The sequence below is a fragment of the Lissotriton vulgaris genome, chromosome 9 (genome assembly GCF_964263255.1).
Source record: "Lissotriton vulgaris chromosome 9, aLisVul1.2, whole genome shotgun sequence".
NCBI classification, from domain to species: domain Eukaryota; kingdom Metazoa; phylum Chordata; class Amphibia; order Caudata; family Salamandridae; genus Lissotriton; species Lissotriton vulgaris.
Window position 1 is genome coordinate 6,737,569 of NC_141697.1, and position 288,358 is coordinate 7,025,926.

Below are 288,358 nucleotides of genomic sequence, written 5' to 3' on the forward strand. Positions count from 1 at the left end.
ATAGGCGGCACAAGTTAAGACACATTTTAAGGACATATATGGTCATGTTTTGGAATACTGCCAGCTCATTGGAGGGGACACAACTCCGCTGGTCAGTTTGGCGCACATTCCTGAGGGCTTACTGGTCAGCTAGAACTGCGCATGTGCGGCTTGACCAGTACTAAGAATAGCCTGTTGCTGGGCAGACTGGAGTGGTCAGCGGAACGGACAACGGACTAAGGGCACGCTGGCCACGAGGCCGCTTATGATCTAAGATGGCCGTCGCAACATTCAAAATGGCGTTTTCGTATATAGCCAAGTTAAGGAGGACAACGTGTAGGTTCAGCTAATCGCTAACGCGGCCAGGCCAATTTACGACAAGCTGAGCCCCTCTGCAGCTTTCTGAACCATCACCTTATAGCTGTTTCATGATATAGCCATACCATATACTCTTAAGTGAATTATAATCTTTGAGGTTAATGCTAACTTTGGTTTGGCTTTATCAAAACATGTTGTGTAAGGTGTCAAACCTTTGGAATTCTACCCCCCCCTCCAGTCCTGGTGGTGGGGGTAGCATTACACCCTTCTAGAGGGAGAAGATACGTAGTTACTGGTTTACCCGGTTAAAGTTAAACAGAGCCTCAGCATCACAAAATGGATGCTGCTGCCACAGACACGAGTCTGATCTCCTGTTGCTGGGGGAAACTCCAGCAAGGGTGGCCTGGACAATAGGTTTCCTGTCCAGGGAGGTGCTGCCAGCACCTTCCCAGACAGGGGTTTTGTGTATTGGGGCAGGGAGGGCTGCATTCAGTGAATGCATCTAGACACTGCCTGGGGCACACAAGGTGCTCCATGCATAGCCCGGTTCAAACCAGTTGCTGGGGCACTCCAGCCCTGCTCTGGCGCGAAACTGGACAAAGGGAAAGGGGTGTAACCACCCCCTTCTCATGTCCACCCATAAAAGGGACCTAGTCAGGTAATCCAGCCCTAACCTTAGTATAAGTATCGGAGCTGTGTACCCAGGACTTTAGATTACCCTGGACGAATCTTCACAAGACATATCCTGGACCTTCGACGTTCTATTCTGACTGGAAGATGGAAGATATCTCCCTTGTGGTCAAGGAGTGACCACCCTGTGCAAACAGGCACCATCAGCAACTTTGCTGGTCTGCATTTTTAAGGCTCCCGCCGGATCCCGAAGAATCTGTGACACAGGAACTGGACTTCCAGATTTCTTTGACCCACATCCACAGCAAAGCTGAGAACCGTGGCGGACACGAGAAACGTGGGACCGGACACCCTGGACATCCTGCAATTTGCTAAGTGCTCGACTCCTGAGGTACCCTCGCAGTTGTGCATTGGGGTACGAGAAGCCCCAGACCCAAGCACCATTTGCACCGAAGCTCAGCGTGAGAAGTTGGCCTGATAGGTAGTGTTTCCAATTCTGGAACCACTGGTTATCAGTCCAAACAAACCCCAAAGATGTCAGGTTGTAAGTCAACCTTGTAGACAAGCTATCCTAGTGGTAGCATGGACTAAGCAGCCTTAAAGGCTTAACTTAAGAGGTCGTGTTAAGCGAGCTGTTTTACCACATACAATCCTGTAATCAAATGAAAGGACACCACACAAGTATATATTATAAAAATATATGTATTTATTACTAAATTACTCCCCAGTACTCTTTATGAGGAACGGGGCACAAGCGTTAAATCAAAAGCACTGTTACACATATAAAGTTGCACGTTTATGGATGAGGGCGGGTGGCCACTCAGACCATATATCAAAAAAGTGGTATAAGTAACACTTTACGAACAATGGTTAGGCCTAGGGCCTAGAGATTCGCTGGGAGCAGTCAGGACAAGCAATGAAGAAGTCGGGAGTAGCCCACAGGAGACGGGTGCAGCACGGAAAGTGCAGCGCGCACCAATGCACTGTCAATGGTGCGTAAAAGTCAATTAAAGTGAATAAAAAGATACTTCCGCTGAACCTAGGAACACAAAACTTTAGACACAGACCCTAGAGGTGTGTACCAGTGTAAAGACACCGGCGTTGCAAAGTTACCTCACCCACAGGCCGTGGGTGCACAGGGTCGAAGTGGCGTCGGGTTCTGTCACGCAGGTTCTTGGTGCTTGGAGCTGGTGCAGCTGCAGGCGCTGTGAAGCAGAAGTGTCCGGTGCGATCCAAGGGTGGATCGAAGTAGAAAAGTACCTGAAAGCAGAGGGGACAGAGTCTGGGTCACTCAGCAGTGACCAGGGTGGAACCAGGACGGAACCAGGCAATGTCGGGCGCAATCAGGCAGTTGTCGATAGGCTTCTCTCCGCTGTCACGTGGGCTCTGGGGCATCTGCGACGTCCAGGAGCAGGTCACGATCTGTCCCACGTAGGCTCTCGCCGTCAGCACCGTCGGCTTCAAGATTGCAGCAAACAGCACTTGGCAAAAGCAATCCACGCGGAACCGGGAGATTGCTTATCACTCGAACCAGGAGGGTCAGAGTGGGTGCTCCTTTTCACAGGAGCTGGTGCAGATCTGGAGCAACCAGAAAAGCAAGTCGGATTTCAAAGTTCGTCGGCACAGGGGCCACAAGCCAGCTGGCAAGTGACCGGGCCAACGCGTCGAGCGCACACAAGCAGAAGGGCCCCACGCAGCACTCGTCGAGTGTGGAGGGGTGAGCTTTGGTGCAAGTGGAGCTCGGGGCTGGGGCTTCTCAAACCCCGGTGCACAGCTTCGAGGATCACTCGTGGGCTGCACGGTCAGCGTCTCGTGGCCTTTTCAAGATGGCGTGCCCCACGCTTCCGGTCGCCTCCACGGGTCTCAGCTCTGCAGGGACTGTGGATCGGGCAGGTAGAAGGCAGGCAAGCTTGATCTCGTCGATCTCTGTCGCTCGAGTTCCGGCGGGAACTGCAACAAAGCAAGGGTCGAGGGCTGGATGGTGCCTGTTTGCACAGGGTGGTCACTCCTTGACCACAAGGGAGATTCTTCAGTCTTCTCACGTCGTGTAGAAAGTCGAAGGGTCCAGAATTCGTTTCTTATGTTTCTTCAGGATGATCTGAGGTCCGTTGGGACTGCTCCCCCTCTTATTCGAATCTCGGGGGTTGGACATCCTGCTAGGTCCCCTCCTATGGGTGGGACCCAGGAAGGGGGTGGTTACACCCCTCTCCTTTGATCCTGGCCGCGCTGGGACAGGGGCTGGGAGGCCCCAGAACCGGTTTGGCCGGATCCTGCAAGGGGCAGCCTTGTGCTCCCCAGGCAGTGTCTGGTTTCATTGAAACCTCCCTACTCCAATCCACTATCTCCTGTCTGGGGTGGTTTGACACCGCCCTGTGACAGGAAACTCTTTGTCCAGGCCTCCTCTGCCGGGTTTCGGTCAGCAGCAGGAGGTCAGACCCGTGTCTGTGGCAGGGGCATCCATTTTGTGGATCTGAGGCTCATTTTAAATCAACCGCGTTTCAGTAAAGTAACATGTCTTCTCCCTCTAGAAGGGTGGAATGCTACCCCCGTCGCCAGAACTGGCGAGGGGGTAGTATTCCAATTCGTATGACACCTTACACGACATGTTTTGATAAAGCCAAACCAAAGTTGCTATATAACCGCGAGGATTATAAGGCGCTTAAGAGTATATGGTATGGCATTATCCCGGATCAGCTTAGGGAGTTGTTCCCGACAGCTGCAGACAGGCTCAGCTCATGCCAGAGCACCATCTCACATAAAACCACGCACTCTGCCTCCAGGATTGATGAGGCCTTCCATAGGAGTGGCTTACAGGCTATATATGTGTCCAGATATAGGTTTAGATATAGGTATACTATATCTAAGCAAGGGGTGATTACACCCACTTGCCCCAGCTGAGTGATCAGCCAGTTGTGTCAATTTAAGAACCAGCCAGGGGTGGCAAAAGCTATGCTTCAGCCCCTGGTAGGCCTTGGTGGCACCTATGCCCTGGGCACCTATAGTGCATGGTACAGGGGCTGACAAGGAGTCCATTTCCAATTGTGGTATGTACCTATAGCACATGTATTATAAATTTAGAGAGAGAACAGCAGGCTGGGGGTCTGATTAGCAGGCCCACAGCCTCAGTAAGTCGAAAACCAGTGAAGCAAAAAGCAAAAATTGGGGTGACCATAGGATAGCAGACCCTACTCTCCTACATAACCCCCCCCCAAACGCAGGGACATTAAACTTAACCTTGACCAGATAAGTCTTCATGTTCTAAGTGGAAGTACCGGGAGAGACCATCTGCATTACCATGGTCAGTCCCTGGGCGGTGCGCCACTGTAAAGTCCATCCCCTGTAGGGAAATGGACCACCTGAGCAGTTTGGGATTTTCACCCTTCATCTGATTTAGCCACAAGAGGGGCTTATGGTCTGTCTGAATTAGGAAGTGAGTACCAAACAAGTATGGCCTCAACTTCTTCAGGGCCCAAACCACAGCAAAGGCCTCCCTCTCAATAGCTGACCAACGTTTCTCCCTGGGGGTCAGCCTTCTGCTAATAAAAGCAATGGGCTGGTCTTGACCATCTTGATTAAGTTGTGAAAGCACAGCTCCCACCCCCAACTCAGAAGCATCTGTCTGTACAATGAACTGTTTGGAGTAGTCAGGACTCTTCAGGATAGGTGCAGAGCACATGGCCTTCTTCAGGTCATCAAATGCCTTTTGACAGCTAACTGTCCACTGAACCTTTTTGGGCATCTTCTTGGATGTCAAGTCATTCAATGGTGTCACAATGGACCCATAGTTCTTTACAAATTTTCTGTAATACCCAGTCAGGCCCAAGAAGGCTCTGACTTGTGTCTGGGTAGTTGGAGGAGTCCAGTCCTGTATGGTCTGGATCTTGCTCTCCAGTGGTTGAACTTGACCCCCACCTACTAGGTGGCCCAAGTACACAACCTTGCTCTGCCCTATCTGGCACTTAGTAGCCTTGATAGTCAGGCCTGCCTTTTGCAGGGCCTCCAGAACCTTCTTCAGGTGGATCAGGTGATCCTCCCAGGTGGAGCTAAAGACAGCAATATCATCTAGATATGCTGCGCAAAAGTCATCCAACCCAGCAAGGACTTGGTTCACCAACCTTTGGAAAGTGGCAGGTGCATTCTTCAAACCAAAGGGCATTACCACAAACTGATAATGTCCACTAGGGGTAGAGAATGCTGTTTTGGCTTTTGACTCTTCAGCTAGTCTGATTTGCCAGTAGCCAGCTGTCAAATCAAATGTGCTCAGAAACTTGGCAGAAGCCAATTTATCAATGAGCTCATCTGCTCTTGGAATGGGATGAGCATCTGTCCTAGTGACAGCATTGAGACCTCTGTAGTCCACACAAAACCTCATTTCTCTCTTCCCATCTTTGGTATGAGGTTTTGGCACAAGGACCACTGGGCTAGCCCATGGGCTCTCTGATGGCTCAATCACTCCAAGCTCCAACATCTTTTGCACCTCAGCCTTTATACAATCCCTGACATGGTCAGGTTGCCTGTAGATCTTATTCTTCACAGGCAGATTGTCACCAGTATCCACCTCATGGGTGCACCAGTTAGTCTGACTGGGTGTGAGTGAAAACAAGTGTCTGTGGGCCTGCAACACCTGTCTGCAGTCCACCTGTTGCTGCTCAGTGAGGCTGCCTGCCAAGGCTACTCCATCAACTTAACCATCATCAGGGTTCTGGGAAAGCAGGTCTGGGAGAGGGTCACTCTCTTCCTCCTGTTCCCCATCTGTGGCCATGAGGAGACTCATGTCCTCCCTGTCAACAAATGCTTTCAAACGATTGACATGGAGCACCCTGTGGGGGCTCCTAGGGGTGCCAAAGTCAACCAAGTAGGTGACTTCTCCCTTCTTTTCAATGATAGGGTAGGGTCCAGTCCATTGGTCCTGGAGAGCTGCTGGCCCCACTGGGTCCAACACCCACACCTTCTGCCCTGGCTGGTACTCAACCAGAACAGCCTTTTGGTCATGCCAGGCTTTCTGTAATTCCTGACTTGCCTCAAGGTTTTTGGATGCTCTCTCCATGTATTCAGCCATCCTGGAGCGGAGACCAAGTACATAGTCCACAATGTCTAGTTTAGGCTTTTTGAGAGGTAACTCCCATCCTTCCTTCACCAAACTCAATGGACCTCTTACAGGGTGGCCAAACAAAAGTTCAAAAGGGCTGTAGCCAACCCCCTTCTGTGGGACCTCTCTGTAAGCAAAGAGCAAGCAGGGTAAAAGGATGTCCCATTTCCGCCTAAGCTTCTCTGGTAACCCTTTTATCATTCCCTTTAGGGTCTTGTTGAACCTTTCCACAAGCCCATTGCACTGTGGATGGTAGGGTGTGGTAAACTTATAGTTTACTCCACACTCTTTCCACATTGCTTTTAAGTATCCAGACATGAAGTTGGTACCTCTGTCTGAAAGAACCTCCTTTGGAAAGCCCACTCTTGAGAAAACTGCAATGAGGGCTTTTGCCACCACAGGAGCTGTGGTGGTCCTCAGGGGAATTGCTTCTGGGTACCTGGTGGCATGATCCACTACCACCAGTATAAATCTGTGCCCAGATGCTGTTTGAGGATCCATGGGACCCACAATGTCTATTCCAACTCTTTCAAAGGGTACCCCCACCACAGGTAGTGGTATCAGGGGGGCCTTTGTTGTGCCACCTGACTTACCACTGGCTTGGCAAGTGACACAGGAGCGACAAAACTCCTTGACATTTTCTGACATGTGAGGCCAGTGAAAGTGTGGAACAAGCCTGTCCCAAGTCTTATTCTGGCCTAAGTGTCCTGCAAGGGGAATATCATGGGCCAAGGTAAGAAGGAAGCCCCTAAACTTCAAAGGTATAACCAACCTCCTGGTTGTGCCAGGCTTGGGGTCTCTAGCCTCTGAATAAAGGAGTCCTTCATCCCAATACACTTTATGGGTACCTTGAGCATTCCCTGCAGCCTCAGCAGCAGCTTGCTGTCTGAGGGGTTCAAGTGAAGGGCAATCTAATTGGGCCTGCCCCAGGTCTGCCCTTGAGGGTCCCCCTGTCCCCAGAAACTCAACCTGATCAGGTTCAAGCTCCTCAGAGACAGTCTCCTCTTGGACTGCAGAATCAGTTTCCTGTGAAACTTGATCCTCAACCTGGGGCAAGTGGGAAGGCACAGCCTTAACCCTCTTGCTCCTTCTCTTGGGTTGTGGTTGGTCTATTGTTTCAAGATCCACCACTGGTTCAGGAAGGCACTTCTTAGCCTGAGACCTTGTCACTGCAAGGACATGAGCTGAAATCCCTAGCATTTCTGCATGAGTCCTGTACTCCACTTCTGACCAAACTGAGCTTTCAAGATCATTGCCTAACAGACAGTCTACTGGGAGGTCTGCACTCACAACAACTTTCTTTAGGCCATCTACCCCTCCCCAGGAGAAGTTCACAACAGCCACACTATGGGAAGTAGTGGAGTTGCTTGCATTGGTCACTAGGTAACTTTCACCTAGTACAATTTGTCCAGGGTCCACAAAGCCAGGTGCCACCATTGTGACACTGGCACAAGTGTCCCTGTAGGCCTGAGCCAGTTTCTCATTAATTAAGGGAGTCTGCCTATATTTGCCCAGGTTACTGGGGCTTACTGCAGTGGGCAAAGATATGTCCACATCATATAGGAGAACTGCCTGTGTGGGGATTCTGACTAGGCCAGATTCCACCTCAGTACCCAGGGTCAACCCTACTAAACCCTTTGGCTGTGTACCACCACTGCTGACTGTACTAGGGGGTGCAGTTGCTTTAGGAGCTGCAGTGGTGGGGACTGGATTTTTCTTAGTGCATTCACTGCCCCAGTGTGAAACTGATTTGCAGGTATTACACCAAGGTTTCTTTGGGCCATCGTTCTTCTTTTTCTTGTTTCCATTTTGGGAACCCCCCTCCTTATTGCTAGTTTGGGGGCCTGAAGACTTCTGGTCCTTTTCTTTATCTTTCTGATTCCCACCCTTCTGGTCTGTTTTCTTCTGGTCACCTTGGTTCTGGTTTTTCTGCTTAATCCTTGTTCTGACCCATTTGTCTGCCTTCTTTCCCAATTCTTGGGGAGAGGTCAAATCAGAGTCAACAAGGTATTGATGCAACAGCTGGTTCTGACAGTTATTAAGGATCTGTTCTCTCATCATAAGATTGTACAATCCTGTATAGTCTGAAACTTTACTTCCCTGCAGCCAACCCTCCAGAGCTTTAGTGGCACAATCTACAAAATCAGTCCAGTCCTGAATCTGTGCTTTTTGGGTGTCTCTGAACAACAACCTGTATTGCTCAGTGGTTAGGCCAAACCCTTCAATAAGAGCACTCTTCAGAACAGAGTAGTTTTTGGCATCCTCAGGTCTAACAGTGAGGAGCCTGTCCCTCCCTTTCTCAGAAAAGGAGTACCATAAAATTGCTGCCCACTGATCCTCAGGGACCTGCTGTACCATGCAGGCCCTCTCAAGAGCAGTCATCCATTTGTGGATATCATCCCCTTCCTTGTAGGGGGGCACAATTTTTGTCAGGTTTCTATTGTCATAGGCCCTGTCTTTTTCTTTAGGAACTTTGCTGCCACCAGTGGCATCTAAGCCACACAATTTTCTCTCTCTTGCTAAAGCAAGTTTAGCTTGAGCCAAGGCTACCTCTTCCCTTTCTATTTGGAGTTGGACAGCCCTCATCCTGGCCCTATGCTCTTTTCTCTGGGAGGAAGTCATTCCTCTTTGAGATTCTCTTGAGGCACTAGAAAGGTGAGAGTCCCTTGACAGAGATCTCTCCCTTCTATTACCTGGGAGAATTTGGTTATGAGATCTGGAGTGGTGCTGGCCCCCTCCATTCCCATGTAGGTCCAAGTTGGCCTGGTTAAGCCTGGCAACCTGTACCTGGTTTCCCCCCTGATCCTGATCTTCAGGCTCATCTACATCAGAGCCTTCTTCTTCTTCTTCCTCCTCTACTACATCATCTTGAAGATCCTCATTCTCAGGGGAGTTTATCCCTTCCTCTGTTTCTAAGGGAGTCTGACTCACCTTATCTAGGTCATCCTTTTCTAGGAGAGCTACTAGGGAAGGAATGGTAGGGCCTCTGCCCTTTTTTAGCCCCCTGGCTGTGCACAAGGCACTCAGGTCTTTGTGGCTAAGGTTGTCATATCTGGATGTTGTCCCTATAGGATCAACTATTACAGGAGCAGAGCCTGAAGCTCTACCTGTATCAGACATGACTGCTAGTGAGGTGTAAGTGGTGCACTTACCTACACTAAGTGGTTTCCTACTGTACCTTGCTAGTGAGTTGTAGTCAGGGTGTGCTAATCCCTTTAATCTACAACTACTAAGTTCAGTAGAACTTAATATGCTAAGCTTTTGATTTATATGTACCTAGAGGTACTTGATGTGATCTTTCAATTTGATAAAGATTGCAATGGTAAAACAAACAGCAAGCTCAAATCCGCACCGCTGCACACCAATGTGAGAAGTTGGCCTGATAGGTAGTGTTTCCAATTCTGGAACCACTGGTTATCAGTCCAAACAAACCCCAAAGATGTCAGGTTGTAAGTCAACCTTGTAGACAAGCTATCCTAGTGGTAGCATGGACTAAGCAGCCTTAAAGGCTTAACTTAAGAGGTCGTGTTAAGCGAGCTGTTTTACCACATACAATCCTGTAATCAAATGAAAGGACACCACACAAGTATATATTATAAAAATATATGTATTTATTACTAAATTACTCCCCAGTACTCTTTATGAGGAACGGGGCACAAGCGTTAAATCAAAAGCACTGTTACACATATAAAGTTGCACGTTTATGGATGAGGGCGGGTGGCCACTCAGACCATATATCAAAAAAGTGGTATAAGTAACACTTTACGAACAATGGTTAGGCCTAGGGCCTAGAGATTCGCTGGGAGCAGTCAGGACAAGCAATGAAGAAGTCGGGAGTAGCCCACAGGAGACGGGTGCAGCACGGAAAGTGCAGCGCGCACCAATGCACTGTCAATGGTGCGTAAAAGTCAATTAAAGTGAATAAAAAGATACTTCCGCTGAACCTAGGAACACAAAACTTTAGACACAGACCCTAGAGGTGTGTACCAGTGTAAAGACACCGGCGTTGCAAAGTTACCTCACCCACAGGCCGTGGGTGCACAGGGTCGAAGTGGCGTCGGGTTCTGTCACGCAGGTTCTTGGTGCTTGGAGCTGGTGCAGCTGCAGGCGCTGTGAAGCAGAAGTGTCCGGTGCGATCCAAGGGTGGATCGAAGTAGAAAAGTACCTGAAAGCAGAGGGGACAGAGTCTGGGTCACTCAGCAGTGACCAGGGTGGAACCAGGACGGAACCAGGCAATGTCGGGCGCAATCAGGCAGTTGTCGATAGGCTTCTCTCCGCTGTCACGTGGGCTCTGGGGCATCTGCGACGTCCAGGAGCAGGTCACGATCTGTCCCACGTAGGCTCTCGCCGTCAGCACCGTCGGCTTCAAGATTGCAGCAAACAGCACTTGGCAAAAGCAATCCACGCGGAACCGGGAGATTGCTTATCACTCGAACCAGGAGGGTCAGAGTGGGTGCTCCTTTTCACAGGAGCTGGTGCAGATCTGGAGCAACCAGAAAAGCAAGTCGGATTTCAAAGTTCGTCGGCACAGGGGCCACAAGCCAGCTGGCAAGTGACTGGGCCAACGCGTCGAGCGCACACAAGCAGAAGGGCCCCACGCAGCACTCGTCGAGTGTGGAGGGGTGAGCTTTGGTGCAAGTGGAGCTCGGGGCTGGGGCTTCTCAAACCCCGGTGCACAGCTTCGAGGATCACTCGTGGGCTGCACGGTCAGCGTCTCGTGGCCTTTTCAAGATGGCGTGCCCCACGCTTCCGGTCGCCTCCACGGGTCTCAGCTCTGCAGGGACTGTGGATCGGGCAGGTAGAAGGCAGGCAAGCTTGATCTCGTCGATCTCTGTCGCTCGAGTTCCGGCGGGAACTGCAACAAAGCAAGGGTCGAGGGCTGGATGGTGCCTGTTTGCATAGGGTGGTCACTCCTTGACCACAAGGGAGATTCTTCAGTCTTCTCACGTCGTGTAGAAAGTCGAAGGGTCCAGAATTCGTTTCTTATGTTTCTTCAGGATGATCTGAGGTCCGTTGGGACTGCTCCCCCTCTTATTCGAATCTCGGGGGTTGGACATCCTGCTAGGTCCCCTCCTATGGGTGGGACCCAGGAAGGGGGTGGTTACACCCCTCTCCTTTGATCCTGGCCGCGCTGGGACAGGGGCTGGGAGGCCCCAGAACCGGTTTGGCCGGATCCTGCAAGGGGCAGCCTTGTGCTCCCCAGGCAGTGTCTGGTTTCATTGAAACCTCCCTACTCCAATCCACTATCTCCTGTCTGGGGTGGTTTGACACCGCCCTGTGACAGGAAACTCTTTGTCCAGGCCTCCTCTGCCGGGTTTCGGTCAGCAGCAGGAGGTCAGACCCGTGTCTGTGGCAGGGGCATCCATTTTGTGGATCTGAGGCTCATTTTAAATCAACCGCGTTTCAGTAAAGTAACATGTCTTCTCCCTCTAGAAGGGTGGAATGCTACCCCCGTCGCCAGAACTGGCGAGGGGGTAGTATTCCAATTCGTATGACACCTTACACGACATGTTTTGATAAAGCCAAACCAAAGTTGCTATATAACCGCGAGGATTATAAGGCGCTTAAGAGTATATGGTATGGCATTATCCCGGATCAGCTTAGGGAGTTGTTCCCGACAGCTGCAGACAGGCTCAGCTCATGCCAGAGCACCATCTCACATAAAACCACGCACTCTGCCTCCAGGATTGATGAGGCCTTCCATAGGAGTGGCTTACAGGCTATATATGTGTCCAGATATAGGTTTAGATATAGGTATACTATATCTAAGCAAGGGGTGATTACACCCACTTGCCCCAGCTGAGTGATCAGCCAGTTGTGTCAATTTAAGAACCAGCCAGGGGTGGCAAAAGCTATGCTTCAGCCCCTGGTAGGCCTTGGTGGCACCTATGCCCTGGGCACCTATAGTGCATGGTACAGGGGCTGACAAGGAGTCCATTTCCAATTGTGGTATGTACCTATAGCACATGTATTATAAATTTAGAGAGAGAACAGCAGGCTGGGGGTCTGATTAGCAGGCCCACAGCCTCAGTAAGTCGAAAACCAGTGAAGCAAAAAGCAAAAATTGGGGTGACCATAGGATAGCAGACCCTACTCTCCTACAGTTGTGCATTGGGGTACGAGAAGCCCCAGACCCAAGCACCATTTGCACCGAAGCTCAGCCCTCCACACTCCACGAGTGCCGCGTGGGGCCTGCTCTTGCATTTCAGCTCAACGCATCTTCCCGGTTCCTTGCCCGTTGGCTAGTGAGCCCCCTGAAGACTTTTCTTTGAAACAAACTTGCTTTCCTAGTTGCTCCAGGCTTGCTTCAGCTTCCCTCCAAAGGAGAAGCACCACGGACTTTGCTGGTCTGCAACAGAGCCAATCTCGACATCCTGCATGGGTTGCGTTTGCCAAGGCTTGTTGGGTCCAATCCGGATACCGCCACCGCAGTCAACTAGATCCTTTGTGGGACAGCTCGAATCCAGGGCCCTGGTCATCGTCGATGCCTCCTGGACCTCGTGGCTAAAGAGACAAACTCACCTTCTTCACCTGAGATCATTGCGACATCGCCTGGTTCCTTCCTGGTACCTTCCTGGTCACTGGCTAGTGACCCAGACTCTGTCCCCTCTGCTTTCAGGTTCTTCAGATATTTGATCCACCCTTGGATCCACCCGGACCCTTTTCCTCTGGTCGCCTGCAGCACTTCTTTGCAGATCTCCATAGAAAACAACGACGAAACCCGACACCGAAAGGCACCTTTGCTTCCCTGGGTGAGGTAAAACGAGTACTCCGGTGCTCCCGTTGGTCTTGACTCTTGAAGTGTCCTAGTCTAAAGGGGTTTTGTCGTAGTCCATCCGGAAGTACCCTTAAACAGTAACTTCTTTGTTTCCCATTATAAGTCAATGGTAACTCGCGACTGTGTTTAGACACTGCACGCGTCTACCGTGGGCCTCCTACTTCCTAACCCTTGGTTGTTTAGTGTAGCCCCAGCAATTCCACAGGCCCCAGGTCTACTTTCTATTCCAGACATGGTTCTTATACCACTTTCTTAGTATATGGTTTGTGAGGCCCCTGGAGCATTACTGTATATTGTGCAATTTATCGTATGCTAATTGAGTAACTTGTATTGTGCTGTTACCTCTGACCTCATAAAGAGTGCATAAGAGTTGTGTTTAGAATAAATACATATATATTTGATATATACCTCATTTGGTATTCAAGGGACTATAATTGATAAAACAACTGGCTTCACATGCTCTCTGAAGTCTTAGCCTATTGACTGCTGGTCCATGCTACCACTAGGATAGCTTTCTATAAGGTTGAATTTACAACCACCATCAATAAGGGTTGATTAGACTGGTGCAAGGTGCCCACTAGAACTAGTGGACATCATATGCCAGGCTAACGTCTCACATTGGTGTGCAGCGGATGGGATAAGAGCTTGCTGTTGTTTTACCATATAATCTTGAGATATCCTTTGAAAGATCACATTAAGGTACCTGTAGGTACATATAAATCAAGTTTCTTATAATACATTCTACTGAACTTAGCAGTTGTAGGTGGTAAGGGCCTAGCAGACCCTGACTACAACTCCTCGAGAGTTTCTAGTAGGAAACAAGTAGTATAGGTAGGTGCACACACCGCACCTCACTCGCAATGTCCTTGGAAGCAGGGCTTAGTGGCCCTCTGCCAGAAGAGAACCTAAGGGTACCTTCTAAATATGACACATTCACTTTTCAAGAACTGAGAAGTTTGTGTTCAGTCAGACGACTGAGACAAGGACAGAGTCCCACCTTTAACCACCTGGTAGATATACTAGTGGCTCATGATGTAGAGAATGCATCAGACCCAGGTAACCAAGGTAGTAGAGAGGGGGGCATCCTTCTACTGAAGAGGATAACAATGGGCACCAATTGGACTCTGAAGGAGAGGATGTGGACCAGGTAGAGGTACATTAACTGAACCAGGTTAACCTATGACTCCATGGGACTGGAGAAGAAAGGGTCAAATCCAAACCCGCAAGTAGGCCTAATGGTGAGCACAGAAGACCCAGATCACTTTCCAGTGCATCTGACCATTCTGGCTCATCAGTGGGGTCCAATGCCTCAGCTCTAAGGAGAATGCCTTCACCCCAGAGGAGTGAGCATAAAGCTAGGATGAGAGAAGCCAGGCTTAGGATCAAGAGGCAAGAAGTTGCACTTGCAAAAGAGACCCTAGCTCTTGAGAGAGAGAAGAAATTGTGTGGGCTAGAGCCCACAGGTGGCAGCAACAACCCTAGTGGTAGGGAAAGGTCTCATGACCATAAAAACCTAAATAAAATAGTCCCTCCCTATCAGATTTGGGAGGACATCCACAAGTGGATAACTGCTTTGGAGAGGGCCTGCAAAGTACAGCAGGTACCCCAGAGTGCAGTGGGCAGCAATTATGTGGCTCTCCTTTTCAGACAAAGGTAGAGACATGCTCCTCACTGTTAGAGAAGAGGATGCTGATAATTACAAAGTTCTGAAGAGTGCTCTGATAGATGGGTTTGACTTAACCACTGAGCAGTATTGGTTGCTGTTCAGAGACACCCAGACGACACAGACTCAGGACTGGTCACTGGACTGATTTTGTAGATTGTGCTACTAGGGCTCTGAAGGGCTGGTTACTGGGCAGCAAAGTACAAGACTATTCAGGATTGTATAATTTGATTATGAGGGAGCAGATCCATAATAATTGTCAAAGCCAGCGTCTACACCAGCACTTGGTGGACTCTGATCTGACCTCTCCCCAAGAATTGGGTAAGAAGACAGACAAATGGGTCAGAACCAGGGTTAGGCCTGAGAAATCAGGGTGGTGACCAGAAGAAAGATTCTACCAAACCACAAGAGAAAGGTGGGGATAAATCAAAAGATAAATCCACAGCAGGGCCCCAGAAATCCTCTGAGGGGGGTGGGTCCCAAAATCCTTCCTCTACTGTTAGGAAACCTTATTGCCATGTATGTAAGCAATCTGGCCACTGGAAAACTGACAGCAGTTGCCCAAAGGCCAGCAGTACGGAAAATATTCTTCCAAGCAATACTCCAACACCTCCTGTTACAACTAGTAGTAACCCCCCAGGTGGGGGGAGTGCCCCCAAAAATGTGTCTGGGTTTACTTGGGGACCTCAGGTGGACTCTGGCCTAGTAGAGATTCTAGCAAGAATTATTACATTCCAAATATTCTACCTCTTATGTTAGTCATATGTAGTAACCAACATCATATTTCAGGTCTAGTTGTGCCCCTGTATAATATTATTAACTAAACTATTTACTAAAACAGCACTGCTAAGGTACACAGGATGGACAGGATGCTAAGCCTGGCTAATGTTATGAGTGAGATGCCCGTCCTCACACAACAATATTGCACTGTGTATCAAAAGAACCTTCTCAGAGAGAAAACGAACTGCCAACATCAAACACAAGGGAAAGGAAGTCAAATGAGAGGGGACGCCGTACCAAAAAAAAAAACAACAAAGAAAGAAAGAAAGGGGAAAAAGAGAGGTCCATCTTTCAACAGGCCGCAGTTAAATCTCACACCACACAAATGGAACAACTGGATCGGCAAATAGAGTTGAAGGCAGGACAGTGCACAACCCCTCACGCTGCTAAGCCACAAACATACATAGCAAGCGCTAAACTGAAGCATGACCACGCCAGCTCAAGCAGACGCTTCCGGGCTGTTGCAGATGCGCCCCACCTCCACCCCCACTGCAGCATCACGGCCTTGCAGTTGTGGAGCCCCTCCCACTATTGAGTGAGCTTGCAGACACGGCAATGACGGTCCCTCATTGGAAGTAGTGAATTGGATGTCTGGACCACTATTTCAGGGGGAGGAGAGAAACTGATGGAACTGTCAAGAGGTCGCTGCTCATGTGATATGGCTATGGGGAGCTGTATGATCTATACAAAACCCTACCAAATGCAGGGGGATACCGATAACTACAACGCTGTTGTGTTGGCACTGAATCTGCATTTCGACCCTCAAATCAATCTGTATTTTGAATGTTTCAAGCTACGCCAGGCCAAACAATCTGAAACTGAGTCGGTCGACGTTTTCTTTGCCCGCCTGAGGAAACTGGCTATCACATGCATGTTTCACGATCAACAGGAAGAAATACGAGGCCAGCTCATTCAGGGGTGCCGGTCTCTGCTACTACATTGGCTGATCCTCAGACAGCCGGGGAGGTCGCTCGACGACATACGCATACTAGCGAGGTCACATGAGCTCTCAAACAAACGAGCCAACAAGATGGAAGCGGCCCTCATTAGGCACCCGACCACACCCGGGCCCCTCGACCACCACAAATTAAAGAGGAGAGGGTGGATGCCATCCAGCAGCACTCAAATCAATCCCATTATGCCCTGACGATACCCGTGAGTGGACCCTGCAAAAACTGTGGTGAAAAGCACCCACCAACCGGCCTCTGCTATGCAAAAGGAAAAACATGCTCATGGTGTGGCAAACAGAACCACTTCACGAAAGTCTGCAGGAGTGGGAGGTCTCGAGCCACTTTAAACAGGCCATGCAAAATACCAACCAACATCAAGCAGTTTTCGCTTGACGACCCACTGGGGCAGGAAGGCGTCACCCCAACTGGTTCAGGTTTCGACACGGAAGGGGAGGACGACAATGTGTTCATGGTGTCTTTCGCCAGCCGCACTGATCAGCACCGGTGACCACATCCCATGTGTTCAATATAGGTGGTAGGTTTCACAGTGAGGGTGCTCAGAGACACAGGAGTGTCCGTGTACGTCATGGACTCTGAACAGTACGAGTGTCTCAAGCCTCACCCCTCCCTCTTCCCCACGAAGGCGAAGATCTACACCTACAGTTGGACAGAGCCACTCCCACTGAGAGGAGTGATTGAGGTAGAAGTGGCCAGTGAGAAGCACGTTATTCAAGCCAAGTTCCAGACTGATGAAAAGAAAGGCACCCTCCTCACTTGCCAAACGGCCGATGAATTGGAGCTCGTCTCCACCGCCAACCAAGTTCATGATTCCCATGCGGACGCCATCCTGTGTGAATTTCTGAAGTTGTTTGAGGGTCTCGTGAAGCTCAAAGACAGACAAGTTAAGCTGCACATTGACTCCTCTGTCCAGCTGACAGTGCTGAGGCACTGAAGGGTGCCCTTCCACTCGAGTCTGCAGGTGGAGGAGGAGTTAAGGAAACTTGAAGCGTTGGGCATCATTGAGATCACAGGCCCGATCCTGTGAGTGTCACCTTTGGTCATCGCCCCTAAACCCAAGCAGCCGGGAGCCTTCAGACTGTGCGTTGACATGCACCACACTGATCAGGCGGTAAAAAGGGAGCTGCGAGGACCTGTTTGTTGCACCGTCGCTCAGAGAGAGTACCAGAATAATGCAGCGTGATTCGCCATAGTACGAGAGAAGATTGTGCTCTCTTATTATGATGTGTTCCTAATGGAGGCAGCCTAAATTTGCTTTTAAATTGTCATATCGCCAGTACTTTCATTGCTTGTACCCCTGAAGAACATTTTTTCAAACCCAAAATGCACTGGGTCGCATTTGAACTTTTTATGTTAAACAACGTTTGAAGTACAAAGTTTGTTTCTTGTTAAACAAGTCTTGGCATTTAGCTATTTGATTTCATGTTTTGCTACTCAATGTTTTCAACACAATTACATAACAGTAAAATAAGAAATACAGGATTCTAAACAGTTGGTATATTGTATTGTATTTATGAGAAATGTGAGAAACCAGTCATAAATATATGAAACCGTAAGGACCCACCTGTGCACTGCGTAGGCTCAGATGTCTCCGGGTCCCGCACTTACAGGTAAAAAAGGAGCGCCAATACCACACTATATAGCCCGTAGTCTCAAAAAAAGGGGCAACACATGAAAAAACCAAACCAAGACTTCTCTCGAAAAAATACAACAACTTTTGTATGGATTCCCATCACTCACCATTCTAGGTGACATGCTTCATCATCTGGGTCTCCTTTAACAGGGCTAACACTCCACCCTAATGATGGAGGAGCTCAAGGATGTTTTCAAAGTTTGTTACTACAGATGTGCGCAGATATTATTCATGTAGTGTATGGGAACAAAAGTGCAGTGCAAAAATTATATGTAAAGTGAATAATAAAATTGAAGCTTTATCAGACACCTAATTTATTCTTGTCTGCAACGTACAATCATTAAAAACAGTGCAGGAGGATAGTTTTAATAAATAGCCATCCCTAGATAAATACTGGTTGTTGGACCTGGGGTTACCAGTCCACATAGGGTAGCATGGCACAGAGTAGGTAGGTATTGTAGGAAGGTACATCCTGACTATGGTTGCCCCCAACTTTTTGCCCTGTGTTTTAGCTGGTTTTTGACATAGTCGACCTGGGATCCTGCCAATCAGGACCCCAGGCCTACTGCTCTCTCTTTAAAATGGATTCCATGTACCCTAGGTACATTTCCAATTGGTACTGGGCCACCCTATCAGACCCTGTAACTCAGGGCATGGGTGTACCCAGGGCCGCCAGGGGCTGAAGCATGTATTATGCCACCCCTGGCTGGCCTCCTAAATTTGACACAACTGGCTGCACGACAGCTGGGGCGAAGACGTGTAACCACCCTTCGCTTTAGGTATAGTAGCTCTATATCTAACCATACAATGGACACCCGAGTTCCTATCAGTCACTCCTATGGCAGGCCTTAACGATCCTGAAGGCAGAGTGCGTGGGCTCGTGTGAGCTAGGTTCAGGCCCGAGCCGAGCCCGGTTGCAGCTTGCGGAATCAAGACCCAATAGCTGTTCCATGATAACGCGTACCATATCGGTAACTCCGGTGTCGCGTTATCCAGGCATGTCGAGTAAGGTGTCATACGAATCGGGGTGCTGCTCTCTCATCAATGCTGGCGACGAGGTTAGCATTCCACCCTTCTAGAGGGACACGACATGTACGTAACTGTGAACCCCGGTTAAAGTTAACTGAAGCCTCAGCTCCACAAAATGGATGCTGCCACCACAGACACGAGTCTGACCTCCTGCTGCTGGGAGTCCTTCCAGCGAGGAGCACTTGGACAAAGGGTTTCCTGTCGAGGGCGGTGTTCGCACCGTCCCAGACAGGGTTTGTGTATTCTGGGTAGGTAGGGCTTTGGCGAGAAGGTGACTGCGGAGTGGCACCCCGGTGCTCACTACGCATCTGCCGGTTAGAACCAGTTCCAGGGGCGACAGCCCTGGCCTGGGGAAAGTCCGGCAGGGGAGAGGGGTGTAACTACCCCCCTTCCTGGTCCCACCCTGAGGGCAGGACCTAGTCATGTACCCACCCCTTTCTTTAGAATAAAGACCGGAGCGGGGACCCTTCCAAATTAGATCATCTTTGATTCAAGAACTACTTTCTACGAAAGGACATTCAAGACTCTTCTCAAGATTTCTCCCTTGTGACTAAGGAGTAGTCACCCTGCATCAGCGGGCACCAACTAAGAACTCTGCGGTTTGCTGTAAGTCCTTCCTCAAGGAATCCGACGGCCCAGCTCGACGAGAACCGGCTTCCCTGGCACCTCTGACCTCTACCCACGTCATCAGCTCAGCTGGGATCTGTGGGTGCGACGAGACCTCGAGGGACCGGCCATCATCAGAACCTGCACGCTCTTAAAACCAGCACGACCATCGAGGTAACTCTCTGGTGAGTGCTCTGGGGTCCGAGAAGCCCCGACCCTGAGCCGCTCCAGCACCGAAGTGCAGTCTCCCAGCATCTCCACGATCTGCGTGGGGCCCTTCTGCTCGCTGCTCAGCACGTTGTCTGGTCACTAGCCGCTGGCTTGTGCCCTTCTGTGACGACATCCGAGAATCATCACTGCTGGTCTGGTTGCTCCAGACTGGCCCTTGCTTCCATCTTTGCGAGAAGCACCCCGGACCCTCCTGGTCCACTCAAGACGCCATCTTAGGCCCACCACGTGGCCCTGAGATCTGCCAAGGCTTGTTGCCCCATCCTGGGCCCAGCGACGCCGACAGCATCATCCTTCGTGGGACAGCTCGCACCTCCACCGTGGTCGCCGACAACGCCTCCTGGTCCGTGAGACTGCAGAGCCTAGCGTCGCCCACTCACCTGGTCGAGGTGACGGCCAACCGGTGCCTTCCTGGTACCTTCTGACTACTGGCTAGTAGTACGAACTTGGTCCCCTCTGCTTTCAGGTTTTATCAATCTCCGATCCAGGCTTGGATCTCTACGAACTATTCAGCACTGGTCGCCGGCCAGCAACTCCTTTTCTTCCGGCTCCTGGCTCGTCAGCGAAGACCCCGACGCCTGTAAGACTTGTGCAGCCGCAGCCCTCGTGGCTAGGTAACTCGGCATTTCGGTGCCTGCATAGCCTCCTTACTCTAGGGTCCTGAGTCCCTCGCTTCCGACTTGCCTTATCGGGTCCGCCCGAGACCTTAATCTTTCCGTGTCCTCGGACACTTGTTTTAATTGTGCACTTGAAGTATTTGCTAAAGAGATTTGGTTTGTGCTTAGTACCCTGTCCTCATAAAGAGTACAGGGCTGTTGTGATTCTTAATAAATATACTGTTTATTTTCATAACACTTGTGTGGTGTCCTTTCACTGGGTGTTCAAGGGGTACATGTGTGGTAAACAGCTGGCTTAACGCGCCCTCTCGAGTCTTTAGCCTTAGACTGCTCGTATCCACGCTACTAGGATAGCTGATCTATAGGTTGACTTACAACCAAACACCATTAGGGTCGTTGGAACGATACATAGCGGTCGCTAGAATAGCGAACGTTGCATATCGGGCCAACTTCTCACATTGGTGAGCAGCGGTTGGGATTTGAGCTTGCTGTTGTTTTACCACACGTATCCTAAGAATATCTTGTTGAAAGATCGCACGAGTACTGTTAGTACATATAACTAAAAGCTTAGAATACTCTGAGTTCTACTGAACCAGCTGTTGTAGCTCCTCAAGGCTTAGCACACCTTGGCTACAACTCTTAGCAAGGGTACAGTAGGTAAACACGTAGTGTAGGTAGGTGCATCACTTACACCACACTAGAAACAGTATGTCGGACAAAGGAGGAAACTCTGGGTCTCCCCTTGTGTCAGTTGACCCTCCACAGGTCATCCCTTCAGGATATACTGTGCTGAGCTTCAAGGAGTTAAGACGACTGTGTCACTCCAGGAAGATTCAGCAGGGGTCTAACCCCACAACGTCCTTTCTGATTGGTCTCTTGGAGACTTATGATGCCAGAAGAGCTGAGAAACTTCGTAGCTCTTCTAATCCAGAAGGAGACATGCCTCCCCTCGAGGGAACCCGAGACGATCCTGACCTCATCCACCTCGCAACCGAGAACGAAGATGTGGAGGAGGATGAGGATGAGGATCTCTCTGGGGATGAGGCAGATAAGGGACAGGTAGAAGTCGTCAGACTAAGCAGGTCCAACTTAAGCAAACATGATAGCGGTACTGGGGGACCCCTGGGGCCACTATCAGGTCAGCTTAACATTGGGAATGGACGAGCCCGATCTCTGTCAAGAGACTCTGGCAGATCCCTTCAAACCAATGGCTCTCACAACTCTTCTCAGAGAGGGATGACGTCCCCTCAGAGGAGAGTGTACGAAGCTAAGGAAAGGGCAGCCAATCTAAGGATTGAAAGGGAAGAACTTGCCCTGGCCAAAGAAAGGCTTGCCTTTGCTAGAGAGCAACAGTTAAGTGGGGCAGTCCCCACTGGTGGCAGCAATGTACCTAGTAATAGGGAAAAGAGTTTCGATACGAAACACCTTGGTAAGATAGTGCCCCCCTTTAAACAAGGGGACGACATCCACAAATGGATTACTGCTTTGGAGAGGGCCTGCACTGTGCAGGGTGTTCCCCAGAGTCAGTGGGCAGCTATCTTGTGGCTCTCCTTTGAAGGAAAAGGAAGAGACAAGCTCCTCACCACAAGGGTGGAGGATGCGAACGATTACCAAGTCTTGAAAAATACACTCGTTGAAGGGTTCGGCCTAACCACTGAGCAGTACAGGGTGCTGTTCAGGGATACCCAGAAAACGCAGGCTCAAGATTGGTCTGATTTTGTCGATTGTGCCACTAAGGCTTTTGAAGGCTGGCTACTGGGTAGTAAGGTTACTGATTTTAAAGGATTGTATAATCTAATTATAAGGGAGCAAATCTTAAATAATTGTCAGAACCAGTTATTACACCAGCTCCTGGTAGACTCTGATCTGACCTCTCCACAGGAATTGGGTAAGAGGGCAGACAAATGGGTCAGAACCAGGGTTAGGCCTAAAAACCAGGGTGGTGACCAGAAAAAGGAATCAACCAAGCCTCAAGAGAAGGGTGGGGATAAATCCACAGAGAAGACTTCCCAAGGGCCCCAAAACTCCAACAAGGGTGGTGGGTCCCAGAACACTCCTTCAGAACAGAAGAAACCTTATTGCCATACCTGTAAACAGGTGGGCCATTACAAAAGTGATGCCAAGTGCCCTAAAAATAGCAATAAGGAAAACATACCCCCAAGTAACACTCCCAGACCTCCTGTTACCACTAGTGGTAATCCCCCAGGTGGTGGGAGTGCCCCCAAGAATGTGGTGGGCATTACTTTGGGCAATCAGGAGGACTATGGCTTAGCCAGGTTCCCTGACCACACTCTTGTCTGTGAGACTGGCATGGGGTTTGCCAACTTCACTACTGGACCCCACATTTTGGGCAAGTATAGACAAGAAGTTTTAGTGAATGGTCAGAAAGTTGAGGCATTCAGAGACACAGGGGCCAGCCTCACCATGGTGAGTGACCATCTGGTCCCCTCTGCTCAACTGACCCCTGGTTTTACTTATCAGGTGACAGACATTCATGGAGTGAAGAGAAGGCATCCCATGGCAGTAGTCAAGCTCAGTTGGGGTAATGTCACAGGGCCCATGAGAGTGGCAGTGACAGATAACCTACCTGTAGATTGCTTACTGGGGAACGACCTGGAACTCTCAGCATGGGCTGAGGTGGAGCAAGAAACTCACTCCAGAATGATAGGCCTATCCAGACAGGTTAGTGGGGCAGTAATAGCTACAGCCCCAGTCCAAGCACCATTCCTCCCTGAAAAGGTTGGAAGGGCAGTGGTAGCCACTGCCCAGGCTCAGACAGACTTTCCAGAGCAGGATAGGAGGGCTGTGACAGTCACAGCCCAAACACAGACTGAGTGCCCTCCTGAAAAGGTTGGCAAGGTTGAAATGGTCTCAGCCTCTACTCAAACAGATAGTGAGGTTGTGAAGCCTGAAACAATGGATCACTCCACTCAAACCGAGAGCATTGAGGAGGAAGAAGAGTCTTCCCCCTCCCAGACACTAGGTGAGAGCCAGCCTCCTCAGGGAACTGACTCTACCCCTGTTGAAGGAACTGCCCCAGAGGTAGTCAGGCCTAGCCTGGCAGAGCCCCTGATGGCAGTGGACCCTTCCCAGGTGGGACCCAGTCTGGAGCAGGTAACCTGCACCTCTCTACCCTGCCTCAGTCAGCCAAGGGCTGAAGAGATCAGGGAGGCCAGTGGTGGACCCAAAAGGGCCCCCTGTCCAAAAGAACCCCTTAATCAGCAGATTAGGATCACAGAAGCTGGTAAACCTAGCCAAGTGAAAATAAAACAGACTCCTGAGGGATCCCCCTTAAAAGTAGTTAGGGAACTCCCACAGCTGGACACTGTTGGGCACAGCCAAACATGGGGCCTAAAAACCCCAGACCTGACCTGTCCCTCCAGTAAGCCAAACAGAGGGACTCAGCCTCCAGCTTTAGGTAGCCAGAGGCTGACCCTGAGAGCTCAGTGCATCTCAGCTAAAGAGAGAAAGGCACGCATGATGAATGGTGATTGGAGGAAGATGAGCCCAAAGGTAGAGGAGCCTCACTTCAGTACTCCATCCCAGCATCAGCCTTCTTCTTTCCCAAGACACACCAGAGACAGAGATTCCCTATGGTGGAGACCCTCAGATACCCTTAGGGTGAGGGGTTGCCTAGTGGACCATGACACAGGGGGAAACCAAGCCAGAGCTGGTCCTTCCTTATATGGCCACTTAGGTAATAGAGGCTTACCTGGACAAGGATAGCCTTATCTCCTTTCGTTTGGGGGGGGGTTGTGTAGGAAGGTACATCCTGACTATGGTTGCCCCCAACTTTTTGCCCTGTGTTTTAGCTGGTTTTTGACATAGTCGACCTGGGATCCTGCCAATCAGAACCCCAGGCCTACTGCTCTCTCTTTAAAATGGATTCCATGTACCCTAGGTACATTTCCAATTGGTACTGGGCCACCCTATCAGACCCTGTAACTCAGGGCATGGGTGTACCCAGGGCCGCCAGGGGCTGAAGCATGTATTATGCCACCCCTGGCTGGCCTCCTAAATTTGACACAACTGGCTGCACGACAGCTGGGGCGAAGACGTGTAACCACCCTTCGCTTTAGGTATAGTAGCTCTATATCTAACCATACAATGGACACCCGAGTTCCTATCAGTCACTCCTATGGCAGGCCTTAACGATCCTGAAGGCAGAGTGCGTGGGCTCGTGTGAGCTAGGTTCAGGCCCGAGCCGAGCCCGGTTGCAGCTTGCGGAATCAAGACCCAATAGCTGTTCCATGATAACGCGTACCATATCGGTAACTCCGGTGTCGCGTTATCCAGGCATGTCGAGTAAGGTGTCATACGAATCGGGGTGCTGCCCTCTCACCAATGCTGGCGACGAGGTTAGCATTCCACCCTTCTAGAGGGACACGACATGTACGTAACTGTGAACCCCGGTTAAAGTTAACTGAAGCCTCAGCTCCACAAAATGGATGCTGCCACCACAGACACGAGTCTGACCTCCTGCTGCTGGGAGTCCTTCCAGCGAGGAGCACTTGGACAAAGGGTTTCCTGTCGAGGGCGGTGTTCGCACCGTCCCAGACAGGGTTTGTGTATTCTGGGTAGGTAGGGCTTTGGCGAGAAGGTGACTGCGGAGTGGCACCCCGGTGCTCACTACGCATCTGCCGGTTAGAACCAGTTCCAGGGGCGACAGCCCTGGCCTGGGGAAAGTCCGGCAGGGGAGAGGGGTGTAACTACCCCCCTTCCTGGTCCCACCCTGAGGGCAGGACCTAGTCATGTACCCACCCCTTTCTTTAGAATAAAGACCGGAGCGGGGACCCTTCCAAATTAGATCATCTTTGATTCAAGAACTACTTTCTACGAAAGGACATTCAAGACTCTTCTCAAGATTTCTCCCTTGTGACTAAGGAGTAGTCACCCTGCATCAGCGGGCACCAACTAAGAACTCTGCGGTTTGCTGTAAGTCCTTCCTCAAGGAATCCGACGGCCCAGCTCGACGAGAACCGGCTTCCCTGGCACCTCTGACCTCTACCCACGTCATCAGCTCAGCTGGGATCTGTGGGTGCGACGAGACCTCGAGGGACCGGCCATCATCAGAACCTGCACGCTCTTAAAACCAGCATGACCATCGAGGTAACTCTCTGGTGAGTGCTCTGGGGTCCGAGAAGCCCCGACCCTGAGCCGCTCCAGCACCGAAGTGCAGTCTCCCAGCATCTCCACGATCTGCGTGGGGCCCTTCTGCTCGCTGCTCAGCACATTGTCTGGTCACTAGCCGCTGGCTTGTGCCCTTCTGTGACGACATCCGAGAATCATCACTGCTGGTCTGGTTGCTCCAGACTGGCCCTTGCTTCCATCTTTGCGAGAAGCACCCCGGACCCTCCTGGTCCACTCAAGACGCCATCTTAGGCCCACCACGTGGCCCTGAGATCTGCCAAGGCTTGTTGCCCCATCCTGGGCCCAGCGACGCCGACAGCATCATCCTTCGTGGGACAGCTCGCACCTCCACCGTGGTCGCCGACAACGCCTCCTGGTCCGTGAGACTGCAGAGCCTAGCGTCGCCCACTCACCTGGTCGAGGTGACGGCCAACCGGTGCCTTCCTGGTACCTTCTGACTACTGGCTAGTAGTACGAACTTGGTCCCCTCTGCTTTCAGGTTTTATCAATCTCCGATCCAGGCTTGGATCTCTACGAACTATTCAGCACTGGTCGCCGGCCAGCAACTCCTTTTCTTCCGGCTCCTGGCTCGTCAGCGAAGACCCCGACGCCTGTAAGACTTGTGCAGCCGCAGCCCTCGTGGCTAGGTAACTCGGCATTTCGGTGCCTGCATAGCCTCCTTACTCTAGGGTCCTGAGTCCCTCGCTTCCGACTTGCCTTATCGGGTCCGCCCGAGACCTTAATCTTTCCGTGTCCTCGGACACTTGTTTTAATTGTGCACTTGAAGTATTTGCTAAAGAGATTTGGTTTGTGCTTAGTACCCTGTCCTCATAAAGAGTACAGGGCTGTTGTGATTCTTAATAAATATACTGTTTATTTTCATAACACTTGTGTGGTGTCCTTTCACTGGGTGTTCAAGGGGTACATGTGTGGTAAACAGCTGGCTTAACGCGCCCTCTCGAGTCTTTAGCCTTAGACTGCTCGTATCCACGCTACTAGGATAGCTGATCTATAGGTTGACTTACAACCAAACACCATTAGGGTCGTTGGAACGATACATAGCGGTCGCTAGAATAGCGAACGTTGCATATCGGGCCAACTTCTCACAGGTCTTTCCCAAAGGCAAAAGTGTTAAGCTTGCGTCACCCTCACAGGAACCCAGCGCCCATCCACTCAAAAATGACACTACACCAATTTAGAAAAATACGGTTCACTTTTATAAAATTCTTTTGAGCTTTCTTATTCCATAAGACTGTTTATCGCTACTCACATCAAGTATCTCTCCCACAGTTAATTCAACAATACATCGTTCTTTAAACTCAATGGGTTCAACAAGTGCATTATGTACTTTACATTAAAGGTAATTTCTTGGTTGATCTGACTTGGCGAGTCTTTCACCTTCAAAGGAACAGGGAAATAACCCAGCGCATTCAGAGGGGAGATCACTTACTACAACCTGTTCAGTTAAATCGAATTAGGTGATTGTCAAGGAAATGCCAGAGTTAATTTTCCCCTTCCCCCCTGTAAGGAAAAGAATAGGCAACAACTTAATTAGTATCAGAATTATAATGGTTCAGTAGACTCGTTGTTCACCAGCACCCTACTTTACTTTACAATTCAACATTAGTTCGGGATCAGGTGGCTTCCCAGTCTCAGTTTGATTGACTTGCCAGGGCGGCTCCTACGGCCAGCACGACAGAATTAAATAGTATTCATAAAAGGGGGGGGTCTCACCCCTAGGACCTTTAGCTTCCGATCTCAGGTCCTATACCAGCCCCTAGATCTCTCCCTACTTGTGGTGAGTAGTGTTTATATCCGTCTCCGCCGCATTCCGTCAGTTGAAGGCGACCAGAGTTCTCAGTCAGCCTCTCTCTGCTCCCAGCGACGCCTCCCTCGCAGGTCAGGCCGATCTACCACAGAGCCTACAACGAGGGGAGGTCGCGCTGGTACAGTAGTGCCGCGGTATTCACCTCGACAAAGCTTTTTGTCACGCGCCTCTGTCGCCTTCTTTGCGAGCTGCGCCAGTGGCAGGCGCGGGAGACCAGCGGCTCTAAAGCAAAGCCGCTCTCTGGCAACCCCAGATTTTTTGACTGGGTGTGAGTGTTTGATTGATTCAGATGCTCCGTCCATCACCACCCCCTTTTGAACCGCTCTCTGGCAACCAGCGGCCCTTCTCCGGTCTTGCGCGTACGCTGCAGCTCTCCTGTCGCCACTCCGCCCCCTTTCGGAGATTAGTTGATACCCTACAGGGCCTGCGCAGAAGCGAGCCTTCTCAGCTTTCTTCAGCCACTTACTCCGCTTTTCTTTCAGAGCGGCCAACGGCTTCCGGGCGTCTTCGTCACCAATTCCTTTCCCACCTCCACAACCAGAAACTACCACCGTCCCTGGCTACGCTACCAGGCTTAGGGCTGCGGGACAGGTAGCTCTCACCACGGGGGACCCGCTACCTTCCACCAGGTTTTTACGAGTGGGAGTCGACCACTCGGTAGCGCTTCTAAGCACAGGTGAGGGGAGGACAGATGGGACCAGCGTGGGCGGATTATGGTTGGGAGAGGGGGGTGATCCGCTCTCTCTGTCCTTTCTCTACCCTGACAGGGCTTTCAAAAGTTCTTGGTCAGTTCGCGCCCTCTGGACAGCGGGGCAGAACTTCCTCTCAGCTCACTCCCCTATAGTTTCTCAAATTCACCCCGAGCAGGGTCAGGTCTGCTGGTAGAGGGAGCAGTGACAGCAGTAAGGAGGCTATCCTTAAAAAGAAGTCAACCCTCTGAGTGTCCTACCCCCCTTGACGCCACAGCCTGTATTCCAACTAGCTCGCTGCATGACAAAATGGCCGCCCTCAAGTTGGCCTTTTATACCCCTAGTCCCAAGTGTCCAGAACAGGCCAGAAGGTTCTAGATCCCACATATAAGTCTATGGACCAGTCTCTGAGGTAATCAGTTGTGGCAGTTACCAGCCACCATTTTGTGTGACTAAATTTTCATCTTTATAAAGGACACCTAGGCCTCAATAAAATTATGGGGATAAGGTAGCACCCACCCCCTAGGACAACACCAAAAATTTCCAGTGGACATGAAAAAATGAAAAGAACTAGGAGGCAAAAAGGGACAAAATAAATAAATAATAGGAGGGACCACCCAAAGGCCTACAGGTCTAACATGCATCCCCCCCAGCTGAAAGAGGGGAGAGCTACCCAACCCCTTGGGAGTTCTCATCACTAAGGCAGAAATACCTAGAGAGACCGTCTGCATTGACGTGGTCCACTCCAGGCCGATGTTCCACCCGGAAGTCCATTCCCTGTAGGGAGATAGACCATCTCAACAACTTGGGATTTTCTCCCTTCACTTGCATCAGCCAACGTAGGGGTCGGTGGTCGGTCTGAACCAGGAAGTGCGAGCCAAACAGGTATGGCCGCAACTTCTTCAGAGCCCATACCACCGCAAAGGCTTCCCGCTCAATTGCACTCCACTTCTGCTCCCGGGGAAGCAGTCTCCTGGACAGGAAGACTACTGGCTGATCCAGACCCTCTTCATTGAGTTGCGATAACACTGCCCCAATGCCATGCTCTGATGCGTCTGTCTGGACAATGAATTCTTTGGAAAAATCCGGGGCCCTTAGGACTGGAGCTGCACACATTGCTTGTTTCAACTTTTCAAAGGCTTGCTGACAAGCCTCCGTCCAGACTACCCGTCGAGGTTGCTTCTTGGATGTAAGCTCAGTTAGGGGTGCCACAATGGTGCCATACCCCTTCACAAAGCGACGGTAGTATCCCGTGAGTCCCAGGAAAGCTCGGACCTCGGTCTGGGTCTTGGGGGGCTCCCAGGCCATGATAGCCTCAATCTTCGCCTGGAGGGGCTGCACCGTTCCCCTGCCCACCAAGTGGCCTAGGTACACAACCGACCCCTGCCCGATCTGACATTTACTGGCCTTGATTGTCAAGCCAGCTTGTTTCAGGGCCTGGAGAACAGCTTGTGGGTGACACAAATGATCCTCCCAACTGCTACTGAAGACAGCAATGTCATCCAGATAAGCAGCAGAGAAAGCCTCCATTCCAGAGAGGACCTCGTTCACCAGCCGCTGAAAAGTGGTAGGAGCGTTCTTAAGCCCAAAGGGCATTACACAGAACTGGTAGTGGCCCTCAGGTGTGGAGAAGGCTGACCGTTCCTTTGCTCCATCTGTAAGGGAGATCTGCCAGTACCCTGAAGTGAGGTCAAAGGTACTCAAGTATTGGGCAGCTCCCAGCCGGTCAATGAGTTCACCCACCCTAGGGATCAGATGAGCATCAGTTTTGGTCACTGAATTCAGTCCCCGGTAATTCACACAGAACCTTAGTTCTGGAGTGGTGCCCGGTGGGGCAGCTTTTGGTACCAGAACCACCGGACTGGACCAGGGGCTACTAGAAGGTTCAATTACTCCTAGCTCCAGCATCTTAGTGACTTTACTGTGGATGCTGGCCTTCAACCTTGTCTGACAGCCGGTAGATCTTAGACTTCACAGGTGGGCTGTCTCCTGTGTCCACGTCATGGGTACACAGGTGGGTCCCTCCCGGGACAAGGGAGAACAGCGAGGAATATTGCTCCAAGACCTGGCGGCAGTCCCTCTGCTGTTCAGGAGTCAGGGATGGTGAGAGAATCACTCCCTCCACCGACCCATCCTTTTCCTGAGATGAAAAAAGATCAGGGAGAGGCTCGCTTTCCTCCTCCTCTGCTCCATGAGTCACCATCATTAAGATGACCTCGGGCCTCTCATGGTGGGGTTTGAGGCGATTGGCATGAAGCACCCGTAGGGGCTGTTGAGGGGTCTTAAGGTCCACCAAGTAAGTGGCCTTACCTTTTTTCTCCATCACCTCAAAGGGGCCTGTCCAGCGATCCTGGAGGGCACTTAGCTCTCCAGGTTCCATCACCCACACTTTCTGGCCAGGCTCCAATTCCACCGGGTGAGCATTGTGGTCATACCACTCCTTCATCACTGCTTGGCTGGCTTCCAAGTTGTCAGAAGCTTGCTTCCACAACTTAGCCATTTGGCTCCGGAAGGACAGTATATAGCTTACCACATCCTGGGGAAGCTTCCTGGGAGTCTTTTCCCATCCGTCTTTCACCAGGCTGAGAGGTCCGTGCACAGGGTGCCCATACAGAAGTTTGAAGGGGCTGAAGCCCACTCCCTTCTGTGGCACTTCCCTGTAGGAAAACAACAGACAGGGTAGGAAGACGTCCCATTTCCTCCACAGGCTCTCAGGCAGACTTCTTATCATGCCTTTCAAGGTCTTGTTGAACCTTTCCACCAGACCATTGGTCTGTGGGTGGTAAGGAATAGTGAACCGGTAGGTAACCCCACACTCCTTCCACATAGCCCGCATGTAAGCTGACATGAAGTTTGTCCCCCTGTCAGACACAACTTCCTTGGGGAAACCCACTCGGGTAAAGATCCCCATCAGGGCCCTCGCCACTGGAGGTGCAGATCCTCAGAGGAATTGCCTGGGTATCGTGTGGCGTGATCCACCAGAACCAGAATGAACCTGTGACCAGCTGAAGTTGGTGGATCCAATGGCCCCACAATGTCTATGCCCGCCCTTTCAAAAGGGGTGCTAACGACAGGAAGTGGTTCCAGGGGAGCTTTTAGCTTCATCCCTGTTTTCCCACTGGCTTGGCAAGACACACAAGGCCAACAGTACGTGTCGGATGCCACCCTCATCTGAGGCCAATAAAAGTGGGGGACAAGCCGGGCAAAGGTCTTGTCCTGACCTAAGTGTCCTGCCAAGGGTATCTCATGAGCCAATTCTAAAAGAAAGGCTCGATAACGTTGAGGGACAACCAAGGCCAGTGACAAACCGTGCACTGGTGCCTTTGGCTCACTGTAGAGGAGACCATCCTCCCAGTAAATATGGTAGTTCCCCGTAACGCTACCTGCTGCCTGGGCTTCGGCCTGTCGCCTCAGTCCCTCATGGGTAGGGCACTCCTTCTGGCCCTTACAAAACTCCTCCCTGGTAGGCCCTCCTTCCACATGCCACTCGGCAAGGATAGGTAGGTTCTCCAGGGAGATAACATCACCCTCCGTGGACTCCTGGTCCACCACCGCAGGTGGCCTATCCGTCTCACGGGGCATGGATGCCGAGGCAGGCTTCGCCTGTCCCCGAATCTTTTTCATTCTGGCAGCTGGCTGTGCCTTTGTTCCAGGCTCCAGCCCAAGCGAACTCCCCCTCCGGGTAGTCGCGGACCTTGTACTAGCACAGGCCCAGTCAGGTGTACCCAGCATCGCAGAGTGCGTCCGGTATTCCACCTCTCTCCAAGCGTTGTGCTCCATATCATTCCCCAACAGACAATCAACTGGCACGGCACGGCTTACGGCAACTCGAAGTAGACCTGCGACCCCTTCCCACTCAAATGGAACCTCGGCCACTGGATAGTGACCCATTCTGCCGTCAGCCATCACGGCAGGGTGGAGTACATTTGGAATCACCTGCTCTGGAGACACCAGCTGACTCCTTACCATAGTCATACTGGCTCTTGTGTCTCTCGGAGCTACCACTCTTTGGCCATTGATGGTGATCCACTGCCCATACTTAGTATTATTTGGGGGCACCTGGATCTTAGGAACCATCTCCCGATCTCCGAGGGACACTAAGGTGACACCCGCCCACTCCCCCCCTTATCTAAGGGCAACTCCTCCCCGAGCAGTACACTAGCTACTCCCGGGGCTTTTCCTCCAGTGGGAGGGGGTGGTCTCTTTGGGCACTTGACATCACCTTTATAGTGCCCAACCCCACCACACTCATAGCAGCGGGTAACCTTGGCTGCTGACTATGGTCAGGATGAGGGTTTCTTGGCGGGTTAGCCTTGGGAATGTATCCTGTTCCTTTTCCCTGTAAATTGTTTTGGGGGCCTTTTGAGAACTCCCTCTTTTTATCTCCCCCCTCCTTCTTCTGGGGGGCGCCCTGTCCAGACCTTTGGGAATACCCTCCTGTCCCCTTTGAGGACACCCGGGTACTAGCCCAGATGTCCGCCTCCTCAGCAAGCTTCCGGGGGCTGGTCAGCTTGCTGTCCACCAGGTGTTGTCGCAGCGCGGGTAAACATAACATTTCTCGAGTAGGTGCTCCTTGAGGATACGGTCATACAACCCCTCGTAGTGCCCCACTTTGCTGCCTTGTACCCAACCCTCTAGGGCCTTCTTTGCATAGTCTAGGAAATCCACCCAATTCTGTGTGCCTAGTTTGTGACTACTCCTAAACTTCTGTCGGTATTTTTCCGGAGTCAGCCCAAACTTTTTTATCAGCGCCACTTTTATGGTGGGGTAGTGGGTCTGCTCTCCCTGCTCCAGGGCCAAAAGGGTATCCCTTCCTGCAGGAGGCATGTATTTATACAAGCCACCCCCCAAGGGTTTTTCCAATATCCCATGGGCTCTTAAGGAGAGCTCATAGGCAGCCAGCCACTTTGCAATGTCATCCCCTGCGCTGTAGCTGGCGACTACGTCCTTGGGTAGATAGGGTCTGGGTTCCCTGGTCAAGTCTTTGGATTCGCTGCCACCATGAGATCTAGCTCCCTGAGACACAGTTCATGGGCTAACCTCTTCTCCTCCCTCTCCTTCTCCAATCTCGCCAACTCCCACTTTAACTGCCTTTCCTCTCTCCGGTCCGTTAGTTAAGCTTCAGTTCAGCTCCTCACAGAGACACTGCTGCCCTCCCTTGAGATTGTTCTGGGACCTGTCAGTAGGTTCTCCCCATCAGGTTGGTACAATACATCTACCCCGATGACAGAGTCCCGGTCTGCCTCCTCCTCCTCCTTTCCATCTGGGTGAGCTGCCACCCACGCTCTCAAGCTAGTTTGGAGTTCCCCCTTTTTAGCACCAAGCTTGAAAAACACTCCCTTACTTTGACAGAATTCTCTGAGTTGTGCCACAGTATAGGTCTCCAACTCTTCCAAATCAAATTCCATTTTGTCAACAGGGTATCAAACAGCCACTTGGAAGAATTTAAGGAAATGTGTAAAGTAAGAGCTACCTCCACCCACCACCAGGAGTAAATTTGGAAAATCAAAAGTTTAATTAGGGAGTCCGCTTGGGAAAACTCCAGGTGTAGGCGGGTAGTGCAGATTGAGTTACTGCTAAGTGGACGCAAGCACAATCTCTGATCCCACAGCTGAACACCAATTATGTTGGACCTGGGGTTACCAGTCCACATAGGGTAGCATGGCGCAGAGTAGGTAGGTCTTTCCTAAAGGCAAAAGTGTTAAGCTTGCGTCACCCTCACAGGAACCCAGTGCCCATCCACTCAAAAATGACACTACACCAATTTAGAAAACTACGGTTCACTTTTATAAAATTCTTTTGAGCTTTCTTATTCCATAAGACTGTTTATCGCTACTCACATCAAGTACCTCTCCCACAGTTAATTCAACAATACATCGTTCTTTAAACTCAATGGGTTCAACAAGTGCATTATGTACTTTACATTAAAGGTAATTTCTTGGATGATCTGACTTGGCACCCTAGGAAGAAAGAGTCTTTCACCTTCAAAGGAACAGGGAAGTCACCCCACGCATTCAGAGGGAAGATCACTTACTACAACCTGTTTAGTTAAATCGAAATAGGTGATTGTCAAGGAAATGCGAGAGTTAATTTTCCCCTTCCGCCTCTGTAAGGAAAAGAATAGGCAAAAACGTAATCGGTATCAGAATTATAATGGTTCAGTAGACTCGTTGTGCACCAGCAGCCTACTTTACTTTACTATTCAACATTAGTTCGGGATCAGGTGGCTTCCCAGTTTCAGTTTCTTTGACTTGCCAGGGCGGCTCCTATGGCCAGCACGACAGAGTTAACTAGTATTCACAAAAGGGGGGGGGGGGTCTCACCCCTAGGACCTTTAGCTTCCGATCTCAGGTCCTATACCAGCCCCCAGATCTTTCCTTACTTGTGGTGAGTAGTGTTTATATCCGTCTCCGCCGCCTCCATCAGTTGAAGGCGACCTGAGGTCTCAGTCAGCCTCTCTCTGCTCCGAGCGACGCCTCCCTCGCAGGTTAGGCCGATCTACCACAGAGCCTACACCGAGGGGAGGTTGCGCTGGTACAGTAGTGCCGCGGTATTCACCTCGACAAAGCTTTTCGTCACGCCGCCTCTGTCGCCTTCTTTGCGAGCTGCACCAGTGGCAGGCCCGGGAGACCAGCGGCTCTAAAGCGAAGCCGCTCTGTGGTAACCAGCGGCCCTTCTCCGGTCTTGCGCGTACGCCGCAACTCTCCTGTCGCCACTCCGCCCCCTTTCGGAGATTAGTTGATACCCTACAGGGCCTGCACAGAAGCACGCCTTCTCAGCTTTCCTTAGCCACTTACTCCGCTTTTCTTTCAGAGCGGCCAACGGCTTCCGGGCGTCTTCGTCACCAATTCCTTCCCCACTTCCACAACCAGAAACTACCACCGTCCCTGGCTACGCTACCAGGCTTAGGGCTGCGGGACAGGCAGCTCTCACCACAGGGCCCCCGTACCTTCCACCAGGTTTTTACGAGTGGGAGTCGACCACTCGGTAGCGCTTATAAGCACAGGTGAGGGGAGGACAGATGGGACCAGCGTGGGCGGAATATGGTTGGGAGAGGGGGGTGATCCGCTCTCTCTGTCCTTTCTCTACCCTGACAGGGCTTTTAAAAGTTCTTGGTCAGTTCTCGCCCTCTGGACAGCGGGGCAGAACTTCCTCTGAGCTCACTCCCCTATAGTCTCCCAAATTCACCCCGAGCTAGGGGTAAGTCCTTTTTTTTTTGCTTGCGAGGACCTTGTGTCCAGAGACAGCAGGGGCTCAATCTAAGCAGGGTCAGGTCTGCAGGTAGAGGGAGCGGTGACAGCAGTAAGGAGGCTATCCTTAAAAGGAAGTCAACCCTCTGAGTGTCCTACCCCCCTTGACGCCACAGCCTGTACTCCAACCAGCTCGCTGCATGACAAAATGGCCGCCCTCAAGTTGGCCTTTTATACCCCTACTCCCAAGTGTCCAGAACAGGCCACTAGGCTCTAGATCCCACGTATAAGTCTATGGACCAGTCCCTGAGGTAATCAGTTGTGGTAGTTACCAGCCACCATTTTGTGAGACTAAATTTTCATCTTTATAAAGGACACCTTTATAAAGATGGATCCAAAAAAGTTTCACAAATTGCAACAGTGAAAAGGTTGTCTATTTGATTGTCTGTCCTTGTAAAATGAGGTATGTGGGCATGACTTTGCGTAAAGTGAAATTGCGGATTATGGAACATATGAGTACCATAAGATGTAAAAAACAGGCGACATGACTAACTACTCACTACCTTGAAAAAAACCATTGTCCAGATGATATGGAATGGACCGTACTGGAACAACCATCTATCCCACAACAGGTTACAGACATTTCTACATTTCTTTTATTGAAAGAGCAAAAGTGGGTGTTCAGACTTAAGAGCGACACAGTAGGGCTGAATGATTCAATTCCTTGGTCCACCTTATGAGAGGTGTAGACGACATCCGTTAGTAATTCCTAGAATAACCTCAGATGCTTCAACAATTTATACTGAAGAAAATAAAAAAATATATGGTAAAGTGAAGTTCATATATAACCATGTATGCCAGTATGTGTCTCTAAACCATTTTTAAATGACCATGGAATACTGCCTACGAATACATTAGATCTGATAGTGCCTGATTGAATCTCTAATATCCTTAGATTCCGTTTTAACTGTGACGCGAAATTGAATTGGCACCATTCAAGATTTAAAACTTTATTGATTAAACGTTATTGAATAAACTTCGATGCCGATTATTACGTTATTTTATATATCCAACTAACACTATGCAAGTGCATCATGTTCTGATAACGTTAAATGTCATTCGGCATTGATGTAGAATAAACTCCAGTTGTGATACATAATCTTTCTCGCATTATCCATATAGCTAATAAACATCAACACAATCCGTTAAACTACACTTCCCATCATTCCTTGGGCGCTTTGGTAGTTTGTTGCGTGATCACACGGTAATAGATTGAATTCTCGCATCTCGCGAGATAATGCATTGCAATCACAAATGCCTCTGTAAACAACAACTTTTACGGTAGTCCGTACCTCTCCAATGGCTTGGATGACAGCCTGAGGTTACGACGGAAAGGTAGGGGAGCCGACGCCGTATATGAGTGCTTTACGAGTGGTTGAGAGTGCGCGAGTATGTTTAGAATTCCATAATCCTAATTTTATTCTTGATTCCTTGAGGTGGCGGGAACGTGATAAACTTTCACTCAAAAACAAATGCCCAGTCTTTTAACATTTTATAAGAGACTGTTTGGGTGTTGTGAATGCGATTATAACTTTCACATATAAATGCCCAGTTTGAAAACGGGTTAATACTATACTTGGGGCGGACAATTTCTTCTACCGTTTTTGTATGTAGTTAATACATTACTCCTGCTATGCTTGCAACAGTATAAGAGACTCGAGCTATATGGATTTAATGAGCGACACCCACTCGTAACATTTTAAATGTGGTGGGAGCTTGTTCTAAAGCAAGTAAACGAACAATTGTAATTATATTCCTTTGAAAATAAATGAATTAACATGGATAATGATGCATTATTGTTAGAAACGGGACCCTGGCCGGCCAAGACTCGCGTCGAGGTCAGTCAGGGATCGCCAGTTCTAAGTGTCAGGGCAAGGGAGTCACACGCCAAGATAACCCCTCACTCGCCCTCTAGGTAACGTGGCGCGAGCAGTCAAGGCTAAACTTGGAGGCGATGTAAGTTAAGTATTTGCGCATGCACCCCAGCAACAACACCCAAGGCCCACCACAAAGAAACACTCCACACAAGGTTATGTAAAAATAGCCTTTGTATTATAATAAATATACATCAGATAAAACACACATCTTGTTACACTGTGCCAACAGGCACAGGCGGAATTTACAAGGGATATTTGTACAGGACAGGGCCACTTGGACCACTGTCAAGGGTATCAGCACTTTTAGAAATAATTACTGTAGCACAAAAATATAACAGTAGAGCATACAACCAGTAATCACTGGTAACAGGACCTCTCTAGCACCACCTGTACTAGGGAGAAAACAACCACCTACATGTCACAATACTTATAGGGGTGCAAGGATAAAACACATGATGTATCAACATTCAGAGGTGTAAAGGCACATGACGCATAAACAATACATTCAGAGGTGCAGAATCAATAACCATTACCCCATACTCACAAGTCACCATCTGTGACTGTCCCGGTGTCCCAATGTCAGGGCCTAAACGTGGCAGTTGCCCACAAAGTGCTGGGCAACTGGAGCAGGGAAAGTTAGCGCAAAGTTGGAGCCTCTCCGGGCTCAAAGAACCACCACTGTGGCACTGCGGAGCCTCACTGGACTCCCAGACAAGAAATGATCCCCTCAGAGCCTCTCTCAGGCTCTCAGACGAGGGGGGCACTCGAGCCTCTCAGGGCTCGCAAAGCAAAAGGCAGGCTGGAGCCTCTCTGGACTCCAAGCCAATGGTGCAGCCTCTCTGGGCTGTGGGGTCCCTCTCTCTGGGGACCCGGGGTAAGGACAAATGCTCCTCAAGAGCCTCTCTGGCTCGCCAAACAAGGAAGGTGCTGGTCGTTGGAGCCTCTCCGGGCTCTTCAACATACAATGCCCCCGAGCCCTCAGGCTCAAAACACAAAGGCGCGAGGTCGCGCTACAGAGAGGGGGCAGGGCGGACACCGGCAATGTGTCCCGACGCTCCCCCCCTCCTCTGCAGGCACCTACCGGGTTCGCGCTGGTCCCTCCAGCGGAGGCGGGTCTCTCCCGCTGGTCCCGGGGCTCTCCTGGGCGGCGGAGCCTTGCCGGCACCTTACCTCCGTTCTCCTCGCTGCTGGGCTCTTCTTTCTCCCGGCGGCGAGGCGGGACTTCCGGTTGCTTCTCCCGGGGCCGCGCTCTGATTGGCCGGCCGGCCGGAACACTTCCGGGTCGTCGCGGGCAGCGCGGCGGCCCTTTTTAGGCAGGCAGGCGGGCTCCCAGATGATCCCAGGAGTGGGCTTCCTCGTAGATCAATAAATCGGCACAACACCACAGCAATAAGCGGGGTGGCACCCGCGCTGTCAACTCGCCACACGGGGCGATCGGATGCCGGGTGGGCACCGGCCTCTGCAGACCACAGCGCTCCCAAGCGCTGCAGGCACAAGTAAGCGCTCGTAAGCGCTAAGCAGCAGCAAAAAGCGCTCCCAGGCGCTAGGGGTAAAATCCAGCGCTCTCCAAGCGCTAGGCAGGCGATCTCCACGCTCCCAGCGCTGAAGGGCAGAGAGCAGCGCTCTCGGGCTGTAGACAACGAAGTCCTCAGTGCTCCCCAGCACTGGAGGACAGGACAGGGCTCCAGCAGGGCTGGAGGCAGGCAGGGGGGCAAGGCTGGGCCAGAGCCAGCACACTGGGTCTCCAGGCAGGGAGACTCCCCAAGTGGCGGTCCTTCTGGCCCCAGCAGCGGCCAAAGCCCCCTCTGGCAGGATTCAAAAGTAGAACATTTTCCAAGGGGACACATCCCCTTCTTATACTGTAAAGTCCTTTGTTACAATGTGCAGGGTGGGGGGAAAACCAGTCGCAGCTGGTTCTGGAGCACTCTTGATGGCCCAACCACCCATTCCTTTCACTGGGGAGGCTAGGGTCATTAGACACACCACAGGGGGGCGGAGCCAGCATTGTGTGGGGAAATCCCAGCCCATCCAGGACCCAGGTACACTCCTCCCACACATCACTCATGCTAATCTCCCACTCACCACCGGGCAGACCCATCCAGACTTCCTGGAGCCTGGCATGCCAGCCAGCTCCAGCCAATCACGCTCCAGCACCCTCACTGTACACATATCTCAATGTCCAGAAGTAGCACTTCCCAACGAGACACATACAGGCCGCAGACACCATCTTGCAGCATTCACTCTCACGAGTTCAGGCATACCAAACTCGAGCCTGCACTCCCCACGCATCAGGAACTACCAGGGACACTCACATTCCCCATGCATTCCTATGGGAGGGCAGGCCAGCCATACTACACGCACGCACTTTCACTCTGGGACTCAGGGGAAAGTGCGCAGAGACCCAAAAATCACTAACACAGGGTCACAAATAAGGCAAAAAGTCTAGGGGTGAACCTGCCCTGCGGGCCAAGTCCAACACAACCCCCTTCCAGCCAAAACGCAGGGGAGAACAATCACCACCGTGATGGACTTCCCTGCTTGGGGCGATAGAACACGGACGCAGGCCCGCCACTGCCGGGACACTCTCCTGTTCTATGCCACGGTGAACCCCTAGGGTTCCTTCTAAAGCTCCTGTAAGGACCAACTGGGCTACCCCACTGGTACTCCTCAGCTGTCCGCGGCCAGGACCCGGCCCTGGGCCACCCAGGTGCCACCGGTCCTTGCCAATTCGCAGAGCGGGGGGTAGTAACCCCTGGCACACAGTGTCCATTCTCCACTCTCCCTGTCTGCAAGACAGGACTAGACTGCCACTGGTTCACCAGCCTTTGGTCTACAACCTCAGGCGGACCAGGAGTCTCAGGGAAGGCTCTCCTCCCCTTACCTCGTCTTCCAGGGTTCCTCCTCCTCCTGCGAGGGGTACCCTTACAACGCCACTCCAACCCAGGGTTTAACCCCTCAGGTTGCGCCGGGGTCAGAGGTGGGCTTTCCCACCCTCTGCACCCCCTTCCAGAGGTCTGCCCTCTCCCAACTGGAGAAGTTCCCCTGGAAGAACCGGTCCGGACACTGCTTACAGTCGTCCTACCCTTCAGGTCAGGCCGAACCTGCACCTGGCCTCCCAACCTCCGGTCTAAAACCTTTGGTGGAATAATTGCCTGGCACTCCAGGACTTCTGGGGACTCACACGCAATCCCCCTGAGGCTGACACATGACCCATGTGTCGTGTGACGGTCTGTCGGGCGCAGATCTCCCGCCTCCTGTCCACCTGACAGGGCGCAAAGATCCCCCAGACCAGAAGTGGCGCCACCCGGGTCCACCCAAGACCTAGCCCAACTGGCTAGTCTCTGGTCCACTGGTGCATCCACTGGGAAACTCATCCCCCAATCACTCCTCGCTTCGGACTTCTGTGCCCTCCCAACCGGAGCGACACTGCCTGACACTGGAACCCCTGGAGTTCTGGTTACAGACACTCCAGGTTCCCTAGACACTAGGAGATCCTCCTCAAGTGTACTAACAGGACAGCCTAGGTCCCCAACCTGGTGTTCCCTCAAGAAACCACCCAAGTTCTGAGACAGGGCTTCGGGCCTCTGGGTGCTCTCAGCCACCCCTTGACTCCTGCTCCGCTGAGCCAGGCAGTCAGCCCCTTCACCCTTCTCACTATACTGGGGCCTAGCTGGGCTACACTGAGCCTCTTCCACCACGCTGGGCTGGAAGCTCCCTGTACCACTGCTGTTGGACTCACTCTCTAATGACTCTACAGAACCTCTCGCACTCTCCCAGCGGTCCGCTTCCTCTGCAAGCTCACATGCCTCAGACAATCCACACCCCAACAGGTGTGTGCGCAACCCTGGAGAACAACAACTGAGCAGGTGCTCCTTGACAATCAGATCAAACAAGACATCAAAATCATCTCTCGTGTTAACCTTTACACAATCAAACAGTGTCCCACAACATTCATCCTCAAACTCCTCCCACGACTGGTGAGGCAGCTTCCTACTGCCCCTGAATTTCAACCTTAACTCCTCCTCTGGGGAAACAGGTACCAGACTGGGGGAACTGGGAGTGGGACTGCTCGCACTGGGTTCTACATAGCTGCCACCACTGGACTCCACCCTCCCTGGGGGATCCAGAAAATTAAGACTGCGGTCAGGGGATACCCTACACTCTAGGGCTATCTTCTCCCTGGCCCAGGCCCTCTCAGCCTCTGCAATCCGCTCATTCACACCCAGCTGCGCCATCTTTCAGGCATACTCTAACCTGAGCTTCTCCATGGCCAGCTGGTGCTCCCTCTCTTCTCTCCTATCCACCCACTCTTCTGGGGACAGGGAAAGGGATGGGGGGCTACATCTGACACGGGACCCAGCAAGGGAAACTCTATCTAGGGGGTACTCGCTCTCTGCTGGCGCCCATCCACTGTCCAACTCACTCTCCACATCAGACTCTTCAGGGCTCCCCTCAGACCCACCACCCTCATGGTGTGCGGTCCGGGCCCTCTCCCTCTCACTGTGCTCACGCTCCCAGTCACTCTTCTGCCACAGGATCATGTTATCCCTAAGCTTGGACTGGGTGTCTGACTCACTCATCGGGATGTCTCTCTCCTTACATAACCGTACCAACTCATGCACACTGTACTTAGACAGGCCACACAGGTTAAAAGGAGATTCCATCTTGACAGGATGCTCACAGACACGTGCAACACAAGGGAACTAGCAATCTGAAGTAAAAGTACACAATTCCAAAACTTCCACTCTCCTTAAAAAAAGAACTCACTCATGCGTCCAGGAAACCACACCATTCATCCACGCACACCCTCCCCTCGGATCGGTAAGGCAGTTTCTACCACCCCTGACTTCTCAACCTGACCACATGTGACACAGGTACCAAACTCTGGAAGCAGGGCGGGGGACAAATGTACTGAACACAATTATCAAATGACACTCTTCAGGAGAACCAATAATGGAACTTCACCAAAACACAATAATCCCCAAAAATGTGGTCATCTAAAATGCAGAGCTTTGTAGTGGCCAGTTGCTACTGTGGTACAACGCAAACACAAATTCTTATCCTCACCGCTTGCCGCCAATGTTAGAAACAGGACCCTGGCCGGCCAAGACTCGCGTCGAGGTCAGTCAGGGATCGCCAGTTCTAAGTGTCAGGGCAAGGGAGTCACACGCCAAGATAACCCCTCACTCGCCCTCTAGGTAACGTGGCGCAAGCAGTCAAGGCTAAACTTGGAGGCGATGTAAGTTAAGTATTTGCGCATGCACCCCAGCAACAACACCCAAGGCCCACCACAAAGAAACACTCCACACAAGGTTATGTAAAAATAGCCTTTGTATTATAATAAATATACATCAGATAAAACACACATCTTGTTACACTGTGCCAACAGGCACGGGCGGAATTTACAAGGGATATTTGTACAGGACAGGGCCACTTGGACCACTGTCAAGGGTATCAGCACTTTTAGAAATAATTACTGTAGCACAAAAATATAACAGTAGAGCATACAACCAGTAATCACTGGTAACAGGACCTCTCTAGCACCACCTGTACTAGGGAGAAAACAACCACCTACATGTCACAATACTTATAGGGGTGCAAGGATAAAACACATGATGTATCAACATTCAGAGGTGTAAAGGCACATGACGCATAAACAATACATTCAGAGGTGCAGAATCAATAACCATTACCCCATACTCACAAGTCACCATCTGTGACTGTCCCGGTGTCCCAATGTCAGGGCCTAAACGTGGCAGTTGCCCACAAAGTGCTGGGCAACTGGAGCAGGGAAAGTTAGCGCAAAGTTGGAGCCTCTCTGGGCTCAAAGAACCACCACTGTGGCACTGCGGAGCCTCACTGGACTCCCAGACAAGAAATGATCCCCTCAGAGCCTCTCTCAGGCTCTCAGACGAGGGGGGCACTCGAGCCTCTCAGGGCTCGCAAAGCAAAAGGCAGGCTGGAGCCTCTCTGGACTCCAAGCCAATGGTGCAGCCTCTCTGGGCTGTGGGGTCCCTCTCTCTGGGGACCCGGGGTAAGGACAAATGCTCCTCAAGAGCCTCTCTGGCTCGCCAAACAAGGAAGGTGCTGGTCGTTGGAGCCTCTCCGGGCTCTTCAACATACAATGCCCCCGAGCCCTCAGGCTCAAAACACAAAGGCGCGAGGTCGCGCTACAGAGAGGGGGCGGGGCGGACACCGGCAATGTGTCCCGACGCCCCCCCCCTCCTCTGCAGGCACCTACCGGGTTCGCGCTGGTCCCTCCAGCGGAGGCGGGTCTCTCCCGCTGGTCCCGGGGCTCTCCTGGGCGGCGGAGCCTTGCCGGCACCTTACCTCCGTTCTCCTCGCTGCTGGGCTCTTCTTTCTCCCGGCGGCGAGGCGGGACTTCCGGTTGCTTCTCCCGGGGCCGCGCTCTGATTGGCCGGCCGGCCGGAACACTTCCGGGTCGTCGCGGGCAGCGCGGCGGCCCGTTTTAGGCAGGCAGGCGGGCTCCCAGATGATCCGAGGAGTGGGCTCCCTCGTAGATCAATAAATCGGCACAACACCACAGCAATAAGCGGGGTGGCACCCGCGCTGTCAACTCGCCACACGGGGCGATCGGATGCCGGGTGGGCACCGGCCTCTGCAGACCACAGCGCTCCCAAGCGCTGCAGGCACAAGTAAGCGCTCGTAAGCGCTAAGCAGCAGCAAAAAGCGCTCCCAGGCGCTAGGGGTAAAATCCAGCGCTCTCCAAGCGCTAGGCAGGCGATCTCTACGCTCCCAGCGCTGAAGGGCAGAGAGCAGCGCTCTCGGGCTGTAGACAACGAAGTCCTCAGTGCTCCCCAGGACTGGAGGACAGGACAGGGCTCCAGCAGGGCTGGAGGCAGGCAGGGGGGGCAAGGCTGGGCCAGAGCCAGCACACTGGGTCTCCAGGCAGGGAGACTCCCCAAGTGGCGGTCCTTCTGGCCCCAGCAGCGGCCAAAGCCCCCTCTGGCAGGATTCAAAAGTTGAACATTTTCCAAGGGGACACAGCCCCTTCTTATACTGTAAAGTCCTTTGTTACAATGTGCAGGGTGGGGGGAAAACCAGTCGCAGCTGGTTCTGGAGCACTCTTGATGGCCCAACCACCCATTCCTTTCACAGGGGAGGCTAGGGTCATTAGACACACCACAGGGGGGCGGAGCCAGCATTGTGTGGGGAAATCCCAGCCCATCCAGGACCCAGGTACACTCCTCCCACACATCACTCATGCTAATCTCCCACTCACCACCGGGCAGACCCATCCAGACTTCCTGGAGCCTGGCATGCCAGCCAGCTCCAGCCAATCACGCTCCAGCACCCTCACTGTACACATATCTCAATGTCCAGAAGTAGCACTTCCCAACGAGACACATACAGGCCGCAGACACCATCTTGCAGCATTCACTCTCACGAGTTCAGGCATACCAAACTCGAGCCTGCACTCCCCACGCATCAGGAACTACAAGGGACACTCACATTCCCCATGCATTCCTATGGGAGGGCAGGCCAGCCATACTACACGCACGCACTTTCACTCTGGGACTCAGGGGAAAGTGCGCAGAGACCCAAAAATCACTAACACAGGGTCACAAATGAGGCAAAAAGTCTAGGGGTGAACCTGCCCTGCGGGCCAAGTCCAACAATTATCAATTCCCTGATTACAACTATGAGGTATTACACAGAGTATAGAGTTGTAAGTTTATCTGAGAGGTGGGGGTTCTGTTGGACCCCGTGGACTTGCTATGCTGTGATTTTAACTGTTTAGGTAGAATAATTCACCAACTGAAAGTATGTTTGGTGTTAGGTTTCCTTCCTAGAGCGCTGCCTCCTTTGCCCTGAACTTGTTGCCAGGTGGGGTGAGGCCTCTCCTCCGTACTCTTGAGGTAAGGGGGTATTGTTACAAACCTATCGAGGTTGTAGATGGGATGGCCAATTTTGACAACTTTAAAGATAAGGCACTTATGTTTTTCCTTCCAAGACTCTCTGTTCTGTATACCTCTAATTTTCTTTTTAGATCGTCCAAGAGGTTGAAGGAATTGTTACTGTGGAAAGTCTATTCCACGGAGTATCCTTTTACAATATTCATTTATTATTTTTTTTCACAATTTGCAGTAGCAGCTTAATTATTGCCTCGGTCCTGATGAAAGCACTGGTGTCCTCTTCACCACTTAGTGCTGAAACATGTTGACCAGTATATATCTAGGGATGGCTATTTATTAAAACTATCCTCCTGCACTGTTTTTAATAATTGTACGTTGCAGACAAGAATAAATTAGGTGTCTGATAACGCTTCAATTTTATTATTCACTTTACATATAATTTTTGCACTGCCCTTTTGTTCCCATACACTACATGAGTAATATCTGCGCACATCTGTAGTAACAAACTTTGAAAACATCCTTGGGCTCCTCCATCATTAGGGTGGAGTGTTAGACCTGTCAAAGGAGACCCAGATGATGAAGCATGTCACCTAGAATGGTGAGTGATGGGAATCCATACAAATTTGTTGTATTTTTTCGAGAGAAGTCTTGGTTTGGTTTTTCATGTGTTGCCCCTTTTTTTGAGACTACGGGCTGTATAGTGTGGTATTGTTTTCAGTTTGTGGGGCTGCATATCCCGTTTAGTCTTTAAACTCTAGGCCTCTGACCCTAATCAAATATTGAGTGTATTCTCCATAAAAGGAGCGCCATCTGAGACCCACCATAGAAGACATCATGGCAGACCTCAACGGGGCAAAGTAGTTTTCCAAGCTGGATCTAAATGCAGGATACCATCAGCTTGAACTGGCACCAGAGAGCAGGTATATCACCACCATCTCAACTCACGTGGGCCTGAGAAGGTACAATTGGCTGAGCTTCAGGGTGTTGTCAGCTGCAGAAAGCAATCTGAGAGACCTTATCGGGCCTGCCAGAAGTCATAAACCTGAGTGACAACATTTTGATATTCTCAAACAGCTTAGAGGAACATCATAAACACTTGAGAAACACACTCCAGTGCCTAGCAAAGACTGGCCTCACTCTCAACAAAACAAAATGTTCCTTCTACCAAGAGTCCGTCGACTTCTTCGGATACATCTTCTCCCACAACGGATTCCAGGTCGATCCGAAGAAAGCCACCACCATCTGAACCGCGCAAGTCCCCACCACCGCGGCGGAGGTCCGCAGTTTCCTGAGGATGGCCATTTACAGTGGTCTCTTCATCCCAAACCTCACGTCCCTGTCAGAACCTCTGCAAGCGCTCACGAAAAGTGGGGCACCCTAGGAATGGACAGCGAAAGCTAAGGAATCCTTTCATGCCATCAAGTTTGCATTGATGGACAAGACAATCATGGCGTACTGTCGTCCGGGGCGCCACACAGAGCTGGTCATAGATGCGAACCCTGTTGGCCACAGAGCAGTCCTCCTCCAGGAGACTGCAAGTAAAGAATGGGCACCGGTGGCATACGCCAGCAGAGCACTGTTCGACACCGAAACAAGGTACGCCCAGATTGAGAGAGAAGTCCTTGCCATCAACTGGGCATGCCATCACTTCCACCTCTATCTCAACGGGCATGAGTTCCGTGTGGTGACATATCACAAACCACTGATTCCCCTCTTTGCCGGAACAATGCGGGTGGTCCCTCCCAGGATAGAATGGTAGGTAGTGCAACTTCAGGCATACAGTTTTGAGGTGGTGTTTCATCCAGGTGCCAGCAACCCGGCTGACTTTATATCATAATTTTAAATTACAAAGGTCCTAGGTTTATAATGATATCTAAAGGATTAGTTTGCACAGGCTAAAAATGAAGACTGTGTTTTTTGCTTTAGTGTCCAGCCGGACCTAAAAGTATTTATTTTCAAAAATAATGAAGATAGACAACATAAAGCGAAAACATTTCGCACATTAATAACTGGGCACAAGCCTGTACCGAGTCAAGGGGAGACAATACAGAGAGAAAAGACAAAAGATTCACAGGCAAACAAGGAGAACAGGATGGCTTATAATACAATGCAAGAAATTCTTGAATAAGCACAAACCCACAGTAACTGCCGGAAAATTAAAAAACATATAACGGGCAGTACTGCAAAACAGTCGACGAACGTTTCGATCCCTATCTCCAATGATGTACTGGGATCATCTTCAGGACTAGAATTGATTTTGCCTGAGTTATCAAGTGAGCCAGGTGACAATTCCAAAGTATCAATAAGAAGGTGAGAAGCCGGCCAACATCGATCAATTTTATTCGTGACCGGGAGAGCCTAGCGTGTAGCGTAGGCTCGGTACAGAACTTCAGTCCCTTCAGTGCAGCACGATGACCGAGTGGTCGTGCTGCACTGAAGGGACCCCATTACGGCCCCTCTACGAGCGATTTAAGGCTCGCACGGAAGGCTCCATTGAACGCCTGACTATTAAACCGATTCCTGGTTACGACTATCATCGCCCTTCAACTGAAGTTCTGTACCGAGCCTACGCTACACGCTAGGCTCTCCCGGTCACGAATAAAATTGATCGATGTTGGCCGGCTTCTCACCTTCTTATTGATACTTTGGAATTGTCACCTGGCTCACTTGATAACTCAGGCAAAATCAATTCTAGTCCTGAAGATGATCCCAGTACATCATTGGAGATAGGGATCGAAACGTTCGTCGACTGTTTTGCAGTACTGCCCGTTATATGTTTTTTAATTTTCCGGCAGTTACTGTGGGTTTGTGCTTATTCAAGAATTTTTTGCATTGTATTTTAAGCCACCCTGTTCTCCTCGTTTGCCTGTGAATTCTTTGTCTTTCCTTCCTGTATTGTCTCCCCCTGACTTGGTACAGGCTTGTGCCCAGTTATTAATGTGCGAAATGTTTTCGCTTTATGTTGTCTATCTTCATTATTTTTGAAAATAAATACTTTTAGGTCCGGCTGGACACTAAAGCAAAAAACACAGTCTTCATTTTTAGCCTGTGCAAACTAATCCTTTAGATATCATTATAAACCTAGGACCTTTGTAATTTAAAATTAGTAGCATAACCCATGGTCCTTGGCCATTATTTTGGGTTCCCTTGTATATTAAACCTACTGACTTTATATCATGCCAACCCATTGTGGCAGACCTCCCATATCCGCAAGTGGATGAGGAACAAACAGAGGAGTTTGTGACAATGGTCACTCACGAAGCCTGCCCCAGAGTGCTAACACTGAAGGAGATCGGAGCGGCAACCAACCAAGAGGAGAATCTGGTGAGGATCAACGAGGTGCTTATGCACAGGAGATGGCAACATTTTCTAGATGGCACCCACTTGCTGAACACAGCAGACCAGGGCATGAGGCAACACCTGTGGAGAGTTTGCAGTGAGCCTGGTGAAGGCATCAACGGAGTGGTATTACGAGGTCAAGCAATCGTGATCCCAAGCAAGCTACAGCATCAGGTCATTGGTCCAGCCCATGTCGGACACCAAGGAGTAGCCAATATGAAAGCCCGCCTTCACAGCAAAGTGTGGTTCCCCGGGGTGGACGCCATGATAGAGTAGGTGATTCGCCAATGGCCCTCCTGAACAATCACGGGGATTGATCCGGCGCCAGTATCCATCTTCACAAAAGAGCCCTGCGGCGAACCTTAGTCGAAGGTCAGCATCGACATTGTGTGTTTCCCCGACGGCCGCAGCACCCTGGTCATGATGGATCACACTCTAAGTTTCCAATTGTGGAGGTCATCTTATACACGGCATCCTCAAAAGAACATTCGCAATGATGGGCCTGCCAGATGAAATAAAGTCTGACAACGGACCCCCGTTCCAGGGAACAGAGTTTCAGGAATATCTGACACCATATGCCGTTCGACATCGGAAAATCACTCCACAATGGCTGCAAGCCAATGGCGAGGTGGAGCACTTCATGCAAAACCTCAACCGAGCATTGAGGATTGGAGTGGAGAAAGAAGAAGACGCAGAGGTATGCCTACACCAGTTCCTGAATGCATACCGCCAGCTCGGAACACAGCAGCAACCGCTGCACCCCATCTCATTTGCTCTTCCAACGTGCTCCGTATGACAACATCCTGGCAGGTCCCACCTTGTGCCCCATGCAAAATGGATGGTGAGGTCACCCAAGCCAGGAGAGAAGACACCAACCGTAAAGCCAGCCCTGCTCGAAGGGCTCAGCCTCCCTCATTGGGCGTGGGTGACTACGCTGTCATCAAGGACAGACACTCAGGGTGGAAGTTCCGGACGCCATACAAACCTGAAGTGTGGGAAGTCATCGCCACGCGTGGGACCATGATCTCTGCCCAAAGAGGGGCGCGAGTGGTGACCAGGAATGTTTCCTGGTTCAAGACGGTGGCTGAACCCCAGTCCGGGCGGAAGTGGGACGAAGATCCAGAGATGGAAGAGGACATTGTCACTGACCCTGCACCCTCTCCCGAGGCTAGCATAGAATGTCTTATGCCAACAAGACTAGTCAGAGTCGTTTCTCCCATGTCAGATCAAGGGAAGTGCGTCCTTCCCAATCATCCCAGCCGGGGCAGGACCTAATTCAAACTCCCAGAGCCAGGCGTATGGTCTCCAGCCAAACCCAGCTCCCAGCCAATGACTCCGAGACTTTGTGTGTTTCACCTTTCTTTTATAACAACAAGGGACCCCAATTCAGTCAGCCAGGGACCTCGGGGAGCAATTTTCTAAAACAACAGCGGTCCCGTGCATAAATCAGTTCACAGTCAATAAATATAGACGAAATCAGTTCTATATTTTAGAATGACATGTCCAGCCGGACAGAGGTCCTTCAAGTTTACTAAATAAACAGAATTCCAGGGTAGAACAAGGATACCTTCCACAAAGCCCCTGTGTGGTACACAAGCCTGTGCCCAACACTTGCGGGGTGATTACAGTTGGAGAAAATAGGAAAGGTTTAAAGGCAAACAAGCGTTTTTCTGTTTACATATGCATTGTACAGAAAATATCAAATAGCACCAAACCAACAGAAAGGAACACCCTCCTGAGCTATAATAGCTGTCATCCGAGGGCACTAAGGGACAGTCTTCCTTATTCGCAGTTCCTCAGACTCAGAAGGAATTGCTTTAAGAAAGAGGATTATTTCACTGAGGCAAATATCTTATCTGAGAAGCTTAGGTTTAGAGGCTACCCTAGACGCCTGATAAAAAACTCTATGAAGAGAGCCTGGTACTGTCCCCGTGACACTCTTCTGGAGCCCAAACCAAAAGAGACCAATGAAAAAATAGTATGTGTAACTACTTTCTCTGCCATATCTAAACGTGTAAAACAATGTATAAAAAAAGAACTGGCACATTTTGAATTCAGGTCCTCTAAACTGGGAAACTCCGCTCTTTGCTTTTAAGAAAAGCAAAAATCTTAAAGACCAATTGGTCAGGGCAGCATTACCACCTGCAATCGGTAGAAATATCACACTACATGACCATTGGTCACTACCACCCCTGCGCGGCCATTCTAAATGTGGCTCATGTGTGGTCTGTGACTTTGCAATTGAGAGTAAAGAATTTGTATATAAAAATGTGAAGAATGAACTGCACACTTTTACAAATTGTAATAGTTGTAACCTTATTTATGCGATCCTCTGCCCGTGCAATTGCATATATGTTGGACAGACAAAGCAGAAAATTAAACTGCGAATATCCCAGCATCGCAGCCGCATTAGGTGCAAAACACCAAACGCACCCCTGGTTGAACATTTTTTAAGCAAAGGACATACTGAAAATGAGATCCGCTGGACGGTCATCACTCAAATCATCATACCACCAAGAGGGGGCGACCTAACTCGCATGCTTAACATAGAAGAATTAAAGTGGATACTGAAGACAGACAGCTTGAACTCTGGCTTGAACCTGCAAGAGGAGTGGACTGCTTTAATCTGATTTTTTATAAATACCTTAGAGTCTCTGAACTAAGCGCCAATCAACTGATTGTACGAAAAACAAATCAATTTTTAAAACTGTTTTTAAAAACTGTAATTTTGAAATGTCACTCTGCATGTTAGTCACCACAGACATCACCCAAGATGGCTTCCATAACATGCGTCCCTCGTTTATTTCTATGCCCAAAAACCTCACGTGCACTGTCCAATCACAACGCACCCACCCCCTTTTTCACTTCCTTGTCTGAGCACACGAGTACGCCAGGGAACATCTCTATGACCGTGTATATCGGTGAGTAAACCAGCACTGCGTGGATATATTTCGGGACAGAAGCCTTGCGCTCCAATCCCTAAACAATTCTTTGCTTTATACAGGCTTACCCTGGCGTCGTCCGGTTACGATCGTGTAACTCGGCAACCGCCGTCCTAATTGGGTAAGAATTCTTGCATGGCACGCTCCGTTTTAGTGTCACTTGGATTTTCTTCCTTATAATATGTAGATTATCCCCCTATATAGGGCTGCTGGTCCGGGCTAATTTGAGCATCGACTTGTACAAATGACCATTTACGCACTGCCTCGGTAAGCAGAGCGTGCCCTCCAGTCCTCACAGAGACCCATTTCACACGATTTGGCGGGTTCTAAATAGACACCACCATCACAAGGAGATATTTAGTCATCACGCGCACTCCGTTCGGTAATCTGCGCAACCACCGATGTCTATTAGGCACTGGTTAGCATTTTTTGACGCATGTCCTAAAAATAAAAACATAGACCAACTAGGTTCACCATGCTGCCACCACCTCCTCACCCGTAGAAATAGTGCGGTACCACTACCTGGCCAACGAGTATATGCACGCTGCACAAGGAGTCACTGTATTTTTCCTTTAATTATTTGTACCCTGTTCTTAAAGTCTGTACTTTTCTTATTTTTCCTTTTAGGCAATTTGAGGTTTAGTGAAAAAGGCAATTATTTGTTTGTCCTGATGATGGTTCCCATGACCCTTTAGGGGAACCGAAACGCCGTCGACTTGCTCATGCACCCTATACAAATATTTGATTGTTTAAATTGATGTAACAGTGCTATTTGATATTTTCTGTACGATGCATATGTAAACAGAAAAATGCTTGTTTGCCTTTAAAACTTTCCTATTTTCTCCAACTGTAATCACCCCGCAAGTGTTGGGCACAGGCTTGTGTACCACACAGGGGCTTTGTGGAAGGTATCCTTGTTCTACCCTGGAATTCTGTTTATTTAGTAAACTTGAAGGACCTCTGTCCGGCTGGACATGTCATTCTAAAATATAGAACTGATTTCGTCTATATTTATTGACTGTGAACTGATTTATGCACTGGACCGCTGTTGTTTTAGAAAATTTGTGTGTTTCACGCCACACAAGTGAGGGCTAAGTACAGAATAAGCTGCTAAAGAAAAGGAGGGATGTAGTGAGTGAGCCCCCCGGCCCTCACACAACAATTTTGCACCGTGTATCACTCCTCAGGTCGGGCACGCACTGAGGAGATAAATAAAGGGGCGTACGACCGCTCATGGTCTTCACCCACACCCACAACCACTGTGTGAGTGTCTCTGTGTCAGGGGACTGGGAAGGCCCATCCTTGCATGCGACCATTCTGCAATCTGACCTGGCACGCTACAGCTAACACCACTGGCAGCAGATGACCTAAGCAGCCAGAATACTCCCCCCCCCAGCACCTTGAGACCCTTAAGGGTGAGTAGTGCGCTCTACAAATCAGTGATTGATTGATTGATTGAGAATAGCCCAAAGATTAGATCTATTGGGATTGTAAGTGCTTCTTTACAAACTAATAAGGAAGTAACTTTAGTTGGCTGGTTGTCAGCATGGCACAGCCAGTTTGTAACCAGGCTACTGGTGTGCACAGTGTCACGAGCCCAAAGCATGGTCCCAGGCCTGCCACGTATCACACATCAGGCGAGACTGTAACGCATTTCAGTGTGGTGTTCCGCATCACCGCACTGTAATGTATGGTCACGCATTTTAATGCCACTGACTCTCTGCTGTAGCAGCGCTGAAGTAAGGCCACACCAGGCTGCTAGCATGCGCGCCTGTGACCTGCGCCAGCTCTGCTGCTCCCCGTAGACTTGCCGGCCCGGGAGCTGCCACCAGCACAGGCTCAGTAACAGTTAATATTGTGCACTGCTGCAACAATGTATCTTAATAGCCTGCTGCATTGAAATTTCCCCCGTGGCGTGTCTGAGTCAGTCACTGACTACAGCCAGGCAGGCCTGACATCACCTGACTGAGGTAGTGCTGTGCCCAATACCGAGACACCCGGGCAGGCCTTCCCTCAGTGGTTGCGTGATTACTGCTTATGGCGCCGCGGGGGATGTGACCAAACGTCCTGTTCCTGGAAGGAAATGAGGTCGGGGATTCAGGAAGCGGGCCCTGGAGGCGTGCCGCATGCCGGCGGGCAGTCTCCTCACAAACAGATGCCCATGTACCAGGTAGGCCGAAAAAAGAAACAGAGTCACCTGGAACATTACAGTGTAATGCAGGGTACACGTGCGTCTACCACGCATTCCAAAGTAGAGAAGCAAATAACAGCAAGTGAGCACAGCTACTGACTGGGAGCATGTCAAGTGGACTCCCTAGTCGGTACTGTTTTTTTAACTAACCTAACAGCGCTTTGAAGGCACATTCCACTGAACCCACACATGCAACGTTAATAGCGAAACTGCAAGACCATGACTATACTTTTTCTCTCAGCCTGGCATTCCCCGTTCTGCCTGTCTTATGTCTGACTCTCGCGCGCTCCTCAGCCACATTAATTCATTCAATGGTACTTTATTGCTCTCATTCCTGCTCTTTCTGGCCTTTTGTTTTGCTGCCTTTCTTCTTTTTATTTGCTCATTCTATCTCTCCATTTCTCGTTTCGTCCCTTTCCCTCCTCCTTTACCCTGCACATCTTTTTCCGGATACATTTTGGAATGTGATTTAGCGACCTCTTGGGAAGAGGTCAGAGATAAATTCAATTCCTATCTAAGTGGGCAGCACAGAGCTGTAATGGGATATTTTGTCTTAAAACTACTAATGAACTATGAGAGATCTGCATAAGACCTTTTAAGCAAACATCTAAAGGGAAATGTCAAAAACACACTGAGTCCAGTGGCTCAGACTGGTTTGAGAGTCTCAAACCGCAGTCAGAGGAGGAGAGGACTGTCTGAAGGGCTTTCAATGTCAATTACGGTCAATTAGGTGGACGGCAAGATGTGGAGATATTTTACCGAAACGGGGTTCATGAAATATAAGAGCAGGGAAGGGGTGAGGAAACAATATCTAAAGATTTTTACTCTGGTAGGAGCCAGAGTACGAGAGAACTCTATAGCTAGGTGTTACAACGATGAATGGTAGGAACTCCAGACGTAGTCATGAGGTAAGTTTCATGTAGAGGTTTATTCAAGCTAGATGGAAGATGGTATATTCAGTATAATTCAAGGCCCCACCAGCAGGTTCTTAGCTGCTTAGCCCTCAGTCTCCAACTGTCTATTCTGTCACAACGAGTCACACTAACATTCTGCTCTCACATCAACATTCTAATATTCAAATACACATTCATACAGGCTGAGCAGCAAGGTACAATACAAGTGATAAAGTGCAATAACCGAATGGAGATAAGAAAATAAAGATCACCTAGTTAAAATCACAGCATAGAGTGATGGAAACAAGATGGAACTGATAAATGTCAAATATCATAGAACAGAAGAAGGAAAATTGAAAGAGAAGTATGAACTGAAAGCATGAAAAGTCAAATATACAAACATTCAACATAACAGAATATCAGGAAGGATGCCATCCCCTTTTCTCACTGGAAGAGACAATGAAAAATGCATAAAAGAACGTGAGATGACACATATAGAAAACCGTTCAAGATACAGCAAGACACACCAGTTGGCTAGACCGGAATGGATGCATGCATCATAGAATGCTGAAAGGTGAAAATAAAAGGGTTACAAAGAAGAGTGAGGAAAACCACACCGAAAGGAGTAACAATAAAGCATGAATTAAAAATAAACCTTAATTGCCAGGAGAATATCAGAAAGAAAACTTTGCACAAAGTTGAAGAGAACTTTGGCATAATTTAAGAAGAATATCAATTAACAGGAGTTCCATGCACAGAACTGCTGTAAAAACTCAAGAGTAAAAAATAATATATGCATATGAATAGGAGTCGACATCCTAACACAGGAAATTTCAAGGAACCTATAAAGAAATACAAAGCACAACACTTTAAGCACAAGTGCGAAAATTCTGCATAACACTTTAAACACAAGTGCGGAAATTCTGCATTCAAATAAAGAATCTCAAATTGAATATATCATAAAAACAAATAAATATGGAACATCATAATATACATAACAGTGAATAATACAGTAATATAAGAATGTCATCAAAATTAGTACATAAATAAAGAGAAATAACATGCATTGCAGGCTAAACATGCATTACAGAATTGTGTATTAAATAAATAAAAAAATATTGTAAAAACACAAATAAAGTTGTCACCGTTGTCATAATGTGCAGCTGATCCTCAAACAAAATTGAACAGTACCTTGCCATGGATTTAGTGGAAAGATGACCAACGAAGAAATGTTTGAAGATTAAGCACATCTTAAACTTTCCTTTCCTTGAAATAGGTGCAGTAATGCTAAATAACCGCTAGATGGCACTGCGATTAATGAAACTCCATATGAAGTACTTACGATGTAATGACGAAGAAAACTGTCACGAAAATACCGATGACAAGCTGAAAAACACTAAAGCATCAGCACCTAGCAAGAGACAAAAGTACTTAATGCAGGTGGAAACAAGTGAAGAGATCACCAATATCATGAAAATGAAGTTGGAAGCTGTTAGACCTGTCTGGCTTCTTGCATAGTCCCTCCAATTTATTATTTATTTTGTCCCCTTTTTGCCCCTCATACCCTTGATAATTTTTGTCCACTAACTTTTTCTAGGTGTTGGTCAAGGGGATAGGTGTTCTTTTTCCCCTCATAGTTTTTCACCTCAGGCCCAGAGGCCTGTTCTGACAGGAATAGTTGGAACCACACAAAATGGTGGCTACCAACTGCCCTAACTGCCAAATCCCAGAACTTGCCCATAGACTAGTATAGGGCATTCTAGAACCTTCTGGTCCCTTCTGGACCACTGAGGGTCAGCCTGTATAAGGCGGAATGCTGGGCAGCCATTTTGTCTACCTGAGAGAGTCAGCTGGAGGACAGGCGGTAGCTAAGGGTGGGAAGAGGTTAGTCATAGGGTTGACCTCCTGGACTGGGAAGCTGCCTTACTGATCCACCACACTATCCCCCTTTGGGTTACTTGTCCTGACCCCGCTGTTGAGGGTTACTGGAGACCCTGGGCGCCTAGCTTGCCCCTTGTCCAAATCATACAGGGGAAGTCTTCAGGAGAAGGAGACTGCAGCGCTGCGGAGCGCAGTCCTCTGCCCAGAAAAGGAACTTAAGGGAAGTGATCCCGAGGATATTATTACAGGGGTTGTAAGGATTGTGAGCTGGTGAGGAGTCTATCGCCACGTATTACAGGTTATCCCCCCTTTCCCCTGTACCTGGGCTGCCCTTGCTCAAGTGAACTCCCTGTGACTGACGTAGGGCTGGGAGTGTGCTCACCTCGAGGCGCTTTGTGGGGCACTGGCTGCGTGATCAGGCCGCCTGTGTGCCCGTGACCTGTGGTAGCCGTGGGCGCTGGAGTGAGGGATCGTTTCCTGCGCTGTGTCCTGTCAGTGCTAACCCGGCGTCGGAGCAAGTGAGCCGGTGTTTGAGGGCGGGGCCGGAGGAAGCAGAACCGAGCAGACTCCCGTTGCAGCCGCTGCTCGCTCGCGCATGCCCCAGGCGATCCCACTTCCATAGAGCAGGAGGGGCCTAGGACCGAGCAGGCCCGGAAGGAGCAGCGTCTTGCCAGCGGAGCCAGCGCGGCGGAAGGCGGGAGCGGAGGCGGGTCTGGAAGCGAGGTGGTGTAGCGTGAACACCTCGCGCATGCCCAGAAGTGTGCGCATCCCAGCCCCGAGTGAAGAAGAGCGTCGGGATCCCTTCGGCGGTTGGACACGTGTGTGGAGACACCCCTTCCCTGCTCGAGCGCCTCCTGAGAGAGCTGGCATGAGCAGGAAGGGCGGATGAGCTGAGGAGCTAAGGATTCTTGCCGGCGCTGGGCTCCCAGGAACTGCTGAGTGACTTCCTCTGTGTCTGGTGCTGAAAAGCTTCACCGGACGAGTCAACTATAAGTAAGGAGATAAACTGAAGGGGGAAGGTGGCGCTTGAGCCTGCCAGTTGTGGATTTATACTTTGGGTGATTTCTCCGTCCACTGTGGTGAATGAGGAGGGGGAGTAGACTGAAAAAATCAACCTATCAAGAGTGTGCTGGAAATACTAAAGTTACAAGGAAAGTTACAAGTTCCTCTCAGAGCTTACTGGTGACAGTGTAGAGCTTGGGCATTTTCTATGCTCCTCACTGTGTATGCCCTCACTTGTGGAAGAGGTACAGATAAGGGAGGTAAAGGTTTAGGCATTGAGGTAAAAACAAAGCCAGTGATGTTGGAAACGTATGTAATGAAAGATTCTATTGATGTTGATTTTTAATGCCAGTTGAAATTGCTAAAAAGATCTCTATTAATTCCATGACATCTGCATTTGCTTATACTGAGTTGTAGTTTTCTCTCCCAAGACTTAAGCGGATTGTTATTTCACCTGATTGATTGTAAAGTACTGAACTGTGAATTCTAAAGTATAAGAGAACAGAGTACATTATTTTTATAAACAAGTACTTATTTTCCTAACAAATTGGTGTAGTGTCCTTTTTAAGTGTTATTGCGTGGATTTACTGCTGGGTGGTCTGCAACCTTCACACTGTGCCTCTAGAATTGCATGTCTTACCCCTAGGCCAGGCTACCCTAGGTGACCTGACATCCCAGGTTCTAACAGATTGGTGCCTAGCGGTGGGATTCTGACTTGGTTGCAGCTACTCAATAGTAATTCAACGCAATACACTAACCTACTCCAGGAGTTTTCTCCTTGTGGCCCTCCTAATTTGAATTTTGTTTTTTCTAAATTTATTTCTGGTGGTGGGTGGAGGTTAACCCCAGGTCACTTTTTGGTTTTCTCCTGTGTGTTAATTTTATTCCATAGTGAAAAATGGAATTAAATTTGGAAGAGCTAGAATCCTACACCGTGACCCAACTCAAGGAATGGTGTCAGCAACAGGGGGTATTCTTTAAAAAAGGTGCCAGGAAAGGCGAGCTGCTGACAAGCATAAGGGCATGGGTGGAGGCTCATTCCGGGGAGGAACCGGACCCAGAAGGGAGTGACAGGGACACTGTCCTTGAGACTGCAATGTTGTACCAAGCTGGAGGGGGGAATCTACTGACAGGTCCCAGGACACCTTCAAGGGTGGGCAGCAGCGTCTCAGAGAGGGGTTTGACCGACGCAGAGCTAGAAGATAGGAGGGAGGAGAGGAGAATGAGGTTGGAATTAGCTAGAATGGATATGGAAAGGGAGGACAAGAGGTTAGCTCATGAGCGAACCATTAAAGAGATGGACCTACAAGCTTTAACCCTTAGGTCTTCCAATTCAGATAATGGTGGCAGCGAAACTAAGGTGAATACCAGGGAATCCAGACCCTATCTACCCAAAGATGTCGTTGCCAGTTACACCACAGGCGATGACATTGCCAAATGGTTGGCCGCCTACGAAGTTTCTCTAAGGGCTCACGGGATCCTAGAAACTCACTGGGGGGGTGGGCTGTATAAACACATGCCACCTGCTGGCAGAGACACCTTGTTGGCTCTGGAACAGGATGAGCAAACCCACTACCCTACAATGAAGGTGGCACTGGTGAAGAAGTTTGGGCTTACCCCTGAAAGATACAGACAGAAATTCAGGGGAAGTCACAAACTGAGTACCCAGAATTGGGTAGACTTCTTGGATTACGCCAAGAAAGCTTTGGAGGGTTGGGTCCAGGGCAGCGAGGTGAAGGATTATGAGGGGCTGTACAATCTCTTTTTGAAAGAACACCTCCTCGAGAAATGTTTTCCCGAGCTGCGCCAACACCTGGTGGACAGCAAGCTGACCAATCCCCGGAAGCTTGCAGAGGAGGCGGATACCTGGGCAAGTACCCGGGTGTCCTCGAAGGGGACTGGAGGGGATTCTCAAAAAGCCGGACAGGGCGCCCCCCAGAAGAAGGAGGAGGGAGATAAAAAGAAGGAGTTCTCCAAAGGTCCCCAAAATAATTTCCAAGGAAAGGGAGCAGGTTTCACCCCTAAGGCAAACCCGCCCAGAAACCCTAATCCTGGCCAAAGCCAGCAGCCAAGGGTTCTCCACTGTTTTGAATGTGGTGGTGTTGGACATTATAAGGGAGATGTCAGATGCCCAAAGAGACCACCCCCTCCCACCGGAGGAAAGTCACCGGGAGTAGCTAGTGTAGCGCTCGGGGAGGAGTTGCCCTTAGATAAGGGGGGTGAGTGGGCGGGTGTCACCTTAGTGTCCCTGGGAGAGCGGGAGATGGTTCCAAAGATCCAGGTGCCCCCAAATACTACAAAGTATGGGCAGTGGATCACCATCAATGGCCAGAGAGGGGAGGCTCTGAGAGATACATGAGCCAGTATGACTATGGTGAGAAGTCAACTGCTGTCTCCAGAGCAGGTGGTTCCTAATGTACTCCACCCCGCCGCGATGGCTGACGGCAGAATGGGCCACTATCCAGTGGCTGAGGTTCCCTTTGAGTTGGAGGGGGTTGCAGGTTCACTTCGAGTTGCCGTAAGCCCTGCCGTGCCAGTCGATTGTCTGTTGGGGAATGACATGGAACACAACACTTGGAGAGAGGTGGAATACCGGACGCATTCTGCGATGCTGGGTACACCTGACTGGGCCTGTGCAAGCACACGGTCTGCGACTGCCCGGAGAGGGAGTTCGCCTGGGTTGGAGCCTGGAACAATGGCCCAACCCGCTGCTAAAAAGGGACAGACCCGGAGACAGGGAGAGCCTGCTCCGGCTTCCACACCCCATGTGACAGATCGGCCACCTGCGGTGGTGGACCAGGAGTCCGTGGAGGGGGAAGTAGACTCTCTGGAGGATTTACCCATCCCTGCTGAGTGGCATGTGGAGGGAGGTCCTACCAGAGAGGAATTCTGTAAGGGGCAGAGGGAGTGCCCCACCCTTGAGGGACTGAGGCGACAGGCTGAAGCCCAAGCAGCAGGTGATGTTACGGGACATTACCATATTTACTGGGAGGATGGACTCCTCTACAGTGAACCCAAGGTACCCTTGCCTGGTTCATCAAGGGCCTTGGTAGTCCCGCAACAGTACCGAGCCTTTCTTTTGGAATTGGCTCATGCCATACCCCTGGCAGGACACTTAGGCCAGGACAAGACCTTTGCACGGCTTGTCCTCCACTTTTACTGGCCTCAGATGAAAGTGGCGTCCAACACTTACTGTAGGACATGTGTAACCTGCCAGGCCAGTGGGAAAACAGGGGTGAAGCTAAAGGCTCCCCTGGAACCACTTCCAGTCGTTAGCACCCCCTTTGAAAGGGTCGGTATCAACATTGTAGGGCCTTTAGATCCACCAACAACAGCTGGTCACAGGTTCATCCTGGTTTTGGTAGATCATGCCACACGGTACCCAGAGGCCTTTCCTCTGAGGACAGTCACTGCACCTGTAGTGGCTAGAGCCCTAATGGGGATCTTTACCCGAGTGGGATTCCCCAAGGAAGTTGTGTCCGACAGGGGGACCAACTTCATGTCAGCTTACATGCGGGCAATGTGGAAGGAGTGTGGAGTGACCTACCGGTTCACCACTCCTTATCACCCCCAGTCAAATGGACTGGTTGAGAGGTTTAATAAGACCTTGAAGGGCATGATCAGAAGTCTGCCCGAAAGCCTGCGGAGGAAATGGGACGTCCTCCTACCCTGTTTGCTCTTTTCCTACAGGGAAGTGCCACAGAAGGGAGTGGGCTTCAGCCCCTTTGAACTTCTGTATGGGCACCCTGTACACGGTCCTCTCAGCCTGGTGAAGGATGGTTGGGAGTAGTCTCCCAGGAAACCCCCCCAGGATGTGGTGAGCTATATGCTGGCCTTCAGGAGCCAAATGGCGAAGTTGTGGAAGCAAGCTTCTGACAACTTGGAGGCCAGCCAGGCAGTCATGAAGGAGTGGTATGACCACAATGCTCACCAGGTGGAATTGGAGCCTGTCCAGAAAGTGTGGGTGATGGAGCCTGGAGAGCTTAGTGCCCTCCAGGATCGCTGGACAGGCCCCTTTGAAGTGTTGGAGAAGAAGGGTAAGGCCACATACCTGGTGGACCTTAAGACCCCTCGACAGCCCCTAAGGGTGCTGCATGCCAACCGTCTCAAGCCCCACCATGAGAGGCCCGAAGTCATGTTGATGATGGTGACTGACGGGGAAGAGGAAGCGGAAAGCAAACCTCTCCCAGATCTATTTTCGTCTCAAGAGAAGGATGGGTCAGTGGAGGGAGTGATTCTCTCTCCCACTCTAACTCCTGAGCAACGGGAGGACTGCCGCCAGATCCTGGAGCAGTACTCTACGTTGTTCTCCCTTGTCCCAGGAAGGACTCACCTGTGTACCCATGACGTGGACACAGGGGACAGCCCACCAGTGAAGTCGAAGACCTACCGGCTGTCCGACAAGGTGAAGGCTAGCATCCATGGAGAGGTTGCCAAGATGCTAGAGCTGGGAGTTATTGAACCTTCCAACAGCCCTTGGTCCAGTCCGGTGGTGCTCTTGCCAAAAGCCGCACCACCAGGCACCACACCCGAACTGAGGTTCTGTGTGGATTACCGAGGACTGAACTCAGTGACAAAGACTGATGCTCATCCGATCCCTAGGGCGGATTAATTAATTGACCGGCTAGGAGCTGCCCAATATCTGAGTACCTTTGACCTCACTTCAGGGTACTGGCAGATCTCCTTGACAGATGGAGCAAGGGAAAGGTCAGCCTTCTCCACGCCTGAGGGACACTTCCAGTTCTGTGTGATGCCCTTTGGGCTCAAGAACGCCCCTGCCACATTTCAGCGGCTGGTGAACCAGGTCCTCTCTGGAATGGAGAGTTTCTCTGCTGCTTACTTGGATGACATTGCTGTCTTCAGTAGCAGTTGGGAGGACCATTTGCAGCATTTGCAAGCAGTTCTCCAGGCCCTGAAACAAGCTGGATTGACAATCAAGGCCAGCAAATGTCAGATTGGGCAGGGGTCGGTTGTGTACCTTGGACACTTGGTGGGTAGGGGGACTGTGCAGCCCCTGCAGGCGAAGATTGAGGCAATCATGGCCTGGGAACCCCCCAAGACACAGACTGAGGTCCGAGCTTTCCTGGGCCTCACAGGCTACTACCGTCGCTTTGTGAAGGGGTATGGCACTATTGTAGCGCCCCTCACAGAGCTCACCTCAAAGAAACAACCTCGACGGGTAGTTTGGACGGGAGCTTGTCAGCAAGCTTTTGAGAAATTGAAGCGGGCAATGTGTGCGGCACCGGTCCTGAAGGCCCCAGACTTCTCCAAGGAGTTCATTGTCCAAACAGATGCATCAGAACATGGCATTGGGGCAGTGTTATCGCAACTAAATGAAGAGGGCCTGGATCAGCCTGTAGTCTTCTTATCCAGGAGACTGCTTCCCCGGGAACAGAAGTGGAGTGCAATTGAGAGGGAAGCTTTTGCGGTGGTGTGGGCTCTGAAGAAACTGCGGCCATACCTCTTTGGCTCGCACTTCCTGGTTCAGACTGACCACCGACCCCTTCGTTGGCTGATGCAAATGAAGGGGGAAAATCCCAAGCTGTTGAGGTGGTCCATCTCCCTACAGGGAATGGACTTCCGGGTGGAACATCGGCCTGGAGTGGACCACGCCAATGCAGACGGTCTCTCCAGGTATTTCCGCCTTAGTGATGAGGACTCCCAAGGGGTTGGGTAGTTCTCCCCACTTTCAGCTGGGGGGGACGCGTGTTAGACCTGTCTGGCTTCTTGCGTAGTTCCTCCAATTTATTATTTATTTTGTCCCCTTTTTGCCCCTCATACCCTTGATAATTTTTGTCCACTAACTTTTTCTAGGTGTTGGTCAAGGGGATAGGTGTTCTTTTTCCCCTCATAGTTTTTCACCTCAGGCCCAGAGGCCTGTTCTGACAGGAATAGTTGGAACCACACAAAATGGTGGCTACCAACTGCCCTAACTGCCAAATCCCAGAACTTGCCCATAGACTAGTATAGGGCATTCTAGAACCTTCTGGTCCCTTCTGGACCACTGAGGGTCAGCCTATATAAGGCGGAATGCTGGGCAGCCATTTTGTCTACCTGAGAGAGTCAGCTGGAGGACAGGCGGTAGCTAAGGGTGGGAAAAGGCTAGTCATAGGGTTGACCTCCTGGACTGGGAAGCTGCCTTACTGATCCACCACACTATCCCCCTTTGGGTTACTTGTCCTGACCCCGCTGTTGAGGGTTACTGGAGACCCTGGGCGCCTAGCTTGCCCCTTGTCCAAATCATACAGGGGAAGTCTTCAGGAGATGGAGACTGCAGCGCTGCGGAGCGCAGTCCTCTGCCCAGAAAAGGAACTTAAGGGAAGTGATCCCCAGGATATTATTACAGGGGTTGTAAGGATTGTGAGCTGGTGAGGAGTCTATCGCCACGTATTACAGGCTATCCCCCCTTTTCCCTGTACCTGGGCTGCCCTTGCTCAAGTGAACTCCCTGTGACTGACGTAGGGCTGGGAGTGTGCTCACCTCGAGGCGCTTTGTGGGGCACTGGCTGCGTGATCAGGCCGCCTGTGTGCCCGTGACCTGTGGTAGCCGTGGGCGCTGGAGTGAGGGATTGTTTCCTGCGCTGTGTCCTGTCAGTGCTAACCCGGCGTCGGAGCAAGTGAGCCGGTGTTTGAGGGCGGGGCCGGAGGAAGCAGAACCGAGCAGACTCCCGTTGCAGCCGCTGCTCGCTCGCGCATGCCCCAGGCGATCCCACTTCCATAGAGCAGGAGGGGCCTAGGACCGAGCAGGCCCGGAAGGAGCAGCGTCTTGCCAGCGGAGCCAGCGCAGCCGAAGGCGGGAGCGGAGGCGGGTCTGGAAGCGAGGCGGTGTAGCGTGAACACCTCGCGCATGCCCAGAAGTGTGCGCATCCCAGCCCCGAGTGAAGAAGAGCGTCGGGATCCCTTCGGCGGTTGGACGCGTGTGTGGAGACACCCCTTCCCTGCTCGAGCGCCTCCTGAGAGAGCTGGCGTGAGCGGGAAGGGCGGATGAGCTGAGGATTCTTGCCGGCGCTGGGCTCCCAGGAACTGCTGAGTGACTTCCTCTGTGTCTGGTGCTGAAAAGCTTCACCAGACGAGTCAACTATAAGTAAGGAGATAAACTGAAGGGGGAAGGTGGCGCTTGAGCCTGCCAGTTGTGGATTTATACTTTCGGTGATTTCTCCGTCCACTGTGGTGAATGAGGAGGGGGAGCAGACTGAAAAAATCAACCTATCAAGAGTGTGCTGGAAATACTAAAGTTACAAGGAAAGTTACAAGTTCCTCTCAGAGCTTACTGGTGACAGTGTAGAGCTTGGGCATTTTCTATGCTCCTCACTGTGTATGCCCTCACTTTGTGGAAGAGGTACAGATAAGGGAGGTAAAGGTTTAGGCATTGAGGTAAAAACAAAGCCAGTGATGTTGGAAACGTATGTAATGAAAGATTCTATTGATGTTGATTTTTAATGCCAGTTGAAACTGCTAAAAAGATCTCTATTAATTCCATGACATCTGCATTTGCTTATACTGAGTTGTAGTTTTCTCTCCCAAGACTTAAGCGGATTGTTATTTCACCTGATTGATTGTAAAGTACTGAACTGTGAATTCTAAAGTATAAGAGAACAGAGTACATTATTTTTATAAACAAGTACTTATTTTCCTAACAAATTGTTGTAGTGTCCTTTTTAAGTGTTATTGCGTGGATTTACTACTGGGTGGTCTGCAACCTTCACACTGTGCCTCTAGAATTGCATGTCTTACCCCTAGGCCAGGCTACCCTAGGTGACCTGACATCCCAGGTTCTAACAGAAGCATATTAGAACATCAAAAGGCTCCGGTGGTGAGAAAATGGAGGCACGCAGCGCGACGGTGCGCCGGGTGGCTCCAGGCACGTAGGAGCTTGCAGAGGTCATTGAAGCAAGAAGGCAGTTCCACTTGCGGAAGACGTCACAAGGAAGAATGAAGAAGGCTTCGTAATATTATAAGAACAAAGGTGAGGCTGCATGCGCAGTGTTTGTGCTTGGTAGAAAGCTCGAGCCAAACTCAAATATGGCAGAGCAGTTTAACTGCCGTGGTGCAAAAACGAGTACCAACATAATACAAAATAAAAATTAAAATGCCAATGCTCGCCGGATACTGCATAAATTGATAAACTAGAAATCTGAGGTAATGTGCCGGGTCACGATAGATGCCACAATACACACAAAATGGCACTCTGGCAATCCCTGAAAGGAGGGTTGGCTCACCTGCAGTGGGGTTCATTTTGGGACTGTTCCTTACCTTTGAGTTCAAAATTAGACTTGTCCCCTGTAGGCAAAATTGTAAGAACTGTGGTAGTCAGAAACGGCTGGAAGCACTCTGGCGGTGACAGTGAAATGCACCAAGGCAGCAGAAGTAAAATGTGAAAACAGTAAAGTTGAAGGTAGCAGGTTGAGGACGGTTGTCCCAAAAAGCAGGAGGAGCCTCCACAACAGGAAGGTAGCGAACCATTCAACTTTAGTAGGAAATAGTAATTAGAAGCAAGTACTGAAGGCCGATACAGTAAACAGGCAGCAATGAAATCCACACGAAGACAAGAAGGAAAATTGCAGCAAGAACTGGAAAAATTGAGGTAAGAATTACAGCAGGGACTGGCAGGTAACCGAAGAGGGCGACAGATAATTTGGTCACTGGTGGGGCTGGCCAGTATGCTTATGAAAGACGTAAAAATGTGTTACCTTGTAGATGCAGGAAGGTCAATGAAGAAACAGGTACCTTGGAATTTCTTGACAGAGTCCTTGTAGAAGCAGGTTGAAGTAGGTGATTAAAAGTTCATTTCAGAAGGAAACCAATGACTTTTTGTTATGAATTCAAATGTCTTTACCTCAGATGCCAGTACACACAGGGTTTTTTTTATCCAAATCGTCGCCAATGTTACAAAGATGAATGGTAGGAACTCCAGACGTAGTCATGAGGTAAGTTTCATGTAGAGGTTTATTCAAGCTAGATGGAAGATGGAATATTCAGTATAATTCAAGGCCCCACCAGCAGGTTCTTAGCTGCTTAGCCCTCAGTCTCCAACTGTCTATTCTGTCACAACCAGTCACACTAACCTTCTGCTCTCACATCAACATTCTAACATTCCAATACACATTAATACAGGCTGAGCAGCAAGACAAAGAGATCAAAGTACAACACTAGGATGCTCACTTTGCAACGCAAAAGAAGCTAAGCAGTTCCAGTAACTTAAGTTCTTTGAGATTTTTTTTAAGTTTGAAAAGCTTTATTGAGTTGATGAAAACAATGTAAAACATCAGTACAATAGCACAAATAAAGAGCAATAGGAATTAAAATAATTGTGGAGAATAATGTGCCAATAAACAAGAAAGGCCCCAAAAGTGGAAAACGCTATACAAAGAAAAAATGCTTTTATAACTTTTCATTTTGTGGGGAAGGAAGAGAGAAAGAAAGAGGGAAGAAAGGGGAAAATGGGGGAATGGAAGGGGAACAGCAATAGAAAAATATATGGTAAGAGAAATAAAGAGGTATGAAATACAGAGAAGTTCACAGTAATAATAATAACAGTAATACTAAATATAACAATAACATGAGATCAAGAGGCACTTTTAGATAAAAAGTCTGTTAAAGGGGACCAAAGTAAATCACATTTTATCAACAATGGAATAGAAGAAGCACATGCACGATCTAGTCTATGATGATGGCAGAGCAAATTCCACCAAGCATTACAAACCACGTTTGTAGTGTCTTTCCAATTAGTGGTTATAATTTAAAAAGCGATAGCTAGGCAAAGATCAATAAATTTACGAGTATGGAGTGGGACATCCCAAACTGGGGCCAAACCACCCAGGAATACAGAAGAAATAACAAAGGGAACATTAGTAGATAAAATCTTATTAAGTGTAGACCAAATGTGGGACCACATAAGTTGGACCTTAGGACAAAGAAAGAACATGTGAACAAAGTCACCAGGAGTGCATGAACAGGACCAACACTTCTTAGTGTCTAACAATTTAAATTTAAACAAGTCACAGGGAGTATAAAATAATCTATTATAAAAAAATAAAGGGTTTGTGTGGTGCTAGCGGAACGAGAGGTGGAATGAAGTTTGGACCAAATAGAGTCGGTGAGGGGAAAGTGTGATTGAGGTCCGATTCCCAGATAAGTTCAAGATTAGTTTTAGGCCTGTCAATAAGTGAGGGAGAAAGTAACTTATAAATAGCAGAGGCCTTAAGGGGAACCTGAAAGTTAGGTGGAGAGGCAAGGAGGGGAGGTGAAGAGGATGAAGGAGTGTTGTGTAGGATAACAGTGGATAGTTTGGGCAGAAGTTCATGAAAGTGTATGCAGTATTTGTTAGAGATACCGAAGGGGTCACGAAGTGCTGGAAAGGTTAATAAGGAATTGTCAGAAATAAGATGGCGGTAAGTGAGAATTCCTTTGTCAATCCATTCCTTCCAAAAGAGCGCACGATTGCGTAATTTAAGAGATTTATTATACCAAATTGGGGTATTCATATGAAGAGTAGATGATACAGAGAATGAACGAAAAAGGGCGAGTGTTGAAGCTTTGGAGTGTTTGAAAATAGGAGAAAGTAGTTTAGGAGGTGGTTGAGTGAGATTGGAGGCAATAAGGAAGGAGAAGGGGTGAAGTTGAGCCAATTCCAGAGAGCTCCAAGCCGTAGTAGGAGGAGACGAGGTATCAAGAAAAGGCCAAATTTGCTTGAGAGTAAAGGCAGAATGAAAGCGTGAGATATTGGGGAAGTTGACACCACCAAGATGTTTAGGTTGTTGAAGACGGAGGAGAGAGACTCTAGCCTTACGCTTATTCCACAGGAATTTGGAAAAAAAGACTATTGATAGACTTAAAAAAGAAATGGGGGAGAGAGATAGGAAGCATGGAGAGACAGAAGTTCACAATAGGAAGGAGCATCATTTTAATAGTGGAGAGACGACCCCACCAGGAAAGAAAAAGAGGGGACCAACGTTCTATTAGAGAAGAGAGCTTTTTAAGGATATCGGAGTGATTAATTTTGATAGTTTCTCTAATAGTGTTAGCATATAAAACGCCAAGACATTTGATAGAGCCAGAGTTCCATTGGAAACCAGAACCCTGAAACATGTGAGGAAGACAGAATTTATTGAGGGGAAGGACTTCTGTTTTATCAATATTTAATTTATATCCAGAAACAGAGGAATAATCATGTAATAAAGAAAAGAAAGCGGGAAGGGCAACAACAGGGTTAGAAATGTAAAGCAAAATATCGTCTGCATAAGCAGTAAACTTAATCTCAACATCTTTATAAAGAAAGCCAGAATAGGAAGGGGATTGTCGAATTTTCTCAAGGAAGGGTTTGAGTGCCAGAATAAAGAGAAGGGGGAAAGTGGACAGCCTTGTCTGGTTCCTCTATGAAGGGGAAAATAATCAGATTGCATACCATTAATCCATATAGAAGTGGAAGGAGCAGAATAAAGCAACCAAACAAATTTAAGAAAAGTGGGACTGAAACCGTGCCAGCGAAGGGCGCCAAACATAAAATCCCAGTTGACACGGTCAAATGCCTTCTCGGCGTCTAGAGTAATGGCAGCCAAGGGACTGTCCATTTTAGCAGAAAGATGAATGATATTAAGAAGGGTTCTAGAATTGTCTGTAATGGATCTTCCCTTAACAAAGCCGGATTGATGAATGTTGACCAAATCAGGGACAATGGAATTAATCCGTAAAGCCAGAATTTTTGCATACAATTTACAATCAGTATTAATGAGGGGGATGGGTCGGTAATTTTTACATAGGGAAGGGTCCTTATCTTTCTTGGGGAGAAGAACAAGCATAGCCTGCGAAAAAGAACCTTTAGATTCACCAGAGGAGAGAAAATGGTTAATTAACTGAAGAAAATGAGGAATCAAGATAGATTTAAATTGGAGAAAGAAACGAGCAGTAAAGCCATCAGGGCCAGGTGTCTTATCTTTGGGGAGAAGAGAGAGAGCAGCAAGAATTTCCTTTTCTGAAAAAACAGGGCATCAAGAGAAGAGAAATCCAACGAAGGATTGGAAGATTTAGGGACAGAGTTAAAGAAAGAGTCTAATTGCTCTGCAGAGGGGGAAGACTCGGGAGTATAAAGAGAAGAATAAAATTGAACAAAGCAATCCAAAATTTTGGCATCAGAAGACTGAAGCGAGCCTTGTGAATCTTTAATCGAGACTATTTTCGATTTCTGTTTTTTAATTTTGAGATAATTTGCCAGAGCCCTACCAGCTTTATTGCGACCACCATATATCTTCGCATTAAATTGAAGAAGCTGATTGGAGGCGGATTCCCAGGAATGTTTATTAAATTACAGTTTAGCGGAAATGAGTGAGGACAGAGAATCAGGAGAGTTAGAAGTGTGATAAAGATGCTCTTGTTCTTTAATGCATTTTAGATAGGAGGAAGCCTGGGATAGTGCTTTCTTTTTTTTACGTGAGACAAAGTCAATAATATAACCCCGAGCAGTGGCCTTGAAAGCATCCCAAAGAAAGTGAAAGTCAGAGGTGGAGTGTAAGTTGGTAGTGAAAAAGTCATCCATGAAATGAGTGAAGTGTTCAATGAAAGTGGGATCAAGTAAAAGTGAGTTGTTAAAGCGCCATCTGCGGGCCTGAGGCGTGGGAGAGGGGTAATCTATATCTAAAATAACTGGGGCATGATCTGAAATGAGGATAGAGCCTATTTCTGAGTTGGTCATAAATTTGAAAGCATGGTGGGAGAGAAAAATATAATCAATACGGGAGAGGGAATTATGCACAGGAGAAAAAAAGGAAAAGTCCAGAGAGTCAGGGTGGGACAACCTCCATGAATCTATAAGGCCTCTGGAGGAGATGGCTTTGTGGAAGGACTTTTGCATTTTGTTGGGAATGTAGCGAGCTTGTGATTTGCGGTCCAAAAAAGGGTCCATCAATTGATTACAATCTCCCCCAACAATCAAATCTTCATTAGCATTAGAAGAGAGAAGGGAGGAGAAATCATTCCAAAAGGAAGAATCAATGCCATTCGGACCATAGACATTACAGAGAGAGAGATGAACATCATTAACAATGCAATCAAGGAGCAGCCACCTGCCATTAGTGTCAACAGTTTCATTTAGAATTTGAACAGACAACCCTTTATGAAATAAAATAACAACACCATTTTTGCGATTAATAGCAGGAGAGCAAAAAACATCCCCAACCCATTGTCTACGTGACATCGATAACTCTTGAGTAGAAAGATGTGTTTCTTGTAAAAAGGCAATTTGACATTTTAAACGAGCAAGATGAGATAAAACACGTTGTTTTTTGATAGGGTTACGAAGACCCTTAACATTCCAGGAAATGAGTCTGAAACTTTTCATAAGAGGAGATTAAAGGAAAGTAAAAAGAGAGAGTAATACAGGTAAAACGAGAGAATATATGGAGAAAATGTCAAGGAGAGATGGAAACTAGCTAGATGAAGTAAAAAGAAGAACGACGGAATAAAGGAGCCCAAGTAGAGAGAATAAAAGGAAAAAGGAGGAAGGCCATCATAGGAAGGTGAGATGAGAAGAAGAGAAGAGATAAAAATGGAGGATAAAGGGAAGGAATGACTAACATCACAGTGCCAAAAGAAAGGATGAGAGGAGCAAAGTAGGGTGAATAAAGTCGAAAAAGCCGAATAGGGTAAAAAAGGAAAGGGAAGAAGAAGAAAGTGAAGCAAGAAGGAGGAAAGAGGGAGCCAAAAGCAACCCAAAAGAAGACAGCAAAGAGAAGGACAGCAAAAAGAACCAAGGTGGTTCTAGCCATACAGAACATGTAACAGAGAAAAACAATGAGGTGAGAGCGGGAGCAGCAAGAAAAGACGGCCAAAAAGAAGGGAATAAGTCGAAAACACAGTCCAAGGAACGAAAGAGAAAGAACCGAAGGAGAGAGGAAAAAAATGCACAGGGAACCTGGGAATGAGTACGACATAAGAACAAGTGAAGGAGACTTACCAAACAGATATGCAGGAAAAAACAGCATACTGGGATGACGGAGACGTACGATAAAACAAAACAATTCAGAGGAGGACTTTCGAAACATCAGGAAACGCACCTAAGAAATAAAAAAAAAAGGTGAGGTGATGTGAGGAGAAACAACAAGCCATAACAGACAATAAAAGAAACACAGAAAGGAAACAATAAAAGAAGAAAAAAAAAGTTAGGAACTGCTTTGTTCCATGGAGTCCTCTCTGTGGGAGTGGATGAATCTGCGGAGGTCACCCGGGTCTTCGAAACTGTAGGACCGTTCCTTGTATGTAACCTTGAAAAAACAGGGATGAATCAAGCCGTATCTGGCGTTCATGGTTCGAAGTGTAGGCCGCAGATCCAGGAATTCCTTACGACGCGCCGCTGTCTGTTTGGAGACATCCTGAGAGAAAAAAAGTTTATGACCGGACCATATCAGTTGCTTGTGTTGTTTAGCTGAGTGAAGGATAGTCATAAGGTCAGAGTAGAGGAGAAAATAGGCGATGATACCACGAGGTTTCGATGAAGTGGAAGATGTTTTGGGACCCAGACGGTGCGCTCGTTGAATATTGGCATCCACATGTTTCGGCAGGCCAAGAATCGGTAAAACTTGTGTCTTCAGGAATAGAATGATGTCCGACCCTTCAGAATTTTCCGGAACACCATAAATACGAAGGTTGTTGCGTCTATTTCGATTTTCTAAATCCTCAGACGTCTTCTTGAGGACTTGAATCTCTTTGGTGAGGGAATCCACCTTGGCAACAACATCTTGTGCGTCACTGATTTTCTGTTCAACTTCGGTGACACGTTTATCAAGGTTGGACCACTTATCGTCCAGCCTTTGCAATGTAGCAGTGGTGTCCGCTATAAAAGGGCGGATTAATTTGAGTTCCTCCATTAAATCCTCAAGGGTAACGGGAAGAGGAGATTTGGAGGGAGATGGTGGGTCCTTCTTGAGGCGTTTGCCTGCAGGAACAACGTCTTTGCGTGTAGCGGTAGCCACATTAGAGGTCTTAGAGGCGTATCCATGCTCCATGATGTAAAAGCCTGAAAGAGGAACAGCTTGAGGTAAAGAAGGAGCGACGGAATATGGTGAAAGGCTGCAAAATCCTCTGAAGAAAAACACAGAAACTTTGGAAAATGGAGACCACCGTCAAGGAGAGTCAAACTGGATGTCAACAGAGCGCAAAAATGAAGAAATTATGAGTGCGGAGGAAGCAGAAAAGCAACTGCGCACAGACAAGTCAAAAGTTGAGGAAAGAAAAAACTGCAGCAAAGGTCCAGCAAGCTGAGGAGAAGTAAAAAGGATTCAGAACGACATATTAGATGTCAAATAATCGTGGAAGCACTGCAAAATTGAAGGAGCACAGGAGACAAGAAGCATCAGCAGGTAGAAAAATAGAATCATTGGAGAGAAAACAAAAAAAAATTTCACCAAAAAACGATGATGAAAAAAAAACAAAATGGCGGCCGTTTCCGAGGAAAAAACATTTGTGCAAATTATAGCCTCAAAAAAACGAAGGCAGCGTAAAGAAACATACCCAGTTGTGGGGGGGGGGCAGTTCCGACGCACAAATCAGCCGTTTTCAGCAAGAAATGCAGCCCAGAAGCGGTCCCTTCGTGTAAAAAGCGCCGCCGAAATCGCGGAGCTCAAGGGGGAGCGGCCATCTTGTTCGCCGCGTCGCGCGCCCGTAAGTTCTTTGAGATTTTAATATGTTTATACGTGACTTAAGAGGGAACAGCAAGAATCTGTAAATAAGGCAACAGATTCCCTCTCTTCTGACAGGTCGATGTATCATATGCAGACATCGCCAGTGGGGACTCCTGCTCTGCCACTCTAGAGCCGATTTACTATAGCCAGAGTTACACCTGTCGTCCCAGTCAGATGTAAAGACAAACCCATATAAAGGAACACAAGGGCACAAACTAAGACCACATCTTGTTGTGGGAGAGACATCGGCATAATTGTATTTAAACGAAGGCGCAAGTAATGTGTTATCTTGCCCGCGACCTAAGGGTAGCTAGCGATGGTAATAACTAAGCTGCCCGATTATCCACTGAGCTCCAGACTTATCCTTCATGGGGTGCTTCGCCTTTGTGAGTCAGCTCAGCCGCAGTGGTCAAAAGAGGTGTAAAATCATCTGAAGTGTGAGTAGGTTGTGCACCTTCTTAGAGTTTCTTGTTGCTTAAAGTGGTGTCATTTCTGATATTTAAATGTTTCCAGCCTCTTCTTTGCTTGATTTTTGCTTGCAGGAAAGTGTCACTCATAGTCGCTGAATGTCACTCATAATTACACTGAAATTGTGAAATGTCACACATGGCCAATCTGAAGCCTTGGCAGCTACGCATGGACACGACGCCGCGCCTCGCCCACAGGGAGCACGAGGCCCCTGCGTCCACTGTGCGGAACGAGGCGTGAAACGCACAACAGCACCGAGAGCGTTAGGCACGAACATTTCCAAAACGAGTCCTGAAACGCACCGCCCAGAGAGGGAACGTTCAAGCGTAGCTTAAAAGAGGCTTGAGACGTGAGAGTCACATGCTGAACGTGTCCGGAACGAGGCTTGAATCTTGAAACGCACCAGAGAAGCGACGTTCACGCGCTGCTTAAAAGAGGCTTGAGACGTGAGAGTCACATGCTGAACGTGTCCGGAACGAGGCTTGAAACGCAGAAATTTAAAGGACGGCTGACGGAGGCACCGCTGTCGGAGGTAGCACAGACAGGGACTCTGGAACCAGAGCGAGGCTTGGTACGCACAATCTCGAGTATTGGGTGTTATTGTTTTGTTCAGAGCTGGCGGCAGGGCCCACCTTTCTCTGTGTCTCTCGGCTGCCGCACCCGAGACGAGCGTCCCTCTGAGTACCGCTAGGACCCCGGGACGCTGAGCTCGGTTCAGATCCAGATCGAGGCTTGGAACGCGCCGTGGGGAGGGGGAAGCCTTGGCTCAGCTCACGTGACCGGAAGCAGATGTGCGGGGCAGGGACCGGAAGTGGGGCCGGGGACCAGCGCTTACGGGGACCATGAGCCGGTGAGTGAGGTCTGGGAGGGGGCGGCTAGAGGCGAGAACCAGGGGGAGAGGGGGTCCAGGGACCCGGAGGGAGTGCGGAGAGAGAGGGAGACCGGTGTGCGCGGGAAGCCACGGCAGAGGCCGGGAGTGAAGGTCCCGAGAGCCCCCCTTGCCCTGTCAGCCCCCCCCCAGACAGATGTCAGCCCCACCACTCCCCCCCCCCCCCTCCAGACAGGTGTCAGCCCCACCACTCCCCCCCCCCCCCTCCAGACAGGTGTCAGCCCACCACTGCCCCCCTCCCCTCCCAGACAGGTGTCAGCCCACCACTGCCCCCCTCCCCTCCCAGGCAGGTGTTAGCCCACCACTGCCCCCCCTCCCCTCCCAGACAGGTGACAGCCCACCACTGCCCCCCCTCCCCTCCAGACAGGTGTCAGCCCACCACTCCCCCCCCCCTCCAGACAGGTGTCAGCCCACCACTGCCCCCCTCCCCTCCAGACAGGTGTCAGCCCACCACTGCCCCCTCCCCTCCCAGACAGGTGTTAGCCCACCACTGCCCCCCCCCCCTCCAGACAGGTGTCAGCCCACCACTGCCCCCCTCCCCTCCCAGACAGGTGTCAGCCCACACTGCCCCCCTCCCCTCCCAGGCAGGTGTTAGCCCACCACTGCCCCCCCTCCCCTCCCAGACAGGTGTCAGCCCACCACTGCGCCCCTACCCCCCCAGACAGGTGACAGCCCACCGCTGCTCCCCCCCCCCTCCCAGACAGGTGTCAGCCCACCACTGCGCCCCTACCCCCCCAGACAGGTGACAGCCCACTGCTGCTCCCCTCCCCTCCCAGACAGGTGTCAGCCCAATACTGCGCCCCTACCCCCCCCAGACAGGTGACAGCCCACTGCTGCTCCCCTCCCAGACAGGTGTCAGCCCAACACTGCGCACCTACCCCCACCAGACAGGTGACAGCCCACTGCTGCTCCCCTCCCAGACAGGTGTCAGCCCACCACTGCCCCCCTCCCCTCCCAGACAGGTGTCAGCCCAACACTGCGCCCCTACCCCCCCAGACAGGTGACAGCCCACCGCTGCTCCCCCCTCCCAGACAGGTGACAGCCCACCGCTGCTCCCCCCCCCCTCCCAGACAGGTGACAGCCCACCGCTGCTCCCCCCCCCTCCCAGACAGGTGACAGCCCACCGCTGCTCCCCCCCCCCCCCCTCCCAGACAGGTGACAGCCCACTGCTGCTCCCCCCCCTCCCAGACAGGGGACAGCCCACCGCTGCTCCCCCCCCCCTCCCAGACAGGGGACAGCCCACCGCTGCTCCCCCCCCCCTCCCAGACAGGGGACAGCCCACCGCTGCTCCCCCCCCCCCTCCCAGACAGGTGACAGCCCACCGCTGCTCCCCCCCCCCTCCCAGACAGGTGACAGCCCACCGCTGCTCCCCCCCCCCCCTCCCAGACAGGTGACAGCCCACCGCTGCTCCCCCCCCCCCTCCCAGACAGGTGACAGCCCACCGCTGCTCCCCCCCCCTCCCAGACAGGTGTCAGCCCAACACTGCGCCCCTACCCCCCCCCAGACAGGTGACAGCCCACTGCTGCTCCCCTCCCCTCCCAGACAGGTGTCAGCCCAACACTGCGCCCCTACCCCCCCCAGACAGGTGACAGCCCACTGCTGCTCCCCTCCCCTCCCAGACAGGTGACAGCCCACTGCTGCTCCCCTCCCCTCCCAGACAGGTGTCAGCCCAACACTGCGCCCCTACCCCCCCAGACAGGTGACAGCCCACCGCTGCTCCCCCCTCCCAGACAGGTGACAGCCCACCGCTGCTCCCCCCCCCCTCCCAGACAGGTGACAGCCCACCGCTGCTCCCCCCCCCTCCCAGACAGGTGACAGCCCACCGCTGCTCCCCCCTCCCCTCCCAGACAGGTGTCAGCCCACCACTGCCCCCTCCGCTCCCAGACAGGTGTCAGCCCACCACTGCCCCCCTCCCCTCCCAGACAGGTGTCAGCCCACCACTGCCCCCTCCCCTCCCAGACAGGTGTTAGCCCACCACTGCCCCCCCTCGCAGACAGGTGTCAGCCCACCACTGCCCCCCCCCTCCCAGACAGGTGTCAGCCCACCACTGCCCCACCCTCCCAGTGTCAGCCCACCACTGCCCCCCCCCTCCCAGACAGGTGTCAGCCCACCACTGCCCCTCCCCTCCCAGACAGGTGTCAGCCCACCACTGCCCCCCTCCCCTCCCGACAGGTGTCAGCCCACCACTGCCCCCCCCCCCCCAGACAGGTGTCAGCCTGCCACTGCCCCCTCCAGACAGGTGTCAGCCCACCACTGCCCCCCCCTCCCAGACAGGTGACAGCCCACCACTGTCCCCCCCCCTCCCAGACAGGTGTCAGCCCACCACTGTCCCCCCCCTCCCAGACAGGTGTCAGCCCACCACTGCCCCCCTCCCAGACAGGTGTCAGCCTACCACTGCCCCTCCTCCAGACAGGTATCAGCCCACCACTGCCCCCCCCCTCCCAGACAGGTGACAGCCCACCACTGCCCCCCCTCCCCTCCCAGACAGGTGTTAGCCTACCACTGCCCCCTCCAGACAGGTGTCAGCCCACCACTGCCCCCCCTCCAGACAGTTGACAGCCCACCACTGCCCCCTCCCAGACAGGTGTCAGCCCACCACTGCCCCCTCCCTCCCAGACAGGTGTCAGCCCACCACTGCCCCCTCCCTCCCAGACAGGTGTCAGCCCACCACTGCCCCCTCCCTCCCAGACAGGTGTCAGCCCACCACTGCCCCCCCCTCCCAGACAGGTGTCAGCCCACCACTGCCCCCCCCTCCCAGACAGGTGTCAGCCCACCACTGCCCCCCCTCCCAGACAGGTGTCAGCCCACCACTGCCCCCCCCCTCCCAGACAGGTGTCAGCCCACCACTGCCCCCCCCCTCCCAGACAGGTGTCAGCCCACCACTGCCCCCCCCCTCCCAGACAGGTGTCAGCCCACCACTGCCCCCCCCCTCCCAGACAGGTGTCAGCCCACCACTGCCCCCCCCCTCCCAGACAGGTGTCAGCCCACCACTGCCCCCCCCCCTCCCAGACAGGTGTCAGCCCACCACTGCCCCCCCCCCTCCCAGACAGGTGTCAGCCCACCACTGCCCCCCCCCCTCCCAGACAGGTGTCAGCCCACCACTGCCCCCCCCCTCCCAGACAGGTGTCAGCCCACCCCCTCCCAGACAGGTGTCAGCCCACCACTGCCCACCCCCCTCCCAGACAGGTGTCAGCCCACCACTGCCCACCCCCCTCCCAGACCGGTGTCAGCCCACCACTGCCCCCCCCCTCCCAGACAGGTGTCAGCCCACCACTGCCCCCCCCTCCCAGACAGGTGTCAGCCCACCACTGCCCCCCCCTCCCAGACAGGTGTCAGCCCACCACTGCCCCCCCTCCCAGACAGGTGTCAGCCTACCACTGCCCCCCCTCCCAGACAGGTGTCAGCCTACCACTGCCCCCCCCCCTTCCCAGACAGGTGTCAGCCTACCACTGCCCCCCCCTTCCCAGACAGGTGTCAGCCTACCACTGCCCCCCCCTTCCAGACAGGTGTCAGCCTACCACTGCCCCCCCCTCCCAGACAGGTGTCAGCCTACCACTGCCCCCCCCTCCCAGACAGGTGTCGGCCCACCACTGCCCCCCCCTCCCAGACAGTTGTCGGCCCACCACTGACCCTCTGCCAGTCAGGTGTCAGCCTGCCTTGTGCCCTATCTGTCAGTTCACCGCTGCCCCCATGGACTGACAGATTATTAGTGAATTGCAGCAGATTGTTTTCTGCTTTCTGCCTTTTTAGTTTCTAGACTGATGCAATGGCGGTTGCAGGTGTTGGGTGGCCCACAGAAGCTTTTGATTTTGATTGCCAGTTCTGGTGGTGGCATAAATTACTCTGAAAGAAAAGGCAGACATTTAATGGTAACGTGACAGTGGAGAGGGGACTCAGTGGGTGTGTTTCAGAATGGGTTGATTCTCATTAACCTATTCATTGTTTTGATCACGTGGGACGCTGTTTGGAAGGCACCAGAGGTCAGATTATATCTGGGATGCCAGTGATATTTGCATCGACTCCATGGAAATATGACAGTACCAGGCCTTGGACAACCACTCTAACGAAGAAAATCCTCACTCAGAGAAGCGTGGAAAGACCTTGCCAGCTGATTGGTCTTTTTTTTGTTGCAACACATATATTTTAATGCAGATGCTGGCATCAATGCAGAGTCGCATGTGACTTGGTGGTGTTGCCAAGTCCCGGGGTGAAGCTATCGATGTTTATTGCATTCAACCTTGCTGTCACTATCATTGAGCACACACTCTCTGTGAAAGTGATGAAAGGGGCCTTCTTGCCCCAATATAGACTAAGATGTGTTTAGGTCCAAGCTTTCCAGGCAGCACAGCTGTCTGGTTTCCTAAAGACGTCTTGGGGACATTTTGAAAAGCTTCCCTTGGAATTAATTCCACCCGTTGTTTAGTGATGGCTTTGTGGTTTGTAACTCACATATTCTGGCTTTCTATTTGCTGGCTTTGTTTTAGACTGTCCAGCTGAGTTCTTCCCTTTCACTGCCCAATAATCTGTTTACTGTATTATTCCACCAGTACTGGATTTTTGTGAAAAAAATCCTTCAGATCTAGTTCTTATCTTGTCATATTTCCTGTGCAATCAAAGACAGAGGTCAAACGTCAGGCACCCGTTTTCCAGGGAGCTTGGTGTTTACTTTTCTTTCTCTGATTTGAAAGTGAGAGGTTATATGTAACAATCCTGTTGGATACCCACCTGAGATAGAAATACTCTAAGTTATGTTTTTGTAGCACACAACAAAATATAAAGGTCGGTAAATGAAACGTGCAGATATTTCAGAATATGGAAAGCACTAATGCAGTGAGTTTTTTTGTGGTAATTTTGAAGTGTGGTGGAAACAAAGCCTTTAATATAGACATTTCCACACGTTGTTTGTTTACTGTATACTTGTATCAGTTAAAGTCAAATGATTTATATAGCGCGCTACATACCCAGAGGGTCTCAAGGCGCTTGAAGAAGGGTGGGGAATTACTTGTCGAATATCCAAGTTTTAAGTTGCTTTCTGAATGCTAGGTGGTTCTGAGTGAGGCGAAGGTGAGTGGGAAGTGAGTTCCAGGTAGGTCTGTGCAAATGGTCATTTCAATCGAAGATGTGTTGTCTGCAACGACAGTGCACTACCACAGCCTGCATACTCCACTTTGCTCCACTGTTCTCTACGCTGCACGTTCAAGTTCAGAAATTTGTATAGCGCACTACTCGCCCAGAGGGTCTCAAGGCGCTTGGGAGGCGGGTGCAATTACTTATCGCATATCCAGGTTTTTAGTTGCTTTCTGAAGGAGAGGTGGTTCTGAGTAAGGCGAAGGTGGGTGGGGAGGGAGGGAATTCCAGGTCTTGGCCGCTAAGTAGGAGAAGGATCTCGCCCCCAACCCCCCCCATGGTAGATCTGTGGATGCACGGAATTGCGGCAAGGTGTTGATTGGATGATCGTAGTTGGCGGGTGGGGGTGTAGAGGGACAGTCTCGTGTTGAGGCATTCGGGTCCTAGGTCATAGAGGGCTTTGTGTGCGTGGGTGAGGAGACGGAATGTTATTCTCTTGTTGACGGGGAGCCAGTGGAGAGCTTTTAGATGACCGGAAATGTGAGCTTGACCAGGGATGTCCAGTATGAGTCTGGCTGATGCGTTTTGGATGCGTTGAAGTTTTTTCTGTAGTTTGGCTGTGGTTCCGGCGTGAAGGGTGTTTCCGTAATCCAGCCGGCTGGTGACCAGTGCGTGGGTGACCGCCTTTCTTGTTTCAGTGGGGATCCAATGGAAGACTTTTTTGAGCATGCGTAGGATGTTGAAGCAGGATGATGAGACCGCATTGGCTTGTCTGGTCATCGAGAGGGAGGAGTCCAGGATGAAGCCCAGGTTACGTGCGTGGTCCGTAGGTATGGGTGCGGTTCCCAGGGCTGGTGGCCACCAAGAGTCATCCCAGGCCGAAGGGTATGAGCCTAAGATGAGGACTTCCGTTTTGTCAGAGTTCAGTTTTAAACGGCTGTTCTTCATCCACTCTGCTACTTCTTTCATTCCTTCGTGTAGGTTGGTTTTGGCGGTGTTCGGGTCTTTGGTGAGGGAGAGGATCAGCTGGGTGTCGTCTGCGTAGGAGGTGATGTTGAGGTTGTTGGTGTGCGATGGAAGCGAGGGGACTCATGTAAACGTTGAAGAGGGTGGGACTGAGTGATGATCCTTGTGGTACGCCGCAAATGACTTCGGTGGCCTCTGATTTGAAGGGGGGAAGGCGGACTCTCTGGGTTCTTCCGGCAAGGAACGATATGATCCATTCCAATGCTTTTCCTTGTATTCCGATGTTGCTGAGACGTTGTATGAGGGTGCTATGACAGACTGTGTCTAAGGCTGCGGAGAGGTCAAGTAAGATGAGGGCAACTGTTTCTCCGTTGTCCAGTAGTGTTCAAATGTCGTCTGTTGCTGCGATGAGGGCGGTTTCGGTGCTGTTTGGCTCGAAAGCCGTTCTGTGAGGGGTCGAGGGATTTGTTAGATTCGAGGAAGGCGGCGAGTTGACGGCTTTCTCAATGACTTTGGCTGGGAATGGGAGGAGCAAGATGGGGCGGTAGTTCTTAAGTTCGTAGGGGTCTGCTGTGGGTTTCTTCAGAAGGGCGCTGAGTTCGGCATGTTTCCATATTTCCAGGAAGGTAGTGGAATTGAAGGAGCAGTTGATGACATCGCGGAGATGAGGTGCGATGATGGATCCTGCTTTGTTGAAAATGTGGTGGGGACATGGGTCGGTTGGCGATCCTGAGTGGATGGAGTTCATCAGGCGGATGGTGTCTTCGGTGGTGATTGGGTTCCAGGCGCAAAGGTTGTTAGCGGGTGGTGTTGGTTCGGGAATGGGTGGAGTGGACTTGTCTTCGTACTGCATCACTGCCCTGTATCTACTCCACGCCTCTCTACTCTACTTTATGCCAGTGCACACTTTACAGCTAAGCACCTCTGCACTTTTTGCCACTGCACTGTATGCCTATCCACTTCTAAGCACCACTGCACTCTACGACCCGTCGCTCTAGTCTGAAACGATCTACTCTACTTCACTTTGCACCATTCCACTCTATGCCACTCCAAGCAAATGCACTCTACATCACTTTACTAAAAACGAATGCACTCTACTCCACTGCAACTACGCCATTCTACTCTGCAACACTGCACTGTACGTCACTATACTCTTCAACACTCTATGCTACTGCTCTGTACACCACTCTACACCATTGCACTTTTCTACACTATATTCTGTACCACTCTATGCCAATACATTGTACACCATTGCACTCAACAACACTACTCTACAACACTGCACTCTAGGCAAATGCGCTCTACACCACTCTAATCTACTGTGCTCCACTTCACTTTTAACCACTCTCCTATACACCACTGCATTGTGCACCTATGCACTCTGACCCACTACTCTGCAAGACTTCACTTTCCACCACTGAACTCCATACCACTGCTTTTTACTCTTCACCACACTACTCTATGCCACTACACTCAACGCCACTCTAATCTACACCGCTGCTCTCCACGCCACTGCACTCAGTACCCACTACACCTCTGTGCTCTACCAATGCCACTTCACTCTACTCTGAAACAATCTGCTCTATGCCACGGCACTCCACTCTGCGCCACTCCACACCACTGCAGTCTTCTCTGCATCACTTTACTCTACTTCACTGCACTCGGTGCCAATGGATTCTACAGCACTTAACTCAAATCCAATGCACCTTCCGCCAATCTACTCTGCCCTTCTGCACTATGCCACTTCTCTCTAGTCCACTCTGTGACACTCCACTCTACGACACGAGTCTCCATGATACTCCACTCTGATGCTCTACCCAATTGAACGTTACTCCACCCCAGATAAGTCGCCTCTTCCTCCCATGAGACTGGGTAGAATTTTTTTCTGCATAGGTGACTTAACCCCTTCCATGCTGGTGACGAACCCCAGCCGTCATGCACTACGGTGCTCGTGTGCTGATGACGGCTGGGGTTCGTCATGGCCCGCCCCTGTTCGTTTGTTTACCGCACGGGGGCGGAATCGGGCCAGCAGGGAAGGGGTTAAACAGCTTGTTAGACGGACCGGGAGGGTCGGCCGAGATTACGGGGAGAGGTCTCCAGGGAGAGCCGTCTCCAACGACTGTACAGATAAGTAACTTCCCCCCCACAGACGGACACCACACAAGATTGAAGGTTAACGAGACTTTATATGCACTTCTTAGGTTACGTTGATATAATACAAGGAGGTCTGGACTCAGGGGTCCCCTCGGTTCTGATCTCTGGTTGAGGAAAAGGGTAGCGGGACAGTCTTAGTTACCAATGAGTTCAATAGCTCTCAATCCTCGAGCTCGGCGTGGTTGCTGATCGGGCCGTGGAGGAGCCAAGCAGGTCCCGAGATGGATGAAGGGTGGTCGGCGGGCCGTGGAGAAGCCAAGCAGGTCCCGATATGGATGAAGGATGGTCGACGGGCCGTGGAGAAGCCAAGCAGGTCCCGATGCAGATGACAGTTACAACGGTCCGCGGCCTCGCCAGCAGATCCGGACGACGGTGAAGGATGAAGGTTACGACGGCTGTGGCAGCGCCAACAGGCAGGATGATGGTGCACAGGACAGAGCTACGGCAGCGCCAGTAGTCCGTCCAGGATGAGTTCTTCTTTCGTCTCTCGACTCCAAGATACAACTGCCTTCCTGTTCTGGAGCTGCCCCAGTTATAGGGCTGGCGTGCTTTGATGTCCGGACCCTCGCACTTGGAGGTCGGGAGGTCCGGGATGAGGGAGTCCAGACACCCAGCAGGGGGGTGGAGCCAGCGCCCGGGGAGGCGATGGGCGAGCGGCACTGGCCGGGGGAGAACCATCGACACCTCTTTCTCCCATTGACTGGCCAAGTAGCTCGCTCGCCTCCTGGGTGGAGGGTGGTGCCGGAATGTCTGAGGTCGGGCTAGGCCCAGGGTTGAGGTCGATCGGGGGCCAGGCGGCCTCGTGGCGAAGTGTCCAAGATGGCGGCCCGGGCTGGGCGCGTGGGTCGGCCGTGGATCGGACCCACGAGGTTATCATGCTCGAGGGCAGGTGTCCCTGAGGGGACGTAGGACGTGCAATGGTGGTGTGTGGTGCTTGTATGACTGGCTCGGGCTTGGTCGAGCCGGGGGAGAGCGGCCCGTCATGTGGCCTGTCCAACATGCGTCCCCCCCAGCTGAAGGCGGGGAGAGTTACCCATCCTCTTGGGGACTCTCTTCGTCGAGGCGGAAAAACCGGGACAGGCCATCCGCGTTGGCGTGGTCAGACCCAGGCCGGTGTTCAACGGTAAAGTCCATACCTTGCAAGGAGATGGACCAGCGTAGCAGTTTTGGGTTTTCCCCCCGCATATGCATCAACCACTGCAGGGGTCGGTGGTCAGTCTGCACCCGGAAGTGGGTGCCAAAAAGGTAGGGTCGGAGCTTCTTGAGGGCCCATACCACAGCGAAGGCTTCCCTCTCTATGGTGCTCCAGCGTTGCTCCCGTGGTAGGAGTCTCCGGCTGATGAAGGCCACCGGTTGATCAAGGCCTTCGGTGTTCACCTGGGACAGGACCGCCCCAATGCCCTGGTCGGAGGCATCCGTCTGGACGACGAACTCCCGGCTGTAGTCTGGGGCCTGGAGTACAGGAGCGGAACACATGGCGGCCTTTAGCTGTTCGAAGGCCGCTTGACACTCTGGGGTCCAGTTCACCTTCTTGGGCTGATTTTTCGACGTGAGTTCGGTGAGAGGCCCTACGATGGTACCATAGTCTTTCACGAACCTTCGGTAGTAGCCCGTGAGGCCCAGGAAGGCTCGCACCTCAGTTTGAGTGTTAGGGGGTTGCCAGTTCTGGATGGCGGCAATTTTCAGTTGAAGAGGGGCCACTAGACCGCTTCCCACTTGGTGTCCGAGGTAGGTCACTGACCCTTGTCCAATTTGACATTTGCTGGCCTTGATCGTGAGGCCAGCTCGCTGAAGGGCTTGCAACACTGCTTGGAGGTGGTGGAGGTGCTCGGTCCAGTGGTGGCTGTACACAGCGATGTCGTCCAGGTAGGCGGCGCTGAACTCTTCGAGCCCCGCCAGGACCTGATTGACGAGCCGTTGGAACGTCGCTGGGGCATTTTTCATGCCGAAGGGCATGACCGTGAAGTGATAGTGGCCATCGGGGGTGGAGAAGGCAGAACGTTCTTGTGCTCGGGGTGTGAGGCCGATCTGCCAATATCCTGCCGTTAGATCGAAGATGCTGAGGTAGCGGGCAGCGCCCATTCGGTCGACCAGTTCATCTGCCCGGGGGATGGGGTGTGCGTCCGTTCTGGTGACTTCATTCAGGCCCCGGTAGTCGACACAGAACCGGAGTTCGGGTGTGGTTCCGGGGGCGGCTGCTTTGGGGACCAGTACGACCGGGCTGGCCCATGGACTGTCGGAGGGCTCGATGACCCCGAGCGTGAGCATCTTAGTTACTTCCGCCTGGATGCAGGCCCGTACCCGATCAGGTACGCGGTAGGCCCGGTGGCGGATAGGAGGGCTGTCTCCGGTGTCCACATCGTGCACACACCAGGAAGTGACACCTGGGGTGAGGGAGAACAGGCTGGCAAACCGTGATAGGAGGGCTTGGCACTCTTGGCGTTGTTCCTGGGAGAGGGTCTCCGAGAGTCGGACCCCATCCACGGAGCCGTCTTGCTCCTGGGTCCGCAAGAGGTCAGGGAGAGGCTCGGAGTCGTCCTCAACCCCGTTGTCTGTGGCCATCAAGAGGCTGAGTTCTGTTCGTGCAAAGTGGGGTTTCAGTCTGTTGGTGTGGAGGACTCGGAGCGGATTCCGGGCGGACTCCATATCGATCAGATAGGTGGCGGGTCCCTTGCGCTCGATTACTTTGAAGGGTCCCGTCCATTTGTCTTGGAGAGCGCACGGTTCTGTGGGGGACATTACCCAGACCTGTTGCCCCGGCTCGAATTCAATAGATGAGGCGTTCTGGTCATACCATCTCTTCATGTCCTCTTGACTGGCCTCTAGGTTGGCTTTCGCTAGGTCTCTGAACCGCTGGGACTGGTTGCGGAGGGTGAGGAGGTACCGGAAGACATCTGGGGGACTCTTGGCCGGAGGCAACTCCCAGCCTTCTTTGATCAGGCTGAGTGGCCCCCGTACTGGGTGCCCATAGAGCAGCTCGAATGGGCTGAAGCCTAGGGACTTCTGTGGGACCTCCCGGTAGGCGAAGAGGAGGCACGGCAGTAGCACGTCCCACTGGCGACGGAGGGGTTCTTCCAATCCCCCGATCATCCCTTTTAGAGTGCGATTGAACCGCTCAACAAGTCCGTTTCCTTGGGGGTGATAGGGGGTCGTGAAGCGGTAGGTGACCCCACACTGTTGCCAGAGGGACTTCATGTATTTGGAAATAAAGTTCGTGCCTCTGTCACTGACGACTTCTCGGGGGAACCCCACACGGGAGAAGATCCCCATCAGGGCCCTGCCGACCACTGGGGCTGTGACGGTCCGGAGAGGAATAGCCTCAGGGTAGCGGGTGGCGTGGTCCACTAGTACTAGGATGAAGCGATGGCCTTGTCTTGTACGTGGGTCTAGGGGTCCCACAATGTCTATTCCGACCCTCTCAAATGGGGTCGTGACTACGGGAAAGGGTTGCAGGGGGGCCTTTAATTTGCGGCCGCTCTTCCCACTGGCTTGGCACGTGGGGCAAGATCGGCAATGCTGGTGCACATCGTTTCTCATTTTTGGCCAGAAGAAGTGGGTCACTAGGCGGCTGTAGGTTTTATCTTGTCCCAGGTGCCCTGCCAGGGGGACATCGTGGGCCAGATTTAGCAGGAAGTCTCTAAAGCGGAGTGGCACCACTAGTACTCGGTTGGCCCCCAGCTCGGCGATTCGTTGCTCGCTGTACAGTAGGTCATTGTCCCAGTAGACCCAATGAGTTCCGGAGGTATCCCCTGCGCTTTGGGCGAGCGCTTGTTGTCGGAGTCCCTCAAGGGAGGGACAGGTCTTCTGCTCCTGACGAAATTGTTCTTGTGTGGGCCCCCCTTCTTGAGCCCACTGGTCGAGATTAGCAAGGTCGGAAGGTTGAGCAGGTTCGAGGGGGATGCCCTGGTCGGGGGTCTCGGCGGGGGCGACCGGAGGCGGAGGCGCCGGCCATTCTGGTTCTTCCGGGTGATGGTTGGCACGGGCGGCCATAGACCGGGTGGTGACGCACGCCCAGTCTGGGACGCCCAACATCCCCAAGTGTTCTTTTCGCTCCACGGCTGCCCACGGGGAGCTTTCCAGGTCATTTCCGAGGAGGCAGTCCACGGGGGCGTCGTCTCGGACCGTTACTTTCAACATGCCGGAGACCCCTCCCCACTCAAAGGGGACGCAGGCCATCCGACACAGACTCTCCGAGTTGTCGGCTGATCGTACAGGGCAGAGAATGTTCGGTAGATATTGTTCTGGGGTCACCAGATGACAGCGGACGGCTGTCACACTGGCCCCGGTGTCTCGAAGGGCTTCGGCCCGTTGTCCATTGATGCTCACCCATTGGCTGTACTTCTGGGTGTTAGCGGGTAGGGGGACCCGCGGGACCATGTCTCTTCCCCCTAAGCACGCGAGAGTCATGGCGGCTGGCTCCCACCCTTGATACTCTTGCTCGTCTGTTTCTGGTTCCTCGGAGATCTGTTCTTCCCCTAGTGCCGCGGCGGCCACCTGGCGGGGTCTTGGGCTCGGATACTGCGGGCAGCTTGGGTCATTTGCATAGTGGCCTACTCGTTGGCATCGGTGACATGTAACATTGGCTCTGTATCCCGGTCGCGCCGGGGTGCTGCCCCGGTTGGCCGGGGGGGTGGTGCTGGTAGTGGGGGCGGCCGGAGTGTTGTCTCTTCCTCGTCCTTGGCCCCCTCCTCCTCTGGATCGGTGGTGACCATTGTTGTTCCTGTTCTGCTCGTAGGACCCATTCCGGCCCACTCGGGTGATCTCCCACCGGTCAGCTTCGGCTGCGAGCTGCCGGGGATCGGTTAACTTGCTGTCGAGGAGGTGTTGGCGTAGTTCAATGAAGCAGTTGTTGGACAGATGCTCCCATACCATCAGATTGAACAACTGCTCGTAGGTCGTGACGTTGTTCCCTCTGATCCAGCCTTCGAAGGCTCGGCTGAAGTACGTTACATAGTCCACCCAAGTTGTACCTGGAATGCGTGTGCAGTCTCGGAACCTCTGACGGTACATCTCGGGCGTGAGGCCATAGCGAGTGAGGAGGGCCGCTTTCATATGGTCGTAGGAGGTCATCTGGTGGTCTGGGAGCTGTAACAGAGTATCGCGGCCCTCATTGAGGAATTTGCCCCATAGGCCGGCTCCCCAGTCGGCTCTATCGATCCGGTGCGCAGTCATCGCGATTTCATATGCCTTAAACCATTGCTGGATGTCGTCTTCTCGAAAATATTCTCGGACCACATCCTTGGGGATGTGCACTTTTTTGTCCGTGGTCCCGGGGGTGGACGGTCTGTCGGGCACCCCTAATTCTTTATTCTGTTTGCGCAGGTTGATCTCGGCTAGGTTCCGCTCGTGCTCGTACGTTAGTCTTTTTTCCTCGAGCTCCCTTTGCCTCTGTTTCTCCTCTCTTTCTTCTCGGAGGCGAAGGTGCTCTAAGTTTATTTTTTGCTCGGCCAATTTGAGTTCTATGTCCATCTTGAGTCGGGCCATTTCAAGTTCGTGTAGTCGGGCTTTTTCTCTTTCTTGGATCTCGTCTTGCGAGAGACCCGTTCTTTGCTCTTCAGGGGCCGTGTTGGTTTTTTTCGCGGTGCTTTGCTCCGGGGCTTCGACATCCCCGGTCTCTGCCCAAGATTCTAGGGCATGCTTAAAATCGTCCTTGGTACTTAGTCCGGTGGTAGCGATACCTAGTTCGATGCAGAACTGCTTTAGTTCACGATGGCTGTATTCCTCTAGCTTTTCCATTTGGAACTTCTCAGTTGATCCGCTCTCTTTAGTCGACATTGTTGTTCGTTGTGGGGTGAGCTACTCTCTGTACGTTATGCGGTGATTCGGATCGCGCCGCTGGCCACCAATGTTAGACGGACCGGGAGGGTCGGCCGAGATTACGGGGAGAGGTCTCCAGGGAGAGCCGTCTCCAACGACTGTACAGATAAGTAACTTCCCCCCCACAGACGGACACCACACAAGATTGAAGGTTAACGAGACTTTATATGCACTTCTTAGGTTACGTTGATATAATACAAGGAGGTCTGGACTCAGGGGTCCCCTCGGTTCTGATCTCTGGTTGAGGAAAAGGGTAGCGGGACAGTCTTAGTTACCAATGAGTTCAATAGCTCTCAATCCTCGAGCTCGGCGTGGTTGCTGATCGGGCCGTGGAGGAGCCAAGCAGGTCCCGAGATGGATGAAGGGTGGTCGGCGGGCCGTGGAGAAGCCAAGCAGGTCCCGATATGGATGAAGGATGGTCGACGGGCCGTGGAGAAGCCAAGCAGGTCCCGATGCAGATGACAGTTACAACGGTCCGCGGCCTCGCCAGCAGATCCGGACGACGGTGAAGGATGAAGGTTACGACGGCTGTGGCAGCGCCAACAGGCAGGATGATGGTGCACAGGACAGAGCTACGGCAGCGCCAGTAGTCCGTCCAGGATGAGTTCTTCTTTCGTCTCTCGACTCCAAGATACAACTGCCTTCCTGTTCTGGAGCTGCCCCAGTTATAGGGCTGGCGTGCTTTGATGTCCGGACCCTCGCACTTGGAGGTCGGGAGGTCCGGGATGAGGGAGTCCAGACACCCAGCAGGGGGGTGGAGCCAGCGCCCGGGGAGGCGATGGGCGAGCGGCACTGGCCGGGGGAGAACCATCGACACCTCTTTCTCCCATTGACTGGCCAAGTAGCTCGCTCGCCTCCTGGGTGGAGGGTGGTGCCGGAATGTCTGAGGTCGGGCTAGGCCCAGGGTTGAGGTCGATCGGGGGCCAGGCGGCCTCGTGGCGAAGTGTCCAAGATGGCGGCCCGGGCTGGGCGCGTGGGTCGGCCGTGGATCGGACCCACGAGGTTATCATGCTCGAGGGCAGGTGTCCCTGAGGGGACGTAGGACGTGCAATGGTGGTGTGTGGTGCTTGTATGACTGGCTCGGGCTTGGTCGAGCCGGGGGAGAGCGGCCCGTCATGTGGCCTGTCCAACACAGCTTTAAAATCATCTCCCTATTACAACACTCTGCACATTAAAACAAGCACTGCCGTTGCCAATAGGTTTCGCATTTGGAAAGTTGGAGCTATTGGTTTTGTAAATGACATTTTATATTTATATATTGTTATTGGCAATGCCAATAACGATATATAAATATAAAATGTCATTTACAAAACCAATAGCTCCAACTTTCCAAATGCGAAACCTATTGGCAACGGCAGTGCTTGTTTTGCTTAAGGCCTTTTTGGATTCCCACAGAAATCTAAGTGGCCCACAGACTGGCGAAGAAGTCAAGACTGCCTCTCGCCTGCACCACAGGCCGGGCAGGAGCTCCCGGGAGGGGGTGTGGTGCGTGTCAGAGCCTTCCTGTAGGGGAGGGGCCGAGGGGAGTGGTGGTTCTAGTGTGTAAAGCGTACTCCAAGGCCCCGCCCGTGAAATGTCAATAGTATAATTATGTGCCTGCTTTCTGGGGCTGCCACGATGATGAAACCTGAGCCAGTGATGTTTGACTGGTTGTTGATTAGCATCTCAAACGGGAATGCACTATAGCGCTTTGATTTTGCCACGCACCTTGTCGCACATTTCACTACATAACAAGTAAACAGTTGAGGTCCTGCCCGCTGTGGTTAAAAGTTCCTGCGTTAAGCTCCGGCGGCATGTGGTGATGCAGTCGGCCACTGCAGCACATTTGAAATACTGTTCCATTGGACGTGATGGCAAGGTAAACGTTCCTAGAGAACAGACTGCATTACAAGTCCTTTAGTAACCGTAATCAGGAGTCCCGCAGTCTCGCATCTGCGAGAGGGTGGGGTTACACCCGAGGTGCCTGGGGGCTTCACTGGGCGGACATGCGTAGAATCCAATATGTTAACGGAGTACAACTGTGCCAGGCGAAGCGTGTGCAACCCCTAGCTCTAGTGAGAAACAGATGCAAACATAGATAGAAATGAGGAAGTCACAGTACTATTTCTGTGTGGGTGGGAGTGCATAGGCAGTTTAAGAGAGATTACTAACTGCAAACTGATACGTATTGTAGCGATAGGAGTTTACATTGTCAAGCTGCGGGCGGGGGAGAGCTCCTGGCAAATGGCCTCTCAATGCTGGCAAATGGCCGGAGGGAAGCCGGATGGGGGCGGGAGAGCCTGGTGGGGGGGCGGGAATGCGAGTGAGGGGAGGAGAAGTGTGGCAGGCGGATTAGGGAGATGCGTGGAGGGAAGCCGGATGGGGGCGGGAGAGCCTGGTGGGGGGGGGGGCGGGAATGCGAGCGAGGGGAGGAGAAGTGTGGCAGGCGGATTAGGGAGATGCGCATGCTTGTGTGGTCACGTGACCCGCTTTTGTGGTCACGTGACTCGCATGCACTGTGAAAAAACCGCAGTGGTTTGACGAGTCGATGGAGCACTTGAATTCTCGCCTATTACATTCGCAAGCGAATGATAATAGGAGAAACCTAAACAATGCTTTCTACCTTTAAATATAATCCCGGCCTGCAGAATTCTTGCTGAATCCATGTCTTAGTGTTGACCACCCCAGTATGGCCAAAGGGCATTAACAGCAGCAGTTTCTTCCTCAATTCAATCTGAGGCAGTTTAGTAACCCTGAAAACAGAGCCACCCTACCCATTCAGTAAAGCTCTTCAACTCCAGAATGGTTTTATACCACCCTTAAGTCCCTAGCCCTCTCTCAACAGCCAGATCAGTCCCGAAGGTATTGTCCCTTTCCAATGTGTTCTTCCACGCTTATTTCATAAGAGTGCACATGCTCTGACACAGCCTTACTCATCGGAACCTCTGCTTCCTCCTCATTCATTTGCGCCACCTTTTCATAAACAACCTGCAGCCTTATTCAGGATTCCACAAATGTTCTCTTTATGGAAGGTACATTTATGGAAATTCAGCACTCAGTCTTATTCTAGTCTAGACCCTGACTTGGGAACCTCTCCCTCTGGGGTTTGTGAACTGTCCTGTTAGTGAATACCTCGCCCACAAGAAATCGCTCCGCTTGCCAATGGCCTCCACCACAGGTAAAGCTGCTTTCTCTGCCACAGATCGGTGATCTCAGCATCCTTCAGTGATCTGGACACAACGGTAATAGTCTCTCCACTCTCTGACATCAATAATGGCGCAGCTCCTTACAACAGACACACACATGATGGCCGGACTGCAAAACAAATCAAATTTCACCCCAGGCAAGATGATCTTGGTTAAAGCCTTCGTTCTTTTGCCCTCTACGCCACCCAAGTGTAAGCCCAGCCATATGCAAATCAGTCTTGACCCTGTACCACATGGGAACAGTCTAGCCCAAACTGCAAAGCCAGGTACTCTCTAGACCGGAAATGAGCATTCCTCGGACCGGTTTCGTGGTTTCACCCCTCATCAGCCAGGATAGCTTGAATCCAGTGGCAACGTGAGCAAGGGACCCACATCAGGGCATACCCTGCGCACTTAGAGCGAGAACGCGAAAGACACACAATTGATAGAAGGAATGCAGAACAAATCAAAACATTCACCCCAGTCAAGATATCTGGGTTAAATCCATCATTCTTTTGCTCACCATGCCACCCCAGTTTAGACCTAGCCATATGCAAATCAGTCTTGACCATGTGCCTCATGGGAACAGTCCAGCCTGAACTGCCAAGCCAGGTCCAGGGAGGACCTGGCTTGGACTGTTCCCATGAGGCACTATATCTAAACTGGGGTGGCATGGTGAGCAAAAGAATGATTGGTTTAACCCAGTTCTCTTGACTGGGGGTGAATGTTTTGATTTGTTCTGCATTCCGTCCATCAATTGTGTGTCTTTTGCAGCTCATTACAACTCCAGCATCCCTGCTAGGAACGAAGGCTTGGAGATTTGGGCGACATTCAGATCTGGTATGATTTTTCTAAACTCTTCCTCACATTCATTGCACCAAACAACTTTGACCTTTTTTCTTCTCTAACCCTCTAGTGTGTGTCATGTTTTTAGAAAGTATTTCCAAGAAACTCCTCTAAAGTTCCATCATACCCAGCAAAGATAACTCCTCCATTACTGTTACGAGACTCTCCTAATTGCTTCACCATCTCTCTTCCGTCTCGCACTTGTTGAAGATATCCTGAATAGCAGAGTTCTGTTAGTCCAGATCTACCCTTCTCTACTCTCTAAGTTCGTCCTTCCTCCATGAGTTTCCAAAACTTTCCTCACCTGCTCTTTATATTCTGCCCAATTCTTACCACACATCATCCTGGGAGCATTTCACCCACTCAGTATCACTCTAATGCTATCAACTCAGAATTTTTTTTATAATGCCTGTTATTCTTGTGACTCCTCGTGAAAGCACACCTGATGATTAGGGGAAAAGCCTGACCAAGAGTATTGAAGATCTCGGTTCCCTCAGCTTGGACACCACCTCTAAGAGATTTGTCAATGGCAACCTCCTAGTTTTAAAACTATGCAGAGACGTAAAATAATGTGTATTTGTGAAGCGCTCGTTCAGCCAGAAGTGCATCTTTGCGCTGATTAATTAATGTATATTCTTACCAAACTCAATGGTACTAATTTTATCGGCATTAGAAGGCTGAAATGCTGAGTGACCCACGTGGATCTGAACCGGTGCCCATGAGGTCAAACACAGACCCCTACAGTAGATGTATTAGTCCACTACGCCGCCAGACCCGGCTCATATAACGTATCAGACTGCCTTGTTTATTGACTTCGACAATAGGAGCCAGCCATTCTTTTGCCTCAATAAGAGCAATAACTCCCATTCTTCAGAATGCTCCAAATCATCTGGGAACAGTCTGCTTCCATGCCCCGCTGAGTCTGTGGTTCAGCTTTGGGGTCAAGGTATGCTCCGGCATCCAGAATGTGATCCCTTTTACTGAACCGCATCTATACCGCGACTGCATTGGTTTTATTCTTGAACTCAGTTGTTCGTACAAAATACCCTGTTCATCTTTATCTCCTGCCCTCCACACCCTCCAGCTTCACCAAACAAAAGTTTGTTTTCTCAGAAATAATGGAAAGACGAGCAGGAGTCGAACCTCATTTCCATTGCACTGCCCATGGGTTCCCATCATTCTCATTGCACAACTACCTCATCACAGCCTTCTTCACACTATCTTGTTTCTTATTGTAATTCAATGGCCAGCAATGTTTGTCAGTCCCCTATCCCCACAGTTATTGCAGATAGACTTTTGTGCTGCATTTTCCCTTCCGCTTGCCATGTGACCTTAACCACTTCAAAAGGACACCCCATTCAATTTCAACTCCTTTCCTTATTAGATCACTTCCTCATCTCATTTACTTGGCAAACCGTTTTAAACACTCCCCAAACATCAATTTCCAGAGAACATGACAGAATATTGTCCAGACTCTCATTTGAGCGCTGGACCCGGGAATTAACTCTCCGCCCCTCCTGCAGACCCCGACCCTGTAAAAGCAGATGATAACTTCACTAGATGGCTCACCTCCACTTTGGATGTAGTCGCTCCCAAGAAAAACCTAAAGAAAAAAAGTAAGACCTTTAAATGCCCATGGTATTCACAAGAACTCAGGAACCAAAGAAAAATTTGTAAAATCCAAGAGCGGAAATGGAGGAAAAAATGGGACCCCCTCATCAAGGAAGAATACAAAAAAGCAATGAGGACTTACAAATCAGCTCGAAAATCAGCCCAAGCTTCCTTCTTTGATGAAAAAATTAAAGCTGCATCCAACTCGTCTTGAGAGACTTATAAAATAGTCAAAGAGCTTCTTAAAATCCCCAATCCCCCCTCAAATCAGCAACCCACAGTTGCTAGATGCAACCAAGTAGCATCCTTCTTCCAAAACAAAATCACTAATATTCTGCAATCCCTCCCACCTAAAGCTGATAACAACCTCCCTTTTGCCTTATTACCCTCCACTATCAGCCCGACTCTGGATAGTTTCAATCAGCTGTCCAATGAGGACTTTTTGAAAGCTCTCTCAGGCATGAAAAGTGGCTCTCCTAATGACCCAGCTCCCATCCGTATCCTCAAACAAGTCGGACCTACCATCTCACACCTGGCCACCAACCTTATTAATGCCTCTCTTAGCCAAGGTGTGGTCCTCCCCCCCCAATTGGAAACATGCAATAGTCAAAGCTTTACAGAAAAAACCAGGCCATGACCCTTCAGATCTGTCCAACCTTCGCCCAATCTCTCTCTTACCAGGCTTAAGTAAGATCGCAGAGAAGGTGGTCAACCAGCAATTGTCAGCTTTCCTTGAATCCAACAATCTCCTTCGCCCCTCGCAAACAGGCTTCCGTCCAGGTCAGGGGACCGAGACAGCCCTTCTGAAAGTGGTCGAGGAAGCCAGATGCATCTTGGATTCAGGAGGATCGGTTTTACTGATCCTCCTGGATCTAAGCGCTGCATTTGACACGGTGGACCATAAGATCCTGATCCAGCGACTATTTAGCTTGGGAGTGAGGGACACGGCACTTTGTTGGCTCTCCTCCTTCCTTAGGGACAGAACCTTTCAGGTCTGTGAAGGGAATGTGCGATCGGATCTTTTCCCCCTCCAGTGTGGGGTTCCCCAGGGCTCTTCATTGAGCCCTACACTCTTTAACACATACATGGCCCCCCTGGAGGATGTGGTCACTCCCTTTGGGATAAAAGCCGTCACATACGCTGATGACACCCAAATGGTTGTCATTTTCACTAGAAGGTGACAAACTCCAAAACCTCCATGACTGCCTAGAAGGAATCCATGCCTGGATGTCTAACTCAAGGCTTAAACTTAATGGCTCTAAAACCGAGCTCATGCTGCTGGGACATCAAATTTCATCCCTCCCCAACGCTATATGGCCATCATGCCTAGGACCCCTCCCGCAACCCAAGACTGAACTTAAAAGTCTAGGCTTCTGGCTGGAACAAGACCTTTCTTTGAAAACGCTGGCAAAAAAAACAGCTGGTACCTGTGTGGGCTTACTCCGTTCAACTAGGAAGATTCTCCCACTACTCCCCGCACAATCACAAAAAATGCTCATCCAAGGTCTAATCTTATCAAGATTAGACTATAGCAACGCCCTCTTCTTGGCTGCCCAGGAATCCACGATCAATGTTCTTCAGAGAACACAAAATGCCGCTGCAAGGATTCTGACAGGTACCTCCCGCAGAGCATCAGCCAAACCTGCCCTAAAGGCACTTCATTGGCTGCCGATCCGTGAAAGGGTCAAATTCAAGGCCATATGTACTACACATAGAGCCATGCAAAATCAAGGGCCCCTGATGCTGAAGACCATGCTCTTTCCATATAAACCCAACAGGTCCCTGCGTTCCGCCCAAGGTAACCTGGCTACCGTCCACAGTCAAAAAAGCCTGCACTGGAGGGCGTCGCTTTTCGGTTACAGCCGGAACTTTATGGAACGCCCTGCCAACCCAGCTACGTGCCGAACCTAACCACATGAAATTCCGGAAGCTACTCAAGACCCACCTTTTCCCGCAATAACCCTTCCCCTTTCCTCCTCTGCTTCCACCCTCAGTTGTTAATGCAATCTCAGCGCTGGGACGCTCCCGGGCAGCCATGCGCTATAGAAATCTCGCATTCATTCATTAGCCACAACATGTCTTTTTTCACTGCACTTACATCTGTTTTATGATTACTAACTTTCTTTTTCTCCAGTACAAACCCTTGTGTGTCTCACTCTTTTTGCAGCAGTATTCCTGTACTGAATCGGGGTTCGTCTCTCAGCCACCATTCTATATGCAATTTGTCATTTTTGACAACTACGTGTTTTCTCTCCCGGTACTCTCTACACAATCCTACCTTTGAGTACTGTGCTGCCCTTGGAGGGATAATGTAAAGACACTTTATTCATACGGATGTTGAAATCATTCAGACCTCTTGCCTCACTCTGGCCTCGTACTGGCACACGGAGTGCTTCTTGTCCTTCTGGACCAAAATAGTGAATTAATAGCAGCCGTTTTCTTTTGATGGCTAGATTCGCTGCACATACAGGGATTTAGAGTTCAAACTGTCTTCCAATTTGCCCATTTAATAGATGGTTCCCCTGGATGACTTTGCGGGTGGGGGGGGGGGGAACAGTTTGGGAATTATTTATCCCATGTTCTATTGAAAGGATGAAGAAGGGATGAAGACTGGTGAACAACCTTAAGTTCAATTGTTTTTCATAAAGTTGAAAAATGAATCCTGTGGTTTTAGGGTGCCGCCTGGGTGACGTCTCTTGTCTTGGACGCCTGTATAATATTCAGGTATGTGCTTCTAATGTACCATTAGTTGCATCCCCTGGTGCACACCCGTATCTCCTTGATGTGGGTCAGGGATTCCTTTCAAAAATATATGTAACAACGTGTCTGGGATATTTCAAATTTTGTTTCAACATCCGTTTTGATGTTCTTATACTTTTTCTTTATGAAATTGATTTCATTCCATGTGATAAGTTCTAAATGCATTCAATTGACATCATAGCTTCTCATTTATCCAATGCATTTCGGGCATTATCTGCCCTTCATCAGGGAGCATGTGCTAAAAATTAATCAAAAATATATTCACAATTACACTGACATCCTTTGTGGAAACAAACAAACAAACATGACCAAAATATGATAAGGGATACGGTTCGCTTCATGCATCTGTACCGTACTAACAGTGCTCGTGAGTTATGTGCCAGACGTTATCAATTTAAGTGAAGTGGTGAAAGATAATACGTACGAACGAGCGTGAACTTACATGTCAAAGGTGGAGTGGGTATCCACCACATTCGGAAAGGTTAGCGTATCACGAAAAATTTGTAAGGCTGAAAAGTAAAAATGTGATCATAAGTATAGTCGTACAAGCGCTGCCAGTGCGTGAGTCACAGAAGAGCGATTATAAACTTACTATCAAGATGCGAGGTGTCTCTTTCCTCTGCTTCAGGTTTGTGTGTGCGGGGTCCGCGACGTGTGTTTACGTAGTGAATGAAAAAGCGACTTCCTCATAGCAGAGTGGATTCGCTTTGATTGGCTAGGGACTGCTGATCACGTGATGATCCGGGTAGACAAGACTACCGTGTAATATGTGGTGGTCAAATCGATAAAACGCTAATACAGGTGAAACGTGCTATTGAAGGTGAAAACTGAAGATCGGAGAAACTGGACTGTGGTGTGAAGTGTGTGGTCAATAAAGAGCAGTAATTGTCAGGCTGGCAAAATAAAATGTACAATACTTATGAATTGATCAGATGCACCTACCATCGGAACAGGATCAAGGAATACAGCAACAATCAACTTAAAATATTCAGATATTAATATCACAAGATATTAATATCACAAATTATAACTAGCATGAAAATTCAATGCGATCATTTAAACCGAAAGGTTTACTTGAGTTCATAGTATAGATCCAGCTGTTTTCTCTCTGGAGTAACTGTTTATTATTGTCCAAACCTTCTCCTTAGCACACTATTTCTAGGATGAGAAATTGAAGTTGAGACACATTATGCTGTTGTTCTGTGAAATGAAGTGGCACTGATGATTTCTGATTATGTGTTCTTATATTTGGTTTATGTTCATTAATCCTTGTTTTAATTTTTCTCTCAGTCTTTCCAATGTACACTTTCCCACATGGGCATTTTAGTAAATATATTACGTTAGCAGTGTCGCAAGTAGCATTGACACGCAATTTGATGTTATGTCCTTTCATCGGGTGGGTTATTGTGGTGCCTCTTATATTATTACAGTTACCGCAATGTAGGCATGGCCTCTTTCCTTGGTATGTGGTTGGTATCTCCGTTTGTGTTTGAAGTAGTTAACCTAGGTTTTTACCTCCTGGCGAAAGCAAAAATGGGACGTTTATCAAAAATGGCATTAAAATCCGGTTCTAATTTCAAAATCCCCCAATGTCGTCTTCTGATTTTTTTTTTTTTTTTTTTAACTTCATGTTGGATGTAGAGAATTTGGACACAATGGTTGTTCCTGCCTCGTCGGTTCTTGGACGTGTCTTTAATAGGTCCATTTCTTTTCATCATGTTAACCCTTTGTTTAGCTGTGGTGATAATCTCGTCTGGATACCCTCTGTTGGCAAATCTGTTTCCCATCTCCTCAATCCTTGATAAAGCTTTGTTGGGGTGTGATGTAATTCTTTTAACTCATCATTTGCAGGAGAGGAAGATGTCGTTTAAGAGCTGTTTGATGAATGCTATTGTAGTGTAAGGTGTTTCTATCGGTAGTCTTCCGGTAGATATCAGTTTCAATGCCTTTCGTGGATAAAGTGATTCGAACATCTAAAAATGGGATGCCCAATAGATTAAATTTGTTAATGATACTGCATATATTTATTTGTCCCCAGTTATGAGCTGCTCATGCACAATTTAGGTGTGTAACATATTTGTATGTTCCCCACCTGTTTTTAATGATTGTGTTTAAACGCACATCTTTTTTTTTAACTGTATTTTTATGGCGTTTTTCACGCGAATACTGAATGTATGTTTCATTTTTGTATTGTTTCAGCCCTGACGAAGTTCATGCGACGAAACTCGTTGGCTGAAGTTTTAACCTGAAAAAAATAATAAAGACTTTTTTGAACACTATCTCGGAGCTTGCGAGCACTCTGTTCTGTGCACCGTCTTGTTGTACTTATATCTTGGATCTGCTTGGCAGGAGAGTATTGGTGCGGCATACTCTGGACGTATTGTGCACTGCTTATGAACTTGTTACTTATAATGAGAAATCAATGTGCATAAATCCTTGGTCAGCCGCCTGTTCCCTTTTAACAAATCTAAAAATGTGATGGTTTTGTCATAAATTTCCCACGTGAGTTGAATCGTTTCATCATCTGAGTTGATTGATCTATGCTTCTTCCAGTCTATCTTGTGTGTTGGTCCAAATGATGAAAATATCATCAATATATCTTGCTAGCATTTTAAGGTTGGCGTCCAGTTAGGATTATTCAAAATATTGCTCTCCTCGTACATTTTCATGAAAATGTTCGCATATACAGGGGCTGTGCCGTCAGTCATCTGTCCAAAGTTGCGTTTCACTGATAATTCACGCAACCGGGCAACAAAGTCCTCAATGGACTCTTCTTCGCGTTGTTCATTCTTATAAAATTTGTACCGGTTCATCACCAAGTTTTTCTTCTTTAGCAAATCGGTCCTCCAGCCTAGCAACAGCTTCTTTAAATTCATCCAAAACAGACTGGCTACCAGATGGTAGAACTTGAGGCAAATATTTGAAAATCCTTTGACCTTCTTTGCCTGAGGTTGTCATTAATAAGGCTTTCTTTTTAGATGAGAATTCCTCTCCATCTAAAGCCTCAATGTAGTTGTAAAACATTGCTATCTAATCTTCCCAAGATATTGTAGGGTTGCCAGGTTCACTTAAGAACTGAGGTGGCAAAGCTACATTAACTTGCTGCAACTTTTTTTTTTTTTTTTTTTGGGCACCCTTTATACACTTGGTAAACTACTTAAGTAAAGTTTTTTTTACAAATCAAAGTGACAAATTCAACTTCAACACATATCTACAATAAGATTGTTATAAGTCTGTTAGGGTGTTCCATTTGAGACACTTTACAATATAAGTAAACAACAAGAACACTCCAACGAAAGTCTTACTGTAAATTGTAATACAGAAGAGGTGCGTGTATCACCGCCGCAGTTGACACTCTGATGCCTGAATATGAATGTTCAATGGTGATCGTAGCACCGGGTATGACTACTCTCGGATGTTTTGTAATTTCTTACTGATTCAGAGTCTCCTTCAGAAACACACTCGCATTAAGATTAAAATGTCCGCCAGCGTCTAATGACCGCTTACGTCTGCGTGTCTTACGTCTGTAACCTTGGAGATGCTGTACAGCCGTCCGCGTCTGATGTCCGCTTAAATCTGCGTAGCTCAGGTTCGGTAACCTTGGAGATGCTGTGCGACTCTTAAGTAAGAACGCTTGCACGTTGTTGCCAAGGACGCTCATACGTTGTCTCCAGAGACGCTCACAGACACTCGCACATCATACATGCGTCAAAGGATTCTCTTGCTGCTTTGACAACACTGTTGCTAGGGATTGCATTCAACAACTTTGAATTACGAGTCTCACGCAAAAGTTGAAATAGCGCTTACCGGTGACTTGTTTCTTCCTTGTCTAAGATAAATATAATTTCTTTAAACTCACAAAATTAACAATCTGCACGCAGTGACTCCGATTTGAGTTTGAGCGCTGTTTGTAATCTGTCAACCGTTTCCTCCACTGAAGAATAAATCGCTCCACTGCCTGGTCAGACACTGTACCTCGTTGCCAAAATGTTGTTGATGGAAAGATCACTCTGTAAGACGCTTTTCCAGTAAATAGGTAGAGATTTATTCCAGCACAGATACAAACGTGCATCACCTCATCTGGCCAGGCTTCAGCTGATTAAACCAGAATCTCAGTCAAGCCAGAATGCATAAAAGGCCATTGGTAGTATTCCAACAATGACAAGAGGCTAATGGAAGAGGAAAACAGACAACACAATACAATTTAAGTAAAATGATATTTACAACACCTTTCATTTATAATTCCATCGTCTTTAGCCCTTTGGATAATCTGTCAATGTTTTCATGTATTAATTAGTGGGATTGTACTCCAATGTTGCGTATATAGTTGAGTCTGAGATATGTTCCAAAACCTTAGTTTGGTACATGCCGGTGTTCATAATTACCAAGCCTCCTCCTTTGTCTGCTTTGACACACTTCACACCACAGTCCCGTTTTTATGATCTTCATTTTTCACCTTCATTAGCATGTTTCACCTGTATTAGCGTTTTATCGATTTGACCATCACATCTTACACGGTAGTCTTTTGTCTACCCGGATCATCACGTGATCGGCACTCGTTAGCCAATCGAAGCGAATCCACTCTGATATGAGAAGTAGCGTTTTCATTCAATACGTAGACCCACGTCACGGACCCTGCACACGCGAACCTGAAGCAGAGGAAAGAGTTGCCTCGCATCTTGATAGTAAGTTTATAATCGCTCCTCTGTGACTCACGCACTGGCAGCACTTGTACGACTATGCTTATGATCACATTTTTACTTTTCAGCCTTACGAATTTTTCGTGATGCGCTAACCTTTCCGAATGTGGTGGATACCCATTTCACCATTGACATGTAAGTTCACGCTTGTTCGTACGTATTATCTTTCACCACTTAACTTAAATTGATAACGTCTGGCACATAACTCACGAGCACTGTTAGTACGGTACAGATGCATGAAGCGAACCACATCCCTTATCATATTTTGGTCATGTTTGTTTGTTTGTTTCCACAAAGGATGTCAGTGTAATTGTGAATATATTTTTGATTAATTTTTAGCACATGCTCCCTGATGAAGGGCAGATAATGCCCGAAATGCATTGGATAAATGAGAAGCTATGATGTCAATTGAATGCATTTAGAACTTATTGCATGGAATGAAATCAATTTCATAAAGAAAAAGTATAAGAACATCAAAACGGATGTTGAAACAAACAAAAATTGAAATATCCCAGACACGATGAACGCCTCATCAGCCCCTGACATCACCATTGCCATCCCGGAAGGATACAAGATCATCCGTATGGATCGCATCGACCAAACAGGAGGAGGCATCGCTATCGTCCACAAGAACTCCATCCGCATCTCAACCAGCTCAGACGTCAACCTAGCTAACGCTGAACACCTTCACTTCCAGATCCACACCGACCCCAAGACCACACTCAGAGGCACTCTCCTCTACAGGCCTCCAGGACCCCGTGCAAAATTCTGCGACGTTATCACCGACTTCATCACCCCACATGCCCTCCCCTCCGAGGAATACATCCTACTGGGAGACCTCAACTTTCACCTGGAAAAGAACAACGACAACAACACCACCTCCCTTCGGGACAACCTCGTGAACCTCTGACTCAAACAACTTGTCTCTACGCCCACCCACATCGCAGGTCACACACTCGACCCCATCTTCACCTCCAGCAATCATGTCTCCTTCAGTCACACCACCACCCTCCAGTGGACGGACCACAGCTGCGTACACTTTTTCTACAATAAAACCACCACTCACAACCGACCTCAACCTACTCTACGAAGAAACTGGAACAAAATCACCATCGACCAGATCTCCTCTTCGCTTCTTCAAAACCCACCTACCCACTCCTCAAACCCCGACCAAGCAGCATTTAACCTCACCCAATGGCTATCCAACAGCGCCGACATCCTAGCACCGCCGAAAAAACGTCACATCAAAATTGGCAGCAAAAACGCCTCCTGGTTCAATGATGATCTTAAGAAATCCAAGAAACTCTGTCGCTCCCTGGAGAAGGCCTGGAAAAAAGACCCAAACACCAGCACCAGGGACGCCTTCAAAAACGCCACCCGCATACACCACCAACTGATCCGAACTGCCAAGAAAGCCGCATTCAAAGACCGACTGGACAACAACGCCCACAACAGCAAGGAACTATTCAACATCGTCAAAGAATTCACCAACCCCTCAGCCAACTCCAACGACATCACCCCCTCGCAAGCCCTCTGCGACTCCCTAGCCTCATTCTTCCACAACAAAATTGCAGACATCCACAACAGCTTCGACATCCAACCCGGAAACTATCCCACCCAATCTTCTGCCGTACCTGCACCCTCCTCGAACATCCTTAACGACTGGAACCCAATCTCCACCGAGGACACCATCCGCCTGATGAACTCCATCCACTCCGGATCCCCCACAGACCCATGTCCTCATCACATTTTCAACAAAGCAGACTCCATGATAGCACCACACCTCCGAGACGTCATCAACTGCTCCCTCAACTCCGCAACCTTCCCGGAAAGCTGGAAACATGCCGAACTCAGCGCCCTCCTGAAGAAACCCACAGCTGACCCCACCGAACTCAAAAACTACCGCCCTATCTCACTCCTTCCATTCCCGGCCAAAGTCATCGAAAAAGCGGTCAACAACCAGCTAGCCGCATTCCTCGAAACCAACAAATCCCTCGACTCCTCACAATCCGGCTTCCGTGCCAAACACAGCACGGAGACCGCTCTCATCGCAGCAACAGACGACATTCGAACTCTACTAGACAACGGAGACACAGTCGCCCTCATCCTCCTCGACCTCTCCGCAGCCTTCGACACAGTCTGCCATAGCACTCTCCTACAGCGCCTCAATAACATCGGGATCCAAGGAAAAGCACTGGAATGGATCACCTCATTCCTCACTGGAAGAACCCAGAGAGTCCGCCTCCCGCCATTCAAGTCCGAGGCCACTGAAGTCATCTGCGGCGTACCCCAAGGTTCCTCACTCAGCCCCACCCTCTTCAACGTATACATGAGCCCCCTCGCAACAATCGCTCGCCAACACAACCTCAACATCATCTCCTATGCAGACGACACCCAACTGATCCTATCACTCACCAAAGACCCCAACACCGCCAAAACCAACCTACATGAAGGCATGAAAGAAGTAGCAGAGTGGATGAAGCACAGCCGTCTGAAACTGAACTCAGACAAAACAGAAGTCCTTATCTTAGGCACTTCCCCCTCCGCTTGGGACGACTCTTGGTGGCCAGAGGCCCTTGGAAAAGCACCCATCCCGACGGACCATGCACGAAACCTGGGCGTCATCCTGGACTCCCCTCTCTCGATGAACAGACAAGTAAACGCAGTCTCATCTTCATGCTTCAACATCCTCCGCATGCTCAAAAAAACATTTCGCTGGATCCCCACCGAAACCAGAAAGACAGTCACCCATGCACTGGTTACAAGTCGCCTGGACTACGGAAACACCCTATACGCGGGTATCACCGCAAAACTCCAGAAAAAGCTCCAACGCATCCAGAACGCATCAGCCAGACTCATACTAGACATCCCACGCAAAGACCATATCTCTAGCCACCTGAAAAACCTCCACTGGCTCCCCGTCAATAAGAGGATTACTTTCCGACTCCTAACCCACGCACACAAAGCACTCTACGAACTTGGACCCGAATGCCTCAACACATGACTTTCCTTCTACACCCCCCCTCGCCAGCTTCGATCTTCCAACCAAGCCCTTGCTACCATTCCTCGCATCAATAAATCCACCATGGGAGGTAGATCCTTCTCCTACCTCGCAGCTAAAACCTGGAACTCTCTCCCCACCCACCTACGTCTCACACAGAACCACCTAGCAATCAGAAAGCAACTTAAAACCTGGATATTCGACAAGTAACTCCCTCCCCCTCCTCAAGCGCCTTGAGACCCTCTGGGTATGTAGTGCGCTATATAAATGTTTGACTTGACATATTCTATTGAAAGGATAACACCATTAACCAATCACACTTCAGAAGCGCCTATGATTGTTAATGATACATACACTAAATTATTTACTCAGACCATACTTATCCAATGTAACCCAAAATCCTGAGAAAAGTCAGTCAAACTTTACTGGACTTTGGATCAAATGATCTCCTAAAACCTGCACCAACCTTTTCTGGGTCATCAGATAACTCTCACTAAAACTGCGAGTTCCCCAAGCTGTAGAATGTCCATTACAGGCTTGTCCCGAGGTCAAACCTGTGAACAGGCCAGGTGGTGAATAAGTCACTGTCTAATCCACTAGTCCAATGCTTGCGTTCTCCAAGGACTTGCCAATAAGAAACTGTGTCTCTCTAACCGTACGCGTCTTTCCACTGGCAATAGGCATCAGCCTCCAATCGAGAAAGCACTCGCAGGATGTGTATCTTTCAAATGAAGGTGTCAATGTGAATGAGCATCAGTCTCCAAACGGCTCCTAGTACACCTTGCACTGCTTTGCTAAAAATTAAATCTGCGCCTTGCGCCCAAACAGATCCAGAGCTAGCTGGTCTCTGATCAAGGGCTAGTCTCTGGTTACTGGCACTGCTGTACTGGCTCCTAGGCTTTAGCACCAAGACGGCGCCAATGTGCACTTCCAAACATCACCCCTCAAATGCTGCACCCACAGGTACTTCCTGTATGGTGCTCATGTAGATGTGGGGGTACCACACTTGTCCCGAGGCTGACCATTTTATGCTCTAGTTGTTCGAGTGTCACAAGCTCCCTTGCACCTGCACTGTTTGTGCTCCCCTGCTGGGTTTGAAGTGGCATCACACCTGGTGATGCTGGCACATTTTTGTGATGTCCCACACTTCCCTTTGTCGCTTGATTGATCCCTTATCCTTTCTTTTTAGGTCTCGGCTAGAAATGCGCGAAGCGTGTTTTCGCCAGAGAACTATAGTTGGTGTCTCAGCAGTCTGAGAACGACGAAGGGAGACCAGACCTGGCCGCGCGCAGCGTTTTCCCATAGAACGTTGTGCGCGCGGCCAGGTCTTGTCTCCACAGCATGGCATGGCAGACCGGATCGCGACGCGCGCCTCTGGAATGCAGGGGGGAGTCTGCAGAGAGGCGCGCGGCGCTGATAAACAGCCTTTTTTTTCCGTCTGTGTCTGAGCTTTGAATGCGGCTGGATTCAAATTACAAAGCATGCTGGCAAGACTCGTAGCAAAAATGCAGAGACGTAAAGCTGTTAATACTTAATTTTTCTACTTTGCGAACTGCGTGTTTTATATTTACATTATACCACGCGCTTTTGCAAATATGAGACATGACCGAAAATAGAAGAAGCATGCACCTACAGTCAGGAAGCATGTTTTATATTTTATTTACTGTTATTTAATTTGACTCCTTTAATGTTATTTACTTTCACTACTTAGTAAACAGCGCATTTCAGAATTACATTAGGCCGCGTGCTTATTAATGTTATTGTATGTCACTTGTTGTCAAAAAGCGCATTTCAGATTTACATTAGGCCGCGTGCTTAATAATGTTATTGTTTGTATGTCACTAGTAGGGAAAAAGTGCATTTCTTCACACATTATAGTGTGCTCCACCCTTGCTTCTGTGGCCTCTCCCCAGCCCTCTCCTTCCATATCGCCCCGAGGTACTCCAGATATGGTCAGACTTTTTGATGAAAACTTCTCTGTAAAAAAAAAAAACTTGCCAACTTGTGACCAATAAACACAGACCTGCCGCCTGGGTCTGTGCAGCCATTGTGTGTCGTGTATATGGTATGCAATGCTGCTTTCGCACAGCCTTTTGTGATTCAACCCCCTGCTGCCCTGTGGACAAGAGCCCCACCCTGCCGCTTCATACTGTGTCCCTGCCTCCTATACTGCACGGCGGTGACACAGCACTGGGTGTACGTTGCACGCCGGTGACACATTCCGGGTTGCCTGTGGACCGACACTGGTCGCTGATGACAGACGCTGGGTGGCATTGCATGGGGGCATACTGCATGGCTGTTACACTGCACAGGTGTGACACTCCTGCCCCGCCTCACACTCAGTGCGGACCGTTTCCTGGCACTGCACAGTGGTGACACTGCACACCAATTACTCTGTACAGTGGTGAGAGCACTTTTGATGACATTGCACGGGTGTAACTGCATGACGACGACTTCACTGGTGTGACGCAGCGTGGAAGATAGACTGCACAGGTGTGACAGACCCTGGTGGTACACTGCACAGCTTTGACAGCACAAGGGTGTCTCACTGCACAGCACTGACAGACAACGGGTGACATTGCACTGGAGTGACACTGCACAAATGTGACACTGTGCACTGTCCTGCCCCCACCCTACCTCTAATACGCTGCCTGACACTGCACGGTACTGACACTGCTGGGGTGAGACTGCACACTCGGGACAGTATAGTAAACGACAATGCCTGGGGATAAGTAGCACAGCGTTGGCACTGTACTGGGGTGACGGGACTAGGGGAACCCAGTACAGCGGTGACAGTACGGGGCGCCGTACTGCAGGGACAAAGCCCCCTGCTAATGGAGCGGGCCCTGACACTGTACGGTGTCACACGCCCCATGCTTCTCTTATTGCACGGGTGTCACACGTTTGACTTTGGCACTTCACAGGGGTTACACAGCACGCTCTGTGGGCCGTAGTATCTCACTGCCGTCCTAGGATTTCCAAGGTGCGTGTACTGAGTCTTCCAAGCAAAAACCCCTGAGACTGAAAGTCACTGCAGAGTGTCACAGCGCGTTTTGGCCACGCGCCTTAATATGGAGCGCTCAATGTTCGTTCCATTTCTCACTGTTCAAGAGGCGCTGAATGATTCTCTTGTACGAACTATCCCCAGAGCAGGCTGGGCGGGGAACGCATCCTTCTCAACGCAGTGCTTTGATATAAATTATCTGACAGCCACGCGGACGGGGCAGCCGGCGAGCTTCTGATAATGGCTGAGCTCCAGCTGGGGGCTGTGGGGAGTTGTTCACATTCAGATGTTCACGCGGGGATGAGATTGTGTTCTTGTGAGGGAAAGGTCTTCCTCGATGTGCACTTCGCATAGCATGGAAAGTTTGCCTATGCAGACACGGGCGCTGGTTCTGTGGGATATGTTCTTCTATGGAAGGTCTTCATGCAGTGATTATTCCCAATCCTATGCAGACATGCACACTAGGTGTGTGGGATATGTTCTATTTAAAGTGGTCACGAGAGGGGAGGGGTATTCCTATACAATACAAAAAGATGATGGACGGAATGCTGAACATTGTCGAACATGCACCCCCAGTACGGAGAGCTGGGCCTATTCATCCTTTTTTTTGCTCCCCATGCCATTCCAGTTCAAACAGTTATATGGAAATCAGTCTTGAACCTTCGCCTCATGGGAACAGTCCAGTCCGAACAGCCAAACCAGGACTTCCCTGAACTGGAACCCGCATCGTGGGACCAGTTTCGGGGTAATAGCAGATTAGCCACTACCCACCGCCACCCATCCACGGGAAAACATAACTGTGTTCACCACCAGCACAGAAACTCAGGCAAAGGTCTGATCCTGACCACCAACGGTGAACAACGGGATAGTAAATTGTGCTCATTGCTTCAATACCCACGGAAATCATGTCTGAACTCCCCACCAACACACACGCGGGCAAGATGACCTGTGCCCACCAGTAAATCAGACAACCAGGACTTAAAACGTTTTCTCACCAAACATACACAGGGGGCAGGCAATCCGGGCTCACCTCAAAGATACACTCAGAACGAGTATATCGTAACGAATAACACACAACCACGGAGTAACACTTCCTCCTGGCAATTACATTCACAATGAAATGTATAGTGGTTTATCTGATAGGGTGATTTTATCTCCTGCATAAAACTATAATGCACTCCCACTTGAGCCATAGGGTGCTGCCTTCCAGACGGCTGTTGTGAATAGGACTCTCGTCATATATACTTTCTGCCGCCTGTATTTTCAGATTTGTGCATTCAGAGTAGGGAGGAGATTTGCAGATTCCAAAGCCCGCTTCGCTCAACAACGCAAATTCGTCTGGAGTAAATTAAACTCCACTACATATACGGAAGGTCCATTTGTGATTATCTCTAATGCTGTTATATGTATACGCAGATGTAAATAAGAAAGCGTGAATAGCGGTATTTTGAAGACAAAATCAGTAAGAAACTCAAAGAATTTGTACACAAAAAATGACATTCAGTTTGGCTAACTCTGTACATGCAGCTTAATCTCTGTCAGGGTGTGAGTAGGAAAAAAATGACGCAGACAGATACATCGCCAGAAAGGTTTTTATGATTTCTAATTTGTATTAATTGTAATATCCAACTAGTGTAATTTCTATTATTATTTTGGTGCTTTGTTGGTTTCTGTTGAAGTCTAAAGTAACAAAAGAATGGAATTGTGTAAGTTTTACTAAATTTGGTGATTTTATGCATTATCAAGTTTTATAAATATTAAAAACACCAGTGGTTAAAAGTAGGTGGCCTGAGAACACCTGCTTTGTAAATGTCACAAGTACTCCAAGATGGCACTAGTGAATAATAAGATACACATAATGTGTTGCATTTTTATCCTATGGCATAGTTTAGAAATGTTTGTTCTGTCGGGTGTCACGGTGAGCACTAGTGCAAGTGAGGAAAGTGATCCTTCCAACCACCTGTTTGTGTAGTGAAAGGGGTGGTGCAGATGGCCCTGAAAGCCCCCGGTGTCACTGCACCTGCCGCACCACTGACATCCACGCTTCTGAGGACCTCCTATGCGGCACTGCAGCACAGATCTGCAGGACACCTTCCCATTCATATGTATGGCTACGGGGGGGCGCGTATAGGGCATGGTGTATGGGTATTGGCCAGCCGGTTTGACATTCAGGGCGTATACAGACCAGATGAGTGCGCGGTCCCTTTGACAGGAGCTTGCTGCAGTCGTGACAGAAGCCAGACAAGTGCTCACATCCTCCGCAGGTATCAGAGCGCTTTAAATCCGCATGCTTATAACAAGCACGACTAGCACTCTATATTACTGCCAACTTAGCTTAGCATAAGCATCAGCTAACCTCTAACAAACAGACTGATTTGCATATGGCCATGTCTAAACTGGGGTGGCTTGGTGAGCAAAATAACAATGGATTAAACCCAGATCTGTGACTGGGGGTGAATGTTTTGCCATTGTGCAACATTCTGCCCATCATCTTGTGTGTTTTGAGGGACACCCTTCTGGGCATTCCCTTGGCTACTTAGTGCAAACATAGCAAACACAAAAGATGATGGATGTAATGCTAAACTTGTTTGACCTCTCACCCCCAGTCAAGAAATCTGGGTTGAATCCATAGTTCATTTGGGGTATGGGCTGGTGCCGATGAGCTACCTGCATTATGGACTTATCAATGTGCAGCTTGATTGGGGAGCTTTTAGACACCCTAGGCCAGTGAAGAGATGAAGGAAGTGGCTCAGATCTAATCAGTTTGGAAGGCTTTTACTAGGCCCAAGTCCTCTGCGGTGTGACTTACGACAAATGGCTTCCCTATTGACGATTTGAAATTGAATGGTATTTATATAGCGCATGGCTACCCGGGGGCATCCCAGAGCTTAACAGAGGCAGATGAGACGGAGCAGGTTAAGGGAACAACAGTGTCTTTAGAGATCTGCGGAAAGAGAAATGATTAGGTTTGGCTCTAAGGTAGTGCGGGAGAGAGTTCCAGAGTCTGGCAGTGTGCAGGGAGAATTGGCGGCCTCCACTTCTGGCTATTTAGGTCTCGTGGCGATAAACCGCGCGTAAGCGCGGTCTCGCCAGAGACCTTTTGTCAGCGACATAGCTTTCCAGGAGACAGGAGCTGGCCGCGCGCATCCCAAAATCGGCGATTGGAGTGGGCCGCGCACGCTGTGGCCATCTCCTGTCTCCTGGAAAGCTCCACCACACCTCCCCCTGCACGCATGCGCAGACGCACACACGAGAGCGCAAACACACACACACACATACAGAGCCCCCCCCCGCACGCACACACACCAGCGCACCTGCACACACGCAAAACACACATACAGAGACCCCGCTACAACTATGGCTCATGTGTGCGAGCCGAGGTGGTCTGCAGCAGACCTGCCCCTGCGCCGAGACGCTATTTTACCTGTCAGCTTCCCGCTGTCGCTTGCCTCAGCGTTTCTTCCCGTATCTCCTCAGTTGAACGAGCTATGGTGACTTTAGACCCCTCTTCCCATTTCAGCGACCCACTTCCTATATATTTCCAGCAGCCAGTGGCAGGCTATGGCGGCCGACGTCCGTGACGTCACCCTGTCTCTGCCAGAGAGCTGCGTGGATTTGTGTACAGACGCGATGACCCTGGCTTTGCTGAAGGGGCGGAGCTTATTGCTTCAGAGCATGGAGAGCATGGTGGGACATCCAATATGCGAGTCACGAGGAACGGGAACCAGTATCTTGTTACGGGTGGGCGGAGCCGTACAGCAAACATGTGACTGACTGGGGATTCTCTGTTCTTACCAGACTGTTGCTGCTGTCGCCGTTAGGCTTTCCAGACTTTCTACCCTCGCCTTTTGCTGACACCCGGCCTCCCTGTGTCCCAGGAGGGATTGACCGCCCTCCCGCAACGCTACAACTTGCAGCACCCGCTTCGCGGGCGCTGCTGCGCGGTGAGTGGCGTGGGGTCGAGGCTGGGAGAGCACTCGCGCTGTTGGGTCTGTCCCAGGAGGAGGAGCACCGAGATAACATCGAGGGAGCGCGCCGCAGGGACTCAAAAGACCAGGAGTCCCTGCGCTGCACAGGTGTGCACGGGCGCTCCCCCAGGAAGACACGCCCCCTGCTTGTCCAGCCTATTTAAGCGGGAAACTGTGTAGCCTCCAGCGGGATTCTCTGTTCTTACCAGACTGTTGCTGCTGTCGCCGTTAGGCTTTCCAGACTTTCTACCCTCGCCTTTTGCTGACACCCGGCCTCCCTGTGTCCCAGGAGGGATTGACCGCCCTCCCGCAACGCTACAACTTGCAGCACCCGCTTCGCGGGCGCTGCTGCGCGGTGAGTGGCGTGGGGTCGAGGCTGGGAGAGCACTCGCGCTGTTGGGTCTGTCCCAGGAGGAGCAGCACCGAGATAACATCGAGGGAGCGCGCCGCAGGGACTCAAAAGACCAGGAGTCCCTGCGCTGCACAGGTGTGCACGGGCGCGCCCCCAGGAAGACACGCCCCCTGCTTGTCCAGCCTATTTAAGCGGGAAACTGTGTAGCCTCCAGCGGGATTCTCTGTTCTTACCAGACTGTTGCTGCTGTCGCCGTTAGGCTTTCCAGACTTTCTACCCTCGCCTTTTGCTGACACCCGGCCTCCCTGTGTCCCAGGAGGGATTGACCGCCCTCCCGCAACGCTACAACTTGCAGCACCCGCTTCGCGGGCGCTGCTGCGCGGTGAGTGGCGTGGGGTCGAGGCTGGGAGAGCACTCGCGCTGTTGGGTCTGTCCCAGGAGGAGGAGCACCGAGATAACATCGAGGGAGCGCGCCGCAGGGACTCAAAAGACCAGGAGTCCCTGCGCTGCACAGGTGTGCACGGGCGTGCCCCCAGGAAGACACGCCCCCTGCCAGCAAAACCTCCTTATAATCAGCAGTTTACCGCTTAGCGGGACGCGAGCGGGACGCCGAGCGAAGCCCGGGCAAAGGGCGGGCCCTCTGTGGCCCTCAGAGGCCAGAAGAGGCTGGGCTGGGCCACCCCCCTGAAAAATCGTTCTTTACAACTCTTGAACCAGGCTTCTAGTCGGTTATATCCGCTCTAGTAAAATCTACCATCTGTACATAGCACTACAGATTATGAGGAAGACCACCAAGAAGCCCAAGATGCCCACTTTAAGATCGAGCGCAAAAAATAAAACGGATCCTCCACCGCCATTACCAACACTGACTGCGATTGACAAAATGCTCAAACAAACAATAGGGGCAGTGTCAAATGCCATCGCAGATACTGAAAGAAGAATGTCACTTCCACCCGTGACAATTATTCAGGAAACCCAGGAATCCCTCATCAACCTGACCGAGGCTTCTCGAGATTTGGTAGAGGAATTCGACACCAGCTTGCCCCTTTCTCCCTCTTCTTTCGCTGACCTACCTTGTGCGCAGGTCTCTGCAGATATTCGCAGCGAGAGATCTGTTGTACAAACACACAACCATATTAACGCTCCCTGCAGCATTGAGAAAAATCTGCACAAGGAAGGCCCTAAACGTGGGGGGAAAAAGGGATCCTCAAAAGGATCCTCTAAAACTAGAAATCACAACCTGGTTACACCAATAAACCCACCTGCCTCGGGAATACCGTGTTGGATCACCAACATGGTGGCTGACCTTAAAACGGACCTCGAACACTCCATTACTGTGCTGCTAAAACCCCTCATAGCAAAAATAGACAGACTAACCTCAATTGTAAACACTAGAGGGAATGGCACAAAAACCCAACCAGGGCAAGAAGGCGGTTTAAGAAAACAGACCGACGTTACATCCCATAGCCAAACTAAGGACAAGGTCCCTACGATCCCTGATGCGCCCACAAAAACCCCAAACAGAGCCAGTCAAAAAAGTATTAAAGATAACCAAAAGGTTTCCTCCACACCAGACAGAGGGAAAAGCAGTAAAAAAACAACTACTGAAAACAACAAATCAAACCCAGGACCTCCCCAAACGTTGGAAGTAAACAACATCCAAACCCCCAACGTGAACCCAAAGCCTCCGCCCACTGCACCAACTAAAGAAAACAAAACATCTACTCGCTTTAGGTCAATTAACCTCCCGCCTGAAGCACTGCCCTATGTAGTGGTGTTAACAGGAGTTCCACCTCTAAGGGAAGGCCAACGGGAAACCCAAATAGAACTGAAAAATAAATGCGCACAGTGGCTACAAATACACAGACCCTTGCCCCCCAATGTTTTTGGGGAAATCTTGTCTAAGAAGAGGGGAGTGGATCGGCAAAGGCACCAAGACCATAGCAGGGGATATAATTACGATAAACTTTAGAGATATGGACGCAGTTAATTTTATCTGTAGTGCCCCACCTAGCTATACCCGATCACAGATCCACCCGGTACACTTGTCTTATTTCTATCCCTTTGCACCCCAAAGAATCAGGCAGAACAACAGAACCTTCCCTAAAAACTTACCATATCCTGGTACCCACTATGGTCCACCACAATGGCAAAGACCAAACTTTGCCGTGCCAAACTACGACTCCTCCCTAATGCAATATGCACACTGGAACAGATTCGGTGCGCTGGAAGAGGTCGATTGACAGGGATGGGACAATCAGTCCCCCAAGACTGAGAGGTTGAACGTGGAAAATCTACCACTAACAGGAATGGAAAAGGGGATGGACAATGAAATAGCTGACGTGCCCGACAGAGGAGGATACACCAAAATTCCGAATACCAGCCTTGGAAGAGAAAAAGGGACAAACCCACCAAATATTCTTAGCGACACTCATTCCAACAATGCCACCCTAACAGAAACAAGCAAACAGGTTATGCCCCTACCAGATGAACCAAAAAGAACCACTAAAGAAATGACGCCAGCAAATCTACTAATAGCATCCTGGAACATTGCAGGACTAGCGGCCAAGTTCGAATCACAGGAATGGCTGAGCTACATCAAAAAATTCCAAATCATTTGCCTGCAGGAAACTTGGGCTCTTGAATTAAATGACTACAGCCTGGAAGGATACAAAAGCTTTTGTCTCCCAGCCAAAAAAGTAACTTCTGGGAGAGCAAGTGGGGGTCTGGCCATATATGTCAACCTAGACATTAAGGGCACCTGGAGTAACATCAAATGGGCATCACACAACCTACAAGTTCTAAGGTTCACCTCAGCAAGAATAACCCTCTTCCTAGTTAATTGGTACAACTCCCCAGCACTGATGGAGAGGGGAAAAGCCATTTTTGAATTAGAGGAATGCTTAAGAAACTTAAACCTTTTACACAAGACACCAAATGAACTGAGCGTAATACTAACGGGAGATTTTAACTGTCATTTATGCGACAAACTAAAACCTTTTAATAAAGACTGGTCAAGATGCACTTTAATGAAAGGCCCGCATTTTGCACATACAAAAGAGGGATGGGATTTGGAGAGATTAACGAAAAGGAACAACTTAACCCAAACGCTAGACCTTGTGGCATTGGACGAACTAGGAGAATTGACACCAACGTACAAAGGAAGAGGGTGCCACTCCTACATTGATTTTATTCTAGTCTCGCCCATCCTAAAAAGAAACATTACCAACACTAAAATAGAGGCCAGCAGTTTTAGTGATCATAACCCGGTCTTTATTGCAATCGAAGGTTTTGATTTTAACACATGCCCAAAGAAACCTGACACCGTGGAAAAAGCTGTGGATCAGGGAAGCAGAATTAAATGGGCAAAAATTGATGGGGTCAGTTTTTATAAAAAATTACTAATAGATGCTAAAGATGCAATTGACAAATGCTTAGACCCAAGTGTATGCGGAGACCGGGTGGTCAAGGCTTTCGAAGAAATCGCACAACACGTAAATAATTCACTAACGACCACGGGATCTAATAAAATGAACTCAAATCCCCGCTGGTTCGATGCGAACTGCACCAAGGCGCTTAAAAAACTGAAGGATAGCCTCCACTGTAAACCAAGGGATAAGATCAGGGTGACAAAGAGCAGAGCGGAGTATAAAAAGGCCCTGAAAATCCGCAAGCAAAACCTACAAAACCAGGCCTGGGAGGACTTAAGGGACGCCGCCGAAAGAAAAGACATTGTTAGCTTCTGGAAAGTGATAAATTCCCCTTGCTTCCAGGACCAAGGGGCTCCAAAAATCACAAACATCATCTTACCGGAGCAATGGCAGACCCACTTCCAGAGCCTATATAACCACTCAAATCACCTAGCTCTGGAGGACACATCGAGGAAACACCAGCCGGCAAAGCTAGACTTCTCTTTGAAAGAAGTCAAAAGGGGAATAATTGGACTAAGTAAAAATAAGGCCCCGGGCCCGGACGGAATTCCACCAGACCTGTACCTGAGTCAACCTGACTTGTGGGCACCGTTACTCACCAGGGTTTTAAATGAGGCGGTGGTGGCAGGTCTACCCCAGTCCTGGTCAACGGCGACCATAGTCCCAATTTATAAGAAAGGGAACCGCGATGACCCCCAATGCTACCGACCCATATCGCTTATAGACGTGACCGCAAAAGTGCTAGGGCGAGTCATCCTACAGCGATTGCAAGATTGGGCCGAGGAACATCAAATCCTTTCAGAAATGCAATACGGCTTCAGGAAAGGCAGATCCACCACTGACCAATGTTTAAATCTTTACCTTCTGATAGCCAAATATACCATCGCTGGAAAGGGGTCCATTCACATGGGGTTTATGGACCTTTCAGCGGCTTTCGACCGTGTAAATAGGAGAAAGCTCTGGAGCATGTTAGTAGAACTAGGAGTGGACCAACCGCTAGTGGACACCTTGCAAAATCTCCACCGGAACACCACTGCAAGTGTAAGGTACAGCCAAGAGGGTAAGAAGACCGACCCCTTCACTTGCACAAGTGGAGTAAGGCAAGGTTGTATCCTTGCGCCCTTTTTGTTCTCCATTTACATTAATTCGCTGGAAAAAGACCTGCTTAATCTCAAGGTGGACTCACCCCAAATTGGTCATCGTGCGGTACCTGTGTTATTATACGCCGATGACGCGGTTCTGCTTGCTAGAACCCCCCTAGGCCTGCAAAAACTGATTGATGGGTTTGTCAGATTTATGGACAAACTAGACCTGGCAACTAATCTGGAAAAATCCTACATCATGTCCGTCGGAAAACCTACAAAAGGATCTTTTTCCTTTCACATTGGGTCGCACAAAATCGACAAAGTCCAGACCTTTTCGTATTTGGGGGTACTATTTGATCATCACCTCACTTTTAAACCCTTGGTCGAAAAACATTCTACGAAACTTGCAGCTTCAGTAGGAGCTATCATGGGATACGGGCAAAGACTGGGAAAATGGTCCCCGGAACAAATCTTGAACCTTTACAGGGCAATTTGTTGCGCGAAAGTCTCCTATGGCGCAGAAGTGTGGGGCTTCTTGGACAGTAAAGCCCAGCAGATACAGACTGAAGAAAACAAATTCATGAGGAGAATTTTGAAGGTCCCTCAGAGTGTACCGGCCCACATAATCCATGAAGAACTAGGAGAACTCTTCATAGAAGATAAAATCAAAATTAAACCCCTCCTGGCATGGGTCAAAATATGGACTAACCCAGAGGCCGCCCTCACAAGACAAATCATCGAGGACTGCCTCAAAAAAGATAAAGGTGACATCATCCCTTGGCTGAACTATGTAAAGAAATCCCTAGCCGAAATCGATTGCATAAACTTTTTCACATCCCCAGACTCCATAACACCTGAGAGTAAATCATTGGTAAAGAACCTCTTCTTGGCACAGCTCAAGCTATAAAGAGCAGAAAAAGAAAATTGTAAACCCACAAATTCCACCTATAACGAACTCACAGTAAAGCATGGAATGGAACCGTATTTAAGAGTCCTGTTTAACGCCCAGGACCACTTTGTCATGACACGGTTCAGACTAAACATGCTACATCATATTCTTGCGGTCCCGGCAGGGTTTACTCACACACTGGCGGAGAAGGGTACCTGCGGCTGCGACCACAGGTCTCCGCAGGATACCCTTCATTTCGTCCTATTGTGCCCATTTTATACTATGCCTAGACGTAAGTTCCTGGTGGGGATTTTGAAAGACATAAAACCTAAACATGCAAGAACGGCTCTGAGATTCCTACAGGAAGCAGAGGATGCATATACCCTCTTTTGCACCATAAATTTTATTCGTGTAGCGATAAGACTAAGAAATACTAGAGAAAATTGACCATTGACATTTGCCTGTTCCCATGATGAGTCAAATTGCACGAACATTTTAATCAAGGACTCCCGTATTTAGTGATTTATTTATGTGTTACACTAAAAGCTTTTTATGTGTGTATTTTATGTGTGTATTTTGTATCTGTGCTTTTATGGTGTCTTTTTAAGAACCGAATAAAGATTATAAATTGAAAATTGAAATTGACTGCCTGACTAAGGATGAGGAAGCGTGACCAGAAAGGCAGTTTGGTGTGTGTAAAGGTGTTCTGACATACTGTGCTGAATAATGTACGCAATTGAACATTTCTGGTGTTCGTTAAATTGTGAACAGGTGCGTTATGTAGTCTTCTATATCAAATTATGATTTCCGAACTAGTATCGGAATGCAAAGATAAAACCCTAACTTTGGCACCTCGAGTAATGGACTTGTAAACCGCATTTTTTCGTGTCAGAGCACTGTGACGCATAGCCTATTATTTCTGGTGGTCTGTGTGACGTACTCACTGTGCCCACTGTGTTTAAAAGCTGAACTCGCCGGCGTCAATCCGCTAGGGATGGCTCGGTGGAGGTGGAGATTAACACTGCTCACCAATTTAAAGTTTTCTGAAAAATCTATGCAACGCATTGTCATACACAATGCCAATAACTCAAACTTTTGCTGCGAGACCTATTGCATTGTAAATGCTTGTTACAGAAGAGCTTTTCTCTTGTACGAGTCCTGTGAAGGCCTCCATCTTATTACGGTGCATCAACCGCCACCACTTGCTGCCGCTGCTACTGTCTGCGGTTCCTGCCTGCATATGTGATCTACTCCTTACATGCTTTCAATCCTGTGCATTTGTGCTGTCTGCATGGTCACTCATCACCAGTGTGAAAATGAAGAACTGGGCCTCCTTATTGGAAGGAAACTTAAGCCTGCTGCCCCCAAATGTTGTCCACCAGAAGCACACAGCGTGCCAATGCTACACAAATGTCCCCACAATCACAGTTCCAAGAAACCACACTGGCTACAAGGAAGGTAGCTTGAAGTACACCTTGATGTTATGGTGCTGCAGTTGTTCAGATAGTTGTGAAGGTTCCAGGTGAGGCCTTCAGGTTAAGTATTGTCCTTGTGCTGGTTGAATCTTGAGCGCCTTGTGTGGCAAACTCTCTCTAATGGCCTCTAAGCAGAGATTCAAGCTCACTCAGCAAAGAATGAGACAAATGAAGATGTTGTTCATTTCACAGATGTGACTGGACTGGGACGCGCTCACCTGGACAAACCGAACTCTAGTCTTGGTACGATGTGATGCACTGGAGAATGATAATGTTGAAACCTGCAATCGAGTGCAGGACCATAAGTAAGTTGTTGAAAGTGGCTGAGAGGTTGACCAGTAGATGGAGACCGGGTTGCTGTTGCCTCTAATCTGGCATGCATTGTCGCCTCCTTGAAGAATTGTTCCACTTTGACGTGCCTCAAAATTAATACTCCGTACAAGGGTGGTGCTCTTGATCTCATTCTACTGTTTGAGGAGAACACAACCATTCCCAGGTTTGCGAGTTGGGTGAGTGGGAGGTAGTGTGCTAGTACATAAGGGTCATGGTTAGGAATGTTTAGTTGTGGTAGGTTGGATGATGCTAGAGAAGGTCAAATGCGTAATTAGGCACAACTTTCTGGACCGACAAGGGTCTTTGGCCATCCAACACATTTTGATGGAATGATTATCCAGTTCAACAATGACTGTAGCTGGATTTGGGTAGATGAAGGGTCGAAGGCTATTGGAGCATTGCCCCCACTGAGCATAGAATGCTCTAAATTAAAAAGGGAGAACAGACAGACATTGGACTGTTGGAGCAGAAGGCGCCTGGCAGCCATTATTGGCCCTGGGCCACTCCATCGTCTTCAGTGGAGCTCCCAACTTGCGGGTGTGCCGGTTTGCATTCATACCATGCATCTTGGCATGTGACCATTGTTCACTTTATTAAGCACGTTGTAATGTCTTTCAAGATTATGCTACACACTGTCCTGGGGCCATCATTCCTACCGTTTTCCACCAACTTTTACAAAGTATTACATTTCTCTGAAATATTTTTAGGTCTCGTAGCGAAAACACAGCGCGTCAGCGCTGTGTCTCGCTAGAGATCTATCGTTAGCGACTGTGCTTCCCAGGAGACAGTTTCGGCCGCGCGCATCGGCTTGGAGCGGATTTGAAACGGGAACGCTCGCTGTGGCCAGGCGCTGTCTCCTGGGAAGCTCAAGCACCACACACGCATGCGCATACATACACACATGCGCCCACGCACGCACATACATACATACAGAGACACCCCCCCTGACACACATATACACACACGCGCACACACACGTGCACCGAGGCCCCCCTCCCCCGCCGTCACCGTCGCACACATACATACACGCACACACACACACACACACACAAGTGCACCAAGCCCCCCCAGCCTTTTGGAACTTACCTGGCCAATGTCGGGGACTCTTCTCTCAGCACGCGGCGCCCAACCTCCTGCTAGCGCGGCCCCGGGGCTCTACACCGCTCACAGGAGCCCCGGGCCGCGAGACGCATTGACTTCGCCTGCCTCCGCCTGCCTCCTCTTCCGGTCTGGACGTGGCCCCGCCCCCGTCACAGGCGACCGTGCCTGACTTCCGGGGCGGCCGCGGCGGGATTCCGGGGGCATTTAAATAGCAGCCTTGTAGTAATAGTAGCATGTAAAGTGAATAAATTTTGAAACAACAATGCATTTTAAAATATACGCATAGCAGAAGAAAAATTAAAGAACTTAGAAAAAACACACACAATACAATATTAAACCAGACATAAGGTACTCAGTTTCTCTAGTAATGAATTTGCATTTCATGCTGTGGCTGCCCCTGGAACCGATTATCTCATCCGGGATAACGTTAACAAAACATTTTCTATGATGGACGGCGCATTTTCATTTATCCTGCAAACACATTCCTCGCTAGTCCTTCTTCTAGGTCTACAGCTGCTGCTACTGAGGAAGTGTTCTGTACATTGCTGCTTCTTAATAATGCAAAGAGTGTTCCGGCGGTGTTCTGTCTGCCGGGTCGAAGGGAGTTGATCATGTTTCTATTTGCAATAATGTCCCTGTGTCTGCTGAGTCAGACGAGCTCCCGTAAAGCAGAACCCATCAGAGTTTTCGTACTTCCGCATAGCCACATGGACGTAGGTTGGGTGTACACCATACAGGTAAAAACAATACTACATAGCGGGAGCTGTAACATTTACTACAGTGCAAACCTGACCAAGCGGTCGCCGGTTCGGCTAGCCCTTGCACATGATGGATCCCCCACTCACCATTGCTGCCGGTGGGCTTCATGATATGTGTTAAAAAAAAATTTGACTCTATAGTTTACGGATAAAAGTGAAACTACAAGTCCCAGACTGCAATGGCGTTCACAGAAAAGATGGCACTGTGGCATTGTCATACCGCACAATACACCATCCTTTGAAGTGTGTCAACCTCTTTGTACTCTAAACTCTAAGCATTAGCTCAAAACCTTTCTCGCCCTACAAAAAAAAAGATACTTAATTGATTTCTGTAGCCCAACCCAAAACCACTTAATCAAGCTCCTGGGAGAAATGTTGATCTATTATTACAAGCGTTCAACAGGGACTACATGAATGCAGATTAGATTGTTGTAGATTTGTGTTTCAGTATTCATTGAACTTCTTCCTTATTTCCCCCTTAACGAGCCATATTTATTTTCCAATCTAGTTTTATTGTTCACAGTATTTTTATTAGATAGTTATGTGAAAAAGTTGCCGTACCTGTATTAACCTTAGCACTTATTTCCAGGTCAATCACTTCATGGGTTCTGATGTTATCAACCCGTGCATTGGGGATTTTATTGTCATTCGAAAAATAGGTATGAAAATACCCGATGCTTATTTGTTTTGCACCTAGGAAGGAGTGTCTACCTCTGAGGGTATTAAAAAGGCAAAAAAACAAATGGGATATGGTTTGAGCCTAACCTGAACCTTGTCCTAAGATTACGTGTTCCACTTACATATTAAAGTTGTTTGCTCGAGTTGTCAACCGTGGTGTAATATATTATATCAGATCAGCAAAAGGTCTACATAAAAATTGTACAACAGATACGTTTTCCGAATTATTGTCTCTTTTGAACATGTGGTGAGTCATCATGGATATCACTTCAGCAGTGAGCACACGCGTGGCCTCAAAATGCATATGTTAGACAATTTATGACTACCCTGAACGAGTGCTTCCTAAGCCTGCTGGAAATGAAAATACTGACACACCTTTGTTATCACACAATTACTATATGGCGCTTTCTCATCTTGTGGGTATCGATTTCACCCCGTGGTGGGTTTTGTAAGCGGGCATGCCTGGGAGAGATGGAGACCAATCACAATCGGTGCTAGGGACCTTGAGCATCTGCGGCAAATCACGCCCTATCTGGAAGCCAAGGGATTGAAGGTGCTGCTCATTGTGACACCAACACTTCTGCCAGAGAATGAATGCATTTATGCCTTGGTAGCTTCAACAACTGTCCAATCAAAATCATACCTGGTTTTGGAGCCCTAGGTCCTTAAGCAGATTGGAAAACACAACCATGACAGGTGGAATGATTGCAACAAGACATTGGCAATCAATCAGGGCTGAATTACAGTCCTCGTTTTTGCTTTATCTTCATTCTTATTGAGGCACCTTCTGGACTAAACCTAGATGGATCTGAAGTTTAAGTTTCTGCTAGGGTAAAGATGACATTTCTACAACTCGACAAAGCTCAGAGTTGGTTGGCGTTACCCCATCTTCCGGCGTATTACCAGTCCGCTCTTTTAGATTGCATGTTTCAGCTTTCGGAAGTGTGGGATGTAAGGATCATCCAGACTCCGCTAGGTTGATTTGAAAAGAAGATTTTATTTCCTGAACATGAACACCCACGACAGCGAGCTCCCATTCAGTCCGTGTCAGGCAGGCAACTGCCTAACCAAGGAATCTCAAACTGTATGGGGATTGGCAGTCAGTCACAATGGATGAACAGAATGGAAAGCAGTTCGAATCAAAACAGATCACGAACAGTAGTAACAGCAGAACACAACAAGCTAAGCATACCCCTCCCCCCCCATTAACATGGAAAAACTAAGAAAGAACATAATCATTCAACCTAAAAGGTAATCTGATAGTACGTTGAGAGCGGGAAGACACGCTCTTCTGGCTAGTTTCATTTTGCAAAACAGAAGTATTGCTACAGTTATCAATGTCTTTACAAATGGAATAAAACCCTCATTACTGTTGATGTGTGATGGACTCGGGGCGGCTCCTCCACGTGGGGGAAGAAGCGTCTCCCCACTGCTTTCTCGCAGTGCAGAAACATGACATGGTATTATGAATACCATTTTATGTTTCTGCTTCCCGCACTGCGAGAAAGAAGAATGGTTTGGTTGGGGACAGGTGAGTGGGCGTCCTACTCCAGGTAGGGGAGGAGTTGCTTGCCCACTGTTGTGGGTGCTGACTGTTTGGTCAACCCCAGGGCCGACCAAACCAGTCATGCGCACTCTCCTGTTTTCTCCATTTAGGCTGCATGCAGGGACCAGACCGGAGAGGGCCGCAAAGGTAAATAATTTTTTAGGTTTCGTGGCGTTACAGCGCGTAAGCGCTGTCTCGCCAGAGATCTATTGTCACTGGGTCTGCTTCCCAGGAGACAGCACCTGGCCGCACGCATTGCCTCTTCAAGCAGGCGATTTGAGCGGGCCACGCGCTTGCGAACGCGCTCAGCTGCTGTCTCCTGGGAAGCTCCAACACCACACACGCATGCGCATAAACAGAGACACACACGAGTGCCCATGCACGCACGCACCCACACATACAGAGAACCCACCCCCGCCGTCGCATACACACACGCGCACACACACACACGTGCACCGAGCGCCCGCCCACTTACCGCCACTCCGGACTTCAGCCGCCACCGCGGGGCTCTCTCTAGGGCATGGGAGCCCCGCGTCACCAGCACTGCTTCTCTCCGTGGGCGCGGCTTCTCTCTGTGGGCGCGTGCGCGGGCTTCCAAAGCCGGAAGTCCCGCCCCACGGAAAGTTTCGTTTTCGCTAACGTTTTGTTTACATGTCCTTTCATGACAAAATGTATACGCTACTGTTGGGACCGAGGCTTTCATGGTAAAGAGTAGTTAAACAGTTTAAAGCTGTTGTGTCAGTTTTGGCTAGAATGTTTTTTTATTGTATCGCCACTTTCAGTCATTTTATACAGAATCATAAATACCCATGATTTTAGTACAGGAATTCTAAAAACGGCAAGGCAAAATGACTGCTGGTAAACGAGAAGAGAGCTATGTTCGACACCCCATTGGGCACTGAGGCCACTGCACATTTCTTACTACCTTTCAGGCACAAACACGTATTTATAAAAAATGCGCACTCTTCCAGTCTGGTGATCTCACTATGTGCTGCCTGGTGTCAACAATGAGACAGCATACATTCTCTCTCTCGCCAATAATGTACTATAATTGCTCTTGTTCACTATAACAATCCTATCCAGGCCCTTACATGACCATGATAACATTAAACTTTAACCAAACAAATATACAATATTTACATATTTATTTACAAACAACAAAATAGGCACTTGCAAATCATCTTCATGCGCCAATACAGAGTTTGTAAAAATATTAATGCAACACATTGTCATATACAATGCCAATAACTCAAACTTGTTCATCCTTGCAGCTCTGTCACCTTTATCACTAGAGGTATTTTGTTTCAGTTTGGTCTTTTTCAGCCACCTCCTGAGTCTTTGTAATGTACGACTCCTGCAGGTCTCGGATGCTTTTTGATGGCTATAGGGCAGACCTGAGGCTCGCTGTGCTGAGTTCAAGGATGCCCTAACTAGCCCATAGACTTCATCTACTCTAACAAGCCCCATAGCATTTGTATATTTGTGCATAGTACTGAGTGCGAAATTCTGATAGTTGCATTGCATGAGTATTATTAATGGGAGACTGAACTTGAGATGGAAAAGAAAATAAACTGCTATGGACAGTTCAGGGGTGTACAGGCAAGGTTACAGGAGAGTGTCTTTAATCGGAGAAAATAAAGGTACGAAGTCAGTATTCAAAATGTGCCTTCAGGAAGTTAAGCATTCTTCTATTACCCAACCGTGGAATGTGCAAACACTGAAAGCGTTTGTTTCCATTGCGACTCATTTGTTTCTGTGACATGGCTGCTAGATTGGTTGAAGGGGTTACTGATCATGTGAGACTGCAGTGTTGCACATAGCACTCATTTGCTGCTCTATATGTATGTTTATTTCAACGTCTACGCAGAGGTTGTGTGGTACACTTTGTGGTGTAATGGACTCGCATTTCTGAAGGTGGTCTTGACTGAAGCAGGCTGATCAGCATGATTGGGAAATGCTTGTAGTTCGTGTTTTTTTTTTTCTTTTTTCTTTTCCCCAGACGCTCTCCTGCCGTCATTCAGATCCTCAGACTCTGGGTGAGAGGACCTCTGACTCTGGGTGAGAGGACCTCTGACTCTGGGCGAGAGGACCTCTGACTCTGGGTAAGAGGACCTCGGGCTCTGGGTGAGAGGACCTCTGACTCTGGGTGAGAGGACCTCTGACTCTGGGTGAGAGGACCTCTGACTCTGGGTGAGAGGACCTCTGACTCTGGGTGAGAGGACCTCTGACTCTGGGTGAGAGGACCTCTGACTCTGGGTGAGAGGACCTCTGACTCTGGGTGAGAGGACCTCTGACTCTGGGTGAGAGGACCTCTGACTCTGGGTGAGAGGACCTCTGACTCTGGGCGAGAGGACCTCTGACCCTGGGTGAGAAGACCTCTGACTCTGGGTGAGAGGACCTCTGACTCTGGTTGAGAGGACCTCTGACTCTGGTTGAGAGGACCTCTGACTCTGGTCGAGAGGACCTCTGACTCTGGGCGAGAGGACCTCTGGGTGAGAGGACCTCTGACTCTGGGTGAGAGGACCTCTGACTCTGGGCGAGAGGACCTCTGACCCTGGGTGAGAAGACCTCTGACTCTGGGTGAGAGGACCTCTGACTCTGGTTGAGAGGACCTCTGACTCTGGTTGAGAGGACCTCTGACTCTGGTCGAGAGGACCTCTGACTCTGGGCGAGAGGACCTCTGGGTGAGAGGACCTCTGACTCTGGGTGAGAGGACCTCTGACTCTGGTTGAGAGGACCTCTGACTCTGGTCGAGAGGACCTCTGACTCTGGGCGAGAGGACCTCTGACTCTGGGTGAGAGGACCTCTGACTCTCTGACTCTGGGTGAGAGGACCTCTGACTCTGGTTGAGAGGACCTCTGACTCTGGTTGAGAGGACCTCTGACTCTGGTCGAGAGGACCTCTGACTCTGGGTGAGAGGACCTCTGACTCTGGGTGAGAGGACCTCTGACTCTGGGTGAGAGGACCTCAGACTCTGGGTGAGAGGACCTCTGACTCTGGGTGAGAGGACCTCGGGCTCTGGGTGAGAGGACCTCTGACTCTGGTTGAGAGGACCTCTGACTCTGGGCGAGAGGACCTCTGACTCTGGGCGAGAGGACCTCTGACTCTGGGTGAGAGGACCTCTGACTCTGGGCGAGAGGACCTCTGACTCTGGGCGAGAGGACCTCTGACTCTGGGCGAGAGGACCTCTGACTCTGGGCGAGAGGACCTCTGACTCTGGGTGAGAGGACCTCTGACTCTGGGCGAGAGGACCTCTGACTCTGGGCGAGAGGACCTCTGACTCTGGTCGAGAGGACCTCTGACTCTGGGCGAGAGGACCTCTGACTCTGGTCGAGAGGACCTCTGACTCTGGGCGAGAGGACCTCTGACTCTGGGCGAGAGGACCTCTGACTCTGGGCGAGAGGACCTCTGACTCTGGGCGAGAGGACCTCTGACTCTGGGCGAGAGGACCTCTGACTCTGGGCGAGAGGACCTCTGACTCTGGGCGAGAGGACCTCTGACTCTGGGCGAGAGGACCTCTGACTCTGGGCGAGAGGACCTCTGACTCTGGGCGAGAGGACCTCTGACTCTGGGCGAGAGGACCTCTGACTCTGGGCGAGAGGACCTCTGACTCTGGGCGAGAGGACCTCTGACTCTGGGCGAGAGGACCTCTGACTCTGGTCGAGAGGACCTCTGACTCTGGGTGAGAGGACCTCTGGGTGAGAGGACCTCGGGCTCTGGGTGAGAGGACCTCTGACTCTGGGTGAGAGGACCTCTGACTCTGGGTGAGAGGACCTCTGACTCTGGGTGAGAGGACCTCTGACTCTGGGTGAGAGGACCTCTGACTCTGGGTGAGAGGACCTCTGACTCTGGGTGAGAGGACCTCTGACTCTGGGTGAGAGGACCTCTGACTCTGGGTGAGAGGACCTCTGACTCTGGGTGAGAGGACCTCTGACTCTGGGTGAGAGGACCTCTGACTCTGGGTGAGAGGACCTCTGACTCTGGGCGAGAGGACCTCTGACTCTGGGCGAGAGGACCTCTGACTCTGGGTGAGAGGACCTCTGACTCTGGGCGAGAGGACCTCTGACTCTGGGCGAGAGGACCTCTGACTCTGGTCGAGAGGACCTCTGACTCTGGGCGAGAGGACCTCTGGGTGAGAGGACCTCTGACTCTGGGTGAGAGGACCTCTGACTCTGGTTGAGAGGACCTCTGACTCTGGTCGAGAGGACCTCTGACTCTGGGCGAGAGGACCTCTGGGTGAGAGGACCTCTGACTCTGGGTGAGAGGACCTCTGACTCTGGGTGAGAGGACCTCTGGGTGAGAGGACCTCGGGCTCTGGGTGAGAGGACCTCTGACTCTGGGTGAGAGGACCTCAGACTCTGGGTGAGAGGACCTCTGACTCTGGGTGAGAGGACCTCGGGCTCTGGGTGAGAGGACCTCGGACTCTGGGTGAGAGGACCTCTGACTCTGGGTGAGAGGACCTCTGACTCTGGGTGAGAGGACCTCTGACTCTGGGTGAGAGGACCTCTGACTCTGGGTGAGAGGACCTCTGACTCTGGGTGAGAGGACCTCTGACTCTGGGTGAGAGGACCTCTGACTCTGGGTGAGAGGACCTCTGACTCTGGGTGAGAGGACCTCTGACTCTGGGCGAGAGGACCTCTGACCCTGGGTGAGAAGACCTCTGACTCTGGGTGAGAGGACCTCTGACTCTGGTTGAGAGGACCTCTGACTCTGGTTGAGAGGACCTCTGACTCTGGTTGAGAGGACCTCTGACTCTGGTCGAGAGGACCTCTGACTCTGGGCGAGAGGACCTCTGGGTGAGAGGACCTCTGACTCTGGGTGAGAGGACCTCTGACTCTGGTCGAGAGGACCTCTGACTCTGGTCGAGAGGACCTCTGACTCTGGGCGAGAGGACCTCTGACTCTGGGTGAGAGGACCTCTGACTCTCTGACTCTGGGTGAGAGGACCTCTGACTCTGGTTGAGAGGACCTCTGACTCTGGTTGAGAGGACCTCTGACTCTGGGCGAGAGGACCTCTGACTCTGGGTGAGAGGACCTCTGACTCTGGGTGAGAGGACCTCTGACTCTGGGTGAGAGGACCTCTGACTCTGGGTGAGAGGACCTCTGACTCTGGTTGAGAGGACCTCTGACTCTGGTCGAGAGGACCTCTGACTCTGGTCGAGAGGACCTCTGACTCTGGTCGAGAGGACCTCTGACTCTGGTCGAGAGGACCTCTGACTCTGGTTGAGAGGACCTCTGACTCTGGTCGAGAGGACCTCTGACTCTGGTCGAGAGGACCTCTGACTCTGGTCGAGAGGACCTCTGACTCTGGTCGAGAGGACCTCTGACTCTGGTCGAGAGGACCTCTGACTCTGGTCGAGAGGACCTCTGACTCTGGTCGAGAGGACCTCTGACTCTGGGTGAGAGGACCTCTGACTCTGGGTGAGAGGACCTCAGACTCTGGGTGAGAGGACCTCGGGCTCTGGGTGAGAGGACCTCTGACTCTGGTTGAGAGGACCTCTGACTCTGGGCGAGAGGACCTCTGACTCTGGGCGAGAGGACCTCTGACTCTGGGCGAGAGGACCTCTGACTCTGGGTGAGAGGACCTCTGACTCTGGGCGAGAGGACCTCTGACTCTGGGTGAGAGGACCTCTGACTCTGGGTGAGAGGACCTCTGACTCTGGGCGAGAGGACCTCTGACTCTGGGCGAGAGGACCTCTGACTCTGGGCGAGAGGACCTCTGACTCTGGGCGAGAGGACCTCTGACTCTGGGCGAGAGGACCTCTGACTCTGGGCGAGAGGACCTCTGACTCAGGGCGAGAGGACCTCTGACTCTGGGCGAGAGGACCTCTGACTCTGGGCGAGAGGACCTCTGACTCTGGGCGAGAGGACCTCTGACTCTGGGCGAGAGGACCTCTGACTCTGGGCGAGAGGCCCTCTGACTCTGGGCGAGAGGACCTCTGACTCTGGGCGAGAGGACCTCTGACTCTGGGCGAGAGGACCTCTGACTCTGGGCGAGAGGACCTCTGACTCTGGGCGAGAGGACCTCTGACTCTGGTCGAGAGGACCTCTGACTCTGGGTGAGAGGACCTCTGGGTGAGAGGACCTCGGGCTCTGGGTGAGAGGACCTCGGGCTCTGGGTGAGAGGACCTCTGGCTCTGGGTGAGAGGACCTCTGACTCTGGGTGAGAGGACCTCTGACTCTGGGTGAGAGGACCTCTGACTCTGGGTGAGAGGACCTCTGACTCTGGGTGAGAGGACCTCTGACTCTGGGTGAGAGGACCTCTGACTCTGGGTGAGAGGACCTCTGACTCTGGGTGAGAGGACCTCTGACTCTGGGTGAGAGGACCTCTGACTCTGGGTGAGAGGACCTCTGACTCTGGGTGAGAGGACCTCTGACTCTGGGCGAGAGGACCTCTGACTCTGGGCGAGAGGACCTCTGACTCTGGGCGAGAGGACCTCTGACTCTGGGCGAGAGGACCTCTGACTCTGGTCGAGAGGACCTCTGACTCTGGTCGAGAGGACCTCTGACTCTGGTCGAGAGGACCTCTGACTCTGGGCGAGAGGACCTCTGGGTGAGAGGACCTCTGACTCTGGGTGAGAGGACCTCTGACTCTGGTTGAGAGGACCTCTGACTCTGGTCGAGAGGACCTCTGACTCTGGGCGAGAGGACCTCTGGGTGAGAGGACCTCTGACTCTGGGTGAGAGGACCTCTGACTCTGGGTGAGAGGACCTCTGGGTGAGAGGACCTCGGGCTCTGGGTGAGAGGACCTCTGACTCTGGGTGAGAGGACCTCTGACTCTGGGTGAGAGGACCTCAGACTCTGGGTGAGAGGACCTCGGGCTCTGGGTGAGAGGACCTCGGGCTCTGGGTGAGAGGACCTCGGACTCTGGGTGAGAGGACCTCGGACTCTGGGTGAGAGGACCTCGGACTCTGGGTGAGAGGACCTCTGACTCTGGGTGAGAGGACCTCTGACTCTGGGTGAGAGGACCTCTGACTCTGGGTGAGAGGACCTCTGACTCTGGGTGAGAGGACCTCTGACTCTGGGTGAGAGGACCTCTGACTCTGGGTGAGAGGACCTCTGACTCTGGGTGAGAGGACCTCTGACTCTGGGTGAGAGGACCTCTGACTCTGGGTGAGAGGACCTCTGACTCTGGGTGAGAGGACCTCTGACTCTGGGTGAGAGGACCTCTGACTCTGGGTGAGAGGACCTCTGACTCTGGGTGAGAGGACCTCTGACTCTGGGTGAGAGGACCTCTGACTCTGGGCGAGAGGACCTCTGACTCTGGGCGAGAGGACCTCTGGGTGAGAGGACCTCTGACTCTGGGTGAGAGGACCTCTGACTCTGGGTGAGAGGACCTCTGACTCTGGTTGAGAGGACCTCTGACTCTGGGCGAGAGGACCTCTGACTCTGGGTGAGAGGACCTCTGACTCTCTGACTCTGGGTGAGAGGACCTCTGACTCTGGTTGAGAGGACCTCTGACTCTGGGTGAGAGGACCTCTGACTCTGGGCGAGAGGACCTCTGACTCTGGGTGAGAGGACCTCTGACTCTGGTTGAGAGGACCTCTGACTCTGGTCGAGAGGACCTCTGACTCTGGGCGAGAGGACCTCTGACTCTCTGACTCTGGGTGAGAGGACCTCTGACTCTGGTTGAAAGGACCTCTGACTCTGGGCGAGAGGACCTCTGACTCTGGGCGAGAGGACCTCTGACTCTGGGTGAGAGGACCTCTGACTCTGGGTGAGAGGATGCTGATGATCTCTTCCCCCTGGGATCTTCAGTGAGCTGTGTAACCTCAAGGGGAACCAGATAAAACGGATACTCATTAGCAGATTTGTTTTCTCTCCTGTTTCCAATGGAGCTCCTTGTAATCCTCTGCTCTTGATTCTTCTATTCTTTATGGATGTCAAAGGCAACGTCTGTCTTGGTTGACTTATAAATCTGATCACATTTCTGTTTCACTGCTTAAATGAGATGTACTCATAATATTAAATTATTGGAAATTCATTTTGTTTATCACTAGTAAATGCTTGGGAGTCAGTTTATGTTTAGCCAGAGTTTGATGTTTCTCGTTTTTCTTTTGCACCAACAGGACCTGGGGAGATTATGGCATCTAGATTCCAAGATGTTCGAAAACGGATCCTTTCACCAGTGGAGGAGGAATGCATGCCTGAAGTCCCGAGGAAGCGAATCTCTCCTTCCTCCAAAGAGAACATGAGGAAGGTGAGAAACACCTACAGTCCTCTGTGTTTGTGAACAAGTGTAGTTTGTGTTCTGGTTGTGTTTTATGCATTCTGTGTTTCTATTGATATCTGTTTTTGCTGTGTACTTTGTCTGCTGCCAGTATCCCAGGGCTTTGTGTATCTGCTATGACTGTCTATGGTCTCTTCTGTGCTGCTGTGGGTCCCTCTTGGTCTTGTGCGGGCTGCCGTCGGGTCCCTCTTGGTCTTGTGCGGGCTGCCGTCGGGTCCCTCTTGGTCTCGTGCGGGCTGCCGTCGGGTCCCTCTTGGTCTCGTGCGGGCTGCCGTCGGGTCCCTCTTGGTCTCGTGCGGGCTGTCGTCGGGTCCCTCTTGGTCTCGTGCGGGCTGTCGTCGGGTCCCTCTTGGTCTCGTGCGGGCTGTCGTCGGGTCCCTCTTGGTCTCGTGCGGGCTGTCGTCGGGTCCCTCTTGGTCTCGTGCGGGCTGCCGTCTGGTCCCTCTTGGTCTCTTGCGGGCTGCCGTGGGTGCCTCGCTGCCGGGGGGGGGGGGGGGGGGGGGGCGCCCCTTGCCTGCTGCCAGGGGGAGGTGCCTCTTGCCTGTCGCCGGGCAGGGGTCGCCTCTTGCCTGCTGTGGGGAGGGGGGGTGGGGGGGGGGGGGGAGAGCACCTCTGGGTCTGCTGCCTGAAGGGGGTGCCTCTTGCCGAGGGGTGGGGTGGTGCCTCTTGGCCTGCTGCTGCCGGGGTCACATGTCGTCCTGCCGGAGAGGGAGGACTCTTGGCCCACTGGCGTCTCTTGGCCTACTGCCGCGGGCACCTCTTGGCCTGCTGCTGCGGGCACCTCTTGGCCTGCTGCCGTGGGCACCTCTTGGTCTCTTGGCCTGCTGCCGGGGGGCACCTCTTGGTCTCTTGGCCTGCTGCCGGGGGTCACCTCTTGGTCTCTTGGCCTGCTGCCGGGGGGCGCCTCTTGGTCTCTTGGCGTGCTGCCGGGGGGTGCCTCTTGGTCTCTTGGCCTGCTGCCGGGGGGGCGCCTCTTGGCCTGCGGGCACCTCTTGGCCTGCTGCCGGGGGGCGCCTCTTGGTCTCTTGGCCTGCTGCCGGGGGGGCGCCTCTTGGCCTGCTGCCGCGGGCGCTTCTTGGCCTTTTGGCCTGCGGGCACCGCTTGGCCTGCTGCCGCGGGCGCCGCTTGGCCTGCTGCCGCGGGCGCCTCTTTGCCTGCTGCCGCCTCTTGGCCTGCTGCCGCGGGTGCCTCTTGGCCTGCTGCCGCCTCTTGGCCTGCTGCCGCTGCCGCCTCTTGGCCTGCTGCCGCGGGCGCCTCTTGGCCTGCTGCCGCGGGCGCCTCTTGGTCTGCTGCCGCGGGCGCCTCTTGGCCTGCTGCAGCGGAGGCCTCTTGGTCTTCCGCCGCGGAGGCCTCTTGGCCTGCTGCCGGGGGGCGCCTCTTGGTCTCTTGGCCTGCTGCCGGGGGCACCTCTTGGCCTCTTGGCCTGCTGCCGGGGGGCGCCTCTTGGCCTCTTGGCCTGCTGCCGGGGGGCGTCTCTTGGTCTCTTGGCCTGCTGCCGGGGGGCGCCTCTTGGTCTTTTGCCTGCTGCCATGGGTCTCTGTTCTCTCGTGCTGCTGTGAACATCTCTTCTGTGCTGCCTGCAGGTTTCTGTTCTCTCTTGCTGCTGTAGGTGCTTGGTCTCTTTCTGTGCAGCCGTGGGTTTTTCATCTCTACTGTGCAGCGGTAGGTTCTCTTCTGTGCAGTCATGGGTGTTGGGTCTCTTCTGTCGGTCTCTGTTCTCTCGTGCTGCTGTGGGTCACTGTTCTCTCGTGCTGCTGTGGGTCTCTGGTCTCTTCTGCGCCGCCGTGGGTGTCTCTGATTTCTTCTGCGCTGCTCCGGGTGTCGGTCTCTGCCGTGACGCTCCGGGTGTCGGTCTCTGCCGTGGCGCTCCGGGTGTCGGTCTCTGCCGTGGCGCTCCGGGTGTCGGTCTCTGCCGTGGCGCTCCGGGCGTCTGGTCTCTGCCGTGGCGCTCCGGGCGTCTGGTCTCTGCCGTGGCGCTCCGGGCGTCTGGTCTCTGCCGTGACGCTCCGGGCGTCTGGTCTCTGCCGTGACGCTCCGGGTGTCGGTCTCTGCCGTGACGCTCCGGGTGTCGGTCTCTGCCGTGACGCTCCGTGTGTCGGTCTCTGCCGTGACGCTCCGGGCGTCTGGTCTCTGCCGTGACGCTCCGGGCGTCTGGTCTCTGCTGTGACGCTCCGGGCGTCTGGTCTCTGCCGTGACGCTCCGGGCGTCTGGTCTCTGCCGTGACGCTCCGGGCGTCTGTGCCGTGACGCTCCGGGCGTCTGGTCTCTGCCGTGACGCTCCGGGCGTCTGGTCTCTGCCGTGACGCTCCGGGCGTCTGGTCTCTGCCGTGACGCTCCGGGCGTCTGGTCTCTGCCGTGACGCTCCGGGCGTCTGGTCTCTGCCGTGACGCTCCGGGCGTCTGGTCTCTGCCGTGACGCTCCGGGCGTCTGGTCTCTGCCGTGACGCTCCGGGCGTCTGGTCTCTGCCGTGACGCTCCGGGCGTCTGGTCTCTGCCGTGACGCTCCGGGCGTCTGGTCTCTGCCGTGACGCTCCGGGCGTCTGGCCTCTGCCGTGACGCTCCGGGCGTCTGGCCTCTGCCGGTCTCTTCTATGCTTCCGTGGACGTGTGATCTTTTCTGTGCAGCCATGAGTTTCTGTTCTCTTGCTGCTGTGGGTGTCACTGGTCTGTGTTGTGCTGATGCTGAGTATCTAGTCTTGTGCTACTGATGAACCCAGCTCTGTGTAAATGTGCTACTGATGAACTCTGCTCTGTGTAAAGGTGTGCTTGGGCTGGCCATGGAATCTATGTGGTGATTCTCAGTGAATCCCTAATGTTTATGGAGCGGGAGGTGAGTGCCACAAGTGGCTCTGCTGTTTCTGTGGTGACCATGGTTGGGCTGTTGGAGGCTCTGTTACAGGTAGAGTGGAGCATTGGTGCATTACGGGTGGTGGTGCTATGGAGAGCTGCCACAATATTCGTTTTATGCACCGGCAGCTCTTCGTTTTGGAGACAGTACATTATTAGCAGTGGAATTTGGATGCATTTGGTGGGTTGAGTCTTCAGTTCTTCTAAACCTTAAAATTTTCCTTTTGTTGACAGGATAAGTTCCCTGTGCACGAGACGTCGGTACTCTACAAGCTCAGGTAGGAGCCGTTCACTCTTATGGCAGCTCTTCTCGCTGTCCAGGCTGGTTTGTACAACAGACACTTTGTGATATGCCTCTTGTTTTCCTGCAGGACAACAGCCAATTGGGCTGTGAGTAGCCCACGCAAGTCTTATAAAATCCTACACTTCAGGAGAAGATTCTCCCAGATAAGCTTAAGCCCCTGTTCCCGAAGGAGGACACTCCCCATCACTGGGGACAGTGACATGGATAATAAGGAAAATGAGGTAGCATTTCCTGGGAACCTGCAGGAGAAACTTCTTAAGGAAAGCCGGACGTACCTGCTCAACCCTAGTGATCCAGGCACCTCCCAGACTGACGGGCCTGGCTCCAAGTACAGCAGCTTCATCACAGAGGTGAGTCTGTGCTGGTTGGATCCCGGGTCTTTTACTTGGCTTTCCTTGCAAAGGTTGCTTGCATGTTTGATGTATTAAAGTTCTTAGTATTTAGGCAGAAATATCTTTTGTAGCACCCTGAGTCCTCTCCTCCGTGCCATGATTGTCCTGCTTCTCTGTGCTCTTTTGTAACTGCAGTATCCGCCACAGAGTCATACTTCTGACTCTTCTCCTCTTATAGCCGACAGTGACAAAGGCTGTGTCGGCAAGGGCAAAGCCTATTATGCCAGAACATGGAAGTCTGGTGTATGGAACATTTCCATGTCTCCTCTGCTTTTTTTAATTTTCCGAATACAGACCAAGGAAGGCAGATCTGACCCAAGAGGTTGGTAGGAGAGAGGATTATAACTTTCTGGCTGATCCTTCGGAAACTCGTGTTGAAAGGGATGAGATTTAGCTCACTCCTTCCATCTCCGAATCTCACTTCTGGCTTTGTTCTCCTGCAGCGCTCCCCACGTATAGGACGAGCAACACTTGAGCAGTTGTTAGATCTGTAGTAACAGAACCCCCTGTGCACTGCTCCTTGCAACTGCTCTTGTAATGAGACCCGCTGAACCCTGCGATTGCTGTGGGGATGAGACCTGCTGGTTGCTGCTTGCTCTCCTGGTTTGAAACTCTGGTCATTGTAACTGCTCTCATTATTAAACTTTATTGTATTCTTGAGGCCTGATCTGGGCCGGAGGGTTTTCATTTGAGAATGAAGCACTCTGGTCCTTGTGACTGTTCCCAGAATGTGATGCTTTAATTTCTGCAACTTTTTGAGAATGAGACACTCTGTTCTGTGGTTATACAAGACCATTTATCTGAACCTCAGGCTGCTTTGGGCACTGGACACTTTTGTATTTGTCTTTAACTGCTCAGAGAAGGGGTGACTCTTGTCCTAAGGCACTCATTGAGTGCCTTAGAGTGAATGCTCAGACACTCGAGACCTTTTCTGGGGCTGCGTGTGAATGAGCTGCTATGGTTCCTGTTCCGGTGAGCCATTGACGTTGAAGACCATTTTTTTGTGGTGTCTTTGAAAACATCAAGTTTGGCTTCATGTGTCTGTGGTCTCTGAGCGATGGTGGAAGTCCTGCCCCGGGCATTGAGAAGTAAGACATAATTTAAGACCTTTCTTGTCGGGTTGCCATTGTGACCTAAGTGGAGCTGCATCTCGGCTCACTGACCAGGCCTTGTTTCTGGGTCTAGGCTTCCTGTCCTAACCTTGGAGCTGCATCTCCGCTCACTGCCCTGGCCTTGTTTCTGGGTCTAGGCTTTCTGTCCCAACCTTGGAGCAGCATCTCCGCTCACTGCCCTGGCCTTGTTTCTGGGTCTAGGCTCCCTGTCCCAACCTTGGAGCGGCATCTCTGCTCCCTGACCAGGCCTTGTTTCTGGGTCTAGGCTCCATGTCCCAACGTTGGAGCTGCATCTCAGCTCACTGCCCTGGCCTTTGTGCTGGATCTATGCTCCGTTTCCTGGCTTTCACATTGGATCTTAGCCCCATGGCTCTTGTCTTGAGCCTACGTCTAGTATCTCTGTCCTGACCTTCATGCAAGTTTGACGCTTCCTGACCCAACCTTTGCTAATACTGGGTCTAGACTTCCTGTCTGACCTTTGTTTGCTCTTGGGTTAAGGTTCCCTGTCACAAACTTTGCTTGGCACAGAATGTAGACGTCTTTCCACGGCTTTAGCTTGGCACCGGGTCTAGGCTCTCTGTCCCGCCCTTTGCTTGCTGCGTGGTCTAGACTTCTAGTCCCAACCTGTGCTTGGCTCTTGGTCTAGACTTCCTGTCCTGATCTCTGCTTGGCACCAAGTATTGTCAGAGAGCACCAAGCAATGGCTATCTTTCCTGACCTTAGTCTTCCTATTCCAACCTTTGCTTGGCCTCTCCATCTTGACCGTTCCTTGCACTGGGCGTTGTCCCAATGTTGGTTGGCTCTTAACTTCTTGTCCTTATATTAGTGTCTTGATTTCTTGTTACTGTCTGGTGCCTATTTTTGGGATCCTATATTGCCCCCTGCAGGATCTTGGTGAGGGCTCTCTGTTTTTAGATCTCAGTAACTGTAATTCCCGTAGCCAAGTGCTGATCCCACTCTGACAGAGTGTACTTTCCAAGGTTTGGTGTTTGGTTCCCAAACGGGTTAGGCCTGCAGTTCTGGTGAGGTGAGAGCAGCTGAGTTATTTTTATTTGTTTTTTTCAGGTTTCCAGTCACCATGAGACAATGGCGCAGGTCCTTTTCAGCAGGAGCCTCCGATTGAGAGTGGCGTTAACCTTCTGGAAGCGGCAGAACATTTGTGAGCTCATTGCCTATTTATTGAGGTAACCTCCGGCTCATGCACTTGTATCTCCACCTTCTTTATGCAGCTTCTTGGATCGTTGCTCGTCCTTTCATACTTCATGGCCCGTTACCTCTTATTGCATTCCAGCACCTCGACGCACCTTTCCTGTCAGTGTGCCACGCTTTCTTTTTGTAGTGTCTGTATTTTCTAATTGTGGCCACAACATGGCTGGGCACTGATGTTGGTGCCCACCTATTATCAGATTAGAAAAATGTGTATGCATCTGTCGCTTTCCACAATGGGCTGGGTCCTGTGTTTGTAGAGCAGAGTCTCTACTCCATGGTCATCTGCTTGTGCATGTTTGCGTTTTCCATGAATGTTTTGTCTGCCGTTAGTGGCTTCTCTTGTGGGCAAGCGGTGTGTAACGTGGGGACCTGGTCCTGACCCTGCCAGTCTTGCCATGAATGTGGGTTCTATAACAGGCGCATGTTGACCTCTGGGGCCTGAAGTGAACCCTGCAGCGTTATTCTGCCTCTGCTGCTGCCTTGCTTCAGACCTCTTTTATCCCATCTCTGCTGGTGCCCCTGCGTCGCCCTCCAAATAACCCTGCCTCTGGTGGGAGTCCACGTGGCACTCCTCACAGTACCCTGTGTCTGCTGGGGCCCCTGCGTCACTCCTCACACTACGTTACCTCTGGTGGGAGTCCGCGTGGCATTCCTCACAGTATCCTGTGTCTGCTGGGGCCCCTGCGTCACTCCTCACACTACGTTACCTCTGGTGGGAGTCCACGTGGCCCTCCTCACAGTATCCTGTCTCTGCTGGGGCCCCTTTGTCACCCTCTAAATAACCCTGCCTCTGGTGGGGGTCCACACGGCACTCCTCACAGTATCCTGCGTCTGCTGGTGCCCCTGCGTCACCCTCCAAATAACCCTGCCTCTGGTGGGAGTCCACGTGGCACTCCTCACAGTACCCTGTGTCTGCTGGGGCCCCTGCGTCACTCCTCACAAGACCGGTACCTCTGGTGGGAGTCCGCGTGGCACTCCTCACAGTACCCTGTGTCTGCTGGAGGCCCTCTGCCACTCTTATCATTACCCTACTTTTGCTCGAGACCCTGTGGGACTCCTTACATTATCGCAGGTGCCCCTGTGTCCCTCTTCACACTACGTTGCCTCTGGTGGGAGTCCGTGTGGCATTCTTTGCATTATCTTACCTCTGCCAGTGAGTGAGGTGATCCACTTTGCAGGCTGCAGCCTGGGAAGGAAGGAAGGTGTAACTCTTGGAGTGTAATCCCCTGTGGTGCAGCGCCTGTGTTCCTTCTCCATCCTTGCTGCTTGCTCTGGAGGACGGGTTATTCCCCTGTAGTGCATCACCTGAGCCTCTGCTCTGTTGTTGCTGGTTCTTGAAGAGTAAGATGTAATCCCCAGTAGTGATGCACCTGAGCCCTTTCTCCATCTTTACTGCATGTTTCGGAGGACAGGAGTAATCCCCGGGAGTGCAGCGCCTGTGCCCCTTCTCTATTCGTAATGCGCGTTTTGGAGGAAGTGTATTCCCCTGGAGTGTGGCGCCTGCACATCCCTTTTCCATTCTTGCTGCATGTTCCGGTGATTACACTTTCCTCCAGCAGTGCAGCTCCTGTGCCCCTTCTCCGTTCTTGCTGCATGTTTTGGAGGCGGGTGTATTCCCCTGAGTGCAGCACCAGTATCTCTTGTTTTGGAGGCAGGTGTAATCCCCTGAGTGCAGCACCAGTATCTCTTGTTTTGGAGGAAGGTGTAATCCCCTGAGTGCAGCACCAGTATCTCTTGTTTTGGAGGCAGGTGCAATCCCCTGAGTGCAGCACCAGTATCTCTTGTTTTGGAGGCAGGTGTAATCCCCTGAGTGCAGCACCAGTATCTCTTGTTTTGGAGGCGGGTGTAATCCCCTGAGTGCAGCACCAGTATCTCTTGTTTTGGAGGCAGGTGTAATCCCCTGAGTGCAGCACCAGTATCTCTTGTTTTGGAGGCGGGTGTAATCCCCTGAGTGCAGCACCAGTATCTCTTGTTTTGGAGGCAGGTGTAATCCCCTGAGTGCAGCACCAGTATCTCTTGTTTTGGAGGAAGGTGTAATCCCCTGAGTGCAGCACCAGTATCTCTTGTTTTGGAGGAAGGTGTAATCCCCTGAGTGCAGCACCAGTATCTCTTGTTTTGGAGGCGGGTGTAATCCCCTGAGTGCAGCACCAGTATCTCTTGTTTTGGAGGCGGGTGTAATCCCCTGAGTGCAGCACCAGTATCTCTTGTTTTGGAGGCAGGTGTAATCCCCTGAGTGCAGCACCAGTATCTCTTGTTTTGGAGGCGGGTGTAATCCCCTGAGTGCAGCACCAGTATCTCTTGTTTTGGAGGAAGGTGTAATCCCCCTGAGTGCAGCACCAGTATCTCTTGTTTTGGAGGAAGGTGTAATCCCCTGAGTGCAGCACCAGTATCTCTTGTTTTGGAGGCGGGTGTAATCCCCTGAGTGCAGCACCAGTATCTCTTCTCGCTGTTTGTTTTGGAGAAAGGTATAATCCTCTGGAGTGCAGCGCCTGTGTCCCTTTTCCATTCTCTCTTCGTGGTGCTCAGGTCTAGGTGTGTCAGGCTACTTTGAACCACAATAGTCGCTATCCTGAGCCTGAAGCCAGACTGCTCTGCAATACGTTGTTTTCCTCTACCTACTCTTAGAACTGGTTACTTTCCTTCTGCTACATTTCTTTTGAAGAAAATGTTCCACATGAGATTTGTTTTTTGCGTTAAGGAGGTGTAATGTTTTCTTTTGTCCGGGGTGGATTCCTTTAGTAACTTACCTCCTTGTCTGATACATCCCAGGTCAGGACTGAAAGTTATTTTGTTTACTGCTGGACCTTTTCTGTGTCTAATTGGTGAAACGTTGAGAAAGTATCATGGATTCTCTGAGCTTCTCATTGGTAGAGATGGGTCAGTGGGGAGAAGGGTTCGATTTGAGGATTGTTAGATTTTTTTTTCTTTTAGAAACAATTTAAACGTTGCATGATTTCTGCAGTAAGTTGTACCACAGTGTTGTCAGCATATGTCCACCTGAAGGAATCAATTCTCCAGGATATTTTGAGAAGTTGTGGTGTAGTTGCTGGAGTCCCGCTGTTCACTGCTGGGATTTGCTTTAACATTTATACATGTCTATGGAATCCCTTCGTTTAGGCCTGCAGCCTGTTTTCTGCTCCATATTTTAGGTTTGTGAAGTTTGCTGTCACCTGAAGCATCTTGGTGTTAAATGATGCACAACGATTGATGCAGAAACATGGATATCCTGCTGTGATATTTAATCAGGGGCCTGATGTACTGTTTGCTTTTGCAAACCAAGGACGTGCAGTTATCAGGTTAGAGAACAGGTATGCAACTTGCCGTGCGACCTATGTAGTAGTTGGTCACAATGCAAATTAGCCATTCGAAGGGGGTTGCAAAGCCGTCTTCCTAAATAGGCAGGTTGCAGCCCCCTCTGATTGGCTGCACATACAGGAAGTGTGACTTGCAAAGGGCAGCAGACCTGCATTTGCATTCAGTTTTTATAGTAGCAAAGCTTGATCTTGCTAGTTTGTCCACTTGGGCATTCATTGATAGCTTCGAGTCCATGGTCATTCCGAGGTTTCTTACTTCCTTAAATACTTTAGGCGGTGTTCCCTGATCCGCTCGCAGTCTTGCCTGATGGTCATAATGTTTCCAATCACCACACGTGAGTATTTCTGTTTTGGAAGCGTTCAATTTGAGATGTCTCCACGTCAACCATTGATCCACAGCTCAGAGACAATTGAAAATTGACGAGTTTCCAATGTCTTTGAGGCATTCTAGTATTGCATGTCATCTCCATAAATGTACATCCAGTATAATGGGGTTACCCAGTGACCCTTAGATCCTGGGTATCTGGAATCTAAGGTAAGGTAGGTTCTGTCTGGAAGAGAATAATTACTTTAACTTTGTCATAAACTTATATACAAGAAACGCAAAGGAACACACCTAGAGTTATGTAATCAAATGGAATTGTATTAGCAAATTAATTCATTTTTCCTACAATATACTTTGGTGATAACTTAGTCAGGCTGTCACAGGAAGCACATTTTTAAAAAACCATGGAAGATAGGCTAGTCTGTGATAAGGTGATCTAGAAGTCACAAAGTGCTTTGGGTGAATACATATTTACAGTGCTGTACAAAACTTATAGAAAAAGTTCATTCAATAGACCTCAATTCCTATAAACTTGAATCTCCAATCCGTACAAGGTTCTGCTTTTCACGTGAAGTGAAAAGGAACTGATTGTCTAGGCAAGACGACGTTTCGACTCAATAGGGGCGTGATTCTAGTGGACTCACAGTAGGTCTTCTTCAGGACAGGGGGGGACAGCCATTTGAGATCAAAAGCCTAATGAGTGCTTTGATTGAAGGATCCACCGGAGGCTGGATTCTAGTCATGGATGAGAGACTGCATCAATGTTGAATAGTAGGAGCATGAGTCAAATAATTAGTGCAACCATGTAGTTGAGTCACATTGGCTGAGGCGTCAATCACAAGTCGGCTGGCACTGAATTAACATTTTGTTTCCTGTCATAGCCTGACTGTTATCACCAAAGTATATTTTAAGAAATGAATTAATTTGCTAATACAATTCCACTTGATTACATCAATCTAGGTGTGTTCCTTTTCATTTCGCAGCATCCTTGGAGCATCTTCAGCATCCTTCATCCCTTGCATCAGGACCACTCCACAGGAATGCATTGCAAGAAAACCCATCGACCGCGTCGCATCCAGAGCATCTTCAGCATTCTTCATCCCTCGCATCAGGACCACTCTATAGGAATCCATTGCAAGAAGACCCATCGACCGCGTCGCATCCAGAGCATCTTCAGCATCCTTCATCCCTTGCATCAGGACCACTCAACAGGAATGCATTGCAAGAAAACCCATCGACCACGTCGCATCCAGAGCATCTTCAGCATTCTTCATCCCTCGCATCAGGACCACTCTATAGGAATCCATTGCAAGAAGACCCATCGACCGTGTCACATCCACAGCATCCAGAGCATTTCAGCATCCTTCATCCCTTGCATCAGGACCACTCCACAGGAATGCATTGCAAGAAGGCCCATCGACCGCGTCGCATCCAGAGCATCCTTCATCCCTTGCATCAGGACCACTCCATAAGAATCCATTGCAAGAAGACCCATCGACCGCGCCGCATCCGCAGCATCCTTAGAGCATCTTCAGCATCCTTCCTCCCTTGCATCAGGACCACTCTATAGAATCCATTGCAAGATGACCCATCGACGCGTCGCATCCAGAGCATCTTCAGCATTCTTCATCCCTCGCATCAGGACCACTCTATAGGAATCCATTGCAAGAAGACCCATCGACCGCGTCGCATCCAGAGCATCTTCAGCATCCTTCATCCCTTGCATCAGGACCACTCAACAGGAATGCATTGCAAGAAAACCCATCGACCACGTCGCATCCAGAGCATCTTCAGCATTCTTCATCCCTCGCATCAGGACCACTCTATAGGAATCCATTGCAAGAAGACCCATCGACCGTGTCACATCCACAGCATCCAGAGCATTTCAGCATCCTTCATCCCTTGCATCAGGACCACTCCACAGGAATGCATTGCAAGAAGGCCCATCGACCGCGTCGCATCCAGAGCATCCTTCATCCCTTGCATCAGGACCACTCCATAAGAATCCATTGCAAGAAGACCCATCGACCGCGCCGCATCCGCAGCATCCTTAGAGCATCTTCAGCATCCTTCCTCCCTTGCATCAGGACCACTCTATAGAATCCATTGCAAGATGACCCATCGACGCGTCGCATCCAGAGCATCTTCAGCATCCTTCATCCCTTGCATCAGGACCACTCCATGGGAATCCATTGCAAGAAGACCCATCAACCGCATCGCATCCACAGCCTCACTGGAGCATCTTCAGCATCCTTCATCCCTTGCATCAGGACCACTCTATAGGAATCCATTGCAAGAAGACCCATCGACTGCGTCACATCCAGCCTGTCCCAGAAGCAGCAAAAATTCCAAGTTAGTGCTTTGATATGGCTGCCCGGCAGCACAAAGGTGATGAGCTGCTTCCTGGAAACTCGGAACACGTGAGGGCGTCTGGAATTTGGAAAACGTCTCAGAGGGCCCTGACAGTGCCTTGAAGCGGGAGTTCAGGGAGTCCCAGCATGTGAAATTCTGATAGCAGATGGGTGGGAGGGATTACACAGGCCTCACTCTGGCGCACTCGTTATTGGTCTGTTAAGTTGGGTTGTGGGAGAGGCGGGGCTACCCTTCTGTGTTTTCATACTGCACCATGCTATTACTCTTGCTTTTCACCACAAAGTGCTATTTACTAATTATCGGCCCAATTCACAACGCCTTTTGGGTACATATGTTGGACGTTCATACTCAGGGGGCTTGTTTAATGCAGTAAATTGGCACATTGTGTAGGATTTCGTGATTTTGAAAAGGATTTTCTCTAATATTACATCAGTAATGGGGTGGAGAGTTGTTTTTTCAAGGCAGGGATGCTTTGCAAAGTCTTGGAAATGCATACATTTAGAAGTTTGTGGGTGTTCGCTAGCCATCACATAAGGCACATCAACACCATGGATGCTGTCATTGATTTACTCCTGGTATTGGCAGGAGTAAATCCATGTGCCAGGTGGAAGGCAGGAGAGAAAGTAAGGAGTTTTTAGGTCTTGACTATTCTATCCTGCAGGGATAAATGGACTAGAGTAATGTAGTTGAAACAAACTCTCTGACCAAGAGGATTCCAAGCCGGATTCCTCCCAATGCATGTGGTCTACTGAAGCGTGACGCTTCGCCGGGCGCGATCTTGGCCTCACTCACACCCCATATGCTCGTTCCCTCCCACTTGCTTGCTCCCCTGCTCTGCGGCCCCCCCAACCCGACTTGAAAGGAAGCCTCGCACACAAACCTTTGTCTCATTCCCCCCCCCCACCCCCCCCACCCCGCAATGCCGAGCTAGCCACTTCACGCGCTCAGCAGGTCATAAACAGGACCATCTGCTTTTCTTCAGAGCCATGACGCCGCGGCTCGCCCCCCACCCGCATTCACATCTGATGCCCACTTTTAAATTTCTTTTTAGCCTCAAGGTCTTATCCTTTTCCGGAACCGGGGCATCTCCAATCACTCCATTCCATATGAGGCTTTAGGATAATTTCAGACGCCCTACACCTCCCAACCACATCCCAGACTGTAATTTTCAATGTCGTGTCTTAGGCACTCCTCCCCCATGCCGATGCAACCTCCTCTCCCCTCATCAAAGCGCCTCGTTACGCCCCCCCCACCCCCCCTCCCGCATTCACATCTGATGCCCACTTTTGCTGCTCGGCTTCAACCAGTGCTCGACATCGCACCCCAGTTCAACACTCCTCACATGTATCGCCCTGCCCCACCGAAGCTCTCTTTACCACCACTGCATGGCCCCAGCCCCTCTGAAAATCTTTAATTCCATTTCCACCTTCTCATAACCCCTTCGACCACTGTTCTCTTAACATTTGTGTTTCTCTCTCTTATGTCTGCCCTGCCACCATTTACTTCGTACCCTCACACACCCTCATCCCTCGCCCCCCCCTCACGCCCCCCCCTCACGCCCACCCTCACGCCCCCCCCTCACGCCCCCTCACCCTCAAACTCTGGGACACCACCACAGCACTGTCCTTGCTTGCTATCAACAAGCATTGCCATAGCCAGTAGGACTCGCATTAGGAAAGTGTAAGCTATTGGCTTTGTGAATAACAATACTATTAATTTATATATTTTCAAAGCCAACACATGGTATAGTAAATGACACATTTTTATAATAATAGCTCACACTTTCCTAATGCGAGACCTATTGCATTGCAAATGCTTGTTCGCAGTGGTAACTATGTACGAGGCATATGAGCTGCAGAATACATACTTGTGCATAGATCGCCATCTGGTGTTGGGCTCGGATGTTTGCAGTTTGTTGTCTTGGAAGAAGTCTTTGTAGTCACGAGATAGGTATTGTAATTGCATTTATATAGCGCTTACTACCCCTGACGAGGCGTAGAAGCGCTTTTTCGGCGAGTAGCACGCTACTCCGGGACCCATAGAGGATTGGTGTTAAAATATACTTGCATGTTTCACTATACCAATTCAAGTGGTGTATAGGTTAGTCAGTTATTTGGAATGATGGCAGAAGGATAGAGTTGGAAAAAAGGTTTGTATTTATATAGCGCTTGAAGAACTGTTTCGACAAGATCCTGTCGATCCGAAACAAAAGACATTACATGTGGACCCAAAAACAGGCCATATTGTCCGTCTCCCAGCAAAGAAGTCCCTAATAGAGCGGCGCAATATCATGGCGTGGAACTACATTCAGACCCTATGGAGGAAGACGTCCTACTGGACACTTTGCTTACTCACAAAAAACAAAACATACATTGCCCATGCTTAAAGGTGTCATTAAGCATGCACCAGACATATTTAAAGACCCTGTCAGGACCAGGATTCTCAATCCTCGAATTGATATAATGTATAAGCCGGCCCCTAACGACCCAATCTACATTAAAGGACGTCTCCCTTTAGATTCTTTAGTGGTCTCAAATGCAAGAAAATATGCTTGTTCTCAAACCTCTGGTGATGCTCCTCCTCCAGAGTCTAAACTGCTAGATGCATCCGGCAAACAAGTTGCCTCCCAAGCAGCCAATCACTGGAGAATAGCCAATGCACAAGCATTGCTTGCCAGATACGACCGAGCTCACTACGATGAGCTTGAAGATCTTATTCAACATCTACCTGACCAATACAAAGCCAAGGCCAACAATGTGGTCCAGGAGGGCGAGTTAATTACAAACGCATCCATCAAATGTGCCCTCGATGCAGCAGACACCGCATCTAGATCTATTAACACCAGTGTCTTCGCAGACATGCATGGTTGCGCATTTCTGGTTTTAAACAGGAAGTGCAAACAACTATCTTGAATCAGCTGTTTGATCAAGAACACCTCTTTGGCCCAGCTGTGGACACAGCTTTAGAAAAAATGAAAAAATACACTGACACTGCACAATCTATGGGAGCATTACAAGCTCAGACACCACAAGGTTCCTTTTGTCACTCCTTTTTATAGGGGCGGATCCAAAAACATTAGCACAGACTCTACCTCCTCTTCCTCCTACAAGAGTCCCACACAAATTTACGCCAACAAGGGATATTTGGGGGGGGGGGGCGGTACAGGGGAAACAATAACAAGGGGAGAGGTTGACGTAACAACAACTGAACCTCCCCTACTACCAAGCAATGACTTCCCTCTGTTCCCTCCAGACATTCCACTCCGGTCGGGGGGAGACTCTCACAGTTCCTCCCTGTCTGGGATTCCACCACCACAGACAGGTGGGTAAGACAAATTATCCAGTATGGTTACTGCCTGGAACTTACCATAACTCAACTCTCCCTCCCCCCCAACATACTAGACCGCGTCCAATGTCCATAGAACATCTGACGCTCCTCAAACAGGAAGTTCTCTCACTTCTTCAAAAGCACACAATAGAACCAGTTCCCCTCCAGCATCAAGGCACAGGGGTTTACTCCCTTTACTTTCTCATCCCAAAAAAGGACAGTGCTCCCAGACCAAGACTAGACCTCAGACCTCTCAATATTTACATACAATTAGATAATTTTCACATGATCACTCTTCAACAGATCCTCCCACTGCTCCAACAAGGCGACTTGCTTGTCACTCTAGATCTCCAGGTCGCCTACTTGCATATTCCTATACACCCTGCTCATAGGAAATATCAAAGGTTTGTAGTGGACGGTCAGTTTCATCAATTCAAGTTCCTCCCAACCGGAGTGACCACAGCACCCAGAGACTTCACAAAGTGTCTGGCGGTAGTATCGGCCCACTTGCGCAGGCAACAAATTAATGTGTTTCCATACCTGGACGACTGGCTAATAAAAGCCAAGTCATACAGTCAGTGTGTTCACCATAGTCCCCAAACAATTCATCTGCTCCACAACTTAAGGGGTTTGCGATAAACCTCACCAAATCACATCTCCAGCCTTCCCACATACATCAGTATCTAGGGGCCACAAAAGACACTTCCAAAGCCCTTGCATACCACAATCCAGCCAGGATAGCCAGTATGCAAACCCTCATCACAAAACTTCAGCCCCAACACTCACTACCAGCTCGAGTGTTGTTGCAGCTCATAGGAATGATGGCCTCCTGAATGTTCATAGTACCTCATGCAAGACTTCAGATGCTCCCCTTACAAGGATGCTTAGCACACCAGTGGAATCAGGCTCAAGGTCAACTTTCAGATCTGGTGTTGGTGGACAGCCGCACACATCGCTCTCTGCAGTCATGGAACATACACAACCTTTCCAAAGGGCGGCTGTTCCTAGACCCAATTCCACAGATCGTGCTAACAGCATCACTCACCGGCTGGGGAGACCATTTCCTAAACCATACAATTCAGGGCAGGTGGACCCCTCAACAAAAAGTGCTCCACATCAATCACCTCGAATTACTGGCAATCTTTCTAGGGTTAAAATCATTCCAAACACATCTCATCAACAAAACTGTCCTTGTCCGCACAGACCATGTGATAGCAATGCATTATATAAACAAAAAAGGGGGGGGGATGGAGGTAGACGTTAGGTTCATCCTCCAGATTGTGTATAGTTATAAACAAATCTGTAAACAACAGGGTATGAATAGGTGTCATTGACGGAGGAGTACTGAGCCAAGGTTACTACAAGCCCGCCACCCTGGCAGTCCATGAGGCACAGCGTTGCCAAAACAAAAATACTAAGAGTTTGATTTCAACCGTATGTATTTGATTGTGGTGCTCAGATTAAGTGTGCATCTGTTCTTTATTCTATTATTTCTTTAGTATAGAAGTGTTTTCCTCATAGTGTTACGCATGGGGCTGGTCCCCCATGTGGTACTGATGAAGAGGATTAGGTTAGGAGACACCTCGAAACATGTCAACCAAATACTAGGGACCGTGTACACATAAGTTACACTTCCTCCCTACTATTAACTCCTTTTTATCCATACCAACTAGGAGTAGGAATAAATTAATCGCTCACTAGCTAGGTATTTTCAGCATCCCCATCACCACTCCCCATACACTGCGCTACACATTTTTTCACAGAAAGTGCTCCTACGTAGTTTTGCAAGTTGCAGCAGGCCCCAGACAGTAGCTGTCTGGGAGGGCCCCAATGGTGAAGCGTGTCACCTTGGGGCAACCCTTGGTGAGCGAGGGGACTCAAAGAGAAATTGCTCTACTTAGATTCGGGGCATTTTTTCGCACATTTAGCGGAAGCCCTTCCCTTTGGTTAGGTTCTCTGATCTGTCATTTACAGATTTATTAACCCCTTAAGTGCTGCCGTCGGCCAACGGTCGTCACGAGCACTACCTTGCCAGTGCTGCGCACGACGGGCCAGCATTCGTTCTTCGAACGTTCAGCACTGGGCACTGAACGTTCGACGCTCCTATGAGGTTAATAAGCAATGTATTCTATACAAAATATCGGACTAGTAAATAAATTGCAGTCTCCTGTCCATGTCTATTTAAAGCTTCTCCTAAAATGAAGCATTTTTCCCATCCCCGCATATTTCAACTCCTACTCACACCCCATGGAACTCTCCAGCTTTATCATAGCTCCTAAAACTTGGCTCTAGCTTGTCCACGAATTGCTGAGTATCACTCCAGTGGAGTGGGGAAGCCTAACTGAGGCCACAACAGACAGATACAACACATGACACACCTCTCATAAAATGTCTTGCACGTGTTTTACCTGCAGTTCTGAACACACATTGGGGCAGATTTAGGGATCTGCACCTTATTGGCTCACAATGCCCCCCGTGTTTAGCACTAGGCTTTGAATGATTGTTAGTGGCCCCAGAAAGGACTGCCCCTGCCGCCTGGCGCATAACCCGCCCAGTGGACTGCACGCCCATCTCTGGGGGCACTTAATGCACCTTCCATTATTAAGAAGAATGTTATGTTCGAGGCATATGGGCTGCAGATGGTACATTTATGAATAGATCGCCATCTGGTATTGGGCTCGGATGATTGCACTTGTTTTTCTCTTGGAGAAGTCTTTTGTCGTCATGAGACTGGTGACTCCTCCTTTGGGTGCTAGTGAGCATGGGCATCGGCTCCATCCTTAGATTGTTTTTTTCCGCCATTGGGTTGTTTTTTTCCGCCATTGGGTTCGGATGATGATCGAAGCGCTCCGGATCGACTTCGAGAAAAAGTGATATTTCGGCGCGTATTCCCTTTCCAATTCAACGGTATTGTTATCGAACGCGAGTTCATTTCCATTCCGACGCGTATCGGCGTCCACAATAAACATTTTCGACTTTTACGTCGACGAGACCGGTAGGCCTTTCTCGACGTAGTCCAGCCCGGAGTCCATGGAAAGGACTCCATTTAAGAGATGTCCAATGTGTGGTGCTAAGTTCCCACACAAGGACCTACACGAGGTGTGCAATCTTTGCCTATCACCTGAACACGAATCCAGGGACTGTGAAGCCTGCGCAGCATTCTCCAAGTCGACGATTAGAAACCGTTGAGCCCGAAGACACGAGGTATCGAGAATGCAGTTGGAGGCAATCCCGGAGCTGTTTGAGGCCCAGCACCCCGAAGAAGAGGAAGATGAGGAGTCGGGTTGGAAGTGGACGAGTCTGATGTCGAAGAAATCGGCGCTCGACAAACCGTGAGTGACGACGTCCCCTTACCGAAAAACCGACCCCGTTTTGGTGTCCACCCCGCCTTCGAGCACAGTCAGACTACCAAAGAAAGTTTCCGACGCCCCACCTTCGGGCCCGGCAAGGAAACTCCCACCATGTCGGATCCGCGAAACGGTTGACATCGACATTGACACCGAAGTTCCATACAAAGGAAAGCTCGCAGTCGAAACATTCAATGTCGAAACCAAAACATGCTTCGACGTCGAAGACTTACTAGACACCGAAAAAATCAAAATCGAGCAAATTCTCGGTACCGTAAACACAGAACATTGACGGTCAGAAGCAAAGGCACCTTTCGGAACCAAAAACTTCGGTACCGACACAGGAGCATCAGACAGATCCAAAACAAAAGACTTTGTTTATCGATCTGCAAAGTGGTGACTAAATTACCTAAAAAGAGGAAGAATGAACAGCTGGACGACAAAGCTCTTCCTCCTAAAGAGAACAATGGGGACAAATACAACTCCTCCCCTTTCTCCTCAACCTAGAGACACACCCTCTTCTCCTCTTCCTCACACTATGCCAGCTATTCCTCTACCTTCTACACCAAGACCATCTACACCTCCAACAGATGTAGAAAGTGATACAGGGGAGGAAGAACTTCATGGGGATGACACTGCCCCAGATGAAGCAGACCCATGGGAGAATTATAATGCAGGGTCAGATGATAACGAACCAGAATTATACCCCTCAAAACCTTCACCACCTGATGATAATACAGGTTTTGCACAGCTGATTAATAGGGCAGCAAAATACCATAAGGTAGACTTGCACACAGAACCTCAAATAGAGGATTTCCTTTTAGAAACACTACCTGCTGCACAAAGAACATCAGGAACACTACCTATGCTGAAGGGTCTTCTCAATCACACAGCAGACATATTCAAAGACTCTGTGAGGGCTAGGGTATTAAACCCAAGAATTGGTAAAAAATATAAGGCAGCCCCAAAGGACCCAATATTTATCAAAGGACAGGTACCTCTGGACTCTCTTGTAGTCGCAAACACTCGTAAAAGAGCAAACTCAATATCTACAGGAGAAGCTCCTCCTCCTGATCAGGAGTCCAAGTTAATAGATGCATCTGGCAAAAGAGTAGCATCCCAAGCAGTAAACAGCTGGCGCATAGCTAATACACAGGCGCTACTTGCACGCTATGATAGAGCTCATTATGATGAGTTAGAAAAACTCATTACACATCTCCCTAAGGAATATCAAAAAAGGGCAGACCAGCTTATACAAGAAGGGAAGATAATAACTAACACTTCCATTAAGTGCGCCTTAGACGCGGCAGACACTGCAGCAAGATCCATCAACACCAGTATCATGTTAAGAAGACATGCATGGCTCCGAGTATCAGGGTTCAAACAAGAGGCACAAACATCCTTATTGAACCAACCTTTTGATGAGAAAACACTTTTCGGCTCAGGTACAGATGAGACGTTAGAAAAGATGAAAAAAGACACAAACGGCTAAATCAATGGGAGCATTGCAACAGCCAACTCAAAGGGGTTCCTTTCGTAGGTCCACCTATAGGGGCGGGTCAAAGAATACAGGCACAAGCCAGCAATCCACATCTTTTACACCAACATCACCCAGAGGTAATTCTAGAGGCAGTTACAGAGGTAACAACAACAAGGGTAGTGGTCACGGAAATAACAACCGCAACTCCCCAACCCCAAAACAGTGACTTCATACAGCTCCCCCCAGGCCATATAACACCGGTCGGGGGACGTCTATCACAGTTCCTACCTGTCTGGGAAAACATCACATCAGACAGATGGGTGAGACAAATTATCCAACATGGTTATTGCCTAGTACTCACAGCTACCCCACCAAACATCCCCCCCAGACGGCGTCCAATGAGTCAACATCATCTAACATTGTTAAAACAGGAAGTACTATCACTGATACAAAAGCACGCCATAGAGAAGGTTCCAAAACATCAACAAGGGACAGGAGTATACTCTCTATACTTCCTAATTCCCCAAAAAGACGGGTGTCTAAGGACAATTATAGACCTCAGACCTCTCAATGCATACATAAATTCGGAACCTTTCCACATGGTCACGCTCCAACAAGTACTTCCTTTACTGAAGAAAGGGGACTTTCTTTCTACACTGGATCTAAAAGACGCTTACTTTCACATCCCAATTCACAAAGCCCACAGAAAATACCTCAGGTTTGTAGAAGAAGGACAACATTATCAGTTCAAAGTCCTTCCGTTTGGGGTCACAACAGCACCAAGGGTGTTCACAAAATGCCTAGCAGTAGTTGCAGCACACCTAAGAAGACAACAAATGCATGTCTTCCCTTACTTGGACGATTGGCTAATAAAAGCCAAGTCCCAGGAAGAATGTCTTCAAATCACACAAAAGACCATTCAAATGCTGCACCAGCTAGGGTTTAAGGTGAACTACACAATTCCACCTGCAACCAAACAAAGTTACAATATCTAGGGGCTACTATAGACACAAAGAGCCAAAGTATACCCCAATCCAATCAGGATACAAACAATGGTCACGTTGATCCAAAAATTTCAACCACAACACTCACTAACAGCTCGAGTGTTCATGATGTCCTCATGCATACTGCTAATACCATATGCCAGACTACAAATGCCTCCACTGCAATAGTGTCTAGCAACACAGTGGAATCAGGCTCAAGGTCCGATACAGATCTGGTGTTGGTAGACGACTGCACACATCGCTCTCTGAAGTGGTGGAACACAACAAACATTTCCAAGGGGCGGTCGTTCCTAGAACCGATTCCACCGGTGAATCTAACAGCGGATGCATCGCTCACCGGATCGGGAGCGCATATGGAGAAATGTACAGTGCAGGGAAGATGAAGTGTACAGCAAAAAAGACTGCACATCAATTTTCTAGAACTACTAGCAGTGTTTCTACTATTAAAAGCTTTTCAAATGCAGATTCTCAACAAAGCAGTCCTGATCAGAACAGACAACATGACTGCAATGTAATATAGTTAAAAACAGGGGGGACACACTCTCTCCAACTATCCAGACTAGCGCAGGACATTTGGAGATGGGCCATTCCTCAAAAGATTTATCTGTTAGCCGAACACCTACCAGGAGTTCAAAATCAGATAGCAGACATCTTAAGCAGAGAGTCGGAACAAATACACGAATGGGAACTGCACAACCAAATACTGCAGCCATTCTTTCAAAGATGGGGACAACCAGAGATAGATCTCTTTGCCACTCATCAAAACGCAAAATGCCAAACCTTCGCATCCAGGTACCCACACCACCTGTCCCAAGGCAATGCGTAATGGATAAATTGGTCCAACAAATTTGCTTACGCTTTCCCCCTCTCCCACTAATTCCATTAGTGGTTCGAAAACTGCAACAACATTCAATGACAATGATACTAGTAGCACCCACGTGGGCACGACAGCCGTGGTTCACTACACTACTGCAACTCTCACAGGTGCCACATCGAAAGTTAAGAATATTACCCATGCAACTTACACAGAACCATGGAGAAATAATGTACCCAGATCCCAAACAATTGAACCTAGCGATCTGGCTCCTGAGGTCATAGAATTTGGATACTTAGATTTACCTCCAAACTGTATGGAAATCCTTAAGCAAGCAAGACTTCCTACCACCAGAGCCTGCTATGCAGCAAAGTGGAAAAGGTTTGCTGTATACTGTAACAGTAACAACATCAATCCTCTGGACGCATCCACTAAAGAGATTATTTGCTATTTACTACACTTGCAGCAATGTAACCTTGCTTACACCTCTATTAGAGTACATCTCGCAGCTATAGCAGCGTACCTACAAAACAGACATCTATCCCTGTTTAAAGTGCCAGCATTTAAAGCTTTCATGGAAGGCCTCAAAAGAGTCGTTCCACCAAGACTACTGCCTTCCCCAGTCTGTAATCTCAACATAGTACTTACCAGACTAATGGGACCACCTTTCGAACCTATGCATAGGTGTGAAATACAATTCCTCACATGGAAGGTGGCTTTTCTTATAGCTATTACTTCACTCAGAAGAGTAAGTGAATTACAAGCATTCACAATACAAGAACCATTCCTACAGTTACACCAAAATAAAATGGTTCTTAGAACAAACCTAAAATTCTTTCCTAAAGTAATTTCAGCATTCCACATCAATCAGCCAGTGGAACTACCAGTCTTCTTTCCAAAACCACACACGGTAGCAGAAAGGGCCCTACATACATTAGATTTCAAAAGGGCAATATTGTATTACATAGAAAGAACACAAACTTTCAGAAAAACCAAACAACTATTTGTAGCGTTTTCTCCTACACATAAGGGCAACCCTATATCTAAAGCAGGCATTGCCAGGTGGATTGTAAAATGTATACAAATATGTTACTTAAAAGCAAAAAGGACATTAACTGTTCCTCCTAGAGCTCACTCTACACGTAAACTAGGAGCATCTATGGCATTCTTAGGAAACATTCCTCTAGATGACCTATGCAAAGCAGCTACCTGGGTTACACCGCTTACCTTCACAAAACACTACAGTGTAGATGTGCAGGCAACACAACAGGCTAGAGTGGGACAAGCTGTACTAAAGACTTTATTTCAGACTGTTGCAACAGACACTGGTGGCCACCGCTAGGGAGATAACTGCGTACCATCTGCAGCCCATATGCCTCGAACGGAATATGCTACTTGCCAGTATGCATCGGTTCTTAGCATAGAGGGCTGCAGAGTGGTACATGCCCTCCCAGCCTCCCCGGAAACCAGTGTCTGTTCCAACACGATCTTATTTAGATACACTTACATGGGCATTTCAATCTGTGTTCTATCATACTACTCCATCTAACCCTACTATGGCAAAACAATCTAAGGATGGAGCCGATGCCCATGCGCACTAGCACCCAAAGGAGGAGTCACCTGTCTTGTGACGACAAAAGACTTCTCCAAGAGAAAAACCAGTGCAATCATCTGAGCCCAACACCAGATGGCGATCTATTCATAAATGTGCCACTCTGCAGCCCTCTATGCCAAGAACAGATGCATACTGGTAAGTAGCATATTCCTTTTTTGTCATGCTATGAAACAGTAAGGCAGCTCACTTGGGTCTCCTTCTGTCGATGGCATCAAATTATAGCAAAAGGCCTGCTTTTTTGCAGCATAGGGCTCATGCCAGAGTAAACAAGCATTTGCAATGCAATGGGTCTCGCATTTTGCGAGATTTTGAGCTACTGGCATTGTAAATGAAATGTCTTTTATTTGTGTTGGCAAATACGAGACCCATTGCATTGCAAATGCTTGTTTGTAAAAGCGCCCCATGCCGTGCTTTCAGTTTAATGACGCCCATGCCCCTTTCTTTAGACGACCCGCATCTAAAGAAAGTTGCGCAGCCGCCATTAAAGGGAAAGCGTGGTATGGGGCGCTTTTACCAAAGAAAAAGCATTTAAGCAGCATAGCGCATGCAGAAGTGCCGTGCTGGGAGAATTTTTCAGAGACCAAGCGCAGCATCCATGATTGGGTTCCACGCTCTCAGGAAAATAGGGTGGGTTTGGGAGAGCCTGTCGTGCCTTCAACAGCAGCTAGAATGAAGTCATTAAAGAAAATAGTGCTGACAGTCTGTAGATAGAACAGACCTTGTAACACAAGTAAATATTCCAGTCCTCATGGGAGGTTACAGATTCAGACAAGGCGGTACCAAGTAGGGGCTGCCTGGCCTGTTCAGGACTCAAAAGCAACCATTCAGAAAGGACAGTAACAGGAGCCAATTGAAAAGATGGGCGGAGCTTCAAGTCCCAACCTCAATGCAGCATGCTTCAAAGAGACTGCGCAAGCGGTGCCTGTGCAGGACCTAAAAATGTAGTTTTTGGGGCGGAGTGCTGGAATCCTCTCACTGGTTCTTCCTAGCGTTGCCTACCCATCGCAGCAGAGCATATGACATGGGTTACTTACCACGAGGCACTAATTTCCCCTTCTCGAGACCGTGCTTTCATCTGTCCACCCCTGGAAGCACAACATTTATCTAAATGGTGTGTCAGAAATAAGTAAATGCACACACCCATTCCTAAAGGTGCAACACCAGATTCAAAACGCTTGAGACGTACAGCATTCATCTCTCGCTGGAGGATGTAAATACACTGCAGGCCTCACCCTCTACTCAGAGCCACTACCTGATGCTGAACCCGAGAGAAGAACAGCTCACCCTCACACACGAGAGAGCGCCCTATGTTTGGATGAAAAAGAGAAGGTACTAACTGCTATCGTGGCCCAAGAAGAAGACTGGTCGGTTTTGCACTAAAAGTTTGTGTTTTAAGATCAATAGATGGATTATAAAACTCTTTTACAATAATTAAAACAATTTTAAAATGAACACTACATTAAGTGGGCATATCGAGAAAATGACAATGAACTACCCAAGGATTACCCATAATTCCATTTCAGCCTAATGGCCCACGCCATCCTAGATATTTAGCTACCGCTATTGAAATGAACGGAAGAGAGCTGGTTCGCATGAGCCTTTCTGCTTCAATGTCCTAGATGTACCCAGTGTTTTACACATTGGGGTCAACCAAACACGTCTAGGCAATGCATAGGCAGGGCAGGTAAAAAGCAGGCGGCCTGTGGTTTCACTACTACTCATACATGCAGGGCAGATATCATCGCCTGCACTCGTCCACCTGCCCTTAAAGGACTGGAGCGGTAGAGAACCTGCCCTAAACTGGAAATAAAGCTTCCTGTCTCCAGGCCTAGTAATACTATCCCAATAAGGTTCCAATCTAGGGATAAGTTTTGCTTCAAGGAAAACTCCCGCCAAGGAGGATGAGTCGGTACTATTCCAAGCGTTGACAGCAACCCACTCCCAGTACTTCATTTTCAAAATGTTTTTGGAGGGAAAGGAAGCCTCTACAGGGTTCTCCCATAACATTCGCATTCCCAAGCCAATCCGAATATTCCTAACACACTTTAGCCAACCAATATTCTTAAAAACATCGGATTTTATTACATCTAAGAAACCCTGAGCAAATGATGAGAGTTCAGGTGTCGTCCACAGTCTGCGCCAATATAAAATAGGGCGCAGCTTGGCGACATCAGTAATAGCTTTTCTAACCGAATCATATCTAAGTGGCTTAAGTGGGGTGCTTTGTGGGAGATTGGCTATGGTACGGAGGAACCTGTTTTCCGATAACGTTAAAGAGGCTGCTTTTACAAACCCCCCTCCATAATTCAGCCCCGTAAAGCGCGGAGCTAACAGCTTTAGCTTCATAAACTTGGAGTACTGAGCTCATAGGTTTTGTTGGAGACATTTTGTGCTCCAGGCTTAGAGCTCCCGTAACCTGTCTATGTTTTAGGGCAGCTAAATCTATATGGCAATCCCACTTGAGGTTCCTCTCTAACTGTATACCCAGGTATGTAAAAGCTCTAACCTGTTTAAGAGGTTGTTTGTTCATAAAAACCCTCCCTTTAATATTACGATGCGGATTAAAAGCCATGAATTTAGTTTTAGACACGTTGACTTCCAGGCCTTGGGCGGCAAAAAAAATCTTCGAAAATTAATAAAGCTCTCTGAAGGCCACTGGGAGTCTTAGAGATTATTAGCGTGTCATCCGCAAACATTAAAATCGGAATTTTATGACCGGCTAGAGAAGGAGCGTCTGTGCTCACTGGCAGCAACCGGTCCATTATACCATTAATGTACAAGGAGAATAAGGTTGGCGCCATGGCACAACTTTACTGCACTCCTCGCTCGACCGGGAACTGGTCGGTGACCCTACCTTGCCCCCCCCCCCCTTGTATACTAGCATAATTGCCCTCATGCAGCCTCATTACTAAAGTTAAAATTTACAATGAAAGACCAAAGTCCCTCAGCGTCACCCATAACCGGTACCGGGGGACGAGGTCGAAGGCTGCACGTAAATCGACAAAGGCAGCATAAAGACTGCCCTTGCTCAATACCACAGTCTTCCAGTATGAAAGGATAAAAGTGAAGACTTGGTCAGTGGTGCTAGTGTACTTAAGAAAACCTGCTTGGAAAGGGGACAGTATACTATTCTCGTCAATCCAATCTAGGGTTTTATTCAGGATCAACCTCCCAACCACCTTCTGGATCGTATCAATTAAGCTGAATGGTCTATAGTTCCCTGGCTGCGACTTATCTCCTTTTTTGTATACTGGAATTATCACGGCCCCTTTCCATGACAACTGGATCGGGGCTCCCTGAGCCGTTGCGTTTGCCAACAACTTGATATATCTACTCCATCGTATTTTGTCATGCAAGAACACATCCGCAGGGACACCATCAGGTCCCGGCGCCTTACCTCCAGCCACAGCCCTAAGAGCAACTAAAACTTCTTCCAAATTAAAAGCCTCATAATGCTTGTTATAAATTGGTGTCAGATTTCTTGAGTATCACTTCAGTATTTTGGTTGGGATGAATTGTTTGGTGCTTTTAACTTGTTCTTCTATGTAAGCCTTGCTGCTCAGTGCCATAGCTACCCAGGGTTGAGTTGAGGATTTTGCAGATCAAACCAACTGGACCTAAAGGGATTGATAAGTGTATTACACGGTGAGGTTGCACAATCACATCATATCATACACCCCATTTTCTCACACTTTATCTTTGCAAATCAGTTACCACCACAACTCTGGCACAGATACAGGAAAAACTATTGATAGAGACGGTGCGAATCCTGAGTAGGAGGGGGCGTCCCTTCCAGGTGCAGTTCATAACGTACTTACACGCATTTTAAAAAGATGTTTTCGAGCTCATATGCAATGTTCTCGCATATGGCAGGCTTTGCAGTTGCAGCACTCCTTTGTACATCATGCTCCATCCAGGCTCCTTACTCGTTTGTATAATTAGAAGTGATCTGCGATCTTTAACTTGGCCGGTGTGCAGTTCCAGGCAAGACGATTGGGATGAATAAGGCTGTCGTCCGATAGCACTCCTCGTCTTGGGGTGGAAATGAAAAAGGCCGTCCTCCCATAGTGGTCCTCGTCTTGGGGTGGAGATGAAAAAAGGCCTTCCTCCCATAGTGGTCCTCGTCTTGGGGTGGAGATGAAAAAAGGCCTTCCTCGTCTTGGTGTGGAGATGAATAAGGCAGTCATCCCATAGCGCTCCTCGTCTTGGGGTTGGAATGAATCGGGCTGTCCTCCTATGGTGCTCCTCATCTTGGATTGATACTGCAGGTTTTGTGGTTCTAATTTGTGCTGAAAGAACTTCTTGTCTGCTGTGCTTTTACGTGTTTCCTGGTGTTTATGTATGAACTACAGTGATGTTTCCCTCTCTGGTACTTTGGGCAAGATATGCGTTTTCCTCTCTATCTGGGCAAGTCTCCGATTGATTATTTTTTTTAGAAACATGACCGTGCAGCAGTGTTTGCACGGGGGCAGGAGTGGCCTGCGCAGCTGCGCTTGCACGGGGGCAGGAGTGGCCGCGCAGCTGCGCTTGCATGGGGGCAGGAGTGGCCGCGCAGCTGCGCTTGCACGGAGGCAGGAGTGGCCGCGCAGCTGTGCTTGCACGGGGCAGGAGTGGCTGTGCTTGCACGGGGGCAGGAGTGGCCGCGCGGCTGTGCTTGCACGGGGGCAGGAGTGGCCGCGCGGCTGTGCTTGCACGGGGGCAGGAGTGGCCGCGCGGCTGTGCTTGCACGGGAGCAGGAGTGGCCGCACGGCTGTGCTTGCACGGGAGCAGGAGTGGCCGCGCGGCTGTGCTTGCACGGGGGCCGGAGTGGCCGCGCGGCTGTGCTTGTACGGGGGCCGGAGTGGCCGCGCAGCTGTGCTTGCACATGGCCAGAGTGGCCGCGCAGCTGCGCTTGCACAGGGCCGGAGTGGCCGCGCAGCTTCGCTTGGGAGTAGTGAATGGCTTAGCATTTCTCCAAGCATCCCACCCTACCCATTGTTGTAGTTTGTGCTAGTGTTACGTGTTCTGTGTCTGATGTTGGAAGTGTGTGATAGAAGGGTGGATGGTGAGGATGTCAGCAGTGTGGCATGATTGCACGAACGTTGCATTTCAACTGAGGGATGCATGAAGAGGTGTCGGATGTGTGGACAGGGTATTCGGAACCGTGTTCAACAATAAAGCATGTTTCTTTACCTATTCTTTTGCTTCTGCAGGATCGAAGACCTCGGTGTGTTAGCAGACTGCCTGCCGAGCCTCACAAACAGGTATGTCTAAGCAAACCCGTCTCTTGTTCTTCACATGGGTGTTTGGGTGATCCGGGTGTAATTCCCCTCTGTATTTTCAGCATACAGGAAGAAAAGGCGTGCGTCTCGCCCGGGTGCTGTGTTGATCTCTTGCCCATGGTGTCAAAATTAATTACGCGTCCTTATGAACAGTAAGTATATTTTTTTACTCACTAGTTCTTCGCTGCCCTTGAGCCTCTGTCCTTTGCTCTCCTTGTCCTCACTGACTTGAAGTCTTTACTCCTAAAGCCGCACTTGTTCCCTTGCAGCTGGCATGGCTTACACAACTGGGATATGTTCACGAAAAGGTCACTTGGAATGGCGCCCTTCCCCCCCCCCCCCCCCCCCGCTCTCCACACGATGTAGGGTTAGTATACCATTGAGTTACACTGACTTCATGGTGTAGTGAAGCCCTCGTGGAATGGTGTCTCCCCGGAGTGCCGTGCCTCTCGCCACAAGATATAGGGTTCAGCACTCCGTGGCGCTACACTTTCTTAATGAAAAACCAAAGGAAATGATGGACGGAGCGTTGACAATACAAGCACTCGCCCCCAGTCAACTGATCTGGGTTTAATTCATTACCGTTCTTTAGCCCACTCTGCCACCCCAGTTCAGACATGGCTATATGCAAATCAGTCTGACCCTGTGCCTAAACCCAGATCTTTTGACTGATTGACTCAGATGCTCCGTCCATCACCACCCCCTTTTGTACCGCTTTTGGCCGCCATATGTGTGGCAGGGTATGCTCAGACGTGAGTCCCTTGCTCACTTTGCCTCTGGATTCAAGCAAGTCGGGCTGAAGACGGCAGGAATGCCAGAAACCGGTCCTCGGAAGCTTGTTTCCGGTCCAGGGAAAGCATGGCTTGGCAGTTCGGGCTGGACTGTTCCCATGAGGCACAGGGTCAGACTGATTTGCATGTAGCCATGTCTGAACTGAGGTGGCAGAGTGGGCTAAAGAACGGTGATGGATTAAACCCAGATCTTTTGACTGGGTGTGAGTGTTTGATTGATTCAAATGCTCCGTCCATCACCACCCCCTTGTAACACTTTCTTAATGGCATAGCAAACCCAACCTCCCCCCCCCCCCCCCTCACCCCCCCCCCCCCCCCATGCCTTGTATCTTCGACTAGACCATTGAGTTACACTGACTTCATGACCTAGCGAAGCCCTGTAGGAAAGCGCCCTTTTTTTGCATGGTATCCCCCTTAATGTTGATGCTTTTGACTAAGTGTTCCCTGGGTTCCTGCTAATTGTTGTTTCCATACAACTGTACCTTTGCAACACCAATTGGCACCTTTCTGGCCACATGTAAGTCCTTTGTAAAAGGTACCAAAGGCACTGTGACAAGGGAAGGCTTCTAAGGACTGCAGCGCCTATTGTGCCACCCTTGAAGGCCCTCCACCTTATCACGCACACACACACACACACTCACACTCACTCTCCCCTAGCAGGCTGCGCGTTGTAGTGCAGAGTAAAGTGAGGAGTTGCATGCCTACAGCCTATAGTATAGGTACGTCACCCCTCCAGCTGGGTGCAGTATACCACAGGTGAGGGTACAGGTGCATGAGCCCTGTGCCCCTCTAGTGCCCAAGTCCATTCTTAGACGTTATAAGTGCATGAAAACCGTAAAAGATGTATTGTCTGGGAGTTTGTCATTAACAACTCCACAGCACCCTAATGGCTTTACTGGAAACTGAGAGGTTTGGTATCTTCTCAGCACATTAAACCCACACTGATGTCAGACCTGTTTCTGGACCTCTGGGGCGAGAGCCTGCTGCTCTCAGGGGTCATGATACAAAGCACATCCTGAGTGGAGGTGCCAAGCCACCTTCCCCAGGATGGGCAGGGTCCACGAAGGAGAAGCTTCAAAGGCTTACCGCTTTTGTGAGCTGACCCAGCCATTTGTTGCTCCCAGCAAACTGGCCCCCACAGTTTCTAACCCCTACTTTGGGAGGGAGAATCGGCAGGAAAACCAAGATAGGAGGCTCACCCCCTCAGGTGGGTGAGGCGAGGTGAAGCACAACTCGGTACCCACCATCTTGAAGATGGGGGGGGGGGGACCGAGCCAACCAGAGTGAGGCTTATGCCCCCCTCCCACTGGAGGATGGCATAAAAGGCGGTGTACCCACCCCAAGGAAGGGACCCATTGGTCCCAACCTGTACCTAAAAAAAAAAAAAAAAAAGCTTATCTTTGTTGCATCCAGGCAACCCCCAGCCTCCCATCTTACCTCTCCAACTGGTAGTCCTCTCCAGAAAGCCTCCCTGTCCGAACCTGCAGTGTTTGCTCCGACTGGAGATCTCCCATTGAAAGTAACAGGGCACTCCACGTCGATCCTGCACGCGGCCGCCCATGTGCCGCTGTAGGTTCACCTTGTGTGCTAACGTGAATCCTTCTTTGCCCTGAACTCAAACCTTGGATCTTTGTTCCCTCAGCCCTGTGGCTTGTCTGAGAAGAGCCGCCAACCGACGGTCCCCGAGCCCCCGAGGCTAACATTGGGACTCAACACTCTGCATCTGGGCGCCCTAGTGCCGCTGAGGCTGCTTTTTGAGTGCATCCTTAAACCCAGAAACTCGACCCCAAAAACTGATTGCTTACCTGGAGTTGTATTTCGTATGGAAACCTAAAAAACTGTGTTTGTGAAGGAAAGGTCCCAGTGTGTTACCTGAGCGTATCACACGGAGTAGGAAAAGTACTCAAAAAACTGTGTTGAAATATTTTACAAACCTGTAACAGGTGACCTCATCGTCCAGCTTGCTGATCTGTCTGTAAAAGTACAATTCTATTTACCGGTACCAGGCCTGGCTTGATTCTAAAAAATAAAATACAACTAAAGAAATACTTTTAATATAAACAATCGGTCTGAGTTCAATCTTTCAGTGTGTGACATCATTTCTTGCCCGAGTGTGTGCACACTATCCTCTGATGAAGCCTTCCTGCTCGACCACACTACCATGAATCGAGAGTAAGGTACTGTCTCTAACCTCTTCCTAGCTTTGGGTTCCACTGGACTCTGCGCACTCTATACCTCACTCTGGTGTAGTATAGACCGAGCCAGCTTCCTACAGGAGAGCTGTACCTTTCTCCACCAGATGTAGGGTTCAGTATACCATTGAGTTACACTGACTTCATGGCATATTGTAGGTGACTTCATGGCATAGTGAAGGTGTTCCCCACCCCCCACCCCCCTTCTACGAACAGGGTCTCTTTTTCCACAAGATGTAGGTTTCAGTTACTCTGACTACTCCTGGAATGGGGTGTGCCTGCCCCCCAGGGCTTTGCCTCTCTCCACAAGATGTCGGATTCAGTATTCCATAGTGCTACACTGATTTAATGACAGAGCAACCCCTCCTTCCCAATGCCTTGTTTCGCTCCACAAGACATGGGGTTCAGTGTACCATTGAGTTACTCTGACTCCATAACATAGTTAAGCCCCCTAGAATGGTGCCACCCGGGAAAGAGCCCTACCTCTCTCTATAGCATTGATGTAGGGTTCAGTATGCCCTTGAGTTACACTGACTTCATGACATAGTGACACCCCCAGGAATGGTACCTCCCGTGGGAGAGCTCTGCCTCTCTCCACAAGATGTAGGGTTCAGTATTCCTTTGCACTACACTGACTTTATGACATAGTGAAGCCCTCTACCCAGTCAGGCAAAGGAGCAGCCATCTCATACTCTACCTTCTTTTCCCTGCGATTAGTGGGGACATTTCCTAGCAGTGGGTTTCTGTCTCCCTTACATGGTGCCTTCTGTACGAAAGCTACGCGTTCAGGTATAGTTTAGGCCAGACAGCCTTTCCTTAGCCGCACCCAGGCAGAAGTGCTGTAGTAGTGGCATGGCCGGAACTTGGTGTTACAAAAGGTGCATGGGATCTAGCCACTATGACATTGCCCCACATGCTTTGCCCCCATTTCTTGCTTTGCCCCATGGGACCCAGTGGATGCATGTGCAGTGTAATCTGAACTCTGAACTAGTTGCAAAAGATTTTGTCCTTTTAGCTGCTTCAACTACGGGTCAGTGAGTGTGACACGTGTCAACTGCCTAAACAGTCCGCCAACACCCATTAGCCCTCCCCTCTATGCCAAATTACTCCTAGCTCTAGTTTAAGGGGTTCAGTGAAGGGGATTCTTGACATTGTACCCGAGAACCTTTTAATTGCTGCATTTTTTTTTCATAGGTGGACCATCCCTACACTTACGTGACCTTGCTGCTCATGCGTCTTTTACAGAGTCCTATGGTATATTATTCACAAGTGCCATGACCACTGGCTCTCCCTCTGGTCGGTTAGGGGTTGACCATATGAGGCGTGTCACGGCGTGCCTCTTCTGCCTCGAGCAGTGGCTCCCGTTCTCCTTTGCTTGACTGGGGAGGTCCTGTGTCTCACCCTTGCCATTGGTTCCTGGTGAACAGGGGTCCCCTTCCTCACTCCTGCTAGCTGTATTACTGTCAAGAGCCTCCACGAATCTTCCGGTCACTTGTGTGTGTTCGCCTGAACCAGTGGGAGTGCGTGCTCTCTGTGCTGCTGGGGTTCTGTGTGTCGGGTGCGACGGACAGGGTGGTCGAACTTCTGTGAGACCATGCACCGGACTGGGGTTGCTCAGTGACTGCCTGGACCAGCTAATCGTACATGCCTGGGCCTAACCGCTCCTTATTCAGTGGGAGGCCTGCTGGCTTCCTCTGTCAGTGGCTTGGAATAATAGAATGCAGGAAAAGCGGGCAAGAGGTGCTGACTCCTGGTTTACTATCTGTCGTGCAGGATTATCGATCTGGACCTCCTCGAGGGTGGCCCATAGTTCTAATATTGCCTCCCTTTTATCTTTCTTTTGACCGGTCTTCAAGCATGTTGGTGTCAAAAGTCCCATGCCAAAGGAGGGCAAATGTGTGTTCCTTCGGGTGTGCATGCCATTCTTGGCAAACCTTCTTACTTTTTTTTGGCCTGTGTGGGACGCCTGGTTTGAATGTGTTGTAATGGGGTCTCCATGATCGGTTTGATCTTTTTATAGCACAAGATAACTTAGCGTCTTTGTTTTTAGGGGCTCTCTGGTTTCGATCTGAAATTGTGGGGAAAATACAAACAGGGTTTTACTGGTTCTAAAGTATGTACTATGAGCTCAGCGCGATGTACAGATGCATCGACCATCAACATGAATACTTCATAAACACAAACCGCAATGCATATGAAAGGCTACAGCCTTGAAGAAATGCAATTGTTAATAAAAAAGTTTCTGAACGATATTGCTTTGATGTTCAGTAAAGTTCTGAGAAATGGCAGCACCTTCATATGGAACATTAAATTATTGGCTAAAACACCACACTTAAAACAAAACAGTTTGCAAAATTAACAGCAATACAGCATTGCACATCAACAATTGCACCCTGTGTCATTTCCAGGTGCCAGGCGCACCCTTTATCACACCCAGTGGTACAAGCGGGTAGCGCAACAAATAATTGCATCTACTTTCAGATTCTGGTCAGGCGTCCCTTCTGCATCATGCCCAGCGGTCCAAGTCGCTAGCTCAATCAATTGTACACTGTATCACACCCAGGGGCTGAGCGTACCATCTGTATTACACCCAGCGGTCCAATCGACTAGCACAGTTGCACTGGTACATCACCGAGGGGCAAAGCATACCATCTGTATCACGCCCAGCGTTCCAAGCAACCAACACCCAAAAAGTGACGGAGGAAAAATTATGACTGTCAAAGTCCTCAGCCTGCTCCTAGCATATGCTACCTTGTGACTACAGAAGATGTGTGCGGTATACAATTTCAATTCAATTTTATTAAATATGATTTTGGAATTCCGTGGAGATCCACATATTATACAATAACAGACAAAATATAATGAAATGAGACCATGTATAAACAACTCATGCAGGCAGGAGATATACAAGAATAACATACCTTTCAGTTAATATAGATCTAAGAAACATTTAAAAAAATTAAAAATTTTGTTACAAATAATTCCATTTGGGGGACTAAAGATAGCATCCAACAGGGATTTTGCGGATGAAATACCAAACTGGACACATACCGGTTTTACCCAGAGGCGGCGATAAGTCAATAATGCTTGACAAACTAGCAAGACATGTGTAGAATCTTGAACTGAAAGATTACAGTAATTGCACACATTGGATATGCCGTGCCATTTGGCCAACAACTTATTCAGGGGGAGTAGGTCCTGCCTGAGAAGTAGCCAAAAGCGGCGTAAACCGTGAGGTATGTTCCATGACAGGTAGGGTTGTATTTGTCTGATTAAACAAGTATCGACAGCTTGGATGACCCCCTTCTTTTGTATAAACAAGTTCGATCCCTTTCGTAACTTAGCTTCCATGTAGCTTGTTTTAGTTGTAGTTTTAATTGGTTCATGGAGAGGTCTAAAAGAGATGCTTCATCCAAGTCCAAGAGAGTTATGGCCTTCCTATAATTCTTTATAAGAATCGAATATTCTTTTAGTGGGCCCATCAACTCTTTTGTAATAAGGGATCTGAGAGTAGCTGGCTTTCCTTTAATTAAGCAGGTAACCCTACGGATAACTCCTGCTAAGCCTTGTGCCCAGCTACTTCTTAGACCAAGTTCTAAACGCAGGGTTGGTGCATTACAACTATTGTTAACAGAAGTTAAGTTTCTCAAGAGGATGCCCTCGACGGTGTCCAAGAAACCCCATTCCACTAAGTCGATTAGTTCTACACCGTAAAGCAGAGTCGGGGGGACTTTTGCCCGAAAAGCCTCCAGCAGGTGAGCAAAATGTCTCTTCCCTGTTGATTTATACAATGCTTTTAGGCCGTTTCCCTGGGACTTTGCCTTACGGGAGCTATTTTCTATATTTGTTACTCAAGCTACTGTTGACAACCATACCCAGGAAAACATATGTCTTTACTCTTTCTAATTTTTGGCCTCCCAGCTCCCAGCTTACGTGCTCCAACTTCAATTTGTTTCGTCCCTCCATGAACATTATCTTGCTTTTAGAGATGTTTATTTTCAGGAAATGCTTTTCAGAAAAGCTGTGTAGTGCATGCAGACAGTTGTAAAGACCCTTAGGAGTAAGGTCTAAAATTAAAATGTCGTCTGCATACATTAAACAAGAAATGTGTCTATCTCCTAAGCGTGGTGCAATTCCTTCACATATAGATATAGTGAGGGGAAGGTCGCTAACATAAAGGGAGAATAAGAGGGGAGCTAATAGGCAGCCCTGTTTAAGGCCGTTCGCCGATGGAATGAGCCGGGAAAGACCCCTTTCTCCCCCCAACAGCACTTTGCACCACGTATTATCGTGTAGATCCTGAATCAAACATAAGAGTCTAAGTGGCATTCCCAAGGCATGTAGCTTTCTCCACAGTACCTGGCGGTCGACCTTATCAAATGCCGTGGAGAAATCTATGAATGCTGCATAGACTCTCCCCTTTCTTGCTCTAATGTATTTGTCAATTACTACCTCTGTGCGGTATACAATGCTAAGTGAGCCTGATAGTCTGTCACTATCGGTTCTGGGGCAAAGATAATAACAATTTGCAGAAAAAAGGAATAACTTGAGAACCACAGGCCCCTCTTGGCCAAACACAAGCTGCACTCCATCTCCCAGGTCCTAATCCTTTACCCTAAATGTCCGAATTGCACCCTGTATCACACCAGCGGCTAATGGTACCGTCTGTGTAACACCCAGCGGTGAATGATATATACCAAGCGTTCTCCACGAAAACAGTAATCAACTCACCCATATCCAACAACGGGATTAATAATACCGAACTATCTCAGTTCATAAACCTTGGAGAAACACAAATCAAGGAAATAACGGCCACTATTAAATCAGGATCAGCACTAGATCCCTGTCCTCTTAAAGTCATTCGTCCGATCATGAACTATCTCGCCCCTGACATTGTCTCAATCTGCAATACAATGTTCAGAACAGGGATATACCCTGACTCCCTGAAAAACACCTTGGTTAAACCCCTACTTAAGAAAGCCAATCTGGACAAGGACCAACTAAAAAAACTACCGCCACATAGCCAGTCTCCCCTTTCTAGCTAAGGTAGCGGAAAAGGTTATGAACATACAACTCTCAGAGATCATAGAGAAACAACAACTACTGGACAACACCCAATTTGGTTTCCGCAAGTACCATGGAACCGAAACTGCCTTAATAAAAGCAACAGAGGACATAAGAGTGATCTGGGACCAGGGAGGTACAGCAATACTGGTACTGCTCGATCTGTCTGCAGCCTTCGACACGGTCGACCACAAGATCTTGGTCGACCGTGCCGAAAACCTGGGCATCCGCCACATGGCTAAAAATCTGCTTTCCTCCTTCCTGGCGGGGAGATCACAGGTGGTCACATTGGGGCCCTTTCAATCACACAAGCTGTCACTACCGTGTGGGGTTCCCCAAGGCTCATCCCTTAGTCCGACACTATTCAATATCTATGTGTCGGACCTGGCCTCTCATCAAGGCCCATGGGATGAGCCTTACCTCATACGCAGATGACACGCAGCTTGTGCTGGCCATCAACGGAAATGGAGAAAAGGTAGCAGAAAACTTCCAGGAGGGCATGCGGGCGATTGGAGAGTGGATGGCCTCCAATTGCCTAAAGCTAAACTCTGAAAAAACGGAGGTAGTCATATTTGGAAATCTCTCCCCCGGATGGACAACCACCTTGTGGCCCCCTACTCACGGAATCCTACCTATACCAGTCCCCACCGTTAGAAATCTAGGGGTGATTTTTGACGAGAAACTACATTTCATGGCCCACTCAAATAAAATAGCAGCAACCGCCCACCATAAACTCAGGCTGATCAAGAAAATCATGCCGTTCCTACCAACAACGGCAGGTAGGACGCTGGTAAGCGCCCTCATGTTGTCATCTCTTGACTACTGTAACAGCTTATTCATCAACGCCCAAGCAAGAGTGACCAACAAAATGTAGACCTTCCAGAATGCTGCAGCCCGTCTCCTGTCTGGAACCCGAAGTTCTCACCAATCTCTGAGACAATAAGGGACCTGCATTGGCTCAAGATTCGGAACAGGATCAAGTTTAAAGCGCTGTGCATACTCTACAAAGCATTGCACAACTATGGTCCGCACTTCCTGAAATCCCAACTCAGGTTCCAGTCCTCCACAAGATCGCTCCGATCCAACAACCTTAAACTCCTGCATATATCGCGAACAAAAACAGTCAACTGGGGCGATAGACGCTTCCTAGTGGCAGCTCCCAGATTATGGAATTCCCTGCCAGCCTCTATCAAAGACAGCCCGTCCTTGATGCATTTCCGCAGGAAAAAAAAGACCTGGCTGTTTGATCAAGAATAGTTACAGGCTCAGCCTTCGGGAATACATGCACAATTTCTAGCGCCGAGACGCCTACGGGCAATTTGTTCGCGCTGTACAAATTGCAAAAATAAATAAATAAATAGTATACCATCTGTTTCACACCCAGTGAAAAAAGTGTATCATCTATTGCGCCCAGCAGTTCAAGCGACCAACACCTCTCACTTCTTTCAGAGACCCACGGTACCGGTAAACCGGTGGTACTGAGAAGCCCTTTTAGACTAAAAAATAAGATTGAGGTGTCGACTCTGACAATTAGCACGCTAGGAAAGTGAATATTTATTGTGTTGACTATCGAAAAAAAGGTGACTTTTGTGGGATCGCCTGTGAAGTCGCCTTGCGCCTGCTCAGCTAGGACATATAAAGTATGTAATATGCCTGATTTCTGTCAATGGCAGGGCGCTCGGGTTAATTGTTTGCGCTTCTCCCTAGTTTGTCATACTCCACATGCTGTACTATGGTTCTGATGTAGTCTCTTACCCTCTCTTACGGATGCTTCAGGTCGGACCTCCACCGCGGATTCAGCAGAACTTTTAATCAATTGCGGCATCTGCTCGCCTTCCTTTCTGTGCAAATGTGACTCTGTCTGGACGGGATCCACTACATTTTGCTGCAGTCGGGTTCGAGGTACAAATCGGCTCCTATCTGGCTCGCTAAATGTTTCTTGAACATGAAATAACTTGAGAAAAATTAAGGGACCAGAGTCGTTTTGCAAAACAGGAACAGTTTGATTAATTAAACGGTGCAGCCAGGAGAACAGATACAGGCATGGGGTCTGAGGACTGTGTCGATTTGCAATCGGATTAACGTGGGCTTTTATTCAGTGCAATGGGTTAAGTAAAAAGGTTCTGCCAGTCCATATTTGGAAAGGAAGGCTGACCATTTTAATGTTTAGACGAAGAATGTAGGTGGGCCTCAGCCTTGCGTGGACACAATGGGCCAGTAGATAACGGGCCTAGATGTCCAACATGGAGAGCGCTTGGTCATTGCATGTTCTGGTTGAGTGTAACCCCTCTGGCCATGTGTGCTTTATTGGGGTTAATCTCCCTGGACCATTGTGGTGTTGCTGTGCTTAATTGTGGGTTTGATCTGGGATTTTCTGTTCCCGCATTTGTCTGCTGGCTACATGATACCCCACTTGTGATCTGTCATGTCCGTCGTGGTTGCTGGGATGACATTGCAGTACCTACTTGGATGCCGCCCCTGTGCGCTGACGTCCGTTCCTTTTCTTCGCCAGCCTAGCGCAGATTAGTCTTGGACTCCTGGTGTGCGAGGGATGTCCCAACGTCGGGCTGGCTTCAAGCCCTGCGGCTCCTGTCTCTCAAGATGGTGTCTGTGACGGATCAGCACCTCGTGTGGTTGTTGGAGCGGGACCACAACCCAAAGTCATGCTCTAAATGCTGGGCAATGAGCCCGAAGACTTTGCGAGAGCAGTCCCGAAAGCCCGGCTTTCGGCTCTGCATCATTCCCGGTCTCATTCGAGAAGGTCATTTGCGAAGCCCCCGCTCCTCGACGCACTCGAAGTCGTCGAGGTCCTCGGGTAAGTCAAAGCACAAGAAGGCGAAGAAGCACATGCGCTCTTCACCTTCTCCCCGTCGGTCGGCTGGCAAGACATGGTACTTGGCGCATCATCGCTGGTGCCTGCTTCAGGGATGACTCCGCGCCAGGAGGCCAGACTTGTGTCTGTAGCAGAGGCATCCATTTTGTGGATCTGAGGCTCATTTTAAATCAACCGCGTTTCAGTAAAGTAACATGTCTTATCCCTCTAGAAGGGTGGAATGCTACCCCCGTCGCCAGAACTGGCGAGGGGGTAGTATTCCAATTCGTATGACACCTTACACGACATGTTTTGATAAAGCCAAACCAAAGTTGCTATATAACCGCGAGGATTATAAGGCGCTTAAGAGTATATGGTATGGCATTATCCTGGATCAGCTTAGGGAGTTGTTCCCGACAGCTGCAGACAGGCTCAGCTCATGCCAGAGCTCCATCTCACATAAAACCACGCACTCTGCCTCCAGGATTGATGAGGCCTTCCATAGGAGTGGCTCACAGGTTTATATGTGTCCAGTTATAGGTTTAGATATAGGTATACTATATCTAAGCAAGGGGTGATTACACCCACTTGCCCCAGCTGAGTGATCAGCCAGTTGTGTCAATTTAAGAACCAGCCAGGGGTGGCAAAAGCTATGCTTCAGCCCCTGGTAGGCCTTGGTGGCACCTATGCCCTGGGCACCTATAGTGCATGGTACAGGGGCTGACAAGGAGTCCATTTCCAATTGTGGTATGTACCTATAGCACATGTATTCTAAATTTAGAGAGAGAACAGCAGGCTGGGGGTCTGATTAGCAGGCCCACAGCCTCAGTAAGTCGAAAACCAGTGAAGCAAAAATTGGGGTGACCATAGGATAGCAGACCCTACTCTCCTACAACCATCCTCGGCAACAGCTGTGTCCCCGGCCAACTCCGTCCTGGACACAGAGCCAGACTAAAGTCCTAACCAATGCGGAGGGTGCTTTTGTTCCCCTGTTCATCCCTGGTGTTCCCTATCGACCAGAGGGTGATGATGAGGACTTTGGGGGGTCGCTCGACCCTTTAACTGACCAGCTGGAAAAACAGGACTGGCGAGAAGACCTGTCTGACGCCAGTGGTCTGACACCTCTCCAGACACTAGTTTGCTTTCTCCTCCTACCTTGGCTACGGAAGAGGAAGCCTCCTATCCTGTGGTGGTGAGAAGAAGGGCGACCTAGGTCCTTGGCCTTGAGCTCCCTTCGGTGACAGGACTAACCTCCTGACAGAGGTGCTTTAGCCGGCGGCTTCTTCCTCTGGACCCCTATTGCCATTCAATTAAGCCCTTACTGATGTCCTCCTGGGCACTTGGTCCAAGCCCAGCATAGGGGCAATTGCCTGTCCCCACTGCCTGGCCATGAGCGACCCAGTTTTCCTGACCCAACACACTCCCCCCTGAGAGCTTCTCCAGATAGGGAATCCAAGAAGCTGGACCATCTTGCAAAGCGAATGTTCTCTTCCTCCAGCGTAACACTGCGGTCTGTGAATACCGCGTGCCTTTTGTGCTGCTACTCCCATGGCATCTGGGATATGGTTTTGCAGGTGCTGCCTCAGTGCCCGGAGGCGGCCTGGGTCGTTTTCTCCCAGGCGTTTGTGGATGGGAGAGATGCAGCCAAATTTGCCATTTGGTGTGAACTGGATACCACTGACTCACTGGGAAGAATGATTGCCACATCGGTAGCCCTTAGACGCCGGCAGGTCAGTCCACCATCTCCCAACACCCCCGCCACTGCTTCCTAATCCGATGTTTCAGGCCCATCTTTAGTCAGTTGGAGGCAGGATTCGCCATCACCTCTCCATTGGCACTCCATCATGTTGAATAGGTGGGTTTTGCAACTCGTTCGAAGGGGCTACTCCCTCCCCTTCGAGACTACCCCTCTCTCCATGCCACCGTCTTACCTTACGATCGCATGTCGGAGGATCATTATACACCTCTCCGCTGGGAGGTCTCCGCTCTTTGGTGTTGTAATTGTAACATTTTGCAGGAAATTCCATCTTGAAAGAAATAACATTGGCCACACAAAAACAATTGAGGAACGTGTGTGATGTGTGTCTCTTAGGAGATGAGAGAAGTATTCATTGGTGTGTGTCAGGGGTGGGGGGGAGAGAAGGAGGACCCCGGGACCTGAGACGTGCAGCTGTAGCGGGTCCGGTAGTGGCCGAGTGCATGAAGCCTTAGGGACGGCGGTTTCATTCATCCGGCTGAGGCCCGGGCGTGTACCTGTAGTCGACTGAGAGTGTGGGTTGAGGCAGTTGGTGGGAGCTCCCACGGCCCGTGTCGGCTTATAGCGCTGAGGGGGTTACTCTACTCTTGGTTGGTGCTTCTGTATCGGGGGTGGGGCTAAGGCACGGGAGGGGGAGGTATTGTGCGTCACCTTCTGAGGGTTCTCTCCTCGGTGACTGGGTGGAGCTTGGGTGTGCTGCATCGGTTTTGCTGCGATGCCAGGGAGTGGGAGGGGGGGAGTGAGGGGAGAGGGAATGGTAGGTGAGCAGGGAGGAAAGGGGCATGTGCATGCAGGGGGTTCACGTGTCTGGGGGTGCAGGGTAGCTGGCGATGAAGAGTGGGTGGGACAGGGCAGCCTTTGTGCGTCTGTATATGAGAGAAGGTGGGAGGGGGTTGAACGTTATGTGAGGTTGCAGGAGCACCCATGGGGGGGAGGGGTGACCTCTAATGCATGGGGCAGCCTCACATGTTGTAATTTACCAGTCTCAGCTCTTTTGGGCAAGGGAGCTATAGAGGGGGTCGCTGTGCCAGAAGTAGGTCATGATTTCTATTCAGCTACTTTCTGGTTCCTTCGGAGGACCAAGGCCTGCGTCCTATTCTAGACCTATGGCCCCGCATCCACTTCCTCCCGAAGGAGAAGTTCAAAATGTTCACGATGGCTCAAGGTCCTGTCTGTCCTTGACCCCGGAGAATGAATGGTGGAGTTGGACTTGCCTATTTCCATATACCCGTCCTGCCGGCCCACAGACATTACCTTCGGTTAACGGTAGGGCACAAGCATTTTCAGTTCTCTAAGCTCACCTTTGCCTTACTAGTGCCCCTCGGGTGTTCACAAAGGTGACGGCGGTGGTCACAGCTCATCTGCACAGATTAGGGGTACCAGTCGTCCCCCCAACCTCGACGACTGGCTGTTGAAGGTGGGCTCGCCCCAGGATGTCTTCTCCCACCTTCAGACTATGGCAGACCTCCTGCATTCGCTGGGGTTCACTATAAGCGTGCCAAAGTGTCACCTGACACCTTCTCAGATGCTCCTTTTCATCAGAGCTGTCTTGGACACATTGCCGTTTCGGGCCTATCCTCCTGACAAACCGCGAGTCTGAGATATTCAGGCTATGATACTGATGTTTCAGCCTCCATCCCATTTTTCGGTGAGAATGACCTTGAGGCTGCTGGGATTCATGGTCTCCTGCATCCTGCTGGTAGATCATGCCAGGTGGCGTATGTGGGCTCTGATGTGGGACCTGAAGTTCCAGTGGGCGCAGCATCAGGGGAATTTTTCTGACTACGTTCAGATCTCGGAGGGAACTGCACAACAGCTGCAGTGATGGTTAACAGGCCAAGATTGGGTCCAAGGCGGATCCCTCTCCCTTCCACAGTCCGATCTAACAGTAGTGACAGACGCCTCACTCCTGGGATGGGGCGGCCATCTGAGAGGTGGAAATCAGAGGCATCTGGTCTCCCGCGGGGCCCGGTCTACATATCAACCTGCTGGAGCTCTGGGCGATCAGACTGGCACTGAAGGCACTCCTTCCCTCTCTCAAAGCTAAAGTGGTGTAGGTGTTTACAGACAACACCACCACCAACAGGGTGGGGTCGTGGACCCTGTCAGGAGGCTCTTTGCCTCTGGACGTGGTGGGAACATCAGGGCATAGCCCTGGTGGTTCAACACCTGGCTGGTTCTCTGAACACCAAGACTGACAAATTTAGCCGTCGGTGCTTGGTGGATCACGAATCACGTCTTCACTGGGAGGTGGTGTAAGGTCTTTCAGTGATGGGAAGAGCCTTGTTTAGATCTGTTCGCCACCAAAGAGAACGCACAATGTCAGCAGTATTACTCGTTGGAGTTTCCAAGGCGGCACTCGCTCAGTGTCACTTTTTGACGCGAGTGGAACTGCGGCCTCCAGTATGCCTTTCAGCCTGTACCACTTCTGCCACCAGTGCTCAAGAAGATTGAGCGCGACCGGGCCCGAGTCATTCATGTGGCTCCGAACTGGGCACTAAGAGTTGGTACTCCGAGCTTCCGAGCGTGGCCATCGCTCCTCCGATCAGACTACCTCTTCGGGAGGATCTTCTGTTGCAGCAGCAGGGGTCGGTTCTTCACCGAACCTGTCCAGCCTCCACCTGCTTGCGTGGAGATTGAACGGCAGCAGTTGACAGCTTTCAACCTTCTGCCGGAAGTTGGTCATCTTGGCAGCCAGGCGTCCCTTCACTAAAACTGTATACGCCTGTTGATGGAACAAGTTTTTGGCATTGTGCACACCAAAGGCTGTTGACCGCCTTTCTGCTCGTCTTTCAGAGGTCCTGTTGTTCATACTTTCTGTGCCGGAGCAGTCCTTTGCTCTGGGCACTCTCAAAGGTTATCTTGCAGCTATCTCTGCTTTTCTTCAGCTGCCAGATCAGCCATCCTTGTTCAAATCTCCTATTGTTAAGAGATTCTTTAAGGGCATTACTCCTCTGTTTTCTCCATCTCCCTTCATAATGCCCCAGTGGGACTTGAATCTTGTTCTCACACTTCTTGTGTGCTCCCCTCGAGTCTCTTCAAGACTGCCTTCCTTGTTGCCATCACCTCTGCTCTCAGAGAGTGAGCTTCAGGCTCCATCTTCCAAGCCCCCTTTCTTCTCTGTACATCCGGACAAAGTGGTGCTTAGAACAAGGCCTTTGTTTCTTCCTAAAGTGGTTACACCATTTCATGTTGGACAATCCATCACGTTGCCCACCTTTTTCCCACCTTCGCACCCTTCCATGGAGGACGAAAGACTCCACCGCCTGGACTCAACGTGCGCACCAAAGACTTCCGGGTGGATGATCCGCTCTTTGTTGGATATGTGGGTGCCGAGAAAGGCTGGGCTGTTCAACTCCCAATGGGTTGTCCTTTGTATAAAGATCTGCTATGCTTTAGCGAAGAAGGATCCTTTAGTGGGGTTGCATGCTCATTCCTTTAGTGCTACGGCAGTGTTCACTGCATGGGCACATGGAGTCCCACTCCTCGATATGTCAGGCAGCGACATCGACATCTCTGCACACGTTCACCGGACGCTATTGCCTGTACAGCCAAGTCTGAAGGAACTGCTATTTTGCCCGTTCGGACCACGAAGACATTCTTGTGTGAACTTTGTTCACAGACCCTCCTCCGGTGATGGTATTGCTGGGATTCTAAGGTAAGGAATCTCCAACTAACTGTCTCTTTCAGATGAACAAGTAACTTACATTCGGTAACGATGTATATCTGTACGAGATATTTGTTATTTGTAAATTCCTTACCGCCCCACCCATCCTTCCTGCTCTGCGAACTGATTTCTAGGGAAAGGGACTCCATAACAGGGCCCTAGTTGTGGAGCACCAATGGTCAGTGTCTATCATGGCTCTGCGCTTCTGACGTGGAAAGTCTTGTCCGAACTGACATCGGCACGCAGGGGCGGCGTCTAAGTAGGCACAACAAAGTCATCCCGGCGACCACAATGCCGACGATGGATGTGGAGTTGATCGATGCCACCTACCATCGCGCAGGGGTATTGCTGAAGAGAAAATTTCCAGCTCCAGACTGACACCTGGGGGAAATTCTAAGGTAAGGAATCTACAACTTACATATGTCTCTACCAGATACATCATTACCGAAGGTAAGTAACTTGTTCTTCTGGAGGATGGCGAGCCAGCTGTGACCCTGGTGATGGCATCCGGTTTAAATGGAGGTCAAAAAATGTTTCTGAAGGATGTTGATCCAGCTGTGACTCTGGTGACGGCATCCGGTGCCTGCGTTTCCAGCTGAGACCCAACACACTGTGTCCGGGATGAGGATAGGTTTCTGATGGTTTCTTGCAGTTCAATTTGCAGAAGCTGGTTTTCCTTCTCTGACGTTTGCTTCTAAAGTCCAGGGAAGTGGGTTCTACGATTGTCGTTAAGGGTGTTTTTTTGCCGTGTATAAAACGTTTTGGTCTCATAAGTGTCCTTAAGTCCTTCCCTGCAAGCCATGGTGCAATGGTTATCAAGTTTTTTTTTTTTTGTTTGTTTTTCTATCATCTCCTGAAAGTACAGCCAAGCGACACTGCTGAACGAAGGGTGAAGATGTATTTCATTATTAATGTAATGTGCTTATATGGTGTTGGCATTGGTATCAGCCAGTGATTGATGTCTGCTTTGTCATCCACCTATATCTATGTGCTACTAGTTTCTGATCTTATTTTTGCACCTTTACTAGTTTTGTCTTTTGGTGCCATTTTCGTATTTCTAACACTCCCTGCTTTTGGCTCGCTGTCTGCGTTCTTCATGCACAGTGCTCCTGGTTTTCGTATTTTTTCTTATTTTCTCATTCACTATTTCTAGTTTGTCACTGATTTTCTCACTTTTTTATGCACTGTTTCTTTTCGTACTGTTTCTTGACTCTTCATGTGCCATGTTTCAATACTTTTTCCATAGGTACAAGGTGGTCGGCCTGAACTGGCTTATGGCAGTTCTCAAAAGATGGTGGCTGGAGCTGTCTGGCGATACAGAGAGCCAGGAGGACAGGTGAGTGTAAAGTGTGGTTTGAAGTAAGACAACGATTCCTCTTCCTTGAGCGCAGTTTTACATTCCTCTACACAAAGAGCAGTCTGAGCCTTGCCTTTCTTCCTATTTATGTTCATTCCTTCCCTTTTTTTAGATTTAATTCCAATGGGCTCTTTGTACTGAGTCTCTGCCAACCTTCACCCTGTCTCCTTCAATGTGCTGAGGCTCTGCCTTCACCTCTCTCAGATCGGTTAGTACAAACCAATATATTCTATGTACGACCCTAACCTTACAAATCAAGCCGACGAAAGCGATCTGTAGAAAGTCCAATCACTCCCCGCGGTGCCCTACCAGGAGTACAAAAGATACTGTTCCCCCTAGCAAGTGCGCCCAAGGAAATAGGTGTGTAAAAACAATCAACGTCCGCCTGTGAATATTCTGCGGTCAGGAGGTGCCTCTCCTACTGCCCTGTTCTGAATGCGTGTAGACACTGCAGAAACATAGACCCCTTGCAAGTGGCATAGGCAAAACAGGGGAGATGATTAACTGAACCTTCCTCCCATACACACCACATACACCTAACCAGGCGACTCAGAACCACTCACATGCACTAGAAAGGCTGTGTAGCTTAATCGAAAGGAGTTGATACTGGCAAATCCTTTTTTTTTTTTTTTTTTTTTTTTTTTTCTTATGGCGTATGAGTGGATGATCAGTCTCGTCCTATTCAGAGACATCGATGCAGTTATTCTGGTAACCAGAATACTCATCAGAAAAATGGAAATAACTCATTTAGCACTGAATGTCACAAAGTACATTACAGATGGCTGCACACAAGTAGGTGGATCACTTAGCTTATCCAGGCGTTTTCGAATGCAGCTCTTCAGAGCTGTGGCACCCACAGCAGCTCATGGTGCTGTGGTGCACGAACTCCACGTGTGCCGAGCAGCAGCAAGGTGCATGCGCTGTTGCGGAAGAGATGAGAACTTAGCAGGGTGCTGAGTGACAGCAAGCTAAGAGAGTGCGCTGGCGATTATAGCAGGAAGCCCGCTGTGGTTTACTAATCACAACAGACTCCACTTAGGGCACAGGTAGGGGCCGGTCCGAACAAGGACTCCAGGATACTCTGTGTAAGGAATGCGCCATGCCAGAAACGGCTGGAGCAAATAGTGTAAGACAGCCAGGAAGTCTGGCAAGCGAGGACAAGATCAAGGTGCCTGGCTTAAATACCCACAGATTGAAAATGGTCACCAGGGTACTTGCCGCTCATGATTGTGTCTTGCTCTCCTGACTAGCGTTTGTGGTGATTGTAGTTTGTTTCACCGTCACGCAGAGGTGAGTGACCCACTCAAGCATACCTATGTTCGAGGCATGTGGGCTGCTGAATTTATATCTGTGCATAGATCGCCGCCTAGTGTTGGGTCCGGATGATTGCACTCTGTTGTCCTGGAAGAGTCTTCGAAGTATCACAAGATAGGTGACTCCTCCCCAGACCCCCCTGGTCCTTGCAAAACCCACTTCACCCGCATAATGTATGATGCCGCTACCCTCTCAGCACTCAACCCCGCCAGTCTCCAAGACTGCTACCAAGCCGCCCCAGGACACACCCATGGGCCCTTCACCTGCCACTCCTGCAAGTTCGACTGCATCAGGACCCACACCAAATCCACTAACTCCAAACAGAGCTCCGACACTAACCACCTAAAATGCATCCTGCTCAACACCCGCTCGTTCCACAGACACTCCATTGAACTCTGGAACCTACTCGACACTACATCGCCGGACGTCGCCTACCTTACAGAAACATGAATGAACGCCTCATCAGCACCCGACATCGCCACAGCCATCCCGGACGCCTACAAGATCATCCGAAAAGACCGCACCAACCAAACAGGAGGAGGCATTCCAAACGTCCATAAGAACACCATCCGCATCACGACCAGTTCTGACGATAACCTCGCTACCGCCGAACTCCTTCACTTCCAGATCCACACCGACCCCAAAACCACACTCAGAGGCACCCTCATCTACAGGCCACCAGGACCCCGCACACAATTCAGCGAAGACATCACTGACTTCATCAGCCCACACGCCCTCCCCTCCGAGAACTACATTCTACTGGGAGACCTCAACTTCCACCTCGAAAAGAAAAACGACAGCAACACCACCACCCTTCTGGCCAATCTCGGACTCAAACAACTTGTTGACACCCCCACACACTTGGCCGGACACACGCTCGACCCTATCTTCACCTCCAGCAAACACATCTCCTTCGATCACACCACTGCTCTCCATTGGACGGACCACAGCTGCGTTCACTTCAACTACAAAAAGTCCATGAGCCACAACCCCTCACAACCTATTCCTCGAAGAAATTGGAACAAAATCACCACCGACCAGCTCTTCACTTCGCTTCACCAAAACCCCCCTGCCAAATCATCTGACCCAAACCAAGCAGCCACCAACCTCACACAATGGATCACCCACAGCGCCGACGAACTAGCACCCCTGAAAAACCATCTAATCAAACAAGGTAGCAAAAAAGCCCCCTGGTTCAACGATGACCTTAAGAAATCCAAGAAGTTCTGTCGTACTCTCGAGAAAGCCTGAAGAAAAAACCCAACCACTGACAACCTGACCACCTTCAAGAACGCCACCCGCAAACACCACCAACTGATCCGATCCACCAAGAAATCTGCATTCAAGGATCGACTGGACAACAACGCCCAAAACAGCAAGGAACTATTCAACATCGTCAAAGAATTTACCAACCCCACTGCCAGCACCAACGACATCACTCCCTCCCAAGACCTCTGCGACTCTCTATCCTCATTCTTCCACAACAAAATCGCCGAAATACATAACGGCTTTGAAAACCAGTCCGAAGACAAGTCCACTCCACCCACCTCCGACCCAAAACCACACTTCAACAACCTTTGCGCCTGGAACCCAATCACCACCGAAGACACCATCCGCCTGATGAACTCCATCCACTCCGGATCGCCAACCGACCCTTGTCCCCACCACATCTTCAATAAAGCAGACTCCATCGCACCCCATCTCCGCAATGTCATCAACTGTTCCTTCAACTCCGCTACCTTTCCGGAAAGCTGGAAACACGCCAAACTCAGCGCCCTCCTGAAGAAACCCACAGCAGACCCCACTGAACTTAAGAACTACCGCCCAATCTCGCTCCTCCCTTTCCCTGCCAAAGTCATTGAGAAAGCCGTCAATAGCCAGCTCGCCACCTTCCTTGAAGCCAACAAATCCCTCGACCCCCTCACAGTCCGGATTCCGAGCCAAACACAGCACCGAGACCGCCCTCATCGCAGCAACAGACGACATTCGAACTCTACTGGACAACGGAGAAACAGCTGCCCTCATCCTACTTGACCTCTCCGCGGCCTTCAACACAGTCTGTCTAGCACCCTCATACAACTCCTCAACGTCGGAATACAAGGAAAAGCATTGGACTGGATCATCTCGTTCCTCGCCGGAAGAACCCAAAGAGTCCGCCTCCCCCCCTTTTAAATCAGAAGCCACCAAAGTCATCTGCGGCGTACCACAAGGATCATCACTCAGTCCTACCCTCTTCAACGTATACATGAGTCCCCTCGCATCCATTGCGCGCCAACACAACCTCAACATCATCTCCTACGCAGACGACACTCAGCTGATCCTATCCCTCACCAAAGACCCAAATACCGCCAAAACCAACTTACACAAAGGAATGAAAGAAGTAGCCGAATGGATGAAGAACAGCCGTCTAAAACTAAACTCGGACAAAACGGAAGTCCTCATTTTAGGGTCATCCCCCTCTGCCTGGGACGACTCATGGTGGCCACCGGCCCTGGGAACCGCACCCATACCTACGGATCACACACGTAACCTGGGCTTCATCCTGGACTCCTCCCTTTCGATAACCAGACAAGTCAACGCCGTCTCATCATCTTGCTTCAACATCCAACGCATGCTCAAAAAAATCTTTCGTTGGATCCCCACCGAAACAAGAAAGACGGTCACTCACGCACTGGTCACCAGCCGACTGGATTACGGAAACACCCTCTACGCCGGAACCACAGCCAAACTACAGAAAAAACTCCAACGCATCCACAACGCCTCAGCCAGACTCATATTGGACATCCCTCGGCAAGCTCACATTTCCGGCCACCTGAAAGACCTCCATTGGCTCCCCGTCAACAAGAGAATAATGTTCCGTCTCCTCACCCACGCACACAAAGCCCTCTACAACCTAGGACCCGAATGCCTCCACACGCGACTGTCCTTCCACACCCCCCCGCCAACTACGATCGTCCAATCAAGCCCTCGCCCCAGTTCCGCGCATCCATAGATCCACCATGGGGGGGGAAGATCCTCCTCCTACTTAGCGGCTAAAACCTGGAATTCTATCCCGAACCACCCCTCCTTCAGAAAGCAACTAAAAACTTGGATTTTCGATCAGTAAAGCACCCCCCTCCCTCAAGCGCCTTGAGACCCTCGGGGTGAGTAGTGCGCTATACAAATTTTTGAACTTGAACATGGGCATCTTCTCCATCCTCAGATTTTTTTTCTGCCATTGGGTTCGGATGCTAACTCCTATACTCCAACTTCGGAATCGAAAACAAAACTTTTCTAAAGGCCTTCGACTTCGACGGTATTGTTCTCGTTCGGTACCTCTCTACTCCATCCAGCCTTCCATCTCGAATCGGTCGTCGACGCGGGCCGTTTGGCCTTTTCGACGCCACGTGAGCCGACCGTCGATGGAAAGAAGCCCGTTTAAAAGGTGCCCACAATGCCACTCCAAGATCCCACATACTGATAAACACTCATTATGCAACAAGTGCCTTTCCCCAGACCATAGGGAAGAAACCTTCCCAGCCTGCGCCCAGTTTCGATCGAAGAAAACTATACGAAACCAACGGGCCGCTAGGCAAGAAATCCAGCGACTGGAACTGGACAACATCTTCGATGATGACCAGGATCTACCGAAAAGCTCCAGACTCTGACCTAGAAATCGTCACCGTTGAGGACTACTCTGACTCAGATGACGAGATCCCACTGGGGCAAATCGTGAGTACCCTGCCACGACACCAATTAGCCCGTTACCGAAGGCTCCGGTTGAGGCATCGCCAAAAGGCCTTAGCCAAGATCATAAATTTTCGCCAGCCCCGCCATCCGGCTCGGCATCGGCACCGAAACCTTCAGAGACCCCAGGGCCCAGTACCATCGTCTCGAAGAAGGTTCCAGAGCCAAAGTAGGTTGTTGACCCGAAGGGCGTCGATCCAAAAAAGGCCGTACAGCCAAAGAGCGTTGAGACAAAGAAGACTGTCGACCCCAAAAACTGTTGACCCCAAAAAAGTAGTCGAACTGAACCAAGGCACACAGCCGAAGGGCGCCGAACCAAAGAAGGTCGCCGACCCGAACAAGCCTACGGTTCCGAAATCCGTCGACCCGGCAAAGGGTGCCGTAGCAAGGCCGGAAAAACCTGTCTACCCAAAGATAACTGCTCCAAAGACACCAGTCGATCCAAAAAAGCACATCGACTCTGAAAAGGACACTCATCCAAAGAAGCCTACGGAGCACAAAAAATGTGTTCGAACCAAAAGTTCCGGTCGACCCAAGACACTTATCGACCAGAAAAAAGGGCCAGAGTCGTCGAAAAACCAGGTGTTACCGACCCAAAGAAGTCTAACACTAAACCCCGGACTGTAGAGGAAGAACTCTTCCACCCAGATCCATCAGACGACCAGGCAAAGATATATATTAATCCAGAGACTGGTAAAGTTACCATCCTGCATAGGAAAAAGAGACCTTTGGACTTTGAACCTCATTCCCCTATTCCATTGAAGAAAAAGGACTTTGGGACTTCTCCCTCTAGACCCTTCATCCCTTTTCAACCTATCATGCCTACTACACCTTTTGCTCCTTACTCTCCTTCTCACCACGGGGACAATGAGGGGAACACAGGGGATGAGCCACAGCCGCTATATGATTTCCCACAGGATCCTGAACCACAAGAGGAACCTTGGGATGAGCCAACAGACCCTTACAACGCCCATCCCATGATGTACCCACTTATCCTACTAAGCCGTCACCTACTGATGACACCGTAGTCTTCAATCAACTCCGACTGGGCAGCACAATTCCACAATGTAGACATGCATAATGACCCTGTTGAGGAAGACTTATTTGACACATTCCCTACTGCAGGAAAGTGTCAGAACACTTCCCATGTTAAAGGGAGTTCTAAAACACGCACCTGACATATTTAAGGATACAGCCAGGGCACGGATAATCAATCCCAGAATAGAAAAAAGTATAGGGCAGCTCCTACAGACCCTACTTACATCAGAGGGCAGTTACCACTAGACTCACTTGTAGTGGCTAACGCACGTTAAAGTGCCAACTCCCAAACAACCGGGGAGGCACCTGAACCCAGACAGAGTCAAAAATACTGGAGGCATCAGGCAAAAGGGTAGCAGCACAAGCCTCCAACTCATGGAGGATTATTAATACACAAGCCCTACTGGCTCGTTACGACAGGGCGCATGAAGATCAGCTCGAAAGCCTTATGCAACACCTACCCGAGCCTTTTAAAGCACAGGCTGATGATCTCATACATCAAATGTGCGCCATACGCAGCAGACACCGCAGCTAGGTCAATTAACACTAGCGTCTTACCACGCAGACATGCATGGCTGCAGAGTATTTCCGGTTTTAAGAATGAGGTGCAGTCCACCATTCTTAACCAACCTGTCAATCAGGACTTTCTATTTGGTCCTGCTGTCGACACCATTTTGGATAAAATGATAAAAGACACCGAAACCGCAAAATTAATGGGCGCGTTGCAATTTCTGCAACATAGGGGCTCCTTTCGACGCTCCTCATACAGAGCAAATACACGAGGAAATACCTCACAAGCCTCTACCTCATACAAAAGTAACACACAAGGTTCCTTCAACAAGAACACAACCAGAGGAGGTTACAGAGGAAACCACAATAAGGGAAGAGGACGTGGAGGTAATAACACCAGAGCCTCCACTGCCACAAAACAGTGACTTCATTACGCTACCTCCAGACCACTTAAGACCGGTCGGAGGCAGACTCCAACAGTTCCTACCTGTCTGGCACGCAATTACCACGGACAGGTGGGTGAGACAAATTATCCAGTCTGGTTACTGCCTAGAACTGACTTCTACACCACCAAACATACCACCCAGACATCGTCCGATGTCCAGAGAACGCATCACCCTGTTACAACAAGAGGTGAACTGCATGTTAGAAAAGGGGGCCATAGAGCAAGTCCCTTTCCAACAGCAAGGGACAGGAGTATACTCCCTATATTTCTTTATTCCCAAGAAGGACGGCTCTCTCAGACCAATATTGGACCTCAGACCCCTAAATCAATACATACTGTCGGAGCACTTTCATATGATAACATTACAAGTGCTCCCGTTGCTACAACAGGGGGATTTCCTAGCAACACTGGACCTCAAAGATGCGTATTTCCACATACCCATCCATCCAGCCCACAGAAAATACCTCAGGTTCACAATAGAAGGTCAACACTACCAGTTCAAGGTTTTGCCCTTCGGGGTTACCACGGCTCCAAGAGTGTTTACAAAATGCTTAGTGACAGTGGCAGCACATCTCAGAAGGCAACACGTCCATGTGTACCCTTATCTGGACGATTGGCTGATACAAGCAAAATCGTACCAACAGTGTGCAGCACACACGTCTCAGACAATCCAGCTGTTACACCGCTTAGGATTCGCAATCAACTACACAAAATCACATCTGCAACCGTCCCACACACAGCAGTACCTGGGAGCCACCATAAACACCTCAGTGGCACCTCAGTGGCAAAGGCGTATCCAAACCCAGCAAGGATAGCCAGTATGCAGATACTCATTCGCAAATTCCTGCCACAACACTTTGCCAGCTCGAGTCTTTATGCAGCTCATAGGCATGATGGCCTCCTGCATATTAATTGTCCCCCATGCCAGGCTTTAAATGCGTCCCTTACAAGAATGCCTAGCACGGCAATGGAACCAGGCTCAAGGACAACTAAAAGACCTAGTGTTGGTAGACAGTCGCGCTCACAACTCTCTGCAGTGGTGGAACCCACAAAACCTTTCCAAGGGGCGACTGTTCCAAGAGCCGGTTCCACAACTACTACTGACAGCGAACACATCACTGACAGGCTGGGGAGCCCATCTCTTTCAATACACAGTACAAGGGCTCTGGACAAACAAACAAAAAAGCTGCATATCAACCAACTAGAGTTGCTAGCGATATTTCTAGCCCTAAAAGCATTTCAAAAATACTTGTACAACAAGACGGTGTTGATCCGGACGGACAACATGACCGCAATGTACTATATCCAGAAACAGGGAGAAACCCACTCTCCACAGCTGTCCCACTTGGCACAAAGCATATGGAAGTTCCCAAAAACATTTTTCTCCTAACAGAACACCTTCCAGGGAAGGACCATCAGATTGCCGACCTGCTCAGCAGGCACAGCCAACAACTACACGAATGGGAGATTCACCCCCAAGTTCTCCAGCCATTCTTCAAAGAGTGGGGTCACCCAGAAATAGACCGGTTTGCCACAAAAGAGAACTCCAAATGCCAGTTCTTTGCCGCCAGATTCCCACATCCATTGTCACAGGGCAATGCAATATGGATGAACTGGTCAGGCAGATTTGCGTACGCTTTCCCCCCAGCACCGCTAACTCACTCACACTGATCCTAGTTGCTCCCACATGGGTGAGACAACCGTGGTACACCGCATTCCTAGAACTTTCAGTAGTTCCTCATCAAAGACTGTGCCTTGCACCCCATCTTCTAACTCAGAACCTTGGAGAAATCAGACACCCAGATCCCAATGGGATGAACCTAGCGATCTGGCTCCTGAGGTCTTAGAGTTTGGATACCTTAACTTGCCCCCAGATTGCATGAACATCATTAGGGAGGCAAGGCGACCAACCACACGAGCGTGCTATGCAGCTAAATGGAAGAGATGTTATTTACTGAAACAATAACCAAATCAGCCCATTAGACGCTTGCATACAAAACATTATGTTACCTGCTGCATCTACAAAGATGTAACTTAGCATACTCTTATATACGACTACACCTCGCTGCTATAGCAGCATACCTTCAAAACAGGCAACACCTTTCACTGTTTAGGGTACCAGCAATCAAAGCCTTCATGGAGGGTTTGAAAAGGGTGATCCCTCCAAGATACCCCCCTTCCCCAGTCTGGAATCTAAATATAGTACTGACCAGACTTATGGGCCCTCCTTTCGAACCTCTACACTCATGCGAACTACAATTCTTAATGTGGAAGGTTGCATTCTTGGTTGCCATTTCCTCACTCAGAGTGAGCGAATTACAAGCACTAACAATTCAAGAACCTTTCGTCCAGGTACATGCCAACAGGGTGGTTCTTAGAACCAACCCTAAGTTTATGCCTAAGGTTGTATCCAATTTCCATATCAATCAATAGAACTGCCGGTTTTCTTTCAAAACCCACAGTCAGTAGCTGAAAGAGCCCTACACACATTAGATGTAAAAAGAGCTCTACTTTATTATGTGGACAGAACTAAATCATTTCTGAAAACAAAACCACTATTTGTTGCTTTGGCACCACAACACAAAGTCAGAGCCAGATGGATAGTTAAATGCATTCAAATATGTTATCAATAGGCAAAACGCACTTTAACCGTCCCCCCAAGAGCACACTCTACAAGGAAAATGGGGGCATCCATGGCTTTCCTAGGAAATATTCCTCTTGACGACATCTGTAAGGCAGCCACATGGACCACCATACACACTTTCACAAAACACTACTGTGTAGACGTGCAAGCAAAACAGCAAGCTGCTGTAGGCCAGGCTGTCCTCAAAACTCTTTTTCAAACTGCTGCAGCTGGCACAGGTAACCACCGCTAGAGGAGATATTGCTATACAGTCTATGCACAGATATGAATTCAGCAGCCCACATGCCTCTAACGGAAAATGCTACTTACCAGTATGCATCTGTTCTTGGCATGTAGGGCTGCTGACATTCATATCGCCCGCCCTCCTCCCCGGTGCCTGTAGCAGCTGCAGCATTCTCTCTGGCATGGCCATCTCTTACTTTACTATCTCCATCTCTGCCACAATGGCAAAAAACAAAGTAAGAGATGGCCATGCCAGAGAGAATGCTGCAGCTGCTACAGGCACCGGGGAGGAGGGCGGGCGATATGAATGTCAGCAGCCCTACATGCCAAGAACAGATGCATACTGGTAAGTAGCATATTCCTTTCCCTTGCACCCAGGGACTCTACGGTGCTGCCCTCGCAAATAACAGTGCCCTTGTAGGACAGTCCCCCTTTCTGCATGGATACCCTTCACTGTTTGCCCAACATCTAATGCAACGTGACTTGATATGCCCTGGGTGCCTGTAAAGCTGGAAAAATAAGTACAGGGTCCAACCCTATCAGAATAGAACTCCTGGAAGAGTAGGAGATGGACCGCCCAGGGAGATGGGAAGGTAGTGAAGGGGGGCCAACTTTAACCCTCCACCTCAACTACTTGGGGAGAGAGTGAACTCTGAGCTCCCCGCCTCCAAGCCAGGGAGTAGAGACTCGAACGTCCAGAGGGAGGCTAGACTCTGTACAAGACAGTCAAGACCATTCACTGAGGAGGACAAGCTTTAACAAGTCTGCCCATGAGATTAGAGCTACAGATTAGGCTTCTAGCGCTAGAAAACAAGCATTTGCAATGCAATAGACCTTGCATTACTGAAATTGGAGCTATTGGTCTTGCAAATAATGTTTCTTAGATTTTTATTTTTTGTACATCAATATCCCAGCAGTAGCATAAGTAATTGAAGAGAAACCATGAAAGAAAGGAAAGAAGGGTGCTGTACCATAGGCTGTTACTAGATGTTCCTATTGAGTTGAAAAAGGAACTATATTAGCTATGTAAGGTCCTGCACCATTAATGCAATTATATAAAATGAAAGATTACAGCTGAGCATACGTTTCTATTTGTTTTTATTTAAAGGTAGATTTGTGTTAGTGCAATTTTTAAATGCAGGCTATTAGAATAAACAACAATGGTGCATTTTAAAAATGCAAACAACAAAAATCTCACTCCCAATAAAACCAAATGAAAGCCTAGTGAGCTTCGATCTTTCTCTTTATAATTGCATTAAGGATGTAGTACCTTATGTGGTTAATAGAGGTCCCTTTTCAACTCCACAGGAATACCTAGTAAGAGCCTCTGGTACTGCAATTTTTATTGCTTCGTGTCTTTCATGTTATTACTTATTGGACTGCTGGAATATTTCTTAACAAAAAAATAATAATTAACAAGCATTGCCATTTGCAATGCAAATAGCTCAAACTTTCAGTAATGCAAGACCTATTTCACCAGCTACTAAAAATGTGGTACATTTCAGAATAGCGTGTTATGCCGGCGACATCCGGTAAGAGAAAGTCATTTAATAAAATTGTGCTTAAGAACATAAATAAGACATACCGAGCAACGATGCATGTAACAGGGGCCGTTCTCATGGGAGGTCACAAGGTGAGTAAAGGCGGTACTAAGGAGGGACCTAATAACCCTATTCCTGAATTAAAAGCCACCATTTAACTGACGTAGCCGGCACAGAGACTGACGTAAAGTGTAGTGTGATGTTTCCCTGAGATGACCAGGATTCCGCCAGATCGCTGGTTTAAAACCCACAATACTCCTCCGTATGTGCACCAGTGGGTGGCTATTTGTGGGTTGAAAGACTTCTTGCAAGCTCCAGTTGGCATGAAGCAGCTTGGCTAGCAGCTTCATACCAGCCGGCGAGAGTTCGACAGATCAGCTGGGGGCTTTGGACAAATCATCCTGTGTTCAGTATTTTCCAGCTAGACAACATCCACCGCGGGAACCCAACAAATCAAATGACAGCCACCGCTCAGCAAGACGGCCAGATATCAAGCAGCTGGAATTGAAATAGGATGTCCAGTGCGGCGCTACCAGACAGCTTGGCCTGTGTGCAGCCCGAGGGCCACATCCACTTCTAGTCCCAAAGAAATGTGAGTTACCATACCAACTAAGCACTCGGTACAGCTCTGCAAGCTTGAACATATAACCCCTGCATTAGCCAAGGACAACACGGACATACTTGTTGTTGAGACCAGTAGGACACAACCCATCAACTTGGTCAAAGTGCAGCAAACAGTAGAAGGCAGAAACTGACTGCCACACAGTTCAAGGCGCTACCATGAACAATGGCATGGTGGCGGGGGGACTCTTGGGTCATGGCGGCGGGGGGACTCTTGGGTCATGGCGGCGGGGGGACTCTTGGGTCTTGGCGGTGGGGGGACTCTTGGGTCTTGGCGGTGGGGGGACTCTTGGGTCATGGCGGCGGGGGGACTCTTGGGTCATGGCGGCGGGGGGACTCTTGGGTCATGGCGGCGGGGGGACTCTTGGGTCATGGCGGCGCGGGGACTCTTGGGTCATGGCGGCGCGGGGACTCTTGGGTCATGGCGGCGGGGGGACTCTTGGGTCATGGCGGCGGGGGGACTCTTGGGTCGTGGCGGCGGGGGGACTCTTGGGTCGTGGCGGCGCGGGGACTCTTGGGTCGTGGCGGCGCGGGGACTCTTGGGTCGTGGCGGCGCGGGGACTCTTGGGTCATGGCGGCGCGGGGACTCTTGGGTCATGGCGGCGGCGGGGACTCTTGGGTCATGGCGGCGGCGGGGGGACTCTTGGGTCATGGCGGCGGCGGGGGGACTCTTGGGTCGTGGCGGCGGGGGGACTCTTGGGTCGTGGCGGCGGGGGGACTCTTGGGTCGTGGCGGCGGGGGGACTCTTGGGTCATGGTGGGACTTTTGGGTCATGGTGTGTGTTGCAAAGTCATCCTGTGCCCTGGTCACCCCCCAACTTTTTGCTGACTGGAACTGGTTGTAACTGACTCTGATTCACCCTGGGCTCTCCCTATCCAGGCTCTGGGCCAGTGCCAAGCTGAAAGGAACACATTAGAATACAGTAAAGACATCCAACATACACTAGGGTACACAATGGTATGGTGGGGTACCCCTGTTATTGGCATGACCTACCCCAAAAGCCCATAGTATGTAATAGGGCAGAGGATTGAAACTACCTAGAAGTCTCCAGTATCCTGGGGCATGGCAGATTAGAGGCCAGCAGATTGTCTGCACTAGCACATGTGCAGTGCTGAAGCCGGAGGTCAGTTTAAAAGCATCCCTGGTGGCCAGGACAGCTTTTAAACCTTAAATTGTGGCCAAACTCGACTTTGGGGGTAGGGGCCCTTAAAAATGAACAACCTGCCATGCTTTTGCATATTAAGGACCCTCAGGGTCACCCCTAGGTATCCCAGGGTTGGGGGGGGGGGGGGGGGTCAGTTATCTATAAGGAACGCCCTTATAAAATGAGGTTTTTTTTATATGCCTGGGTAAAGTGAAATGTCACTCCCCACATTGTATTAAAGAGCTGCTCAAATTCGACTTTGATGCTGGAAGAATTGGGTGTGGGTGATCTGCAATATTTCTGCAGATTCAGAACTCCTGAAGTCTCCCCTAGTTGCACAGGGGGGGTCCTGTAGAAATTTGGGAAATACTTATTAAATATGGTTTTATAAGCCCTGCTCCTAGAACACTGGCGCAAGTCATTTTATCAATTCCAAACCCCATGGCCCATAGGTTAACATGGTAGGAAGTTATTGATTAATGCATATTGATAGGAGAGGACTAGCCGGACCATTTTAAGACTTCCCAGAATGGCAGTAGTAAATCTAACAATATTGTATTGTTGAATTTCTCCTAAAGTGTACATACAAGAAGTTATGAGACTTTCTTGTTTGGAGGTCCAAATTCAGCCTTTCAGTGGTCTGCCCTGATTGGTCAGAGTTAAGTGGATTAGCCAGGCTGCTGGGAGGGCAGTAATCTGTTCTATAGGAATGCCAGGCCAGGAGGTGGCGTCGTAAACTACGCTCTTAAAAGGCAGAGGGGAGGCCTGGGTTTCAGCTTCACTCTAACAGTCTTGACCCAGAGTCAGGGCTAGGCTTAAGGAAGGTATGTGCAGATGGTAGGGGGAGAGTCAATGGAAATAAGCCATCCCAGGGGGTGTGTTTCGCCATCTCTTACCTCCTTGCTGGAAAATCAGCCATTATGTATTTGGAAGAATGATGCACTCTGGGACAAACTAATACCACACTCTACAGGATGTGGTCATAACTCTGAGGAGTTGCCCTGCTCTCATTGGTCAGCAGTGACCTGGTGCTTGACCCAGAGAATTTTGAATAAGTATCTGAGAGGGGCAGAGCCCTCCAGATCTGCTGCTTGAAACTGAATGTAGCAAGAAGTGCCCTGCTGAAGATTTTGCTGTGCAAGGAACTCTAAGGCCTGACCTCTGGAGACTGCACCATCTGAAACTACAGCCCTGTGGATTACCTTGCTGCCAAAGGACTAAGAGTGGACTCCCTGCAAGCTACAGGTTAACAGAGCTCACCTGGACAGCCGCACAAAGAATTCAAAGCCTGGATTACCAGTGGATTTGTAAGGGTTTTGTTCAAGTGGATTGCGGAATGGAAGTTTCACACTTTCAAGGACCCTCTTGGAGATTCCAGAACCTTGGATTGGGTGTTGGATACTTTGGGACCCGCAAGCAGAATTCCAGGAAAGTGTTCTAACTGGACCCTGCTTGCTGAAGAAAACGGCCCACCACAGTGGTAAGAAAATTCTTCAGAACAATTCAAAAAGGTGTGTCCCTGACGGAGAAAACGAAATGCCTGAAAGGTCCACTGTTGGTTTCTAAGCACTAGAAAGTGACTAATCTTTAAAAATTCATAACTCTGGTTCCCTACAGTGGATTTTTTTCGTTTTGGTATCATTTTAAAAGATAAAAATATTGTCTAGTTTTTTATAAATTGATGTTGGATTTTTATTTTGTGTTATGTCTTAATTATTTACTGATTGTTTTTGAATGCTTTACATACCTGTCTTTGAAGTTAAGCCTGTCTGCTCGCAGCCACGTTACCAAGGGTTGGGCAAAGGAATAATTTTCTAAGACCTATGCTGAGTCCTATCATGTGTTAGTGGCCTTATTGCCAGGGGCAGGCCTACATTTGCCCCTACCAATAACCCACTTTCCAACAGTGGGACTCTTGGGTCATGGCGGCGGGGGGACTCTTGGGTCGTGGCGGCGGGGGGACTCTTGGGTCGTGGCGGCGGGGGGACTCTTGGGTCGTGGCGGCGGGGGGACTCTTGGGTCGTGGCGGCGGGGGGGAACTCGTGGGTCGTGGCGGCGGGGGGGAACTCGTAGGTCACGGTGGCGGGGGAGACTCGTAGGTCACATCTGTTTAGTTACATATCTGATTAATACAGTGTTTAAAGGTTTATTCAAGGGGACCTATTTAGCTCTATCGGGTCAGAGTTTCCAGGGAGTTTTTGCTGCGTGCGTTTGTGACTGAATTCATTATACTCTGGGCCTTTGCTGGTTGTCAGTGGGCGAGGTTTGACCATGAGAAGAAGGGGAGTGACTTTTGTCATGTCGCCCTTTTCTATGATAAAAGGTGCCCCCCCAGCAGGGCGACTGGGAGTTGGAAGGCCGCCTATGTTTGTTCTAAAGGTCAGTCAAAGCTCTCAGGAAAGCTTCTCCTATAGTGATATAATTACAAGACTGCCAAGAACTCTAGACTGCAGTCCAGGGGATCATTTGTTTCCTTGGGTTTCTGGGCAGAAGGGCATATGGGTTTATGGAAGACTGTCCACCCGACAGCCACCAGAGACGATAAGCGCTCAGATCCTATAGCACCCATCCATCCCCAGACTAATTGTAGATATTAATGGAAACTCAGACCAACAAATACCTTGGGCCAGCTGACAAGTACACAGCCTCTCTGCAACGTGTACAGTGAGTCCAGAACTGGGAAACGGAGGCATAGAGGGGACCGCACAGGAAGAGCACTGCCCGCCCTATTTATCTATTTATAGTGGTAGATTTCTAAACGTTGTTCGGAATAGCATCTGGCCCAGGTATGCAACATTGTAAATGAACCACACCTTCTCCCGTGAATACGGTGCCCCTCAAGGCACATGTGTATTTAGCGAGGATTTGTCTACTTCTGGGCGCTGCACCAGCATAGTATATGAACTCTTTAGCTGCTGTTAGTCAACGGACTGTCCCACGGGAGGGCGGCCTATCTAGACTGTTACCGGAGAAACGGGCAACAGATACCTCCAGGGAATGTTTGTGAGCGGTGAGGGGTGGATGGACTTTTACTGCGACACCAACTGAACCAAGTCCCTCTCCTGTAATCCAACATTGGTCAGAAACGGATGCTCTGTTAACAGACAAAACAAGTTCTATTTTGATGAATGCACCATGAGAGCTGTTAGGAGCAGTAAAAATAAAATCTGCTCCATACAAGAGCCGATTGCACTAGTGACGAGACGTGCAAGTCTGGGGTGTTTACAAGACCTCTGAGACTTACTAATGCCCACCTGACAACCCTGGTGGTGTTTGGCGATGCTGTAAAAAATGTAGAACAAACAGACTCTGAAAGTGCTTACCTTTGCAGCTTTGAAAGAGGTATTTACAAGCGAGGATCAGCCGCTCTCGCTCCTCCTAACTGAGCACGCACTTCAGCTGCAGTAAGTGAGCTTGGAAAGCAATGTGCTGTGTGCCTGCCAGGGGGCTTCTGCAAGGGTCTGCAGGTCACGCACAAACGTAGAGCCACTGCTTTCGCCATAGTGGTATCCATCAGTGTGCTCGGCATAGGTTGCACGAGTGTCTGTTACAGCTTAGGGGCACCCCTCCAGAGCACGCAGGTTAACTGAATAGAGCAGCAGAAGCGAATGATTTTACTTCTCCCAGCTCTTCAGTCCCTGGCTGGAGGAGGCGTTGCCATCTGACGTCATCCCGGCACGTTAGGACTATGCGGTCTGTTTCTTCAGAGCGGTGAGTCCACCCTAGTTTTAACTGTTACCATGAATAAATAAAACACTCGGGGGGGTGTGGTGTGAGAGGCACATTTTTTCTAATAAAAGTTACATTTATTGAAAATGATGCAAAAAACTATTAAGTGCACAGAAAAAGGAGAGGAGGAGGGACGAGGGAGGTGGTCAACCCAGCTACCAGGAGGGGACAGAGCAACGTCTACATGTCTACATGTGGAGCTGAGCAGGGCAGAGCTTAGAGCCAAGCCGGAGCAAAGCCACACCCCCTCCCTAGCCCCCCCCCCCCCCCCCCCCCCCCCCCCAGGCGGCATCCGAACACAACGACTGAAGCAGAAACAGAGGTAAAAGAGAAAGTAGTGCACTGACACTATATATGGCCCATGGGGAAATCATTCATGGAAGAGCCAGTCTGCCCTGCCTTTTGGCTGCTTAGTGCACATCCTGCAAAGTAATGCTTTTACCTACCAAACCAAAAAGAAAATTGAAAGGCTGCCGCAGGAGCCAATGAAGGGATGGGCGTAGTAAATGCATCTAGAAGGAGATGCCACATGTCGAGAGACTGCATGCGCTGCCTAGGCTCAAACTCCGAGAGAGCGCTGATATGGGCCTTGGTCCCATCAATAGTGGCAGCAATATTAAGAATCAAGAGAGTAGGATCCTAGGATCCTATGATCCTAAAACCCCCAAAGGGATTGTCCCTAAATTTGAGGAGGATGATATCAAGTGGTTCACAGCCCTTGGGAGAGCTTGTGAGACTCACTGGGGGGCACTCCTTTGGGAACTGTTCTTTGGTAAGTCCAGAGAAAGACTCTGTCAAGGAATAGAGAAGGTGAGTCTTATGAACTCATGAGGGGTACCATGATTGATGGATTTGGACTCGCTACTGAGGATTACAGAATTAAATTCAGGGGGGCTCAGAAATCCCAGAATCAATCCGGGGTTGAATTTATAGACACTAGGTGGCTGATTAGCCATCCTGCTGGAAGAGGTATGAACACCTTCCTCTGGAACCGGCATTGTTCCTGGCCTCTGAGCGCGGGTGCTCACCTGCAAAGGGGTCAGGGGCATGTCTGTGGTGGGAGGCTGGATGATACGTCAGCCAGCACACTAAGCTGGTAGGTTTTCAGGGGGCACCTCCAAGGGGCCCTCTGGGTGCATGTGTTAAGTCCATTACTGGCACCAGTAGAGATTTATTAAGACCAGGTGTTTGATACCAAACACCATAGGGTTCAGTGAAGCCATCCTGTAGTTTGGTAACTCATAATGAACAGTGCACAATACATACCGTGGGATGGCTTCCCTGTTCACCTGTACTATCTACTAATTGAACTAGGCAGCACGGGGCATAGCTGTTCATACAGATATGCCCTCCCATGGAGTATAATGCACCCTGCCTTAAGGCTATAAGGTCTGTTGTAGGGGTCACTTATATAGGTTGCTACCATTGTCTGATGGCAAGGCACACAGGGTGTGTGCCTGTCTGCAGTGTCACAGCCTGCAGTGGCCGCCGGTGCGAGTTTCATGGCGCTTCCCTTAGGGTGGTGCAATATATCCTGCAGCCCTTAGGGACCCTCTTTAGTACCCATGTCCGAGGTACCAGGGGCACCATTTACTAGGGACTTACAGGGGTACTAAAGGTCATGCCAGTTTGGGAGATATTGAGCATTTACCTTGTTTTAGGGAAAGAGCACTGGCACTGGGGACCTGGCTTGCAAGGACCCCGTTCACTTCAGTCAAAATTGCATCGGATACGAGACAAAAAGTGTGGGTGACCAAGTAAAAGGGTGCGCTTTCCGACACTCTTATAGCGATCAGATACGAATATAGACTAAGAATGAAACACCATCTTACAGATACAAAATGGCACACGATTGACAGTCCTCACTTGTAAATGTGTGTAAATGTGGCGTATTTGTATAGCGCGAACAGTGACCCGGAGGCATCCCGGCGCTTGTACTCCTACCACAAGGGAACCCCTCCTGGCTTTTCCTTGTGGGGTGTCCACTCCTGGGCATCCCATGGTGAAACCAGGCATCCCTTGTGTATCAGGGGGCCTTTGTGGAGACTAAGCAAGCTATTGCCCAGAGTTGCAGCGTGGGACCCATGCCTAGAATCGGCACTGAGGCGAGAATATCCAGTCAGAGGAATTTAAGCCCGAAACCTGCCGAGGCGGGAATCGAACCCTGGTCCCTGGCCAGCGTTCTGCATCAAGGTCTGCCGCTCTAAGCATTGAGCCACACTTCTCCACTTCTGGAAAATGTTTAGCTCATGGTGGAATGTTTGCTGAGAAGAAACTGTAGTTCTTTAAGGAGAGCTGTTCGGGTAAATAAGAGTTCCAGACCTAGCCTTGGAGAGAGAATATAGAAGGGTTTTCACCCTACACTACAAACTAGCCACTACCCATCATTGATCAGCTCTGGTCAAGTTTCAAATTGCCCGTTGTGGTTGATTATGAAGATCAATCCAAGGCCTACGCCCCTCTCCTTTCCTGCAGAGGGGAAGAGGCTTCTCTGGGAACGCATTTAGGAACTGGTCAAAAATATTTAATGCTATTTCAATCTTATTGTGTCTTCTACTCGGTTATTGCGGTTTCAGTTATGCTGCCGCAATATATTTTCATAACCTGAGGCAACCATGGACTCGGCTTTCCGTACTGTTGCAGTTTTTTATTCAGCATGGTCTTTTTACGTCCGTCTAGAGGCCACTAACATACTGGTGATGTGAGTTAACTATTGAAACCCCAACCACTGGTCGTAGACCTCCTGGAATCGGACTTGAGGTGGTAGAAGAGATTCTCCCTTGCGTAAATAGCCTGAGCGCTCGTGGTGAGGGTTTCTCTCGGGGAGTCCTCTACACTCTCAAGTATCGGGGTGTTTTTGATATTGGTTGAAAACATGTGTCAAGCGAGCTCCTTCAACTCATGATCTCAGCGATTGACCTTCTGCCGTCAGATCTAAATGAAGTTAAACTAGCAGGTGTCACTAGACCCCAGCAGAGTTAATGGTATATTTGTTTTCAATACTTTGCTTTGCTTCTAGAACATCCATCCTCACTTAAGAGGTAAACCGCCCCATGTCAGAGGCTATTAGGGAAGTGAAAGGGAAATCACACTGAACCCAGTCATGTACATGTTTTCTTTTTAAACCGAGAGTCTTTAACAAACCATAAAATGCCATCGGCTTAGCATCGATGTGACTGCCAAATTCAACTACAAGGGCCTCCCTAATGGTATTTTACTGTTCGCTGACTAGTTTGCCAGCTTTCCTTCAGTTTTTGGCTATTCTGGCAAGAGTTTTCGTACTCCATAAACACTACAACATTCCCATTACCTCTCTTGGGGTACAATGCAACGTTTCAATGGGATTAGGAAGTATAGCTTTACCTTGCACCCCTCTCGTGAAGCTGAGAGATCCGTGCACACTTGTGGAAAGAAGTGTCTTCGTCTGCATGCGATCGGAGAAGCTGTGTTGGGAAGGGAGTTGGGGAATAGTGTGAAAAGTACACGCTTCAGGACACCAGCCTTCGCCTACACCGAGAGGAGTGCTGGCTTGACCAGGCAGCGATGAAAGAGGTTCAGGAGAATCGTGCTCGAAGGGTGCTGAGAAGGTCACATGAGAAAAGAATGCGAAGTTAAATACTGTGGTGATTAGAGTCAAATGCACCATTTCAAGAGTGTATTGGAGATAACAAAGTTGCTTCGGATGTAAAGAGGTGAATCTTGGAAGTGAAAAACATCAAATTCAAATGAAAGCATTTACAAGGAGAGGTGAGGATTAAGCCAGTAAAGGAGGTATTTACCCTTGTTCTGGGTCGTTTACTCATGGAACACTGCCTTTTTTGGGGGTTACCTTTAATGTATTATTCTTAATGCCCAATGATTTTGACATGTTCTTTAGTATATGTGCTTGGTAAAGTGCAAGGGGTGTGAAACTGGGATGAAGTCTACACACTAACTCTGCCCCACAAGGTGTAAGATGGTGCTGTGTGCTGTGGAGGTCTGACACTCATTAGGATAGTACTTCACCAGATCTGTTCATGAGCAGCGTTGAAGCCTTATAACCACTACCCGACTCTGGATACCAGGGAATGTTGGTGTGCGTAGAGGGCTCTGCTGTGATACCGTGCACCCAGGGGGCATGCTGTGTTACTGGGCAGCAGGCGCTGTGCTGTGATACCGTGCACCCAGGGGGGCGTGCAGTGATACCATGCACCCAGGGGGGCGTGCTATAGTACCATGCACCCAAGGGGGCGTGCTGTGATACCATGCACCGAGGGGGCGTGCTGTGTTACTGGGCAGCAGGCGCTGTGCTATGGCACTGTGCACCCAGGGGGGCGTGCTGTGGTACCACGCACCGAGGGGGCGTGCTGTAATACCGCACACCGAGGGCTGTGCTCTTCGCTTCTACTAGCCTTAACATTTAGTTATACAAATTAGTACGTTTGTCTTATCTATATTTTCTTTTGCAGAATTATTGCTGTTTTGCGAAAACAGCTGAAAGCTGCTTGGGAACATGGACGTCCGCTCTGTTTGTTGCCAGGATTTACGGGAGACCTCGCCAAGGTATTGTCCTCTGTGCTGTTGGACTCCGTGAGAGAGTTTGAGTTGTAGCTGGACTGTGAAGTGCGTTCATGTTCAGCGCGTCCTGTGTATGAAGACACTGCACCAGATCCCCAGGATATTCCACATAGATTTGCAGATTGTGTCCCAAAATTTTAAATTTTGCAACATTATTGCAGCACTTTATTTTACTCTTAATCATTCCTTTTTCAGCCTTATTTCAATAGAAACTGTTTTTACAGAGTATTCCACTTCGAAATGAGCAGGTGTAAAGTGCCTGAGAGGGTTTAAAGTGCCTGAGGGTGTTTGCTTGTTATATTGTCCTTTTGTGGTAACGTTCTGGAGCATAGGTAAAGCCAAGCACTGTAGCACAGGGTTGCTAGTTATCCTTTTTTCTGCGGCATGGGGCTAATGGTTCTAAGCCCCAGAGCCATTGGCTGTAGGACACCAAACCTATTCCTAGGTCGGAGGGTCGTATTGGGTGGAGGTGCATTGCTGCGGCTCATATAAGCGTGTTAAATATTGCAGTATCCGAACACACAATCTTCCTTGGCCTGTTGGTTGAATACCTTATATAAACAGTGGAATATTTTTGCATACAGTGAGCTTTCCTTCATGCATCCTTTCCTCATTCCCTGCCTTCCCTTATTCCCTTATTCCCTAACCGTTGTACTCCATCTTTAATCCTGTACACCCTTCCTTTCACTTGCGCATCTGGCTTCCTTCTTGCTCACTTTTGCCTGCTGCATCTATTCCTTTTTCTGTGGCTATCTCCCCTTTCTCTTTTTTCACTCCTTGTAAACCTCTCCCTTTTTCCTTGTTGATATTCCTATGTAACCTTTCTTTTCCTCATTCACTCCTCCTCACAACCACCTCCCTAAGAGTGGCCCAGCATAGCTCCATGGCGCTTTTGTACTGATCTCCATTTCTTAGCAGTGATGTCAGGGGGGCCATCGGGTACAATGTATACACGTCATGTCAGGGGGTCCATCGGGTACAACGTATACACGTCATGTCAGGGGGGCCATCGCGAACAACGTATACACGTGTGATGTCAGGAGGGCCATCGAATACAACGCATGTACCCTTGGCACATGCGCCAGTCTAAAGGCTCGCTGGTGTCAAAGGCTTCTGTAGTCAGATGGCAGCACAAATAGTGTTGCTCAATGGCAAGGGAAAGTAGTCTATTGCAGATTTAACCAGGGAAATAGGGGCGGCTCTAGCATGTGTGGCAGTGTCTCGTTAAAGAACGTTTACATGGCTGCTACATGGTCCTCCACACACACACCTTTAGAAATATTCAAGGAGGGAAAGACAAATGGGCCGATCAATGTGTATAGTTTTACTACCTGCCTCTAGAGCTCCTAGCTAGGGTTGGGTGATTGTTTCAAAACTAAACTAAGTATTGAAAGAATCAAAACTGTGCAAAGCAACGGTAGAAATGAATGTACCAGAATCCGCTCCCTTTGTAAGGTGTCGGAGGGCCTCCTGCTGCCCTCATGTAGCTCTGACTCTTCCCTTTCAGGCAAAGGGCATGTCTAAGAGCTTGATGTTGAAACACGGTTCTCATAGGTCCGAGAGTGAATGTGCCTGTGCATTGTAACCTACATATGTAACGAGATAATGCTCTGCTCGCTGCTAAAATGTTTTCTTTGTCTCCCCAGGATGTCGAGGAGTATATACTGCAGCTGTCCTGAGAGATGCTTGAGGCAGAGATGCCCCTCAGACTTCAGATGTGGGGAGATTTTGCACTGGAACAGAAAGATATTGTTGAATAATGTTTGCAGCGGACTGATGGCCTTTTCACATGGGTGTGCTGTTACACCACTAAAGAGACACGAGTCCACTAGTGAGATGTCCCTGCCGAAGATCCTACCTTTGGTGGAACGGTGCTGTTGCCGCAGGAAGCCCTGATTCCAGAAGATGCACAGATTTCCCGACAAACACTGGTAGCGTTGTGTCCTTGTGGAAAGACCCTGCTCTTGTAGATGAAATGCTCATTATGAACCCTAGTGGAGCTTTCTGCACTCCGGGCTGCGATGACATGTGTACGGAGAGCCGGGCTTAATGCCACTCCAAGTCTAGTCGTCCATATCTGAGACAATTATGTGCAGTCCGCATTTCAAGCTCCTCTGTCGTGTGAAATGCAAATCCTCTGCTCACACTTCGGGAGAGAGCACTGGAGTAAGAACTGCAGCTATTGATCATGGAGAACACTCAACAAAAGTTTATTTTATTATTTTTTTTTGGGATAGACCTTAATCATATTAAAGACACTATGGTTTGCACTGTTTTCACTTCAGTTTGTAGCTTCTCTTACTTCATGTTAGCAACTCCCAGGAAGGAGCGGGAACCATGCCCTCTCTGCAAGCAGGAACATTTATTGCCGCAAACTTTTTTACCTTTGTATGAATTCTTTAAAGGGGGTTTTCTTTCTTAAACTGCAGCCCTATGAACTCCCCAATGCAACACCACAGACTAACTATTTTGAATATAGAAAGTACTGTTCATCCTAGCACAAGTGTTGTATAAAAGTCCAGCTGCCATTGTGCATGTGTGTGCCAATATTTATACTGTGCTGGCCTTCCTAGGGAGCACATGGTGGTGCCGCAGGGCCAGTGCTTCATTATAAAAAGAATAACTGTCAAAGGTTTTGCTCTGTCGCCATCAGCGTGCTCTACAGATATCAGGAGAGATAAATACTAAGTCTATCTCGTCTTGATTCCAGCTCCTGCCTTGTTCATCACCAGCATACACTCACTACTCCTTTATCTCACTCTTGAGCGTTCTTTTCCAGCTCCTGCCTTGTTCATCACCAGCAGACACTCACTACTCCTTTATGTCACTCTTGCGCACTCTTTTTCAAGCCTGGTATCATTCTTTGTCATGATTTTTACTTTTTTCCCCTTCTATTCCCCTTTTGTGTTTCTTCTCTCTTGTTCTGGATTAAAGTTTCTAAAGAATATCCACCAAAGATTTCAAACCGTGATCCAATGACCGTCTGCATGCAGAAAGACGCAATCTAAGACTAGCTGAACGAGCATGGAGGTTCTACCCATCTATAGAATGACTAAAACGCTTACGATCGGTGAGGAACACCCATAATAAATGCATCAGAAGTTCAGAAGCAAATGTCTTTAAAACCCAGCTTAGACGTAGCCAAAAAAGGACCTTAAACACTCTTTGACCGAGTCAAACATCAATCGAATAGTCAACCAAGCCCACCCATAAATAAGTTTAATCTACTGCCAAACTTGAAGGAATTTTTCTCCTTCTTACTGGGAAACAATTGAAAATGACCTGTGGTCAGCAAGGGAGCTCCTCTCGGTTGTACCGCCCATCGGCCTCCATCCCACACAGCTGAGCCACCTGGTCTCACAGGGCGCACCCTCAAAAACAACTCTTGTAATTAATTCAAAACCTTCTGCTTAAAGGACAGTCACAACATCCTTACAGCGCTTAAACTCCTTCAGCGACCATTGCCATCAAATATCTTCAGGGGCGTCAAATCTTCTTTACTCCCACTTTGGACGAAGAGGATAAACTCCTCACTTGAGCAAGGCATTATCCGAGACTGCCTTATAGTAGGACAGGTATCCCCTATTCTGATAAAACCCACCACAGATCGCTTGGACCCAACCAACTTCTGCCCTATTTGCAACATTACAAATGTATCTAAGCTCATTAAAAAATGTATTCTAGTCCAACTCTGCCCTACATCAATCACTTCCAACTCCTAGACCAATCTCAATCCAGCTTCTGTCAAGGCCAGCACGGAATTGGCTCTCACGCACATAGTGGACGACTTGCTAAAAATGTTGGATCAGAACGAACCCTGCTGTCTAATTCTCCTAGACTTGTCATCTGCGTTTGATTTGGTTAAACCGGAGTCTCAAAGACTTACTGGATTGAGAAATGGGACTTTCAGGATCTCTACTAAACTGGTTTACCTTGTTTCTTCACAACAGAACTCAAAAGAATTAAGGTTAATCAGTCGCTGTCCAATGCCACACCGGTCATGTTAGGGGTTACACAAGGGTCATCTTTCACCTTTTCATGGAGCCTGTAGCCGAAATCTTGAATTCTTCCAACACCCACTTCCACATGTACACGGATGACACCCAACTGTATCTAAAAATCTCTTCCCCAGAAGATATCACTCAACACAACCCTACTAGAAACTCAAAACTGGCTAACCCGCAACCACCTCAAACTTAATGCCATCAAAACAGAATTCTTCTTACCGTCCCACCCAATCACTCGTCCAAAATTGATCTGTAGCTGAATCATCTAAACACGCTTTGCTGCTCGCCACGCATTTTAGACTCCACAATGTCTGTTAATAATACTTCACAATAACCTGACCATGCAGAGCGCATCAGTAATTCCATCAAAGGAGCAACCTACCAAATTAGCATTTTAAGGAAATTAAAACCCTTCCTCCCTCTGGGCGACTTCAAATTAGCGGTCCAGGTGCTAGGCACTCCCAGATTGGGCTATGGAAGTGCAACTCTCTGTGGCCTTCCCAGATCCAAGCTGGCACCTGTAAGGGCATCTCTCAATGTGGCTGCCAGACTCATCACTGGAACAGAAAGAAACAAACACATCACCCTGGCTCTAAACCCCCCAAATGGATCCCTTTTTGAAGCAAGGATACAGGTAAAAATTGCTTGCATGACCCATAAAGCTCTTCATTACAACATTCCAAGGTACTAGGCACAAAAGCTATAAGTATCTGGTGGATGCAGGTTGTAGGAAGGGGGAGTCTCTAGTTGGCGCAGTGTAGCACTAGCGACAAGCAGGGACTCTCTCTTCCTCGTCAGGGCTGAGGGTTACCTTCAAGACAACCTCTGCTTACCCTCTAGGTAGTGTGGCTTAAGCAGTCTTAGGCTAATCTTTGGGGCACATAGGGTTAAACATTTGCAATATTACACCATCACAACCAACCCACCACACAAGGACACCAAACTGTATTTGTAAAAATATATATCTTTATATAAATTTCAAGCAGGCTTGTAAATACGGTCTTGATTCAATGCGAAAACGGTTCCAGTGTACTTTCAATTAGGTTGCCACAGTTCTTATCTTTAGCAATAATCAGTTAGTGATTCAGAACAGTTCTTGTTCAGCTGGTTTCCCCAGAATGGAGATTCTGGGCTCCTCACGGTACTTTTCTCGGCCCTGGCGGTCTACCAGGATTCCTCCAGCGGTCCGCGGGTCTCTCTGCGCGGTGGGGCGCGGTTTGACGAGGGAAAGAGATCGGGGGCCCTGGGAGCGCTCCGCACGCAGCTCCGAGGGCTGGGCGAGGCAGCGGGAAGGAAACAGTACCTTGCGGGAGAGTTGGTGGGGCGCAGGTCAATGCGGCAGTCTGCGTCGCGTTGTCTTCCGTCCGGTGCTCGGAGCGAGCAGCAGCTCGGCTCTGGCTCGTGGGTTGACGTTGCTGTGCGGGCCGGGTTGCACGGGGCCAGCGCCTCCGGGTGTCCTGATCAGGAGGGCGCACTTAGGGGACAGCGCTCCTCGGCGCAGGCCTCGATCAATCCAGGCGACGTTCAGGCACCCCACGCAACAGCTGTTTCTCGGACAGCGGCGGCGCGTTCAGGGGTACAAGACACGAAGGGGGCCAGCAGGCACCGGGCGCCACCTCTCTTCACGTTGCGAGCTGCAGCTCGGGGTCAGTCACTGTGCTCGGATCAGCTGGGCTGATCTTTACGATGCTTCTGGGCCAAGCAGGCGGCGGTCCCTTTGTTTAGAGGGAGGGCAGCTCCCAGAGCGTTGCTGAAGAACGCGATGGTCACAGCACGCTCCGCTTTTCCCGGAGAGACTTGCAGAGGGGAGACAGCTTCTCGCAGTGGTTCCTCTGTCAGGGGGTAGCGCCCACTGGTCCTGGGGCGCTGGTCAGGGGGCAAGTTCACAAGCAAGCCCTTGGAGATCTCTCAGCAAAGTTTGGCACAAAGTTTTACAAAGCAAAAGTCCTCTTGTAGTCTTTTCTTTTCCTCTCCTTCTGCAGCAAGGCACCAGACACAGGCAAGAGACAGCACTTCTCCTTGTCCTTCCAGGTCCTTCTCTTCGGGCAGAGTTTCTTCTGTAGCACAAACAGGATCTAATTTACAAGGAGCAAGGCTCCTTCTTTTATACTGCATTTCTTTTGTTCTTACAGGCCAGGGGGGCCTTTGCATAGCCACTTTCAGTCCTTGAGTACCTTGTTGGGTGCAATCCGGCTTCTGCTTTCAGTGAGGGGCAGGCACATCAGACGCTCCACAGGAGGTGGAGCCAGTATTGTGTGGACAGGGGCAGCCAGAAGTACCTTGTTGATGGGGCTTCGCCCTTCCTGGGCCAGGTGCCGGCTGAGTCATCAGTCGCTCCCCAGGATGGTGGTGCCAGCATTGTGGTGGCAGAGCACAGCTAGATTTCGAGTCAAGGGGCACTCCTACCTCCCGCTAAGGTGTAATCTTCGCATTCACCACCTGTCATCCCCCAGCCCTGTCACTCACACATCCCAGACAGTCAGATACACATACCAGCAGAGGCGGGCTGAAATGGTTAGGCAAGCAAATGCTAACTTTCTAAAAGTAGCATTTGCAAACACAGGATATTAAAATAAACTTTACTAAAAGAAATATTTTATCATCCTAAGTTCAGGCATACTAAACATGACTCTCTACCATGCTCCCTGAGCCTGCTGGGATTATAGAGTGTAATAATTCCAGCAGCCCATTCTGGCCTAAAGGAAGCAGGTAGCCTTACAATAGTGAAATACGAATTTAGTTGTAATTCACTACTAGGACATGCCACACACATCAGGGCTTGTCCTACCTTACACTCACAATGCACCCGGCCCTCAGGCCTACCATAGGGGTGACTGATATGAAGTTAAGAGAAGGTTTAGAGGCTGGCAAGTGGGCGCACTTGCCCAGCCAGCATGACAGTACGAGACTGCACGCGGGTTCTGCGATGGCAGACCCCAGACACATCTTAAGGCTGCTTCTGTGGGTGGCGCAACTAGCGCTGCAGGCCCACTAGCAGTATTGGCATTCACAAGCCCTGGCACTCCTAGTCCACTTTACTAGGGACTAACAGTAAATCCAATGAACCAATCATGGACATCAATCACATGTACAATTTACAGTAGGGAGCACTTGCACTGCGGCACAGGTTGGCCGTGGCGCAGTGCCCTGAGTAGCGGAAAACCAGCAAAACATCGGAGGCACACCAGCAAAAAGTGGAAGGGAAACTCACGCCAAGGTGCCAGGTCTAACAGGTCCACTAGAAACACCATCACCTTGTTACTGAGACCACAGAAATGCAGAAAAAGTAAACTTGTAACAGAACCTTCTCGGCTATTGCCCCAAGAATTTGGAACTCCCTACCGCCTGAAATCAGACTGAGCCTCTCAACTGCATCCTTCATTAGTAGTGATTTAACTTCTTTTTTTTTTTTTAAACCCGTTCCTGCCCTTGGTCATACAATTCGACTCAAGATCTAGCCACATGATTATCACTGGACTGTCGGACCATATGTGTTGTTTCATCGACTTATCCTAGAGATATTCCCTTCCGCAGTTTGGGAACTTACGTAGTTGATAACTCTCTTCAATCAGTCATTTGTTAAGCGCACTACATACCTGTGATGGTCTCAAGGCGCTGGGGATGAGGGGGAGGTGGGGGCTACTACTGATCGAACAGCCAGGTCTTTAGTATCCTCCTGAAGGTCAGCAGGTCTGGGGTCTGTCGTAGGCTCAGGGGGAGGGTGTTCCATGTCTTGGCGGCGATGTGGGAGAAGGATCTCCCACTGGTGGTGGTTCGGGTGCGTTGAACGGTGGGGAGTGAGAGGTCGGCGGAGCGTAGCTGGTGGTTGGGGGTGTAGAAGGAAAGTGGTCTGAGGTAGGCTGGGCCGGTCTTGTGGAGTGCCTTGTGTGTGTGGATGAGGAGCTTTAAGGATATCCTCTTTTTGACGGGGAGGCAGTGTAGGTTTCTTAGGTGGGGGGTGATGTGTCCGTGTCGTGGTACATCGAGGATCAGTCGTGCTGAGGCGTTTTGGATGCGTTGTAGTCGATTGAGCTTGGTCGGGGCTCCCGCGTAGAGGCCGTTTCCGTAGTCAAGTCTGCTCCTGACGAGGGTCTGGGTGACTATCTTTCTTGTATCTGTGGGGATCCACCTGTAGGTCATGAGGAGGGTGTTGGAGGAGGAGACTGCGTTGACTTGCTTGGTTATTGAGAGCGTTGAGTCGGGGATGATTCCCAGGTTGCGTGCGTGGTCGGTGGGCATCGCGGCTGCCCCCAGTGCCCTTGGCCACCAGGAGTCGTCCCAGGCTGACTGGTTGGAGCCAAGGATGAGGACCTCGGTCTTGTCCGAGTTCAGCTTCAGATGGCTGATCTTCATCCAGTCGGCAACGGCCTTCATTCCTTCATAGAGGTTGGCTTTGGCGGTGATGGGGTCCATGGTGTGTAGGAGATTATGTTGAAGTCGTGCTGTCGGGCGACGTTTGCGAGCGGGGCCATGTAAATGTTGAACAGTGTCGGGCTGAGGGAGCATCCTTGGAGTACGCCGCAGATGAGCTCGGAGGCTTCGGAAAGGGGGAGGCGGACGCTCTGGGTCCTGCCGGAGAGGAAGGAGGTGGTCCATTCCAGAGCCTTGCCTCGGATCCCGGAGGCGTGTGCGGTGGCAGACAGTGTCGAAGGCGACGGAGAGGTCTAGGAGGATGAGTGCTGCAGTCTCCCCGTTGTCTAGCAGGGTCCTGATGTCGGTGGCGGCGATGAGGCGGTCTCGGTGCTGTGGTTGCTGTGCAACCCTGACTGGGAAGGGTCCAGGATTCTGTTCTCTTTGAGGTATCGGGTTAGCTTTCTGTTAACGATTTTCTCAATGACCTTTGCTGAGAAGGGGGGCAGAGAGATGGGTCAGAAGTTCTTGAGGTCTCTTGGGTCTGCTTGGGTTTTTTGAGTAGGGCATTTATCTCGGGGTGTTTCCAGCTCTCTGGGAAGGTCGCGGTCTCAAGGGAGAGATTGATGACATTGCGTAGGTGGGGTATGATGGAGCTGCTTGCTTTGTTAAAGATGTGGTGCGCTCTTGGATTAAGTTGTTTGCTTTCCTGTGTTTTCTTATTTCTGATCATTTGTAAAGCGCTCCGATACCATCACAGTTCAAGTTCGCACTATGTAAAACTTTATAAATAAATATTTTACTTTCAGGGGTGGCAGAGAATCACACCCAACCAGTGGGTGATCAAAATCATTCTATAGGGCTTCGGCCTACCATTCCCGCCAGACCTGCTGCGTATCCCACCCACCTCAGTGGTTTCTACAAAAATAAGATTGAGCCTCTTTTGGACAAAGCAGCCATAGTAAGTTTATTGACATCCGAAATAAGAACTGGTTGTTACTCCTGTTATGTTCTGGTGCTGGAGAAGTATAGAGGCCTTTGTCCTATTTTAGATCTTCGCCCTCTCAAATTCTTCGTGAAAAAGGACAATTCACGATGCTAATGTTGCCCCAGGTTCTATCTTTCCTGGATCCTTGAGACTGGTAGTGCTGGACCTGCAAGAGTCCTAGTTTTACCTTCCCGTTCTGCAGTCTTACTGCTGTTCAAGGTGGCCCGAAGCATTTTCAGTTTTCCGTGCTCTCCTTCAGCCTTCCCAGTGCCCCTCTGGTATTCCCAAAAGTAGTGGCAGTGCCACTTCGGGTCCCAGTTTTTACCTACCTTGATGACTGGATGTTTAAGGTGGATTTGTCAAAGTCCGTAATAGACCACCTCCAGAAATGGAGAACCCCCTAACATTTTTAGGGTCCTCAATCAACCTACGCCTGACTCTGCAGAGGCTTCAGTTCATGGGAGCCGTCCTGGTTGTGGGGTGGTTTCAAGATTTTCCTTCATTTCAACGAGTCCAGGACAGGGTATCTCCTCGCTGTTTTGGCTCAAGTCCTAGGTCTCTGTCATGGTGGTTCTGAGACTTCTTGTCCTCCTGCTAAGCCGAGCAGATTCTCCTGTCAGAGGACACGAAGACAGAGATGTCATGGTGGTTGGATCACATGGATGTCTGGAATGGCAGGGCCATTTTTGGTTCCATCCCAGAAGTAGTGATCGAGTTGATGCTAGCCACCGGGGTTGGGGAGCCAGGTGCAAACCAATCTCCAAGGCGGGCCGGTGGTCCCCGGATGAATTGTTTTTTATATCAATTGCCTGGAGCTTCTGGCAGGCTCCTTTGCAATTTGCAGTCTCTCTCTGATAAAGATGGACTGTTGCATTTTACTTTGCATGGACAATGTCTCAACGGTTTGCTATGTGAACAAGCTGTGGGGGGACAAGATCCTGTGTGTTATCAGAGATCGGCAAGGATTTTTGGCATTTTTGCACTCAATATCAGTGGTGGCAGAGTATCTACCGGGCCGCAACAACATAGTGGCGGATTGGCAGTCCTGGCATCTAAAGGATTTCCGCGACTGGAGACATCGTTCCTGGGATTTCCATTCACTGAGTCGCTTTAGGGTCTCTGCCAAATAGACTTGTTTGCCTCACGTCTCAACCTGCAAGTCTCAATCTTCTTCAGTTGGCGACCAGACTCTGAGGCCTTTGCCACAGACACCTTTCTCCAAGATTGGAAGTCCAATCTGTCTTATGCGTTTCTCCCTTTAATTATTCCCAGGGTACTGGTGCAAGTGCACTGCCAACTGGCTCCATTGGTATTGATAACGCCTCTCTGGAGAGTGCAAGCCATGGTTCCCAGTACTTATGGAGTTATTGTGTGCCACAATGAGCCTTCTTCTATTTCGGTGGAATCTCCTTCAGGATCCCATAAAGCAGTGTTTTATTATTCTTTAATTGCAACCCGTTTTTCTTAAAGGAAAAGGGGATGCATAAAAAAAAATGGTTTTTGTTTCATTTTTTAAGGGCAGGTAGTGGTCCCTAGGACCTCTGCCTGCTCTGAAAAAATGTTTGTGCACCCATCCACAAAGGGGAAGGGTTCCCCTCGGAACCACTTTCCGTTTGCAAATGGTTTACCACCCTCTTAAAGAGGGTGGTAAACTGCGAGTGTTTTGCCACCGAAATTGCAGTCGCACAACATTCTTACATAGTTGTTGGACTCGCTATTAGGAATGAATAACCTCTGAACGCCCCTTCCTAATAGCGAGTCTCTAACCCTATTTTGTCAGTCGCTATTTAATTAGCGACTCGCAAAATAGTGTTAGTACATGCGCCGTAGGTTTTTTGCATGCACCAACAGGTCTAAAACCCATTCGCACATGCAAAAACCCATTGTACATCTGGCCCTAAATGCAATATCTCTTCGGTCTCCTATCTGGCCTTTCTAGATAATCCCAAACTATGTTTAGTACAATGTTTAAAGGCATATGAGGTGAGCACTTCTGAGTTTCTTACAGATATGAATGAACAATTGTTGATAGCATTGCAGTAAACCTTTCCCCCAGTGACTCCAGCCACTATGGCAAGATGGGTGCGTTGGCTTATGGGTGAAGCAGGTATTGATGTTTCCATGTTCGGGCCATTCGGCATGAGGGACCATAGCCTCCAAAATTTTGCCTTGGGCGCTAGCCTCGCTGACATCATAAAATCAGCAGACAGAGTCCACTTTCAAGACTTTTTACTGTAAACCTATTGTTGATGTGGCTTCTGTGGTGGTGGATCAGCTTTAAACAAGTATAATCGGAGCCTCCTGTCCTGACATAGAATAAAAAATTTGCAAACATTTGTGACAAGTTTTCAATTCCATTAAGGTCACAGAGGCGAGAATTGTCCCTCCCAGGTTAAGATATTTTACAATGTACTGATGTAATGGATTTCATTTCCTAATGTTTCCCCCCCCCCCCCCCCCCCTCTTTTAATGTCCTTGATTTGTGACATGAGTGGCGAGGTCAGTGCTACGGTGTTCCCCATTTACCTTCCCAGGTTCAGATGGCAAAGGATCATATATGGAACAGAGGTTCCCTGCATATACAAACCTTGCTGTGGTGAGAAGCGGGACCACTGCTGGTGGCCGGAGAGGAGGAGTTCGATTCGTTGCATCTTATTGCTCGAATTTCTGAGTTGGACCCCGGTTAGGTCTTGTGTTGGAATCGGGGGAGAAGTTTCTCCTGCCAGAGCAAGATTCACGTTCGAATGTTTTACAGAGTTGTATGGTTTTGAACCGACTTAACTGTTTTCTGGATTCTTCACAAAGAAAGAGGACACAGACTAGTGAAGGGATTATATAGGGCAGTGGCTCTCTGGTTGGTCATGTAATATGGTGGTGTCATGGGAAATGTAGTAATATTCAAAACGTTATTGTGATTGGTTGCTGTTGAAAAGTAGTGAAGAAAAGAGAAGCATAATCCTCGCCTCTGTCACAATTGTTTGCAAATTCTATGTCTGGATCGGAGGCGAGGATTATGCATTACTTTCTTCACTTTTTATTCACAGCAAGTTCAAAGTTAAAAGAAAAAAACCACAAACAATGCTACAACTTCCATGAGCCGGAGGGAATAACCATGGCTACGAATAGTCCAATCAACAGTCCAAGAGTCTATAAATCACAGATCCTGCCATCGTCCTTGCTCTTTCTTCACTGCTCTACGTAAGTTAAGTCGGCTTTCTTTCCTTTCTGACTTGTTAGTGGGATCATTGGGCATTCTGGTGTAACATTGCTAATTCTGTTTAATTGTGGTGGTGTTTTCACTTGCCCGTGAGCCCTTGCTCACTTTCACCCTGACAGTAGCTTGACTGCTATCAAACTCCCGTGCAGCAGGCAATCCGCCAGAGTGCATCTTTCCTTTACTGCAAGGGTGCGCTAGGTGGCGATCTTTCACACTTCCCAATGCACTCGTGAAACCGCGGAGCAGCTCTGTCAGTGCTCCAGCGGACGCATTGCACTGAGGGAGGTAGAGCAGTCTACTCTTCCCACCAACCCTTTCGGAAGTGGTAAGTTTTTTGGAGGGGCTGGTGGAGGCAGTGGTCGCTCCGCCGTCCGTCAATCCTACGAAGGTCCTAACAGCCCAAGCGAACAGGAACGACTGATGGCACCGTGGCCGTCAGGGAACCTTCTATCCCTCCCGTGGTTGTGGTGGAGGAAAATATATGAGCCCAAAGAGGATCCAACAACAGCAATGGATACATCGGTAAGCCCTGTTCAGTCATCATCTGTCCGTTTGGGGCGTGGAGGTTGCGCCTAGTTGCATACAAATGGGCAAAAAGAACAGCAGACCCATGGGTACTGAAGACTTTCAGAGGGTTCCACATAGAGTTATACGGCACCCCGATACAGACTGTGAGACCCCGCCCTCTGTCCTTTTCCACCCAAGAGATGTCCATAATAGAGTAAGAGGTACATGACCTTCTGGTCAAGAATGCAATATACTTCTCACATCTTCACCCCAAAGGTTTCCACAGCAATCTGTTTTTGGTCTAGAAGAGGAACAAACGATTCTGCTCAGTGATCAGCCTTAGGTCCTTCAATGAGTGGCTGGTTTAGCGCCACTTCAAGATGGAGGGTATTCACCTCCTCAGGGATATGCTTCTTCAGGACGATTGGTTAGCGCGTCTATATCTCAAGGACGCCTACCTGGCGGTCCCCATCTTCCCGCCACCTTGAAGACCCCTCCAATTCAAAGGAAAGCGCAGACCTTCGAGTTCCAGACTCTCCCGTTAGGCCGATCTTCAGCACCTTGGTGCTTCACGAAGCTCCTCAAACTAGTAGTGGAATACCTACGGACCCTGGGCATCCGGTTAATCATATACCTGGATGAAATCCTGCTGATGGACCAATCACAGAATCTCCTAGTAGCCCATCTGAATACTACCATATCTCTCCTTTAAGATCTCGGGTTTGTCATAAACCAGCAGAGTCAGATCTGACTCCTCAACCGACCATGACATTTCTAGGTTTCCGCATAGACTCAATGGTGGAGACCCTGAGCTTACCAGGCCTGAAAATAAACAAGATCAAAAAGGAACTGAAGGAGGTTCTTCGGAGGGACAGGATTTCTCTGCGACATCTGGCCAGGGTTGTTAGCTTATCATCCGTGATTCAACCCATCTTCCTGGGACTTCAACACTACATAGCCCTCCAAAGGCTGAAGGCAGCTCACCTTCAGAGGAGGCTTACTTATTCAGAGCTGGTGACCTTGACTCAGAGCCCAGTACGGAGATGCAGTGGTGGATAGACAACATGGAGGCCTGGAACGGGCGGGCAATCTTCGGCTCTCGTCCAGACCTGGAGATAGAATCTGATGCGGATGAATCTCCATGAAAGGCAGATGGACAGAGGAGGAACTGACTGTGAGAAGCTAGCCTGGTATATGGTGTACACTTATGTAAGTGTAGCACCCTGCACTAATCCAGACAACCCTTATCGTGGTTTTAGTGGTCTAAGACAACCTTAGAAAGCTCTTGGAGTGGTAGCTGTGGAGAGCAGCCTTCAGGCTTAGTCCAGAAGGTGTGTGCAGCAGCTTGTTTTACCAGAGCATAATCTTATTGGTATAGTGTAAGTGAAAAAGAACCACACAGTGTATTTATAAAAATATGTATTATAAGACACTTACTAACTCATACATATATCTCCTAGCCGGAGGCACACACAATACTTTTCAAAAGAAACCAGTAAGTAGCACGAATACACAGTGGTCACCAGGGGGAGACCAAACCATATGCTAAATTAGTGGAATGAGAACCACGACTTGAGTCAACTGTGCCCAGAAGACGTAGAAGTGCCAGGGACCCAAGGAACCACCCAAGGTAAGTAACCAGGAGCCCCACGGAGGCCATGTGCAGAGTGGGAACATGACTACGGGATCAGTGCAAGTCAATGGTTAAGTTGTGGTTGCAATTTCAAAGAAGGACCCTTTCCAGTGGACCCTGTAGAAACCCAGTGGAAGACAGAAGGTTGGAGTCAGCCCACCTGTGGATACCTTAGGAACCAGGATACCTGCCCCAGGGGAGCCGGGGGCATATGTGTGAAATGGCATCGGAAACCGCCATCAAACCCAATAGAAGACTTCAGGAAGATGCTGCTGCTGGAGAAGGAGAAAGTATCCGGTGGAACCCAAAAGTGAATTCAAGTCGAAAAGTACCTGAAAGAAAAGGGGACAGCGCCTATTCCACTTGGAAGTGACCAGGAGGCGCGGAAGAAGAATGCCCACCGATGTCAGGTGCTGCAGGGGAGTTGACAGCGACCCTGGAGCTGCAGCTGAGAGGACCAGGCGATGCTGTGGAAGACCAGGATCGCGATTCTGGGACACTAGATAGCGCCCCAAACCATGGCACAATAGCTGCTGATTGTGCAGTTAATTTCATTCATAGTTCAACTATTTTAAACCTTTTCACTCCATATTTTCACGTTTTCATCCCTTTTCTTGATAAACTATTTTCAGTCCACATGCGAGGAAATGCCATTTTCCTATGTTTCTCATATCCCTGATGGGCCGTCCGAACCTCTTCTGTCAGAAATACGTACTGAAGCAGATTTCATCAAAAAGCAGTTTATTGACAACCCAATGCATTTCGAGCCTCCATGGGCCCTTCGTCAGGGGTAACTGGAAAATCAATTAAACAAGTATTGAAATACACTGCGTCACTGTACATATCAAATTAACATGTTCATCAGTTGTTTACACATTAAGTATAGTAATCAAACAATTCAATGACGCGCGGTACTGAAACTGGATATATGAACTGTTCTTATTGTGATTAGCTTGCATTGATAAATTTAATTCTGGTCGGGTCTTTATCAATTTTATAATCGCCTCTTGACCCATGACTATATGAGTTCTATGTCGCGTTGTGTCGACATTGAAGGATTTCCTCCTGGTTGCTGCATTTGGGACCCTGCGAAGACTGTTCACCTTGCTGCCATGCCATCAAAGCGCTACAGGACTCCGGGGGGGGGGGGGGGCGGGAGGGGGCCCGGGACTGCGAGGACCACAGGTCAGCGCGGCTCCTTCATCACGCGCACCTGCTGCCTCTTCCCGTGTCTCCTCCCTGTTGAGCCTGCTGCCTGCCTGCTGTTCCTATAAGACGACTCGCGGCCCCCGCTTCGCGGGAGCCGCTCGCAGTCGCGTTGTGTCGACATTGAAGGATTTCCTCCTGGTTGCTGCATTTGGGACCCTGTGAAGACTGTTCACCTTGCTGCCATCAAAGCGCTACAGGACTCGGGGGGGGGGCCAGGACTGCAAGGCCCACAGGGTCAGCGCGGCTCCTTCATCACACGCACCTGCTGCCTCTTCTCGTGACGACTCCTACCATCCCTATTAAATCCAGTGATTGTACGCTACCGCGGGACAAAGCGCGGGGCGAAGCCCGGACAAAGGGTGGGCCCTCTTAGGCCCTCTTAGGCCCTCTTAGGCCCTCAGAGGCCGAAATAGGCCGGGCTGGGCCCAATCTCTTTAAAAAAAATAAAATAAAAAAAAAGACAAAAAAAAAAGCTTACTCAGTATAATTGTGTTCATGTCCATTTAATTATTTTTTTTGTATAGTATTTCGCTGTCGTCTAGCTTTGGGATTCTAGCACTGGAGCAAAAGCTAATTCTGTAATCTGTAAAAGCTAATTGAGTCCTAAAATGACTGCTAAAAAATTAAGGTCAGGGAGACTATTAATAGGAAGAACTTGCTCTAAGACCAACTCTAACCCTTTACGGAATAAGGACGGGCATGCCATGCAGTTAAAAGGAAATTGCCAGTTATTTAGTCTTTGGGAAAGGGGTAAGAATAAAGTTGCCACAGTAGGGTCTAAGTCCGAAGATCATGTCGAAAGAGGTTATATTGCCAAGGATCAGACTATGAGAGGGCCTAGAAACTCTGTTGGAGTAATTGAACAAGGAAATAAGGAAGAGGGTGTTAATTCCCCCACTAAAGAAAGAGAAGGTCTACCTAATTCCTTGGAAACGTTGGTGTCTTCCCCTCTAGTTCTTGGGGATAAAAACATACATGCTACCCACCACCCCCATGGTCCGCCAGAGTCCAGTTACAAAATAGTGGGTGTTACAGTACATAATCATCCTTCTAATTCTGGTGATTTCCATTTAAATGACGCTCTTAGCACATTGTTGCCGAGGGAAGTGCAAAGCAATGATTTTATTTCTTCAGACTTAGATATGGAGCTTTGTAGGAGGTATATTGTTGAAGAATCCAGCAAGATTCTTGATCCTATAAAGACCCCGGCAGTTCTTGGCCCCTCTGGGCTTCAACTATATAGTAGTACTCCTTCTAATAAATCTCTATTCAACATCTCTCAGTCAAATACTTCCATGAGTCCCGACCTTAATATAACAGGTATTGACCCTATTCAACCAATTAGGTCAGATAAACCCGTCTCTGATTCTTTATCCTCTTTAGAACATTTACTTTCCTCGATTTTAAAACTATTGGAAAAATTTGTCGGTGGATCAGATTGTGTTCTGGAAACAGTAACTCAAATATTGAAGGTTCTATTGAACAACAAGCAGGGGAAGGAATCTAGCCCTAACTTGGGATTAAGTTCTCTAAAGCCCAAAGAAATAAATCATTCGTTGATAGAGAGTGAGCCCTTAAATCTTCTTCAAGTTCCAACTCGAACTGGACCGGACGAAGATCTTCTTTCTATTAATACAAAGAAGTTAGAATCTCCCTTGAGAGTCCCCGTAGCTAATTTTGTAACAGAGCTTGATCAAGTAATCTAAGTTATGGTTGATCCCGACATAAGAGTAGATAAAGAATTATTTCCCATTTTTAAACAGCAAAAAAATGATGAAGAAGAGGGCGTATCTCACCCAGAAGATAAGAGTAAAAAGGGAAAAAACAGGAATTCTAAAAAGAATGGGGGAAAAAAGAGGAAACCAATCCGCAGATTTGGAAAAAAGAGGCGAAGTAAAATCTATTTTGATTAGCAGTTGGAAATTTCTATTCAAAAAGAGCCCATTCAAGTATCCTTAATTAATCCCCCCCAAGATGAGATCCAGGAAGTAGAATTAGTACCAGAAACTGCATCACCTATTGAACAAGAGGCAGTCCTAACATCGAATCAAATTAATTGTCATTCTAATATTATTCCCACCCTTTCCGGTGTCCCTAATATAGAAACGGGGGGGGCCTCTCAATTTGTTTCCTCTTGTGGAACTGAGGAATCTAGTTGGCCCCGCTCCATCAGCGCTTAACCCTCTAGCTAAATCATTTTTGGATATGGTAGGAAGAGAACGGGTTCCTAACAGACCAACGGAGATCCTCAAAGAGGAAAGTACGGACACACTTTACTTAGATTCTTTCCCCCTGTTTGATACTGATTGTATAGTAAATAGATCCCTGCTTCTTAAATGTTTTCAGGAGACTGCTAGTCTGAAATTAATACAATCCTCAGATACAGATATAGTAACGTTCCTGAAAACAGAGGTTGGGACTTTACCAAGGGTAAAATTATATTCTAAACTTATTGTAAATTACATCCTTCAGCGGTCTGAAGGCTTACAAAGTAAAGGGATTGATGTTATGCCTTTTTTTGAGAATCATCGCTTTGGTAGACCTACTAATAAGTTCTCACTCCTCCAGGCAGCCTCCGGTAGTATTGACCGGCTAGGCGGTTATGAAGACCTAAAAATATGCATCTCTAAAGATACTCGTTATGTGTCACATATCAATACCCATCTTTCTTCGCTCCAAAGAAATGCGGTTGAAGAAAGTTTACAATGGAACTGGTTGCCTGGAGTTCTTTCGAGAAAACCTATAAATAATTCTGAAACGTATCCCCGTCTTTAGCAATGACCTAAAAATAATATCCTGGAATGCCGCTGGTATGAAGAACAATTTTGAAAAATTACAATTCCTTCACACATTTGAGGCCATTGTGATCTGTCTCCAAGAGACGTGGTGCGCTGAGAATTTCGGCAGGAAGGGACTTCTTCGTACTAGAGGTTAGAGCCTCTCCCTCAAGGAGAGGCCGGGCATTAGGGGGTATAGCATGTCTACTGTCCAATCGGATAAATTGGAATTTTTCCCATTACTTAGATCCTAGTAATCTTTTCCAGGCAGTAACGCTATTTAATTCTGATAATGCTGAAGTTGGTAACCCTATTGTCTTGATAAATGTCTGCATTCCCCCAGATGCCTGTTTTAATATACTCTTAAAGAAGGTCTTTTCGTATGTAAAGAAAATTACTGAGAAAGTACCGGCTTCGCATATAATCTTTGTAGGGGACTTCAACTGTACAATCTCTAATTTTAGTTTGTCTCTGTTTAGAAACAAGTATAAAGAGGAAGCTTTGCAGATTACCCAAGCCCTCTTTCCTGCGAACAACAAGACAAATAAGAGAGGGAAAATGCTTCTTGAAGAATTGGCTGAAATGGATGGGATTATTGTGAACGGAAGGATCCCTTCAGATTCTCCTGCAAACTATACTATATATAAATCTACTCAGAGTGAATCAATTTTAGACTATGTAATGGTGGAAAATTCTGCCTTTGCCCTACTGAAAGATCTTAAGGTCTCCCATACTCCTTATAGCGACCATAAAGTATTTGCCATCACGGTAAATGTAAATCCTCCTAAAACTGATTGTTGGACCATAAATAGTGACTCAGTCAGTTTTGGAGATAAATCAGGGAGATGTTATTGGAATGCCGGGACCATGAGGGGTTTGGAGAGCACACTTGTAGCCGCAGTAAATGACTTGGATAATTGGAAAGGCCTTGAAATGGTGTGTTTTTCAGAATTTATGAAGGTGGTGATTTCTGCTGCTAAAAAATGTAACTGGAAAAGAAACACTAAAATACTTCTCTGCTCTCTCCGATCACTTAATATAGAAATAAACAAGTTAGTAAGAGAACAATATCTGAATTACTCTCCTGAAAGATCTCGTAGAATAGTTCTCTTAAAAAGGAGGAGAAGGTTGAAGGTGAAACTGAAAAAAGATAGGGAGGATTCCTTATGGATTAAACTAAGGGAGGCTGCCTCTAAAGGCCAAGTAAGACCATTTTGGTCCTTGGAAGGGTTGTGGTGCTAGTACAAGCCCTTGTCCAATTCATATTGAAGAGCAAATTTGGGTGGACTACATTACAAACGTATACGCAAGCAATGGTATGGTGGTCCCCATTAGAAGAAATCATATGGATAGCCCTGCTCTAGGTCCTCTCTCTGAAAAAGACATTGAATTGGCTATCGGGGAATTGCGATCCTCCGGGGCAATGGGACCGGATGAACTTCCTATTTCGGTCTTAAAGCAAAATGGCGAATTGTGGAGCAAAATCCTTCACCCGATATTCAAACTTTGTTTTTTGAATAGAACTATCCTCCCATCTTGGAAAGGGAGTATATTGGTTCCCCTTTTCAAGAAGGGAGACCGGATGGCCCCACAAAATTATCGCCAAATCGCACTTTTAGACGCAATTGGAAAAGTTTTTGCAAAGTGTCTCCTGAAGTTAATTCAGGATTGGGTGGACAAAAGTAATGTACTACCCTTTGAGCAGACGGGTTTTCGCAAAGGGCATGGTACTATGGACAACTTAACGGCCCTTCAAGTAATATCTGATAAATACATCAGGGTTCGAGGTGGGAGAGTCTATACAGCCTTTATAGATTTCTCCACAGCTTTTGGCAAAGTTGATCGTCCTTTGCTGTGGAGGAAACTATCGGACCTTTGCATGCCATCTTTGTTGTTGGACCTAGTCCAGGATCTTCATTCTGACACCTGGTGCAGAGTTCTTCAGGGTGGGGAAAGAGGCTTATCCCAAGCCATTTCCTCGGCCAATGGACTAAAACAAGGGTGTTTATTGGCTCCTTTACTTTTCTCCCTATATATATCTGATCTTCCCCAGTCCTTATCTTTGAGTGAAGGTATTGCCCCTGTTTTGGGGGATAAACCTATTATTTGTCTTTTGTATGCAGACGACATAATACTATTGGACCTAACTCCGAAAGGATTAAATAAGCGTCTGCAGGCACTACATGTATATACAGAGAGATTCACCATTTGTATATTTGTATATTTTGTATATTTATAAAGCGCAAACAATCGCTCCGAAAGGAGCATCCTGGCGCTAACATTTAAAGATAAATGTCTCAAAGAGCAAAGTCATGTGTATGACGGGAAAGAAAAAACAGATATATGGGAATTTTAAGTGGTTGGTAGGTGGACATGAGTTAGAAGTTGTAAAAACGTATGTCTTCCTAGGGAAAATAGTATCTGGTAACTTGAGTGATAAGGCCCGTATAGACAATAACATCCGGAAGGCAATGGCACAAGGTAAGGGTTTAAGCGCCCTTTATAAAGCCACATGCAAAAGACATTTTGCCTATTTGTTAGAGGCCTTCCGTGCCAAAATCCTGGCCTCCCTACTTTATGGTATTGAACTGCTTGAATTGGGGCAATGGGGGGTTTTACATACAACAGAGGGCAGACTCTTACGGTACTTAACTACGGTTAACACTGCTTGTACTGTGTCTTCCCTTACGTTAGAATTTGGTATGCGTAGCAGCTGGGTCCAGGGCCTTGCTGGGATAGTACGATGGCTCTCTTGTCTGGTTAAGGGAAGACCGGATACTTTACGTTACCTCATACAAAAAGAACTATTGGGATCCCTTAAAGGAGCAATCTTTAATCGTAAAGAATTTTAGAAGGGCTGTAGCTCTATTGCAATTGGAGGAATCAACTCTCTTTACGCTATCTGCACAACAGTTGAAGTCCACCCTAAAACTGGCCACATGGAATCTAAGTTTTGGTATGGATAGGGATACCCTTATTCTGAAGAAAGGCGTCTCTCCGGTTATAGACTCCTATCTATTTAAAAACATGCAACCTTATTTTTCTTGGAACCTTCCTCATGGAATACGGCGCTTCTGGTTCCTTTTGAGGCAGGACCTTCTCCCTTTGAACAATTTATTGTTCAGATGGTATGGTTCCTCAGCAAAGTGTAATCAGTGCAATAAATCGATCCAGGACATTGTTCATGTTCTCTTTGTGTGTCCGGCCCTTATGTTATATCGGCGAAAGTGGTTGAGACCTATTTGCTTAAAATTAAGTATTTTATCATCTAGTTCTTTAATGGATGCTATTTATAATCCGCCTAATAAAAGGTTCTGCTATAAAAGTTTTAACTTTTTTAAATGCTTTCTAGATATATATTAGTGGTCATGAAATTGCTTCTTTTACTTCCTCTCATACTTGTATGTAAACAGTATTTTCTTCTATGTTATTCTTTTATGTGGATCTCCTGTGAGTTCCAAAATCATAAATAAATATTGAATTGAATTGGGTTCTATGTTATGACCTCGATTTTTAAATTTTGTTGGGACCATGTGCTGAATTTCCGTGCAACCCTCCTTGTATGACACTTCTCTCTAAGGCTTTGGTATATCTAAATAATTTGTAACAGGCTACCCGCCCTACATCCTTACTTCTTGAGTCATGCGCTTAACGTTATTTAAATGCTATGCAATGTTTCCTTCTCTTCACATCCACCTGCTAAAAGTATTGCACATCGCTGTGATACACAATTATGACAAAATTAAAACAAAATTAGACCGCACATGTACTCTCAATCAATTTTTCTAAATATCTTTCTAAATATCATCCCGATTCCTCCTCACGTACCTGCTGATTAAAATTACAAACGTCTCTCTCCGTCTCAAAAGAAAAGTGTTCCGCGGTAATCCTCCCAACATTCGCCCCTCCTCCCAAATTAGTCCTCCCATACACACAGCATGATCCCCATCAGTAGTGCTTTAATTGCTCCAGGTTCACAGTCTCACTACAATTCCCAAGATGCATGCTCATAACAAAAGACTTCACCATACCGAAGCCTTAGAGATAAGTGTCTTACAAGGAGGGTTGCACGGAAATTCAGCACATGGTCCCAACAAAATTTAAAAACCGGGGTCATAACATAGAAGTCATATAGTCATGGGTCAAGAGGTGATTACAAATTGATAAAGACCCGACCAGAATTAAATTTATCAATGCAAGCTAATCATGTTAAGAACAGTTCATATATCCAGTTTCAGTACCGCGCGTCATTGAATTGTTTGATTACTATACTTAATGTGCAAACAACTGATGAACATGTTAATTTGATATGTACAGTGGCGCAGTGTATTTCAATACTTGTTTAATTGATTTTCCAGTTACCCCTGACGAAGGGCCCATGGAGGCCCGAAATGCATTGGGTTGTCAAACTGCTTTTTGATGAAATCTGCTTCAGTACGTATTTCTGACGGAAGAGGTTCGGACAGCCCATCAGGGATATAAGAAACATAGGAAAATGGCATTTCCTCGCATGTGGACTAAAAATGATTTATCAAGAAAAGGGATGAAAACGTGAAAATATGGAGTGAAAAGGTTTAAAATAGTTGAACTATGAATGAAATTAACTGCACAATCAGCAGCTATTGTGCCATGGTTTGGGGCGCTATCTAGTGTCCCAGAATCGCGATGCATTGTATCACGTGCCACTGTGGCTGGGCACGTCCCCATTGAGCACGCTTTGTGATATTTGGATGAAAATGGACTATACGAAACAGAGAAGGTGTGCAATCCATTCATAAATGATGCTCATAAGTGGAAGACCAGGAGCCATTCACGAGCTGTCCCTCGTCGGATGTCAAGAGTTGAGGTGTCGGTGTTCGTCGGGAGCACTAACAAGCCTTGGCAAATGCAAACAATGGGGAAAGCAAGGAAGGTCCAATGTCGAGACCAGCAACGAGCAGGTGACTCACCACGAGTAGGGAAGTCAGGGCAAGCCCAAGAAATCAGAGAAGCCCAAAGAATTCAAAGATGACCCTCAATAGGACCCACCGGCCGGAGGTACTGGAGTCGAGAGCGGACCTTGAGCAGCTCACCAAAGAAGCAGGCCCACGATGCAAGTGTTGCGGTGACGACAAAAATCTTGGTCACTGAAGATGCTTGAGGTTGGGGTTACTTGGAGCCCAAAGATCTTGATGGAAGGAAGCCAAAAAGCCTGTGCAACCGAAGTCAACGCAATGCCTTAAACTTGGCGAGAGGACAGGTCAGATTTCGAGGCATGTGGGAAACCACCACCTGTGTTGCAGATGGCCAGATCACAATAAATTGATAATGCCCGCTAGGGATTGAGAATGTTGTTTTTGGCATGGCATCATCAGCTAGTCTGATTTTCCTGTAGCCAGCTGTCAGGTCAAATGTGCTCAGAAACTTGGCTGAGGCCTAAGTATATATGAGTTCAGCTGCCCTGGTAATTGGATGAGCATCAGTTCTAGTGACTGCGTTGAGGCCTCTGTAGTCTACACAAAACCTCATCTCTCTATTTCTACCCTTGGTGTTGGGTATTGGCAAAAGGACTACTGGACTAGCACGGGGACTATGAGAAGGCTCAATGACCCCCAATTCCAGCATCTTTTGGACTTCTGTCCTGATGCAGTTCCTGACATGGTTAGGCTGTTTGTAGATTTCTTTCTTGACAGGCAGACTGTCACCTGTGTCCACTTCATGGGAACACCAGGTGGTTTGACTAGGGGACTCACCAGCGCCGGTCCGGAGACCTGCTTGGTGTTGAGGGAGTTTTGTGAGGCCGTCTGTGCAGCCCGAACCACCGCCTTGCCGCCACTGCTGACCGGGGTCTCCTCCTGCCGCCGGCCCGGGGAACTACAAGACCCAGCATCCTTGCGGCAGGAAGCCGCTCTGGCCCGCGCCAGGAGGCGCTTAAAGTCAAGGCAACCCCCCACGTCGCGGGACCACGCTCGGGTCAGCACCGGGAGAAGCCCGGGACAAGGGCGGGACAGTCTGTGACAGTCCGGGACAGGGCGAGGCTGGACTGGGCCGTGGCTCTTGGAATGTTGCCCCAAGATTCGTGAGGACATGTAGAACAGTGAACCTGACCCGGTAATGGTGAATTGTCTCCCAACTTAGTACCTCATATACTATTTGTGGTGTATTGGAGAAATTGTCCCTTTTTTATGTATTGTATGGCAATTTCTAGGATTGCTTCTTTGATACCCACCCTTAGAACCATGAAGCAAACAAGTCACAAACTCGAGAGAGCTTGGAGGCAGGACCATTCTCAACAGAGGAGGACCGACTACAGAGCCACCATAAAACTCCATAAAAAGGAAATCTATGCCACACAATCCCGCCTCTACGATGTAAAAATTAATATGGCTGCTAATGCGCCTAAGGAAATTTTTTAAATAGCTAAATCTTTAATTTCCCCACCCCCGGAGCGTCCATCATCTGACGGCGCACAAATCCGGTGCAACAATCTTGCCACTTTTTTCTCCCAGAAAATCTAGGCTATCTACTCTTCATTCACCACTGGTGATGATAACACAGAACCCACCTCCCCTCCGGTCCCTGATTCCCCCACCCCTTGTATGCTCGAAAAATGTCCACTTCTCGACCCCTCCTCATTAGATAGGCTGATCCCTAAGATCACCTCGGGATCTCCTAATGACCATGCACCCCCCCAGACTTTCACTAAGGTCATTGACGTTATTCGTCCGGTCATCTTAGATGTCCTTAATGCCTCAATCGCTTCCAAAACTGTTCCGCCCTCTTGGAGGTGTGCGATGGTCAAAGCTTTGTTGAAAAAGCCTACTTTGGACCAGAACAACCTGGCCAACTTCCGTCCCATCTCCTTACTTCCATGGATGAGCAAGCTACTTGAGAGGCACGTTAACAACATCTTAGTGGACTATTTCGAGTCCAATAGCCTGCTCCGTGCCTCTCAGACAGGGTTCCGCCCTCAGCACGGAACCGAAACCGCTCTTCTGGCGGTAACGGAAGAAGCTAGAGCTGTGTTGGACCAGGGAGGTAAGGCTGCCATCATACTACTCGACCTCAGTGCCGCGTTCGATACGGTCAACCACTCCACACTACTACATCGGCTGAGTTTGGGCGTGTCGGGCGCGGCCCTGGAATGGCTTACCTCCTTCCTGGACAATAGATTCTTCCAGGTGTTTGAGGGTGAGTCGGTCTCCCCTAAACATCCTCTCAGCTGTGGAGTACCCCAGGGCTCCTCCCTGAGCCCTACTCTTTTTAATGCCTATATGGAGCCCCTAGAGAGGATAGTCCATGCCTTCGGTGTGCGTATTGTTACCTACGCAGATGACACCCAACTGGTGGTCTCCCTTGACCACTCTGCGGGATCATCTTCCACCTTAGGTCCCTGTCTAGAGGCTGTCGCCAGATGGATGCAATCCTCATACCTCAAGCTTAATGGGGAGAAAACAGATATTATGCTGTTGGGCAATCCCCCTCCATCTGCCCTAGCATCCATCTGGCCTCCATCTCTCGGCCCGCCTCCTCTTCCTAAACCCCAGATTAAGAGCCTGGGAGTCTGGCTGGACAAGGCGCTTGATTTTTCAGCCCAAGCTACAAAAACCGCCTCCACTTGCATCGGGATGATGAAAATGCTCCGTAAGGTGCTTCCCCTGCTTCCATTCCAGGCTAGGAGGATCATGGTCCAGGCCCTGATCCTCTCCCGCCTGGATTATGGGAATGCCCTTTATATGGGAGCCCCAGCAGCAGAGACCCATAGGCTTCAGGTCACACAAAACTGTGCTGCCCGCCTACTGTACAACATTCCCCGCTGGCAGTCAGCTAAGAAAGCTCTGAAAGAGCTTCATTGGCTCCCAGTAGCGGCAAGAGTGCAGTTCAAGGCCATGTGCATTGTGCACAAATCTTTTCACCGCACTGGCCCAGCACTCCTGCACCCTATAGCTACACCTTATGCACCGTCCAGAGCCTTACGCTCTAGTTCCTTGCAACTGGTAACCACCACCAAAATCAACAAAGCCCGTTGGGGTGGTCATTCCTTTTCTCATACCGCGGCCAGGCTTTGGAACTCCCTTCCCCTCCGAGAAATTAATACCCACCTGTCCTTCAGAAAGGCTTTAAAAACGCACTTGTTTGCAAAGATGTGCTGATCTCCCCTGAGCCCGCCACCAGTATTCAGTCTAAAGCGCTGCGAGGCCTCCGGGTAGTTACGCGCTATATAAGTGCAATTTTCATTTCATTTCATTTCATACCCATGTGTTAGGGTAATCACCATTTCATAAACTGTGCTTTCCGTTTTTTTATTTTATATTTAAGTATATCCATTTGCTTCTGGGAAGGGCCATCTTTTTATATTTAAAATGTCTAAAACTAACGGAGGGAATATTCGACCTGTTGTAGCCACTCTTGACAATTATCTTGTCACGGTGGTAGACAAAATTAACAAGGAACGCCGACAATCTTTAGGACTAGGGAGCTCTTCAGACCCCCTCCCTATTCCTATTCAGGCTTCCTTTCCCCTATCTACTCCCTCCGTGGATATTAGCTGCGTTATAAGCCCCCCAGATCCTTCTATCGCGCCAGCACCCCTCGATTTAGAGTCCACACCGGCCAAGAATGAGACCTTTAACAATTCCGTGGTATCCTGCTCACCAGCCCCAAAAGTGCAGAGGGTCCTAAGGTCTGGAAGAAATGCAAGTAGGCCTGTTTTGTCCAAACGGGGGTGTAATTGTAAAAACAAAAAAAACATTGAATTAACTCCCAAAGGGACCATCAACGACTCTGACGCTGCTACAAATAACACTTACTTGAATTTAGCACCTGAGCAGCTAGAGATGCTGGTTGGTATTATTGATGACCGGTTTGTTAAAATTATACAACCCCTACTTGACAAACTTGATATTGTTTCTGGGGAACTGAAACGGCTAGGAGGACTTGTGCAAACCCATCCTGGTCCTAGTAATTGTTTGGTACCTGTAGAAACGGCTCAGGGTAGCGCCTGTGAGCCGTTGATATCGTCTGATGAGGGTTCAAGCACCGATACGGTAGTGAATTCTAATCCCGTGCCCCCAACTATACCCTCAACTTTGACTACAGGGAATCCACCGAGAATCAATGTAGCTAAGAAAAAGCGGTATGGCTACTCTCAGCCTAATCTACCACCTGACTGCGCACCATATGTGGCATTCCTGACTAATGTCCCTCCTGTAAGGGAGGAGGGACCTGATAGTATCCACGAAACACATGAATCGTTAAAAAACAAAACCGTGGCCTGGCTTAACAGAGAATGTAGTTTTCCAGTCGCCCTGGCAGACCAGATTTTGGTAACCACCAGATCTGACTGGATAGGTACTTCACACAAGAATATTTTGGGTGATTGTGCTATTGTCAACTTTAACAGTCCCCATCTTGCTACCACCGCTTTGATTAGAGCAACCTCTCGCCCACCAAATGACCAGGATATTTCACTCCGACCCTTGGCCTATTTCTATAGACATCACACTGGCCAGCCTAGTATTGATCATGGATGGGACAGAGCGAAAGGTCATCGTAAGTTTAACATGCCGAGTGGGCCCCACGTGGCTACCTTCAATCGTTTTCAATGTTTAAGTGGGTTAGACTCTAACGATTGACTGGATTCTGGTTTGGTGCCCTGTTTAACCTGTGAGGATTTCGTATTATCAGGAGTAGAACCCGTTGTAACAGCTTCAGGGCCTGTACCTAAAGAAATCCTGCCCTATGCAGATTGTGTGATAGCCTGTTTGGAGGGTGAAGCAGGGGAATGTAACGAGGTTCTGCCGGAAGATGATCGTGAAAGCATTATAACCCTGCCCATAACTAATTTACGGGGTAGTCAACATAACAATGTGGCAACAGGATTTTCTAGTTGCCATATTGCTAGTTGGAATACCGCGGGTTTAACGTCTAAATCTGACTGTTTGGGGTGGTCAGATTTTCTGGCACTTTTTGATATCATCTGTTTCAAGGAAACGTGGTGTAAAGATTTTAAAGGTTATAATGGGTTTGTTTCTTATCAATTACCTGCTATGGCGTCCATCTCTGGAAGAGCTAAGGGTGGGCTTTTGGTTCTGATTTCTGTCAAGACCACTTTTATTGTAAAAAAACATGTATTGGTTGGGACACACGCCCAGATCTTATGCCTCTCCCAGAAGAAGGATGGAAATATTCTTCTGATTAATTTTTACAATAATATTTTTGACAGCTCCAGGGTCCTAGTGGTGAATGCTTTAACGAGCGCACTGGATGAAATCACAACGGGTTCCAATGTTGTCGTTGATTTGCTTTTGGCTGGGGATTTTAATATGTCAGTTTGCCCAGTTTCTAACCTTAATATATGTGGGGTGGTCAACTGCTTTGGAGACGGCGATCTCCATTTTCATCATAATCAATACGGGGAGTCTCTAAATAATCTCCTAGCATCATATGACAGGGACATTTTGGTCAATGAGAAAAATGATCAAGGTGAGATAAACCCCACTTTTACAGGTCGGGGGGCAAACACTGTGACTGATTTATTTGTACTTCCTCTAGGCTTGTTCCCTGGATTTCGCCCCCTAAAGTCGTTGATATTTCTCTCAGCGGCCATAACTGTTTAACTATTGAGGCCTTTCTCTGGAAAGAGAATAGTTCATCTAGTACGGGGCTTATTGATAATATCGAACCCCATAGGTCTAATGGGACAAGACTTAGATGGAAAGGGGATAAAGCAGAAATGACGTCTGATCTCATTATAAAAAGCTGCTTATCTGAAATCACTGAGATCCTTGAGGATGTTGACGTCACTGCGGAAATCATTCGGCATTTTATTCAAATTAATTTAGTCATTGATTGCAATCTTACTATCTCAGTTAAGCGCAAGGCAGACCTCCTAAGGGGGTGGTTTGATCAAGCATGCACTTCTGCGCTAAAAGAGCTTAAAAGGGCATTGGTAGCCAAACCTAGAGATAAGAGTCTGGTTTTTAAACTTAGAGCTAGCTATAGGGTCACTTTAAATAGAAGGAAACTGGAACTTCAGCAGGAGGCCTGGGATAACTTGGCCCAGGCAGCCGAAACCAATAATTGTACCTTGTTTTGGGCCACAGTGAACAGTCCGTTCCTTAAAGATGAGAAGGTCCCTGAATTAACATCGGAGGTTAACAGAGAAACATGGGTCACTCATTTTTCTACTATTTTTGATACGGACAAAGCTATGGGTCATGAAGAGGCGTGTTGGCCCATCGTCCCTTTGGACATTACTGTCACTGAAGTTTTAGATAGCATTAGGGCAAGCAAATGGGGGGACGCACAGGGCCTGGACGGGGTGCCTATTGATATTTATAAATTAGTTCCAGAACTATGGGGCCCTATTTTAGCAAAAAAAAATAACGCAGCAGTTTGTAATGGGGTGCCTCCTACAAGGGAAGAATCGATCATCATCCCTATCTATAAAAAAGGAGACCGGGTTGATGTGAAGAACTACCGCCCGATCTCCCTGTAAGATTCTTCGGTAAAAGTTATGAGTAGGGTGCTTTTGGTCAGGCTGGAGAAATGGGTTGAGGCCAATGGCATTCTGGCAGAATGTCAATTTGGATTTAGAAAGGGGCGGGGGACGATCGAACAGTGTCTAAACCTTGAACTGTTGATCGGAAAGTATACGCAGGCCAAGCCGGGCCCTATCTATCTCTGCTTCGCAGATTTGAGTAGTGCCTTCGATTTGGTGGACCATGCAATTCTTTGGGCCAAGCTGATTGAAATGGGGGCACCGGAGGGTATCGTCTATTTTGTAGCCCGTCTTTACACCAAATTACGTACTTGTGTACGATACGGTACCAATGGTGAGTGTACAAGCAAGTTTAGGATTGGGCGGGGTATTAGACAAGGGTGTGTTCTTCCCCCCTTGCTCTTTACCCTTTTTATTAATGAAGTGGATTCCATCCTAAAAACCATTGCAGCAGATGCCCCTAAAGTTAATGATGTCAGCATCCCGGTATTACTTTACGCGGATGACGCTGTTTTATTGTCCCGCACCCCGATAGGCCTTCAACGCCTAATAGATGGGTTTTCACAGTTTATAAAAGGGAGAAAGCTTGTGATCAACAAATCTAAGACCTATATCATGGAATGTGGGCAGGGGCGTAATAGAAATTCATCCTCTTATTTTATTGATGGAGATAAGGTCCAAAAAACTGAAAACTTTTCATACCTCGGTATCACATTTTCCAACAATAATAGCTGGACTAGTGAGCATAAAAATGTGAGGGCCAAGATGGTGAGGAGGGTTTACGGAGTGTTTACATTGGCCACAAAATTAAGGAATAGGCGGGTTAGAGACATGCTTAAAATATTTCAGTCTAGATGTCTGACTACCACTTTGTATGGTGCCGGGGAATGGGGCTTCGCCCCTGCCGGGAGCTTACAAGTGGAGGATAACGTCTTTTTAAAAAGACTCCTGTGTCTACCTAATTCTGCCTCTAATGAACTAGTACATAGGGAACTCGGCATTCAACATCTTACCGATCTGATTCTCCTTAGACCCCTTATGTTATGGCGATCTATCTGGATAAAAGAAGAAACATCTCTATGTAGAGCCATCATCAATGACTACCTCTAAATGGATAATTATTCTAAGATCCCATGGATTAAATACAGTCTCGATAGTTCCCAGGCAATCTATGGCCTTGATATTAAACTAGATAACTGCGGGGCCTCTGATCTATCTAAATCCGAAATGAAGAAGTACTTCTTGAATCTTCTTTCTGAGAGGCGGCTTAGTAATAGTGGCAACATATCCACTTGTGTGTCATATTATGGTTTGAATACATTTGTGGGCTACCAACCATATCTGACCCAAGTGACTAGCACATCACACCGGTTTGTATTAACAAGATTAAGGATCGGGATTGTCCACAAACTGGTGGCTTTCCCTTCCTAGAACAGGCACCCGGTTAGACCATGTCCGTGAGACAATACTTCAGCACAAAGCACTATGCACTTTCTTCTGTTGTGTCAAATGTATAGGTATTTGCGAATTGTTTATTTAAAACCTATTTTTGTGAAGTTCGGAGTGAGGACTGTAAAGGACTCCATGAAACTGCTTTTTAACCTGTATCATCCTGATGTTTGTTTTTTACGGCTACCTTCCTCCTTAAAGCAATCAATGTAAGGAAAAGTATGAGTTTTTAATTATTTCTTAACCCTTTGCCTGTATATTTTTTAAATGTTTTTTAATGTGCTTTTATGGACATTGTTCTTTGTTCCGAATAAAGCCTTATGAAATTAAATGAATGACTAGGGGTCAGGGAGAACATGTATCTGTACTGACTGAGGACTTGCCTGCAAACAGTCAGCTGTTGATCAGTGAGGCTGCCTGCCAAGGCTACTCCATCTACTGATCCATCATCAGGGTTCTGAGAGAGCAGGTCTGGGAGAGCGTCACTCCCTTCCTCCAGGTCCTCATCAGTTGCCCCGAGCAGGCCCACGTCAGCCTTTCAACAAAAGGTTTCAGGCAGGTCACATGAAGTACCCTATGGGGACTTCTTGGAGTACCTAGGTCCACCAAGTAGGTCACCCTTCTTTTCAGGATGGTGTGGGGTCCACTCCACTTATCTCGGAAAGCTGCTGGGGCCACAGGCTCGAACATCCACATCTTCTGGCCCGGCTGGTAAACAGTCAAGACAGCCTCTTTGGACAGGCCAAGCTTTTTGAAGTTCTTGACTGGCCTCCAGGTTTTTGCTGGCCTTCATGTACTCAGCCATGCATGAACGCATGCCAAGGACATAGTCCACAATGTCTGTTTAGGTGGTTTGAGAGGCTGCTCCCAACCTTCCTTCACTAGACTCAGTGGACCTCTAACTGGATGTTCAAACAGAAGTTCAAATGGGCTGCAGCTACCCTCCTTCTGAGAAAACTCTCTGTAGGCAAAGAGAAGTAAGGGTAGTAAGACATCCCATTTTTTCCTAAGCTTTTCTTGGAGTCACATGATCATACCCTTCAGGGTCTTGTTGAACCTTTCAACAAGCCCATTGCACTGAGGATATTAAGGTGTAGTGAACTTAAAGTTTACTCCACACTCTTTTTCCATTGTAATTATGTACCTTGACATGAAGTTGGTACCTCTGTCAGTTAAGACCGCCTTAGACAAGCCCACTCTGGAAGAGATTCCCAGGAGGGCTCTAGTCACCATTGGTGCTGTGGTGGTACTAAGGGGAATAGATTATGGGTACCTAGTGGCATGGGCCACCACCACCAGTACGTAACTGTGCCCAGATGCAGTAAGCATGGGCGTAAAATCCGTTCCGCTTGCGGATTTTGCGGATTTTCGGTAAACTCGCAATCCGCGAGATTCGCGAATTTCCCGCAAAATCCGCAAATTCGCACGCAGCGGATTTTTTTTTCTTGGTGATACAATTTTGCGGCGTGCGGTGTAAGTTCGCAATTGCGAACTGGCACAAAACCCTCGCGAACTGGCAGAAATCCTTGCGAACTGGCAGAAATCCTTGCGAACACAAAAAAAGCATTCAGCAGGTTCAAAAGTTCAAACTCATCATTAGTAACCATTCCCTGTAGTGCTTCCTGACAAGGGCCCCTCCAGAGTTCAGTTGCTAGTTGCAACAATTGTATGACCCTGCTCTGACCCTCACAGCAGGCTCATAGAATAGCTGCAAGTAAGCCACAAAGGTCCTGGAAAAAAAAATTGCACTGCAACAGAAAGCAAATTACAGATAAGGAAGCAGGTGCCAGACTGTAATTTTAAAACAGTGACACATTAATAAATCAACCCCAAATTAATTCATGTCAGTTGAAGCAGGCAGGTATGCTTGCTTTTTCCCCCCATAATCTACAGTGATGATGAACCAGAGGATGGCATTGATGTACCAGAGGGTGGCAGGGGTGAAACAGAGGGCGCTGGGAACCTGTGATGATGAACCAGACGTAGAAACAACATAATCGTGACCGTTGCGAGCCGACATGTAAGTTTGCAATTGCGAACTGGTACAAAACCCTCGCGAACTGGCAGAAATCCTTGCGAACTGGCAGAAATCCTTGCGAACACACACAAAAAAAACGCAAATTCGCGAGAATTCGCATATTTTGCGGATTGCGAGTTCGCAAATTCGCAAAATTTGCGAACGCCAGATTCGCTAAATTCGCCCATGCTTAAGATGCAGTTAAAGGGTCCAACAATGTCAATCCATACCCTCTCAAACGGAATGCCAACCATTGGAAGTGGAATTAAGGGGGTGTTTGTGGTGCCACCTGACTTACCACTGGCTTGTCAAGTGGCACAGGAGCGACAAAACTGCTTGGTGTCTTCAGACATATGGGGTCTGTGAAAGTGAGGGACGAGCCTGTCCCAGGTCTTGCTTTGCCCTATGTGTCCTGCAAGAGGAATATCATGTGCCAGTGACAGAAGGAAACCTCTGAACTTCTGGGGTATTACCATCCTCCTGTTGGCACCAGGCTTGGGGTCTCTAACCTCTGAATATTAGAGTCCATCTTCCCAATAGATCCTATGGGACCCACTGATATTCCCTGCTTCCTCAGCAGCAGTTTGCTGTCTGATGATTTTGAGTAATTGTTCCGAGTTGCTTCCGGACAGACGCGCCTTCTGTTTACTAAGCGACCTGAATCGATAGGATTTTTTTTACAAGACCCCAACAGGCTGGTGGAGGTCCGGTAAAGATATAAATGAGGCTCCAACCGGCTGGTGGAGAACTTTTTTATCAATTCCTGATACATTGCCAAGAGTCATTGATCGCTACAACTTAATTACTGCATTCTGATTTCATCTACTGAGACTTCTGCCCATTTGGCTGTCCACTCATCCCTGCATAGTCTTGAAGAAGACCCGCTCTGACGCACCTTATATTTGCGCTACTCTTGGGGTCGAAACGTCGACATGGCATATATGTCCGCAAAGCCCTCATGATCACAATTTAATTTACTATTGGATCTTGCAGCACATGTGCAAAAAGAAACAGGACAAAACATTGTCAAAAGTCCCCTCCCCCGTCTTTTATTCTACATGTACTTTTCTTTTATATAGTGTACTGTTCATGTCACTTAATCACTGTATGTCACTTTATTCACCACTGTCACTTATTGTTTCTTGATGCAATTGAATTTGTACCTGTGACAGCCATTAGTATTTGATACTCATTTAGAATACAATATTGATTCAGTCAGTCAGAAACCTTTATTCGATTCCAGATGAATCATAAAAGTTCACAAGGAAGACATACAATCATAAAATAAGACAATATTTACAAAAAAGCATAAAGAATATCTTTCACAGACAATATAACACCTAATTACATACTTTTACATTGCGTATCGTTTCCTTATTATAATTTTTTTTAAATAAAATTAAGCACAGAGCTACAAATGGAAACATTTGCTGGGTAATCTAAATATTTAAAACCCTCTTTAAGGGAGCGGAAACAATTTTCGTTTAAAATTGGTTTAAGAAAACGCGCCCTGGGGTCTTTATATATTGTGCAAAATAACATAAGGTGCATAGTATTTTGTTGGGCTGTATTGTTACAAGGACAGGGGGGTAGACTCTCACACCACACCCCTGTTTTGGAACAGCCACAAGAAAGTTCAGTGTGCCTAAAGAAATGTAGTCATTAAAAAACGTGCATTTCCCTGTAATCTAAAAGACAAATAAAATTGTTGCTGTTTTAAAAATGTGGTGTCCGGTCTGTCAATGGACCTAGAAGATATACTCAGCTCAGATCTAAAAGCTTCTTTTTATGGACATTTCATGTTTAGCGAATATACACTTGGGCTTATTGTAAAAATCTTCTAATCCTATCTTATAAAAAGTTTATTTGACATAGCGTAACCAGGGTACCGCCATTGCATTGTCTAAATTCATGCAATCTTTTAAGACAAGTTGGGAGAAATTAAGTTCCTTTGAAGACCAGATTTTCCCCCATTAAAACAGGGGTGCCATGTGTATTCTGTCTGTAAAATAATCCATGCCCACCTCTGAGTGACAAAATGAGGTCGGCGAACCAGACGGGATAAATAAGAATCTCTTCAAAAATTTGTTCTCAATTATTTGGATCTGGGTACTCTTTTAATATCCCCACACTCCTGCACCCTATGTTGCTCCTGACAGACATTTTGATTTGTACAGGGTTATTAGATCTGCAACAGGCTTATGACCAAGTTTGGCCGCAAATCGAAACAGCCCCTCAATAACTCTTGAAGCTTATTGCACCCGGGATACTAGAAGTTGGTCCCAATTTAGGTTAGAATTAAAAGCATTCCCTAGATAACTAAAATGTTTTACTTTCTAAATAGCTGTCCCTTTCACTGTGTATTTTCGTGTTTTTGTTATTTTGGGCCTGCAAAGACACCGTAAGGTATTCATGCGCTTTAAAAGTCTTTTAACATTAACATTAATGTACTAACATTAACATACCATGACAAAGGATTTCTTATAATTCCCCTTCAGATCTAGTGACGTCATATATTCGGTGAAAGCATCCAAACATCCCTGAAGGCTGTTGGCAGTCAAGGCCATCAGGATCGTATCAGCATGCAACAAAAAAGGTACTTGGGCACCTGCTATTTTTGGGAAGTCCAAATGTTTGTTTAACAAAAACTGCTCCAGCACATTTGTACAAACCAGAAATAAAAACGGGGCTAGGATGCAGCCTTGCCGGACCCCCTCTGTCTACACGATGGGCTTGGTCTTCTCTTCCCCTGGGCCATACCGGGTAACTGCAGAGGTGGAAGCATGTAGTCTGCGCAGGAGAGTGACAAGTAGTTCCTCAAAGCCCAAATCTTCCATCAGCGCCCACAACTTGCTCCTGCACATTATGTCGAAAGCACTGGACAAGTCCATGAAAGCCAGGTGGATCGACGCTCCCCTGGCCTTCCTGTACTTGCCCATGATCATCGACACGTTGAGGCACTGTTCAACAGTTCCCATTCCTTTCCTAAACCCATATTGGGTATGTGATATTAGCCCAGCATTATCAGCCCATAACTCCAGGCGTGCCAGAATTATCCTCTCCATCACCTTACATGTGGCATCTATAAGGGAAATCGGCCTGTAACAGGTCGGATCGCTTCAATTTCCCTTTTTTAATACCACAGCTTTCTTCCAAGATTGTGGGGTCTGGCCTGTTATGACAGCTCTAAAAACATTTAATAGTACAGGGCCCCAAAGTACTGGATTTCTTTTAAAGATGTCCAAAGGTACCCCGTCTGGGCCTGGGGCTTTAGAGGCAATGCCCTTTCTGAGAGCCTCCTCCACTTCACCTAAGGTTAGGGATGCACTTAATTGCCGGGCGGATTCAGGATTAAAAAATATATCTGGCTGGCTGACCTGTGGACTAATATCATTTGGGTTAAAAATCTTTATAAAATGCGACTCCCAAGCGAAACCCGTTCGATTTGATTCCAGGTTCCTGCTTACATCCGTAAAGAGTGGACGATTAATCACCTCCCAAAAGGACCTGGAGTCTCTTAACATTCCTGCCTTTTCTAAACCTTCCCAGGCCTGGCGTCTCAATTCTTCTTTTCTACGCTCTATTGTGTTTTTGTGAGCCAGTCTAACTTCCTTAATCAAGGCCCCATCCTGTGGTACTATGCTTAAAGCTGTTTTTAAAACTCTGTTTGCCTCGGAGCAATCCGAATCAAACCATTTCTGTTCAGGGCGGTTCATTTTTTTTTTACTGATTTAAGCAGATTTTTTTGACACATCTTCACATATAATCTCAAAACTCCCTACAATGGTTTCCGGGGGGGGGGGGGTCAAGTAATTTAAACAGATCATGACATCAGTTAAGTTAGACTTAATTATATTCTGCTCAAATTTTACATGATCCAAAGTATCCCATTTCAACCTTACCCCTTGATTACAGTTATATTTTATAGGACAGTCCACAGCCATCCCCTATGGGGCCTTAATTTTTAGAGAGGCTGTTAGAGGATTGTGGTCACTGGCAGGGTTTGGTTCAACCAGGACATTTTCGAGAAGATCGGAATATCTCCTGGTAACCCACATAAAATCAATCGTACTGGTTCTGCCCCCGCCCTGAAATGTCGGAAAATATACCATCGAGCTGTCCACTTGTCCTGTCCCCAGTTCTCAACCAGCCAAATCCTGCAGGAGCGAAGATAAATTCCACTCCTCTCCCTGGCACCTGACGCCAACACCTACAACAAATACAGTGATGGCAGACCTGTACCATCGAAGAAGGTGGATAGGTCAAATGTTCGGATATTCCTGGATTACCTATCAAAGACCAGTAGACCCCAAGATACCTGCAAGAAAGACAGAATAAAGAAGAAGATATAAACAAATCATACATCCATGAACATACGTGCTTGCAAGGACAAAAAGGCGTGACCCATATGTATATCTTACCCCTAAGCAAAGTCCAAGCTTTCTAACTTTTAAAAATCACACGTCTGCTTGTTGGCTTTGAAGAACTCATTGGATCCACACGGTATGTCTTTCCAATAGGAGTCAAAGTCCACGTTAGAGGAATCCTATTTGTTGATTCCCAAAATCCAAGATATACAAGAACACGAAGAAGGGGAAAAAGAATCAAATAAAGATACAAAAAAAACCTTTACGACATGTATATATGTAGCTATCCACCCAAAAAGGGAAATACAAAAAGAGGGCGCACCCAATAACTGCCACTATAAAAATGGTGGCTGCTTCACTTAAATAACAACAGTTGTCCCAGATGGAGTCATAATAGAAAATCAGAACATGATAAAACTCGCTCGGAGTAAACGCAGCCGCGTTTCTCCTAATCGAGTAGAACCGCCTTTTAGGATCCTCTAAAAAGCCGGAAACGTGGTACGCGGTATAACTCAACACGGAACCACGAATCGGGATTTAAACAAAGGGAAACTGACTCAAGAAATACCAGTCCTCCAGTTTCCAAACGACTGCCAAATTATCCCAAAAAAGTCCAGAATGCTTCCTCTGCAGACGTAACGAGCAGAGATTCCAACGCCGGAAGTCGGCAACAACGATTCCCACAGGAAACAGGAAAAGGATTCAGCGGAAGTAGGGCAAGACCTTCCGGGTACAGGACCGGGTGAGGAACCAAGCGCTGACGGCTTGGAAACAACCGTTCTTATTCCGCCCGAACTCCCCTCACTACAAGCACACATGACAAGGATTCAACAGAAACACAAAAGGTAGTTCACTGCGCTAATTCCCAACGCCACTGAATTGTTTGCCGGGGATAGGTCGTTAACCAGGATGATTGAGATTAATGCCTCCCATTGAGGAGTATCTTTAAAATGGGCAAGCGGTGAATCATCAAGATCAGACAAGCCGCACACTTTGTTACTGCTTTGCTGGCATAGTGTACAGTTGACATCTCCAACCCAGATAATACATAGGGGTGAATTTTAGTGCTATTTTGTCAAATTCCTCTTGTAATTGATTTAAGACCCCATGCTTTGCTCCAACCTACCCCCGTTGGTTGGCAGTCCATCTACTTCAGCCAAATCACTCGGTGGGGCAAATCGGTTTCTATGGGACTAGGGTTGTGTCTCAAATGCTTAGGGCGCTGGTAGATCGAAGTGTATCTCACTTCTTCCGTGTTATGGTTTAATAATTCAGGTGGAGGATAAAAGTGAAAGTGGCCCACTGCCTTGTGGGTGAGATTGGTGGTCGTCCTGGCCAAAAGGCAGCCCCAAAGTACCAGGGCTATTAAGTGCCAGTACTAGTAAAGCAGAGGGATCCACAGACAGAGACAATCTACGTTCTGTCAATTCTATTTCATGTATGAGTGCCGATTCAGCTCTTATCAGAAAGGCATCCAACGTGCCTACCACCCCTGCCCTACTCTGGATTTGGCCATGACTAATTCCTCCCCTGGCACCAAAAACAGACTGATCAAAAAAAAAAAAAGTCGGTAAAGTCAATTAAAATCAGTTGGATTGGTAAAGTTAATGTGAAATCCCCAACCAGACAGTACCTTTTCCTAGGCACGTTGTTTGTCTATATAACCCCCAGGGAGGAAGTTGGAAATGACATGGCCCTGCTCGGCCTCCTTCGACCTCTGACGGGCGGAGGCCCTGACCCCCTTTTAAGTGCCTCCTGGCGCGCCTCCGCTCTACGATGTCTCCAGGCACGTTCTTGTATCACTCGCCCTTCTCCTGGTGCGCTGTTAGTAGCACGCGGCGTGGAGTGCCGCAAGGGGTGGTGGGATGTGTAGTTCCTGTCACCCGCTCAGCCTGATTGCCAGCAGGCTTCCCCGGCCCTTCCAGAACTCTGCAGTTGCAGTGGTGGCGGTCGCAGTGGCAAGTAGGCAGTTGCAAACAAAAAGTATTGGGCTCCCGCGCTGCAGAAGCCTTAACCCCCCTTTAAGCGCCTCCTGGTGCGCTGTTAGCAGTAACAACAACAGGTGATGGACAGAATGCAGAACAATGTCATACATTCACCCCAGTACAGAGATCTGGGCCTAAATCCATTGTTTGTTTGCTCACCACACCAACCCAGTTCAGACATGGCCATATGCAAATCAGCCTTGACCCTGTGCCTCATGGGAACAGTCCAGCCTGAACTGCCAATCCAGGTCCTCCCTGGACTGGAAACAAGCATCCAAGGACCGGTTTTGGGTTTTCAGCCCTCATCAGCCTGGATAACTTGAGTCCAGTGGCATGGAGAGCACGGGACTCACGTCTGAGCATACCCGTCCCACTCAGGACGATGGATTTATGCCCAGATCTCTGTACTGGGCCCAGATCTCTGTACCAGGGTAAATGTATGACACTGTTCTGCATTCTGTCCATCAACTGTTGTTTTTGCATTTGTCACCCCGAGTGGGACGGATATGCTCAGACGTGAGTCCTCGAGTGGTGCGAGGCCGCCAAATCACTCCCCGCTCCTCTGGCAGCAATCATTTAAGGCTGATCCTATGGCAGTTTGGACTGCCGTGGCTCGGTTTTCGGCCGATATTCGGCCAGTTTTTGGCTCGTTTTCGGACATTTTCAGCCGATATACACTTTTCGCGTCTCCAGTAGTTTGTGGCTCCCGTGGCCCCTGTAACCCCTCCTCCTCCTTGTGTCAATGGGGCGTCAGAGGCACCATGGACTCCCTCACTGCAAACACACTTGGAGTAATGGAACGGTCTTTTGATTCGTATTTCGTGTGTTTTTCCTTTTGTGAATCATTGCTCTATGTTCTGTGTACCCGAATCAATCGTACATATGCCGAAAGGACCAATTGTTTTTGTTTAATATCAATACTCAGGTTCAGAGGGACACCGGGTCGCCCCATTATTGTTAATGTGGCTTCAAGAGAGGGGCAGGTCTGCTGCTCCAAACTCGAATCTGCCCTGGGGGAGCACCTGCCCCCTAGACTCTGCCTGATCAGGCCCAAGCTCCTCTGGGGCAGTTCCTTCAGAGGGGCTGAGATCCTCTCATCAGGAGATCGATCTTCACTGTGAGTTTGTGAGGACGGCCATTTCTTACCCTTTCTGCTCCTTCTCTTGGGAAGCGCCGGGTCTATTGTTCCAGGATCCAGTGCTCCCTCAGCGCTGAGCTTTTTGGCCTGAGCCCTGGTGACCGCAAACACACTGGCAGAAATGCCCATCATCTCTGCATCAGCCCTGAACTCTTCAGACCAGGCGGAAGGTTCTAGATCATTGCCCAACAAACAATCTACAGGTAGGTCTGGAGAAACCACAACCTTCTTAGGTCCAGTTACCCCTCCCCAGCTGGGATTTACAACTGCCAATGAATGGTCAGTCCTGACATTGCTAGCGTTGGTCACTTGGTACATTTCTCCAAGTCTGATCTGATCAGGAGATACAAGTTTAGTGTCGCCATGGTGACGCTGGCTCCTGTGTCCCTGTAGGCCGTGGCCTCTTTTACGTTTATCAAAGGCTGTTGTCTGTACTTGCCCAAGTTAGTGGGATTGGCCAGTAAGGTGAAAAGATCTGTCACCATCACTGACCACAACAGCCTGAGATGGAGTTCTGACCCAAGGTTAACCCCACTAATCCCTTGGTTGCTGTACTACCACTTGTACTGGTGCAGGGGGAGCAGGTAACTTAGGGGCAGTGGTGATACTAGTCTCCTTGGCCTTTGGACACCAGCATCCCTTGTCCAATGGGTCTTCACCTTACAAAGGTAGCATCAAGGTTTATGTTTGCCTTTCTTGGAGTTTTGGGACTCACCCCGGATGCAGGTTTTTGGGGGCCTTGAAAAGACTCTTTCTTATCTTTGCCATTGCCCCCACCCTTATCCTGGGATTTGGTAGATTCCTACTTCTTCTGGTCCCCTCCATTACCATGGTTCTTCTGCTTAACCCTGGTCTGACCCACCTATTTGCCTTCTTTCCCAATTCTTGGGGAGAAGTCAAATGTGTGTCCACCAGGTGCTGATACAAAAGCTGGTTCTGACAGGTATTATGGATGGGCTCCCTCATAATCAAAGTGTACAGTCCTTCAAAGTCCTGTACCTTGCTTCCATGAAGCCAGCCTCCCAGAGCCGTAATAGCACTGTCTACAAAATCCACCCAGGCCTGGGCCTGTGCTTTCTGGGTGACTCTGAACTTAATTCTGTACTGTTCAGAGGTTACGCCAAACCCATCTATGAGAGCACTCTTCAGTACTGAGTAATTGTCCGCATCCTCTTCTCTAATAGTGAGGAGCTTATCTCTACCTTTGTTAGCATCGAAGAGCCACAGGATGGCTGCCCACTGCCCCCGGGGGACCTTCTGAACTTTACAGGCCCTCTACGAAGCAATGATCATTCATGGATATCCCCCCCCCCTCCTGGTAAGGAGGGACTGTCCTGCTCAGGTTCTTATTAACGAAATGAGTTTCTCTGATTCTAGTGACACTCTTGCTGCCACCATGGGACTCTAGTCCCAATTTCTTCCTAGCTTTATGGACTTTTAGGGACCCTTTGTCAAGGGCCAACTGATCTCTCCTGAGCCTAAGCCTCGCTTTCTCAAGTTCAAGCAGTTGGAACTCCCTGTCCAAAGAGCTGCCCCTCTTACTGGACACGGAGGTCCCGATGGAAGGGCCTGAAGCATTGGATTCTGCAGAGAAGGATCTAGACCTCCTTGGTTTACTCTGGACCTTCCCAGGAGGAGCAAAGGGTGTCTCCTCTGTTCCATCTGCACTGCGCCCTGAGGGATCAGCGTTTGGCAGGTTGGACTCATTGGCGTCCTCCTGCCCATACTCAGAATTCAGATCACCAGGAAGAGCTCCTGATGCTCCCTCTTCAGGGGTCTCTCCACCCACATCTTCCTGTTCTTCTGCCCTCTGGGATGTACCTAAGTACTTACCAAACCAATTTAGGGGAGGAAGCACATAGACTGGGGTCCTGATTAGCAGGATCCCAATCAGACTAGTCACAAAAAGCATTATATCAAGCAAAAAAGTGGGGGTAACCACAGAAGCGGATCCTACTTTCCTACACAGACCCTCCAGATCAATTGTCTCGAGCTTCTGGGGGGCTTGTTTGCTATTCAATCCCTCATGAGAGATAAGATTTTGTGCTGCTTACTCGTGAGGATGGACAACACTACAGCAGTGCAATATATCAACCGGTTGGGCGGTACCCATTCACGTGCTCTGGCGGAGCTAGCCAAGAATTTCTGGCACTATTGCCTCCAACTGCAGATCTCGATGATGGCAGAATACCTTCCAGGAGCAATGAATTCGGAGCAGACTGTAATTCCAGGTACCTCAGGGACGCCAGCGATTGAAGACTCAGCCCAGTGTTAAACTCTTGTGTTGCTCTGGGGTCCTTGCCAGGTGGACCTCTTTGCCTCCAGTTCAATCAATAAATCAGGGAATTGTAAGCACGCTACTAACCCCCGAGGGTCTCAATGTGCTAAGGAAGGGGTCAGCAGATCCGTTTAACCGAATAGCCAGGTCTTGAGGGTCTATTTGAAGGTGTTCAGGGATGGGGCGTGTCTGATGTCTGCTGGTAGCTCGTTCTATGTCTTGGTTGCAATGTTGGAGAAGGATCTCCCACCTGTTGTGGCTCTGTGGATGTGCGGGGTTTTGGCCAGTGTGAGGTTGGCAGATCAGACTTTTCTTTTGGGTACATGGAAGTCGATACTGTCGCTGAGGTATTTGGGTCTGTTGTTTTGTAGGCATTTGTAGGCGTGAGTGAGGATCTTGAAGGTGACTCTTTTCTCCACAGGGAGCCAGTGGAGTCCACATAGATGTTGGCTGGTGTGTTCATGTCGCGGGAGGCCGAGCATGAGTCTGGTGGCGGTGTTCTGTATGGTCTGGAGTTTCGAAGTTGGGTCATGTTGATGCCGGTGTAGTGTGCGTTCCCGTAGTCCAGCCTGCTGGTGATGAGTGCCAGGGTGACTGTCTTCCTTGATTCCTGGGGGATCCACTTGAAGGTCTTACGAAGGATGCAGAGTGTGTTGAAGCAGCTGGAGGTGACGGCGTTGATCTGTTGGTTCAAGGTGAGTGATGAGTTGAATATGATGCCTAGGTTTTTTGCGTGGTCCAAGGGGGTAGGGGAATTTCTGAGGGCGATTGGCCACCAGGTGCTGTCCCATGCCAAGGGGGTGGTTCTGAGGATGAGGACTTCTGTTTTCTCTGCGTTGAGCTTCAGCCAGCTGTTGGTCATCCAGACTGCAACGTCCTGCATTGCTTTCTGGAAGTTGTTTGGCGGTGGTGGGGTCTTTGATGAGGGAGAGGATGAGCTGGGTGTCGTCAGCGTAGGATTCGATGTTGAGGCCGTGTTGGCGAACGATGGCAGCAGGGGGGGCCATGTAGATGTTGAAAAGGGTCGGGCACAGGGATGACCCTTGTGGAACTCGGCATGTAATTTTCGTGGGATCTGAAAGGAAGGGTGGCCGTCTGATCCTCTGGCTTCTTCCGGTGAGGAAAGATCGGATCCAGTCCAGGTTTGTTCCTTGTATGTCGGTGTTGTGTAGTCTTGCGAGCAGTGTGCGGTGGGAGTTGGTGTCAAAGGCTGCTGATAGGTCGAGTAGGATGAGGGCTGCGGATTGGCCTTGGTGCAGGAGGGTGTGGATGTTATCTGTGGCGGCAAGTAGGGCAGTCTCTGTGCTGGTTGCTTCGGAATCCAGATTGGGATGTGTCAGGGACGGAGTTCTCTTTGATGTATCATGTAAGTTCCCTGTTTACGGTCTTCTCTGTGACTTTGGTTGCAAAGGGGAGTAGCGAGATGGGACGGTAGTTCTTGAGGTCGGTGGGGTCAGCTGTGGGCTTTTTGAGGAGGGGCCTGACTTCTGCACATTTCCAGTCGTTGGGAAAGGTACCTGTTTTGAAGGTGGTGTTGATGTTATGCTGTAGTTCGGGTGCAATGGTGGCTGTGACTCTGTGGTAGATGTGCGGAGGGCAGGGGTCGGTGGGGGGCCCCGAGTGGATGCCTTTCATGGTCGAGATGATGTCTTCGGTTGTGGTCGGTGTCCAGTTTGCAATAGTGGGATGGCTGGTGTCTCTAGGGGGCGGTGGAACATCTGCGGCGTCTGGAGGGTGGTCTGTGAAGTTGTCGTAGAGGTTTTTTGATTTTGAGGTGGAAGTAGGTTCCGGATTTGTCACAGAGGTCCTGGGATGGGGGGATGTCTGTGGTTCCGCTGCGAGGATTGGTGAATTCCTGGATGACATTGAAGAGTTCCTTGGAGTTGGTCTGGATTTAGTTGTGGATGAAATTCTTTTTGGCTGTTCTGATTTGGTTGTGGTAGTCTGTCATGGCTCCTTGTAGGTGGAGTAGTTTTCAGGTGTTTTGGTATTTCTCCAGTTCTTCTCCAGGCGTCTGCAGGTTCATCTGGATTTTGGAGGTCGGATATGAACAAGGCGGCTTTCCTGGGGCGCTGTTTGCCGCGGTTGTGTAGCGGGCAAGCACGTCTGCGCAGTTGAAGATCCAAGTGTGGAGTCCCTAGCTTCCACACTTTGTCAATTGGAGACTGTATCCGGGGGCGGAGGCGGTGGACGCCTCCCTGCACGATTTGTCCATGGATCAGGCCTATGCCTTCCCTCTCTTCCAGTTTATCCAGCGAGTGACGGCTCAAGTCAAACGTCAGGGGCCTCGCTGGTGCTGATCGCTCCGATCTGACACAAGCATCTTTTCTCATAACAATCTTCTCTTCTGGAGCTGGCATGGGCTGCACTGGTACAGCTACCATACTTTGTGACAGATCCACTGGGCCATCCACATCTTCTGGTCCTCCAGGATAATCTTCATCTCATGGCATGGTGGATTTCAGGCGATACTGGCAAGACATCAGGCTTTCCCCAGGTGCTGAATTCCTCATCCAACAGGCATGGGCCCCAGGAACTACCAAGAGGTTCAAATGGGCTTGTAGACGATGGGTTCTTGGTGTGTGGAGAAATACCTGGATCCCCTGGGCACCAGCATTACTGACATCGTAAATTTCCTGGCAGAGCACTTCCAGAGGGTTTAGCATACTGCACTATCAACTCCTTCAGATCGGCTATATCAGCGGGTCATATTCCAGTGATCAACGTTCCGGTGGGTGAACAGCCATGGGTAAGTAAACTCCTTAAGGGTATCAGGATGTCCCCCCCCAATCCAACGGAGCCCCAATGCGTGGGCCTGTGGGACGTTAACCTGGTCTTTCATTTACTGACATCCTGGCAAGACAATCAGTACCTTTCTCGGAAGGAGATATCAGCAACACTGGCAATGTTGCTCTGTCTTATTTTGTGAAAGAGAGCCTAGGATGTTAGAGCTCTTGATCTGTCGGCTAGAATTTTTACCCCAGAGGGGGTGACCTTCAACATCTCCAGGAGAACAAAGATGAGTACCAGGTCGGTATCTTATCCAGCCTTCCCAGATAACCCCAAACTGTGTGGTCAGGTGCCATAAGACATATAAGGATATGACAATGGAGGTTCGTCCCACAGGAGAAGTGCAACTCTTGATTGCCATAAAAAAGCCTTACAAGGCTGTGTCCTCTCCGACCATTTCCAGGTGGGTGAGATGGGTCATGGCAGAGACCGGTGTTGATATCACTGAGTTTGGAGCTTGTTAGATTTGGGGGTCTCTGGTTGGCACAGGTAGGTACTTGTGACAAATAGGTACCCTCTCCTCTAGTCAGGGAAAGGGGATTACACACCTAGAGGGGGGCCTCGCTGGAGATTTCTGGGGCAGTAACACTTGCCTGATCACTGGGGGAGACGCTGGGCTGGTTCCTGGGCAGCACGCCGCTCGACCACCACGCAGCAGGGAACTACAGCCCCCAGCATCCTCGGCGGTGACACGCCCATCGACACCCACAGAGGCGCATAAAGACCGGAGGTCCCTGCAGGAGAGCGGGGGCCTCGCTGGAGATTTCTGGGGCAGCAACACTTGCCTGATCACTGGGGGAGACGCTGGGCTGGTTCCTGGGCAGCACGCCGCTCGACCACCACGCGGCAGGGAACTACAGCCCCCAGCATCCTCGGCGGTGACACGCCCATCGACACCCACAGAGGCGCATAAAGACCGGAGGTCCCTGCAGGAGAGCGGGGGCCTCGCTGGAGATTTCTGGGGCAGCAACACTTGCCTGATCACTGGGGGAGACGCTGGGCTGGTTCCTGGGCAGCACGCCGCTCGACCACCACGCGGCAGGGAACTACAGCCCCCAGCATCCTCGGCGGTGACACGCCCATCGACACCCACAGAGGCGCATAAAGACCGGAGGTCCCTGCAGGAGAGCGGAGGCCTCGCTGGAGATTTCTGGGGCAGCAACACTTGCCTGATCACTGGGGGAGACGCTGGGCTGGTTCCTGGGCAGCACGCCGCTCGACCACCACGCGGCAGGGAACTACAGCCCCCAGCATCCTAGGCGGTGACACGCCCATCGACACCCACAGAGGCGCATAAAGACCGGAAGTCCCTCCCGCCTCGCGGGACGCGCGCGGGCGACGCCGGGCGGAGCCCGGGCAGAGGGCGGGCCGTCTGTGGCCGTCTAGGGACGAAGAGGGACGGGACGGGCCCCCTCCATTCGTTCCACTCTCCAAAATGGGTAAGCGAAAATTACAGACTTCTGCTAATGGGGGTTCAGTCAAAGCTAAAGTTCCACGCAAAGCTATTGCCTCAGAAAGTATTATGAACTACTTAACTTCAGCAGTGGGAAAACTGACCAAAGAAATTGCTGCTAAAGAACGCGAGTTGGGGCCAGAACAGATAATTCTGGACAGTCAATTGTCTCCCACTGCAAACAGTCTCCCTGTTCCTCTGGACCCAGTAATAGTCATCGGAAATTTGCCTAACACTGAAACACAAGGCCAACCAAACATCAACTTACATGAGGGCCAAGACAATGACAATCAAGATACTCTACAACAAGAAGATATCAGCACACATGTACAAACCCCTCATGCACCAAAACGCACTAAACGTGTTATCCAAAGAACAAACAAACAAGGACTATATTTACGGAAAAAGGCCCGACATCCGTTAACTGACATCGAATCCTCTCTGAAAGAAATGGTGGAGGGAGTACTTGTGGATAAAGTTGAGAGGATATTAGTGCAGATCTCAAATGATATAATTGAAACTCTAAGGGATTGTGTAGCAGATATAATGGGGAAATGCGATAGGATTAATACTTTTCTGTCCTCTGGTCCTAGCAGGCCTTGCACATGCACCCTAAATACTGCATCACAGTTATCCTGCAACCCAAACACACAAATAAAATCTGTGACGGAAGAAATAGGAGAGTTACATCCCCCAATGCCATCTCCCCCGCCCCAAGTATCTGCAGGTACTACAAACTCCCAACCGGTCACTAGCATAACCAGGGTACAACAGCCAAGTAATCCCCGTCTGGCTGTAGCTACATCTAGAGCCCCTGCAATAGACACCTCTAACTTCCCAGGGCCTAGAACCCAACGCGTAACACCACCTGTACACCTTCCCCCGAAAGCAACACCTTTTGTTGCTATCCTAGTGAACGTACCAGTACTGAAAAGTGGAGAAAGTGAGACGGATATAGCTCAATTAAATAACATTAAGACGTGGTGTGATGCAAACTGTACTGGCCCCAATAATATATCAGAGTATATCCAAACAGGCAGAAGGGTCAAATGGGTGGGGTACACGCATAAAAAATTTGCAGGGGACTGCATGATTGTAAATTTTAATAGACCACATGAGGCCCAACGGTTATTTTGGGATGCCACGGAAGTAACGGAAGATGGGATCAGAGCACTACCGTTAGGATTCTTTTACCCTCCTCCCACAATGCATAAGCCCCAACCGGGAAGGGATCTGCATCGAGCACAATCTAGACACACTCCCTCCCTGAGTACATGGGCTACACAGAAAACAAGCATGATGCCAAGAAATAGGGATAAACAGGGAGGTGAATACAGAAATGATCTCATGATAACAAATAGGTTTGCCGCCCTCTCCAACCTAGAGGAAAATGATTGACTAACCTCACCAGGCTGTATTACAAACCTATCACAACCCCCCTCTTCAATTGCTATAGACAAGGGCAATGCATCAACTAAACCATTAGATGCCCCCCCCTCCTCACCACATACCTGGCCAAACATTGTGGGAAAAGATAGTAGAGTGAAATTGATGAGTTGGAACATTGCAGGTCTACGCTCTAAGAGGAGCGATATAAGATGGTTGGACCTGTTAAAAAAATGTGATGTGGTGGCCATGCAAGAGACGTGGGATATGGTCTGTGATTTCTGGCTAGATGGATATACTTCCTATTTTGTAACTGCCCAGACATCAAGTTCAGGCCGAAATAAAGGGGGCCTGCTGTTTTTGATATCCGTAAACGTAAAAGGCACTGTGAAGGTATTGGATTCTCCATCCCAAAACTATTTAGCTCTTGAGGTTACAATGCCTAATAGACATAAATGCGTTTACAATAACTTTTATAACAGTATACAATGTATAGCATTAAATGCAAATATTAATTCACTGATGGAGTTTTTAAAAAGATATAGGGAGAGTCAGACCACTTTTGTATATTTTTTCCTGATGGGAGATTTTAATATTCATTTATGCCAACAGAACTGTCAAGTTATCGATACAATTAACACTGACATGCCACAATTACCACATTTTGAGCACTCAGAAAAGGGGTTGGCCCTAGAAGAACTTCTTTTAGAAAATGATCTACATGAACCAGAGTTCTGTGACAGAAAGGAACGGGTGCCTACCTATAGTGCTAGGGATAGCAATACAATAATCGATTACATTTTCATTTCACCGGGCATGCTACAAAATGTTTTGTTTTATAATGCTGTACAGACGACCTTCAGTGACCATAATCCGGTCATACTAGAAGTAGATAATAGTAATTTGTTTTTATTTTCAAATGTAAACAATTTTGATTTGATCACAGTAGGAACTACCGATTTGATTGTTAAGGACCAGGGGAGACGGGTCAAATGGAGCGATATCATCCCTGAGGACTTTCTCTACTCCCTTAATATTAAGGTGGGTAAAGAAATTAATATCTGTATGGATCCTACTAGGTATGAAGGGAATATAATCCAGTCTTTTGAAAAAAATTTGTTGTCAAGTATCGGAAGACCTTAAAAGTGGCACAAAAAAGAAGGAGAAAAGGGTTATGGGATGGTTTGATAAAGAATGTTCCAAATCCCATAGGGAATTACATAAAGCCCTAAACAAGACCCCACGTGATAAGCAGGAAGTGGCCAGTAAAAGGCAAGAGTATAAGGCAAACATCCAAAGACGTAAAAATGAAATTAAAAAAAATGCTTGGGAAGACCTATATGATAAAGCCACCCTGAAGGACAGTGCCAAATTCTGGAAAATTGTTAACACCCCCTTATTTAGCGGGATTGAAAATGCACCGTTAGAAGTGAACATTGCGGAACGAGATTGGCTGGAGCACTTCCAAAACATCTATGGTAGCAACATTACTACAGACCCTATAGATCCAAAACTGCTACAAACAGAAGAGGTTCTGGCCAGTTTCACCATCAAAGAGGTGCAGAAGGCAATAGAGGACACGGCAGGAAAGAAGGCTCCTGGCCCTGACGGCGTACCTGCCGATTTGTTTAAATCAAATTCGGGCATGTGGGCTGTGGTTCTCACTAATGTCTTCAATGTCATTAGCTTAGAAGGTATAAAAGCACCAACTACTTGGTCGCAGTCGGTTATAATTCCCATTTTTAAGAAGGGTCAAAGGGGAGACCCTAGATGCTACAGACCCATTTCTTTGTTAGATTCTTCTTTTAAAATTTTGGGTAAAGTTATTTTGGAAAGAATTTCAGCCTGGGCGACAAACAATAACATTCTGTGTGAAGCCCAGTATGGCTTTCGTGCCGGGAGAGGCACAGAGGATCAGTGCCTTAATTTACTTCTTACCCTGGGCAAATACACTGTAGCGTCAAAGGGTATGATGTATCTGGCTTTTATGGATTTGTCCACAGCTTTTGACCTAGTAAACAGGTCAAAGCTGTGGACAATACTCCTGGAACTGGGGTTAGACCAAGCACTGGTGAATTTTATGGCACAACTGCATAGCGATCTGAGGGCAACAGTACGTATGTCACAAGAGGGAAATTGCACCGCCTTTTTTAAATCAGGAAGGGGGGTGCGCCAAGGGTGCATTTTAGCACCAATGCTCTTCTCACTTTACATTAATTCTCTGGGGAAGACCCTGGAAACGGCCTCCATTGATGTACCACGTATGGGTGACTCCTTAATGCCGGTCTTACTTTATGCCGATGATACGGTATTGCTGGCTAGAACCCCAAATGGTTTACAACGCCTTTTAAATTCCTTTGGGGCTTTTATGCAAGGCTTGGATCTAGCAGTTAATATTGAGAAATCCCACGTTATGGCTGTAGGTAGTCGCAAAAATGGTATGAAAACCCTTACCTGTAATGGTTCAGTGTTATCTAAAGTAAAAGTTTTTGCCTACCTAGGTGTGGTGTTCGATGAGAATGGGACATGGGCTCCACAAATCAAAAGTAAGGCTGCGGCAGTAAAAAGATCGGCTGCCGCTATCCTAGGCTTTGCTAAAAGGTTGGGTGGTAAGCCACCTGAGGCTATATTAGCAATCTATAAAGCTAAAACACTGTCCATTGCAAGGTATGGTGCCATGATATGGGGTTATAAAAATCTGGACCCCATACAAAGAGAAGAAAACATATTTTTACGATCCCTACTAGGCCTCCCGAAATCCACCCCAGCCTTTTCCGTACATATGGAATTGGGGATAGGGTACATTGAGGACTCTTTGACTCTGGCCCCTTTACTGTCATGGATTAGGATATGGCTTAATCCAGCTTTAATTTTAAACCATATGATTATTAGGGACTGCATGGGGAGAGAAAACGTGGCTAAGATCGGGTGGCTACAATACATTAAAATTACAACAGAATATTTAGGCCGTCCGGAGTTATACACATACCCCGAGAGCATTATGAGAGAGGATATTGAGTGGGTAAAGAAAAGCTATATTGAGAAAAAGGTTTCAGAGCGAGAGGCTATCGAAATTGTAAAACCAACTGTTAGGGCCCACTATATGACGATTGCTTCGTTATCTATGCAATCCTATTTAACGATAGTAAATAAACCTTTTCATAGGTGGGTCCTCACTAAATTTCGTTTTAATCAAGCACATTTTCTGCTAGGTGAATTTGAAAAATGGTGTAAGCCTCACGATGCTCCCTGCAAATGCGATTACTTCTCAGATCAGGACATATTGCATTTCTTGTTCTTCTGTCCCTTCTATAAAAATGGGAGAGAAAGATATATTAAACCAATTCTGAGAGGTTTCGTGCAGGTTAAACCAGCCCTATTGTACTTACAACTTATGGAAACTTCAGTAGTAATGTACGGGGTGGCAAATTTTTTGACCATGTCAATTCAGTCAAAGCAAGCAAGACTAAAATCAAATAATTAACGTATCCTAAATTGCTTGTATTGAATAAATGGCCTTTGGTTATGTAACCCTGTAAAGGGGGGTCAGGCATGGACAGGACACGTTGCCGTGGTAAAGAGGGTTTTATTTTAACATACAGTTTCTTTTTCCTAAACGTAAGTCTCTCTTTGGCAAACCCTGCAGGATCCGTGATGACAACAAGGATGTATAGGTCCTTTCGTGGTCGGGATGTCAGGCCGGCGTCTCTTCCAAAGGAACTCTCGCAGGGGTTGTGCCGAAAACAAAATAAAGAAAAGGACCAATTACTGCCACGTCCTGATATACTTTTGTTCCCAGGTACCAAGGGGTGAGGGATCACCGTTAAGTGTTTCACATTCTCTTACGGAAAGCTCTGGTGAGGGTTGTGAGGGTCGGGATTTACAGGGCGGGGTAGTGTAGGGATACTAGGGAGGGGTCAGGTCTTTTGAGGTGGTTGAAGTTCCCCGTCTGCCCACCCAGTTTGAGATACGGTCCCGTACCTGTCGGAGCCACACTCCTCCCTCGGGAGCGTGGCACGGCGCTGCGCGGAATCGTTGGCCTCCTGGCACGTCTTCTTCAGACAGGGCTTCACCTTGCTCGTCTGCTTCTCGTCCTCGCGTTGGGGTTTCCACGTCCCGGGCTTCACCCTGCTCGTCTGCTTCTCGTCCTCGTGTTGGTGTTTCCACGTCCTGGCGGCGATCTTCCACGACCTCCTCTCCCCGGTCCTCGCCTCCGGTGGTGACGTCACACGCCGACCTCCACGATTCCGGTCCTTTAACCAATGAAAGGAAGGCTACGTCATCAGGGGCAGTCCCGGCGTCCTGCTCCGTATTCCAGTTAAAGGAGCCGTGTTGCATTTCCGTTGACGATGTTCCCCACGTGAAAGGTTCGTCCTGTGGAGAAGGAGCAACGATTTCTTCAGTGTTTACAGACCACCAGTTACTCTCATTACAGCCGTCCTGACTATCGGTCCTCGACCCGGTCACCTGGTTACACACCTCCCCCCCTGGATTCTCCCGATCGGGGAGAAGAGGTGACCTAGACAAAAAGTCCGCATTAGCGTTGTCCCGTCCCTTGCGGTGTTTAATGACAAAGAAAAAGGGCTGTAGGAACAAGGACCATCTTAGAACCCTGGGATTAAGGGACATGTTCCTTTGCATCCATTGTAATGGCGCATGGTCCGTGTAGAGAACAAATGGACGTCCCTCTAGGTAATATCTTAGTTTATCCACAGCCCATCTAATGGCTAAGCACTCCCGTTCAATCGTAGGGTATTTCCGTTCCCTGGGATGCAACTTGCGACTCAGGAACAGTACAGGGTGTTCGTTACCATCCTCCCCCTCCTGTGACAACACAGCCCCAAGTCCTACCTCCGAGGCATCAGTGGCTAGCGAAAAGGTTTTGCTGTAGTCCGGTGGAATCAACACCGGGTTCGTAGTGATAGCTCTTTTTAGTGCCTCGAAAGCTACCCTGGCCTCCCTAGAGGGTTGACGCAACTGAGAGGGTTTGGCTGCCTGGCTGAGGAGATCCGTCAAGGGGCTGGCAGTGGCCGCAAAATTCTCTATAAAGCGTCTGTAGTATCCAATTAGACCTAGGAATCCCCTTAATTCTCTTTTGCTGGAAGGGAAAGGGGTCTGCATGATAGCCTTAACCTTCTCTTCCTGAGGGGCGATGACTCCCTCTCCTAGCAGGAAACCTAAATACTTGACCCTGGGAAACGCGGCTCGCGATTTTTTTGCGTTAACATGCAAACCTGCTTTATTCAGGGCCTGAAGTACTTCCTGCACATGTCTCAAATGTTCCTCCCAGGTCTTACTGAATATCACTATGTCGTCTAGGTAGACGGAGCAAAACTGTTTCAGGTTTGATAGGACATGATTCATTAACCTTTGAAAGGTGGCTGGTGCCCCATGTAAGCCAAAGGGCAACACATTGAACTCGTAGAGTCCCTCCTCTGTGGCAAATGCCGTTTTTTTTCTGTCCTCCTCTCTCAGGGGCACCTGCCAATAACCTTTTGTAAGGTCGAGGGTTGTTATATATCTTGCCTCTCCAATCCGTTCAACTAACTCGTCCACTCGTGGTATGGGGTAGGCGTCGAAGGCCGATATGGCATTCAAAGCCCTGAAATCCATACAGAAACGAGTGGAGCCGTCTGGTTTTGGGATCATCACAATGGGAGATGACCAGTTGCTGTGAGATGGTCTGATGACTCCCAACTTGAGCATTTCTTCCACCTCCCTTTTGACATCCCCTCTCCTAGCAGCCGGAATCCTGTATGGCCGTTGCTTGATAATCTTCCCTTCCTCTGTCAGTATTTTGTGCTCTGTCAGATGAGTCAGCCCCGGGAGGTCTGAGAATATGGAAGAAAAGGGACTGAGAGTCTGTAACAGGCTTTCCTTTTCCTGTTCTGTTAACTCCGGGTTGACTGGTAACTGGTCTAAGGTACTTTGGGACTTACAGACTGGTAAACCAAAATGAGCTGCTCTTGGAGGGGGTCCTATCCACTTTTTCAGAAGGTTTATGTGGAAGGTTTGGCTTCTGGAGGGGGACAACTGGACTCTATAGGTAGTTCGGCCTATGGTATCTATCACAGGGTAGGGGCCTAGCCACTCGCTTTTAAACTTCTGTGTAGAAGAAGGAAGCAACACCAAGACCAAATCGCCCTTTTCTAGAGTACGCCATTTTTTTCCCTTATCGTAGTAGAATTTCTGTTTCCGTTGTTGAGTTTCTGCATGGGAATACGCTAAGTCTCTGAGCTTTCCCAACTTGGATTGGAGTTGTTGAGTGTATTCCAAGAGGGATCTTTGTTCTTCTATGCCTTCCTGTTCCCATGCTTCCTTGGTTATTTCTAGAAGGGACCTAGGTTGCCTTCCATATAATAATTCAAAGGAGGAACATCCCAAGCTACTTTGGACTTGAGCCCGTAACACATATAGTGCTAGGGGAAGAAGCCTGTCCCATTCTTTACACTCTACAGATAACATCTTTTTCAAGGTTGTTTTCAATGACCGATTATACCTCTCAACGAGGCCATCCGTCTGAGGATGATATGCCGAGGTTTTTATTTGATGCATATCTAACAGTTTGCACACTTCCTTCATCAATTTTGATACAAAAGGAGTACCTTGATCCGTAAGGATCTCTTTAGGGAATCCTACTCTTGCGAATAACTCTACCATTCTGTCTGCTATGTTCTTGGTAGTGGGCGTTTTCAATGCAAAAGCCTCAGGGAACCTCGTGTGATAGTCTACTATGACTAATGCATAAGTGTTTCCGCTGGAAGACCGGGGTAAGGGGCCTATAAGGTCCATCCCCACCCTTTCAAATGGTTTACCTATGAGAGGCATCGGTTGCATAGGGACAGCTTGGGGCCGCGTCAGGTTTTTCTTTTGACATATGGCACATTTCTTACAGTATATCTCCGCCTCTTTATACAGGCCGGGCCAAAAGAAATGGCGCACAATATTTTGGGTGGTTTTTTCGGCCCCGGAATGACCGGCTGTAAGATGTGCATGGGCATAATACAGGATCTGTTCCCTGAAGTCACACGGTACCACTAACTGAAGGCCTTCCCCTGCCTTTCCTTCTCGATACAGCAAGTCATTCTGTATTACGAATCTGGGGAATGTAGCATGGGTGAGAGTTTGTGCCACATGAGCAGCCTCCCACGCATTCATCAGTGTTGCGTCGTTGGCTTGTGCAAACCTGAAATTCCTATCCAATACCCATGGCTCCTTTACTAGGTAGGCACTGGCTGTTTTATTCTGAGATGACAGTTTGTCTTTGAAAAGTGACATAAAGTCGGGGTTATCAATACCCAAAATGATATCTTCCGGCAAAGATGATATGACCCCAACCCTAATTTGTACTGGGGCTCTATCCTGAGGTTCTATGACCAATTGTGCTACCGGATACGGTCGCACATCGCCATGGACGCACCTTATGTGTACTTGTTCGTTAGGAATGATCTGTGTAGGTCTAACCAGTTTCTCCTGCACTACAGATTGTCTACACCCTGAGTCTAACAACCCTCGTATCGTCTTATCGTTGATCCGGATACGTACATAAAAGGATGGACCCATTTCTGCTGAGTACATAACGGCTCGGGGAATATAGCCAACCTCCATTGGTTCTTCGGCTGGTTTCCTTTTGGGACACATCCGGGCGATGTGTCCCCACTCCCCGCAGTCAAAGCACTGGGGTCCTTTCAACGGTACATTATCCACTCTCCACGGTTTTTGCCTGACGGGAGGGGGTAGCTCTGGTTTCTTTTTGTCAGTTTTCATGGTGACTGGAGGTTTACTGGGTTTTTCAGAGTCCCAAGGAAAAGTTCTGGGTTGTGCTCGAGAATAATTAGTGGCCATTTCAATGGCCTGGGCTACTGTTAAACCAGAATGCTGGCGAAGCCACCTTTGCGTTCCGTACGGCAAGGCCTCCATAAATTGTTCTAGTACTATGCTGTCCATAACATCTTCTTTGCTTCTTTGGCCAGGTTTAAGCCATTTCTCCGCTGCCATTTTCAGTCTTAGATACAGCGTTTTGGGGTTTTCCCCAGCTACCCCTCTTTCCTTTCTGAACCGTACGCGGTAGGCCTCGGGGTCTAGACCTAGATGGTCCAGGATGACTCCTTTGATGGTGGCGTAGGGGGTATTACCGTCATGATTAGCGACTTGGTAAGCGGCTTGAGCCTCACCACATAACAACGGGGCTAGGAAAAAGGGCCATTTCTCTGGGGGCCATCCGCATGCTAGAGCGGCTCTCTCAAAATTCGAGAGGAAGGCATCCGGATCTTCCCCTGGCACGTATTTTTGTAGTGCTACCCCGGATGGATGGGGACTTCCGAGTCTACGGTCTGAACCGGTGACTGGGGTTTGGGCCAGTTTCTGCAGTCCCTCTATCTGGGCGCTTAGGGCATTCTTAAACAGTTCACGATCAGCATCCGCTACCGTTATCTGATTTTTTACCGCCCATTCCAGCTTGTCCTGTCCTTCAATAAGGTGCTGGATGACTTGCTCCATCAGTGATTGCTGGTGGGGGTCAGGAGATCCCACTTCTGACACCACTTGTAAAGGGGGGTCAGGCATGGACAGGACACGTTGCCGTGGTAAAGAGGGTTTTATTTTAACATACAGTTTCTTTTTCCTAAACGTAAGTCTCTCTTTGGCAAACCCTGCAGGATCCGTGATGACAACAAGGATGTATAGGTCCTTTCGTGGTCGGGATGTCAGGCCGGCGTCTCTTCCAAAGGAACTCTCGCAGGGGTTGTGCCGAAAACAAAATAAAGAAAAGGACCAATTACTGCCACGTCCTGATATACTTTTGTTCCCAGGTACCAAGGGGTGAGGGATCACCGTTAAGTGTTTCACATTCTCTTACGGAAAGCTCTGGTGAGGGTTGTGAGGGTCGGGATTTACAGGGCGGGGTAGTGTAGGGATACTAGGGAGGGGTCAGGTCTTTTGAGGTGGTTGAAGTTCCCCGTCTGCCCACCCAGTTTGAGATACGGTCCCGTACCTGTCGGAGCCACACTCCTCCCTCGGGAGCGTGGCACGGCGCTGCGCGGAATCGTTGGCCTCCTGGCACGTCTTCTTCAGACAGGGCTTCACCTTGCTCGTCTGCTTCTCGTCCTCGCGTTGGGGTTTCCACGTCCCGGGCTTCACCCTGCTCGTCTGCTTCTCGTCCTCGTGTTGGTGTTTCCACGTCCTGGCGGCGATCTTCCACGACCTCCTCTCCCCGGTCCTCGCCTCCGGTGGTGACGTCACACGCCGACCTCCACGATTCCGGTCCTTTAACCAATGAAAGGAAGGCTACGTCATCAGGGGCAGTCCCGGCGTCCTGCTCCGTATTCCAGTTAAAGGAGCCGTGTTGCATTTCCGTTGACGATGTTCCCCACGTGAAAGGTTCGTCCTGTGGAGAAGGAGCAACGATTTCTTCAGTGTTTACAGACCACCAGTTACTCTCATTACAGCCGTCCTGACTATCGGTCCTCGACCCGGTCACCTGGTTACAAACCCTTAGTTGTACCAAATTTGAATTCATGAACTGCACGTTTTGCACTTTACCCCAGGTGGCTAGCATCTCCTGTATTTAAAATTGTAAAGATTTTTTCTAGTTTTGTACTGTATTTATAACCCGATTACTGCTAAAGGATTATAAGATTGTGATCATTGTAAATATGTTTTGCAAAGATGATTTTTACATGAATTTTTATGTGCATAGTAATTTTTTTACTTTTTAACTTGTTTTAAAAACTTGTCTGTATGATTGATTATGGTTCTGTAGCATACTTTTATGATTTTAAAACAATCGAATAAAGTGTTTCTGACTTGACTTGACTTGACCTAAAATAACCCCTGCTCACCCTCTAGGTTGCGTGGCGCGAGCAGTCAAGGCTTATTTCAGAGGCGTTGTAAGTTAAGCAGTTGTGACCACATACAGTAACCCAGTGACAACACTACAAATGGACACCACACAAGATTTATATAAAAAATAAGTAGACTTTATATAGAGTTACCACAAGACCATGAATGACAAAAAAACACACTATGATTACTTTAAGATGGTAGATTAATCTTCGTTCAGTTAAGTTCTTAGATGCAACACTCTGCGTCAATGTACCTTAGGTTGTGTTGTGCTTCCACGACAAGCAATGTCGCAGCGATGGGAAATGCGGCAAAGTTCAGATACAAAGAAATAAAATTGTGAAGATCTTCCAGATGTGGCACGCTTCTCGGGGATGCGAGAAGTTCTCTGTCTGATGCGTGGGCTACAGAGGCGACATCCAAGATGCGACGGCAGCAGCTCCAGCGGCGACGCTCTTCTACCACGATGCGTGAAGCTTCCGCTCGATGCGACAACTAAAGCAGCGACATTCAATATGCGACAGCAGCAGCTCCGACGGCGCCGCACTTCTCGGGGATGCGAGGTGCTCTTGATCGATGCGGTGCAGTGCGACAGTTCCAGCGGCCACACCCTCCTTCTCCGGAGTTGCGACGGCAGGCACAGCGACACGCTTCAACCTCATTGCAAGATTCTTCTCCTGATGCGGTGCAGTGCGACAGCTCCAGCGGCGACACCCTCCTTCGGAGTTGCGACGGCAGCAGCAGCGACGGCGACACGCTTCCTCTTTGTTGCGGCACGCTTCTCTCCGATGTGGTGCAGTGCGACAGTTCCAGCGGCGAAACCCTCCTTTCTCCGGAGTTGCGACGGCAGGCACATCGACACTACACGCTTCTTCTCGTTGAGTCGCGCTTCCAGCTCCTTGCGACACGCAGTTCCTCAGACGGCCCAAAACAGCAGCAGGCACTTCCGAAAGAACTCTGGGGGAACTGGGGGGTGAAGTCTGTTGTCCCTGACACTTCAGCAGGATGCAAGCTCTTTTCCAAGCACTTGGAGATCCTTCACAAGTTGAAAGCAAAGTTACAAAGTTCCTTTCTCCATCCTTTGGCAGTAAGGCAACCAATGCAGGCCAATCCCCCAAGCAGCACTTCAGCTTGGGAATAGTCTCTCCTCAGTTTCTTCAGGTTCCTCTCCCCAGTAAAGGCTTCTTCTTGTAGTCCAAAGTGATCTAATTTCTTGGGAGCAGGGTCCCAATATTTATACCCCCAAATCCTTTGTTCTCTGAGGGGAGAGGGGCCTTTGCCCAGTCCAAACCAGTTCCTGAGCACTTTGTTTACCAGACCTCTCCTTTCCTTTCACAGTGCAGAGCAGAAACATATGACGCCCCACAGGAGGTGGAGCCAGCATTGTGGAAAGCAAGTACAGTCCTGGAGCACTTTGTTGACAGGACTCCTCTTCATTCAGTGTGCAGGGCAGAGACATTAGCCGCTCCCCAGGGGGTGGAGCCAGCATTGTGGAAGGCAGGGACAGCCCTATTCAGAGTTCAGGTGCACTCCTCCCTCCATCGAGATGCAGATCTCTCTATTCACCACTGGGTGAATCAGTCTGTCTCCTGAAATTCCTCAGCCCTGTCACTCACAAAACCAGACATAGGTTTGAATGGTTAGACTAGCAAATACCAACTTTCTAAAAGTGGTATTTGCAAACACAGAATATTAAAATAAACTTTACTAAAAGATGTATTTTATTATTCTGAGTTCAGCCATACTAAACTCGAATTTCTACCATGTTCTCTGAGGTAGACAGTCAAAATATCGAGTTGGAAATATCGACCTACCATAATATCGAGTCTGAAATATCGAAGGAGCATAATATCGAAGGCAAGAATATCGTAGGACAGAATATCGACCCAAGGTAAGTAATATCGAAATACTTAATATCGATGTAAGTAATATCGAAGTTAGTAATATCGATAGCATATATATCGATGTTACTAATTTCGATGACACTAATATCGATATTTGTATTATTTTATAGTTTTTTATTATGTATGTGTTATATGTTTAATTTAAGTATTTAAAATAATTACTATTATATGTGTATACATTTTCTATAATAATATAGAAATTTATAAGGAAATTTGATGTTTTAGTACCGGAGCGGGTTGTGGGTTTATAGGGGAATAGGGTGGGAAGTAATTTAATTATGGTAAGTTGATTAATAATTAAGCATGGGCAGAAAATCCGTTTCGCTCGCGGATTTTGCGGATTTTCGGTAAATTCGCAATCCGCGAGATCCGCGAATCTCCCGCAAAATCCGCAAATCCGCGAGCAGCGGATTTTTTGGCTTGCTCGCACTGTTCGCGTGAGTTCGCGGCTTGCCAGTACAACTTCGCACCCCGCGAGTAAGTGCTAAATTGCAGAAATACGATCTTAGCAAAACTGAAACTACTTACCAGGTTCAAAAGTTCAGGCTCCTCATTAGTAGCCATTTCCTGTAGTGCTTCCTGAGGGGCCCCTCCAGAGTTCAGTTGCCAGTTGCAACTATTATGTGACCCTGCTCTGAACCTCAGAATAGTTACACATATGCCACAAAGGTCCTGAATTACAGCTAAGGGAGACAAGCAGGAGCCAGGCTGGAAGTTAAAATCCATTAATCAGCCCCTAATTCATTATTGTCAGTTGGGGCAGGGCAGGTGTTGTAACTAATTTTGCAACAATGAAAGCACTTAGCAAGTGCAAAAGATCACTAATCAGGAAGCACTAAGGAAGCAGGTGCCAGCTAAAAAAATATTCTGTGACACATTAATCAGCCCCAAATTAATTCAGGTCACTTGAGGCAGGGAAGGTGTGCTTTGCTTTGCCGAAAATAATGTACACTGGACAACCAGAGGGTGTGGTGATGAAACAGAGGGTGGCATGGGTGGGCCAGAGGGTGGCATGAGAAGTCAGAGAGTGGCAGTGGTGACAGAGAGTGGCAGTGATGAAGAAGAGTGTCCCAAACAGGCTGGACACGTAGAAACAACAAGTTCGCAAAACTTGCGACCCGACAGGTAAGTTCGCAAATTGCAAAATTGTAAAAACCCTCGCGAACTGGCAGAAACACGCGCGAACACACAAAAAAAAAATCCGCAAATTCGCGGGAATTCGCGGATTTTGCGGATTGCGAGTTCGCAAATCCGCAAAATTCGCGAACGCGAGATTCGCAAAATTCGCCCATGCTTATTAATAATTAGTAGGATTAATTAATTATTTATAATTATTTGCTAATTATTATTGATTAATTGGGAAATAATTAATTGATTAATTGATATATATTTTCTGTAGCGGGATGTGGGTTTATAGGGGAATAGGGTGGGGAGTAATTTAATAATAATTAATTAATTAATATATGTTTTTAAATATTTATAACTAATTAATTGGCAAATAATTAATATTAATTAGTTAATTAATTAATATAATTTGGTACATATTTTAAATTAGTAATTAATTGGTAATTAAATAATATTAGTTAGTTAATTACATTATTAGAGTAATTTATTTATATATATAATTTTTAGTTACTGTTAATTAATTAATTGGGTAAAATGATATTAATTATTAAATTATATTAATTACAGCTTATGTGCTAATATATTTACTTTATTGTTATTGGTAATTAATTATTAATTGCTAATTAAATAATATTATTTAACTTTGGGTTAAGGAGTATTTTTAGGGTTCAGGGTCATTTTTGGGTTTTTGGGTAAAGGGGTATTTTGAGTGTTTAGGGGCAGTTTTCAGTTTTTGGGTAAAGGGGTATTTTTAGGGTTCAGGGTCAGTTTTCAGTTTTTGGGTAAAGGGGTATTTTTAGGGTTCAGGGTCAGTTTTCAGTTCATGGGTAAAGGGGTATTTTTAGTGTTCAGGGTCAGTTTTCAGTTCATGGGTAAAGGGGTATTTTTAGGGTTAAGGGTCAGTTTTCTGTTTTTGGGTAAAGGGGTATTTTTAGGGTTCTGGGTCAGTTTTCAGTTCATGGGTAAAGGTGTATTTTTAGTGTTCAGGGTCAGTTTTCAGTTCATGGGTAAAGGGGTATTTTTAGGGTTCAGGGTCAGTTTTCAGTTTTTGGGTAAAGGGGTATTTTTAGGGTTCAGGGTCAGTTTTCAGTTCATGGGTAAAGGGGTATTTTTAGGGTTCAGGGTCAGTTTTCAGTTCATGGGTAAAGGGGTATTTTTAGGGTTCAGGGTCAGTTTTCAGTTCATGGGGAAAGGAGTATTTTTAGGGTTCAGGGTCAGTTTTCAGTTCTTGGGTAAAGGGGTATTTTTAGGGTTCAGGGTCAGTTTTCAGTTTTTGGGTAAAGGGGTATTTTTAGGGTTCAGTGTCAGTTTTCAGTTTTTGGGTAAAGGGGTATTTTTAGGGTTCAGGGTCAGTTTTCAGTTTTTGGGTAAAGGGGTATTTTTAGGGTTCAGGGTCAGTTTTCAGTTCGTGGGTAAAGGGGTGGTTTTTGGGTTCAGGGTCAGTTTTCTCGACTGTTGCACTCTCTGGAGTGGGAATAGTAATTTTATCCCTATGCTATCAAACGCTTTATATAATTAATTGTTAAAATATCACATGTTTATTTTATTTTTTATATTACTTACATTTTATGTATGTTATTGTTTTATGTTTGTACATGTATTAGTAAATTAGAATATATTTCATTAATTTAGAAATTAGTAAATTAATTATTAATACTTATTGTTCAGTACATATATATTATATCTTTACTGTATATATTTAATTAATGTATTATTAATATATATGTTTTATTTATTAATTTTAAACATTATTAGATACTTTTAAATATGTATATTTTATTTATTAGTGTTATATACTTACTTTTACATTTATATATATTAAAAAAAATCGATATTTTTAACATCGATATTTTTTACAACGATATTATTTTTTCGATATTTTTGTACTTACCATGTTGTAGATAGGATGTCGATATTTTTGCCCTCGATATTGTTGACTCGATATTCTTGTAGGTCGATATTTTTGTAGTCGAAATTCTGTCATAGATCCGTTCTCTGAGCCTGTTGGGTATATAAAATAGTGAAAAACGAAAATGGCTGTAATTCACTATTAGGACATGCCACACACACCAGGGCTTGTCCTACCTTATACTTACAATGCGCCCTGCCCCTGGGCCTACCGTAAGGGTGACTGATATGAAGAAAAGGGAAGGTTTAGGGACTGGTAAGTGGGTGCACTTGCCCAGTCAGCATGACAGTACCAGACTGCACACAGGTTCTGCAATGGCAGACCTTAGACACATTTTTCAAGGCTGCTAATGTGGGTGGCACAACCAGTGCTGCAGGCCAACCAGCAGTATTTGGATTGCACGGCCTGGCACACTCAGTGCACTAGACTAGGATCTGACAAGTAAACCATAGTAGCCAAACATGGAATCACAAATCCATACATCAATTTACAATAGGGAGCACTTGCACTGTGGCACTGAATAGCAGTGGCACAGTGCCCGAAGCATCTAACACCAGCGAAAAAACATAAGGCAACAGCAAAAATGGAAGAGAGACCCACGCCAATGGTGCCAGGTCTAACACGTGTCCCCTCCAGGTGAAAATTGGGGAGAACTATCCTAACTCCTGGGAGTTCTCTTCACTAAGGCGGAAAAATCTGGACAGACCATCAGCGTTGGCGTGTTCTGTACCAGGGCGGTGTTCCACCATAAAGTCCATACCCTGTAGGGAGATGGACCACCTCAACAGCTTTGGGTTCTCACCCCTCATTTGCATCAACCATCTGAGGGGCCTGAGGTCTGTTTGAACCCAGAAGTGAGTCCCAAGCAGGTATGGTCTCAGATTCTTCAGAGCCCAGACTACAGCAAATACCTCACGCTCAATAGCACTCCACCTCTGTTCCCGTGGAAGTAACCTTCTACTGATAAAGGCTACAGGTTGATCTCTAGGCCCTCCTCATTCATCTGTGACAAAACAGCCCCCACACCATGCTCTGAAGCGTCTGTCTGGACAATGAACTGTCTTGAGAAGTTGGGTGCCAGGAGCACGGGCGTCGACGTGTCAAAAGCTTTCTGACAGGTGTCAGTCCAGATCACTTTCTTGGGCTGCTTCCTGGAAGTCCGCTCTGTCAAGGGTGCAAAAATGTTGCCATTTTCCTTGACAAACCTCCTGTAATACCCTGTGAGACCTAAGAAGGCTCACACCTCTGTCTGGGTTTTGGGTGGCTCCCAAGCCAGGATAGTTTCAATCTCGGGTCGTAGGGGCGCCACCTGGCTGCTCCTAGCTTGGTGTCCCAAGTGCACCACAGAACCCTGCCCGATCTGGCACTTACTCGCCTTGATCGTGAGGCCTGCTTTCCGCAGCGCCATCAACACTTCCCAGAGGTGACGCAGATGTTCCTCCCAACTGACACTGAACACTGCGATGTCATCCAGGAAGGCGGCACTGAACTCATCCAGTCCAACCAACACCTGGTTGACCAACCTCTGAAAGGTGGCAGGGGCATTCTTCATCCCATAAGGATAACCCGGAACTGGAAATGCCCATCTGGTGTGGAGAATGCTGACCTCTCCTTTGCCCCATCAGTCAAGGCGATCTGCCAGTACCCAGACGTTAAATCAAACGTGCTGAGGTACCGTGCAGCCCCTAGCCGATCAATGAGCTCATCAGCTCTGGGGATGGAATCCGCGTCAGTCTTCGTGACTAAATTGAGCCCTCGGTAGTCCATACAGAACCGAAGTTCGGCTGTGGCCCCCTGCATTGCAGCCTTTGGGACCAAGACCACTGGGCTGGACCAAGGACTGCTAGATGACTCAATCACCCCAAGTGCAAGCATCTTTGAGACCTCCTTTTTAATGCAAGCCCTCACCCTGTCAGTTACCCTGTAAGACTTGTGCTCTACAGGTAAGCTGTCTCCTGTGTCCACATCATGGATGCACCAATCTGTGACACCAGGAACCAGGGAGAACAGATCAGGAAACTGTCTCAGCAACTGGCTGCAGTCATTCTGTTGCTCAGGGGTCAGGGTGGAAGAGAGGTTAACACCATCCACTGACCCATCTTGCTCTGAGGCTGACAGGAGGTCAGGAAGAGGATCAGTCTCCTCCTTCATTCCAGCATCTATTGCCAAGAGCATGCCCACTTCAGACCTTCTAAGTGGGGCTTAAGGCGGTTGACTTGTAGGACCCTCAAGGGGTTCCTAGTAGACCACAAGTCCACCAAGTAGGTAACTGGACTCTTGCGCTCCACAACCTCAAAAGGTCTGGTCCACTTATCTTGGAGCGCACAGGGCTCCACTGGGGCCATTACCCACACCTTCTGTCCAGGCTGAAGCTCTACCAGAGTGGTATTCTGGTCATACCAGCACTTCATCTCCTCCTGGCTGGCCTCCAGGTTCGCCTGAGCGAGTTCACTGAAGCGCCAGGTCTAGTTCCTGAAGGCCAGCATGTAGCTATATACATCCTGGGGAGGTTTCCTTGGAGATTGCTCCCAGCCTTCCTTGACCAGACTCAGAGATCCTCTGACTGGGTGTCCATAGAGAAGCTCAAAGGGACTGAACCCTAGAGATTTCTGTGGTACCTCCCGGTATGCAAACAGTAGGCACGGTAAGAGGACGTACCACTTACGCCTCATGGGTTCCTCAAGACCCATTATCATGCCTTTCAGGGTCCGGTTGAACCTTTCAACCAACCCATTTCCTTGGGGGTGGTAAGGAGTGGTGAACTTGTAAGTTACACCACAATCCTGCAACAGGAACTTCAGATATTTAGAAATTAAGTTGGTATCCGGGTCAGACACTACCTCGCGATGGAAGCCCACTCGGGAGAAAAATTCCCATCAGTGCTCGTCCCACCACGGGGGCCGTCACTGTCCTCAGAGGTATGGCTTCCAGGTACCGAGTGGCATGGTCCACCAAGACCAGGATGAACCTGTTGCCCATGGCTGTCTTGGGGTCCAGTGGCCCCACAATGTCAATCCCCACCCTCTCAAAGGGGGTACTGACCATGGGGAATGGCTGGAGAGAAGCCTTGTGCTTCCTCCCACTCTTTCCACTTGACTGGCAAGTCTGACAAGTCCTGCAATGAGTATCAGAACTCTTGCGCATTTGGGGCCAATGAAAGTGGGTGACAAGCCTCTCAAAGGTCTTGTCTTGTCCTGCCCCAAATGTCCTGCTAATGATACATCATGAGCCAGCCCCAGTAGGAAGGCTCTGAACTTCTGGGGTACCACCAGTGCACGGGCTGACCCAGGTTCAGCAACCTTAGTCTCACTATACAGGAGACCATTCTCCCAGTAGATCCAATGTGATGCTGACTGATCACCTGCTGCCTGGCTTACAGCCTGTTGCCACAAGCCCACAAGAGAAGGGCACTCTTTCTGCTCCTTGCAAAATTCCTCCCTGGAGGGGCCTCCTTCTTGCTGCCAATAGGTCAGCTCAGGCAGGTCTCCCAGTTCAGCTGTCTGCTCCCCGGTAGGCACCAGGGCATCCCCCTTCAGGGTTTACCTCCTCCTGGGCCATGGGAATGGTGGGGGCCAGTTTCCAGTGTCCCTCGACACTTCTCTCTTTGGCAAGTTCCTGGGCCTCTCTCTCATGCTCCAGGTCCTCTTGAGAACCTCTACTGGCTGCCATTGACCGGGTGGTCAAGCACGCCCAGTCAGGCAGTCCAACCATCTTCAAATGAGTTGTTTTCTCCACCTTTTCCCAACGGGAGCTCTCCATATAATTTCCTAACAAACAGTCAACAGGCATGGCGGGCCTCACAGCTACCTGAAGAGTACCAGAGACCCCCCACTCAAAGGGAACCTGAGCCATTGGACAATGACTCTCTGTGTTGTTGGCGTTAGCAACTCGGCAAAATGCATGAGGAACAATCTGCTCTTGAGACACCAGGTGACACCTGACAGCTGTTACACTGGCTCCTGTATCTCTAAGAGCCTCCACCTTTTGGCCATTGACGGTCACTCGCTGCCCATATTTCTTAGTGTTCCTGGCCAGCTGAGCCTCTGAGACCATCTCACTGTCTCCTAAAGAGACTAGTGTCATCTGTGCGGGACCCCACCCACCTTGGACACCAATCTCCTCCCCCAAGGTTACACTAGCCATCTGCCGGGGCGGAGCACCAGTGGGTGCTTGTTTACCAAACAGGCGGCACCTGGGATCACTCGCCTTATGACCCAAATCACCACACTTGTAATATTTCAGGGGCCCCTGGGGAACAGGACTACCTGTCGGGCCCCTTGCTTTCTCTCAGGGGAAGGCTGGGAACCTTTCACGGGGTTCCCTTGGGGACTACTTTGGGGCCCTTTGCGAAGCTCCTTCTGTTTAGCCTTGTCCCCCCCACTCTTCTGCTGGGGACCCTGCCCACCTTTGGCTGAGTCTCCCATGTGACCCTTGGGGACCCTGGTTCTGACCCAGCGGTCCGCCTCCTCAGCAAGCTTCCCGGGGTTAGTTAGCTTGCTATCTATCAGATGCTGGCGTAGCTCTGGAAAACAATGATCTGACAAGTGCTCCCATGCAATCAAATCAAAGAGACCTTGAAAATCATTAACCTTGCTGCCCTTTACCCAACCATCCAATACTCTGCAAAAGAAAGTGACATATTCAACCGAAGTACTGTTCTCTAACTTTTTGCATTTTTTGCGCCTCTGCCTATAGAGCTCAGGTGTCAAACCATATCTAGACATCAATGCATCTTTCATGTGGCTGTATGAGTTGTGGACATCAGAAGGCAGGTCTAACAATTTATCCTGCCCCTCACTAAGGAACCTTCTCCACAACCCCGCTCCCCAATCTCTCTCAGGGACCCGGTGGGAAGACATGGCTACCTCATAGGCTCTGAACCACTGACCAATATCATCATTTTTGTAAAACTCTTTCACCTCATCCTTGGGAATATACACTCTACTTTCTGTATGTGCTGACGGTATACTGCCACCAGAGGGAGTCACTTCTAAACTTTTGATTTTAAACTCCAGCTCCCTAAATACTTTTTCATGCTCAAACTGTATTTTCTTTTCCTCAAGAACTAACCTTCTATTTTCTATTTCTAGTTGCCTATTCACCTTGAACTTGGTTATCTCCATTTCATGCCTTCTTGATCTCTCTCTATCCTCCAACTCTTCTTGTGTCAGACTTTCGTTAGAGCCAATGCTACCTGCACGGGAAGGTATCTTCCTTCCCCCTGAGCCCAATGACTCTTCCTGTTGTACAATTGCATCATCATCCTCCTCCTCAATCACAAGAGTTTTCCTTGCTTCTACCCAGGCCCTCGGCGCCTTGTAGAATTCTTCCTTCACTCTGAACCCAGAGGTGGAAACATTGAACTTTTTGCAAAAGTACTTCAGCTGCTTTACTTTGTAGCTCTCTAGCTTCTCTTCTTCCCATTCACAATCAATAGAGGCTAGGGATTCTGTATCTCCAATGATAACTGAATCAGGCATCTTTCAAAAATAGAACAAAAAATCCAAAAAGGAATCTACCAAAAAGTATGCGGCATCGTTATGGTCTGCACTCACTAAGTAGCATTCACCAGTCACTGTACATGAGTCACAAATGCAAATTCGATATCCTCACCGCTGACTGACAATGGTAGATTTTGGGGTCTCTGGTTAGCACAAGTAGGTACTTGTGACAAATAGGGACCCTCTCCTCTAGTCAGGATAAGGGGATTACACTCCTAAAATAACCCCTGCTCACCCTCTAGGCGTGGCGCGAGCAGTCAAGGCTTATTTCAGAGGCGTTGTAAGTTAAGCAGTTGTGACCACACACAGTAACCCAGTGACAACACTACAAATGGACACCACACAGGTTTTATATAAAAAATAAGTAGACTTTATATAGAGTTACCACAAGACCATATATGACAAAAATACACACTATGATTACTTTAAGATCGTAGATTAAGCTTAGCTCAGTTCAGTTCTTAGATGCGACACTCTGCTTCAGAGTACCTTAAGTTGCGTTGCGCTTCCACGACAAGCAATGTCGCAGCGATGGGAAATGCGGCAAAGTTCAGATACAAAGAAATAAAGACGTGAAGATCTTCCCGATGCGGCACGCTTCTCGGGGATGCGAGAAGTTCTCGGTCTGATGTTTGGACTACAGCGGCGACATCCAAGATGCGACGGCAGCAGCTCCAGCGGTGACGCTCTTCTACCACGATGCGTGAAGCTTCCGCTCGATGCGACAACTACAGCGGTGACATTCAAGATGCGACGGCAGCAGCTCCGATGGCGGCGCGCTTCTCGAGGATGCGAGGTGCTCTTGATTGATGCGGTGCAGTGCGACAGTTCCAGCGGCGACACCCTCCTTCTCCGGAGTTGCGACGGCAGGCACAGCGACGGCGACACGCTCCGACCTAATTGTGAGATTTTTCTCCTGATGCAGTGCAGTGCGACAGCTCCAGCGGCGACACCCTCCTTCTTCGGAGTTGCGAAGGTAGCAGCAGCGACGGCGACACGCTTCCTCTTCGTTGCGGCACGCTTTTCTCCGATATGGTGCAGTGCGGCAGTTCCAGCAGTGACACCCTCCTTTCTCTTGAGTTGCGATGGCAGGCACAGCGACGGCAATAAGCTTCTTCTCATTGAGCCGCGCTTCCAGATCCTTGCGACACGCAGTTCCTCAGAAGGCCCAAAACAGCAGCAGGCACTTCCAAAAGAACTCTGGGTAGCTTGGGGGTGAAGTCTGTTGTCCCTGAGACTTCAACAGGAGGCAAGCTCTTTTCCAAGCCCTTGGAGATCCTTAACAAGTTGAAAGCAAAGTGCACACATTTCCTTTCTCCTTCCTTTGGCAGTGAGGCAATCACTGCAGGCCAATCCTCCAAGCAGCACTTCAGCTTGGGAATAGTCTCTCCTCAGTTTCTTCAGGTGCCTCTCCTCAGTAAAGGTTTCTTCTTGTAGTCCAAAAGTGATCTAATTTCTTGGGAGCAGGATCCCAATATTTATACCCCAAAATCCTTTGTTCTCTGAGGAGAGAGGGGCCTTTGCCCAGTTCAAACCAGTTCCTGAGCACTTTTTTTACCAGACCTATCCTTTCCTTTCACAGTGCAGAGCAGAAACATCAGACGCCCCACAGGAGGTGGAGCCAGCATTGTGGAAGGCAAGTACAGTCCTGGAGCACTTTGTTGACAGGACTCCTTCTCTTCTTTCAGTCTGCAGGTCAGAGACATCAGCCACTCCCCAGGGGGTGGAGTCAGCTTTGTGGAAGGCAGGCACAGCCCTATTCAGAGTCCAGGTGCACTCCTCCCTCCCATCTAGATGCAGATCTCTCTATTCACCACTGGGTGACTCAGCCTGTCTCCTGGAATTTCCCAGCCCTGCACTCACAAAACCAGACATAGGAATACACAAACTAGCAGAGGCAGGTTTGAATGGTTAAACAAGCAAATACCTACTTTCTAAAAGTGGTATTTGCAAACACAGAATATTAAAATCAACTTTACTAAAAGAAGTATTTTATTATTCTGAGTTCAGGCATACTAAACTCGAATTTCTACCATGTTTTCTGAGTCTGTTAGGAATATAAAATTTAACAATTCCATCAGCCCAATCGGGCCTATGGAGAACAGTTCGCCTTGCAACAGTGAAAAACGAAAATGGCTGTAATTCACTATTAGGACATGTCACACACACTAAGGCGTGTCCTACCTTATACTTACAATGCACCCTGCCCTTGGGCCTACCATAGGGGTGACTAATATGAAGAAAATGGAAGGTTTAGGCACTGGGAAGTGGGTGCACTTGCCCAGTCAGCATGACAGTACCAGACTGCACGCAGGCTCTGCAATGGCAGACCTTAGACACATTTTACAAGGCTGCTTCTGTGGGTGGCACAACCAGTGCTGCAGGCCCACCAGCAGCATTTGGATTACACGCCTTGGCACATTCTGTGCACTAGACTAGGGTCTGACAAGTAAGCCAAAGTAGCCAATCATGGAATCACTAATCCATACATCAATTTACAATAGGGAGCCCTTGCACTGTGGCACTGGACAGCAGTGACACAGTGCCCAAAGCATCTAACACCAGCAAAAATACATGAGGCAACAGAAAAAAATGGAAGGGAGACCCACGCCAATGGTGCCAGGTCTAACATCTGGAACTCCCTTCCACCTGAAATTCGAAAGATCTTTTCCAAGGCCGCTTTCAAATTGGAAGCAAAGAAATTCCTCATGAAGAAGTTCTTACCTTAATAAGAGGGACAATGTAAATACCTTTCTTGTACTTTATTTTCCACCCGAAAGGCGCCGGTCATTGTATAGTATGATTCATCCCTGTAAATGATTACATTGTAGTGTTTTTGTTCCTGTACATGATTTTGTGTTTTGCTCACTTCAAATCATTGTTACATCTTCTTCCCCATTGCACGCGCACCCAGGATTGTAAATGTTCTATTAGTTGTTCACCACTTGACTCAATGTTTAGAGTTTACTATAGTATTGACTATTACTCATGTTTATGACTGTTCACTTAATACCCTTATATCACCGCGCAACATCATAAAGCCCCCTCTGTCCTCTTTGGGCTTATAATTGAAGTGTTATGCGTGAACTATTGATCTTATGATTATTTTACTTCCCATGTTCGACTTATGTTCTGATTGTTACCTTACCTATGACTGTAAAGCGCTCTGATATCCTTCGGGATCTAGTATGTGCTATATAAAACTTTTTAAATAAAATAAATAAATAAATAAATTCCACTAGGGTGGGCAATGGCCTCCAAAGCTGTCCAGGTGGGAGGCAGACTCTAGGACAGAGTTCTTCAATCTGGTGGGCGCCCCCCAGGGGGCACGACACCATCTCAGGGGGGGCACGCACTCCGCACTAAGATCTCCCCTTTGTTGGTGTTTAACTGTCCCACGTCACAAGTCTTCACCCATTTCAAATGGGATTCTTTTATCGTAGAGCTCTGGTAACAGAGGGTTGGGGAGGGAGGGAGGGGACTTAGAAACGGCACGAGGTGCCCGTGCTTTTGTGATGTAAAGAGCTGAGTTAACTGTCCCAGGAGGGGGTTAATTCCTAGAGCTGAAATGCTTCAGCTGCAGTGGGAAGCAGGGAGTCTCCTAAAAACGAAAGCAAATAGTCCTGTTCCTTCACATTCTATTTCATAGCAGAGGAGAGTCCTCGCCTCCCACTGCAGCTGAAAGGACCGTCTGTTCCTTGCTTTCAGTTTTAGCAGAGGAGACATCCTGCCTCCCACTGCAGCTGAAGCATTTCAACTCTACAAGTTTAACCCTGGCCTGGGAGGGTTAGCTCTTAGCAAAAGGAGACAACGTTTCTTTGAAATTCACACAGGGCTTCAAGTTGCTAAAGGAAAATGCCAGCCAGCCATGTGTTGTTTAAACAGCCTGCAAATGTGTTGTCTTGACACTAAATATGCATATAAAGAAGTATGTATACATTTGTAATGTGGCTTTTCTGTCTTTGTTCCATTTTATTATCAGTCATGGATCATTCAGGCAGCCCTAGAACACTATTAACAGTGCTTCTATGTATATTTGCTGTTCAAGGTATGCACCCACAAGTGCTGACAATACAGCTTTTGGTGACCGTTTATTTTTTATGTTTGTACTGCCTAGGACCTCAAAATAATGAGCTGGCAACCCTAATCATAAAACTGAAGTTTGTTGTAAGATCAGCACATTCATTTCCTCCACCCTGATCCCTGGGTAATGCCATAATAGCAATAGTTTAACATATCTGAAACCCTACGCTGCCGTCAATTGCATGCTCAGTTACTGCAAGTGTCTGGGAATGAACCCTGCAATCAGACAACCTGCTCCTCATTCTCGCCCTTCACTTTCATGCTCACCCTGCACTCACATTGATTGCAATCCCCTCACACTCATCCTGCACTCACACCATTCACCCACTTACCCTGTACTCACAGTGATCACTCTGCACTCACAATGCACTTGCGCTGTTCACCCTATACCTCACCCTGCAGTCACACAAGCACACTACTCCCCCTGCACTCATGTGACACTTCACTCACCTGTCCCTCCCACTGCCCAATCTGCAATCTCACTCAAATAAGACCATCAATAACCATATATTTGTTCGTCCCACTCTGCACTTACATCTGCTCCCAAATTCATATGGTCACCTCACTCGCTCTGCAGTCACTCCTCTTACCCTACTCTCACACTGTTGAATGGTTCACCCTGCACTCACATGGTACTCCTGCCACCACCCACACAGTGCAGAGGGTTAATGTGCCTGCTACAAAGAACGTGTACCATGCAGATCACAGAACTGAGTGTGAGTAAACTAGGAGTAGTGCTATAAAAAAAGAAATGTTTGCCAGAAAGGTGCTATAGAGAGATGAGGTGCATTGTTGGTGAGTGGTAGTGAGGAAATTCATGGAGGAGGAGGAAATGGAGGTGGGGCGCCAAAACAGACCGTTCCACTGTGTGCGACCAGTGCTAGGGCCATCCCTGGCTCGGAGTGTTCGCCCCCACCCGAAGTTTGGGTCTAGTTGCGCCCCTGTACACAAGTATAGGCATGTCGTGCCCCATCAAGGTTTTCTTCCTAAATTACAAAAGGACACATTTACATGCACAGCGCCAAGAAACCGACCGGTGTATGTTGCGCTTTATAAATTGTTATAAATTGTTTTTACATTACATTACATTACATGCACTGCAATCCAGCCTTTCAGGGGGCCACTTGATAGAGGCAGCTCTGTTGTTAATCTGATGGCTTGGAATAATTCCTAAACAGATTCTTGTAAATAACTTTTTGTTTCATTTCCTTTTACTGTGATTAATGTGAGAGAGTCTATTACTATTTGCAGAGAAATGTTTTTGTTTTATGCAACAACCATAAAAAAGTTTATTTTAGATCAACACGAGTCCTCACATATGAGAAATTGGAGGATATCACAGATATTATTTGCTGTACAATTTGTGGGGATTTATTTTCAAAAGAACCGGGGATCCTTAGACAGGGGGGAAAAAATGTTGGAACAAATAAATATAGACTAAATAGAACTATATTTTCGAGACGTGTCCAGCCGGACAGTTTTAATGTCTTGATAAAAAAGAATCATGAAACAATTGTGACACAGGGTGTGATGGAAGTGGGACACCAGCCGATGTCTGACTAACCAACTAGACAAACATACAAAATTTACACAGATAATAGGCAAAGAAAGGTCATCTGGATATTGAGGTTCTGTGACAATTGTAAGTGGTGTTTTCGACTCGCACGAATATGGTCGAGTCTGGTATCTATGAACCGCAAATGACGAGTTTAGTAAGTGTGCGCAGTTTCGCTGTGCTAACTTAAACCGTTCGTTTGTTATGTGGGTTTTTCATCTGTACCCACGGGTTCCATCTTAGATACGGCATCCATTTTGTCTCTTGCCCTCAAGTAGCCAGCGAACGGACGCTGTCCGCTTCGCGACCCTGGGACTCCCAAGATATTTGCGGAAGACACATGTTCTTTGTAAGTGTCTTTATGACGAGGGGGATGATACTGTAAGGCAGATGGCCCCGCTCGAGGCTCATCTCGCCGTGCCGGTTTATTGTCTCAGCCGTGCATCTCATTAGGCACGTCCCTTTGATGCCTGTACCTCGTGTTTCCCGATACCTCCCCTTTTACACCCTTTCCGATCTCCCCACTGTCTCCGTCTTCCTCTGCACCTGTCTTTGTTCCTATTTCGATCTGTTTTACTGCCGATTGGAATGCACTAATGTTGGGAAGATGGGTTTTTACAGTTGGGAACCGCCAAATGTTTCCGCACTTATGTTCCGGACCTTATGTGTATCAAAGTGACCAAAGCGACCCCTCTGGGGGATAATGGTGGGAACCGGGTTGTAAACCTTTGTGTACCATGTTGTCCTATGGGTAAAAACTGTATAAAAGGAGCGATCCACAGAACCAATTTGAAGCAGTCTCCCCAAGTTGCACGAGTTGTACTTGTCGTGATTTCTGTGTTCCCTGCAGTAAATAAACCTTGAATCTTTGACGCCGAAGGAAGTGTCCCGTGTCTCTGTCATTCGTACGCCGGAGCAGGTTACCCACGAAGGTTTCAGGTGTTGTGCCCTGGCACCGCTGGGTCTTAAAGAACCCAGTCCTTCAGTTGGCGCCCAACGTGGGGCTGCATCAGTGGTACCGGTCCAAGCCCGACGATCGTGAGGAACTTCGTGTGAAATCTCCGAGGGAAGGTGCACTCCGCTTCATCGATCCTGTTGTCGAAACAAGTGGCCCGAAGACTTTTTCCGCGAAGATTCCCGCCTCCTGACGGCTGCGACGGACTGCTGCCCTGACTGTAGACCTGTTTTGGCGCCTGGCGTAGACCTTGGTAGAGCGAGACGATTGACGGGCCTTCCTGGAGACGCCATCGATCTTTGAGTTAAGTATTTGTGGGTCGCTCCCAGAGTTCTTGGTTGTGGTTACTTAGTGGTTGCATGGTTCCATTGCATTTGTAGTTCTTGGTACTTTGTTGTGTTGTTTGACGACTGCAGCCGCCAAAAACCGAGGGTTTTGTTCTTTGCTGGGACTTGGTAAATCCCGTAACCCTTGAAGTTTGTGAAACTCGGCTAGTGTGCAAGATGCCTGGTCGTAGTACTTTGTTTAGTTGTTTCAGACCTTGTGGTACGGATTCCCGACTGGAGGACTCGTGTCCGATACCTCCGGTTGGAACTCCCACTTATGAACTGTACAGTAAACATGGGCTAGGCCCGATTACTTTTAATGATTACTGGATCAAATACACGAAGAAGGACGGTGACCTTCGCTGGCCACCACATGGTAGCTTCGAGGCCCCGATCTTAGATAATCTAGAGGTTAAATTGTTCGCGAAAAAGTCAAGGCCGGCCATGTTTGATGCCTTTCGGTTGTGGCGTAAAGAAGCCCGACAGAAAGAAATCAGACAGACTAAGCAAAATCAGAGAGATAGTGCTGGTACCATTGTAAAGAAAGCAGAGCAGTTCCAGCATGATAAGGAGGTTAGGGAAAAGGAAGTGTTTGACAGATTACAGCGTATGACTATAGATAAGTGCTATCCTGTTTTGCCTACGGAGTCGGAAAAGAAGGATGAGTCAGTTGAGGATCCTTTAATGTCCTATCTTATGAAATCGCCACCTCCGTACGTACAGGGTACCACAGCTCCTGTGATTCCCCCTGTACCTGTTCCTGCACCTATTCTTCCTTTGCCTGTTCCTCAACCTGCACCCGTTCTTCCGACTGTTCCTGCTCCTTCGTCTGTTGCTATTCCTACTGCTCCTCCGCTTCCACATACTCCTGCTCCCGCTACTGCTCCTGCTCTGTTAACCCCTGCTGTTGTTTCTGTTTCTACTCCTTCACTTGTTAGTCCTGTGTCCATACTTCTCCCTCTACTCGTAGTCGTAATTCTCCTCTTGCGGCTGGCTTCTTTCATTCGCTCGGACCTGTTCTTGGGTCCGCTGGTTCAGATGGTCCTCAGAGACGTAGTCAGCTTCCAGGAAATAGGGAACGTGCTTCGCTATATAATATGGCGATGGGTTGGATGACGCACCCCCTTAGAAATCCACCCCGTATTGTACTCGATACGTTTTGTCAGTTCAATATACCGACCCAGAGATTTGTGTTCGAGGAAATGTGCAAGGTCCTTCGTGATCAGATATCGGCCGACGCACCTGACGAGGTGCTGACCGCGTTGTCTGATTTACAGCTTCAGTTTTCGGCTGGACTGATAGTGGATACCAACGTTCGACGAGCCGTTGAACGGTTGCTATCTTTTCGTCCCACTCCTATACCTCAAGCCTTGTTTGTTGAGGATATTGAAAGACAGCCAGACGAGTCTGGTCAATTTCCTATGCGAGAAGTTCCACCGGTTTGGATACCAGCTGATCCTAATGCTCAACCCCCGGTATTGGCGCATTTCCAGAGAGTATGGATACATCTCCCATGGAAACGCTCGGAAGTGTTACAGGTGAAGCAATCTTTGCCTGACCCACGTAAGAATCCTACAGGGTATTACAAAGAATTATCGCAGCTCGTAGATGCTACGGTAATGAATCTTGCCGATATCGATATGTTGTTCGGCAATGTCGTACCGCAACCGGTATGGGCTAAGATTCGTCATGAAAACCATCCGAATGAATTAGGTGGTGCTTGGGCTGCCATTGTAGCGGCAGATGCCGGACAAACGGCTGCTGCTAAACCCGACCAGCTGATTGTTGATCTTCCTCAAAGAATTATAACATTAATGAAAACTCTTATGCCAGCTATGAGGGTAAACTGGGACAAATTGTCAGCTTGTAAGCAGAAGAAGGATGAGAGTGTCTCCGACTTCTTCACGAGGTTCGAGGAGGCATTCATTGACCATAGTGGTCAGGATATGAGCACTGAGGGTGGTCAAAGGTTGTTCGTGGATAAATTTGTTTCGAACTTATTGCCCGATTTGAGCAATAAATTAAAGAATTCAGAAAGTGCATGGGCCGTTTCTACTTCAGCTCAGATATTGGCTACGGCACAATATTATGAGTTTAGAGAGAAAGAGGAGAGCGACCGTGCTGATAAAAAGACGAAAGAGCTAAAAACTAAAGTGCTGCTTCAGCAAGCGTATCCTCCACGTTCGAATCAGAATAATTCGCAACAAAATAGATCACAGCCGCAATCGAACCGATCCCAAACTCGTAATGACTCCTCTTCCCAAAGATCCTCGTTAGGGTACAATCAATGTGCTTATTGTAGACAAGAGGGTCACATTAAATTCAATTGTCCTGTTCTAAACGAACGTAATAGTGGTAACTCATCTAGAGGAGGTCGTGGTGGTTCGCAGCAGGCACCACGTGGTAGAGGTCGTGGTGCTCAGAACGATCTTTCAGATAACTCATCAAATTCTGATAATTGTTTTGATCAACGTGGATCGTCGCAAGGACGATCTGCGCAGTACAATGTAGACGATTATTACGTCGATCAGGGAACTGACGACAGTAATTACTAGGACAGCCAAAGACAAGGAGAGGGAGTGGTATCAGTTCCGGTTGATCAGAGAGGGCCTTACGTCGCAGTTGCTACATCGGGCGTCGTTGAGCCTTTTCTGTTGGACACTGGTGCAGCGAAAAGTTCCATTAAGCATTTGAAACTCCCTGGCGCACCTTTGTCTGGCTTAACAAATGTTTCCGTTGGATTCTCTGGCGCCCCCGTTAGCAATCCAGTTTCGTGCCCTTTGCCCCTTACAATTGGGCCACGTGAGCTCCGAGCTCCGTTAATTTTGACTACCGGCTGTGGTGAAAATCTTTTGGGCCTGGATTTGCTTAAACGTTTGTATGCAACTTTGTATTGTTCTCCCGCGGGTGTAAAGCTTACGTTGGGAGAGAGGGTTGTCTCTCCCATGTACTTGTCTCTCGATAAGCTTCCACCGGAATTGAGTTCTCTTCCTGCGTCTTTGTGGGCAACGGGTCCAAATGACGTGGGCCTGCTTGACATCTCCCCTTATGTTGTTCAGTTGAAATCTAATGTGCGGTTGCCACGTATTCCCCAATATCGTATCTCCCTTGATGGTGAACGAGCACTGTTAGCGATCATTTATGATCTGATCGAGAAAGACGTTATTGAAGAGACTCGGGGAAACGTGTGCAACAGCCCTGTACTGCCCATTCTTAAACGTACTGATCCTTCAAAACCGCCTGTTTATCGCTTTGTTATCGATTTACGGGAGGTGAATAAAATTGTGGTTCCTCAGTTCCCCGTTGTGCCTGACATCACGGCACTACTGACTCTGATTCCAGCTTCTGCATCGTGGTTTTCGGTGATTGACTTGAAAAATGCATTTTTCAGCATCCCGATTGCCGAGGAGAGCAGAGACCTTTTCGGTTTCTCTCTCGGTGGACGCAGCTTCCGGTTTAAGCGCGCTCCTCAGGGCTACTGTGAAAGTCCATCGATTTACAGTCAAGCCTTGAAGGGTCAACTGGATGCGTTTAGGTTGCCGGTCGGTGCGGCCTTAATCCAATACGTCGATGACCTATTGGTGGCTGCAGATACCCAGGACATTTGCAAAATTGCTACGGTGTCGCTGCTGCACCATCTCTGTGAGTTGAATCATAAGGTGTCCCCTTCTAAACTCCAATATTGTTGTCAAGAAGTAACCTATCTAGGTCACTTATTGTCAAAGGAGGGAAGGAGGTTGACCCCAGAGAGAATTGCAGCAATTGCGCGCATGGCTGTGCCAACAACCCAAAGAGATGTGCGTGCCTTTCTAGGTATCACGTCGTACTGCAGGCAATGGATTCCTAATTTTTCATTGCTAGCGAAACCATTAGTGGCTCTTACGTGCAAGGATGTTTCGACTCCTTTACCATGGACGGAAGAATGTCAGGAAAGTTTTTCTGAACTGCGTGATTCATTATGTTCGGCTCCTGTGTTGGGTACTCCCGACTACAGTAAGCCGTTTACATTATATGTTCACGAGAGAGAAGGTTGTGCTTTGAGTGTCTTAACGCAACCTTTTGGTGGTAAACAGCGTCCATGTGCATATTTTTCCTCGACCTTGGACCCAGTAGCTAGAGCATTGCCGAGTTGTTTGAGAGCAACAGCGGCAGCCGCGGTCTCCATCCGACAATCAGCAGGATTGGTCATGGATAATATGCTTACGGTGATGGTTCCGCATGCAGTCGATACTCTTTTGAATCGGACGAAAACTCAGCACTTGACGAGTGCAAGGTTGTCTGGGTACGAGTTGACGCTGTTGGCAAGCCACATTCAAATAAAACGTTGTAATGTTCTGAACCCGGCAACTTTGTTACCAATTAGCACAGAGTCAGATGAAGTAGCAGAACATGATTGTTACTTGAGGACAGAAGAAGAAACGAAAGGTCGAGTGGACCTTAAAAACACCCTATTGGAAGATCCGGATGGTACACTGTATGTGGATGGATCATGTTTTAAGTTGCCGAATGGCGATGTGACTACTGCTTATGCTGTTGTAACGTTGAATACTGTTGTTGAGACTGCGAGATTAAATCAGAATTCTGCCCAAGCCGCAGAATTGATCGCTCTCACTAGAGCGTGTGTGTTAGCAAAAGGGAAACGTGTGAATGTGTTTACCGACAGCCAATATGCATATGGCGTCGCACATAGTTTTGGACGATTGTGGAGAGAGAGAGGTTTCTTGACGTCGCATGGTACGAAGATTCAGCATGGACAGGTTGTGAATGATCTTTTGGATGCACTGACGTTGCCTAAACAAGTAGCGATTGTTAAATGTAGTGCGCATCGTAAGGTGACGGATGATGTTGGTCGTGGTAATGCGTTCGCGGATGAGACTGCTAAGGAGACTGCCCGGAACCTTAGCACTCGAATGTATGTGACGAGTTCGGGTAGGTGGCCTACAGAATCGAGCATGTGTGAAGACACTATCGAAAGTGTAAAGGCAATTCAGAATGAGGCCACCGAGGCTGAAAAGACGAAGTGGAAAGAAAGTACGGGAAAGTTGGATGCGAATGGTTGTTGGATTTATTTGTCTGATCAGAAAAGATGGATGTTACCGGATGCGTATGTGCTGGCCGTTGTGACAATGGCGCATGGGTTAGCACATATTAGCGCGAAAGGTATTTGTAAGTTGTTGTCTCCTGTATGGAAGAATGATGGTATCACGAAATGTGCTGAACGTCTGGTGAAGAATTGTATGGTGTGCATGATGTACAATCCTGGCAAAGGAACCCCAACTCCTCCTGGCAGTTTTGCTCCCCCTTCATGTCCCTTTGAGGTGATCCAATTGGACTTCATCCATATGGAGCGATGCAATAACCTGAAATACGTTTTAGTTGTGGTTTGCGCATTCTCCCGATGGATCGAGGCTTATCCTCTCAAAGACAATACTGCTTTGTCTACTGCGAAAATCCTACTGAAGGAATATTTTCCTCGGTATGGAATGCCTAGAGTCGTGTGGTCAGATAACGGAAGTGAGTTTGTGGGTAGTGTGATGAAGAATGTGTGTAAGGGCCTTGGAATTAATCAGAAATTCCACTGGGCCAATCATCCCCAGTCAGCTGGTTTGGTTGAAGGGTATAACGGCACCCTTAAACTAAAGCTAGCGAAGATTCAGGCTACGACTGGTCTTTCGTGGCCTGACGCTTTACCTTTAGCATTACTGTCAACTAGGGCGACTGTACACTCCCGAGTAGGGCTTAGTCCCTATGAAATAGTGTTCGGTCGTCCTGCGAATGTTTGGGGGGTTCCTAGGCCAGGTATTTTCTGTGATCTTGAATATCCAATGTTGATCGATTATCTTCATGACTTGACTGCTAAACTGAGGTTAATTCACCAACAGGTTCACGAAGCATTGCCGACGCGGACGGAGGGTCCAGGCCACCAGCTCCAGCCCGGAGATTGGGTGGTGACGCGGAACTTTTCGCGCAAGAACAACTTGGACCCGAGGTTCACCGGACCCTACCAGGTCCTCCTTGCCATGAGAACTGCAGTTCGTCTTGAAGGGCGGAAGAATTGGGTGCACGCCACCCACACGAAGAAAGTCCCTATCCCGTTGCCAGCTGACTCGTGGGTGAGGAAAGGCATTGCATCAACTGAAACCGAAGGATTGCCGGCGTTTGTACCTTTTAGCGACGCACAACCTGTCGGAGAATCCTCAGTGCAGCAGAGAGACACTGTTGAACAATTGTCAGCAAAGGACTCAAGACCAGAACATTCAGCTGATCAACAGGACGCTGTCTCTTCAACGGATCCTTTGTTTGACGAACAGACACGTCCTGGGAAAACCTGATACTTTTTGCGATCTAGCACTAAAGACTAGTAAAAGATCCTGCTTTGCTGTATTGACAACTGCATTATCCCGTTTTCCGTGATCAGTTTTGAACATTCATATTATTGTGATTATTCCTGTATATATACATTGAGCTTTATTCCTTATACTTTTTGCTTCCACAGCCGAGAGACATTGTTTTTGCATACATATATATTGTGCATTAAAGGCCGTAGGGCCGCGCGCGTACTTCCTTCTGGATAGTAGGTCTTGACGCTAGGTTAAAGACCGTCGGTTCCTGGGAACTCCTAGGGATTGACTATTGCTACACAGAACGAAGTGCGTCAAGAAACGTTGCGGACGGTCATAGGGAATGGCATTTTCGAAGTTGATGGATTTGGAAGGAGCTCAGGCTCATAGATTCAAGCTGCAGCAACTCAGTCGTACCAAATGTTTTATATTCCAAATATTCGTATTGTTTTTGACTGCTTCTGCATTATTGGCGGGTGGGGTGTATTACACGATGTTTTACTTCTTACCTTCTGCTACACCTACTCCTACACCTGACCCTAAACTTACCTCCACTGCATCTCCCCATTCTTTCCATATCTTACCCGAACACGAACAGGCTAGACGTGCAGAATTCCGCAATAATTCCTTTATTCAGCTCCTTCATCAGCATCAGTTAGTGGTTAACACTACTAATTGTTGGGTGTGTGGGTTGATGCCACATACTACGGATAAGGGAATTCCATATCTGGTGTTACCGTATAGTTCCCAAGGGTCTGCTCGAGCATTTCAGACAATGTTTCGAAGCGCACTGGGTTTCCACCCCATTCGAGAACCACGTTCCCCCTACTCTGGTCCTACCTCGTATCAAAAACCTTTGTCTATAGCAATAGAGGATTTAGATAGCGATATCTATGATCCCTCGCTTATTCCCGAAGAAGAGGTACAAGCCTATCGGGTCCTAAGTACAGGCGAATATAGTGTGTTCACCAGTGAAAAGCAGCTTAAAAGCTCGCCTCCGATATGGGTCGTACCCCACATTGGTAATTTTTGTCTCATAGGTCGTGGACGAAGATCGAAAGCCCGACTTGGAGAGAGTGCTTGCACTGAAAATTACATGCTGCCGATGGTCTCGTCCCCTGTGTTTCTGGCTGCCAAGGGTACATACTTTATCTGTCATGATCGTGCATATGCATGGTTGCCCGCTGACTTCATGGGCTCATGTTTCATTGCAAATCTGTTGCCTCCGACGTTCACTGTAGATGCCGATTATCATAAGACTAGAGTTGTGCGAGGCGTAATTAGCGAAGAGGATACTGCCGGTCAAGAGGCAGGAGACTTTTTCAAGGGTTTCCTCCCGTTTTGGGGACCTATGGTTAATAGTAGGAACCTGAGACAGTTGACTCGAGTGGTAGAATCAACAGCTAATATTACCGCCAGTGCCCTTGGTAATATCACCACAGAACTTCAGGCGGATAGGCTTATGACGTTACAAAACCGTATGGTTTTAGATGTCATCTTAGCAGATCGAGGTGGGGTATGTAAGGTGATCCATTCGAGCTGCTGTATTTTCATTCCAGATAACGCTCCGACCGTCTATCAAGCCATCTCGAAGTTGCATAAGATCTCCGAATCCATACACGTGGATGTAGGGGATTGGACGCTACTTGGGTGGTTTTGGGGCCTGATGTCGACTTGGGGTTGGAAGATTCTGATGATCATCGGAGTCGTTGTGGTGTTCCTGTTCACGTGTTGCCTTTGTGTGCAGTGCGGTCCTGCCTTATGTGGCCTCTGTGTTACAACGTGTATGAGACAGCCACCTGTTACCAAGGGGACTCGGTTGGACAGAGCTATGCTACAGCAACATCTAGATGGTCTGATGAATATCGAATATGATTCCGACTAGTGCTTGCCTACATGAGGGCAAAAGGAGCGTCTGAGGTTCCGTGACAATTGTAAGTGGTGTTTTCGACTCGCACGAATATGGTCGAGTCTGGTATCTATGAACCGCAAATGACGAGTTTAGTAAGTGTGCGCAGTTTCGCTGTGCTAACTTAAACCGTTCGTTTGTTATGTGGGTTTTTCATCTGTACCCACGGGTTCCATCTTAGATACGGCATCCATTTTGTCTCTTGCCCTCAAGTAGCCAGCGAACGGACGCTGTCCGCTTCGCGACCCTGGGACTCCCAAGATATTTGCGGAAGACACATGTTCTTTGTAAGTGTCTTTATGACGAGGGGGATGATACTGTAAGGCAGATGGCCCCGCTCGAGGCTCATCTCGCCGTGCCGGTTTATTGTCTCAGCCGTGCATCTCATTAGGCACGTCCCTTTGATGCCTGTACCTCGTGTTTCCCGATACCTCCCCTTTTACACCCTTTCCGATCTCCCCACTGTCTCCGTCTTCCTCTGCACCTGTCTTTGTTCCTATTTCGATCTGTTTTACTGCCGATTGGAATGCACTAATGTTGGGAAGATGGGTTTTTACAGTTGGGAACCGCCAAATGTTTCCGCACTTATGTTCCGGACCTTATGTGTATCAAAGTGACCAAAGCGACCCCACTGGGGGATAATGGTGGGAACCGGGTTGTAAACCTTTGTGTACCATGTTGTCCTATGGGTAAAAACTGTATAAAAGGAGCGATCCACAGAACCAATTTGAAGCAGTCTCCCCAAGTTGCACGAGTTGTACTTGTCGTGATTTCTGTGTTCCCTGCAGTAAATAAACCTTGAATCTTTGACGCCGAAGGAAGTGTCCCGTGTCTCTGTCATTCGTACGCCGGAGCAGGTTACCCACGAAGGTTTCAGGTGTTGTGCCCTGGCACCGCTGGGTCTTAAAGAACCCAGTCCTTCAATATTATAAATTATAAACAGATGATCCACGCTATACACATATGCATGAACAGTAATTTGTCAACTATGCAATTAGTGCATTTCTGGTCGACGACGTTTCGAACCATACAACATTTTGGTTCATCCTCAGGATAGAAAAATGATTGCCTAAAGAACTGACAATTGAAACTTGTTCCCACGATGGGGCATAGCTGATATTGGTTCCCACGAGGTTAAGAGATGCGTGTAAAATCCGCTTGATAAACAGAATTAATCGGCTGGGTCGGTGCTCAAGGCGGATATTCAAGAAATGCAGTCAACCGGTCCACAATGGGGGTCCTGGCGAAGCGAAAAGAATCTTCTTAGTGATTCCATGATTGGCTACTTTGGCTTACTTGTCAGACCCTAGTCTAGTGCACAGAATGTGCCAGGGCGTGTTATCAAGCGGATTTTACACGCATCTCTTAACCTCGTGGGAACCAATATCAGCTATGCCCCATCGTGGGAACAAGTTTCAATTGTCAGTTCTTTAGGCAATCATTTTTCTGTCCTGAGGATGAACCAAAATGTTGTATGGTTCGAAACGTCATCGACCAGAAATGCAGTAATTGCATAGTTGACAAATTACTGTTCATGCATATGTGTATAGTGTGGATCATCTGTTTATAATTTATGATATCCAGATGACCTTTCTTTGCCGATTATCTGTGTAAATTTTGTATGTTTGTCTAGTTGGTTAGTCGGACATCGGCTGGTGTCCCACTTCCATCACACCCTGTGTCACAATTGTTTTATGATTCTTTTTTATCAAGACATTAAAACTGTCCGGCTGGACACGTCTCAAAAATATAGTTCTATTTAGTCTATATTTATTTGTTCCAACATTTTTTCCCCCCTGTCTAAGGACCACTGTTCTTTTGAAAATAAGTACCTACCCAAGGTCCTTAGCATATTGCGCCCTGGGTTCCCTTGTTTAATTTATCTAGTACAATTTGTGGGGTGCTGCTTTGTTACAACAGTGAAAACACACATCACTATCTCTGAATATTAGATGTGAACACTTTTAGAATTTTGACCATAGCCCCTGTGCACCGTTAGTAGCCTGGCTAAATAGGGTATAGCTAGGCTGTCCTGTTTTCAGTTTCTATTTTTGGTAAATTCTGGTGGGGTTTTTTCAGTGTTTTCAATATCTTAAAAAACAGTTGTTATCAGTGGTTACACATTTTCACGCCACTAAAAACAACAGAAAAAGGGTTTTTCCGGTGTTTATGGAACGTTTTGCTTTCATCATTGCTTGCTTTTTGCACTGAAAGAACATGGTATATAGACAGTGTACGTATAGTGTATATGAGGTCCAAAGAGATTTTTGCAAATTAATCTTATTGTAGCACACCATATAATACTTCTTCCATGAGTCCTTGGTCATGTGCGCTTGCGCTTTCCTTCCTATGTAAACTTCTGAGAAAAGTCCCTCACAGCATTCATAGCCACTTGGGCTGCGAACCGTCAGCTGAGGGGCACATTTGCGATGACTCTTTCTTTGATGCCACATAAAGCACGAAATGATAAATATTTGCATTTTAGTTCCTGGTCATAAGAAAACAGTGCACCAGAATGGACTAAAAAGTCAATAGCATCCCTCATTTATTCTGAAGATTGTAAAGATGCTTTCAGCAGACCATCTAAGAAGTGGCAAGGATCTCCTACAGGGAATCACTTCAGCTCGGGTATCAATTTTGACAAGTCATCACACACATTTTTTATTTACGTAGCTGAATCACTACAAATACAAACAAAATCACTCCAATCTTTGTTGAACTTGGAAAGAACCTTTTTTGCAGAGCATAACAAGTGACACTGCGTTCCATATTTTCAGAAGTCTGGTGTCACGTTTTCACCACTATCCCAGATGCTTGGTGATATATATACTTGTCACTATACATTGCATTTAATGTTTAAAGCCTGAGGTGTTGGCAATTACCCTACTATCAATACTGACCTACTAGAAACTATGGTCTGATATATTAAGGGTTTTTACCCATTCTCTGTGGGCAAATGTGATGACACATATTAGGAAAGATTTTTATGAAACTAGCCATTTTACCTATCAGTGAAAGAATCAAATGCAGCCAAAATATCAAATGTGAGTTTGATATGTCCTGATTCTCTACAGCTTATATAATAATTAAACTAAACCTAAAACGTGAAACTAAACCCTGCATCTTTAGACCAAAGGCCATAAAACTGAAAAAAGTAAAAGGAAGGAAAAAACAATATTTTTGTGGCATCATTAAAGAACAAAACTCAAGCAGAATAATGTTAGCCAGTCTTTCTTACTGCTAGCTTGTCAAACAAAGTTACATTTTATTGACTCCTTCAGTAAGAACAAAATGACTCTTTCACTTTATTTTTCCTTTCTTTGAATGGCATTTAGTTTGTGGTTGTGCAGGTGTTTTTTCAGTGTTTATATGTTTTCACCGGCGAGGGCTATTTTTCTTTCAGTGGGGTTTTATCAGTTAAAATAGGTTTAAACCTAAAACCCCACAGACTAGGTATAGCAGAGCTGAAATGGAATCATTTAATCCGAGCAGGGGCCCCCAAAATAGTATTGGTCCAGGGCACCCAAAATCCTTAACATGTCCCTGCCACCACAAAGTCTGTCTGACAACATTGCTCTGAACTAAAATAGGCAACATCATTCAATTATTATCAGTTGTATTTTTTTTAAACAGAAGCCCGACGTGTCGTAAACCCCCACTACTTCAGGCAAGCAACTTATCGCACCACTAAGGAATTCTCAATTAGGTGTTCGTTCAGCACCCTCTCTGTGGACTTTCACCTTTGTCTTTGGATCCATAACAGGTTGGTGGGCAATTATCCCATTATAATGCTGCCTAAAACATTTGTTAATGGTTTCTAGAGAAGAATTGTTTCTCGTGAATCAACTCTGAGCTAGGGAGCACTGTTCCCAAGAAGCCGCGCGGCAGCGCGCGCGCGCACTTCTCTACCCCCGAGCGCGCAGTCCCATGAGTGGAGCGTGCACAGAGGGCACATCCCGCTGGAGTATTCGCCGCCGCTTTTAAAAGGCACACAGCGCGAAAAGCGGGCATTTCCAGAAGGTAGGAGACGGCGGCGATAGGGGCGGAGGAAAGTGTTTCCGTGTAGCCCTTTGTGTTATGTATTTTCCTGAAGCACCTGTATTGTTTTGAGAGTAACGCGAGGCTGCGGGGGAGATGGAGTGCTTTTATTTAAGAATCCATGTTAATTGCAGCCCCTTCACGAGCAGGGATTAACATGCATATTTAAATAAAAGCACTCCATCTCCCCCGCAGCCTCGCGTTACTATCAGAACAATACAGGTGCTTCAGGAAAATACATAAATTAACACTGTAGGGTGACCAGACGTCCCGGATTTCCCCGGACGGTCCCCGTTTTTGGAGAAGTGTCCCAACACTTTTCTACAAATTTCACAAATGTCCCGGTTTTTGGGTAGTGCCTGGGTTATGTCCCGGTTGTTAAGGGAGGGTCGGGTGAACCTGCACATGATTATCATAGTGTTGTGCAGGCTCAGGTTTCCACCGGCTTTCTTCGAAAAGGGGACTGAGTGCTGCTTCGCGTCATTTAAGCAGCACAGCATGATTTAATGAGGCGTGAATCGGGGCTGCAGAGGGCAAGGCCAAGCCCACCAGCAGCCGGACCCCGGAGCTCTTCCCAGAACGGGCGGTAAAGTTTTTTTTTTTTTAAAGAACACAAATATAAATCAGCAACGTGAAATCAACAGGTGTTAAATTACAGTCAAGTCGCTGTCAGTCAATCAGACCAGCTTTCTGTTTTGTGTGAGGCTAAGTGAGAAATGTTGGTCACACATGGCGCAGAGGTTAGTAGCACCTTTGAGGCAGAGGGTGATGCTGCGGCTATGGAAGCAGCGAGAAGGGGGTGTCTGATT

At 48.8% G+C, this 288,358-nt stretch overlaps 1 protein-coding gene across 3 annotated transcripts; it reads left to right on the forward strand.

The window, feature by feature from the left end:
* Positions 1-73,726: 73,726 nt before the first annotated feature.
* KATNBL1 (katanin regulatory subunit B1 like 1) lies at positions 73,727-201,309 on the forward strand. Of its 3 annotated transcripts, none has more exons than XM_086936909.1 (10): positions 73,727-73,926; positions 131,019-131,149; positions 134,258-134,301; positions 134,395-134,677; positions 136,897-137,015; positions 159,832-159,882; positions 159,963-160,052; positions 177,429-177,518; positions 198,922-199,015; positions 200,677-201,309. In XM_086936909.1, the coding sequence occupies exons 2-10, from the start codon at positions 131,033-131,035 to the stop codon at positions 200,707-200,709; spliced, it is 921 nt and encodes a 306-aa protein (XP_086793035.1). In that variant the 5' UTR covers positions 73,727-73,926; positions 131,019-131,032; the 3' UTR covers positions 200,710-201,309. The 3 variants fall into 3 exon arrangements, with proteins under 3 accessions (XP_086793035.1, XP_086793034.1, XP_086793033.1); XM_086936908.1 differs by having other exon boundaries at positions 73,833-74,205; XM_086936907.1 differs by lacking the exon at positions 73,727-73,926 and adding an exon at positions 118,727-118,839.
* Positions 201,310-288,358: the final 87,049 nt, after the last annotated feature.

Bases quoted from the DNA above. Each gene is read 5' to 3' on its own strand.
- KATNBL1 (XM_086936907.1), top strand. From the start codon at position 118,788: ATGCACTGGAGAATGATAATGTTGAAACCTGCAATCGAGTGCAGGACC. The intron at 134,302-134,394 runs GTAGGAGCCGTT...GTTTTCCTGCAG, and splicing joins TCGGTACTCTACAAGCTCAG to GACAACAGCCAATTGGGCTG. The intron at 137,016-159,831 runs GTAACCTCCGGC...TTGCTTCTGCAG, and splicing joins CTCATTGCCTATTTATTGAG to GATCGAAGACCTCGGTGTGT.